The sequence below is a fragment of the Hyla sarda genome, chromosome 5, assembly GCF_029499605.1.
Source record: "Hyla sarda isolate aHylSar1 chromosome 5, aHylSar1.hap1, whole genome shotgun sequence".
Lineage (NCBI taxonomy): Eukaryota > Metazoa > Chordata > Amphibia > Anura > Hylidae > Hyla > Hyla sarda.
This window is the reverse complement of record NC_079193.1, coordinates 362347749-362636106: the sequence shown is the minus strand read 5'-3', so window position 1 is coordinate 362636106 and position 288358 is coordinate 362347749. Positions and strand designations below refer to the sequence as shown.

Here is a 288358-nt window from a genome sequence, read left to right as displayed (position 1 = left end):
GGGATCCCTGAACGGAGAAGACACCAAGGAGGCAGGTAAGGTCCCCCCCCGGTGTCCTGTAAGCACTAACCCGGCTATTCAGTCGGGCTGTTCGGGACCGCCGCGGTGAAATCGCTGAACAGCCGGGTTAGTGTCACTTTCCCTTCAGACGCGGCGGTCAGCTTTGATCGCCGTGTCTGAAGGGTTAATACAGGGCATCACCGCGATCGGTGATGTCCTGTATTAGCCACGGGTCCCGGCCATTGATGGCCGCAGGGACCGCCGCGATAGGGGTGTATTCGCCAGATAAGACGCACCGACTTTTTCCCCCCAGTTTTGGGGAAGAAAAAGTGCGTCTTATACGGCAAAAAATACGGTATACGTTTCAATACGGTTTTTCACCCGGACCAAAAACCGTGGTAGGCTACGGTTTTGGGTACGGGGGGGGAAAAAACTGACAAAACTGTACAGGATGCAAAACGGACACAACCTGATGCATCTTTTGGCATACTGTTCTCAATGGAGAGTCAGTGCATACGGTTTTCAATACGGTTCCGTGCGTTTTTTCAAATTGAAAATGTATATGGGAACTGTACTGCAAAAACGTGGTGTGAATGTTTAATCCATATATTATCTTATTCTTTACCAAATAATCTCTTTTTATCACGTCTTTCTCCATAGACTTGTATGTACGTGCAGGTTCAGCTCCCCATCATGTTGTGGGATTTCGCCAATCATCCAATCCCATCCATCCTGCGCTCTCTCTCTCTCTTCCTATAATTAAATAAGCCTCTTACACGAGGTCGCCCAAATTAGATGCAAATCGTAGAAAATGCTGGAACCTAATGGACGGGACTTTGACGTAAATACTCGGAGGGTTTGCTAATCAAAATCCAGTGCGCTTTCACCGCCTTGCCTCATCCCGGTGTGTATGTGTCATGTCCAGACCTCCCTTATTATTACATTACCTCTAATTAATCTGCTTATGCTGCTGGAGCACCGGCCGCATCCGTTTTCCGATTCCTGAGTCCCCGCAGATGCCACCCCGCCCCCCCCCCCCCCCACCTCTCCCTTTCGATCCGATTACATCTCATTTTCTCTCCCTGTTCGGACCCGCTGCTTATGATTACAAATCATCTCATTAATTCCAGACGGGGGTTCAGTCGGACGCCGCCGCCGCCACCGCCTCACCTCATGAATGTATGAATGTCAGGCTACTCGGATGTGTTATTAAATATGCTGCATCAGGACGTTCACATTTATAAGCTGTTCTTGGAAGAGGTTAAGATAAAGTTCAGATGGACGGATAGAGGCGGCCATGGATGTATATGTATATATATATATATATATATATATATGGATATAGATATATATACCGGGTGCACGGATGAAATATTGATGGCTGCTACTTCCTGGCATGGAGATAAAAGTATTGCAGACAGGTTTTAGAGGAAGTCTTAGCAATACGCCGGCCTGGTATTTATTGCCAGCAGATCCGGCCGTTGGTTTTATTAAGGTTGTTACTTTGATTTATTACGTGGTCAGAGAAGAAATCGTCTTTGATCCCGGTTGAGAAAAGACCAGAGATTGTATGGAAGAATTAAGGGGTGGTCACCCAGCTTTCTGCAGATCCTATTATAGAGATCCATAATGCGGGGCCTGTAGCTTGTCCATACTGCATCCTTAGGGTTCTATGACTAAGCGCATCTAAGCGCGAAACGCGTCAGAAAGACTAACTGTACCTCTTTGTCCTGTGGAATTCAATAAACGCAAAGATTTTATCCGCATACTTGGTGCTGGACATTAGTTTGTGTTGGATTTGCTGTTGAAGTCGGGGCGGTGCCGGCGGGTCCGTGACACAGATGTGCGCATAGCAGGAGTGAGCTGTATTTCTCTTGGAAATTCTGCATCCTTAGGGTATGTTCACACTGAGGAATTGGGGCGGAAATCAAGCAGAAATTTTCTGCCTCAAAATATTGTTACTTTTCCACAAGAACTCACAGAGATTTCGCGTGGAATTTCGCGCGGAATTGGTGCGGAAATCGCGCGGAAATGCAGGTTTCATGTGGAGGAGGAGTATCAAGTATTTCTATTCAGAATTTTTTTTTTTTATGCGGAAATTCCGCACAAATTCCGTGCCAATTCCGCGCCAATTCCGCGTGGAAATGCTTCTGACTGAAAAAATAATAATAACATTGATCTCTATGGGAGAACGACGCTGATTCCGCCTGAAAGAGAGAACATGTTCTTTCTTCAAGCGGAACATACTTCCTCGTCAGAATTCTGCTTGAGGAAATTCCTCAGTGTGAACTGAGGGGCAGAAATTGTGCACAACTCTATGGGGGGTTTCACTGCTGAATGATTTGGAGAGGAAAAAGCGAGCAGATTACTCGTGGAAATTCCTCTCCAATTCCACAGTGGGAACGTACCCTTAATCTTATACAGATTGATACAGAATTGCATGCATCCACAATGGCATTAACCCCTTAGGGACCCCTATTTTCACCTTAACCCCTTAAGGAATTAGCCTTTTTTCAGTTTAAGGACTCGGATGTTTTTTGCAATTCTGACCACTGTCAGTTTAAACATTAATAACTCTGGAATGCTTTTAGTTATCATTCTGATTCCGAGATAGTTTTTTCGTGACATATTCTACTTTAACATAGTGGTAATATTTTGTGGTAACTTGCATCCTTTCTTGGTGAAAAATCCCCAAATTTGATGAAAAAAATGAAAATTTTGCATTTTTCTAACTTTGAAGCTTTCTGCTTGTAAGGAAAATGGATATTAAGAATACATATTTTTTTGGTTCACATATACAATATGTCTACTTTATGTTTGCATCATAAAATTGATGCGTTTTTACTTTTGGAAGACACCAGAGGGCTTCAAAGTTCAGCAGCAATTTTACAATTTTTCTCAAAATTTTCAAACTCAATATTTTTCAGGGACCAGTTCAGGTTTGAAGTGGATTTGAAGGGTCTTCATATTAGAAATACCCCATAAATGACCCCATTATAAAAACTAAACCCCACAAAGTATTCAAAATGACATTCAGTCAGTGTTTTAACCCTTTAGGTGTTTCACAGGAATAGCAGCAAAGTGAAGGAGAAAATTCAAAATCTTCCTTTTTTAAACTCGCATGTTCTTGTAGACCCAATTTTAGAATTTTTGCAAGTGGTAAATGGAGAAAATGTTTACTTGTATTTGTAGCCCAATTTCTCTCGAGTAAGCACATACCTCATATGTCTATGTAAAGTGGTCGGAGGGCACAGTAGAGGGCTCAGAAGGGAAGAAGTGACAAGGGGATTTTGGAGAGAACATTTTTCTGAAATGGTTTTTGGGGGGCATGTCACCTTTAGGAAGCCCCAAGGGTGTCAAAACAGCAAAAAAAAAAAAAAAAAAACACATGGCATACCATTTTGGAAACTAGACCCCTCGGGGAATGTAACATGGGATAAAGTGAGCCTTAATACCCCACAGGTGTTTTGTGACTTTTGCATATGTAAAAAAGTTTTACCTAAAATGCATGTTTTCCCAAAAAATTGACATTTTTAAAAAGGGTAAAAGCAGAAAATACCCCCCAAAATTTGTAACACAATTTCTCCGAGTACAGCGATACCCCATATGTGACCGTAAACTGTTGCATTGAAATACGACAGGGCTCCAAAGTGAGGGCGCCATGGCTGTCTGGTAATACTGGGAGTACTTGCTTTGCAACAGCTGGAGGCTCCGTTTTGGAAACAGTGTCGTACCAGACGTTTTTCATTTTTATTGGGGAGGGGGGCTGTGTAGGGGTATGTGTATATGTAGTGTTTTTTACTTTTTATTTTATTTTGTGTTAGTGTAGTGTAGTGTAGTGTTTTTAGGGTACAGTCACATGGGCGGGGGTTCACAGTAGTTTCTCGCTGGCAGTTTGAGCTGCGGCAGAAAATTTGCCGCAGCTCAAACTTGCAGCCGGATACTTACTGTAAACCTCCGCCCATGTGAGTGTACCCTGTACATTCACATTGGGGGGGGGGGACATCCAGCTGTTGCAAAACTACAACTCCCAGCATGCGCTGACAGACTGTAGATGCTGAGGGTTTTAGTTTTGCAACAGCTGTAGGCACACTGGTTATTTATCACTGAGTTTGTGACCTAACTCAGTGTTTCACAACCAGTGTGCCTCCAGCTGTTGCAAAACTACAACTCCCAGCATGTACGGTGCATGCTGGGAGTTGTAGTTTGCAACAGCTGGAGGCACACCGGTTGTGAAACACTGAGTTAGGTAAAAAAAACTTTCAACCAGTGTGCCTTCAGGGCACCTGCTGCGGGTGTCACTCCCGCAACCCGCTCCGCCCCTCTTCCGGAGGACGTGAGCGGGTGCGGGAAGTTGACCCCGGCAGCTGGGGACCCCGATCCCCGGGATCCCTGTTGGGATTGGGGCCCCAGGAGCGGCGGCGGCGAGGGACTGACCTGTGTGCGGCGGCATCGTGGAGCAGCAGTTGGAGGTGAGTGACAGCCTCCTGCTGTTGCTTAGCAACAGCTCCCAGCATGCAAAAAGGGCATGCTGGGAGCTGTAGTTATGCAACAGCAGGAGGCAGACCACCACAACTTCCAGCATTCCCTTATGGGCATGCTGGGACTTATCGTTTTGCAACAGCTGGAGGCACATTTTTTCTATGGAAAAGTGTACCTTCAGCTGTTGTATAACTACAACTCCCAGCTTGCACAAACAGCTAAAGTGCATGCTGGGAGTTGTAGTGGTGCATCTGCTGGTTGCATAACTACAACTCCCAGCATGCCCGCTGGCTGTCGGTGACTGCTGAGAGTTGTAGTTTTGCAACAGCTGAAGGCACTGGCTGTCCGGGCATGCTGGGAGTTGTAGTTTTGCGATTGTAGTTCGTCACCCATCTTTCCCAGTAACAGATATAATTAAGCATAGATAAAGAGGACGGATAACGTGGACTCTAATAAATGGCGTGTGATGGCTTCCTCCTGCCCCGTGTGTGGTGGCGCTAAGAGTCCCATCACAGGATGGATGGAGCTGTATTAATCTATGTGTGTAACAAGGGCAGCGCTCCTGTCATATGATGATTAATGGGAAGAGTTAATCACACGCGGCCTCCTCCTCCGCCGCCATCAGGGGGGATCATCTGCTTATTAATACACAGGCTGCCGGCCCTGCGCACGTCTGTCCGATGTTTTCCTATCTAAGATCAACATCATCAATTGTTGTCTTCTGAAATCTCATTGTATTTGCAAGTGCAGGGGAATATAGGGGGAGATTAATCTAACCTTGTGCAAATGAACAATGGAGCAGTTGCCCATAGCAACCAATCAGGATATGAGGAGAGGATATGAGGTCAGGATATGAGGTCGGGATATGAGGATGGGATATGAGGATGAGGACGGGATATGAGGATGGGATATAAGGATGGGATATGAGGATGGGATATGAGGATGGGATATGAGGATGAGATATGAGGATGGGATATGAGGATGGGATATGAGGACGGGATATGAGGATGAGATATGAGGATGGGATATGAGGATGGGATATGAGGACGGGATATGAGGAGAGGATATGAGGAGAGGATATGAGGATGGGATATGAGGACGGGATATGAGGATGGGATATGAGGACGGGATATGAGGATGAGATATGAGGATGGGATATGAGGATGGGATATGAGGATGGGATATGAGGAGAGGATATGAGGATGGGATATGAGGACAGGATATGAGGATGGGATATGAGGACGGGATATGAGGATGAGATATGAGGATGGGATATGAGGATGGGATATGAGGATGGGATATGAGGACGGGATATGAGGAGAGGATATGAGGATGGGATATGAGGATGGGATATGAGGACGGGATATGAGGATGGGATATGAGGACGGGATATGAGGATGGGATATGAGGACAGGATATGAGGAGAGGATATGAGGATGGGATATGAGGACGGGATATGAGGATGGGATATGAGGACGGGATATGAGGATGGGATATGAGGACAGGATATGAGGAGAGGATATGAGGTTGGGATATGAGGATGAGATATAAGGACGGTAAATGAGGATGAGGTGTCCCGGTACCGCATCCTATACGGTACCTGTTTATAGGTCCCCATAGCCAGAGTCCCTAGGACGTTGGGGTCCTTTTGTATAGTTCACCCCTAGTCACCTCTCACCCCTATAGTCATTGCTCTAGTCATATGCTCCTTATTTGTGGGAGTTTAACTGTATAAAATGTATATAAATAGTTAATTACCTGTGAGAAGCGTAGCAGGACCTGCGGGTCACGTGATCAGGTGAACTCTATGGTATTTCTGCTTAAGGACCTTTGGAGGTCCTTGTGACGTAATGCACTCATTTCCTTTGTGACGGTGAGTGACAGATAGCTGGACCAATCAAAACGGCCCCGCCCCTGCCCATATAAGGGCACGGCGGCCATTAATCTCTCTCTTGGTTCCTGGCTGTTGACGAGAAAGGATCTGCGCTGCTGTCATCAGTGAGTCTAGGCCCGAGCCTTGCGGTGACGGCTGTTCTATTCCAAATTGTGAGTGTATCAATCCCTAAACACTCTGAAAGACCACCGGACCTTATCTATCCCCTAAATCCAGACGGATCTTCGCAATATACCCTGAATTCAGAGACTATTATCTAAAGTCAAGGTCCGCAACATCTGTCAGTCATTGAAGTATATAGAGACTGTTTGATTGAGACTGTTACTACTCTGTGGATGTACAGCAAGCCGTTAAGTAAAGTTTATGCAAGTTCAAATTCAACTACCTTGTGGACCTTCAGTCTTTATTCTTATGCACCTATCGTTACTGGGAAGGGCGGCGATAGGCCGGAGGGTCATCTCAGCATACTACCCCACAGCCTGGCGTCACGAACCATAGGGTTAACATTAACCCTTGATATACCAAAGCAAATCCCTGACTGTACTACCCCCTATCCCTGAGGCCTGCCACAAGGACAGGATATGAGGACGGGCGAAAAAGTTGGGATATGAGCAGTAAATAAAAGAAAAGGATATAAGGTCGGGATTTAAGAATGGAATATGAGGATGGGATGTAAAGACAAAACATGAGGACAATATATAAAGATGGGAAAAGTTGAACCAATGTGGGGACAGAAAATGAGAACAGGATGTGAGGATGGGATATAATATAAAGTCGGAATATGAGGACAAGATATAAAGAGCCGATATGAGGCTGAGATATAAGGCATATGAGTATGGGATGGGAAGATTGCATATGAGGATGGGATATGAGGATGGGATATGAGGATGGGATATGAGGTCAGGATATGAGGACAAGACATGAGGATGGGATATGAGGACGGGATATGAGGACGGGATATGAGGACAAGACATGAGGATTGGATATGAGGACGGGATATGAGGTTGGGATATGAGGACGGGATATGAGGACCGGATATGAGAATGGGATATGAGAATGGGATATGAGGCAGAGAGCGTCATTGTTGCTTTATCTCTTCCACAGGGTTTAGGTAGGTAGTCCGGGTAACAACGAGTGCTCTGCTAGTATGATTATAGCTGGAACATAACAGTCTTTGTGATAGAGAACCGCGGTACAGGTTCCTCACAGGTTTGCTGGGATTCTGGGATCAATGAGTTTTGGTGTTAGCCACTGTGCTACTATTTTTAGGAGATTTGAGTTTCTAGTAGTCACACAGGATTCAGTAATTTGAGCTTGAGTAACTCACGTTTAGTGGCTGCGGATTCCTAGGCTTTGGGCCTAGCTTGAATTGATGCTGATGAGATGTGCTTTTCTTAAGTGCCAGGAATAAGAGAGAAAAGACAGAATTTATTGGCTGCAGCCCCTTATATATTAAGGGGTGGGACAAAGATCATTGGTCAGCAAAACCTGTCAGTCCTGACCCAGTGAACTCTGGGTATCACATGACCCCAAAGGTCCTTTAACCATAATACAATTTAATTAAAGGCACGTGACCTCTAAGGTCCAATACAGAGGTATTCCTATATAACATATTGAATATATATATATATATATATATATATATATATATATTTATTTATACATTAAATACCAGTAATATGAGGCGACTAATGGTTAGCCCTACAGGAGAACCTTATTGACGGGGAGGGACTCTGGCTGAGGGGACTTTAGACAAAGGGACAGGACCAGGTCCTGTACTGGGACACCACAGCAGCCTTTGGTATACTCCACAGCTGTGCTCACAATTCTATTAGCTTCCATTGGCTAAGTATAGGAGGCCGTGGGGCATTTGCCCTTTCTCCCCTTTTATCGCTGTACCTTTGTCCTATACATGGACTATTGTGCACGTGTGACTACAAAGAGAATGAAATGCAGGATTTTGCGCTCTTACGTGTTTATTATTCTGCGGGGCTAATCGCTTTGTTGTAATTTACTATACGAATGCATGTACCTTATTAATATTACATGGGGAGAGCTGGCTTAGGCAATTCCTGAATACTGCTGAAAATGTGTTGGCTTGAAGATGAATTTACCATTTCCTTATGATTTGTGAAAATGTAGTGACTTATTTTAAAAAAAATCTTTCCTCATCTATAATTTTATATTATGTGAACAAGAGCTAATAGGGAATTGCAGGTTGACTCTACACCAGTGTTTCGAAACCAGGGTGCCTCCAACTGTTGCAAAACACAATTCCCAGCATGCCCGGAAAGGAATAGTGGTCATGATTAAGAGCTTATCATAAGCTCGAAACACGTTGGCGTGTGTGTTTTCTTGCACTTTATCATTTTTGGTTTTTGCACCATGTTTTAAACGGATTTATTAAAGGTCAAGTTTTAACTGGAACCCACTAGGCTTGAGAGCTGGACCACTATTCCTTTTTCAGCCATTCATATAGATCGCTGCTTATTGTCTGTTCCCAAAAGAGTTAAGTAGCAATGCTGCGCATCACTACTTAAAGTGTACCTGTCGTTAAAAAAACTTTTTATGTAATGTAGATAATACCATTATTTGTATATTTATAATATACATTGGTTAAACGTGTATATTTTTGTCCCTACAGCTATTGTCTGTGTGTCTCTGTGAGGAGTCCAAATACAGGAAGTGAGGGTGGACACGCAGGGCTCTGTACACTAAGGACAAGCAGGGCTCTGTACACTGAGGACAAGCAGGGCTCTGTACACCGAGGACAAGCCGGGCTCTGTACACTGAGGATAAGCAGGGCTCTGTACACTGAGGACAAGCAGGGCTCTGTACACCGAGGACAAGCCGGGCTCTGTACACTGAGGATAAGCAGGGCTCTGTACACTGAGGACAAGCAGGGCTCTTTACACAGAGGACAAGCAGGGCTCTTTACACAGAGGACAAGCAGGGCTCTGTACACTGTGGACAAACAGGGCTCTTAGCACTAAGGACAAGCAGGGCTCTGTACACTGAGGACAAGCAGGGCTCTGTACACTAAGGACAAGCAGGGCTGTGTACACTGAGGACAAGCAGTTTGTAACCAATGAATCCAAACCATGTTTTATAGAAATCATTCATCCATACCATGTTTTCCAAGTCTCTTTTCATCCAGGCTGATGTAAGATCACATGACCATTTAGGTTTTATATAAAAGGAATATGTTTTAATGTTTGTACATGTCATGACTAAGGACCGGGTGTAGGTCCGAAACGCGTCGGCTGATGTTCTGTCTGAATACTACCCAATAAAGAAAACACTGCTTTTACCTGCTACCTTGGGCTGGACCGTCCTTCTTTGTTTGCTGCTTACACGTGGTCAGGGACGCTGCTGACCAGGCCCGTGCACAAGTGCAGGTGGCGGAGGTGAGCTGTCGGTTAGTTTACTCTAAGCAGGGCTCTGTATACTGAGGACAAGCATGGCTCTTTACACTGAGGACAAGCAGGGCTCTGTACACTGAGGACAAGCAGGGCTCTGTACACCGAGGACAAGCAGGGCTCTATACACTGAGGACAAGCAGGGCTCTGAACACTAAGGACAAACAGGGCTCTGACAAGCAGGGCTCTGTACACCGAGGACAAGCAGGGATCTGTACACCGAGGACAAGCAGGGCTCTGTACACCGAGGACAAGCAGGGCTCTGTACACCGAGGACAAGCAGTTCTCTGTACACCGAGGTCAAGCAGGGCTCTGTACACTGAGGATAAGTAGGGGTCTGTGCACTTAGGACAAGCAGGGCTCTGTACACTGAGGACAAGCAGGTCTACACTGAGGACAAGCAGGGATCTGTACACTGAGGACAAGCAGGGCTCTGTACACTGAGGACAAGCAGGGATCTGTACACTGAGGACAAGCAGAGATCTGTACACTGAGGAAAAGCGGGGCTCTGTACACTGAGGACAAGCAGGGCTCTGTACACTGAGGACAAGCAGGGCTCTGTGCAGTAAGGACAAGCAGGGCTCTGTACACTGAGGACAAGCAGGGCTCTGTGCAGTGAGGCTCTATGACACGCTCCCGAATCACACATCAGGACAAGCCAGGGGCCTGTACAGATCCCTGCTTGTCCCGCCCTCACTTCCTGTATTTGGACTCCTTATAGAGACACACAGACAATAGCAGCAGGGACAGAATATTTTCGCCCAAAACTATACAAATTTTTTAATCAATGTATATTACAAATATTCATATAATAGTATGATCTACATCATACAGAAAGTTTTTGTTAACGGCAGCTACACTTTATCTCTTTTGGGAACAGACAGTTTTCAGTAATCTATATAAATGGCTGCTTACTGTATAGTGTATGGTGGGCAGAGGGCATTCAATATATGCTTCCTGCCCTGCCTGACCTGTGCCCAATGCTGTATAGCCACGACACAGCTCAACCACGTGGAGAGCAGAGACTCCTGTCATAAATCATTAAAGTGACATGAGCCTGGGCTATACATACAGTATACCGTATTTTTCGTCCTATAGGACGCACCGGCGTATAAGAGGCAACCTATTTTTAGGTGCAAAATCTAAAAAATTTAAGATTTTGAACCCAATAGTGGTCTTCAACCTGCGGACCTCCAGATGTTGCAAAACTACAACGGAGTTTTGCAACATCTGGAGAGCGAGGATAAGCGAGGATAAGACGCACTGGAGAGCGGCGACGGAGAGCGAGGATACCCGGCCGGCAGCAGAGACATTCGGGAGCGACGGGGACACGGCGACAGCGATGGAGCGACATCCAGGGCAGCGGTGACGGGTCCGGAGCGGCGGGGACACGTGAGTACTACCTTCTATCCAGTGGTCTTCAATCTGCGGACCTCCAGATGTTGCAAAACAACTACTCCCAGCATGCCCGGACAGCCGTTGGCTGTCCGGGCATGCTGGGAGTAGTTGTTTTGCAACATCTGGAGGTCCGCAGATTGAAGACCACTGGATAGAAGGTAGTACTCACGTGTCCCCGCCGCTCCGGACCCGTCACCGCTGCCCTGGATGTCGCTCCATCGCTGTCGCCGTGTCCCCGTCGCTCCCGAATGTCTCTGCTGCCGGCCGGGTATCCTCGCTCTCCGTCGCCGCCATCACGTTGTTACGCACGCCGACGCACATACGCGACGACGTGATGATGAGGAAGGTGAGCAGCGGCCATACAGGGGATCCCTGAATGGAGAAGACACAGAGGAGGCAGGTAAGGTCCCTCACGGTGTCCTGTAAGCACTAACCCGGCTATTCAGTCGGGCTGTTCGGGACCGCCGCGGTGAAATCGCGGCGGTCCCGAACAGACCGACTGAACAGCCGGGTTAGTGTCACTTTCCCTTCAGACGCGGCGGTCAGCTTTGATCGCCGCGTCTGAAGGGTTAATACAGGGCATCACCGCGATCGGTGATGTCCTGTATTAGCCGCGGGTCCCGGCAGTTGATGGCCGCAGGGACCGCCACGATAAGGGTGTATTCGCCGTATAAGATGCACCGACTTTTTCCCCCCAGTTTTGGGGAAGAAAAAGTGCGTCTTATACGGCCAAAAATACGGTAGTGTTGCGCTATCTACCCCTTTATGCCGTATGGCTGCCGTAGGTTCTTTTATACTAACACTCCACGAGTCGGACGCGCTGTTTCATGCAACGTTTGAATTAGCTTAAAATTATCAACAGGATTATCCATGGTAATAAATTTGGGCCGACTGTGACGTGCACAGATAGATCCCGAATATTGCACAATACCAGCTACAGTTATACATGACCCCCATAGTTTCTAGTTCCTTTTCCCCCCACATCTATTTCTACGTATCTCTCTTATTCCGGAATTTTTCTCCGTCACCCAAGTAATTCTGTACTTTTGCGATTTTTTTCTTCCATTTATTAGCTCTCACTGTTTTAAAGCGATAAGATTGATTTATACATCAGTCTGGTGTCTCCACCTGACCTCTACCACCAACCTTCACGACAGACCCATCGCAAAAACAGCAGATTCGGCATTTCTCTTTGAATTTATATCCCGCAAAGACGGAGCGATCAGTTTAAAAAAATTTTTTAACAAGGAATTATGCAGGTGAATTACATCTCGCAACGTTCTGCTCAAGGTGTTTGATTTAGAGAGTGCTTGGGTCTCAGGGGGTCTCACTGCTGGAATGCATGTAGTAATGCATCGTGTACAGGTGGGGTTGGCTTTAGTTCTCTTCTTTCACATATTACAAAATAGCTTGGTTGTGTTTGGAGGTAACATGTAAGTGAGGAGAGGTGGACCATAACTTCTTAATTTTCACCACCCATAGTGCAAGTAATGTCACCCAGAAAATATTGCCACAACACCCCCCCACCCTACTATAACAATTAAAATGCTTTCTAGGCTTAAAGGGGTATTCCAGGGGAAAAAAATGCTTTTATATATCAACTGGCCAGAAAATTAAACAGATTTGTAAATTACTTCTATTAAAAAATCTTAATCCTTTCAATAATTATCAGCTGCTGAAGTTGAGTTGTTGTTTTCTGTCTGGCAACAGTGCTCTCTGCTGATATCTCTGCTTGTCTCGGGAACTGCATCGAGTAGAAGAGGTTTGCTATGGGGACTTGCTTCTACTTTGGACGGTTCCCGAGACACGTGTCATCAGAGAGCACCTAGACAGAAGAGATCAACTCAACTTCAGCAGCTAAAAAGTACTGAAAGGATTAAAGGGTACCTCTCATCATATAAACTTTTGATATATTTTAGATTAGTGAATGTTGATTAACTTTCCAATAGCATGTTAATGAAAAATATGCTTCTTTCTATTGTATTTTTCCCCATCAGTCCTGTCAGCAAGCATTTCTGACTCATGCTGGAGTCCTAAACACTCAGAGCTGCCAGCCTGCTTTGTTCACAGCCAAACAGGCTGTGAACAAAGTAGGCTGGCAGCTCTGAGTGTTCTCCTTTGTGAACAAAGCAGACTGGCAGCTCATAGTGTTTAGGACTCCAGCATGAGTCTGAAATGCTTGCTGCCAGGACTGGTAGGGAGACCCCTAGTGGTCATTTCTTCAAAGTGGGAAATTAAATAGAAAGAAGCATATTTTTTAATAACATGCAATTGTGAAGTTATTCTGCATACATTGATCTATAATATATCAAAAGTTTTTTTGATGAGAGGTACCCTTTAAAAGGGGTTATCCAGGAAAAACTATTTTTTTATATATATATATCAACTGGCTCCAGAAAGTAAAACAGATTTGTAAATTACTTCTATTAAAAAATCTTAAGGAGTTCTCCACTGGCCAGCGTTCGGAAGTAAATGTTTCGAATGCTGTTTTTGCGCTGAGGGGATCGGCCACGCCCCCTTGCGACATCACAGCCACACCCCTCAATGCAAGTTTATGGGTGGGGGCATGACATCGTCATGCCTCCTCCCATAGACTTGCATTGAGAGGGTGTGGCCGTGATATCATGAGGTGCGTGACCGACCCCGCAGTGCGGAAACAGCATTCAGAACATTTACTTCTGAACGCTGGCCAGTGTAGTACCCCTTTAAGCCTGGAAAGCATTTTAAATGTTATAGTGGGGTGGGGTGGGGGTGGAAATATTTTACTTCCGAACGCTGGCCTTCGGCTGTCCGGGCATGCTGGGAGTTGTAGTTTAGCCACAGCTGGAGGCACCCTGGTTGGAAAACACTGGCTTAAGCAATCGTCCAGCGCGGCCCTATACAGTGACCTGTCACAGTCACATGATACAGTACACTAACGAAATGGTTCCATGATAATTCCAGTTCTGCAACATCTACATCCCCGGAAATTATTATAATCCTCTTCTGTTACACAAAATTGCCGCTTTCCGTGCAGGTGTGTTGTCTCAGTCCCATTAAGCAACATTTAAGTCCTGTTTGGAGGAAGTCCTTATAGCACGAGGACCCTGTGAAGTGGCTCTCATCTATAGAAGAGTCATGCATATGATTTCACGTCCACAAATCAAGACCGGGAATCATCTCCCCACGTCTGTACAGACTCCTCATCACTCCTGAGACCGGAGAATGTAGAAATAAACTCTTAACTCACAATGTCGTGCAGTGTTTCCTAACCAGTGAGACTCCAGCTGTTGCTAAGGGTGGGACCTTATTACTATATGGGGCTGTATGAGGGGAACTCCTCCCTACTATTTGAGAGCAGTATGGGGCGTATCTAATGTTTGAGGGCAGTGTGGGGGACCTAGCTGCCATATGGAGGCACAGATGGGCTTAATGGGGTACTCCGGTGGAAAAAAAAATTTATACCAATTGGCTCCAGAAAGTTAAACAGATTTGCAATTTACTTCTATTAAAAAAAATCTTTACAGTACTTATCAGCTGCTGTATGCTCCAGAGGAAGTTGTGTAGTGATTTCCAGTCTGACCACAGCGCTCTCTGCTGACACCTCTGTCTGTATCAGGAACTGTCCAGAGCAGAAGAAAATCCCCATAGAAAATCTCTGCTGCTCCATGGACAGAGGTGGCAGCAGGGAGCACTGTGTTCAGACAGAAAAGAACAACTCAACTTCCTCTGTAGTATACAGCAGTTGATAAGTACTGAAAGGATTAGGATTTTTTAATAGAAGTAATATACAAATCTATTTAACTTTCTGGCACCAGTTTATTTGAAGATTGATTTCCACCGGAGTACCCCTTTAACCCCTTAAGGACTCAGCCCATTTTGGCTTTAAGGACTCAGACAATTGAATTTTTACGTTTTCCTTTTTTCCTCCTCGCCTTCTAAAAATCATAACTCTTTTATATTTTCATCCACAGACTAGTATGAGGGCTTGTTTTTTGTGTGACCAGTTGTCCTTTGTAATGACATCACTCATTATATCATAAAATGTATGGCGCAACCAAAAAACACTATTTTTGTGATGGGAAATTAAAAAGAAAAACGCAATTTTGCTAATTTTGGAAGGTTTCGTTTTCACGCCGTACAATTTACGGTAAAAATGACGTGTGTTCTTTATTCTGAGGGTCAATACGATTAAAATGATACCCATTATTACATACTTTTCTATTATTGTTGCGCTTAAAAAAAATCACAAACTTTTTAACCAAATTAGTACGTTTATAATCCCTTTATTTTGATGACCTCTAACTTTTTAATTTTTCTGTATAAGCGGCGGTATGGGGGCTCATTTTTTGCGCCATGATCTGTACTTTTTTTATACCACATTTGCATGTAAAAAACTTTTAATACATTTTTTATAATTTTTTTTAAATAAAATGTATTAAAAAAGTAGCAATTTTGGACTTTTTTTTTTTTTACGTTCACGCTGTTCACCTTACGGGATCATTAACATTTTATTTTAATAGTTCGGACATTTACGCACGCGGTGATACCAAATATGTCTATTAAATTTCTATTTTACACTTTTTGGGGGTAAAATAGGAAAAAACGGACATTTTACTTTTTTTTTACTTTTACATTTTTTACATTTTTTTTTACACTTGAATAGTCCCCATAGGGGACTATTCATAGCAATTCCATGATTGCTAATACTGATCTGTTCTATGTATAGGACATAGAACAGATCAGTGTTAACGGCGATCTTCTGTTCTGGTCTGCTCGATCTCAGACCAGAGCAGGAGACTCCGGGAGCCGAAAGCAGGAAGGTGAGGAGACCTCCGTGCGGCGTTCTGAATGATCGGATCCCCGCAGCAGCGCGGCGTTCTGAATGATCCGATCATTCATTGAAATCGCGTACTGCTGCAGATGCCGGGATCTGTATTTATCCTGGCACCTGAGGGGTTAATGGCGTCTGCCATTGCCGGCGGGTCCCTGGCTGCGATCAGCAGCCGGGATCAGCCGCGCATGACACAGGCATCGCTCCGATGCCCGCGGTTATGCACAGGACGTAAATATATGTCCTGGTGCGTTAAGTACCACCTCACCAGGACGTACATTTAGGTCCTGCGTCCTTAAGGGGTTAACTAATTTATTGGGGCAGTGTGGGAACCTAACTACTATATTAAGGCTTAATGAGGTCCCTTACAACTATATAGGGGCTGTATGAGGGGAATTACTACTATATAGGGGCTAAATTTGGAAGGCTTACTACTTTATGAAGGCAGTATGAGAGCCTAACTACTAATGGAGGCAATGTGGGTTACCTAACTACTATCTGAGGTCACAAAGGCGCTTAACTAATTTTCTGGAGCAGTGTGGGAACCTAAAGACTATATGAAGGCTTAATGAGGGCTTTAATACTATATTGGGGCTGTATGAGGGGACTTATTACTGTGGTGAAGCACGGTGTGGAAAGCCTTGTGGGGTTATGTAGGGTAATTGGGGTGTTGCGGTTCTGTATAATAAAGGGCGCTGTTAACCCTTGTCACTCGTGACGCCAGTGTGATGGTTAAAACTCTGTAGTGATGCTGGGCCTATCGCCACCCTTTCCAAGAGCGATAGGTGAAGATTTTCTGTACATACAGTATAGGTAACAGTCCAGACAACAGAGTCTATATAGACAGCACAGCAGTGACTGACAGTTGCTTAGGACCGGAAGTTCTCTTAAGATTAGGAGGATTGTATTTGCATATATCCACTGGATTTAGGGGTTAGATTAGGTCCAGAGATCTTGCGGAGATAGCAGGGATTTGTAAGAACTATCCATCTCTAGTGCAGGCCTAGGCCGCAAGGCTTTGGCCTAGAAATTGTCTTGAAAGCTGCGGAGGTCCTACCTCATCCAGAGTCAGCAACCCAAGAGCATTGATGCTGCTTGCTTGGCAGAGCAGGAAGAAGAGACAGACAAAATGGCGCAGCTCCCTTATATAGGCAGGGGCTGGCCGTTTTAGATTGGTCCACATCAGCTGTCACTCACCGTTACAATGGATTGTGGGTGATCACCTGACTAGAACCACCAAAGGTCCTTTAGCAAAACTATAGAGTTCTGTAACCCGGTCACATGACCCGCAGGTCCTGCGACGCGAACAGGGTAGGAATATTAAATATACATCTTTACATTTATATTTACATGAATTCTAGCTAACTGAGGGTGATGAGGGGTTAACTAAGGAAGAGGACCCCCACTGTTCCTACGGACTCTGACTTTGGGGACCTCACCACAAGGTAACGTATGTAATACGGTACCGGGACACCACAAACCCCCTTATTTAAAACAAGTCGACCCCGACGCCTGTCCCCTAAGGTAGAGGGACTAGGACAGGATTACTAACTAAAATACACATCCTAACAAAAGCTGAGTAAACATTAGACACCTTTAAATTCTCTTGATACTCTGACTAGCATTTTGACTAGATAAATATGAAGCTATCTAGACATTTTGAAGCTTACTATACATATTGAAGCTATCTGACCTTTAGTTTCTAACTCCTTGGACATTTTTATAGCTTTCTATACATAGGCTAACTAGACATTAGTACAGCTCTCTATACCTCTAGTTTCAAGCTGACTAAACATTTTTGAAATCTCACCACATTTTCTTTTGTTTTGCCACGATGAGTCACCTGTTCGTACACAGAAGAGTATATTGGCTTGTCTGAGGCTCTCTACCAATAAGGTTAGCTAATAGGGTCTATCGGCTACACGCTACTTACCCCTAGAACACAACAGTATAACCTTACCTAGGCTACCTTTAGAAATACGTGTTTAATTTTACACACACATAATAAAGAGAAGAGAGAAGATTAGTGTACCTAACAGTGGCAGGAATTGGATATCAATAGGCTACAATTCCTAAAATGTTTCTTGAGTGTGATATATTTTTATTTTTTGTATGTACAGAAGAAGACTGAGGTACTACATTTAAGTGAGGTATTTGGTACTATGTGTGGAAGCACTGCTTGTCAGGATCCGGACTCGTATGCTGGGAGGACACAGGGGGTGGATCCTCTGTGTCAGTGAGGTGATGGCGTGGGCCGTACCAGGGGAACGGAATCTAAGAGGTTACTGGTTTTCACCAGAGCCCGCCGCAAAGCGGGATGGACTTGCTGCGGCAGGTAACTCCCAGGTCGTTCCACCCGATAGCGACTCAACCTCACTGACTGCTGAGTGAGGCGCGGTACACAAGAATTAGGCAAAGGCAAGGTCAGACGTAGCAGAAGGTCGGGACAGGCGGCAATGGTTCGTAGTCAAGGGCAGCAGCAAGGGTCTGGATACACAGGCAATGGACACACGGGAACGCTTTCACTGGCACAAGGCAACAAGATCCGGCAGGGACAGGAAGGGGAAGTGGACTTTTATAATGTAGGGAGTGCTTGGAACTAATTGGGCCAGGCACCAATCAATGGTGCACTGGCCCTTTAAATCTGAGAGACCCGGCGCGCGCGCGCCCTAGAGAGCGGGGCTGCGCATGCCGGGACCAAGCAGGAGGACGGGGCAGGTGAGAAACATGGTGCGCGCTCCGAGAGCGGGCACGTCCCGTGCCTCGGATCGCGTCCCCTCCGGTGACATGGGAGCAGCGCTCGTGGTCAGCGGTGCCGACCGGAGCGCTGCATGCAGAGGAATGCCGTGAGCGCTCCGGGGAGGCAGCGGGACACTGCTTAATAGTTAGTCTTGATACCTTAAGGGTAGTTTTGTTTGATGAAAGGTGCTAGTGATTGGTGACTGGAATGTTACTCTCGGAGGAGCCGGGAGAGTCACCTATTTAGCAACTACTAAAACACCTTTTTTAGTATTTCTATACATTTGTATGTACATATGTACAAGAATTATTTATGTTATTAGTGTACACGTGCATCTAGCAGCCATTTTTTCGTGTACAACATCTACTTACTTTTTATGTACACAGACATGAACCTATTTTTCTGTGTACAGGAATCGTATACATTTTTATTATACAGATGTACACAAAACTGGCGTGTAAGGATCTGCAGTCCACCTACACTAGGAGTCATTTGATAGAACACGGCCTTACCACAATCAGCCGGGCACAAAACTTACGAATCTCCTACTGGCTAGGAGTCTCTTGACCTGATGGTCAGGCACAAAGCTTAGTGGTTACGTTGCTGAACTTGGAACTGGAACAATCTTAGCATAGTCCGGCTAGGCACAATCTCTTGAACTTGGTGACTGAAAAACAAAAGTGGTAAGCAAAGAAAAGCAATAGTCATACCTTTACAGTCCTTCAAAAGACGTTTTTCCGAACTCTTCTTGTGCCTCTTGTAGACCCCCTAGCCCTTCGAACATCAGAGGCTGGCTGGGAGTTAATGTAACTCTACCACACCACATTGGTGAGAGTAGATGGGTAACAGTGGGATTCAAGGTGACGAGGGGCTTACTGGTCGGGATCAAGGTTGGTGCGTAAGGTTTTAGCACCATCTCCATGCCAGGAGTGGGCCAAAGCACTTTATTCGGTACCCTGGAAGCAGGCAAACTCTCCACGTCAGAAGAGGGCCTTGGTACATATGTTGGTACCTGTGCAGGAGGCAAACTCTCATTGCTCCGAGAGGGCCTAGGTACGGTCTTTGGTGCCCGCAATTTGGGCTTACTTTCTTGGTCTTGAGCAGGTCTTGGCACGAACAAGATGACGGATGCTGTAGAGGCTCCTCCTCCTTGAGTACGGTGGTGGAGGCATCAGGAGCAGACCATTTCGGCCTCAGGTTAAAGGGATCCGATTCCCAATCTGTAGACGGAAAGTATTTGAAGGGAAGCTGTGTTGGGGCTGTTGGTCTTGTGACCGCTGCAGCCCATTCTCCACACAGGCTCTGGACGAGGGTGTACTCCACTATTTCACCCACCTCCAGAGTAGAACTTTTTGTTAAGATATGGACTCTGTACTGCTCGCCGGTTTACGAGGATGGTTTGCCCTGTATGGCAATCTATGAGTGGCCCATAACATCTGACCTTGTCGAACTTGGCCACAGTTGCTCTTCGTCGTTCTAGAGGCTCCTCCCCCTCTCAGGGATGATCCCACTAGCGGATGAATAGTGCTTCCATTTCTTTAGTATTCTCCTGATAACAAATTCTTTCCTCAGGAGGCAAATGCACATGCTTAGGGGTGTACAGTTCTCTGTGTCGGGCCTTTAATTTGTCCATCAACTCAGCCAGCTCGGCTTCCTGACGGGCCCTTTCTCTTTGTGCTTCCCAGGTATAGGTTGTAGAACCGCGTGCATATACTCGATGAGTCCCGACTCATCCCCAAAAATCCACTGGGGCAAATCTGGTGAGAGCGATCGTGCACTCAGCAAGTTGGATAGGGGTATTTCAGGCTCATGGCTGGAGGAGGAAGAAAAGGCCGCCTCTGGCGGGGTACTGCAGACTCCTCCAATGGGATTTCGGCCCACGAGCCCCAAGTTCTGTGGTGAGGGGACAATCTCACCGGCGATGCACCTCCAGTTGTCCCTGCGCTCTCTGATGGAGATGTGTCTGGCCAATCGTCATCATCATCAGGCAGTGGGGAAAGATTGCAGGCCCCCTCTTCGTCTAATGACAACTGCTGCAGACGGTCGGCAAGTTCTTGGAACAGTTGGGCTGCGACCGCTACAACTTTTCGTTGCTCTGGCGCCATTTTGCTGTTCTCACCACGTGGAACGCTGCTCTCCTCCATGTCTGTACTCTCCGGCTCCTTGTGCAGACTGAAGACGTCGCTGTGCAGGGTGTCCTTTATACTGGGCTTGCCCAAAATGGCGGCCGGCAGGAAGGACGTCATCGGTGTAGCCCCGACTTCCTGTCTTCCCAGAAACGACTCGTCTGTTTCCAAGTTCCCTTTCAGCTGCGATACAGCAACTTGACAGCCACGCCCAGGGGTGGGACGTGGCGCAGCGCGGGACTTTTTTGCGCGCTTCTCCGGCAGCAGGTAAACTCTTCCTGTGCTGACCGGACCAGAGGATCATAGCATGTATTCATTTCGCAGTTTGCACATTCTTGCTGCAAATAAATCTTAGCCTCCCCCCTTACTTTTCGCGTGGCCCCCTTGTATTGCGCACCACGCTCACTGCTCTTGTACACAGAAATGCGGATTGCAGCACATGAATAAAGTCTGTTATATTGGGGGGAGTACAGTTTCACTAGTGGCAACAGCAGCAGGCACACACCCGAATCCTGTTCGTCAGACGCCAAAAAGGCTTTGTGGTGAAGCACGGTGTGGAAAACCTTGTGGGGTTATGTAGGGTAATTGGGGTGTTGCGGTTCTGTATAATAAAGGGCGCTGTTAACCCTTGTCACTCGTGACGCCAGCGTGGGGGTTAAAACTCTGTAGTGATGCTGGGCCTATCGCCACCCTTCCCAAGAGCGATAGGTGAGAGTAAAATAAATGAATTGTCCACAGCAGTGCTGAACTTAAAACTTGCAGGAACTTTACTGAAGATTTTCTGTACATGCAGTATCGGTAACAGTCCAGACAACAGAGTCTATATAGACAGCACAGCAGTGATTGACAGTTGCTTAGGACCGGAAAGTTCTCTTAAGATAAGGAGGATTGTACTTGCATAGATCCGCTGGATTTAGGGGTTAGATTAGGTCCAGAGATCTTGCGGAGTTAGCAGGGATTTGTAAGAACTATCCGTCTCTAGCGCAGGCCTAGGCCGCAAGGCTTTGGCCTAGAAATTGTCTTGAAAGCTGCGGAGGTCCTACCTCGTCCAGAGTCAGCAACCCAAGAGCAATGATGCTGCTTGCTTGGCAGTGCAGGAACAAGAGACAGACAAAATGGCGCAGCTCCCTTATATGGGCAGGGGCTGGCCGTTTTGGATTGGTCCAATCAGCTGTCACTCACCGTTACAATGGATTGTGGGTGATCACCTGACTAGAACCACCAAAGGTCCTTTAGCAAAACTATAGAGTTCTGTAACCGATCACGTGACCCGTAGGTCCTGCGACGTCAACAGGGTAGGAATATTAAATATACATCTTTACATTTATATTTACATAAATTCTAGCTAACTGAGGGGTAAGGAAGAGGACCCCCACTGTTCCTAGGGACTCTGACTTTGGGGACCTCACCACAAGATAACATATGTAATATGGTACCGGGACACCACACTACTATATAGGGACTGTATGATGGGCCTTACTACTGTATGGGGGCTAAATTTGGGGGCCTTACTACTATATGGAGGCAGTATGGGGGCTTAAATTCTATTGGAGGCAGTGTGGGGGATCTAACTACTATATGGGGGTCACAGAGGGGCTTAACCATTTTATTGGGACGCTGTGGGAACCTAACTACTATATGAAGGCTTAAAGGACAACTGCAGTGGAATTACACTTATCCCCTATCCATAGGATAGGGGATAAATGTTTGATCGCGGGGGGTCCGACCACTGGGACCCCCCTCGATCTCCCTAACGGGGAGCCGGCATTAGCACCAATGGTGATGTAGCGTCGACCTAGAGGTCGACGGTGACGCCCCGTCTCATCCCCGTCCCCATACCCGAATGCTGGGGGATAAGTGTTTGTACCGCTGCAGATGTCCTTTAATGAGGACCTTATTATATAGGGGGGCTGTATAAGGGTCCTTGCTTTTATAAAGGGCAGTATGAGGGCCAAATTACTATGGGGGCAAAGAGGGCTTAAACTACTGTATTGAGGCAGTGTGGGTGCCTTACTACTATATGGGGGCCAATACATATGAGGTCAATGTAATACAGATGGTCGATTTGTATACAGGGGAGCTGGTGCTGGAGTGACAGCCTTTGGCAACAGCTGGAGGCCCCCTGGTTGGGAATCACCAGTGTAGTGTATGGATTGTTTTGGCGGTATTGTGTCCTGTCAGTCCTATCCTCGGAACTGGAAATCTTCCGGAGGGCTGAGTGTGTGTGATAGGTGATCATCCCCTTAGTTAAATCACTTGTTCTCAGTGTAATTCATCTAGATATGGTTTCTTCTCTGGGCCAGATGCCAGGAGCCTTACAGGAAGCTGCACATTTACACGTCCATTATTATTTGTTCTTGAAACAACGCACTTTGTGATGTTGTCTTTAACCCTTCAGAATTGGCTATGACTGCAAGTGATTCCAATGGGTTAATGGGCGGGACCAAAGTGTGCTGTCAATCACAAATCATGTATTATCCTAATCGCCAGGATCTTGTAGGACATAATGGTACATCAATTTGCAGGAAGGGGTTAAAGTGCATTGGCTAAGACAGTGTTTCCCAATTAGGATACCTCTAGCTATTGCAAAGCTGTTGGGAATTGTAGTTTAGCAACAGCTGGAGGCATCCTGGTTGGAAAACACTGAACTAAGGGATAGATCACCTAGTAGGTTCTAGATGAGTTCTCACTGCCTAAAGGTCCCTCTACTAGGTCCTATTAAAGGGGTATTCCAGTATCAGAAAATTGTATTTAACCCCTAAGGACATGTGTTTTTTTTTCTTTTTCTTTTTTCTTTTTTTTTTGCACTTTTGTTTTTTTCTTTTCGTCTTTTAAAAGCCATAAGGCTTTCAATTTTCTACTTTCAGAAATTGAAAAAAAAACAAAAAAAAACAATTTAGCAACTTCCGTTTCAACGCAGTGCACTGATCAGAACAAATGACATGTTATATCTATTCTGTAGGTCCATATGATTAGAACGATACCCAACTTTTTGTTTTAGGTTTTGTTTTATTACTTTAAAAAAATTATACATTTTTGTATTTTTGTATGAAAACTAGTTTAAAATTGTCCTCTTCTGACCCCTATAACTTTTTTAGTTTTTGCCTAGACATACTAGGGCTCTTTTTTTTTTTTGCGCTTTGCGCCATAGTCTTAAGTTTTTATTGATACCATTTTTGTTTTGCTGGGACTTTTTGATCTATTTTTATTCATTTTTCTTGACTTTTTTTTTACGTTTACACCATTGACCATAGTTTTAATAGTTCGGACATTTACGCACCATTTTAAAAATGGGAAAAAGAGGGGTGATTCAAACTTTTATTAGTTTTCATTGGAGCACCGATCGGACGGCAGGAAAGGAGGTTAGAGATTTCCCTCCGTCTGTACAGCTAATCAGGACATTTCCCCACGATGGTCCCGATAATCTATCCTGAGCTACCGGCAGTAGTTTTTTGTTTTTTTTTAGATGCTGTGATCAACTTTGACTTTTACTCTGAACAACTTTGATCTTTACCCTGGCCCCTGAGTGATGCCATCACCTCTGACCGGCCCCTTCAACTAAATCATCATCTCTCTGATATTTACCCATATACATATATATCGTTATTGCGACATTTAGGGAAAAAGAAAGTGCGATTACAGCATGCTTCCTTGTGCTGAACAACACCACAGGCAGAGGAGCAGACAGGGAAGGAATAGCAGGTGCTGCAACCTCCCTGATTGTGCTATAGTCTGCTGTAAAATGAGATGCTCTGCAGCAGCTCTGGGGAAGGAACTGGCAGGAATGCCATGGGAGGGCTGTGATGAAGAGCTGAGGGGAAGCGATGCATTCTGGGAATTGTAGTACTGAGCAACTGCTCAATCAGAAAGTACAGGACTAAGATCCCCAAACAGATTTTTGGTGCTTTTAGAACTGAAGTTAGAAAAATAAGGACAGGTAAGCAATGTTAGAAAGCTGTTCGGGTATTTGACCCAAGGCTTTTAGTGGTTATGTGAGAGCAAAAATGGGCGTAACCAATGGAACAAATCCTTGAGTCGTTCTCTTCTATTATTATTGTGCCCACCGGAGCTTTTCTAACCCAATGATTTGTACCACTGGTCCGTTTTTCATTCATTTTATGTCATTGACACATAACCACTCTTGTTTTTGAGTTTTTGACAGCTTTAAATGAAATTGGCAACAATTTTGTGTAGACGCTTTACACCCTGATCCATCTCTGATCTCTGCCTTCCGTTACCGTGATGAGTCATTTTCACACCGTTCCTCATAACACAAGTAACATCCACCGTACATGTGTCACCACCTCCACCACCATTCATACTGAGATCCTCACAAGGTCATGCTCTACTCTCGTGTTTGGCCCCTGCCGTGTGACTCACCAAGGCACCAGTAAAGTTTCGAAAGTGCGACTGCAGTTTTGTTTTTAAGGGATTGGAGTACATTTTTTCATTTCTGAACATACGTTCCAAAAATGAGGAGTGATAGAACTATTATATATCTCAAAGGGGTTGTCCAGGTAAAAAAAAAAAAAAAAAAGAATTGTCGGTACTCTGGGTTATAGGCTGCATATGGATTTTCAGCTCAGCTCCAATGCAGAGTCAATATTGGCATGCACTTACCCCAACGCACGTTTTGCTATTGAGCTTCGTCAGGGGGCGTCACACGCCCCCTGACGAAGCACAATAGCGAAACGTGCGTTGGGGTAAGTGCATGCCAATATTGACTCTGCATTGGATTTCCAGTTCTCTCACTTTACTTTTCTTGTCTAGAAGAGATTCTACGTTCCAAAAATGAGGAGTGATAGAACTATTATATATCTCAAAGGGGTTATCCAGGTAAAAAAAAGAAAAAAAAGAATTATTGGTACTCTGGGTTATAGGCTGCATATGTATTTTCAGCTCAGCCCCAATGCAAAGTCAATATTGGCATGCACTTACCCCAACGCACGTTTTGCTATTGAGCTTCGTCAGGGTACATCTTACGCCCCCCTGACGAAGCACAATAGCGAAACGTGCGTTGGGGTAAGTGCATGCCAATATTGACTCTGCATTAGATTTCCAGTTCTCTCACTTTACTTTTCCTGTCTAGTAGAGATTCTACGTTCCAAAAATGAGGAGTGATAGAACTATTATATATCTCAAAGGAGTTGTCCAGGTAAAAAAAAAAAAAAAAGAATTGTCGGTACTCTGGGTTATAGGCTGCATATGGATTTTCAGCTCAGCCCCAATGCAGAGTCAATATTGGCATGCACTTACCCCAACGCACGTTTTGCTATTGAGCTTCGTCAGGGGGCGTCACATGCCCCCCTGACGAAGCACAATAGCGAAACGTGCGTTGGGGTAAGTGCTTGCCAATATTGACTCTGCATTGGATTTCCAGTTCTCTCACTTTACTTTTCCTGTCTAGAAGAGATTCTACGTTCCAAAAATGAGGAGTGATAGAACTATTATATATCTCAAAGGGTTTATCCAGGTAAAAAAAAGGATTGTCGGTACTCCGGGTTATAGGCTGCATATGGATTTTCAGCTCAGCCCCAATGCAGAGTCAATATTGGCATGCACTTACCCCAACACACGTTTCGCTATTGCGCTTCATCAGGGGGCGTGACATGCCCCCTGATGAAGCGCAATAGCGAAACGTGCGTTGGGGTAAGTGCATACCAATATTGACTCTGCATTGGATTTCCAGTTCTCTCACTTTTCTATGTTTTGGATACAGGTTATAGCAATACTAGGGGTTAACTATTCCTTTCTACTATTGCCTTTATATGTAGCATATCCTATTGTTTATAGTATCCCTTACAGCTTTTTATTCTTTAATGTCAATGCTATTGTCTGTATTTTGGGCATGCTTCCAACAAGGTATCTAGTGCCTCCATTTTTTAACATATGTATTTCTGAATTTATGTTTTTGATTGTATTTTCAATAAAGATTTAGAATGTTTTCCAATTGTTTTGGTTTTGTGCCCTTTGTTTTGAGTCTTAAATACCAGAAAAGAGTGGACTATTCTGTTCCTCTTTCTAGAACGCCCTTTTACATTTTTGAAGAAGAAACTTGGGAAAACATGGTTACTACAGAGGAAATTCTTTTCTTTTTGGAACACAGAGCTCTCTGCTGACATCACGGCCACAGTGCTCTCTGCTGACATCTCTGTCCATTTTAAGAACTAATCCCCATAGAAAACATATGCTGCTCTGGACAGTTCCTAAAATGGACAGAGATGTCAGCAGAGAGCACTGTGCTCGTGATATCAGCAGAGAGCTCTGTGTTGCAAAAAGAAAAGAATTGCCTCTGTAGTATTCAGCAGCTAATAAGTACTGGAAGGATTAAGAATTTTTAATAGAAGTAATTTACAAATCTGTTTAACTTTCTGGCATCAGTTGATTTAAATAAAAATGTTTTCCAGAGGAGTACCCCTTTAAGATTACTATGGTAGAGCCACCACACCCCAAGAAATACCAGTATTTTTTCCAGGTTGCTTCTGGAGCAGAGCTAATTTGTCATTGGAGTCATGTGACCTCATTGTCCTGTATGAGATGATGTCATGTGACCTCATTGTCCTGTATGAGATGATGTCATGTGACCTCATTGTTCTGTAGGAGATGATGTCATGTGACCTCATTGTCCTGTATGAGATGATGTCATGTGACCTCATTGTCCTGTAGGAGATGATGTCATGTGACCTCATTGTCCTGTATGAGATGATGTCATGTGACCTCATTGTTCTGTAGGAGATGATGTCATGTGACCTCATTGTCCTGTATGAGATGATGTCATGTGACCTCATTGTCCTGTAGGAGATGATGTCATGTGACCTCATTGTCCTGTATGAGATGATGTCGTGACCTCATTGTCCTGTATGAGATGATGTCATGTGACCTCATTGTTCTGTAGGAGATGATGTCATGTGACCTCATTGTCCTGTATGAGATGATGTCATGTGACCTCATTGTCCTGTATGAGATGATGTCATGTGACCTCATTGTTCTGTAGGAGATGATGTCATGTGACCTCATTGTCCTGTATGAGATGATGTGCTGTGACCTCATTGTCCTGTAGGAGATGATGTCATGTGACCTGATTGTCCTGTATGAGATGGATATCATGTGACCTCATTGTCAAGACTCATCAGACCAGACAACGTTCTTCCATCTTCCAATGTCCAGTTTTGGTGCCTGTGTGAATTGTCTCCTCAGTTTCCTGTTCTTAGCTCACAGGAGTAGCCCCTGGTGTGGTCTTCTGCTGCTGTAGCCCATCTGCCTCAAGGCTGGACGTGTTGTGCGGTCAGAGATAGTATTCTGCATACTTTAGTTGTAACCAGTCTCGGTTACTGTTACTGTTTCTTTCATCTCAAACCAGTCTGCCCATTCTCCTCTTGCACCAACAAGGCATTTTCCTCCACACAAATGCTGCTCACTGGATACTATCCCTTTTTCAGACCATTCTCCATAGAGATGGTTGTGGGTGAAAATCCCAGTAAACCAGCAGTGTGTTTAAGGGGTACTCCGATGGAAAAACTTTTTTTTTTTTTTTTTTTAAATCAACTGGTGCTAGAAAGTTAAACAGATTTGTAAATGACTTCTATTACCCTTCCAGTACTTTTTAGCAGGAAAGAGGAAATTAGAGGAAATTCTTTTCTTTTAGAATTTCTTATTTTTCTTGTCCCCAGTGCTCTCTGCTGACACCTGATGCCCGTGTCAGGAACTGTCCAGAGCAGGAGAAAATCCTCATAGCAAACCTATGCTCCTCTGGACAGTTCCTGACACGGACAGAGGTGTCAGCAGTGGACAAGACAAAAATAAATTAAAAAAGAAAATAATTTCCTCTGTAGCATACAGCTGCTAATAAGTACTGGAAGGGTAAAGATTTTTTAATAGAAGTCATTTACAAATCTGTTTAACTTTCTGGCACCAGTTGATTAAAAAAAAAAAAATGTTTTCCACCCTTTTTTAGTAAAAAAAAAAAGTAAAATCCCCTTGATGCTCAGTTTGAACTTCAGCAGCTTGTCTTGACCACATCTACATGCCTAAATGCATTGATCTGCTGCCATGTGATTGGTTGATTAACTATTTGTGTTGACAAGCAATTGTGCCTCATAAAGTGGCCAGTGAGTGTATTAACCTGAAATTCTGTGGGGGGAATATAGGGGGAGATTTATCCAAACCTGTGCAGAGGAAGAGTGGTCCAGTTGCCCATAGCAACCAATCAGATCGCTTCTTTCATTTTTCATAGGCCTCTTTATAAATAAAATAAAAAGTGATCTGATTGCGCAATTTGCATTGTAGGGGAGATTGAAGGGAGCGGAGGGTTGTGTGTTCCATAGGCGTGTGTCACGCGTGGCTCGTACTGCTGGGATCATCATTCTTTTCGGTATGGCGCGGCGCTCTGCGTTCCAAGAAGGGGGGGGGAGCTATTTCTTCTCATGAGCAGAGATAAACAAGTAGCTGCTCTGCCGCGTGTTCTCCAGTAAATGTGATGGGGGGGAGATAAGATGGCGGCGTGTTTAAGCACCCGGTTACTGCCCATTGCGTCAGGGCGCGCTGCTCTGCAGATAACAGAGTATCAGCCGATCATTCACAGGACTATAGCCCCGGTGAGTCAGCGGATTCCTCGCAATTCTCAGGATGGCGAGATTATTCCAAAAGCTGATTACGTTTCTTGATACCTGGAGAGTCGAGCGCCTGCAGACACCGCACTCACAGGGAACGTCTCTCTTATGCGCAGAATAAGCTGGGGTATCTATTCCGGGGTTTCCCAACCAGGGTGCCTCCAGCTGTTGCAAAACTCCAACTCCCAGCATGCCCGGACAGCCTGTCCGGGCATGCTGGGAGTTGGAGTTTTGCAACAGCTGGAGGCACCCTGGTTGGGAAACCCTGATATAATCCTATCATGTGCGATACTTTTTAAAGAGCCAGAGTATCTAAGCCTTAGACAAACATATCTGATACTGTTAATAACCTGACATGTGATAACATTTAATGAACTAGGGTATCTAAGCCCAGAATGTGGTATACTGTTTAATGAACTAGGGTATCTAAGCCCAGAATGGGGTATACTGTTTAATGAACTAGGGTATCTAAGCCCAGAATGTGGTATACTGTTTAATGAACTAGGGTATCTAAGCCCAGAATGTGGTATACTGTTTAATGAACTAGGGTATCTAAGCGCAGAATGTGGTATACTGTTTAATGAACTAGGGTATCTAAGCCCAGAATGTGGTATACTGTTTAATGAACTAGGGTATCTAAGCCCAGAATGTGGTATACTGTTTAATGAACTAGGGTATCTAAGCCCAGAATGTGGTATACTGTTTAATGAGCTAGGGTATCTAAGCCCAGAATGTGGTATACTGTTTAATGAGCTAGGGTATCTAAGCCCAGAATGTGGTATACTGTTTAATGAACTAGGGTATCTAAGCCCAGAATGTGGTATACTGTTTAATGAACTAGGGTATCTAAGCCCAGAATGGGGTATACTGTTTAATGAACTAGGGTATATAAGCTTAGAATGTGGTATACTGTTTAATGAGCTAGGGTATCTAAGCCCAGAATGGGGTATACTGTTTAATGAACTAGGGTATCTAAGCCCAGAATGTGGTATACTGTTTAATGAGCTAGGGTATCTAAGCCCAGAATGGGGTATACTGTTTAATGAACTAGGGTATCTAAGCTTAGAATGTGGTATACTGTTTAATGAACTAGGGTATCTAAGCCCAGAATGTGGTATACTGTTTAATGAACTAGGGTATCCAAGCCCAGAATGTGGTATACTGTTTAATGAACTAGGATATCCAAGCCCAGAATGTGGTATACTGTTTAATGAACTAGGGTATCTAAGCCCAGAATGTGGTATACTGTTTAATGAACTAGGATATCCAAGTCCAGAATGTGGTATACTGTTTAATGAACTAGGGTATCTAAGCCCAGAATGTGGTATACTGTTTAATGAACTAGGGTATCTAAGCCTAGAATGTGGTATACTGTTTAATGAACTAGTGTATCTAAGCCCAGAATGTGGTATACTGTTTAATGAGCTAGGGTATCTAAGCCCAGAATGTGGTATACTGTTTAATGAACTAGGGTATCTAAGCCCAGAATGTGGTATACTGTTTAATGAACTAGGGTATCTAAGCCTAGAATGTGGTATACTGTTTAATGAACTAGGGTATCTAAGCCCAGAATGTGGTATACTGTTTAATGAACTAGGGTATCTAAGCCCAGAATGTGGTATACTGTTTAATGAACTAGGATATCCAAGCCCAGAATGTGGTATACTGTTTAATGAACTAGGGTATCTAAGCCCAGAATGTGGTATACTGTTTAATGAACTAGGGTATCTAAGCCCAGAATGTGGTATACTGTTTAATGAGCTAGGGTATCTACTATACTGTTTACTGTATAATAAGCATAGATACCCTAGCTCATTAAACAGTATACCACATTCTAAGCTTAGATACCCTAGTTCATTAAACAGTATACCACATTCTGGGCTTAGGTACCCTAGTTCATTAAACAGTATACCACATTCTGGGCTTAGATACCCTAGTTCATTAAACAGTATACCACATTCTAAGTTTAGATACCCTAGCTCAGTAGTGATATACTGTTTATATACTGTTTATATATACTGTTTACTATATTGTTCACTGTATAATAAGCATAAACAGTATATAAACAGTATATCACTACTGAGCTAGGGTATCTAAGCTTAGAATGTGGTATACTGTTTAATGAACTAGGGTATCTGAGCCTAGAATGTGGTATACTGCTTAATGAGCTAGGGTATCTAAGCCCAGAATGTGGTATACTGCTTAATGAGCTAGGGTATCTAAGCCCAGAATGTGGTATACTGTTAAATGAACTAGGGTATCTAAGCCCAGAATGTGTGACACTGTTTAATGAGCTAGGATACTACTGTCCACTGAGCTGGGGTATCTGAGCCTATTATTTGTGATACTGTCCAATGAGCTGGGGTATCTGAGCTTATTATTTGTGATACTGTTCAATGAGCTGGGGTATCTGAGCCTATTATTTGTGATACTGTCCAATGAGCTGGGGTATCTGAGCTTATTATTTGTGATACTGTTCAATGAGCTGGGGTATCTGAGCCTATTATTTGTGATACTGTCCAATTAGCTGGGGTATCTGAGCCTGTTATGTGTGATACTGTCCAATGAGCTGGGGCATCTGAGCCTGTTATGTGTGATACTGTCCAAAGAGCTGGGGTATCTGAGCCTGTCATGTGTGATACTGTCCAATGAGCTGGGGTATCTGAGCCTGTTATGTGTGATACTGTCCAATGAGCTTGGGTATCTGAGCCTGTTATGTGTGATACTGTCCAATGAGCTGGGGTATCTGAGCCTATGTGTGATACTGTCCAATGAGCTGGGGTATCTGAGCCTATTAACAAGTAGCTGCTCTGCCGCGTGTTCTCCAGTAAATGTGATGGTGGGGGAGATAAGATGGCGGCGTGTTTAAGCACCCGGTTACTGCCCATTGCGTCAGGGCGCGCTGCTCTGCAGATAACAGAGTATCAGCCGATCATTCACAAGACTATAGCCCCGGTGAGTCAGCGGATTCCTCGCAATTCTCAGGATGGCGAGATTATTCCAAAAGCTGATTACGTTTCTTGATACCTGGAGAGTCGAGCGCCTGCAGACACCGCACTCACAGGGAACGTCTCTCTTATGCGCAGAATAAGCTGGGGTATCTATTCCGGGGTTTCCCAACCAGGGTGCCTCCAGCTGTTGCAAAACTCCAACTCCCAGCATACCCAGACAGCCGTTGTCTGTCCGGGCATGCTGGGAGTTGGAGTTTTGTAACAGCTGTAGGCACCCTGGTTGGGAAACCCTGATATAATCCTATCATGTGCGATACTTTTTAAAGAGCCAGAGTATCTAAGCCTTAGACAAACATATCTGATTCTGGTAATAACCTGACATGTGATAACATTTAATGAGCTAGGGTATCTAAGCTCAGAATGTGGTATACTGTTTAATGAACTAGGGTATCTAAGCCCAGAATATGGTATACTGTTTAATGAACTAGGGTATCTAAGCTCAGAATGTGGTATACTGTTTAATGAACTAGGGTATCTAAGCCCAGAATGTGGTATACTGTTTAATGAACTAGGGTATCTAAGCCCAGAATGTGGTATACTGTTAAATGAACTAGGGTATCTAAGCCCAGAATGTGGTATACTGTTTAATGAACTAGGGTATCTAAGCCCAGAATGTGGTATCCTTTTTAATGAACTAGGGTATCTAAGCCTAGAATGTGGTATACTGTTTAATGAACTAGGGTATCTAAGCCCAGAATGTGGTATACTGTTTAATGAACTAGGGTATCTAAGCCCAGAATGTGGTATACTGTTTAATGAACTAGGGTATCTAAGCCCAGAATGTGGTATACTGTTTAATGAACTAGGGTACCTAAGCCCAGAATGTGGTATACTGTTTAATGAACTAGGGTATCTAAGCCCAGAATGTGGTATACTGTTTAATGAACTAGGGTATCTAAGCCCAGAATGTGGTATACTGTTTAATGAACTAGGGTATCTAAGCCCAGAATGTGGTATACTGTTTAATGAACTAGGGTACCTAAGCCCAGAATATGGTATACTGTTAAATGAACTAGGGTATCTATGCTTATTATACAGTAAACAGTATATATAAACAGTATATAAACAGTATATCACTACTGAGCTAGGGTATCTAAACTTAGAATGTGGTATACTGTTTAATGAACTAGGGTATCTAAGCTTAGAATGTGGTATACTGTTTAATGAACTAGGGTATCTTAGCCCAGAATGTGGTATACTGCTTAATGAACTAGGGTATCTAAGCCCAGAATGTGGTATACTGTTAAATGAACTAGGGTATCTAAGCCCAGAATGTGTGATACTGTTGATGAGCTAGGATACTACTGTCCAATGAGCTGGGGTATCTGAGCCTATTATTTGTGATATTGTCCAATCAGCTGGGGTATCTGAGCTTGTTATGTGTGATACTCTCCAATGAGCTGGGGTATCTGAGCCTGTTATGTGTGATACTGTCCAATGAGCTGGGGTATCTGAGCCTGTTATGTGTGATACTGTCCAATGAGCTGGGGTATCTGAGCCTATGTGTGATACTGTCCAATGAGCTGGGGTATCTGAGCCTATTATTTGTGACACTGTCCAATGAGCTGGGGTATCTGAGCCTATGTGTGATACTGTCCAATGAGCTGGGGTATCTGAGCCTATTATTTGTGATACTGTCCAATGAGCTGGGGTATCTGAGCCTATTATGTGTAATACTGTCCAATGAGCTGGGGCATCTGAGCCTATTATGTGTAATACTGTCCAATGAGCTGGGGTATCTGAGCCTATTATGTGGGATACTGTCCAATGAGCTGGGGTATCTGAGCCTATGTGTGATACTGTCCAATCAGCTGGGGTATCTGAGCCTATTATTTGTGACACTGTCCAATGAGCTGGAGTATCTGAGCCTATGTGTGATACTGTCCAATGAGCTGGGGTATCTGAGCCTATTATTTGTGATACTGTCCAATGAGCTGGGGTATCTGAGCCTATTATTTGTGATACTGTCCAATGAGCTTGGGTATCTGAGCCTATTATTTGTGATACTGTCCAATGAGCTGGGGTATCTGAGCCTATGTGTGATACTGTCCAATGAGCTGGGGTATCTGAGCCTATTATTTGTGATACTGTCCAATGAGCTGGGGTATCTGAGCCTGTTATGTGTGATACTGTCCAATGAGCTGGGGTATCTGAGCATATTATGTGTGATACTGTCCAATGAGCTGGGGTATCTGAGCATATTATGTGTGATACTGTCCAATGAGCTTGGGTATCTGAGCCTATTATTTGTGATACTGTCCAATGAGCTGGGGTATCTGAGCATATTATGTGTGATACTGTCCAATGAGCTGGGGTATCTGAGCCTATTATTTGTGATACTGTCCAATGAGCTGGGGTATCTGAGCCTAGCTTGTGTGGGGTTTCAATCACCTTGGGAACCAGCCCAGAACTACACGGGGAATCTCAAGACAGCCGGGACCATAGTCACCAAGAAAACAATTGGTAACAGAACAGACTACTTACCACGCGAAGAACTGAAATACTGCAGTGTCTGCAAGGTCCCCCTGCTCAAGAACACTCATATACAGGCCGGTCTCAAGTCATTGATCATCGAATACTGTGTCAGGGCAAACGTACAACATTGGCAAGGGGCCAAATAATTATTTTCTATATTGACTGTATATCCCCAAGAGACTACAACTCCCAGCTAGTTTGCTCTACAAGACCTACCTCATAAATAATGCAATATAATGGCTCTCCCAATTTATCTGATCAGCCCCAATCTGATCTGTACAATCCCCTTTACACTGTATCTCATTAGGTTCTTCACACACGACCAGATGGAGGATAGTCACTGTCCACCCCATATGAATGTCACAGACTTTATCTTTTTTCCTCAGATACGAATTATGCTTAGTAAACAAAATGCGTCGGGTCATGGTACGCGGCGGCGGCGGCTGCGGCTGCGGACTCTTAATAGTATTCCGTCTTGAAGGTGATCCGAGCCGCTCCTGTAACAGTTCCTGCCATTAAAATTCATGAAGGTATTGAACAGAGAGAGTGAAGACAGCTGAGTGGGCATTAGAGCCGCAGCCAACTGGGACCCACAATATATTGTACATTTGTGATAAAAAATCAATCTTTGCTCTGCGCAAAACCCACTGTGGCGATCTGAAAAGAAGAGGGATGTGGGACATCTAGCGTGCCGCATGTCTTCATATTAATCACCACAACCTTTACCGCGAAAACGCAAACGGCGAGGAAAAAAAAATCCGCTCGAGTCATCTCTCAGAGGTCAGGAATAATGTGTGATGTCTACATAAGACGGCTGTGTACTGTATAAAGAGATATGCTGGCCGCACGGAAATTGTTCAATGTAGCAGGGCTGAGTTTGTTATATATATATATATATATATATATATATAGATGCAAATCATAAAATGTTGCAGTATCTTGTAATACCTTTTTTATTGGACTAACAGCATTTTGTAGAGAAGCTTTCGGGATTCCTCCCTTTATCAAGTCATAAGCATTTCTGAGCTCACAAGGAGAAAACATACGTTCTATCTCACAAATAGTGTTGAGCGGCATAGGCCATATTCGAATTCGCGAATATTCGCGAATATATGGACGAATATTCGTCATATATTCGCGAATATTCGCACATTCGTTATATTCTCGTTTTATTTTCGCATATGCGAATTTTCGCGTATGCGAAAATTAACATATGTGAATATTAACATATACAAAATCAACATACGCGAAAATTCGCATATGCGAAAATTAGCATATGCGAATTTTCGGACGCCAGTCTCACACAGTAGTATTACAGCCTTCTTTACACCACACAAGCTGGAAGCAGAGAGGGATGATCACTGTGATGTGTACTGTGAAAAAAAAACAAAAAAAAAAAAACGAATATTCGTAATTACGAATATATAGCGCTATATTCGCGAAATTCGCGAATTCGCGAATATGCGATATTCGCGAATAATATTCGAATTGCGAATATTCGTGAGCAACACTACTCACAAAATATGCAGGGGTTAAAACAACATATGTGGAGAATGGACATTAAGTTGGGCCATAAATTGTATAGCTATAGGACGATAGATACAGGTAAGGATGAGGGGGGGGGGGGAGAGAGCAGAGGTGAGAATGGTGATTACGCTGGACAGAGGAGAAAGGACAATTTTACTACAGAACCATAGACTGAAGATAAGACTTAGACAGGGGAGGGGGAGAAGGGGTGTAATGGTGTTAGAGCAGGGAGAGGGAAGACAGGTTAGAAAAGGTTATAGGAAATTTTGATAATGGGATAAGAAGCTTAAATCCACATTAAGTCGTCTGTTCTTGGAGTCATAAAAAACTATCATTTTGGCTTAAAATGTCTTTCTTTCCTGGGTGTTCTTGAAGTTTCCTTTCAGGATCTTGATTTTGAGGTCCTGTAGGGAGTGACCTGTTTGGGTGAAATGGTGTCCAACTGGGGTGCAATAGTCCTTTTCTCTATGGTTGTTGATGGACGATCTGAGGAGGTTCATCCTTGTATTGAGTGGCTGACTGGTCTCACCAATGTAACATCCCAGGTCACACTTGGTGCATTGTATCATGTAGACTACATTCTCTGTGGTGCAGGAGTATTGTCCCTTCATGTTGTATGTTTTGTTGTTGTGGGAGGTCTCAGACTTTGTACAGATGTGTTGACAGAGTTTACAGCGGGGTTTGGCGCAGGGTTTGGTCCCATTGTCTGTATCTGATGTTTCTGTGGGTAGTTTCCTATTGACCAGCTTTTGTTTTAAGTTGGGTGGTTGTCTGAAGGCCAAGAGGGGTGGTTCAGGAAAGATTTGCTTTAACACCTCATCTTCTGCTAGTATTGGCTGCAGGTCCTTGAAGATTTTGCGTATTCCTATAACCTTTGCTAAACTGTCTTCCCTCTCCCTGCTCTAACACCATTACACCCCTGCTCCCCCTCCCCTGTCTAAGTCTCATCTTCAGTCTATGGCTCTGTAGTAAAATTGTCCTTTCTCCTCTGTCCAGCGTATTCCCCATTCTCACCTCTGCTCTCCAGTCCCCCCCCCCCCCCCCCATCCTTATCTGTATCTATCGTCCTATTGCTGTACAATTTATGGCCCAACTTAATGTCCATTCTCCACATATGTTGTTTTAACCCCTGCATATTTTGTGAGATAGAACGTGTGTTTTCCCCCTGTGAGCTCAGAAATGCTTATGAATTGATAAAGGGAGGAATCCCGAAAGCTTCTCTACAAAATCTTGTTAGTCCAATAAAAAAGGTATTACAAGATACTGCAACTACCGATGATTTTGCTTTTTATATATATATATATATATATATATATATATATATATATGATCTAAATTGTAATGTGGGTTGCGCCAAATGACAAACACAGATCTATTACCTCTGTACATATAATTCCATTGTTTGACATGTAGATAGGAGGAAACCATCCTTAGTAGGGCTAAGGTCTTACATGACCAATCTTGGTCATGGTTGGTCATCGTCATTAAAGGGGTACTCCGGTGGAAAACTATTTTTATTTTAATATCACCTGGTTCCAGAAAGTTAAACAGATTTGTAAATCATTTCTATAAAAAAAAAAAATCTTAATCCTTCCAGTACTTATCAGCCGCTGTATACTACAGAGGAAGTTGAGTTGTTATTTCCAGTCTGACCACAGTGCTCTCTGCTGACACCTCTGTCCATGTCAGGGACTGTCCAGAGTAGGAGCAAACCCCATGGCAAACCTCCCCTGCTCTGGACAGTTCCTGACATGGACAGAGGTGTCAGCAGAGAGCACTGTGGTCAGACTGGAAAGAACCACACAACTTCCCCTGGAGCATACAACAGCTGATAAGTCCTGGAAGGATTAAGATTTTTTAATAGAAGTCATTTACAAATCTGTTTAACTTTTTGGAGCCAGTTGATATTAAAAAAAAGTTTTTTTTTCCTGTGCTGATAAAGAGCCACATGGTGGCCTATAGGGAGCCTGTGGGTTCATAATACAGAAGTGCAAGAACTTTGGGTTACCACCTGGCCAGCATTTAACCGGCACAGCCGGTATTTTGGCCACCCTACCAATATTTTTAGATCAAAAATGCAATGGCAGGTATTTATCCAACCAATCCACCAAATCCGGAATGTTGCACCATAACATAGACCAGTGTTTCCCAACCAGAGCGCCTCCAGGCTGTTGCAAAACTACAACTCCCAGCATGCCTGGACAGTCAACGACTGTCCGGGCATGCTGGGAGTTGTAGTTTTGCAACAGCTGGAGGCACCCCTGGCTGGAAAACACTGACCTATACTATATACTACTATATAGTCCAACATGGGAGTTGTAGTTTTCGTTTGGGGCAGCTGCTGAGCCACAGGGTGTATCTGGGAGTTGTAGTTAGTAACTAACTGCAACTCCCGAATTTAATAAAATAAAGTGATTAAAGAGTCACATCAAAACAAAAATGGTACCGTTAAAATCTGCAGATCGAGGCACAAAACATGACCCTCATACATATAAGGAGAAATAATAAAGTGATAGGGGTCAGAAAAGGACATTTCCCCCACACATGTGTATCCTGTGATGTCACGCATATATAATTAATTATGCAAATTAGAATGGCAGGTTTTGGGGATTTGCTCCTACTCTGGACAGTTTCTGAGACAGACAGGTGTCAGCAGAGAGCACTGTGGTCAGACAGAAAAGAACAACTCAACTTCAGCAGCTAATAACTACAAGAAGGATTACGAATTTTTAATAGAAGTGATTTACAAATCTGTTTAACTTTCTGGAGCCAGTTGATTTACATTTTTTTTTTCCTGGAATACCCCTTTAAAGGAAAACTGTTACATGTTTTCTCCCGCACTATCCACAGGTACTGATGGATAGTGCGGGAGACGCTGATTCCTATGAGCCCTACCTTGCCCGCAATCGTAGTTATATTATGTGTGGAAATCTGTCTGTAACTGGCACAGGCGGGGCTTCTATAACTTAACTGGCACTGACGTCAGCGCAGCCCGTCCGCAGCGCCGCCGCTTATGAATATTCATCCCCCCTCCCTCCAGTTCTCCCTCTCTTCACCGCTCCTAACTGGAGGGAGGGGGGATGAATATTCATAAGCGGCGGCGCTGCAGACGGGCTGCGCTGACGTCAGTGCCAGTTAAGCTACAGAAGCCCCGCCCGTGCCAGTTACAGACAGATTTCCACACATAATATAACTACGATTGCGGGCGAACGGTCGGGCGGATCCGGGCAAGGTAGGGCTCATAGGAATCAGCGTCTCCCGTACTTTCCATCAGTACCTGTAGGTAGTGCGGGAGAAAACATGTGACAGTTTTCCTTTAAAACACAGAACCGCATGGACTCTGGGTGCCACCATAAGGCTCTTTGCATAGGGGTAGTATTAACTATCTGGTAGTTTTACAATATAATGTATCATGGAATCACCATAATAGTGGCCTATAGTAGTTATTGTGTGTCATGAAGGCGCAATACAGTGGACCACAGAGTATCTTCGGGGGGTATTTATGAATAATGGCTGCGGTATGTATTTTTTAAAACTTTTTTTCATTGGTGGCTTTTTAACTCACTGCGCCAAATTCACAAAAAGTCGGGCTATAACTTTGGTGCAATTTCATATGTCATATATGTGAATTTACCCACCTTACAGGGGAGTGTTACAGGAAGCTCTTTCAGAGGTGACTCCTTGTGTGTTAAACTTAATTGTACCAAATATCCAGACTTTTAGACATGTCCATCCTAACCCTATTGAAAAATGTTTCCAAATGTAAATTATTTTTTTAAATATATATATATATATATATATATATATATATATATATATTTATTTCCTATAAAAAAATAAAACAAAAATCTAAATATTTTTCCAATAACAAGGTGATCTGCTTATGTTAATGAGTCATTTGAACACATTTTTGTAATGTGTGTTTTCTATGCCACTTTTTTTTATGGAAGTGATTTGCGCCTTTTTAAAGGGTATGCGCCAAATTTTGTGCCTTTTTAAAAAGTCTAATTTTCATAAATTCCTGACCACTGCAAAAACACACATACCAGTACTGCTGCCAAGGAGAGGAATGTGCGTAAATGTGCGCAACAAAAGGAGCAAAAAATGCACGGAGCCAAATTTTTGCGCCAAATTAACCCCAGAAAACAAGGGTAAAGTGCTTCACAAATACCCCTCTCTGTGTATACTATACTGGATCTATACTATTGGTGTAGTATTATAGTAGTTACTGAGCATGGTGTAATATAAAGGTGCCATACAGTTACCCATGGAGAGCCTATAGCTTCAGACTTGCACTTTGTGTGCCATCATAAGGCTCGGTGACCTATGTGTAGCATTATTGTAGTTATATTGTTTCATGGAAGCTCCATGAGAGCCTATGGGTTTATCATTTTGGCCGGGGCGCTGACGTTACAGTACCCCTCCCCCCCCCCCCCTTTGGTCTCCCCCTCTTCTTGGAATTTAGAAGGTCCCGGAGTATAGGAGGGTGGCAGATTGGTAATAAAGTTCTTAGCACTATGAGACCAAGGGGTTTCTGGTGTGGGCAAAGGTTGAAAAGTTTTCCGTTTACCAGGATGACCAGGCAGCAAAGAAGAATGTCCCCAATTCAAGACTTTACGTCTCAGTTTTGCAGGCACACAAGATTTTCCAGGTAGAACTTGTTGAAGATAGACAGGAGCTACAGGAAACATATGCCTTGGCGTGGAGTCCAATCCTGCAACATCGAAGAACCTGGAAAGAGCGTAGGCTCTAAAGTTTTTGTTAGCAGGCCTAGGAGGGGGCGAAGAAAGAGTTTTAGACTGGATCGGCACCAGACAAGGATTTTGGCAAAACTGTCCCCTGCATGTGATTTCACCAGATTTCCAGTCTAGTTGAGGAGAATGATGTTGAAGCCAAGGAAGACCAAGAAGAAGCTCCGAGGTACAATGTGGCAGCACATAGAACACAATTGTTTCCTTATGCAAATCTCCTACTTGCGTGATGAGAGGTTCAGTGCGGTATAGCACCTTACAGTTCACATTTTGTCTATTAACAGAGGAAATGTTTTTCCAGACAGTAGACTGACCACAAACGCCACTTTAGCACGCTCCGTCGGGAACAGATCCGCCACGAATTTTCGCAAATGGGAGAATATGCGAATATTCGCGAATATCGTCACTAAAGAATATCAGGAGATAGATAGATAATATAGATGAATAGGAAGATAGATATCCGCATACGCGCATGTGAAAATAGCCGCGAGTATATCGAATATGCGAATTTCGCGAATATAGGACGCATATTTGTCCATATATTTGCAAAATTTTGCAAATTCAAATATGGCATATGCCGCTCATCACTACAAATATTGTGCGTATGTCATGCTCCATAAGCCCTGGAAAGAAAATAGGTAATAAATCCAGATCCACTATAAGCCTCTGTGCATTAGGGGTAGTATCAAAATACTGGCAGAAAAGCACCATACAACGTAAGTGTACAGAGTGTCTATGGGTTCATAATACAGAAGCAGATGGGCTCCATGTGCCACCATACAGGCTTTACATACAGGACAGCGCCCCTTGCATGCACCCTATACTACAGCCCTTTACCGCCATCTCATTTCATTTGGAGGGAAATGACTGTTTGCTCAGTGTCAGCTGCTCGAGCATTGTCCATTGGTGCGAAGATTATGTTTAACATGTTGTACCTCTTATACCTGAGCAAATATAACATAACTGTAGGTGTAACATTAACATCCTATGAATAGAGAACGCAGAAAGTAAAATCGGTGAGATTATTCCTCCGCCCTCGTAGCCTTTGGTCCATATTTGCAGTCGTGCTTTACATGTTTACAGTGCAGACATTCCTTCCATGCAGGTATGTGGCCATGTCTGATCTTTTACCCGGCCAATATGTTACCTGCATAGCAGAAGCAGGAGCGTCTCACGGAAATTGCAAGATGATAGATTAAGCTGTCAGGTGACAGCTGATTCATTCATTCCCACCGGACGTGAATTCTGTATATGGCGCAAAGCCTCCTATTGGCAGATGAAGAGGTATAGCAGAGCCATAAGCATGAGCCATTGGGCGAGAAGTATTGAAGACCTCTTCAATACTTAGACCTCTTCAATACCTAGACCTCTCCAATACTTAGACCTCTTCAATACTTAGACCTCTTCAATACTTAGACCTCTTCAATACCTAGACCTCTCCAATATGTAGACCTCTTCAATACTTAGACCTCTTCAATACTTAGACCTCTTCAATACTTAGACCTCTTCAATACTTAGACCTCTTCAATACTTAGACCTCTTCAATACTTAGACCTCTTCAATACTTAGACCTCTTCAATACCTAGACCTCTTCAATACCTAGACCTCTCCAATATGTAGACCTCTTCAATACTTAGACCTCTTCAATACCTAGACCTCTTCAATACCTAGACCTCTCCAATATGTAGACCTCTTCAATACTTAGACCTCTTCAATACTTAGACCTCTTTAATACTTAGACCTCTTCAATACCTAGACCTCTACAATATGTAGACCTCTTTTTAATACCTAGACCTCTTCAATATTTAGACCTCTTTAATACTTCAACCTCTTTAAAGGGGTACTCCGGTGGCAAACATTTTTTTTTTTATCAACTGGTGCCAGAAAGTTACATAGAAACATAGAATGTGTCGGCAGATAAGAACCATTTGGCCCATCTAGTCTGCTCAAAAAACTGAATCCTATCAATAGTCCCTGGTCCTATCTTATATGAAGGATAGCCTTATACCTATCCCTATCTTATATGAAGGATAGCCTTATGCCTATCCCTATCTTATATGAAGGATAGTCTTATACCTATCCCTATCTTATATGAAGGATAGCCTTATGCCTATCCCTATCTTATATGAAGGATAGCCTTATGCCTATCCCTATCTTATATGAAGGATAGTCTTATACCTATCCCTATCTTATATGAAGGATAGCCTTATGCCTATCCCTATCTTATATGAAGGATAGCCTAATACCTATCTCTATCTTATATGAAGGATAGCCTTATGCTTATCCCTATCTTATATGAAGGATAGCCTTATGCCTATCCCTATCTTATATGAAGGATAGTCTTATACCTATCTCTATCTTATATGAAGGATAGCCTTATACCTATCCCTATCTTATATGAAGGATAGCCTTATGCTTATCCCTATCTTATATGAAGGATAGCCTTAAACCTATCCCTATCTTATATGAAGGATAGCCTTATACCTATCCCTATCTTATATGAAGGATAGCCTTATGCTTATCCCTATCTTATATGAAGGATAGCCTTATGCCTATCCCTATCTTATATGAAGGATAGCCTTATACCTATCCCTATCTTATATGAAGGATAGCCTTATGCCTATCCCTATCTTATATGAAGGATAGCCTTATGCTTATCCCTATCTTATATGAAGGATAGCCTTATGCTTATCCCTATCTTATATGAAGGATAGCCTTATGCCTATCCCTATCTTATATGAAGGATAGCCTTATGCCTATCCCTATCTTATATGAAGGATAGTCTTATACCTATCCCTATCTTATATGAAGGATAGCCTTATGCCTATCCCTATCTTATATGAAGGATAGCCTTATGCCTATCCCTATCTTATATGAAGGATAGTCTTATACCTATCCCTATCTTATATGAAGGATAGCCTTATGCCTATCCCTATCTTATATGAAGGATAGCCTAATACCTATCTCTATCTTATATGAAGGATAGCCTTATGCTTATCCCTATCTTATATGAAGGATAGCCTTATGCCTATCCCTATCTTATATGAAGGATAGTCTTATACCTATCTCTATCTTATATGAAGGATAGCCTTATACCTATCCCTATCTTATATGAAGGATAGCCTTATGCTTATCCCTATCTTATATGAAGGATAGCCTTAAACCTATCCCTATCTTATATGAAGGATAGCCTTATACCTATCCCTATCTTATATGAAGGATAGCCTTATGCTTATCCCTATCTTATATGAAGGATAGCCTTATGCCTATCCCTATCTTATATGAAGGATAGCCTTATACCTATCCCTATCTTATATGAAGGATAGCCTTATGCCTATCCCTATCTTATATGAAGGATAGCCTTATGCTTATCCCTATCTTATATGAAGGATAGCCTTATGCTTATCCCTATCTTATATGAAGGATAGCCTTATGCCTATCCCTATCTTATATGAAGGATAGCCTTATGCCTATCCCTATCTTATATGAAGGATAGTCTTATACCTATCCCTATCTTATATGAAGGATAGCCTTATGCCTATCCCTATCTTATATGAAGAATAGCCTTATACCTATCCCTATCTTATATGAAGGATAGCCTTATGTTTATCCCTATCTTATATGAAGGATAGTCTTATACCTATCTCTATCTTATATGAAGCATATCCTTATACCTATCCCTATCTTATATGAAGGATAGCCTTATGCTTATCCCTATCTTATATGAAGGATAGCCTTAAACCTATCCCTATCTTATATGAAGGATAGCCTTATACCTATCCCTATCTTATATGAAGGATAGCCTTATGCTTATCCCTATCTTATATGAAGGATAGCCTTATGCCTATCCCTATCTTATATGAAGGATAGCCTTATACCTATCCCTATCTTATATGAAGGATAGCCTTATGCCTATCACTATCTTATATGAAGGATAGCCTTATGCTTATCCCTATCTTATATGAAGGATAGCCTTATGCTTATCCCTATCTTATATGAAGGATAGCCTTATGCCTATCCCTATCTTATATGAAGGATAGCCTTATGCCTATCCCTATCTTATATGAAGGATAGTCTTATACCTATCCCTATCTTATATGAAGGATAGCCTTATGCCTATCCCTATCTTATATGAAGAATAGCCTTATACCTATCCCTATCTTATATGAAGGATAGCCTTATGTTTATCCCTATCTTATATGAAGGATAGTCTTATGCTTATCTCATGCATGTTTAAACTCCTCTGTATTTGCAGCGACCACTTCTGCAGGAAGGCTATTCCATGCATCCACTACTCTCTCAGTAAAGTAATACTTCCTGATATTACATTTAAACCTTTGCCCCTCTAATTAAAATCTATGTCCTCTTGTTGTAGTTTTTCTTCTTTTAAATCTCCTCTCCTCCTTTACCATGTTGATTCCCTTTATGTATATAAGTCTCTATCATATCCCCTCTGTCTCTTCGTTCTTCTATACATGTTAAAGGGGTTATCCAGGAAAAAAACTTTTTTTTTTATATATATCAACTGGCTCCAGAAAGTTAAACAGATTTGTAAATTACTTCTATTAAAAAATCTTAATCCTTTCAATACTTATGAGCTTCTGAAGTTAAGGTTGTTCTTTTCTGTCTAAGTGCTCTCTGATGACACGTGTCTCGGGAACCGCCCAGTTTAGAAACAAATCCCCATAGCAAACCTCTTCTAAACTGGGCGGTTCCAGAGACACGTGTCATCAGAGATCACTTAGACAGAAAAAAACAACCTTAACTTCAGAAGCTCATAAGTACTGAAAGGATTAAGATTTTTTAATAGAAGTAATTTACAAATCTGTTTAACTTTCTGGAGCCAGTTGATATATATAAAAAAGTTTTTTCCTGGATTACCCCTTTAACCTGTTGGGGACGAAGGGCGTATGCATACGCCCTTGCATCCTGGTACTTAAGGACGAAGGGCGTATCCATACGCCCGTGGGAATTTCGGCCCCCGCCGCGCGCCGGGCGTGGACCGGGCCGGGGTGACTGCTGATATCTATCAGCAGGCACCCCGTGCAAATGCCCAGGGGGGTCATTAGTGAATTCACACTTGCGATTTGCGCCGATTCCGGGTCATTACGGGTCTATGGTGACCCGGTGACCCGGAATAGAAAGGGGATCGCGGGTGTCTAAGACACCCACGATCCCCCTAAAGCGATAGGAGTGAGGTGGCACGGGTGCCACCCCTCCCATCTCTGCTATTGGTGGTCTAGACGCGACCACCAATAGCAGATCTGGGGCGGAGGGGTTTACTTTCGTTTTCCCCGTCCTGCCCACCCACAATAGGCGGGGCAGAACGGGGAAAACGAAGAGGAGCGGCGCCAGAGTCCACTTACCCCTACGGAGGCAGCGGAGCGACGGGGATCGGCGGCGGCGACGGAGATCTGCGGCGGCGTGCGGCAAAAGAGGACAGCTCCCGGATGCGACGGAAGCCGGTGAGTAGTTGCATAGCAACATCTAGAGGGCTACAGTCTGAGACCACTATAGTGGTCTCTAGACTGTAGCCCTCCAGATGTTGCAAAACTACAACTCCCAGCATGCCCAGACAGCTGTTTGCTGTGTGAGCATGCTGGAATTTGTAGTTTTGCAACAGCTGGAGGTCTGCAGTTTAGAGACCACTGCACAGTGATCTCTATACTGCCCTCTAGATCTTGCAAAACTACAACTCCCAGCATGCCCACACAGCTGTTTGCTGTCTGGGCATGCTGGGAGTTGTAGTTTTGCAACATCTGGAGGTCCACAGTTTGGAGATCACTGTTCAGTGGACTCTAAATTGTAGCACTCCAGATGTTGCAAAACTACAAATTCCAGCATGCCCACACAGCAAACAGCTGTCTCGGCATGCTGGGAGTTGTAGTTGCGTACCTCCAGCTGTTGCATAACTACATCTCCCAGCATGCCCTTCTGTGATCAGACATGCTGGGAATTGTAGTTTTGCAACAGCTGGAGGCACACTGGTTGGAAAATACTGAGTTAAGTAACAGAACCCAACTCAGTATTTTCCAACCAGTGTGCCTCCAGCTGTTTCAAAACTACAACTCCCAGCATGTACTGACAGACCGTGCATGCTGGGAGTTGTAGTTTTGCAACAGCTGGAGTCTCACTGGTTGGAAAATACTGAGTTAGGTAACAGAACCTAACTGAAGGTTTTCCAACCAGTGTGCCTCCAGCTGTTGCAAAACTACAACTCCCAGCATGTACTGACAGACCGTGCATGCTGGGAGTTGTAGTTTTGCAACAGCTGGAGGCTCACTGGTTGGAAAATACTGAGTTAGGTAACAGAACCTAACTGAGGGTTTTCCAACCAGTGTGCCTCCAGCTGTTGCAAAACTACAACTCCCAGCATGTACTGACAGACCGTGCATGCTGGGAGTTGTAGTTTTGAAACAGCTGGAGGTTACTCACCGTAACCCGCCAGTGTGAATGTACCCTAAAAACACTACACTACACTACCACCTAATAAAGAGTAAAACACTACATATACACCCCCTTACACTGTCCCCCCCAATAAAAAACGTATTGTACGGCAGTGTTTCCAAAACAGAGCCTCCAGCTGTTGCAAAACAACAACTCCCAGCATTTCCGGACAGCCACTGATTGTCCAGGCATGCTGGGAGTTTAGCAACAGCTGGAGGCACCCTGTTTGGGAATCACTGGCGTAGAATACCCCTATGTCCACCCCTATGCAATCCCTAATTTAGTCCTCAAATGCGCATGTGCTCTCTCACTTTGGAGCCCTGTCGTATTTCAAGGAAACAGTTTAGGGCCACATATGGGGTATTTCCGTACTCGGGAGAAATTGCACTACAAATTTTGGGGGGCTTTTTCTCCTTTTACCCCTTATGAAAAGGAAAAGTTGGGGTCTACACCAGCCTGTTAGTGTAAAAAAAAAAATGTTTTACACTAACATGCTGGTGTTGCCCTTTACTTTTTATTTTCACAAGAGGTAAAAGGAAAAAAAGACCCCCAAAATTTGTAACGCAATTTCTGCTGAGTACGGAAATACCCCATATGTGGGCGTAAAATGCTCTGGGGGCGCATAACAAGGCTCAGGAGTGAGAGCGCACTATGTACATTTGAGGCCGAAATTGGTGATTTGCACAGGGGTGGCTGATTTTACAGCGGTTCTGACATAAATGCAAAATAATAAATACCCACATGTGACCCCATGTTGGAAACTACACCCCTCACGGAATCTAATAAGGGGTACAGTGAGCATTTACGCCCCACAGGGGTCTGACAGATTTTTGTAACAGTGGTCTGTGAAAATGAAAAATTAAATTTTTTTGTTTGCACAGCCCACTGTTCCAAAGATCTGTCAAACGCCAGTAGGGTGTAAATGCTCATTGTACCCCTTATTACATTCCGTGAGGGGTGTAGTTTCCAAAATGGGGTCACATGTGGGAGGGTCCACTGTTCTGGCACCACGGGGGGCTTTGTAAATGCACATGGCCCCCGACTTCCATTCCAAACAAATTATCTCTCTAAAAGCTCAATGGCGCTCCTTCTCTTCTGAGCATTGTAGTTCGCTCGCAGTGCACTTGACGTCCGCATATGGGGTATTTCCATACTCAGAAGAAATGGGGTTACAAATTTTGGGGGGCATTTTCTCCTATTACCCTTTGTAAAAAAGTAAAATTTGGGGAAAAACCAGCATTTTAGTGGAAAAATATTTTTTTTCATTTACACATCCGACTTTAACAAAAAGTTGTCAAACACCTGTGGGGTGTTAAGGCTCACCGTACCCCTTGTTACGTTCCTTGAGAGGTGTCGTTTCCATAATAGTGTGCGATGTGTTTTTTTTTTTGCTGTCCTGGCACCATAGGGGCTTCCTAAATGGGACATGCCCCCCAAAAACCATTTCAGAAAAACTCACTCTCCTAAATCCCATTGTTGCTCCTTCCCTTCTGAGCCCTCTAGTGCACCCGCCGAACACTTGACATACACATATGAGGTATTTTCTTACTCGAAAGAAATTGGGTTACAAATTTTGAGAGGATTTTTTTCCTTTTACCCCTTGTAAAAATTCAAAACCTGGGTCTACAAGAACATGCCAGTGTAAAAAATGAAGATTTTGAATTTTCTCCTTCACTTTGCTGCTATTCCTGTGAAACACCTAAAGGATTAACACCCTTACTGATTGTCATTTTGAATACTTTGAGAGGTGCAGTTTTTATAATGGGGTCATTTATCGGGTATTTCTAACCAGAAGACCCTTCAAATCCACTTCAAACCTGAACTGGTCCCTGAAAAATTCCGATTTTGAAAATTTTGCGAAAAATTGGAAAATTGCTGCTGAACTTTGAAGCCCTCTGATGTCTTCCAAAGTAAAAACTCATCAATTTTATGATGCAAACATAAAGTAGATATATTGTATATGTGAATCAATACATAATTTATTTGGAATATCCGTATTCCTTATAAGTAGAGAGCTTCAAAGTTAGAAAAATGCTAAATTTTCAAATTTTTCATGAAATTTTCAAATTTTTCACCTAGAAAGGATGCAAGTATCGCCGAAAATTTACCACTAACATAAAGTAGAATATGTCACGAAAAAACTATCTCGGAATCAAATTTATAAGTAAAAGCATCCCAGAGTTATTACTGCTTAAAGTGACAGTGGTCAGATTTGCAAAAAATGCTCCCTTCCTTAGGGTCATAATGGGCTCCGTCCCCAAGGGGTTAAGGTCCTTTAACCTTTCCTTGTAAGTTTTGTCCTACAATCCATGTACTAGTTTAGAGAGAGTTCAGAGAAGATACTAGAGTATCTTTATCCTTTTGGAGATACGGCCTCCAGTACTGCGCACAATACTCTAAGTGAGGTCTCACCAGTGTTCTGTACAGCGGCATGAGCACTTCTCTCTTTCTACTGCTTATACCTCTCCCTATACATCCAAGCATTCTGCTAGCGTTTCCTGTTGCTCTATTTCATTGTCTTCCTACCTTTAAGTCTTCTGAAATAATTACTCCTAAATCCCTTTCCTCAGATACTGAGGTCAGGACTGCGTCAATTCTATATTCTGCCCGAGGGTTTTTACGCCCCAGGTGCATTATCTTGCACTTGTCCACATTAAATTTCAGTTGCCAGAGTTCTGACCATTCTTCTAGTTTTCCTAAATTCTTTAAAGTTAAACAGATTTTTTAATTATTTCTATAAAAAAGATCTTTATCCTTCCAGTACTTATTAGCTGCTGAATACTACAGAGGAAATTATTTTCTTTTTGAAACACAGATCTCTCTGCTGACATCCTGACCACAGTGCTCTCTGCTGACATCTCTGTTCATTTTAAGAACTGTCAAGAGTAGGAGAAAATCCCCATAGAAAACATATGCTGCTCTGGACAGTTCCTAAAATGGACAGAGATGTCAGCAGAGAGCACTATGCTCATGATGTCAGCAGAGAGCTCTGTGTTCCAAAAAGAAAATAATTTCCTCTGTAGTATTCCGAAGCTAAGTACTGGAAGGATTAAGATTTTTTTATGGAAGTAATTTACAAATCTGTTTAACTTTCTGGCACCAGTTGATTTAAAAAAAAAGTTTTACCCCTTTAATACTAAGACCTCTTCAATACTAAGACCTCTTTAATACCTAGACCTCTTCAATACTAAGACCTCTTCAGTACTGAGATCTCCTCAATACCTAGACCTGTTCAATACCTAGATCTTTTCAAAACCTAGATCCCTAGATCGCTTCAATACTATGACCTCTTCAGTACCTAGACCTCTTCAATACTAAGACCTCTTCAGTACCTAGATCTCCTCAATACCTAGGTCCCTAGATCTCTTCAATACTATGACCTCTTCAGTACCTAGACCTCTTCAATACTAAGACCTCTTCAGTACCTAGATCTCCTCAATACCTAGGTCCCTAGATCTCTTCAATACTATGACCTCTTCAGTATCTAGACCTCTTCAATACTAAGACCTCTTCAGTACCTAGATCTCCTCAATACCTAGGTCCCTAGATCGCTTCAATACTATGACCTCTTCAATACTAAGACCACTTCTCTTCAATACTAAGATCTCTTCAATGCCTAGATCTCTTCAATACTAAGACCTCTTCAGTACCTAGATCTCCTCAATACCTAGGTCCCTAGATCACTTCAATACTATGACCTCTTCAGTACCTAGATCTCTTCAATACTAAGACCTCTTCAGTACCTAGATCTCCTCAATACCTAGGTCCCTAGATCTCTTCAATACTTAGACCTCTTCAATACTAAGACCACTTCTCTTCAATACTAAGATCTCTTCAATGCCTAGAACTCTTTAATACTAAGACCTCTGGTGGGAATGTGTGGATCAGCTGTCATTTAACCTCTATCATCTAGAGATTTCCATGAGGCGCATCCATTTCTGCTATGCAGGTGAGAAGTATTGAAGAGACCTTCTGTCTACCTTCTTGGCTACCCAAAGATTGTTGGCCATACTACATACTGTAGAAAGAATCTGATGTGTACTATCTAATGGATTCACAAGTGGGTTGAAGAGCACAGGGCAGTGAGCTCCCTCATACTCTATGCCTCCAGCTTGTGCCTTGGTTTGTTCAAACTTGATTCCCACCATGAATGGAGATGACATAAAGCTGGCCATACACACAACATAGCTGATGGCTGACCGCGATCTTTCTAGGCTTGACAAAGTGTGTTCTGAATGGCAAGAGGGGAGGAAGACGTTGCCAGCAGACAAAAACATTGGACAGGAGATGGGGCACACAAGCACCAATCCATTCTGTTGACTAATAGGGGTGTTGTAGCAATAGCCAGCACCAGAAGGGGGCATCTCATTTTTAATAGTTACCCGTACGTATGTACACCACTGCACATAGTGGAACATGATGATATCCCTTAGGCTAGGTTCACACTGTGTAAAATTTAGCGCATATAAAATTTTACGTGACGATTTGCCGCATTTTTGATGGATATCCGCACGTAAAATACGCACATAAAATTTTACGTTGTGCAAACCCAACCTTACTGTTATATCATCCGTACACCCGCTGCCCCCCCTCCCCCTTACGCGAGATGGTCCCGGTACTTTTAAGGTAATCTTGTATCGCGTCCAAGTCAGATAGACACGCAGCACTTAGGCAGACAATGTGGCCGCCCCATCACCCTCCTGGAGGCTTATTTAAGCCGGTGTCAATGGAAATAAATATTAAATTGCAGCAAAGTGCAGCATTTTAACTTTTTATGCTTTTAGCCTTTTAAAATACCTCCAGCAGGTTATTGCTGGGATCTTTCATCATCCCTGGGAGTCTTATAAACAGGATTAGCTGATCTCACCCTGTACCAAACACTGTCACTCTAAATAAACATCTTCCCCCATTTCTGGGACACGCTGAGTAAATTAATAACCCTTCGCCGGCCGTGTCTGGGCTGCTCCGGCGCTGGAGATGCGAGTGACTCTTAGATGCGCTGTCAGCTTTAAATAGCAGATATAGCCGTCAGACTATAAAATATCCTAAAATCAATGGCTCACTACCTGCTGACGTCCCTCCAGGAAGGATACGGCCGGGATCAGTCTTTTATAACTTCAGATAAGTGCAGAGAGTGAGCATTAGGCAGATTCCCTGGGGCAACAAACCCTCCAGATCATTCACTTTACATTTCCACCATCATTGCCTTACTTACCCTTTCAGAGTGGGCATGTAAAGGGGTGAACCAGATGCCCTTCTCTGTAGATAATGTACTGCACCTGTGTCCAGCTGCGTATAAAGGGGGCTCCATAGGAAATATAATAATGGGCCTCCTATTATGGTCTCTGATTTTGCTCCCCAGGACAGAAAGGCCTAGTGTCTATTTCCATCTCTTTTCCATGACCAAATGGTTTAAACCCTCCTCCATTAATCTTCTGACAATGCAGTTCCCTGGAGAGAGGAACAGTTTCTTACAAATAGGAAAAAGGAATGGGACCAACCAGGACGGGCCCCTTCTCTTCAAGGGCCCATAAAAGCAAATTCTATGAGAATACCTGGGAATCTACATGATACTGTTGGCCAGGGACAGGTGAGCTGTGAAAGGTGGTGGCCAGAAGTCCGCTGGTTGTAATATGCCGGCCTGTGTGGAACTGAAGAGAAGGTCAGGTCATCCAGAGAATATTATAACATGATGTCCTCTTCACCCACATAACATGATGTCCTCCTCACCCACATAACATGATGTCCTCCTCACCCACATAACATGTTATCCTCTTCACCCTCATAACATGTCGTCCTCCTCACATACAGAACATATTATCCTCTTCACCCACATAACATGATGTCCTCTTCACCCACATAACATGATGTCCTCCTCACCCACATAACATCATGTCCTCCTCATATGTTGTTCTCCTCACCCTAATAACATCAGGTCCTTCCCATATGTTGTCCTCCCCACCCACATAACATGATGTTGGCTGTCTGGGCATGCTGAGAGTTGTAGTTTGGCAACACCTGGAGGTCCATACCATTTGGAGACCACTGCCGTATACACTCAGCTCCTGAGCTCCCCTAGTGGTGGCTTCAGGAAGCCAGAATATCAGCATTTACCTCTGTGCAAAAGATTCTTAACTCTTAGCTCTGGCTCCTGTAAAGATACATTGAGAAATGATTCAGCACATTCCCTTCAAAGGAGCATCCATATTACAGTGCATTGCATTATTATCAGCACAGATAATTCTGCGTTATATATTTCTTGGACTTTGACCACGAGCCGAGATCCGTGCTCCGTCATTACCAGACGTATCAGGTAGTGGAGTAAAGTGCTGAAATGTGGTTTCCCTCATTCCACCAAATGTAAATACTATTTCCCTTATTATCTCTGGGTCTTCTATAGGTCACGGAACAGATTCGCACCAAGCAATAGATTTCCCTTATCTGTCAGTTGCTCAAATATCCTACAGATAAAGCGACCGGAGTGATTACTGCAATCCCGTAAGATGACCAATATCTCTAATATACACACATTACGGTATATGGCTATATTACGACATTTTATGCTGCAAAACTACAACTCCCAGTATGCCCGGACAGCTGTTGGCTGTCCGGGCATGCTGGGAGTAGTAGTTTTGCTAAATTATTGTGATTATTATTGTAAAAGAAATACAAAGTTCCAGCTCAGCCCCTTGTTCCGTTGCGCACGAACTGGTGTAGACTCCACCAACGTAGTATAAGCAAGCGAAGGAAAATGTCCAGCGCCAACTCCTTGCCAAACGTTGCACTTTATTAATTGAAACCTGGGTACACAGTCAGTATGGACACAGGTGACGCGTTTCGGCCCTCACCAACGGACCTTAGTCATACAAAATGTACATGTACAAATGAAAGGGGTAGTCCAGTGGTGAAAAACGTATCCCCTATCCTAAGGATAGGGGATGAGTTTGAGATCGCGGGGGTCCAACCGCTGGGGCCCCCTGCGATCTCTCTGTACGGGGGCCAGGCTCTCCGGACAGATATCGGGTGTCGACCTCCGCACGAAGTGACACGCCTCCTCAATACATCTCTATGGCAGAGCCGGAGATTGCCGAAGGCAGCGCTTCGGCTCTGCCATAGAGTTGTATTGAGGGGGCGTGTCGGCCGCCGCTTCGTCGTGCGGAGGTCGACACGCCCCCTTCCCGCGGGCTGTCGGGGCTCCTTACAGGAGATCGCAGGGGGCCCCAGCGGTCGGACCCCCCGCGATCTGCAACTTATCCCCTATCCTTAGGATAGGAGATAAGTTGTTCACCCCTGGGTCACCACTGGACTACTCCTTTAATCTTTTATATGGAGAGCAAGGTGACTGCTCTGCCCCCAAGCCTAGTCAGGCAGGTGGATCCTGGTCCCAATTTGGCCAGGCACACCTACACTCATATGGTTAGGAGATTCTAGTTTTTCTGCAACATGGAAAACACACAAAAAAGTATAAAACTAAGGCTAGGTTCACATCAACCATCCAATTATCGGACAATAAAATCGAATGAAATCGTATTGCAAAAAATCGTATACAATCGTGTGTAAAAATTTCTTTGTTATCCGATCTAAAATCATATCCAAAAATCGTACGGATAAAAATTCTATCCGTGTTATGTGATATGGTTCCATTCTGTGGTTTTCTTGAAAAATTTAATAAAGATTTACTTTGAAAAAAAAAAAATTCTATCCGATTTTCAATAAAAATCTGATCCTGTTTTTAAAATGAATATGTATGCCAATGGCAATAAAGTTTTGTATATTTGAAGTGTATGTGTTTTGAAGTCTACTGTGCATGCGCACACAAAAATCGTGTGGGATTAATCTGATAGAGTCACACGATTCCATGCAATTTACATAGACATCAATAATAAAAATATTTATATATATATATTTGACACGATTTCGATCCCATTTTGAATCTGGACAAAAAATCGTGGTCAATCACGATTTTACCTCCGATCTTAAATCGTGCAAAATCGGATGCAGCTCAAAACTGATACATTTGTTGTCTATCATTACTGAATGGAAGTCAATGGATACGGCTTGGCGTGCAGATTTGTACGATTTCCAAGTTAAAAATCGTGAGAAGAAGTAGGATGGTAAAATCGTGAGGTGAATGCTCCCTAAAAACACAGTGAGGATGCGACAGACCAATGAATGGTGGATGCCCAACACATGTATCAAACCTGGAGGACGTTCCACAAAGTATTTCTTCACCATTCTCGGACAACGCATGTTAATAAACATGTAGGCCCAGATTTATCAAACTGTGTGAGAGAAAAAAGAGAGGGATTTTCCCCCAGCAACCAATCACAGCTCAGCTAATGAGCTGAGGTAAAGTGAAAGCTGAGCTGTGATTGGTTGCTATGAGAAAATCACTCTTTTTCTTCTCTCAGGGGCCTATATAGTGTGAACTGGGTTCTAAAAACCAATTTGTATGAATCTATTGCAGCACCAACATCGATAACCGCACCAGCCGTTGCTTGTAGAAGTTGCCATATAGCTAATAATTCTATTATATCCATGGACCTATGGGTGCCGCAGCCGATTCACACATTACATCATAATGAGATACAGAACATACAGAACTATAAAATGAAGAGCTAGAGGGGACTAAATACGTGGCATACGTTAATGAACCAATAACTATGCATATGTTTTATACCGGAAGTGAGTGTCTGTTATTAGTAATGTAAAATGGTATCCAAACATTTGTTCAGGCCCCTGGGAACACATCTTTCTAATTTCAGGATCCAATAAACTTCACGATCCAATAGTTTCTTCTTTATGTCACCACCTCTTTAAAGGGGTACTCCGCTGCTCAGCGTTTGGAACAAACTGTTCCGAACGCTGGAGCCGGCATCGGCGCCAGGAGCTTGTGATGTTATAGCCACGCCCCCCTCATGACGTCACGCCCCGTCCCCTAAAGGCAAGTCTATGGGAGGGGGCGTGAAGGATAGAATTGACTGCCATGCTCTTTCTATGCGCAGATGTAACAACTTTTTTTTGTCTCAGTGTCACCCTGCAAAAACCCTGAAATGCGTCACCTGTGACCATACTGACTGTGTACCGAGGTTTCAATTAATAAAGTGCAACGTTTGGCAAGGAGTTGGCGCTGGACATTTTCCTTTGCTTATTATTATTATTATTTGCTTATCATCCCTTAACATCTATCTGTATACTGCTGCGATCTTTAAGGGATCAGGATATATATAGTAGTTATACACCTCTTCTCTGGCTCTTTCTGTATACTGCTGCTATCTCTATGGGATCAGGATATATATAGTATTTATACATCTCTCCTCTAGCTCTATATGTATACTGCTGCTATTGCTATGTGATCAGGATATATAGTATTTATACTGCTCCCCTCCAGCTCTATCTGTTTACTGCTGCTATCTCTAAGGGATCAGGATAGATATAGTAATTATACACCTCTTCTCCGGCTCTTTCTGTATACTGCTGCTATCTCTATGGAATCAGCATATATAGTAGTTATACATCTCCCCTCCAGCTATATCTGTATACTGCTGCTATCTCTATGGGATCAGGATATATAGTAGTTATACATCTCTCCTCTAGCTCTATATGTATATTGCTGCTATTGCTATGTGATCAGGATATATAGTATTTATGAGCCTCCCCTCCAGCTCTATCTGTATACTGCTGCTGCTATCTGTATGGGATCAGGATATATAGTAGTAATACACCTCTCCTCCAGCTCAATCTGTATGCTTCTGATGTTATCTTTATGGATCAGTATATATAGTAGTTATACACTTTCCCTCCAGCTCTATCTATATACTGCTGCTATCTCTAGGGGATCAGGATATATAGTAGTTATACACCTCTCCTCCAGCTCAATCTGTATGTATACTGCTGATGTTATATTTATGGATCAGAATATATAGTAGTTATACACTTTCCCTCCAGCTATATCTGTATACTGCTGCTATCTCTATGGGATCAGGATATATAGTAGTTATACTCCTCCCCTCCAGCTCTGTCTGTATACTGCTGCTATCTCTATGTGATCAGTATATAAAGTAGTTATACACCTTCCCTCCAGCTCTATCTGTATACTGCGGCTGCTATCTCTATGGGATCAGGATATATAGAAGTTACAAAATCACAGCAAAACTTTCTGGGTATGTTGGGAGTTGTAGTTTTACAACAGCTGGAGGCACACTGTTTGAGAAGCACTGTAATACACACATTCACTTTCCCAGTGGTTTTAGAGTCACGTACACTGCAGTATAGAGACAGCACTTTCATCATTTCTTCCTAATACAGACCCATAGGGACACCATTTGCACTGGTACAGGCTTTGCCTTGTGCATGAATCCTACGCTTCATGTGTAATGGGTTCACATCTGCAATGCTCCATTACACAGACGAAGCAAAGTTAAAGGGGCTTTCCACTTATCTCTTGACACGTAACTTAGACTTGTCTATAAGTGACAACCGTGAGGGCTGGGAAGATCATCTATGCATGGAGTGCAAGAACAGCAGAAAACACCTAGGAAGCCCCATTCACTTCTGGAACCCAATACGTGTTGTAGTTAATGGATTTTCTATCGGAGAATACAAGATGTAAATATATAAAACTCTCCGAAGAGGTCGGGGTCCCAGCACATCGCCCTCAGGTTCAGAGAAAGAGCAGAATTCTGCAAATACTTACCTACAGTACAGTCAGTGATGTTACATCTCAGAGTGACTCTATACATACTGTATGTATGGTAGTCTGGGGGATGTGATGAGTGGGTTGATGATGAGGGTAGTCAGTGGCGTTGCTAGGGTTGGTGTCACCCGGTGCGATAGAAAATGGTGTCACCCCCATACCTCCCCCTCCCCCCAGTAAGTTTTTAGCCTGTTGTGACAGACACCACTGTTGTAGCGCATTGTGAGAAATTCCAGTATAATAATCAGATATACCAGTTGCCACAGAATAGGAAAGTGTTAAAGAAGTTTTCACCATTGAAATATACAGCTCCCAGAATTACTTAAAGGGGTACTCCACTGGAAAACATTTACTTTTATATCAACTGGTGCCAGAAAGTTAAACAGATTTTTAAATTACTTCTATTTAAAATCTTAATACTTACAGTACTTATAAGCTGGTGTATGCTCCACAAGAAGTTGTGTAGTTCCTTCCAGTCTGACCACAGTGCTATTTGCTGACACCTCTGTCCATGTCAGGAACTGTCCAGAGCAGGAGAGGTTTGCTATGGGGATTTGCTCCTACTATGGACAGTTCTTGACATGGACAGAGGTGTCAGCACAGAGCACTGTGGTCAGACAGAAAATAAATTAAAAAAGAAAATAACTTCCTGTGAATCGCTTATACAGCAGCTAATAAGTACTGGAAGGATTAAGATTTTTAAATAGAAGTAATTTACAAATCTGTTTAACTTTGTAGCACCAGCTGATTAAAATTTTTTTTTTCCAGTAGAGTACCCCTTTATGCAGTGGTGAGGTTATGCTGGGAGTTGTAGTTTCACTGACCTAACTGTAGAACGGACAAGTGACTACAGGACACAGAGAGGAGAATGTACAATGATATCAGTGACTACAGGTGACGTCTTCTCTATAGTCTTCCCTTATCTAATTCAGATGGTACATACCGCCAAGACTTGTTCCAGCTAAAACTTCTGTCTGTAGAATGTGACGCCCAGACGTCTCCTCACTATGTCAGCGCATTTTCATCCTCTATATGAAAACAATTATTATTATAAACCTGCCAGACACTGTATCCTCTAAATATAATACTACTATACACTATACTCTTTGATTATAAACCTTCCATACACCATACCCACTAAATATAATACTACCACACATCTGTTTATTCTGAATATAATACCAACACATACTGTACCCTCTGAATATAAATTTGCCACATACTGTACCCCTGAATATAATACCGCCACACACTATACCCTCTGAATATAATACTACCACAAACTGCGCCCTCTGAATATAATACTACCACAAACTGCGCCCTCTGAAAATAAATCTGCCACATACTGTACCCTCTGTATATAAATCTGCCACATACTGTACCCCTGAATATAAATCTGCCACATACTGTACCCCTGAATATAAATCTCCCACATACTGTACACTCTGAATATAATACTACCACCCACTGCACCCTCTGAATATAATACTTAGAGATGAGCAAACTACAGTAAATTCAACTCGTCACAAACTTCTCTGCTCGGCAGTTGATGACTTTTCCTGCATAAATAAGTTCAGCTTTCAGGTGCTCCCGTGGGCTGGAAAAGGTGGATACAGACCTAGGAGACTCTTTCCTAGGAATGTATCCACCTTTTTCAGCCCACCGGAGCACCTGAAGGCTGAACTAATTTACGCAGGATAAGTCATCAACTGCCGAGCCGAGAAGTTCGTGACGAATCGAATTTACTGTAAGTTCGCTCATCTCTAATAATACTACCACAAACTGCGCCCTCTGAATATAATACTACCACAAACTGCGCCCTCTGAATATAACGTTGCCATACAGTGCACCCTCTGAATATAATACTACCACCCACTGCGCCCTCTTAATATAACGTTGCCATACAGTGCACCGTCTGAATATAATACCACAAACAAAGTAACACCCCTCAACATCCGTTAGCTGATGCTATTACCACGGGAGGGGGGTATTGGTGGTGTTGCTAGTGAATGATGGGGGTGCTACTACTGGGGAGGTGTTGCTGGAGGATGATGAGGGTGCTACTGGCCATCCCCCCTGGCAGTATCACCCCCATCATCCATCGGCAGGATCATCCTCCTGGCAGGAGCACCTCCATCATCCACCTTCTGGATATTTTGATGGAGGTGCTGCTGGGGGGGGTGTTGCTGGTGGATGATGAGGGTGCTACTGCCAGGGGGGGAGCATTAGGTAGGCAGCAGTGCCCCCACATTAGGTAGGTCGCAGTTTCCCCACATTAGGTAGCATCTATTCCCCACATTAGGCAGCATAGATTCCCCGCATTTGGTACCAGTTCCCCCACATTAGGTAGGTACCAGTTACCCCACATTAGGTAGCAATTTCCCCACATTAGGTAGCACAGATTCCCCACATAAGGTAGCATAGACTCCCCACATTTGGTAGCACAGATTCCCCACATAAGGTAGCATAGACTCCCCACATTTGGTAGTAGTTTCCCCACATTAGGCCGCAGGTTCCCCACAATGGGTCAAAGTTTCCCCACAATAGATCGCTGGTTATACCCCCTCCCCCCCCCCCCCCCCCCCCCCCACACACACACACAAAAAAAAAAAAAAACACATACAACACAGAGAGACAAACACACACACACACACACACACGGTCAGAGAGACACACACTCACAGACAGACAGACACACACAGAGTCACACAAACACACATACAGAGTCACACAAACACACAGAGTCGCACAAACACACACAGTCACATACACACAGTCACACACAAGCATAGATAGAGACAGAGAGACAGACATACACACTCACCCATCCAGCGCAGCGCTCCTTCTCACCGTGCGCCGTGCGAGTGACGTAACTCACGTCCTCCTGCGCGGCCATGCGGTGTGACGTCAGGCCGGCGCAGACGTGGGAGCGGAGGACGGGCACAGTGCTGGTGAAGGTGAGGGGGGTTGTGATGACGGTCGGGCGCACAGTGAAGGTGAAAGAGGGGGTTTGCTGACGGACGGGCGCACCGCACACACAGCGCAGGGGGGGGGGGGGGGGGGGGTGCTGACGGATGGGAGGCCGGTCGGGCACAGATGAGGGGGGTGTCTGTGTAGCTGGGGAGGGGAGGGTGGGGGGGTGCTGCGGAGCGTCTTGGTGTCACCCCGCACCCGGGTCGCAACGCCACTGAGGGTAGTTGTCCCTGATATGTCACTTGATGGAGTGGTGCAAACCCAGAGTCCCTTTTTAGACACCACAATATCCTTTTTCAATTAAAGAATTAAAGGGGTATTCCGGGCAAAAACATTTTATCCCCTATCCAAAGGGTCCCGCTACTGAGACCCCCATGATCTCCCTGCAGCACCCGCATTCTAAGCGGGTGCTGAATCTCCAGTTTCGGAAACCTCTGGGTTTCCGGGACTGGGGATGTGACGTGAAGCCATGCCCCCTCCATTCATGTCTATGGGAGGGGGCATGATGGCCGTCACGTCCCCTCCCAAAGACATGAATGGAGGGGGCATGGCATCACATCACGTCCCGGAAACCCGGAGGTTTCCGAAACGCGGGGGGTCTCAGCAGCGGGCCCCCCGCGATCAGACATTTTATCCCCTATCCTTTGGATAGGGGATAAAATGCTTTTGCCCGGAATACCCCTTTAAACTGAAGAACTTCACACCACTTACTTTTGTGGCAAACTGTGACATGACACTCAGAGTGACGATCCCCCGACTTTACAGATGAAGCATTCGTCCGTGACATGAAGCAAAACAAAACCAGCGTAAGCAAACATGAGACCCTTGTGCAGCGCTATCCTCATTATATCCCTTGAAATTTTGCTGAATAGATTTATCCTTGCAGTGGGACTCGCTAGGCAACAGGCTTTGGTTGTAGACAGCAATATTGAAAAAAAATGACCTATATGTTGGAGGTATGTCTGACTTTAGCTATACCTAGGCTCACGATACTCAGTTTTCTCAGCAATATGTGTTATGACAAGAGCTGAGAGTCTTTCATGCTCTCCTGGTTCTGACTAGGGTTCGAATGTCTCAGAAAGAAAAAAATTTCACTTCTAATTTTGGGCTAGTGCGGTTGACTTGGGACAGCTCCTGCATACATTGGCTAGGAGCTTTTCTGTGACTAGATTCTGACTCCTCTGTACAAAGAAATACACTTTTGAAAATGCAATATGAGACAAATTTTTGAAACATTTAACCCTCTGCACACTGTAAGACTCGGTGTAAGCATGTAATACCAGAAAAATACATATGAAATGTAGGAAACAGTTATTAAGGCCTTCATTTTACTTCACATTTTACTGTCCGGCAAACCTGGTGTAGCAGCTGGTACAGCTCCCACAGGGCCACTACAAAAATGTTGTTTTTTATGAGATGCTTCTTTAAAGGGGTACTCCACTGGCCAGCGTGGAACTAAATGTTCTGAACGCTGTTTTTGACGGCTGTCACGCCCCCTCCCACGGACTTACATTGAGAGGGCATGGCCGTGACATCACGAGGGGGCGTGGCAGACTCCCGAAGCACGAAAACAGCATTTGGAACATTTATTCCACGCTGGCCAGTGGAGTACCCTTTTAAATAGTCACCGGTCTGCCTCTGTTACAACAAGACTGTTGATCCAGTTTCACAATTAATAGGATACAATAACTAGACATGATGACTTAAAGGGGTTATGCAGGAATAGAAAAACAGAGCTAATTTTTTTTCTTCAAAAAACACTCCATGTCTGTCTCCAGGTTGGGTGTGGCATTACAGCTTGGCTCTATTTATTTCAATGTAAATAAGCTGCAGAACCACAATCAAACTGGAGACAGACAGAGAATGGTATTTGAAAGAAATTAGCTCTGTTTTGCTATGGATAACCCCTTTAAAGTGGTACTCCACTGGCTAGCCTTTGGAACTAAATGTTCTGAACGCTGTGTTTGCACTACGGGGGTTGGTCACGCCCCTTGGGACATCATGACCATGCCCCCTCAATGCAAGTCAATGGGAGGGGGCGTGACTGTCGTCACGCCCCCTCCCATAGACTTGCATTGAGGGGGCATGGCCGTGACGTCATGAGAAGCATGGCCAACCCCCGCAGTGCAAACACAGTGTTCGGAACAATTAGTTCCGAACGGTGGCCAGTGGAGTACCCCTTTAAATAACCAGTGTCAGAATGGTATTCTGAGCAGATAAAGGAGGCACCTTTCTATTAGTTTATAAAGGTTCCTCCCTTTTAATGAGTCAAAGCAGGGGTGTAGCTGGGGGGTGGGGTCATGTGCCGACAGCCACTCCCCTGAGTATCCCTGTTCACAGTCCCCTAATTGGTTATACAAAAATATGTTTTCAAAACTGGATAGCATCAGTCCATGTAATAGGGCCCTTATATGGATTCCTAATGCTAATTGGTGAAACATTGGCATGACACACTGATAACACTTAGCTTCTAGACCTCTTTTTCTTCCCCTTGGGGAAGCTCTTGTGCACGGCCGTGCGGGCTTCTAATATCTTTACTGCTCTTACTCCTTATTCTTTTGTCTCTTTCTTGTTTTTGTTCTTATTATTTGGCTTAGATTTTCCCTATATTGCTTTTTTTTCCCCATTTTTCTGTTATGCTTTAAAGGAGTACTCTAATGTAAAACATTTACCCACCATTAGCACTGATTCCTTGAGTTATATAACACTCCCAATTACCTCTGTAGCGTTCCATGAAAGCTTCCATGTTTTCTGGAGAAACCGGAAATGCAGCCTCTTTCAGTGGATTATGAGTGTCGTTCCACACCATCTGTGAGTCCGCGGCCATCTTTGGAACGAATCGTCATCATGACTATGTTCCTCCTCTCATTTAGCCCGCCCCCGCAAGTGCGATCCTGTCACTCCCCAAGCTGCATAATCATAAATAACTTTGTTTACTCAGCCGGCATTTGCTGGGCTGAGTAAACGCCTCAGCAACCTCCCTCCAATCATCAAGCGAGTCGTGCGCATGCGCACTCGCCTGCATACTAGGACCGGGCATGTGATCAATTACAACCAGTAATATAACAGATAGTTACGCCGCCGTAACTCTCTGTTATATTCAAAAAGCAACCTACGCAAATACATGTCTCTAAACATGTAGGCAGAGGAGGCAGAGGGGGAGGAGATGGCGTAGTGGCTCGGGGTGGGGTTCGGGACAGGGGAAGGCAAAGAGGAGGCAGAGAGGGGCGTAGTGATGAATATTATTAGGGGTGGGGAGCAAGAGTGAGGGAGGGCTTGTGGGCAAAAGGATATGGAGCAATAGGATAGGATAGGAGCAATGAATGCTGGGTAACGTGATTGCTGACGTCAGATTCAGACGTACAGTACCCGGAAGTAAGCCAAATTACCGGGGGCTGCAGAGGGAGAACCGCTGGACCGATTCAGGAGATCAGCACCTCTATTGTAAGGTATTTAAACAACCTATTAGATGTTGGAATTTTTTTCGTTATCATAGTACTCCTTTAAAGGAGTAGTCCAGTGGTGAACCCAGTGGTGAACAACTTATCCCCTATCCTAAGGAGATCGCGGGGGGTCCGACCGCTGGGGCCCCCTGCGATCTCCTGTACGGAGCCCTGACAGCCCGCGGGAAGGGGGCGTGTCGACCTCCGCACGAAGCGGCGACCGACACGCCCCCTCAATACAACTCTATGGCAGAGCAGAAGCGCTGCCTTCGGCAATCTCCGGCTCTGCCATAGAGATGTATTGAGGGGGCGTGTCGGCCGCCGCTTCGTGCGGAGGTCGACACCCGCTATCTGGCAAGAGAGCCTGGCCCCCGTACAGAGAGATCGCAGGGGGCCCCAGAGGTCGGACCCCCCTCAATCTCAAACTTATCCCCTATCCTTAGGATAGGGGATAAGTTTTTCACCACTGGACTACCCCTTTAAGTATACTCACCACACAGTAGACCAATGTTACACAAGTACCGATTTTGCAAGTGCCTACTACTGATATATGCATCTTCATGTCTTTGAATTTAATCGACAGTGATGCAACATTGTTATGTATGTCATATCCCTTTTGTTTTTGTTGTTTTAATTTTACCCCTGTATTTTATACTTGAATATCTCTTGCTTTTCTCTTTGTATGGAAAAAATTTGAAAAAGTTTATAACTAAACAGTTAAAAAAAATAAAAAAATAATAAGAAATATTATTCCAATAAGATAAAACCAGCTACACAATATAATTACAAATGTAGCAGAGCTGTATTTGTCATTTAGCCGTCACTGTGTCACTCTTAGCACTGCTACATCCGTATTTTCGAGTTCCTTTCACTAATGGCCCACTGTGTAGCTACTTCCAGTACTCCTGATAGGTCCCAGCGCAACGTTCTCATCCTTCCCCCTGGAACTATAACTTTCTATATATCCCTCCATTACCCTTGATGCAATTGCGCTGATGGACCTGTAGAAAGCTCAACCCTTGAAGAAATTTATTGTCACTTAAGAAATGGAATTGTCTACGAGCTCGGAGGATATTTACTGAGTTAGCAATAATATCCAGAGGGCAAACACCGATAAAAAAACTGGAGTGTTTAGAGAGCGGCGTTTGCCTTTTGTAAGTCAATTGTTCCAAGTTTGGGATGGTCAGCATACACAATAAATATAAAAAAGCCATTTATTTCACTCCTGACCTTGGAGATGAATGCGACTCTAGGAGCTCATTACCCCGACGTCCCCACCCCCACCCCCTCTGCGAAATTTCCCAACAACCTATAGGAGGTCAATTGTCTCTATTTACTTCCAAAAGGAATTTTATGGGCAAAACATTTTTAGTTTATTTTTTTTATGAAATTTTGTTATTTTATTTATAAAACAATAAAAATGTTATTCCCTGTAGAAAGTAATAAAAAAAAAGAAAAGAAAAAACTGCAGTAAAATTATTAAGGTTAAAGCAAAAGCTACAGACATTAAATCTGTAGGAGGGTATTTAAAAATTGAAGATGTTCTATGTTTTAGGGGCCGAGACATTAAATTCAGCAAAAAATATTAGGGCAATTAGAGTAAAAATGCTTAGAATTTGCAAAATAAATAAATAAATGAATAAAATGGAAACACTTGTGTATGGGGAAAATATAGTGTGTATTAGGCAATAAAGCCAATTTTCAGTAAAAAAAATAAAAATAAAATAGACATTAAATAGAAAAAAAAAGTCAAAAAATTAAAATAAAATTGTAATAATAATAATGATAATAATAATAATATACATGTAATAATAATAATAATAATAACAATTATTATTATATCAATAATCAATAGTAAAAATGATAATTAAGTAATTATAATAATATTGCAAACTACAACTGTCAGCTGGATTAAGAAACACTGCCATAAGATAACTTTTTAATTATTGTTATTATTATTGTTGTTGTTGTTGTTATTATTATATAATTAGTAATAATCATAATGTAAAAAAGATTTAAAAAATAGCCATGATCTGTTATTCATCTGTTATCTTATGGCAGTGTTTCCCAACGAGGGTGCCTCCAGCTGTTGTGGAACTCTGGTTGGAAAGCACTGCTATAAGATAACAGAAGAATGAAAATGTTAGTGCATGTTAAATGGCTACTTTATTATTATTGTTGTTATTATTATTATTATTATTCTATCATTTTTATAATTACTATTATTTTATGTAATTATTATTATTATTTATTATTATTCATTATTTTATTTTATTTTCAGAAAATGTGCATGTAACAGTGAGCGCTCCGGTCCCCTCCTCCGTACCGGAGCGCTCGCTGCCTCGGCCTCTGCCTGCTGTTCCCCCGACGCGTCCCGGTCAGACACGCTGACCGAGAGCGCAGGGATTCCTCTGGCGGGGTTGCTGTTAGCGTGGCGGCTGATCACCGCACACGTGCCGCATCCCGTTCCTCCTCACCTGCAGCTCCGTCCTCATGTGCTGCCTCTGTCCCCCGGCGCGCGCGGCCCCGCTCCTTAGGGCGCGCGCGCCGGCTTCATGAAATTTAAAGGGCCAGCGCACCATTGATTGGTGCCTGGTCCTCACTGTTCTATAAATCTCTCCTGCCCCTTCCTGCCCTCGCCGGATCTTTAGTGCCTTGTGCCTAGTGAAAGCGTTCCCTCTGTTCAGTGTTGCCCTTGCCTGTTGCCGAACCGTTGCCCGTGACTACAGCTAGTGAACCTGTGCTGCCTGCCCTGACCTGTTGCCTCACTATTGCCTGTGAACCTGTGCCGCCTGCACTGACCTCTGCAAGTCCGACTATGCTTCTGCCTGCTCCTCTCAGCTATCAGAGAGGTTGAGTCGCTATCGGGTGGAACGACCTGGGGGCTACCTGCCGCAGCAAGACCATCCCGCTTTGCGGAGGGCCCTGGTGAATACCAGTAGTCCCTTAGACACTGTTCCCCTGGTACGGCCCACGTCATCGCCCCTCTGGTTCAGTGGATCCACCTCCTGTCTCCTGACCGATACATTACAGTGCATTATTGACCAATAAATACTTTATTTTCCCATACACAAGTGTTCCATTTTTTATTTACATTTTTTTCAAATTCTAAGCCCAACAAGTCTGCCTTTAAAGGGGTACTCCGGGGGAAAACTTTTTTTTTTTTTTTTAAATGAACTGGTGCCAGAAAGTTAAACAGATTTGTAAATTACTTCTATTAAAAAATCTTAATTCTTTTAGCAGCTGTATGCTACAGAGGAAATTCTTTACTTTTTGAATTTCTTTTCTGTGTTGTCCACAGTGCTCTCTGCTGACACCTCTGTCCATGTCAGGAACTGTCCAGAGGAGGATTGGTTTGCTATGGGGATTTTCTCCTGCTCTAGACAGTTCCTGATCCGGGCATCAGGTGTCAGCAGAGAGCACTGTGGACAAGAAAAAAAGAAATTAAAAAAAGAAAGATTTTCCTCTGTAGCAAACAGCTGCTAAAAAGTACTGAAAGGATTAAGATTAATAGATTTAATAGAAGTAATTTACAAATCTGTTTAACTTTCTGGCACCAGTTCATTTAAAAAAAAAAGTTTTCCACCGGAGTACCCCTTTAAATGGGCGCTCTCACTAAAAATGTTTTTGCTATCACACTCCTTATGGTAAATAGAAAATCTTTCCAATGTACTTTGTTTAAAAATATTAAGTTGTCTATGTTTTATTTGTGTTTCAAAAATCTGCCACTAGGTGTCTCCCCACTTGTTCAGAGCACTTTGGACTCCTGCTGGCCTGGCAGAAGTCCAAAATCTGGAAATGCAGTCTGGATTGCTGAGGGGTATGTGTGCAGTCTTAGCCAATCATAGCTCATCTCTGAACTGCTCTGGGCTGTGTGTAGCAGAGGGAGGAAGTTCTCCCCTGTATGGCTTCAGATGATGTCACGCCTGCTGGGGAACCCCCCTTCCCAGTCTGTGAATCTGACTGAGACTGAGCAGAAAATACAGAGCAATATCAAGGTAGAAAACTAAAAAATAATAAATAAACAATAAAAATAAAGGCAGGGGGTGGTTTATCATGATGGGGGCCATGAACTGGGAGGATTATAAAATTTAACAAAATCATGACTGGTACCTCTTTAACATACAACAATTTGCCAATGATAAACCCCGACATTAATTACTTACGTTTTTTATTCATTAGTCTAGTATTTTCAGATATCACACTTTTTGTGTGTGTGTGTGTGTGTGTAGGGGGGGGGGGGGGGGGGTTCTAAGCAATTTATAGAATTTCCTGTTTTTTGTTAATTGTTTCATTCTGGCCGCTGAGACCTTAGAATCTGCTGTGCCGCGGTTTTTATATTATTCCACAAAGGAAACATAAACTCTTTTTAGTGCTCACATAATGTTATGTCATTGGTAGGAAAAAAAGGAGAATATTAATATTTTATTGCTGCACAATAACAAAAACCAGTAAAGGTTTATTATTGATTCTGTGTCGGATTATGTGGATTATCATTTAGTTAATCGCAGGAGAATATTTTTTTATGCATTAATGTTCAATTTGAGCATGCATCATGCAGATTTTTTCTTTCTTTCTTTTGTATGGGTAAATGCACTCTAGGCAGATTTTGCTGTTGTTAACAAAAATGATGGTAGATAATACCATTATATGTGCTTTTATAAAATACATTGGTTAAAAAAATTGTATATGTTTGTCCCAAGTGTACAGAGCCCTGCTTGTCCTCAGTGTACAGAGCCCCGCTTGTCCTCAGTGTACAGAGCCCCGCTTTTCCTCAGTGTACAGAGCCCTGCTTGTCCTCAGTGTACAGAGCCCTGCTTGTCCTCAGTGTACAGAGCCCCGCTTGTCCTCAGTGTACAGAGCCCCACTTGTCCTCAGTGTACAGAACCCTGCTTGTCCTCAGTGTACAGAGCCCTGCTTGTCCTCAGTGTACAGAGCCCTGCTTGTCCTCAGTGTACAGAGCCCTGCTTGTCCTCAGTGTACAGAGCCCTGCTTGTCCTCAGTGTACAGAGCCCTGCTTGCCCTCAGTGTACAGAGCCCTGCTTGTCCTCAGTGTACAGAGCCCTGCTTGTCCTCAGTGTACAGAGCCCCGCTTGTCCTCAGTGTACAGAGCCCCGCTTGTCCTCAGTGTACAGAGCCCTGCTTGTCCCCACTGCACAGAGCCCTGCTTGTCCTCAGTGCACAGAATCCTGCTTGTCCTCAGTGCACAGAGCCCTGCTTGTCCTCAGTGTACAGAGTCCTGCTTGTCCTCGGTGTACAGAGCCCTGGTTGTCCTCAGTGCACAGAGTCCTGCTTGTCCTCAGTGCACAGAATCCTGCTTGTCCTCAGTGTACAGAGCCATGCTTGTCCTCAGTGTACAGAGCCCTGCTTGTCCTCAGTGTACAGAGCCCTGCTTGTCCTCAGTGCACAGAGCCCTGCTTGTCCTCAGTGCACAGAGCCCTGCTTGTCCTCAGTGTACAGAGCCCTGCTTGTCCTCAGTGCACAGAGCCCTGTTGTCCTCAGTGCACAGAGCCCTTCTTGTCCTCAGTGCACAGAGCCCTGCTTGTCCTCAGTGCACAGAGCCCTGCTTGTCCTCAGTGTACAGAGCCCTGCTTGTCCTCAGTGTACAGAGCCCTGCTTGTCCTCAGTGCACAGAGCCCTGCTTGTCCTCAGTGCACAGAGCCCTGCTTGTCCTCAGTGTACAGAGCCCTGCTTGTCCTCAGTGCACAGAGCCCTGTTGTCCTCAGTGCACAGAGCCCTGCTTGTCCTCAGTGCACAGAGCCCTGCTTGTCCTCAGTGCACAGAGCCCTGCTTGTCCTCAGTGTACAGAGCCCTGTTCGTCCTCCCACACATCCTGTATTTGGACTCCTCAGACACACAGACAATAGCTGCAGGGACTAAAATATACACATTTTTTAACCAATGTTAAAATGGAAATTTTAAGTGCAGATTTTTTTTTTCAGTTTGAAGGTTGATGTACAATGTGACAATAATAAATATTTTGTGGGATTTTTCCCATTGAAATGGATAGGGAAGTCAAACTCTTTAATAGGATTTGCTAACAACCTGATTACTTTGTGATAGTTTTTCCTCTAATTGTCAATTGCAGATTTTGAATAAATTAATATTTTCTTCCACTTTAGGGAATGATCACTAAATCTACGCCAAAATCTGTATGATTTGATGCAAATTCGTTTTGCAGATTAAATTGGAAATTTGCAGTTGAAAGTGTCTGCAGCTAATCCCACCAATCCGCCTAAGTTTCTACTTGCTTTTTTTGTAGCCCAAAAAAACGCAAGAAAAAAACACCATAAAAAACGCCACAGCATTTTCCTGTGTTTGGCGTATTTTTATTGCTTTTTTTGCATTTGAGTGGAAATTGCACTTTTGGCCCCTTTGGTGTTTTTTTGGTACCCAAAATTTGTTGGGTACCAAATAATTAAAAAAAAGGATCCAGTAGTGATGGAAAAAAATGTATTTAACTAAATTTATATTTTTTATAACAAAATTTTAATAGATTTTTAATAAAGTGTGTGTGTTTCACTTTTTTCCTCTCTACTTTTTAAATTTGTTAGATAGTACTACTACCCCAGCATGGAACAGACTGTTCCATGATGGGAGTAGTAGTACCTGTACTAATAGACATATCGCCCCGGGTGTCAGTCGTGACACCCGATACTATCGTCCATAATATAGTAGAGATGCGGAGCGGCTCTATACAGCGCTCGCATCTCTGCTCTGTACTCCGGCCAGTGATGTGAACAGAAAATCACTCATTCATATTTCCCACCCAGAGTGGGGATTGGCCGGATGGTTGCAGCCAATCACAGCTCTGAGGGAAAGATGAATGAGTGATGTTCTATTCACATCACTGGCCGGAGTACAGAGCAGAGAAGTGAGCAATGTATAGAGCCGCTCCATCTCTGCAATAGAAAGGACGATCGCAGCGGGTGTCAGGAGTGATACTCGCTGTGATCTGTCCCTAACTGCAGGTACTACTACTCCCAAAATGGAGCACACTCTGCTCCATGCTGGGAGCTGTAGTACCTGCATTAATAGACAGATTGCAGCGAGTGTAACTTCTGACACCTGTTGCGATCTGTCTATTAATGCAGGTACTACAGCTCCCAGCATGGAGCAGAGTGTGCTCCATGTTGGGAGTAGTAGTACCTGCAGTTAAGGAAAGATCACAGCGGATGTAACCCCTGACACCCGCTGGGATTCTCCTGTATAATGTATAGATGCAGCCGCTCTCTTCTATGGTCCCCTGCTCTGCTGTATCACAGCTGGCCAATCACAGCTCTCTGTGGGAAATATGAATATGTGTATATATATACGGCAGGGCAGGGGACCATAGAAGAGTGGCCGCCACATCTATACATTATACAGGAGGATCGCAATGGACCTGGGACGATCTGTCAATTGGTACAGGTACTACTATTCCCATCATGGTACAGTGTGTTCCGTGCTGGGAGTAGTAGTACTACCTAAAAAATTTAAAAAAATAAAGAAAAAAAAAGTGAAAAACACACACACACACTACATTTTTATTATTGTCAGCTACATTTTTAGTGCCCTACCCGCCCATATAAATGTATCCCAGTTTTAAAAATTAATAAAAATGTCGTTATAAAAAAAGATACATTTCGTTAGATACAATTTTTTCCATTACAACTGTATCTTTTTGATTTTTGATTCTTTTTAATGCTACCCTACTAAATTTTATTTAAAAAGGTATCTCCATCACTTTTTTGGAGCGCTGAAGTCCAAAAAAGAATAAAAACCGCCTGCAAAAACGCCAAAGTTAAAACCCACATGTCGTTTTTCTTGACTTTGCCAAACAGCCAAGGAGCTAAAAAAAGAGCGAAAAACGCCAAAAGAATAATAAAAAAAAAACGCCAAACTGAAAAATGCCAAGTGGAAATAGAATTTTGTGATATCTCATTGAGTTACAGCTAACATCTTGCCACAGCTATTTTTGGTCGAAAAAACGCCATGCGGCAGATTTGGTGTTGTTCTCTGCGTTTTTTTCCCAAAAAAAACTAATAGAAACTAGCCTAATGGACTTTTTTTGTATTTATTTACTTTTGTAAAAGTATTTATTGTTTATTTATTTATTTGTTTGTTTGTTTATTTATTTTTTTTACCTGTGAATTTTGTAAAATTCTTTAAAATTGTTAAACAACTACAAATAAATAAATACATTTTATTTTTGCCTAAACAAATTGCAAAACTATAATTAAATTATTGTTTTGGTCTATTTTTTACTATTTATTATTATTATTATTGTTATACTCTGGGGAAAAAAAGATCTTATTTGGTTAAACAGCTTTAAAAAATAAAGAAAAAAATATTTAAAATAATATTCTTCAAAAAAGAAAAAAAAGTTAAAAACGAAAACTTTTAAAATGTCATAGAGACATATCAAAAGTTTTAACTGGCCCGTTTTACTGATCGGCCAGGGTCTGGGTGTTCAGACCCCAACCGATCAGTAGACCAATCAAAACTTTTGACATGTCTCTACAAAATGTCAAAAGTTGTTTTTTTGTTCATGACAGGTACATGTTAACTCTTTTTATAGTGTGTGTATTATATATATATATAAGATTTGCTTTGGACTTGATAAGGGATAAGGGAGGAATCCCGAAAGCTTTTCTCTACAAAATGCTGTTAGTCCAATAAAAAAGGTATTACAAGATTATGATTTGCATCTGCATCACTGGACTAATACGGCTACTCAAATGTACTATATATATATATATATATATATATATATATATACATATATACACACACACAAGACAGAGCCAAAAGTTTGGACAAACCTTCTCATTCAGAGTTTTCTTTATTTTCATGACTATGAATATTGTAGATTCACACTGAAGGCATCAAAACTATGAATTAACACATGTGGAATTATATACATAACAAAAAAGTGTGAAAATATGTCATATTCTAGGTTCCTTTTGCTTTGATTACTGCTTTGCACACTCATTCTCTTGATGAGCTTCAAGAGGTAGTCACCTGAAATGGTCTTCCAACAGTCTTGAAGGAGTTCCCAGAGATGCTTAGCACTTGTTGGCCCTTTTTGCCTTCACTCTGCTGTCCAGCTCACCCCAAACCATCTGGATTGGGTTCAGGTCCGGTGACTGTGGAGGCCAGGTCATCTGGCGCAGCACCCATCACTCTTCTTCTTGGTCAAATAGCCCCTACACAGCCTGGAGGTGTTTGCGGTCATTGTCCTGTTGAAAAATAAATGATGGTCCAACTAAACGCAAACCGGATGGAATAGCAGCCGCTGCAAGATGCTGTGGTAGCCATGCTGGGTCAGTATGCCTTCAATTCTGAATAAATTCTCAACAGTGTCACCAGCAAAGCCCCCCCCCCCCCACACACACCATCACACCTCCTCCCCCACACCAGCACACCTGTGAAGTGAAAACCATTTCAGGTGACTACCTCTTGAATCTCATCAAGAGAATGCCAAGAGTGTGCAAAGCAGTAATCAAAGCAAAAGGAAGAACCTAGAATATGACGTATTTTCACACTTTTTTGTTATCTCTATAATTCCACATGTGTTAATTCATAGTTTTGATGCCTTCAATGTGAATCTACAATATTCATAGTCATGAAAATAAAGAAAACTCTGAATGAGAAGGTGCGTCCAAACTTTTGGTCTGTACTGTGTATATATATATATATATATATATATATATATATATATATATATATATACGAAAAACGAGGTGATTTTGCAGCACTACTTAGCTTGATGAAAAAGATAGTCGGGTGCCAGCTCCAAATGAACTTGATCAAAGTCCCAAAATTAATCCATCCAAAGAAATGGTGCAGCACTCCATAAGAAAATCCAAGGTGCAAAAAAGATTTATTCACTTCACATCATAGCATAGCAACGTTTCAGATCACACAGGATCCTTTTTCGAGCTTGAAAAAGGATCCTGTGTGATCTGAAACGTTGCTATGCTATGATGTGAAGTGAATAAATCTTTTTTGCACCTTGGATTTTCTTATGGAGTGCTGCACCATTTCTTTGGATATATATATATATATATATATATATATATATATATATATAAATTAGCTTTTTCATTTTACTAATAACTGTATTAATTTGTTTACAACATTATCCTTAATATTTACAATTATTATTGTTGTCATCATTACTATTATTATTTTAACAATGAAATTCTAGAAAAATTCTCAAATGCTTAAATAAATATAAGAACTAAAGAAAAAAAAAGTATATATATATATAATCCAATCCCTGAAGTCCTTTTGACAAGAAATTTTTGAAAAAAATTGCTCAATGGTTAGACAGCTATACAAAACAAGAAAATAAATAAATAAATAAAACACCATCCCCAAAGTCTTTTCCGCAGCAACAAATCAATCTTGGGCTCACAATGTTGTCTGTAACTGAAGGATAATCAATCAGTTTGAGCATCTGCTTCAGAAAAGGGGCATAAACAAGACAGGGATATACAGCTGCACCCCCCTCCCCGGAGAAGACAGGGACAAAATATGGGGGATGTATGTTAATAACCTGCCGCACCATAAATAAATATACAGAATTTACTCGAGAGGACTGTTAAACTTACTTGCTGTTTTTACATATTAGGAGGACCATGAACTTATACATTTGGCTTCCTCTGGATCAACCCAGCAGAGGTTCAGGTTGAACACGACGGACACTCTTTTTTTCTTTGTTACTGTCAGGAATTGTTCAGTTTTTCTGCTCTGCCTCCACAGGACAAACAAAGTATTACACTGTACTGCCAGATATACAATTGATGTTTACATTTTTCATTCAGTCTGTTTTCCCTTATGTCATATTAACTAATGAATTGTTTTCTAATGTGTATAAATATTAATTATTGTTCATATTAATTGGGGCATCATACAGACAAACCGTTTTGGGAGTCCTTATTTATTTATGCCTGGCCACATGTGCTTCTCCCCCCCCCCCCCCTTTTCTTTTTATTTTATTATTATTAATTTTTTTAAATGGGTACTCCGGTGGAAAACTTTTTTTTTTTTTAAATCAACTGGTGCCAGAAAATTAAACAGATTTGTAAATTACTTTTATAAAAAAAATCTTAATCCTTCCCGTACTTATTAGCTGCTGAATACTACAGAGGAAATTCTTTTCTTTTTGGAACACAGTGCTCTCTGCTGACATCACGAGTACAGTGCTCTCTGCTGACATCTCTGTCCATTTTAGGAACTGTCCAGAGCAGCATATGTTTTCTATGGGGATTTTCTCCTACTCTGGACAGTTCTTAAAATGGAAAGAGATGTCAGCAGAGAGCACTGTGCTCGTGATGTCAGCAGAGAGCTCTGTGTTCCAAAAAGAAGTAAAAATCTCTGTAGTATTCAGCAGCTAATAAGTACTGGAAGGATTAAGATTTTTTAATAGAAGTAATTTACAAATCTGTTTAACTTTCTGTCACCAGTTGAATAAAAAATAAAAATAAAAGTTTTCCACCGGAGTACCCATTTAACATGTCTTATATCATATGTTTTTTATGGGTTTCATTTGGGGTTCTTATTTTTTGTCACAATATGATTTTTTTCTGTTAATAAAGATTTTCTATACCTCACGCTACATATTGTTTTGGTTGTCATTATTGAGGTCCACTGTAGGAGTATATACTCATATGTGTATGGATCTAAGGGAAAGTTTTTCTTAAGATATATTTTGGTCTCTATGCTTGTAGGCTTACGATTTCGGAATAGATATCTGATTGCAGGGGTCCTGCTGCTGGGACCCCCCGTGAACTCTGTGCAGTACCCGGAATTCTTTGCTGAGCTCTGCTCCAGTCTCGGAAATGCTGGTTTTCGGGAAGTCACGCCACCCCCCCCTCCATTCATATCTATGGGATGGGGCGTGACGCTCACAATCAGACATCTTATCTCCAATCCTTATACATGAATGGAGTGTGCGTGGCGTGACGTCACGTCTTCAGTCCCGGAAACTAGCATTTCCGAGACTGGAGCAGATTCTGTGCCAGATACTGCACAGAGATTGCGGGGGGGAAGGGGAGTCCCAGCGGCAGGACCCCCGCGATCAGACACCATATACCCTATCCTTTAGATAGGCGATAAGATGTCTATGGCCAGAATACCCCTTTAAGATTGTATTTGAGAATGTTCCTCTTAAACCAGATGACCTCTTTGAGACATTGGAAGCCAAAATAAGAATTCAGATTTATGACTACTTTGCGAGGCAGAAGATAGAATTATGACTAAAACCTCTTAACTATTATTTTTTTTATCCTGATTGTCCACAAGATTGGATCTACAAAGGTGCTGCACTTATACAAATGTGCCCCAAAGTGGGTGTTCCTGGATCTTTTTGTGGGTGTTCTTCAGTGGATTTTAGATGGGATTAAAGAGGTTATTTTAGGATTAAAATTCCCCCCTTATCACCAGTATAGATGACTAGCTGATCTGTTGGACCCCATAGACCAATGGTTGGACCCCCATAGATCAGCTAGTTATTTAAAATGATCAAAAGAACGAAGACCAATTGTCCCCAGAGTGAATGGAACGGTTTCATTCACTGCTCCATTCACTGTCTATGGGACTTTCAAACAGCGGTGTGCATAGAAGAAAGGGGGCCCCCATAACAAATATAATAATGGGGACTGATTTTGCCCCCCCCAGGACAGAAAGGTCTGGTGCTTATTCCCCTTTGCCTTCCATGTCCCATTGGTCAATAACCCCCCCCCCCCCTCCCCCACCATTAATTTACAGACAATGCAGCTCCCTGGAGGAGTTCTGCACAGTTTATTACCAATAAATAAAAGAATGGGACCAACCAGGATGGGACCTCCTCTTTCCAAGGGCCCCATAGCAGCCACATGGTCTCCCACTATGAGGCGTACAATAGAAAAATGAATGGGACCAACCAGTAGGGGTTCCGCATGGTCTACACTATGGTACGTAAACCCTTGCTTTCAAACATAGCCAATTCGGGGAACAAATGGAGAGGTGGTCAAGCATGCATAGTGCCGCTCCACTCACTCAAATGTGAATTTACTTCTATTCTGCGACCACTGGGACCCCCACAGATCTTTGGAAATCTTTTTTAAATAACCCACTTCACTTTAAAGATATGCCATAGACATGGCTTTTGTAGGTTGATCTCTTTCTAGCCATGGAGGTCTTAAAGCTATAGACCAGTGTTTTCCAAACTGAGGACCTCAAGATGTCGCATAACTACAACTCCAAGCATGCCTGGACAGCCAACGGCTGTCCGGGCATACTTGGAGTTGTAGTTTTGTAACATATGGAGGTCCACAGTTTGGAAGCCACTGCTATAGACCCTAAAATGTCTTACCATAAATCGTAAAATTGTGGTGGACTGATATAGAAGGTATCAGTCAATATGTTCAGCCAACACAGTGCCACCTGCAGGATCAAGACCAAAGGCTAAGAAATCAAATTACCTTTCATTAACCATCAATCGGTGCTGCCTCTTGCACACTATATTTAGCTCAAGCCTTGAAATGTAATTGTGGGGCCTATAAGACTCTCTAATTTATATAGATCCAACATGGATCCTCATGAATTAATTTATTTGTCTTTCAGGGTGACCTCGTCGTCATGTACTGTACGCCATTCCGACCATGCAGAACTTTCAATCACATGGAGTTCTCATAGGAAAAAAAATGGTTAAGTGAATCCCCCAGTGATGACTCCATGATTGATCTCTAGACAGCAACCCTACTGAAGGTCATAGGGGGAGGGGGGGTATATGATTGAGGTACAGATCATCAACAGAGCAATCAATGGAGGGATAGAGAGCCGCATAGAGATGCTAAGTGTTTGCTATTGATTATGCCGTGAGTAGTCAAATTAATCAGCAACTCTATCACTGGCTCGGAGAAAGGATTGATGACCTAAGGCATCTCGGAGGGTGAAGGCCCCGCCCCAGTTCTTGATGCGGATGACATCATTCTGCTCATAGTCCAACTAGGTCAACTGGTGGAAAGATGAACCATAAGAATGGGTGAACCCCCCAATTTCAATACCCATTGATAATATGATATCTTTATCTCTGCTCATGCAAAAGTATTAACCCCCCCCCCCCCATTCTACTTTATTGCTCACCCTTCAGGATTTCAACTCTTAAAGACTGCCTTTCAAATGCCACAAAAAACCCTGAAAGTTAGATGTTACTCGGTACCCAATCCTGGTCATGTACATATAATTTTTATGTGTCTAGCACCTATATTTTTCTTACAAATACCTTCTATATGCTGGTCTGTCATTCTGTGCTCTAAAGGGGGCATGTCCTCACTCAACATGACTCATTTAACTCACTCCCTGAGCCTGCTGTGCTGTGTCTCTTCATCAAATCACTGAAGGCTGCTTTGTAGCCCCTCCTCTCTGTTTACAGGCAGCAATCTGATAGGACAGGAGTGAGCACAGAGGAGTGCTAGTCCCACCCTTACTTACTGGACTTTGTCCCAGCCTGTGCTTCAGCTGGGACAAAGATAAAGCTGCAGCCGGACAGGATTATGTTCTGGATAGTATGGGGACCCCCTAATGGTGTTTTTTGTATAAGCCATGCTTTCAATAAAAAGGAGACAGCATTTTCTTATTAAGTATATTAGAAAGGTTAGTGGGGTACTCAACTGGCTCCAGAAAGTTAAGCAGATCTGTATACAAGTTCTTTTTAAAAATCTTAATCCTTCCAGTACTTATCAGCCGCTCTATACTACATAGGGAGTTCTTTTCTTTTCAAATTCCCTTTTAGTCTGACCACAGTGCTCTCTGCTGACACCTCTGTCCCTGTCAGGAACTTTCCAGAGTAGGAACAAAGATGACCTAAGTAAACACAAAATAAAGTTTTTGAATTTGTTTTAATTCAACGGCATATATGTTATCCAAGTCCTGTCTCTTAATTAAAAAGAAAAGAATAAAAAAGAAAAGAAGAAAGTAATTGCCCCAGTAAGTCAGTTAAATGACTAAAAGAGTCAACCATTGCTATAATATTGATGGTCTACATGGCCAGCCTCCCTGTGTGTGCACATGAGGGCAGCACTCTTTTATGGCCATTATATACCTTGTATATGGTATTTTTTCAGCAGATTTCTGCTCCTCATACCATAGACTTCTATTGCTTGTCTTGCAGACACTGGACAAGGCTGGGCTGATTTTCGAAGACGATTTAAGTAGCAGGAAGGGGAGAGGAAAGAAGCTTGATAACTGGAGAAAGAAGCATTTTTGTCTAATAAGATATTTTAGAAAGTTTCTTATTTTCTCTTGTACTATTAATCTATGCAAAGTTTGATCAAATTTTGCCTATTTAAATACCAGCAGTTGGACCAACACCAATTCCTAGAACTATAGACTTATCACTACCTGCATAACCGTACTAAAGCAGAGGCTTTGAGAAGTACTGTGTTCTGTCACCTGGCTTCTTCTGTGATTCCAATAGGTTACAGAGAACTACTGCTATATTTACCACCCCAAAACTGCTTGTTCCCATAAGATTTTTTTTCTATGACAGGCTTGTAGATTGGTGGGTTGACTGGGGTTTCATGTTCTAGTGATCAGTGGAAGTCTCAAGGTCAGACCTTATACAATCTACCATTTATCACCTATCCAGCGGATAAGAGATATGTACACTACTAGTCTACCCTATACATAAAAGCTATGACATAGGCAAATATAGCCAAGAAAGCAATACTAAAATACTATTGAAAGCAAGTTAATAGCAACCTAGAAACCTTTGTAACCTAAAAAGTCAATAAATCCTGGTTTGAGATCACACGTGACCTTTCTTACACTTTTAGACTGTGGGAAAACTTCAAAATTAATCAAGTGTAAACATTTTCGGATACAAAAAGTCCTTAACATTCATGCAAAAAAAAAAAAAAAAGGTCAAAGTATATTGTACGGGTCCATTGTCATGGCTGAAATGCTGCAAACAGATCATTAACACTGATAAAATAAGGTGTAATTGCGAATAAACACCATCGTGAAACAAAACGCTTCGGCTCAGTAAATATTGACAAAAACAATTACTTTTTTTCCCCCAAAAAGACTCTTTACTTATTCCCCACAATGGACTTTTCAAAGCTAAAAAAAATTCAATTCTAGTTAATCTTCACCCGGAAACACTAATTATACATATCGTGGTTGGTAGAGCAGATCAGCCGCACTCTACACCTTGTATAGAAAAGAAAGATGGAGATTCGGTCAAGTTCATGTTAAAATGTTAATGATTTCTACACAAGGGGCTTAAAGGTAAACTAGAATTTGGAATTGGTCAAGGATTTGACCTGAAATTGTTAAAACTGGATGCCCATTAAATTGATGAAGTCTGTACTTTCCTCCTATGTACTTTGATCTGAAATGAGATTATGGAGAGAAGCTCGATGGTCAATGCTGCCCGAGACGTATCATGAAGGTTGTAATGAATTGGTCAATGGTGAAAGGAGTATTCTAGTGCAGGAACGCTCATCCCCTTTCCAAAGGATAGGGGATAAGTGTCTGATCATGGGGTGTTCAACTGCATGGACCCCCCGCAATCTCCTGCACAGCACCCCAGCAGTCCCCAGGAAGGGACTACCAGGGCGCTGCCATGTATTTCTAAGGGAGAGCCGAAGATACCTGAACTCTGTATCTCTGGCTCTCCTATAGAAATACATGGAAGGGTGTGTCGGGGGTCGACACGCTCCCTTTCTAGCGCCTGCCGGGGTACTGTGCAGGAGATTGCAGGGGGTCCCGGCGGTGGACCACCTACCATGAAACCTTTGGATAGGGCATAAGTGTTGCTGCACTGGAGTATTCCTTTAAGGGGAGAAGCAACTGACTGAGATGTTTCAGAAGATCCTAAGTTTTGCCGATAGCTATTGCACCCGTAAACATGTATTTAGGAGCACATATTTTCATTGGGGGCAAAGAAATTAGTAAGGTCTCCGGAGCATTGTATTGACCAATGGAACTTCAGACTACTTCCTGAGATCTGTCATTGGAAAATGATAAAAAAAGCCTCCCCCACAATAGATTGGTCCACCCAATTTGACAGGTTTGGTCAGAGTTTATCTCACGGGCAAAACCACCTTATGTCTCATATTTCGGATTTATCTCCTATTGACCCGGACTAATCTCACTGGTAAATTGAATGTGAACCTATTCCCAAAAATTTCAATTTTTTTTACATTTCATAAAGACATATTAAGTAAAGGCCCTAAGAGCAGACAACATCAAACTGGGCCTCAATTATGGTCTGTGGTTTCACACATTTATTTTCAGTATCTAAGCCATTTCAATGACTCTTGGGCCTATTACTCAGCCCTGTTTTTTTTTTTTTTTGGGGGGGGGGGTAATGTGTTCAACCAGAGTTGGATCCTATCTCTCAAAGGAGCCCACAAAAGTTTTGCTATCATTCTCTATTTTAAGTACACCCATGATCCACCCTAAGTGCCCTCTGAAGAAGCTGCGGTGAAACGCACATTGGGGTTAACAGTTAGACGACCTTGGACGGTAATAGTTATAAGGCTATGTGCTTTCTATACATACTATTGTTTCATTTCATTGTGTAATTGCTTTAATCCTATAAATTCTCAATTAGAATGGGATTACAGTGATTCTTCCATGACATCTACATGTCCATATATAATATCTATTGTATCCAAGCTTGTATACCTTTATTTTGTACTAGCGTCATTCCTTATGTTTTCCTGCATAGTCTTTTTATTTTTTTTATTTTTTTGCTAATGTGGAATCTGAGCCCTGCTGTTATGTAGGTATACCATTATTGGCTCAATACAACAGGTCAAGACCGGGTTTGTTTTTTTGAAGCCTTTTCATTTTTAACAAAGCAAAATTGTACCATGAAATTTGATCAGATTGAGTAACTATGTTGCAGCGATGTTGTACCTCCAGGCTCAATGACCTAAAATTGTGATGGTTTTCCCAAAATTGGGACCACAGGGTATATTCTTTCACTGTGAAGTGACCTGTGCAACCCAAACCTGGTCGATCCGCATCACCTTTCATCCACAAAACAACCACACGGCAAGGTCCATTGTGCATTGTTGTTTTGTTTTATTTTTGTCTAGTCTATTTTCTACACCTCTCTTGCAAAATTCATTGCTCGGTTGGGACAAAACTAAACCCAGGACCCTCTAGGTCAGTTGTCTCCAAACTGTGGACCTCCCAGATGTTGCAAAACTCCAACTCCCAGCATGCCCGGACAGCCAACGGCTGTCCGGGCATGCTGGGAGTTGGAGTTTTGCAAAATGCGGAGGTCCACAGTTTGAAGACCACTTAAAAAGAGGTCTTGGCACTTTATAAATAATGATGAGCGCCATAGGCCATATTCAAATTCGCGATATTTCACAAATATATGGAGGAATATTCGTCCTATATTGGTGAATTTCGCATATTCGTACACATTTTTCCATGCGAGATTCGTAATGAAACTCGCAAAATGCGCATGCGCGATTATATCCTTCAACTAACTACTTTCCTATTGGTTGCTAGGGATGTTGCTAACCTCTGACAACTGTATTTGCATCCTTCTCATTGGCCCACAAGCTAAAAGAAGGGAGGGATCAGTGTCCTCTGGAAGTGCCGATATTCGTAAATTTTCACATATTCACCTTCTTTGGACCATAAGGCTGGGTTCACATCACGTTTTTGCCATACTGTTTTCAATCCGTTTTTCTAAAGAAAACCGTATGGCAAAAAACTGATGGAACAGTATGGAAAAAAGTAAACCGTATGTGTTTTTAAACAGTATACTGTTTTTAAAAGTGCATACAGTTCCATCAGTTTTTATAGAAAAAAAAACCCATACGTTTTTGAAAATTTTGTACATTTTTAATGGGAGGGGTCTTGGGTGGGGACTTTAGGATTCAAATGCGCATGTGCAAAGTAAAAACATATACGTTTTTCCCGTATGGAACCGTATACATGTGCGTTTCCTATTGACGTCCATGTTAAAAAAAACGTATGCGGCTTCAGTACGGTTTTTAAACCAGAGACAAAATTGTGGTCAACCACGGTTTTGACTCCGGTTTAAAAACCGTACTGCAGCCGCATACGTTTTTTCTTAACATGGACGTCAATGGGAAACGCACATGTATACGGTTCCATACGGGAAAAATGTATACGTCTTTACTTTGCACATACGCATTTGCATCCTAAAGTCCCCACCCAAGACCCCTCCCATTAAAAATGTACAAAATTTTCAAAAACGTATGGTTTTTTTTTCTATAAAAACTGACGGAACTGTATGCACTTTTAAAAACAGTATACTGTTTAAAAACGCATACGGTTTACTTTTTCCCCATAATGTTCCATCCGTTTTTTTGCCATACGGTTTTCTTTAGAAAAACGGATTGAAAACAGTATGGCAAAAACGTGGTGTGAACCCAGCCTAAAAGCTGGAATCAGGGAGGAATGATCACGCTTTATTTACACAATACACATCATTGTGATGTGTACTGTGAAAAAAAAAAAACGAATAAACGAATAATCGTCATAACGAATATATTTAGCTACATTCGAAATATTCTCGAAATCGCAAAGTGCTGATATTCGCAATAAAAATTTGCTATTCGAATATTCGCGCTCAACACTATTTATAAAGTTTCCAAACTTGTTTTGACCAAGTTGGAGATTGGTGACATATTTTAGTTTTCGCTGGAGTTCTCCTTTAAAGGGGCACTCCACTGCCTCGGCGTCCGGTAACATTTAGTTCCGAACGCTGAGTGCGGGCGCCGAAGTTCGTGACATCACAGCCCTGCTCCCTCATGCCACACCCCCCTCAATGCTAGTCTATGGGAGGCGGTAGGGAGGGAGGGACTAGCATTGAGGGGGCGTGGCCGTGACTTCAAGAGCCTCTGGTGCTGCACCCCACGCTCAAAACAAATGGTGGGTGCAGCAGGGAGATCACAGGGGTCCCCACCGGTGGGACCCCCGCGATCAGACATCTTATACCCTATCCTTTGTATAGGAGATAAGATGTCTAGGGGCGGAGTACTAACACCTAACACCTCTGTATATTCGGAGTACTAACACTGACACCTCTGTATATGCTGAATCCTGTCCAGGATCCCAGGATGTTTACGAGATCAGTTCGGTCTGTGACTTTATTTGGTTGTCTGGTCCCGGAAAAGACATCACAGACGGGTGAAGTGACATTGTTTATAGAGGCCGGGGCACGATCTAACAAATTCTTCATGACTCCAGTGTATTTTAGAATAGTTTTCCCCCAGAAATGCGACAGGTGCACATGTTCATTCAGATAATACGTTGAGGTTGTTAAGATAAGAACCATTACTAATGACCATCACCATTACTTAACGCCTTTCCATTTACACAGTACAGCTTAGCGGGAGCCCTGAAAGGTGGAATAGATGAGAGCAATAAAGGCTACATCTGTCCTGAAGGATCTTCTCTGCGCGTGTGAAGAAACATAGGGGGAGATTTATTATAACCTGTGAAGAGGCAAAGTTGCCCAGTTGCCCATAGCAACCAATCAGATCGCTTCTTTCACTTTTCAGAGGCCTTTTCAGAAATGAAAGAAGCGATCTGATTGGTTGCTATGGGCAACTGGACAACTTTTCCTCTGGACAGGTTTTGATAAATCTCCCCCATAGAGTACGTCTCAAATACTCCAGAGTCCGTCAGTCAGGACGAGAAAACTGTAAGGGGCCCCCAAGTAATGGTTCCACCGCAACAACACACAACGGTTGTACTAAAGGGGTACTCCCCTGGAAAACATTTATTTTTAAATCATCTAGTGCCAGAAAGTTATACAGATTTGTAAATTACTTCTATTTCAAAATCTTAATCCTTCCAGTACTTATCGGCTGCTGTATGCTCCCACAGGAAGTGATTTTGTTTTTGAATTTCTTTTCTGTCTGACTACAGTGCTCTCTGCTGACACCTCTGTCCGTGTCAGGAACTGTCCAAAAGTATAGGCAAATCCCCCGAGAAAACCTCTCCTGCTCTGGACAGTTCCTGACACGGACGGAGGTGTCAGCAGAGAGCACTGTGGTCAGACAGAAAAGAAATTCAAAAAGAAAAGAACTTCCTCTGTATTATACAGTAGCTGATAAGTACTGGAAGGATTAAGATTTTTAAATAGAAGTCATTTACAATTCTGTTTGACTTTCTGGCACCAGTTTATTTTTTAAAAATTGTTTGCCACCGGAGTACCCCCTTTAAAGGGGTACTCCCGTGGAAAACATTTTTATTTAATCAAGTAGTGCCAGAAAGTTATACCAATTTGTAAATTACTTCTATTTCAAAATCTTAATCCTTCCAGTACTTATCGGCTGCTGTATGCTCCCACAGGAAGTTCTTTTCCTTTTGAATGTCTTTTCTGTCTGACTACAGTGCTCTCTGCTGACACCTCTGTCCATTTTAGGATCTGTCAAGAGCAGGAGAGGTTTGCTATGGGGATTTGCTCCTACTCTGGACAGTTCCTGACATGGGCAGAGGTGTCAGCAGAGAGCACTGTGGTCAGATAGAAAAGAAATTCAAAAAGAAAAGAACTTCCTATTGAGCATACAGAAGCTGATAAGTACTAGAAGGATTAAGATTTTTATATAGAAGTAATCGAAAAATCTTAATACAATTTAGTGATAAAAAATTTTTGGGATATTAAAATTGGAAAAAAGAATAAATAGGCACTGGTGGACATACAAAGATATAGGATAATGGTAGGACACAAATACATCAAAATATGCAAATATAAGGAGTAAATGCCACAATAGCTGGTAGGATACAAGGGTGATGCCTGCCAAAAATATGCAATAAAGGGTGCCAAACCATACCTACACCTGAACCCTACACCTGGGGTGCAGGTGTAGGTATGGTTTGGCACCCTTTTTGCATATTTTTGGCAGGCATCACCCTTGTATCCTACCAGCTATTGTGGCATTTACTCCTTATATTTGCATATTTTGATGTATTTATGTCCACCAGTGCCTATTTATTCTTTTTTCCAATTTTAATATCCAAATTTTTTTATCACTAAATTGTATTAATAAAGTTGATTTTGTATATTCTATTACTTTGCTGTGTATTCTGTGGTATGGTTCTCTTTTTGGTGTTATAATTACAATTACATACCTTTACCTACTATCTATGTAGGGTTATATTTACCTTTGGTGACAAGAGCCTAGGGAACCAACATGGTCACCTGCTGGATCTGCATATAGGGAGAGATGTGTAACTCCAGGCTGGTAAAGCAGGGGGTAGCTATGGGGACCACCCCTTGGGACCACTTACCCGGCTCCTGACAGCTTTTTTAAAGCTATGATTTTTTTTTCTTATTTGACTATGTTACAGGGGCTGTAAAGTTAGTGTAGTCCATAATATAGTGTCTGTACCTGTGTTTGATAGCTAGTCTTGCAATTCATGTGTGATCTTTTCCTCGGATGTTTGTTTTTAGCAGCATACAAAATTAGGGTTGTCTCTGCTTTTCCCAGGTTGCACTGCAGCCCAAGACATTATGTCACTAGTCAGGGAGCCTGTCTGTGCTTTAATGGGTGAAAGTAAATTGTAGTTTACAGCACAGCACGTATGGAAGGAAGCTCAGCCGTGAAGCAATGGGTAGGGTGGCTGATGTTTGGGAGGGAGAAAAGTGACATCACACTTACAAACAAGGGATCCTGGGACTTGTAGCTGGAGGGAGGGAACTCCAACAGGAAATAACCATTTCACAATAAGAAAACAGCAGCGTTATGGTCGACTCACACCACAGCCATTTAACCCCAAGACAAGCACAGATCCTTTACTATCTGGCAGGTACAAACTAAAATCACCTTATGGTGGAGAACCCTTTAAAAAGTAGAACATAGTATTCCATGTCCCTGCTCACTCATGGTTTAGACATGGGATAAGTTCCCTTTAAAGGGGTACTCCGGTGTAAAACTTTATTTATTTATTTACTTTTTTGAACTGGTGCCAGAAAGTTAAACAGCAGAGAGCACTGTGGTCATGGCAGAAGAGAAATCCAAAAAGAAAATAATTTCCTCTGCAATATACAGCAGCTACTAAGTACTGGAAGGATTAAGATTTTTTAATAGAAGTAATTTAGAAAGCTCTTTAACTTTCTGACATCAGTTGAGTACCACCGGAGTACCCCTTTAATGTTATTTTTTAGCTTTTAGTATTTTTTGGCCCTTTTTTGTGATAAACTTTGCTATTGGGCAGAATTAATAGGTAAGTTAAACTTTTTACCTATTCTGCTGACACCAGCTATGCGTCGTAGATACGGTAATGGGGTTTGGGAGCAGAATCGCCATTCTTCTGAGCTTCTACTTTCAGCATTTCTGCTAAACATTTCACTTCACAACACGGTACACAAATCAATGACTGGAGCTGCAATCCCTGCAAGAAAAGTAATTGTGGAAGAACGTGAAGAAAATGTTTCTGAGGAGGAACAACCTCACCGCACTTATTGGATTTTTTTTTCCCGTAATTTGCTCGGCTCTTGTAGAATAAACAAATAATGGTCTATTGTTTATTTATGACACAATGTAGCGGGAGATGTAATGCGGTTATCAGGAGAGCGGTACTTTACACTACTTCACTGGTTAAGAATATATTTACATGGAATGATGCGGGGCTGAGGGATCTATCTCATATCTATCTATCTAACTATCTATCTATCTATCTCATATCTATCTATCTATATCATATCTATCTATATATCTAGCAACAGAAGAATGCAGCAGCTGCATTCTTCTGTTGCTGTATATTTAGCCTAGTAGCGTGCACCTGTAGGCCAGGTCCATATAATAGTTTGGTATCAACTAAAGTGCTGGCTGACTTATTCTTTGTCTGTATCTATATATCTATCTATCTCATATCTATCACTATCAAATGGTTTATTGCATCAGTGCAATCAGAGCAACGTTTCTGCGACCTTTTCGTCGCCTTTCTCAAGCTCCTTGTGTGTGCTGCTGCTTCTTTGGATTTATCTATCTCATATCTATCTCATATCTATTTATCTCATATCTATCTATCTATCTATCTCATATCTATCTATTTCATATCTATTTATCTCTTATCTATCTATCTATCTCATATCTATCTATCTATCTCATATCTATCTATCTATCTATCTATATCATATCTATCTATCTATATCATATCTATCTATCTATCTCATATCTATCTATCTATCTATCTATATCATATCTATCTATCTATCTATCTATCTCATATCTATCTATCTATCTCATATCTATCTATCTCATATCTATCTCATATCTATCTATCTAATATCTATCTCATATCTATCTGTCTCATATCTATCTATCTATCTCACATCTATCTATATAACTATTTCATATCTATCTATCTAATATCTATCTCCTATCTATCTGTCTCATATCTATCTATCTATCTCATATCTATCTATCTACCTATCTATCTCATATCTATCTATCTATCTCATATTTATCTATTTCATATCTATCTATCTATCTATCTATCTATCTCATATCTATCTATCTATCTATCTATCTCATATCTATCTATCTATCTCATATTTATCTATTTCATATCTATCTATCTCATATCTATCTCATATCTATCTCATATCTATCTATCTCATATCTATCTATCTATCTATCTATCTATCTATCATGATTCATGTTGGTCTTTTCATTCCATATTAATTCTGCAGCACAATGTGTGACCTTCCTTAGCTTTTCTGCAGGATAAGGAGAATGCTGTAGATTTTCATGTTTATCTTTGTTGGTATAATTCTTTTTTACTATGATGGGTCTTGGAGTTTAGCTCCATTAATAACATTTGGTGGACTGATGACACTTTCCATAATGTAAATCCCCTGAGCCGGGCGCCATAGTCCCATTCCCAAGAGTCAAAGTGTTCTTGTTCCTGACCCGGATAACTTCCTGACTATTCTCCCTGGTCTGCTGGCTGCCCTGACCTTTAACCTGACCTGACCTCTGCTTGTCGAAACTTCCTCAGCCATGACCTCTACATGGTGAACTACATCTCTCTACTCCTATGGTGCCGTGTTTGGACACTTCAGCTCTTGCTGTTGCTCGGGATTCCCTGTAATGATGTCCTGATCCCTAGTGGGGTGAAAGGGTGAAGCTTATGGGGCAGTTTAGGGTCCACTCTTCAGTTTGGCCCTACACCAAATCCAAAGCAATTTAGCAGATCTTTTCTCCTGTCGAATTACTTTGTACCACAGGTTTTGTCCAGACACTGAACAAGCAGGGAATGCTGGGAGATTTCAGATGTGTTATGCAGCTCTGGAGTATAATACAAGCTGTGATTCAGTAATGAAGCTTCTTACAATTGTATTTGTGATCTATAAATCATGTGGAACATTGTGGAATATGTACCATAAAAAAATAAATGTAGATGTATCCCCCCGCCGCTGGGACCCCCCACGATCTCCATGCAGCACCCGGTATTCTCTGCCGAGCTGCTGCTCCTGTCTCGGAAACCTCTGTGTTTCTGGGACTGGAGACGTGATGTCACGCCCCCTCCATTAATGTCTATGGGAGGGGGCGTGATGGCCATCACACCCCCTCCCATAGACATGAATGGAGGGGGCGTGACATCACGTCTCCAGTCCCAGAAACACCTGGCTGCCATCTTTTAAAGAGGTCTAAAGCTGGAATACCCCTTTAATGTAACCTTGTAATGACCACCAATCATTTTCTTTTGTTCTACAGCAGTCACCGAGGGGCCATAAGCTAGGCTGCCATCTTTTTATGTCAGATGCCTTGTTGGCTGGCATGGGTCTCCTGTCCAAGGATTGTGAAAGCACAGCGCTAACTTCCAGAACCCGAAAAAACATCAGTTCCTGGCAGTTTACCCCTTACATGCCATGGTCAAATCATGACTGCTGCATGTAACTGATCTGTGGGCCTCTGTTACCCTATTGGCAGCCTGGTGACCAGGTGCTGATGGGTTTTTCTATGACAACCAGGGGCCCCCTAGGCCTGCCATGTATGTGGCAGTATACAGCCCTGCCAGAGGCATAATACATTATACTACAATAGTGTGATTACTATCCGGGCATGCTGGGAGCTGTAGCTTTGCAACAACTAGTAGCACACTGGTTAGGAAACACTGCCCTAAGGGAAACACAAAAACTGACCCTAATACAAGCAACAGAAGGACTCTAGGACCTAGAGACAAAAACATAAACACATACTAAAGTACATACAAAGCAAAATCAAAGAAGAAATACAATGCATACTGGTTATAACTGTAGAAAGTATTGTGATGTCCCAGTACAGGACATGGTCGTGTATTACCTTAGGCCCTGTCAGGTTGAGACCCTCAGTGACCTTAGGGCTCCCCTGCATGGTCTCCCCCTGTTGATTCCAGAATGTTGTGTATATCACTTTAATGCCTAGACAGTCTCCTAATGTATAGATAGAGCAGAAGACATGTGGGAGGTCTCAAGGACCTGTGAGTCTGTCACATGTTATGTTGTCACATGATTTGTTGTTGTTCACCCAGAGAGCACCAGCTTAACCTATGACCTGCAGCTTGACCAATGGGCTTTAGTCCAGCCCCCCACTATATAAAGGGGCGGACATTACAATTCATGCTCTTCTCTTGGGAGATTTCATCTTCTACTGAGCACAGCAACCACCAGAGATCTCAGTACTAGTGATCAGCATCTGGAAGTCCCCAAAAGCTACAGTTATTCCAGTAAGTCTCAAGTCTAAGTCTGCTGTCACTGAAACTAGTCAAGTCCTGCATATAGTCAAGTCCAATCTCAAGTCAAGTTATATTGACTTGAGTAAGTATATTGGTCCAGCAAGCTGCAAGGTCCTTCTGGGTCCTGGCCACCTCTCTGGGAAATCTGGCCTTAGCTGTGAAGATAATTCCACCTGTCTTCTACTCAGTAAAGCCTCCGTTTGACCATAACTGGTTGTGGACTCTCATTTCACTACTAGCAACTGGGATAGCGGAGAAACCGGGTGTGGTGTTCCGGAACTCTAAAACCACACTGGCGTCACGAACACTAGGGGTTAACAACATCTTGCCCTCGGGGTTAATACCATCTGAACCCACCACTCACACCGCTACACCTGTGGTCCCGCCATACACCCGTGGGTCACCACAGTATGCAATATAATCCGCATCACACTGCAAAAGCTATGGAACAGGGAGGCTAACCCATCCTACTCCAAACGCGCCTTGAGCTGAGAAGTCATGATCATCTGATCCAGGGTAATAGATCAGCTGTAAAACACCATATCAGGAGGATTCCCGCTATTCACAACAGTTCCAGGGGAAATAATAATGATTCTGTATTTTATATAGCGCACACAGATTCCGCAGCGCTGTACACTCAAATTGGTCCCTGTCCACATTGGGGCTCACAATCTAGTCCTATCAGTATGTTTTGAAATGTGAGGGGAAATCGGAGTTCTTCGACAGAAACCCACGCAAACACGGAGAGAACATGCAAACTCTTTGCAGATGTTGTCCTTGGTGGGATTTGAACCCAGGACCCCATGGGCCAACTCACAGATAAACCTGTCTTCAAAAAACTCCTAAGCTCCACCTAGTGGTGGTTACAGGCAGGCAGGATTGTATCATGTAACACATAGTGACAGGAAGTAGGGGATCAGAAGAGCTATATTCTATAAAGATATATTTGAAAATGTCATAAACACAAAATGATGAGTTTTACGTTAACAGGTTAAAAGGGTACTCCGGCTCTCCAAAATGTTCAGAACGCTTGGAGCTGGGGGCCGTGATCATGACTTCACGGCCACACGCCCTTGGGATGCCACACCACGCCCCCTCCATTCATGTCTATGGGAGGGGGCGTGTCGTCCGACACGCCCCCTCCAATAGACATGAATGGAGGGGGCGTGACGTGATGTCACAAGGGGTTGTGGCCATGACATCACGTCCACAGAATCAGGAACCCGCTGTTTGTTTAGAACGCTGATGGGGCCCGCCCCAATCAGACATCTTATCCCCTATCCTTTGGATAGGGGTTAAGATGTCTAGCAGCGGAGTGACCCTTTAATAATTCTGATCTAAAAATACTAGAACTTCTGGGTATATAATTTATAAATCTCGTCTCCTCTTCGTCCTGTGCTGCAGTCTGTGTTACTGTATGTTTCCCCACCATGGATCCCGCCATAGATAATGCAATATACGGAGCCGAGCAGAGTCCTGAGTGAATTGTATCTAAGACAAATCTCTTTATATGGCTGCGGATCAGACACTGAAATTAGATTGTAACCTGTTCCAGACAGGAATCCAGCGCACTGTGTTTAGCCCTGGAATAAAACGATATCTCAATTAATGTCATTTCATGTTGTTATAGAAACTGAGATGCACAAGTGACTGTGGGATATCAGCGCCTGCGCGGGAAGGGGAGCAGGAGACATTAGGAGAGATTTATCTAGAGGAAAAGTTGCTGCGTTGCCCATAGCAACCAATCAGAGCACTACTTTCATTTTTCAGAGGCCTTGTCAAAAATGAAAGAAGCGATCTGATTGGTTGCTATGGGCAACTCAGAAACTTTTCCTCTGCACAGGTTTTGATAAATCTCCCCTGATTGTGTGAATGGAAATATTCTGATACAGAATGAATAGGACATAGATCATTGGTTACAGAAGGGTAGTCTGTGATTTATGTCCGGTCTAGGGGGGCGCACTCCAACTGGACGATACTAAGTCCATAAAGAGCAGTCATTGGGCCCAGCCCTTAAAGGGGTACTCCAGTGGAAAACATTTTTTTTCCATTGTGGTGGCCCAGTACAGGAGTTAACCTCCTGTACCCTTTTCCATCCTGTGTGGCGGACTCTATTTCAGTGTCCGTGAGTCCACCTCCATTCTACAGACCCTAAAAGGTTAACAGTGTCCTATGTTATTTATTAATTTGTCTTTCTAATGTTCATATGCCTTTAAATGTTGTTGCCAAGTCATGTAACCAGGGAAGGTGTCAGTGACCAGGTGACTTGTGGGTGACCTATAGGACCCCCCCCCCCCCCCCAAATTGCTTTCTTATATACCAGGGAGGATCTAGCTAGTTTAGTTGTTGCTGAGGAGCAGTACAGTTAAGACCTGAGAGGGAGACCAAGGCCTAACCACGCAGCCGCGCTTCCATTAACCGTGTACCTCTTCAGGTGAAAGTCAAAACCTGGTAAGCAACCACAGGGGAGAAGTCTAGTCAGTCATAGTCAAGTCTGTCAAGTCTGCTAAAGTCAGCATGAGATTGCATAATTAATTCTAAGTCCACTACAAGTCCCAGCGAGCCTGCAAGTCTCCTAAAGTCACTGGTCATCTCCTTGGGCCTAACTGAGCTGTAAAGACTATAACACCTGTTTACCTCAGTAAAGCTGCCGTTGTTCCGTAACCTTGCATCGGAGTGATTTTTTGCCTCGCACCTGCCCCAGGAACCAGCGGCCATACCTCGGGTAGTGTAGAGGATAACCACGCCCTGGCGTCATGAACACAATGGGTTAATGCCATCTGCCCTAGGGTAATAACATCTGCACTTCATCAACACCATCACCACATCAAGTCAACTGGTGCCAGAAAGTTATACAGATTTGTAAATAAATTCTATTAAAAATTCTTAATCCTTCGAGTACTTATCAGCTGTTGTATGCTCACAGGAAGTTGTGTAGTTCTTTCCAGTCTTACCACAGTGCTCTCTGCTGACACCTCTGTCCATGTCAGGAACTGTCCAGAGCAGGAGAAGATGAGGATTTGCTCCAACTGGAAAGAACTAAACAACTTCCTCCGGAGTATTCACCAGCTGATAGGAACTGGAAAGATTGAGATTTTTTAATAGAAGTAATTGACAAATCTGTATAACTTTCTCGAGCCAGTTGATATGAAAAAAAAAAAGTTTCTCTGGAATATTCCATTAAGAGCCCATTCACACTACAAAATATTCGACCTAATAAATTCTGGGCAGACATTCCATGTGTTGCAGGCGCCGCTTTGTGATGGCGCTAGGACTGTTTGGACATGCACCGTCCCCATTGACGTCAATGCAGTTTCAGGCAGTATTCAAAAATACCCTATTAAAGATCACATTTATAATAGTACTGCTATATAGTTCCCACGTAATAGTGCAATTCAATTGTCAAATAATTCTATACGGCATAAAATAATGGTTGATGAAAGCAACTTTTTTTTGCCAAAATGTTATATATATATATATATATATATATATATATATATATATGCGACATAATTGAAGAACACATCTTGAACTGCTATGTATGAGTGGGCAGGCTTTATACAACTTTCCTGAAATTTGCTTCAGATGTTGGGAAGGGGTTAATTCTAGAAATTCAAAGTCTATGATTGTCACTCCTCCCCCATCCCTCTTCTCACTGTGATGTTCCTCCCCTCTTCTCACTGTGAGGCCCCTCCCCTCTTCTCACTGTAAGGCTCCTCCCCTCTTCTCACTGTGAGGCCCCTCCCCTCTTCTCATTTTAAGGCCCTTGCCTTTTTCTTTCGTGAGGCTCCTCCTCACTTGTCATTATGAAGCCCTTTCCCCTCTTCCCATCATTTGGCCTCTCCACTCTTCTCATTGTGGTGGCCCAGTACGGGAGGTGTTACCCTGTGCTCCTGCTGTCCTGTCAGGCAGCCTCCTTCAGTGTCCCCAAGGCCCCTGCACTTGTTTCACCATTGTAAATTTGTTTTACCATGTAAAGTGTTATAAAATGTAATGTTGCTTTAAGAGTTATACCATGTGATATGTCATGTGATTGTTACCCAGGAGGTACCAGTGACCAGGTGATCCCAAGAGTGACCTATGGGCTCCCTGCTAGTCTCCCCCATATAAGCCCTGGGTGGAGCTTCTCTCTCTTCTGCTGAGATCCAGTGCAGTCTTGTCTAGTGTGTGTGTCCAGAGTGTTGGAGACCTCAGTCCAGTCCTGCAGCCGCCATCAAGTCAAGTAAGATAAAGTCACAGCTTTATGAGTCAAGTCAGTCCCTGTCATCTGTCAGGTCAGCATGGTCTACATTCAATTGTCCAGTCCTACTACAAGCCCCAGCAAGCCCTTATGGTCTCTGCGTCACTGGTCACCTCCTTGGGTCCTGGCTGAACTGTATAGACTTTACCATCTGTCTACCCTCAGTAAAGCTACCAATGTCCGTAACTTGGCGTCGGAGTCTTTATTGCCCCCGTGTCTAGCCCAGGATCCAGCGGTATACCTTCGGGTGGTTTTAGGCTAAACCACGCCCTGGCATCACGAATACAAGGGGTTAATGCCATCTGCTGCTCCTAGGGTAACAACATCTGCCCTGCACCACACACCCCACCACCACATCATCATATGGCCCCTCCCTTCTTGTCATTGTAAGGCCCCCGCTTCTTGTCATTGTGACAATCCTCCTCTCTTCTTGTTGTGAGGCCCCTCACCTCCTTGTGAGGCCCCTCCCCTCTTCTCATTGTGTGGCTCCTCCCCTTTAGTCATTCTAAGGCTTCTCCCTTCTTTTCATTGTAAAGCTCCACCCCAGAGGAGCCACTTGAGCATTTCTTAATGCAAAAAACACCTTCTTCCATGGACCATTTATAATACTAGTGTCTTAAATAACACAGGAGCCTTTTTGAGCCCCGTCAGGACCCGGACCCGGGTGCTGCTGCGCACTCTGTACCCTCCATTGCTGTACCCAGCTTCCACCATCTCCTCTGTACTTTGCAGATTCACTTTGGGAGAATGCAGCCGGTCATCTTGTCAAACCTCTGGAGCAAAAAAGAGCGGCAAGAAAAAAAATAAATCAAGGGAAAAGAAAGAAAAGGTGTCCCTGTTTATCACCTAATGATCTATTGTTTGGAAACATGAAGCTGCTGATACACATCGGGGCCCATTCACAGGGGACACAAAACATGGCTTGTCTCCATTGCCCATTGTTCTGTGGTCGTGGCTGCCTCAGTCACTGGGTAAAGAGATCCGTCTAGTGGGACAGGGAAGCCATCGGTCTGCGGTGCTATCTCCGATCTCCAGCATGGCCACCTGTCAGTACATTCAGATTGCAGCAGAGCCGCCCTGGCTGCCATCTGCCATTAGTCGCAGATGTTCCTCCATTAAAGCCCGGGCTGAGCTGTCAGCATTAAATCATTAGGCTTCACAGTAGACCGTAATGGAGTCGCTTCTCAAAAAAAATAATAAAATAAAATAAAATAAAAATAAGGAAGAAAAATTACCACCCAAAAATTAATTAAAAAGTTAAATAAAAATTCTTTGCAATCATAGAGAGAAGATATCTATTTACTTTTCAGAAACCTGGGAAAGCAGGGTGAAAAGCTATAAGTCAGTGTTTCCCAATCAGGGTGCCTCCAGCTGTTGCAAAACTACAACTCCCAGCATGCCCGGACAGCCTTCGGCTGTCCGGACATGCTGGGAATTGTAGTTTTGCAACAGCGGGAGGCACCCTGGTTGGGAAACATTGCTATAAACTATAGTCACCTTTATGGCTCCAGCAGTATTTGGCTGTCCGGGCATGCTGAAAGTTGTAGTTTTGCAACAGCTGGAGGCTCCCTGGTTGGGAAACCCTGACATTATCTAACATAAGGCTATGTGCACACCCAGTGTTTACTTTCAGTGTGGTAAAATGGACATTTTTCAGCCCCAAAAAATAATAATCAATAAAAAATAAATTCAGTCGCTTTAGAATTTTCAAATTTATTTTTTATTTTTTACTTTTTTTAGCCTTTTTTTGTAATTTTTAGGGACAATAAAATTTTAGTTTTTGAGCAATAAAGATTAAAAAAATAAATATATATATATATATATATATATATATATATATATATATATTGCACTTAATTTTACAGTCAGAAAACAACGGCCTTTAAAATGTTTTCGAATGGGAATTACAAGTTGATTTTTTTCATTAAATTCAGAATTTGGAAAATGCCCTTTTTTTTTATTTTTTTATTTTTTTTTACAGGCGTGTGTTGGCACCACCTCTTGGTTCCCACCCAGCTTTCCCAGTCTTTTGCATAGTCAGGGATTCCGCTCTCCAAAAAACTGATAGGACCTGGGTTTGGCTGAAGGTCTTCTGGAATGGACAATATGTCGGGAGATAAGTATCCAGTAGTCCAGTAGTTAGTGTCCGGGGCTATGATGTATAGCGCCCCCTCTCTGCCGCCTTTTTCCTAGAAGGCGCTGTCAGTCACGATGATGTCTGGTTACTGTAAGAGATCTGAGCAGTCAGACATAACGCTCCGGTCAGGAGACATCACTTTGTCACTTCCCATTGTGTCAGACAAGTACAGGAGGAATTTCTCGGTGAGGAGCTGTCACCGCAGTCTCAATGACATATTCTCTGCTCCTAGTGCAGAATGTAATGGAGCTGTGTACACCTGGGAGACGGACATGCTTCCTGTACGCTTTGATGCTCGCCTGACGTGTTGCGAGGACACAGGGGGAAAGCGTACTGGGGCATGGAAGATCCCAGACACATCATAGCAATGCCCCATACAGCCATACTGTGTGATACTGTCTGCTGAGCTGGTGTATCTAAGCCTGTCATGTGTGATACTGTCTGCTGAGCTGGTGTATCTAAGCCTGTCATGTGTGATACTGTCTGCTTAGCTGGTGTATCTAAGCCTCTCGTGTGTCATACTGTCTGCTGAGCTGATGTATCTAACTCTATCATGTGTGTCTGCTGAGCTGGGGTATCTAAGCCTATCATGTGTACAACTGTCTGCTGAGCTGGTGTATTTAAAGGGGTACTCCGCCCCTAGACATCTTATCCCCTATCCAAAGGATAGGGGATAAGATGTCAGATCGCCGCGGTCCTGCTGCTGGGGAACCCCGGGATTGCCGCTGCAGCACCCCGCTATCATTACTGCACAGAGCGAGTTCGCTCTGTGCGTAATGACGGGCGATACAGGGGACGGAGCAGCGTGACGTCATGGCTCCGCCCCTCGTGACATCCCAGCCTGTCCCCTTAATACAAGTCTATGGCAGGGGGCATGGCGACCGCCACGCCCCCTCCCATAGACTTGTATTGAAAGGGGCGAGCCGTGATGTCACGAGGGGCGGAGCCGTGACGGAACGATGCGCCGGCCCCTGTATTGCCTGTCATTACGTGCAGAGCAAACTCGCTCTGTGCTGAAATGATAGCGGGGTGCTGCAGCGGCAATCCCGGGGTTCCCCAGCAGCAGGACCGCGGAGATCTGACATCTTATCCCCTATCGTTTGGATAGGGGATAAGATGTCTAGGGGCGGAGTACCCATTTAAGCCTATCACATGTGATATTGTCTGCTGAGCTGGTGTATCTAAGCCTACCCTACATTATCCATCAAGAGCTGGTGTATCTAAGCCTATCATGTGTGATACTGTCTGGTAAGCTGGTGCCACTAGGCTTAAAGGGGTACTCCGGTGGAAACTTTTTTTTTTTTTTTTTTTAATCAACTGGTGCCAGAAAGTTAAACATATTTGTAAATTACTTCTATAAAAAAATCTTAATCCTTCCAGTACTTATTAGCTGCTGAATACTACAGAGGAAATGATTTTCTTTTTGGAACACAGAGCTCTCTGCTGACATCATGACCACAGTGCTCTCTGCTGACACCTCTGTCTATTTTAGGAACTGTCCAGAGTAGGAGAAAATCCCCATAGCAAACATATGCTGCACTGGACAGTTCCTAAAATGGACAGAGATGTCAGCAGAGAGCACTGTGCTCATGATGTCAGCAGAGAGCTCTGTGTTCCAAAAAGAAAATAATTTCCTCTGTAGTATTCAGCAGCTAATAAGTACTGGAAGGATTAAGATTTTTTTAATAGAAGTAATTTACAAATCTGTTTAACTTTCTGGCACCAGTTGATTTAAAAAAATAAAATAAAAAAGTTTTCCACCGGAGTACCCCTTTAACCTACATTCCCCATCATAAGCTGGTGTACCTAACCCTAAGGCTAGGTTCAGACTACCGAATTTCCACCTGCAATTTTGCTTTGAAATTGCAGGCAGAAATTCCGCTTTCTAAAATGTATAGTGTAGTGAATGATTTTCCGTTCACAAATTCACACTTCGGAATTTGTGAAGCGGAATTTGTGAACGGACAATCCGCTTGGAAATTTCCGCCTGAAGAAAGGTGTTGCTCTTTCTTCAGGCGGAAATCCACGCGGAACACATTGCAGTCTATTGGAGACTGCAGTGTCCGCGCGGTCCTAGCGCCGACTGATTCAGCCAGTGCTGGCCGCACTCGGAATCTCCGGGCGGAAATTTTCTGCCTGGAGATTCCGTAGTCTGAACCTAGCCTAAGTCTCATAGCACTACACTACTGGTGTATCTAAGCCTATCACATGTGATACTGTCTGCTGAGCTGATGTATCTAAGCCTATCATGTGTGATACCATCTTATAAAGCCACATACAATTACATTGCCCATCATGGGCTGGTGTATCTAAGTCTTTTATAGGTTATGTCATTTCTCAGAACCTAATAGGGCTTCATTTATGTGCTGGTGTATCTAAGCCTATCATGTGTGATACCATCTTGTTAATTCACATAGCATTACACTCCACATGATTAAAGGGGTACTCTGGTGAAAACCTTTTTTCTTTTAAATCAACTGGTGGCAGAAAGTTAAACATATTTGTAAATTACTTCTATTAAAAAATCTTAATGCTTCCTGTACTTATTAGCTGCTGAATACTACAGAGGAAATTCTTTCCTTTTTGGAATGCTCTCTGATGACATCACAAGCACAGTTCTCTCTGCTGACGTTATTATAATAATAACATTTTATTTATTGTTGTCCTTAGAGGGATTTGAACCCCAGTCCCCAGCACTGAGCTACCACGCTGCCCTTAGCATACATCCGCTATGCATGGTTGCTAAAATGGACAGAGATGTCAGCAGAGAGCACTGTGCTCGTGATGTCATCAGTGTTCCAAAAAGAAAGGAATTTCCTCTGTAGCATTCAGCAGCTAATAAGTACTGGAAGTAATTTACAAATATGTTTAACTTTCTGCCACCAGTTGATTTAAAATAAGAAAGGTTTTCACCGGAGTACCCCTTTAACTGGTGTATCTAAGCCTGTCATGCATGATGCCATCTTGTTAAACTACATAGCACTACATTCCACACAATAAACTTTAATATCTATCTGCTGAGCTGGTGTATCTAAGCCTATCATGTGTGGTACCATCTCATTAAACCACATAGATTCACTTTGTCTATCATGAGCTGGTGTATCTAAATATATCCTGTGTGATACCATTTCCCTGAACCTAATAGCACTACTTTTCCCATTATTTGCTGATGTATCTAAGCCTAGCATGTGTGATACCATCTTGCTAAATCACATAGCACTACATTCCACATATCTAAGCCTTTCATGGTGTATATAAGCCTATCATGGTGTATATAAGCCTATCGTGGTGTACATAAGCCCATCATGCCTGATACCATCTTGTTCCCCATAATGAGCTGGTGTATCTAAGCCATCATGTGTGATTAAGTCTTGTAGAACTACATGGAACTACATTCCCCATCATGAGCAGTGGTATCCAAGCTCATCATGTGCAACACCATTGATCCGCATATCATTACATTTCCATTATGAGCTGGTGTATCTAAGCCTAATATCTGTAACATAGAACCACATAACACTATATTAGCCCGTAATGATTTGGTGTATCTAAGCCTGTCATGTGTGATACCACATAATACTATATTGCCCATAAACCTGTGCAGGGGAAGAGTGGTGCAGTTGCCCATAGCAACCAATCAGACTGCTACTTTCATTTTTAAAGAGGCCTGTGAAAAATGAAAGCAGCCATCTGATTGGTTGCTATGGGCAACTGCACCACTCTTATGAGCTTGTGTATTTCAGCCAGTGTTTCTTAATCAATGCGCCTCCAGCTGTTGCAAAACTACAACTCCCAGCATGCCCGGACAGTCAACGACTGTCCGGGCATGCTGGGAGTTGTAGTTTTGCAACAGCTGGAGGCACACTGCTTGTGTACACTCTCACACGGCGTATTTGCTGCGTATTTGCTGCTGGGGATTTTATTTTCTCTGTTGAAGTCAATGGGCAGGAAAATACGCAGCACCAAATACGCAGCAAATACGCAGCAAAATACGCCACGTGGGAACGTACCCTAAGGGTGCGTTCACACGCTCTTTGTTTTTGTGGGGTTTTCCGCTGCGTATTTGACAGGGGGCGGGCTCTTCTCGGCTGTCCGCAGCAGATTTTCCACGGAGGAATTTACGCTGCGGCAAATCCGCCGCAAGCCCCATTGAAGTCAGTTGGGACTGCGGCGGATTTTCCGCAGCGTAAATTCCGCCGCGGAAAATCTGCTATGGACAGCCGAGAAGAGCCCGCCCACTTTCAAATACGCAGCGGAAAACCCGCAAAAACAAAGAGCGTGTGAAAGCACCCTAACAGGGTCAATGGCCGACAAATGCAAAAACATCAGAATTTGAAAAAAATGAAACTTCCCCTTTAAAAAAAAAAAAAAAAAACAAACATGATTTGTTTTAAAAAAAAGAAAAAAAGGATCAAGGTGTCTCTGTATCGGGGGCGATAGTGACTTCCGTCCGAATTTCGCAGGGTCACAATACGTCATAAAACTTCCGAAAATTCACAGAAATGTCACAATCTAAAAAATAAAGGCAACAAAAAGTTTTACTAGAAGGGTGTGAATGGTGGTGAATGAGCCGTGAAGTGATGACTGAGGGGTTGTGGTGCGGGCGTTACACCCAAGATAGAGAATGTTCTCACTGACTATACTATCTGCGCTGTGAATGGTGACATAGCAGAGCTGTACGTGTTCTAGTGCGATTCCGTACACGTGCGCTATTCTGAATGCATGTCATGTGCTACAAATTATCATCGGCATAGCAATATAATTGCTGTTCCAAAAAAAATCATGCATGAGTTAAATAAGCACTCAAGAACATATATAAATATATATATATATATATATATATATATATATATATATATATATATATATATATGGGAATATGCAAATCAGCTCATTACATCACCTTTTCAGGCGATGTTCCCTGGTATCAGTTTAGCTCCAGTTACGGAATATAAAAAGCTAATCGGGATTAATGCCAAGCCAGAACTCTCTCTCCAGAAGGAAAGAGTACCCATCTGCAGACAGCTGTTTATATATATATATATATATATATATATATATATATATATATATATATAGCTTATATAGTGCAGCATAGGCTATTATTAGAGAATAATGATAGATGTTCTGGTTCATTCTTGTGTAAGAGTTTTCAGCCACATTGATTTCTATTTCAGACCTGAAATGATTTTCTCACGCTGCCTACATTTCCCACGATTCCTCTGGCTTTGCAGAGAAAGTGGGTGTGGAATCTTATCACTGCAGGTTATTAGTGAAGAGTGGCATTGGCCTTATTCGAATTTGCGATATTTTGCGAATATATAGGCAAATATTCGTCCTATATTCGCAAATTTGGCGTATTCGTTATATTCGCGTATTCGAGGAAGAAAACATTGAGGGGTGGGGGGGCAACTTTACTATTGGTTGCTAGGGATGTTGTTGATACCTCTGACAAGTGTATTTGCATCATTCTAATTGGCCCACAAGTGAAAAGAAGGAATATGCGCATATGCGGAAAAAAGCGAATATTCGCAATAAAAATGTGAAATGCAAATATTCGCGCCCAACACTGCAGGTTACCTAATGAGACCAACCGAACCACCTAGCTAGACTCCAGAAGTCTAAACTGCTGAGACACAGAAATGGGTTGGGATCAGTTCACATTATGCACAGTTTTGATACATTTTTTTTTTTTGTGTGTGTGTTTATTTACCATGAGAAGAAAGTGATTTCACCAATAATCACAATTAAAGTGTGTTGTGAAGATCTGAACTCTTCAGGCTGTGTTCAAATTGGCTGTGTTTTTGCAATTTTCCAAAATCACTGTAAAAATGACATATTTTTACACCCACTTGAGGCAAGTAGTAAAAAAATGTTGCCATAAGTTTAGGGAAATCCCAGCAAAAACAAGGGAAACCTGTGTGATCACAGCCTCAGAGAAAATGTAAAACTACTTGATATCCTGATCCCATAGAGATAGCAGCAGTATATAGATAGAGCTGGGAGGGGGAGGTGTATAACTACTATATATCCTGATCTAATAGAGATAGCAGCAGCTGTATACAGATAGAGCAGGAGGGGAAGTGAATAACTACTATATAGCCTGATCCCATAGAGATAACAGCAGCAGTATACAGATAGAGCTGGAGGCGAAGTGTATAACTAGATATCCTTATCCCATATAAATAACAGCAGCAGTGTACAGATAGAGCTGGGATGGGAGGTGTATAACTACTATATAACCTGATCCTATAGAGATAGCAGCAGTATACAGATAGAGCTGGGATGGGAGGTGTATAACTACTTTATATTCTGATCTCATAGAAATAACAGCAGCAGTATATAGATAGAGCTGGGATGGGAGGTGTATAACTACTATATATCCTGTTCTCATAGAAATAACAGCAGCAGTATACAGATAGAGCTGGGATGGGAGGTGTTTAACTACTATATATCCTGATCCCATAGAAATAACAGCAGCAGTGTACAGATAGAGCTGGGATGGGAGGTGTATAACTACTATATATATCCTTCTCCCATAGAAATAACAGCAGCAGTATACAGATAGAGCTGGGATGGGAGCTGTATAACTACTAGATATCCTGATCCCATAGAGATTGCAGCAGTATACAGATAGAGCTGCAGTGGAGAGGTATAACTACTATACATTTTGATCTTATAGAGATAGCAGCAGTATACAGATAGAGCTAGAGGGGAAATATATAACTACTATATGTCCTGATCTCATAGCAGCAGTATACAGATAGAGCTTGGATCAAACCGTGCCCCATGTCCACTCTGTAATAAACCTCGTCTGAACGCCTCCATTTCCCCTTTGAAGACCATGGATGGTGACAGGTGTTTCATGTTTTCTTGAGGATCATAGCACATCACCTTATCTGCTTCACAGTAACACATGAATGATACATCACCGCAGTTATTGGCGCCATAAGGTGAGTCAATACTATAGACCGGCTGTCATAAAACAAGATTTATCAAAGGAACCCGGGTGTCTGAGCCGATGCCAAGAGAAAAGTCACTTTGAATCTGTACAACTTTATCCAATCAGGAATTCACCCAGGAATTACATGTTGTGAAGCCGATTATGGAAAGGTCATGTATGTCCATCGTGTTCAATTCTGTAACATTTCTATTAAAGGGGTTATCCAGGAAAAAACATTTTTATATATATCAACTGGCTCCAGAAAGTTTGTAAATTAGTTCTATTAAAAAACCTTAATCCTTTCAGTACTTATGAGCTTCTGAAGTTAAGGTTGTTCTTTTCTGTCTAAGTGCTCTCTGATGACACGTGTCTCGGGAACCGCCCAGTTTAGAAGAGGTTTGCTATGGGCATTTGCTTCTAAACTGGGCGGTTCCCGAGACACGTATCATCAGAGAGGATTTAGACAGAAAAGAACAACTAAACTTCAGAAGCTCATAAGTACTGAAAGGATTAAGATTTTTTAATAGAAGTCATTTACAAATCTGTTTAACTTTCTGGAGCCAGTTGATATATAAAAAAAATTTTTTTTCCTGGATAACCCCTTTAAGTCATCGCTGTTTCTTCATTAATCCCTGCAATAATACACACAGGGCCATCCTTAGGGGGCATCAGCTTCCCTTAAAGGGGTACTCTGCTGCTCAGCGTTTGGAATGAACACAGGAGACGGGAGCTCGTGACATCATAGCCCCGCCCCCTCAATGCAAGTCTATGGGAGGGGGCGTCACGCCCCCTCCCATAGACTTGCATTGAGGGGGCGTGGTCATGACATCACGAGCGGGGCGTGACTGTGACATCACGAGCCTCCGCCCCGCATCGCCAGTCATCCGGCACAGAGCAAAGTTTGTCCCATGCACCGGATGTCTGGGGTGCCGCAGCAGAGATCGCAGGGGGCCCTAGCGGCAGGACCCCCCTGATCAGACATCTTATCCCCTATCCTTTTGATAGGGGATAAGATGTCTAGGGACAGAGTACCCCTTTAATAGACTATAGAAAAAAATCTTTTAAATATATCATATTTACATTAAAAAAGTATATATATATATATATATATATATTATTATTATTATTATTATTATTATTATTATCATTTTTTTTTTATTTAATTTATTTATTATTTATTTATTTTAAATAAATAACTATACAGGAAATTAAAACTTTAAGAGAAAAAAGGACAAACAAAAAGAGGGTTGGCGGGTGAAATATATATATATTTTTTCCAGAGCTGGTGAGCTGGGAAAAAAGTGTGGGAACTCTACCCACAAATAAGCTGGTCACCTGCAACTCTGACACCAATAAGGGTGGGTGGGGTTGGGGGGGATCTGTTACAACAACCCACCAGTCTGGCCATTATTTGGTTAAAGGGGTACTCCGGTGAAAAACTATTTTTTTCCCATATCAACATATCAATCCAGAAAGTTAAACAGATTGGTAAATTACTTCTATTAAATCTTAAACCTTCCAGTACTTATCAGCTGCTGTATGCTCCACAGGAAGTTGTGAAGTTCTTTCAAGTCTGACCACGGTGCTCTCTGCTGACACCTCTGTCCGTGTCAGGAACTGTCCGGAGCAGGAGCAAATCCCCATAGCAAATCTCTCCTGCTCCGGACAGTTCCTGATATGGACAGAGGCGTCAGCAGAGAGCACTGTGGTCAGACTGGAAAGAACTACACAACTTCCTGTGGAGCATACAGCAGCTGATAAGTACTGGAAGGATTAAGATTTTTTATATAGAAGTAATTTACACTTTTTTTAACTTTCTGGAGCCAGTTGATAAGAAAATTTTTTTTTCACCGGAATACCCCTTTAACCCCTTAAGGACCAAGGACGTACCGGTACGTCCTTGGTCCTGCTCTTCTGATATAACGCGGGGTTACACAGTAACCCCGCGTCATATCACGGCGGGCCCGGCGTCATAGCGAAGCCGGGACCCGCCTCTAATAGTGCGCAGCGCCGATCGCGGCGCCGCGTGCTATTAACCCTTTAGCCGCGCGCTCAGAGCTGAGCCGCGCGGCTAAAAGTGAAAGTGAAAGTTCCCGGCTAGCTCAGTCGGGCTGTTCGGGATAGCCGCGGCTAATCGCGGCATCCCGAACAGCTGACAGGACAGCGGGAGGGCCCCTTCCTGCCTCCTCGCTGTCCGATCGCCGAATGACTGCTCAGTGCCTGAGATCCAGGCATGAGCAGTCATGCGGCAGAATCATCGATCACTGGTTTCTTATGAGAAACCAGTGATCAACATAGAAGATCAGTGTGTGCAGTGTTATAGGTCCCTATGGGATAACAATGATCAGTGTGTGCAGTGTTATAGGTCCCTATGGTATAACAATGATCAGTGTATGCAGTGTTATAGGTCCCTATGGGACCTATAACACTGCAAAAAAAAAGTGAAAAAAAAAGTGAATAAAGATCATTTAACTCCTCCCCTATTAAAAGTTTGAATCACCCCCCTTTTCCAATAAAAAAAAAAAAACACAGTGTAAATAAAAATAAAAATAAACATATATGGTATCACCGTGTGCGGAAATGTCTGAATTATAAAAATATATCATTAATTAAACCGCTCGGTCAATGGCGTGCGCGCAAAAAAATTCCAAAGTCCAAAATAGTGCATTTTTGGTCACTTTTTATATCATTTAAAAATGAATAAAAAGCGATCATTAAGTCCTATCAATGCAAAAATGGTACCGTTAAAAACTTCAGATCACGGCGCAAAAAATGAGCCCTCATACCGCCCCATACACGGAAAAATAAAAAAGTTATAGGGGTCAGAAGATGACAATTTTAAACGTATTAATTTTCCTGCATGTAGTTATGATTTTTTCCAGAAGTCCGACAAAATCAAACCTATATAAGTAGGGTATCATTTTAATCGTATGGACCTACAGAATAAAGATCAGGTGTCATTTTTACCGAAAAATGTACTACGTAGAAACGGAAGCCCCCAAAAATTACAAAACATCGTTTTATTTTCTATTTTGTCGCACAATGATTTTTTTTTCCCGCTTCACCGTAGATTTTTGGGCAAAATGACTGATGTCATTACAAAGTAGAATTGGTGGCGCAAAAAATAAGCCATCATATGGATTTTTAGGTGCAAAATTGAAAGAGTTATGATTTTTTAAAGGCAAGGAGCAAAAAACGAAAATGCAAAAACGGAAAAATCCCCGGTCCTTAAGGGGTTAATACCAACCTACCCCAACCTAACTATTACCCGCTGCATACACAGTCTACAATACCTGAGCCAGAATTGGCTCGGTATCACACAAAACATTTGTGGCCCTGTATAGAATAGTTCTTTGGGCGCCATATTGTGTGGAGCCTATGGCTATGCTATGCTGGGGCTATCCATTGTAGCGCACTCCTAGGCCGGGCCCTGGACGCAGGATTTGTCATACAGTGCAGAGAACTATCTCCAGTACATTGGAAGCCGGTCACGTCTACCATGGAGAGGACGTCCTTGCTCCTCTGCTGCGTTCACTTTTTTCGTTTGGCCGCCCGGCGTCATTGTCATTCACCCAGAAGTTAATCAGTTTATCCGCACTGTAATCTATTTACTAAATATTTAGTGGAATTCTGATCCAAAACAAAGCCCTAAAGGGCATAAACACCTATAAAGCGCACAGTTAACTTAAAGGGGTACTCCCGTGGAAAACTTTTTTTTTTTTAAATCAACTGGTGCCAGAAAGTTAAACAGATTTGTAAATCACTTCTATTAAAAATCTTAATCCTTCCAGTACTTTTTAGGGGCTGTATACTAAAGAGAAATCCAAAAAAAGAAATGCATTTCCTCTGATGTCATTAGCACAGTGCTCTCTGCTGACCTCTGCTGTCCATTTTAGGAACTGTCCAGAGAAGCATAGGTTTGCTAAGGGGATTTTCTCCAGCTCTGGACAGTTCCTAAAAAGGACAGAAGAGGTCAGTAGAGAGCACTGTGGTCATGACATCAGAGGAAATGCATTCCTTTTTTGGATTTCTCTTTAGTATACAGCCCCTGAAAAGTACTGGAAGGATTAAGATTTTTTAATTGAAGTGATTTACAAATCTGTTTAACTTTCTGGCACCAGTTGATTAAAAAAAAAAAAGGTTTCCACGGGAGTACCCCTTTAAAGAGGTACTCCGCCCATAGACATTTTATCCCCTTTCCAAAGGACAGGGGATAAGATGTCTGATTGCAGGGGTCCCGCCGCTGGGGACCCCGCAATCTTGCATGCAGCACCCACCTGTAAGTACTGCTGGAAGCGCTGGAGGTTCTCAGTCTTTTGCCTCCCGACCATAGGGACGGAGTATCGTGACGTCGCGACTCCGCCCCATGTGATGTCATGTCCCGCCCCCCTCAATGCAAGTCTATGGGAGGGGGCGTGACGACCGTCACGCCCCCTCCCATAGACTTGCATTGAGGGGGCGGGAAGTGACATCACATGACATCACGACTCCGCCCCTGTAGTCGGGAGGCAAAACACTGAGAACCTCCAGCGTTTCCGGCAGTACTTACAGGTGGGTGCTGCATGCTAGATTGCGGGGGTCCCAAGCGGCGGGACCCCCGCAATCAGACATCTTATCCCCTATCCTTTGGATAGGGGATAAGATGTCTTGGGCCCAGAGTACCCCTTTAACTTAAAGGGGTTCTCCGCCCATAGACATCTTATCCCCTATCCAAATGATAGGGGATAAGATGTCTGATCGCGGGGGTCCCGCTGCTGGGGACCCCCACAATCTCCCTGCTGCACCTCCCTTCGCTCTTCAGTAGACTCCCAGAATACACAAGTTTATCCTCAGACTTTACTGCACAGAACGGGACGTGACAATCCATGCAAAGTGAATTTCATTTAGGATCTTCCAACTACAATAGCCAGGAGAGAATGTGATGCCTTTCATGTGTGATACATCTTTGCTAAACCGCATAGTACTACATTTCACACAATGTGCTGGCGTATCTAAGCCTTTTATGTGTGATACATCTTGCTAAACTGCAGAACACTACATTCCACACAATGTGCTGGTGTATCTAAGCCTTTTATGTGTGATACATATTTGCTAAACCACATAGCACTACATTCCACATAATGTGACGGTGTATCTAAGCCTTTCATGAGTGATACATGTCTGCTAAACCACATAGCACTACATTCCACATAATGTGATGGTGTATCTAAGCTTTTTATGTATGATGCATCTTTGCTAAACCACATAGCACTACATTCCACACAATGAATTGGCGTATCAAAGCCTATCATGTGCGGTACGCTCTTGCTAAACCACATAGCACTACATTCCACATAATGTGCTGGGGTATCTAAGCCTTTCATGAGTGATACATGTCTGCTAAACCACATAGTACTACATGCCACATAATGCGCTGGTGTATCTAAGCCTTTCATGTGTGATACTGTCTTGTTAAACCACATAGCACTATGGTGTTTCTAAGCCTAATATGACACCATCTTATAGAACCACATTTTGGACCAAGAACCATCCTGGTATCAGAATCTGGACCAGTACTTCCTAACCAGTGACCCAAGCAGTTGGCTATTCCGGGTCCTTACAATGGCTCCTAGTACTCAGATAACCCCAGGACTTACAGTACAGCTCAAATGTGTAACAACAAAAAAGTCACAAGAACAAATATATAAAAGTGTGAATCAATGGAAGTAGGTAACAAATAAGAAGAATAGGAAATGATGTTGAGAGGGATGACGGCACAAACGAATGATGAAGATGAAACATACTGACCCTAATCTTTCCCTAGATCTGTCCCTAAACACTGATACTCACTGTCCCAAAAATTACCCCTAAGGCAGTGTTTTCTAACCAGTGTGCCTCCACTAAGAAATGATGATGAGATGGATGATGGCACAAATGAATGATGAAGATGCCAGTCAAGAGCTAAAGCAGATAAAAGAGGAATAGAAACATGCTGACCCTAATCTTTCCCTAGATCTGTCCCTAAACACTGATACTCACTGTCCCAAAAATTACCCCTAAGGCAGTGTTTTCTAACCAGTGTGCCTCCACTAAAAAATTATGATGAGATGGATGATGGCACAAATGAATGATGAAGATGCCAGTCAAGAGCTAAAGCAGATAAAAGAGGAATAGAAACATGTGACCCTAATCTTTCCCTAGATCTGTCCCTAAACACTGACCCTCAATGTCCCTAAAAATACCCTGTTTTCTAACCAGTGCAACTCTAGCTGTTGCAAAACTACAACTCCCAGCATGCCCGGACAGCCGTTGGCTGTCCGGGCATGCTGGGAGTTGTAGTTTTGCAACAGCTGGAGGCACACTGGTAGGAGAACACAGATTTGAGCCTGGAGGCACCATATTGGGACTGAGATTGTCACCATACATGGCCTATTGGCCTTTACTTCTTGCACTGACCTAGAGTCTAGTAATCTCAGATAGAACATTGTGTATCCCTGTACAGTCACGAAAGACTGTGGCATGTGCACTCGACCCTCAACGAACCGTCTGGTCACCAATGATGGTGCCCGCCTCAGGCCTCTTGAAGCAACTTGAGAAATGTTTCACCCAAAATTCATCAGAGTTGCTCAAAAACTCACAGAGATCTGCTAATGGCCGACATTCCAGGTTCACATGGTGTACGGTACTTTGATATCGTAGAGTAAACAAGCAATTCTGGCAATCTACGTCACTACCAGGGGGTAGGACCAATGGGCGGTTTGTGCTTCGGGAGTGAATTATGGTACCACAACCACTGAAATGACCAGAAACCGCATCTAAGGTACAGTATGATGTTTGTTAAAGGAACAATAACCCTAAAAAAAGAAAAGGACTTGCAGAGAGTCGGTCTACTGCATTGTCTACAACTCTCCTAACAAAGTCTTGTAGAAATACTGCAGACAAAACAGGGTTAAACTGGGCCCCCCATGGGACATCAGAGGACATGATTCTGAGGGCCACATCCCATCATTACAGAAGGTGTACAGACGGTTGCTTTCATTGTACATAAGGACAGGTCATCAATAGGAGCTAATGGGTTAAAGGGGTTATCCACCATAAGAGGACTTTAGTACTTACCTGCCAGACAGTAATGGACATGCTTAGGAATGATCTGTGCTGGTTTTGGGGCTAAATGGCTTTGTTGTGAGTCCACCATAACACTGGTGCTTTCTTTTTGTGAAACGGCTATTTCCTGTTGGAGTTCCCTCCCTCCAACTACAAGTCCCCGATCCCTTATTTGTAAGTCGTGTCCCATTGAAACACACCTGGGACAAGTTCCTGCAGCCCAGCGGAGAATGATCTCCCCTCCCACCCAGCAGTCACTCCATCCATTGAAGCACAGACAGGCTCTCTTTCAACACCTGACTAGTGATGTACTGCCTCAGGCCGCACTGCAACCAGGGAAAACCTGAGACGACCCTCATTTTGTATGCTGTTAAAAATAAACATTGGAACAAAGAACACATAAGTATTGTGAGACCACCATCAAACACAGGTACCTACACTATATAATGAACTATACTCACTTTACAGCCCCTGAAGCACAGTGAAGTAAAAAAAAATCCTGGAATACCCCTTTAAAGGAGTTATGTAGTGAAATATAACCTATCCCCTATCGAAAGGATAGGGGATAAGTTACAGATAGCGGGGGTCCGACCCCTGGGACCCCCGCCATCTCCTAAACGGGCCCTGGCAGTCTGCTGGAAGGGGGTGTGTAGACCCCCGCACGGAGCAGGGTTTGACACGCCCCTCCATGTATCCCATAGAGATACATGGAGGGTGCGTGGTGGCCTCAGCCATCCATCACCACATCAACACCTTCATAATAACATCTCATAGAACCACATAACACTATAGCCTCTTAATGATTTGGTGTATCTAAGCCTATCATGTGCCCAAGATTTTGGACCCAGAACCATCATGGTGTCAGAATCTGGACCAGTGATTCCCCACCAGTGACCCAAGCAGTCGGCTTTTCTGAATCCTTACAATGGCTCTTAGTACTGAGATAACCCCAGGACTTACAGTAGAGCTGAAATGTGTAACAAGAAAGTCACAAGAACAAATATATAAAAGCGTGAATCAATGGAAGTAGGTAACAAATAAGAAGAATAGGAAATGATGATGAGAGGGATGACGGCATAAATGAATGATGAAGATGAAACATACTGACCCTAATCTTTCCCTACATCTGTCCCTAAACACTGATACTCACTCTTCCTGAAATTACTCCTAAGGCAGTGTTTTCCTACCAGTGTGCCTCCACCCAAAAATGATGATGAGATGGATGATGGCACAAATGAATGATGAAGATGTCAGTCAAGAGCAAAAGCAGATAAAAGAGGAACAGAAACATGCTGACCCTAATCTTTCCCTAGATCTGTCCCTAAACACTGACCTCACTGTCCTTAAAAATACCCCTAAGGCAGTGTTTTCCAACCACTGTGTGATTCCAGCTGTTGCAAAACTACAACTCCCAGCATGCCCGGACAGCCAACGGCTGTCCGCGCATGCTGGGAGTTGTAGTTTTGCAACAGCTGGAGGTGTACTGGTTGGGGAAACACTGATCTAGACAGTTGTGGTATATCTATTAAGTGAAATCATTGTAGAAAGTCATCCCCTTTTTTTAGAATACCAATGGATACCGTAGCGGTAAAAAGCATTTCTCCGTTTTAGTATTTATAACACATTTTCCAGTTATAATGTCGCATTACTCATGCATGCCCCAGCGACTTCCGCCATCGAAACAATAAACTACGAACGCTTAACCCCCGTGACAGTAAAATATGGGGCGTATGTGTCTTAAATAAGAAAGCGTCGTACATACATTACAGCTGACACGCGGAACTATGGATAATCTATATTCCAGGGTAGATCTCATCAGTATTTTCTCTACGGTACTTTAAGGAAATGGGATAAAATGTTGGAAAAAAAAGAAATAATCCCATTCTATTACTGTGAGGGTTGATATACGACTCCCACCGCAATGGTTTTTAATAGAAAAAAAGATCTTATCGTAATAAAAAGGAAATAAAAAAAAAGCTAATTTTTTAAGGACTTGTCACTAGTTTTATCTTAAGAAAGTGCATAATGGAATCCAGTTTCCGATGATCTGATGGTGTGGCCACATGATCAGGGAGGGAACAGCTTTAGAAGGTGCAGAGGAAGTGGTGGACCTACGCTCTTCTACCTAGCTTTATGGCTACCTACTTACCTACATAGCTAAATGCTTTGCTACCTACATATATATGTATTTACCTACCTGACTATGAACCTACCTGCCTACATAGCGACCTACCTAGCTACCTGGCTACCAACCTACCAACGTATTTACATACTGGGGGGAAATTGATCTACCTAATGTATTTACCTATTGGGTATGGCTACCTACCTTTGAGGGAACTTTCTCACCAGGGTGCAAGGGGTACTAGGTACACCTACATAGCTACCTACCTGGCTACTTATATAGCTACCTACCTACTTATCAACCTGGCGATCTACTAAGCTATATACCAGACTATGTACCTACCTTAGTACCGACCTACAAAGCTACCTACCTGGCAACCTACCTGCCAACGGATTTATCTACTGAAGGATGTGTTTACATATTGGATAGGGCTTACCAACTGAGAACATACCTGCCTGCGGGGAACTTCCTCACCAGGGGCAATAGGTGGGCCTCTGTGCAGAAGTAATAGTTGCACCCAGACCCTGGTCCCTGAGGAGGGTGAAAGGGTCACCAGTATTATGAATAGAAGATGGGAAAACTGGTAAGGTTTGTGCATTGGAGCCGAGGAGCGTTCATTTCTAAGTATCAGTCTATGTCAAGTACAAGAAAGTGGGCACAACAGCAAAGGTCAAACTGGGCCCCTCAACAGGGCCTAGAGTTTCAACCAGGACAGAAGAGTTAGGTGCTTAAGTCCTCTTTCACTCCGTTCTCATTACTGCTGGGTTAATGTCCAAACCTCTTTCTTGTAATGTAGTTCTTTATTGAATGACAGTCCTATCTGGGTTCTATCCAGAAACACCAAACTGACCCGAAAGCAACTGCATGAACTTTCTGTATAGTACATATCCTGTTGATTACACTACTTATCTTGCCTATCTGTTAGAATATTGAAATAAGTTAAAAGGAATTGTTGGACCTTTTGTTATTGGGGTTGACCAGACCCAACCAGTCAATCATCATGATGTGTGAGCCGGGAACATGTCACAGAGCCTCACTGCACAGAGCCCTGCTTGTCCTCAGTGTACAGAGCCCTGCTTGTCCTCAGTGTACAGAGCCCTGCTTGTCCTCAGTGTACAGAGCCCTGCTTGTCCTCAATGTACAGAGCCCTGCTTCTCCTCAGTGTACGGAGCCCTGCTTGTCTTCAGTGCACAGAACCCTGCTTGTCCTCAGTGTACAGAGCCCTGCTTGTCCTCAGTGTACAGAGCCCTGCTTGTTCTCAGTGTACAGAGCCCTGCTTGTCCTCAGTGTACAGAGCCCTGCTTGTCCTCAATGTACAGAGCCCTGCTTCTCCTCAGTGTACGGAGCCCTGCTTGTCTTCAGTGCACAGAACCCTGCTTGTCCTCAGTGTACAGAGCCCTGCTTGTCCTCAGTGTACAGAGCCCTGCTTGTTCTCAGTGTACAGAGCCCTGCTTGTCCTCAGTGTACAGAGCCCTGCTTGTCCTCAATGTACAGAGCCCTGCTTCTCCTCAGTGTACGGAGCCCTGCTTGTCTTCAGTGCACAGAACCCTGCTTGTCCTCAGTGTACAGAGCCCTGCTTGTCCTCAGTGTACAGAGCCCTGCTTGTCCTCAGTGTACAGAGCCCTGCTTGTCCTCAGTGTACAGAGCCCTGCTTGTCCTCAATGTACAGAGCCCTGCTTCTCCTCAGTGCACAGAACCCTGCTTGTCCTCAGTGTACAGAGCCCTGCTTGTCCTCAGTGTAAAGAGCCCTGCTTGTCCTCAGTGTAAAAAGCCTTGCTTGTCCTCAGTGTACAGAGCCCTGCTTGTCCCCAGTATACAGAGCCCTGCTTGTCCTGAGTGTACAGATCACTGCTTGTCCTCAGTGTACAGAACCCTGCTTGTCCTCAGTTTACAGAGCCCTGCTTGTCCTCAGTGTACAGAGCCCTGCTTGTCCTCAATCTACAGAGCCCTGCTTCTCCTCAGTGTACGGAGCCCTGCTTGTCTTCAGTGCACAGAACCCTGCTTGTCCTCAGTGTACAGAGCCCTGCTTGTCCTCAGTGTACAGAGCCCTGCTTGTCCTCAGTGTAAAGAGCCCTGCTTGTCCTCAGTGTAAAAAGCCCTGCTTGTCCTCAGTGTAAAGAGCCCTGCTTGTCCTCAGTGTAAAGAGCCCCGCTTGTCCCCAGTGTACAGAGCCCTGCTTGTCCTCAGTGTACAGAGCCCTACTTGTCCCCAGTGTACAGAGCCCTGCTTGTCCTCAGTGTACAGAGCCCTGCTTGTCCTCAGTGTAAAGAGCCCTGCTTGTCCTCAGTGTAAAAAGCCCTGCTTGTCCTCAGTGTAAAGAGCCCTGCTTGTCCTCAGTGTAAAGAGCCCCGCTTGTCCCCAGTGTACAGAGCCCTGCTTGTCCTCAGTGTACAGAGCCCTGCTTGTCCCCAGTGTACAGAGCCCTGCTTGTCCTCAGTGTACAAAGCCCTGCTTTTCCTTGGTGCACAGAGCCCTGCTTGTCCTCAGTGTTCAGAGCCCTGCTTGTCCTCAGTGTACACAGCCCTGCTTGTCCTCAGTGTACAGAGCCCTGCTTGTCCCCAGTGTACAGAGCCCTGCTTGTCCTCAGTGTACAAAGCCCTGCTTGTCCTCAGTGCACAGAACCCTGCTTGTCCTCAGTGTACAGTTCCTTGCTTGTCCTCAGTGTGCAGAGCCCTGCTTGTCCCCAGTGTACAGAGCCCTGCTTCTCCTCAGTGTACAGAGTCCTGCTTGTCTTCAGTGCACAGAACCCTGCTTGTCCTCAGTGTACTGAGCCCTGCTTGTCCTCAGTGTACAGAGCCCTGCTTGTCCTCAGTGTACAGAGTCCTGCTTGTCTTCAGTGCACAGAACCCTGCTTGTCCTCAGTGTACAGAGCCATGCTTGTCCTCAGAGCACAGAACCCTGCTTGTCATTAGTGTACAGAACACTGCTTTTCCTCAGTGTACAGAGCCCTGCTTGTCCTCAGTGTAAAAAAGCCTGCTTGTCCTCAGTGTAAAGAGCTCTGCTTGTCCTCAGTGTAAAGAGCACTGCTTGTCCTCAGTGTACAAAGCCCTGCTTGTCCTCAGTGCACAGTAGTGTTTAGCGGCATAGGCCATATTCAAATTCGCGAATATTCGCGAATATATGGACGAATATTCGTCATATATTCGCGAATATTCGCATATTCGTAATATTCTCGTTTTATTTTCGCATATGCGAATATGCGCGCATGCGAAAATTAACATATGCGAAAAATCGCGCCCCAGTCTCACACAGTAGTATTAGAGCCTTCTTTACACCACACAAGCTGGAAGCAGAGAGGGATGATCACTGTGATGTGTACTGTGAAAAAAAAACCCGAATATTCGTCATTACGAATATATAGTGCTATATTCGTGAATTCGCGAATATGCGATATTCACGAATAAAATTCGCATTGCGAATATTCGCGAGCAACACTAGTGCACAGAGCCCTGCTTTTCCTCAGTGTACAGAGCCCTGCTTGTCCTCAGTGTACAGAGTCCTGCTTGTCTTCAGTGTAAAGAACCCTGCTTGTCCTCAGTGTACATATTCCTGCTTGTCCTCAGTGTACAGAGCCCTGCTTGTCCTCAGTGTACAGAGCCCTGCTTCTCCTCAGTGTACAGAGTCCTGCTTGTCTTCAGTGCACAGAACCCTGCTTGTCCTCAGTGTACAGAGCCCTGCTTGTCCTCAGTGTACAGAGCCCTGCTTGTCCTCAGTGTACAGAGCCCTGCTTGTCCTCAGAGCACAGAACCCTGCTTGTCCTCAGTGTACAGAGCCCTGCTTGTCCTCGGTGTACAGAGCCCTGCTTGTCCTGGGTTTACAGAGTCCTGCTTGTCCTCAGTGTACAGAGCCCTGCTTGTCCTCAGTGTACAGAGCCCTGCTTGTCCTCGGTGTACAGAGCCCTGCTTGTCCTGGGTTTACAGAGTCCTGCTTGTCCTCAGTGTACAGAGCCCTGCTTGTCCTCGGTGTACAGATCCCTGCTTGTCCTCGGTGTACAGAACCCTGCTTGTCCTCGGTGTACAAAGCCCTGCTTGTTCTCGGTGTACAGAGCCCTGCTTGTCCTTGGTGTACAGAGCCCTGCTTGTCCTCGGTGTACAGAGCCCTGCTTGTCCTCGTTGTACAGAGCCCTGTTTGTCCTGGGTTTACAGAGTCCTGCTTGTCCTCAGTGTACAGAGCCCTGCTTGTCCTCGGTGTACAGATCCCTGCTTGTCCTCGGTGTACAGAGCCCTGCTTGTCCTCGGTGTACAGAGCCCTGCTTGTCCTCGGTGTACAGAGCCCTGCTTGTCCTCGGTGTACAGAGCCCTGCTTGTCCTCGGTGTACAGAGCCCTGCTTGTCCTCAGTGTACAGAGCCCTGCTTGTCTTCAGTGCACAGAACCCTGCTTGTCCTCAGTGTACAGAGCCCTGCTTGTCCTCAGTGTACAGAGCCCTGCTTGTCCTCAGTGTACAGAGCCCTGCTTGTCCTCAGTGTACAGAGCCCTGCTTGTCCTCAATGTACAGAGCCCTGCTTCTCCTCAGTGCACAGAACCCTGCTTGTCCTCAGTGTACAGAGCCCTGCTTGTCCTCAGTGTAAAGAGCCCTGCTTGTCCTCAGTGTAAAAAGCCTTGCTTGTCCTCAGTGTACAGAGCCCTGCTTGTCCCCAGTATACAGAGCCCTGCTTGTCCTGAGTGTACAGATCACTGCTTGTCCTCAGTGTACAGAACCCTGCTTGTCCTCAGTTTACAGAGCCCTGCTTGTCCTCAGTGTACAGAGCCCTGCTTGTCCTCAATCTACAGAGCCCTGCTTCTCCTCAGTGTAAAGAGCCCTGCTTGTCCTCAGTGTAAAAAGCCCTGCTTGTCCTCAGTGTAAAGAGCCCTGCTTGTCCTCAGTGTAAAGAGCCCCGCTTGTCCCCAGTGTACAGAGCCCTGCTTGTCCTCAGTGTACAGAGCCTTACTTGTCCCCAGTGTACAGAGCCCTGCTTGTCCTCAGTGTACAGAGCCCTGCTTGTCCTCAGTGTAAAGAGCCCTGCTTGTCCTCAGTGTAAAAAGCCCTGCTTGTCCTCAGTGTAAAGAGCCCTGCTTGTCCTCAGTGTAAAGAGCCCCGCTTGTCCCCAGTGTACAGAGCCCTGCTTGTCCTCAGTGTACAGAGCCCTGCTTGTCCCCAGTGTACAGAGCCCTGCTTGTCCTCAGTGTACAAAGCCCTGCTTTTCCTTGGTGCACAGAGCCCTGCTTGTCCTCAGTGTTCAGAGCCCTGCTTGTCCTCAGTGTACACAGCCCTGCTTGTCCTCAGTGTAAAGAGCCCTGCTTGTCCTCAGTGTAAAAAGCCCTGCTTGTCCTCAGTGTAAAGAGCCCTGCTTGTCCTCAGTGTAAAGAGCCCCGCTTGTCCCCAGTGTACAGAGCCCTGCTTGTCCTCAGTGTACAGAGCCCTGCTTGTCCCCAGTGTACAGAGCCCTGCTTGTCCTCAGTGTACAAAGCCCTGCTTTTCCTTGGTGCACAGAGCCCTGCTTGTCCTCAGTGTTCAGAGCCCTGCTTGTCCTCAGTGTACACAGCCCTGCTTGTCCTCAGTGTACAGAGCCCTGCTTGTCCCCAGTGTACAGAGCCCTGCTTGTCCTCAGTGTACAAAGCCCTGCTTGTCCTCAGTGCACAGAACCCTGCTTGTCCTCAGTGTACAGTTCCTTGCTTGTCCTCAGTGTGCAGAGCCCTGCTTGTCCCCAGTGTACAGAGCCCTGCTTCTCCTCAGTGTACAGAGTCCTGCTTGTCTTCAGTGCACAGAACCCTGCTTGTCCTCAGTGTACTGAGCCCTGCTTGTCCTCAGTGTACAGAGCCCTGCTTGTCCTCAGTGTACAGAGTCCTGCTTGTCTTCAGTGCACAGAACCCTGCTTGTCCTCAGTGTACAGAGCCATGCTTGTCCTCAGAGCACAGAACCCTGCTTGTCATTAGTGTACAGAACACTGCTTTTCCTCAGTGTACAGAGCCCTGCTTGTCCTCAGTGTAAAAAAGCCTGCTTGTCCTCAGTGTAAAGAGCTCTGCTTGTCCTCAGTGTAAAGAGCACTGCTTGTCCTCAGTGTACAAAGCCCTGCTTGTCCTCAGTGCACAGTAGTGTTTAGCGGCATAGGCCATATTCAAATTCGCGAATATTCGCGAATATATGGACGAATATTCGTCATATATTCGCGAATATTCGCATATTCGTAATATTCTCGTTTTATTTTCGCATATGCGAATATGCACGCATGCGAAAATTAACATATGCGAAAAATCGCGCCCCAGTCTCACACAGTAGTATTAGAGCCTTCTTTACACCACACAAGCTGGAAGCAGAGAGGGATGATCACTGTGATGTGTACTGTGAAAAAAAACCCCAAATATTCGTCATTACGAATATATAGTGCTATATTCGTGAATTCGCGAATATGCGATATTCACGAATAAAATTCGCATTGCGAATATTCGCGAGCAACACTAGTGCACAGAGCCCTGCTTTTCCTCAGTGTACAGAGCCCTGCTTGTCCTCAGTGTACAGAGTCCTGCTTGTCTTCAGTGTAAAGAACCCTGCTTGTCCTCAGTGTACATATTCCTGCTTGTCCTCAGTGTACAGAGCCCTGCTTGTCCTCAGTGTACAGAGCCCTGCTTCTCCTCAGTGTACAGAGTCCTGCTTGTCTTCAGTGCACAGAACCCTGCTTGTCCTCAGTGTACAGAGCCCTGCTTGTCCTCAGTGTACAGAGCCCTGCTTGTCCTCAGTGTACAGAGCCCTGCTTGTCCTCAGAGCACAGAACCCTGCTTGTCCTCAGTGTACAGAGCCCTGCTTGTCCTCGGTGTACAGAGCCCTGCTTGTCCTGGGTTTACAGAGTCCTGCTTGTCCTCAGTGTACAGAGCCCTGCTTGTCCTCAGTGTACAGAGCCCTGCTTGTCCTCGGTGTACAGAGCCCTGCTTGTCCTGGGTTTACAGAGTCCTGCTTGTCCTCAGTGTACAGAGCCCTGCTTGTCCTCGGTGTACAGATCCCTGCTTGTCCTCGGTGTACAGAACCCTGCTTGTCCTCGGTGTACAAAGCCCTGCTTGTTCTCGGTGTACAGAGCCCTGCTTGTCCTCGGTGTACAGAGCCCTGCTTGTCCTCGGTGTACAGAGCCCTGCTTGTCCTCGTTGTACAGAGCCCTGTTTGTCCTGGGTTTACAGAGTCCTGCTTGTCCTCAGTGTACAGAGCCCTGCTTGTCCTTGGTGAACAGAGCCCTGATTGTCCTCGGTGTACAGATCCCTGCTTGTCCTCGGTGTACAGAGCCCTGCTTGTCCTCGGTGTACAGAGCCCTGCTTGTCCTCGGTGTACAGAGCCCTGCTTGTCCTCGGTGTACAGAGCCCTGCTTGTCCTCAGTGTACAGAGCCCTGCTTGTCCTCGGTGTACAGAGCCCTGCTTGTCCTCGGTGTACAGAGCCCTGCTTGTCCTCGGTGTACAGAGCCCTGCTTGTCTTCGGTTTACAGAGCCCTGCTTGTCTTCGGTTTACAGAGCCCTGCTTGTCCTCTGTGTACAGAGCTTTTCTTGTCCTCAGTGTACAGAGCCCTGCTTGTCCTCGGTGTACAGAGCCCTGCTTGTCCTCAGTGTACAGAGCCCTGCTTGTCCTCGGTTTACAGAGCCCTGCTTGTCCTCGGTGTACAGAGCCCTGCTTGTCCTCTGTGTACAGAGCTTTTCTTGTCCTCAGTGTACAGAGCCCTGCTTGTCCTCAGTGTACAGAGCCCTGCTTGTCCTCGGTGTACAGAGCCCTGCTTGTCCTCGGTGTACAGAGCCCTGCTTGTCCTCGGTGTACAGAGCCCTGCTTGTCCTCAGTGTACAGAGCCCTGCTTGTCCTCGGTGTACAGATCCCTGCTTGTCCTTGATGTACAGAGCCCTGCTTGTCCTCGGTGTACAGAGCCCTGCTTGTCCTCGGTGTACAGAGCCCTGCTTGTCCTCGGTTTACAGAGCCCTGATTGTCCTCAGTGTACAGAGCCCTGCTTGTCCTCAGTGTATAGAGCCTTGCTTGTCCTCAGTGTACAGAGCCCTGCTTGTCCTCAGTATATAGAGCCCTGCTTGTCCTCAGTGTATAGAGCCCTGCTTGTCCTCAGTGTACAGAGCGCTGCTTGTCCTCAGTGTACAGATCCCTGCTTGTCCACCCACACTTTCTGTATTTGGACTCTTCATAGAGACACACAGACAATAGCCGTAGGGACAAAAATATACACATTTTTTTATCCAATGTATATTACAAATATACAGATAATGAGGGGCATTTACTAATCTTTTACTATGTAGTCTGGTTTTTACCCTGTTTTTTTCTACTTCATTTTTGACTATGTGCGACAAATTTACTAAATTGTTGCACGGCATTAATAAATTTGGCACACATAGGCAAAAGTGGGAAATTTACTTCATGTAGTAGAAAAAATAGTCTGTTCCTTTTTCCTGCTGTCTGAATAGGTTTGGCTGCTGGTTTCCTTCTGGATCTTTTGTTTTTGAGTTTTTTTTTAGCTTTTTCACCACATCTAAATAATTCAATAACTACAGTGGTCCCTCAAGTTACAATATTAATTGGTTCCAGGAAAACCATTGTAAGTTGAAACCATTGTATGTTGAGACCATAACTCTATGGAAACGTGGTAATTGGTTCTAAAGGCACCAAAATGTCATCCAAAATAGGAAAAAGTGACAAAGAAAAATAAGTAGATAACTGATATAGATAAAGCAAATCCTTACATATAAAAGTAATAAAGATCTGCTGGGAGCTGTAAATCACTGTCTATGTCAGTGTTTCCCAAGCAGGGAGCCTCCAGCTGTTGCAAAACTATAACTCCCAGCATGCCTGGACAGCCAAAGGCTGTCCGGGCATGCTGGGAGTTGTAGTTTTGCAAAAGATGGGGCCACCCTGCTTGGGAAACACTAGTCTATGTAGAGGACAGGAGCTTCTTCAGGGGTCCTGTACAGTACAGGCAATGTCCCAAACAAGTAATGGAGTCGCCCTCACCTGGTGTCCAAAAGAGCAGCTAACCCTGATAGAGGTAAAGTGTACAGAACATGTAATACCAGACACCAGTCAGTGCATACACTTCAGTAATACAGGGGTTTTACCAGTGAATGCCCATTTTGATTGGTTGGTTCTTCCAGCCATTGACACGTTTTACAGATCTGGACTGTCTGTAGCATTGTATGTTGAGTCTGGTTTCAACTTACGATGGTCCAGAAAAGACCATTGTATGTTGAAACTATTGTATGTTGAGGCCATTGTAAGTTGAGGGATCACTGTAAATTATAGTCATGGCTCAGAAGTGGTAAACGGCGTTTAGTGTGTGTGTGTGTGTTTATTACATTTTTTTAACACAGTTTTTTTCTCCCTGAATGTACTTACACTTTTTTTTTTTTTTGGTTACTTCTTCTACAGATCTGTGTATCCTGTGGACTCCTTCGGATTCGGTGGACTACTTCGATGACCAGCGTTTTTCTTTGCTTGATGTTAATAAAATGGTTAACGAGGGCTTGTGGGGGAGTGTTTTTTGTAATAAATTTTTTTTAAAACCTGTTGTGTTTTATTTTTATTTTACTTTACTAGACAGGTTTAGTAGTGGAAGCTGTCTTATAGACTGAGTCCATTACTAAGCCGGGCTTAGCGTTAGCCACAAAAACAGCTAGCGCTAACCCCCAATTATTACCCCGGTACCCAACACCACAGGGGTGCCGGGAAGAGCCGCTACCAACAGGCCCGGAGCGTCAAAAATGGCGCTCCTGGGCCTAGGCGGTAACAGGCTGGCGTTATTTAGGTTGGGGAGGGCCAGTAACAATGGTCCTCGCCCACCCTGGTAACGTCAGGCTGTTACTGTTTGGTTGGTATTTGGTTGAGAATAAAAATAGGGGGACCCTATGCGTTTTTTTAATATATTTAATTATTTATTTAAAAAAAAAAAAACACATAGGGTCCCCCCTATTTTCATTCTCAGCCAAATACCAACCAAACAGTAACAGCCTGACGTTCCCAGGGTGGGCGAGGACCATTGTTACTGGCCCTCCCCAGCCTAAATAACGCCAGCCTGTTACCGCCTAGGCCCAGGAGCGCCATTTTTGACGCTCCAGGCCTGTTGGTACCGGCTCTTCCCGGCACCCCTGTGGCGTTGGGTACCGGGGTAATAATAGGGGGTTAGCGCTAGCTGTTTTTGTGGCTAGCGCTAAGCCCAGGTTAGTAATGGACTCTGTCTATAAGACAGCTTCCACTACTAAGCCTGTCTAGTAAAGTAAGAAAAAAACACAACAGGTTTTAAAAATTTTTTATTACAAAAAACACTCCCCCACAAGCCCTCGTTAACCATTTTATTAAAATCAAACAAAGAAAAACGCTGGTCATCGAAGTAGTCCACCGAATCCGAAGGAGTCCACAGGATAAACGGATCTGAAATGAGAAGAAAACAAAAAAAATGGGTTAGTACATTTATTATCACCTGCTCACACATCTCCCGCCCCGCATGACTACAACTGCCAGCATGCCCTTACAGTAAGGACATGCTGGGAGTTGTAGTTGTGTGGTGCAGGAGATGTGTGGGCAAGTGACAAGCTTGTCCCCTGCCCCCAGCTGCAGGACTACAACTCCCAGCATGCCCTTACAGTAAGGTGGGGCGGAGGCCGGGCACAGTGTTTCCCAACCTGGGACTTGTAGTTTTGCAACATCTGGAGGCACCCTGGTTGGGAAACACTGTTTTAGGCCAGTGTTTCCCAACCAGGGTGCCTCCAGATGTTGCAAAACTACAAGCCCCAGCATGCCTGGACAGTCAAAGGCTGTCTAGGCATGCTGGGAGTTGTAGTTTTGCAACATCTGGAGGCAACCTGGCTGGGAAACACTGGCCTAAAACAGTGTTTCCCAACCAAGGTGCCTCCAGATGTTGCAAAACTACAAGTCCCAGCATGCCTGGACAGTAAAAGGCTGTCTAGGCATGCTGGGAGTTGTAGTTTTGCAACATCTGGAGGCAACCTGGCTGGGAAACACTGGCCTAAAACAGTGTTTCACAACCAAGGTGCCTCCAGATGTTGCAAAACTACAAGTCCCAGCATGCCTGGACAGTCAAAGGCTGTCTAGGCATGCTGGGAGTTGTAGTTTTGCAACATCTGGAGGCAACCTGGCTGGGAAACACTGGCCTAAAACAGTGTTTCCCAACCAGGGTGCCTCCAGATGTTGCAAAACTACAAGTCCCAGCATGCCTGGACAGTCAAAGGCTGTCTAGGCATGCTGGGAGTTGTAGTTTTGAAACATCTGGAGGCAACCTGGCTGGGAAACACTGGCCTAAAACAGTGTTTCCCAACCAGGGTGCCTCCAGATGTTGCAAAACTACAAGCCCCAGCATGCCTGGACAGTCAAAGGCTGTCCAGGCATGCTGGGAGTTGTAGTCTTGCAACATCTGGAGGCACCCTGGTTGGGAAACACTGGCCTAAAACAGTGTTTCCCAACCAGGGTGACTGTTTTAGGCCAGTGTTTCCCAACTGTTTTAGGCCAGTGTTTCCCAACCAGGGTGCCTCCAGCTGTTGCTAAACTACAAATCCCAGCATGCCTGGACAGCCAAAGGCTGTCCAGGCATGCTGGGAGTTGTAGTCTTGCAACAACTGGAGGCACCCTGGTTGGGAAGCCTGCGCAACTTACCGGCTTCCGTAGGATCCAGCGCTGCACGACACTGCCGCGCGACACTGCCGCGCGACAGTGCCGCGCGACGATCTCCGACAGCGATCGTCGCTGGAGCCTCGGAAGGGTAAGTGAACTTCTTCGCCGGTCCCCTTCAGCTGTTTAGTTTTGCAACAGCTGGAGGACTACAGTTTACAGACCACAAACCAGTGGTCTGCAAACTGTGGCCCTACAGCTGTTGCAAAACTACAACTCCCAGCATGCCTGGACAGCCAATGGCTGTCCAGGCATGCTGGGAGTTGTAGTCTTGCAACATCTGGAGGCACCCTGGTTGGGAAACACTGTTTTAGGCCAGTGTTTCCCAACAAGGGTGCCTCCAGCTGTTGCAAAACTACAACTCCCAGCATGCCCGGACAGCCAAAGGGTGTCCAGGCATGCTGGGAGTTGTAGTCTTGCAACATCTGGAGGCACCCTGGTTGGGAAACACTGTTTTAGGCCAGTGTTTCCCAACAAGGGTGCCTCCAGCTGTTGCAAAACTACAACTCCCAGCATGCCCGGACAGCCAAAGGGTGTCCAGGCATGCTGGGAGTTGTAGTCTTGCAACATTTGGAGGCACCCTGGTTGGGAAGCTTGCGCAACTTACCGGCTTCCGTAGGATCCAGCGCTGCACGACACTGCCGCGCGACACTGTCGCGCAACAGTGCCGCGCGACGATCTCCGTCACCGATCGTCGCTGGAGCCTCGGAAGGGTAAGTGAACTTCTTCGCCGGTCCCCTTCAGCTGTTTAGTTTTGCAACAGCTGGAGGACTACAGTTTACAGACCACACACCAGTGGTCTGCAAACTGTGGCCCTCCAGCTGTTGCAAAACTACAACACCCAGCATGCCCTGACAGCCAAAGCCTATGGCTTTCAGGGCAGGAGCCCGGGCTGACATTACAGTGCAGCCGCCCGGGCTCCTCATACGGTCTCCCCGCTACCCCCCTTGTCTCCCGCCCGGGCTCCTCATACGGCCTCCCTGCTACCCCCCCCCCCCCCCCTTGTCTCCCGCCCGCGCCGCTCAGCTCCCGCTGCTACAAGACTACAACTCCCAGCATGTCCTCACTGTAAGGGCATGCTGGGACTTGTAGTCTTGCAACAGCAGACAGATGGGAGCTGTGTGGCGCTGGCAGGTGAGAGGGGGGGATGTAAATCACTGTAGTGCCCCGGTAGTGCAGTGAGGGTAGCGGGGAGAAAGTATGTCGGAGCCCGGGCGGCAGTAGCTTTTCCTGCTCCATGTTGGAGCTGGAGTAAATTTTGTCAATTTTTATGGCCGTTGCGACAGTTTATTGCGCAACTGCGACTGTCTCAGTTAATAAATTCCTGACCACTGCAAGTAAAAACTGAAAACTTGCGTAAATTAAGCGGGAATTTTTTTTTTGACTTTCTAGCTCTTGCTAGGGAAAGTCGCACAATTTATAGGGTAGGCGCAATTGCGACAATTTTGCGCCAAAAATAGTCAGAAAAAAATGACTAAACCCCTTAGTAAATGCCCCCCAATGTTATTATCTACATTATGTAAACGGTTTTGCTAATGACAAGTACACTTTAAACACAAATGTGAAATTGTCCTAACTTTTTCCTTCAAGTACAAAAACTATGTAAAGTTTGATTTAATTTTTTTAATTTACAAAAATGTTTTTCATTTTTTTTAACCATCTGGTATTAAATCTGTTTTTGCCTTTTAAATAAATAAAAAAAATAAAAACACAAAGACTATGGGTTAAATTTCCAACTCTTCCCGGCTCTCCAGTAAGCTCGTAGGGAATCATGCAAGTTGTAGGCTGTGGTCAATTGGATTTACACTGCAGCAGACTAAAAATAGCTGTCAAATGGGGCCGGGTGTAGAAACAGCAGATTTTCATTTACATTTTAGCTAATATTCGGCTCCTTTAATGCTCATTTGACAGCCGGCCGCACGTGTTTCTGCTTCAGCAGTTTTCCCTTAATAGAAATGACAAGGTCATCTTGCAGCAATGCAGATGTTACTGGGACTGCATTGATGGGTGTTTCCCAAGGAAAAGATCTCGCTCCCCCTGAAGACATTGGTTATATTTGGCAGAGGACAGGTTTTATTGCATCTGCTCAGCACTGCGCAGCTGAGACGTTCGCACCGGAGTATTTTTAGAAAGAGCCCGGGATTCATCCGGCCGCGCACATAAAACACGACCACTTACGGTGTTATTAATACATCGTCTGTCCTATTACAATCATACATATCTGGCCAGAGGCTTGAGAATAAAATAAATGGGGTGAGCGGCCCTTTAAAAATTGGAATTCTTCATTGATTCTGCAAAATGCTAATTATTCTGATTGATCTTGAACATCTTGTGCACCGAACCCTTTAGACAACTATGGGCCATGGGCTTAGCTATAGCCATAACAGCTGCGGTGGGGCCCAAAGGTTGAGGGTGCCCATTCTTAGAGCATATATGGGTTTATATAGATGATGCTGTTATCTATACCATTGCAACTTAAAGGGGTACTCTGGTGGAAAACAAGTTTTTTTCTAATCAACTGGTGCCACAAAGTTTTACAGATTTATAAATTACTTGTATATAATAATCTTAATCCTTCCAGTACTTATCATCTGCTGTTTCCTCCATAGGAAGTTGTGTGGTTCTTTACATTCTGACCACAGTGCTCTATGCTGCCACCTTTGTCCATGTCAGGAAGTGTCCAGAGAAGGAGAAAATCCCCATAACAAACCTCTCTTGTTCTGGACAGTTCCTGACATGGACAAATGTGGCAGCAGAGAGCACTGTGGTCAGACTGGAAAGAACTACACATCTTCTTCTAGAGCATACAGCAGTTGATAAGTAATGGAAGGATTAAGGTTTGTAAATAGAAGTAATTTACAAATCTGGAGCAAGTAGAAAGAGTATAAGTCCGGCACTGCTATGCAGGTGAAGGCAGTTTACTAGGTAATATGGTATCCGCTTTCTCAGGTATAGATAGAGACTAGACGGTGTGTGCTATGTCGGGGTGCTGGTTAGAGAAAGCACATATCGCTTGACACAATCGGGACAATGTAGAAAAACCGCACTCACCCGATCAACGTGCACAGATTCAGTGGCGTTGCTAGGGTTGGTGTCACCCGGTGCGGTAGAAAATGGTGTCACCCCCATACCTCCCCCCTCCCCCCAGTAAGTTTTTAGCTTATTGTGACAGACACCACTGTTGTAGCGCATTGTGAGAAATTCCAGTATAATAATCAGATATACCAGTTGCCACAGAATGGGAAAGTGTTAAAGAAGTTTTCACCATTTAAATATACAGCTCCCAGAATTACTTAAAGGGGTACTCCACTGGAAAACATTTACTTTTCTATCAACTGGTGCCAGAAAGTTAAACAGATTTTTAAATTAGAGGAATATGGATACCGCTCTCACCAGCGCTGGACACCTCTCACACCTGTGCTGCAGACTGCCGGCACCGCCTCCGGCAACTCCTTATGCTAGAAAGAACTCCGTCCGGCACCAAGGTATGGGGTAAAAAAGGCTTGTCTTTATTTATTCCACTGCAGGATACATACAGATCAAGATGTCCGACGCGTTTCGCCCTTTACAGGGCTTAACCGTAGACTCACGATTAAGCCCTGTAAAGGGCGAAATGCGTCAGACATCTTGATCTGTATGTATCCTGCAGTGGAATAAATAAAGACAAGCCTTTTTTACCTCATACCTTGGTGCCGGACGGAGTTCTTTCTAGATTTTTAAATTACTTCTATTTAAAATCTTAATCCTTACAGTACTTAGAAGCTGTTGTATTCTCCACAGGAAGTTGTGTAGTTCTTTCCAGTCTGTCCACAGTGCATGTTAGGAACTGTCCAGAGCAGGAGAGGTTTGCAATGGGGATTTGCACCTACTATGGAGAGTTCTTGACATGGACAGAGGTGTCAGCACAGAGCACTCTGGTCAGACAGAAAATAAATTAAAAAAGAAAAGAACTTCCTGTGAATCACTTATACAGCAGCTAATAAGTACTGGAAGGATTAAGATTTTTAAGTAGAAGTAATTTATAAATCTGTTTAACTTTGTAGCACCAGTTGATTAAACATTTTTTTTTCCAGTAGAGTGCCCCTTTATGCAGTGGTGAGGTTATGCTGGGAGTTGTAATTTCACTCACCATAACTGTAGAACTGACAAGTGACTACAGCTCTGATAGGACACAGAGAGGAGAATACACAATGATATCAGTGACTACAGGTGACGTCTTCTCTATAGTGAGAATACACAATGATATCAGTGACTACAGGTGACATCTTCTCTATAGTCTTCCCTTATCTAATTCAGATGCTACATACCGCCTGGTCCAGCTAAAACTTCTCTCTGCAGAATGTGACGCCCAGACGTCTCCTCACTATGTCAGCGCATTCTCATCCTCTATATGAAAACAATAATTATTATAAACCTGCCAGACACTGTATCCTCTAAATATAATACTACTATACACTATACTCTTTGATTATAAACCTTCCATACACCATACCCACTGAATATAATAATACCACACACTGTACATTCTGAATACCAACACATACTGTACACTCTGAATATAAATCTGCCACATACTGTACCCTCTGAATATACCGTCACACACTGTACCCTCTGAATATAAATCTGCCACATACTGTACCCTCTGAATATAAATCTGCCACATACTGTACCCTCTGAATATAAATCTGCCACATACTGTACCCTCTGAATATACCGCCACACACCGTGCCCTCTGAATATAAATCTGCCACATACTGTACCCTCTGAATATAAATCTGGTGGTGTTGCTAGTTGATGATGGGGGTGCTAGTACTGGGGAGGTGTTGCTGGAGGATGATGAGGGTGCTACTGGCCATCCCCCCTGGCAGTATCACCCCCATCGTCCATCGGCAGGATCATCCTCCTGGCAGGAGCACTCCCATCATCCACCATCAGGATCTGCTGATGGAGCTGCTGCTGTTGTGGGGGTTTGCTGGTGGATGATGAGGGTGCTACTGCCAGGAGGGGAGTATTAGGTAGGCAGCAGTTCCCCCACTTAAGGTAGGTAGCAGTTCCCCCACATTAGGTAGGTAGCAGTTCTCCACATTAGGTAGGTAGCAGTTCCCCCACATTAGGTAGGTAGCAGTTTCCCCACATTAGGTAGCATAGATTCCCCACATTTGGTACCAGTTACCCCACATTAGGTAGTTATTTCCCCACATTAAGTAGCACAGATTCCCCACATTAGGTAGCACAAATTCCACACATTAGGTAGCACAGATTACACACATTAGGTAGCAGTTTCCCCACATTAGGTAGCACAGATTCCCCACATTAGGTAGCAGTTTTCCCACATTATGTAGCAGCCTTCGCACATTAGGTAGCAGTTTTCCAACATTAGGTAGCAGTTTCCCCACATTAGGTAGCATAGATTCCCCACATTTGGTAGTAGTTTTCCCCCATTAGGCCGCAGGTTTCCTTGCATGTTCCCCACAATAGGTCAAAGTCTCCCCACATTAGGTCAAAGTCTCCCCACATTAGATCACTGGTTCAAACAAACCCCCCCTACCCCCACACAAAAAAAACAGACACACACAACACAGAGACACACAGACACAGATAGATACACACACACAGTCAGAGAGACACACACTCACAGAGAGAGACACACACACACACACACACACACACACACAGAGTCACACACATACAGTACAATGCTCGGGGTGGGGGGGGTGTCAACCACCGCCCTGAGCGGTCATCAACACAGCTCTGTGCATGAGGAGAGCAGAGCAGGGACGCTGGGCAGAAGATTGCAGGGGGTCACAGCGGTCAGACCCCTTGTGATCAGATGCTTATCCCTCATCCTGTGGTGGGACTTGAACATAAGACACAAGTGCTGCGAGGTAACAGTTCTAACCACTGAGCCGCCATGCTGCCATCCTGCTCATATCTTCTCATAGGAGGGAACCTATCTCCCTACAAAGGGGTATCAGTCTAACTGCCGGTGTTGGGCACTTCTCTATCTACAGGTGGCTCCTGTTTACCTACTAGGGCATTACACACTTACTGGGGGCCCTTATCTACTTACTGGGGAACCTATCTGTCTACAAGGTGGCCCTTGTTTACCTACTGGGTACATCCATCTGCCTACTAGGGGACTTGTTTACCTTCTAGGTAGTACCTACCTACTTATTGAAGGACCTACCTACCTACTTGGGGGATCTACCTACCAACAGGAGAATTATTACTATTTATGGCACTATGGCTGGGAAGAAGGTGAGAATGATAAAGGAAAAGTGCAGAGCTAAAGATGTTTGTCCAGCAGGTTCTGCACAGAAATATTGTGGCCAGAAGCCATCATGGCAATCTGGACCAGATGGAAATACAAAGGAAAGTGAACGAGAAAACACCAACTGTGTCTTGTGGACATGTGCCCATTAAGCCAATGGGTACATGTCATTCTGACCTGCCATGCTCATTTCAATTCAACCTGGTGCAGGATGGGGTTGAGGTCTGGGCTAAATCCAAAATGTTCCCACAAAGTTGGAAACAAAAATTGTGTAAAATAACTTGTTATGCTTCTTTCACTAAAAATAAGTGGCCACATTTTAAAAAACAGCCCCATATTATTACTTTATCTACACCAAATTATAATAAGGGTTATTATGCATTCCGGTAGGTCATGTTCTCCATCTGCCAAACCCAGCGTTATCCATTAGACTGCCAGATAGAGAAGCGTGATCCGTCATTATGCAGAAAACTTTATCTCTGCTCCTGTAATAAGATATTTTACACCACTACAACCAATGCTTGGCATTGTGCTTGGCGGTCTTGGTCTTGGGTAGATGCATGACCACGGAAAACCATTTCATTATGGTCCTGATGCTGTCATGTCCCGGGTAGGTGCAGACCTGGATCTCGCCCAACCATTGTCCCTATGCCCTGTAAATTTTCCTATATTTTTCCTGTGTCCCTACTCCCTACCTACTTGTACGATCCACCTTAAATGGTGGCCTTTAACTTGGCAACGGTCCCTACTCTGGACTAAGTGTAGGACATTGAGAAGTGTCAGATAGTTCAGGACAGCAACACACAGGCAAATAGGTACCAAATCATAAGGCAAAGTGCAAACAGGGAAAAACCAGATAGTCAGAACCTGAAGGGCCTCCTCATTAGTCAGGCCACCGCCACATCGAGCGAGGACTGGAGGCTGCGCTGGAGACCTGCGCGGTATGCATATAACAGATGCACAGTTCTTGTCTGGATCCTTGTAGTGACTGATAGGGCATTTTTAGACACAACAATTGGCAGTCCTAGAGCTGTTGTTACTTCTAGACACTTCCACTTCACTAAACTAGTAACACTTACAGGTTATTCTCAATCTAACATCAGAAATTTCACAAACTTACTTGTGGTAAAGTTGTTATTTCATGACAGTGCCACATGCTAATCTCTCCAGCATGAGCCTTATTAATAGCAGTGTTGGTTTATGTACCTGTTTGTAATGAGTACAGCTGAAAGACTCAAAAAGGGGTCCCACATACTTTTGCCCATTTTGTGTACGTCATAGTTGAGGTTCTCTTTACAGATTATGTATTGTGGAGTACTTTACCACTTTGTCCCACAATGACAGGACTCTCACTAGCCAGAACCCTGCTCTGTACTGACGAAGAACAAAACCTGGAAACAGCTGTCTGCATATGGGCATTCTTTCCTTCTGAAGAGATTTCTGGCCTGGTATACATTCCCAGTCAGTTTCCAAGACTCCCAGTTGAAGTAAAATACTGAAGGGGAAGCCATTTGAAAAAAGTGGTGTAAGTGCAGGGGCATAGCACGTCTACCCTATAAGAGACCAGTATTATGATTGGCACATGGGCCCTATTGCAGATTTTTCATCGGGGCCCAGAAGCTAGAAGTTACACCTATGTGTAAGAGCTATTTTGCATATCGTTTCTTTCCAGAATGGCCTATAAGTCTCCACATGACTTTATGATGATCTTCTCAAGGAAATACATTACCCCTTTTGTCCCACATCCTCTGATGTCACCCACACTTTTTTCCCTACAATTTATACGGAATTCCTATAGTAAATGAGGGGCCACTATATCTAACAATAAATTCCAGAATATTCCACATACAGGTAACAGCTCATACACTAAGGACATAAGGATCTTAGCTGACACTGATGTGACCCATGGACATGGAGCCATTTGTTCCTTATCCTGTTGTATCTGCTGCTATGCTGTTGTGTATGTGTATTTATCTAAGTTTTTCACTTATTAAACAGCAGGTGACTTTTACGCCATTATGCACAGATCTCTTCATATCAGCTGAGGTCTTTTCCTTGTAGCTATGACATCATGTCACACTCTCAGCTCATGACCCGCCTCTCCCCTTCCCTCTTTTCTGCTCAGGACAAGACCATTGATGTGAAGAGAGAAGCTCATATTAATGTGTGGTACCAGGGTTGGTGTAGGGAAATATCTTATCACTTCGTGACGCCAGGGCACCATTATCCAATACACGGTCTGAGGTTGGAGACAGCTTCTCCTGGGCCAGACACAGGGAGTAAAGGAACACACCAATGTCAGGTTAGGGATAACTGTCTTTACTGAGCAGGGTTCAGATGATATTACACAGAAAGTCTGGTGTAGAGTGAGAGGATGCAGCATAAGCCCTTGGGAGCCCTGTTTCCTTGATGGGACTTGTGGTGCTTTCACCAAATAAATTGATATTGACTTGAGAGACTTGAAGATTGATCCTGGTAGCTAGGGTGCTGAAGGTCTGCCTGAAGCAGTCTGAAGCCACAGGACAGCCTTTTAATGCTGGGACACCACAACTGCCCATTCGGTTTTAAGGCAGCAGTAAGCTTTTCTCGGATAAGACCGCAGTTAGCTTGTTCTGATGGAAACTACTGTGACTGAGAAAGACTTCTGTTGTTGTGAAAGTAAAGAGCTCCCATTCCAGCCCCCCTTCCCTCCTGTTTACTCAGGAGGAGACCATTGATGTGAAGAGGGGCACTCATATTACTGCCAATTAGATTTTAAGGCTATCTTATCTGGAAAAAGCATCCTGCTGCCTTAAAATCTAGCAGTAATGTGAGCTCCCCCTCTTCACATCAACAGGAGGAAAGGGGAGCTGGAATGGAAGCTCTTTACTTTAAGAAAGTCTGACATGATATCACAGCAACAAGTAAATAGCTTTTTTTTTTTAATACATTTTGACACCATACACAGGATGTTTCTTTCACTGGACCACCCCTTTAAGGATGTGTTCACATCCTGACTCACCACTATTGGTCCAATAACATAGGTTATTCATATTAGTATAGGTGCATCTACAGCCATTAAATAATCTCATTGACTTCTTTTCAGGGTGCTAAAATATTTGTTCCCAGTCTCCCTAACTGGGCAGTTACTGAAGACCTCTGGGATTCTAAGAAGCAACCTGAAATTACCATCAGCCCCTTCACTGCCCAAGCCAACAAATGAGTCTAAAATATCATTCTAAAATAAAATAAAAGGAGCTGCCTAAAAATGGTACAAGGAGGGGAACCTACTTTGTATAAAGCTTCTTGGAACAAATATTGAATGAAAAAACAGTTGCCATAAATTATAATTTTCAATAAATTACTCGTAAAATCCAACAAAAGGAAAAGTTAATTCTCTAAAAGCAAAATGTGGTGTCGGGGTGTGTGGTGCAGGGTAGATGTTGTTACCCTTTGGGCAGATGGCATTAACCCCTAGTATTCGTGACGCCAGGGTGATTTAGCCTATAACCACCCGAAGGTATACCGCTGGATCCTGGGCTAGGCACGGGGGCAATAAAGACTCCAACGCTAAGTTACGGACAACGGTAGCTTTACTAAGCGTAGACAGTTGCAAAGTCTATACAGTTCAGCCAGGGTGCAAGGAGGTGACCAGGCAGAGACCTTAAGGGCTTGCTGGGACTTGTAGTAGGACTGGACAATTGAATTCGCTGACTTGACAGATGACAGGGACTGACTTGACTCATAAAGCTGTGACTTTATCTTACTTGACTTGATGTGGCTGCAGGACTGGACTTTGAGGTCTCCAACACTCTGGACACACACACTAGACAAGACTGCACTGGACCTCAGCAGAAGAGAGAGAGAAGCTCCACCCAGGGCTTATATGGGGGAGACTAGCAGGGAGCCCATAGGTCAGTCTTGGGATCACCTGGTCACTGGTACCTCCTGGGTAACAATCACATGACATATCACATGGTATAACTCTTAAAGCAACATTACATTTTATAACACTTTACATGGTAAAACATATTTACAATAGGGAAACAAGTGCAGGGGCCTTGGGGACACTGAAGGAGTCTGCCTGACAGGACAGCAAGAGTAACCCCTACTGTACTGGGCCACCACAAAAAAAAAAAAACAGTCCAGGTCAATAGCCAAAATACAACAGACAGACAAATTCTAGAGAACTGTAATCCCTTCCTTTGCCTACTTCTATAGATATAGAAATTACAACACTACACATTTTGTTTAGATATCACAGACCAATTTAGCTTGCAATTACAAAAAATATTGATGAGCATGCATTCCCTACGCGTTTCTGTCCTCATAATTTAAATAGTAGTATATACAGATGTCTTCAGGGGAAACAGCGTACCACAAGACCTAAACCTTTGCTCCTCACGTGGCCTAGTAGATATAATCTGAATAGATGCTCATGCTGCTCTTGTTAGGGCCAGACTAAACAGTTTATACTGGTTCCAGCCCTTTGTGGAGAAATGGTAGGGTTGGGATAATAGGCACGAGTAGTGCTACTCCTGCGGTATACAACAGTGGCTTCTCCTGAAAACATACTGTACCTGAAATGACCGTTACCCTTTAGTTATGTATTTAGCATTTTCCTACAGTCCCCTACAATGTCAGGATAATGAGATGACTCTGTTCATTCTGTCCCAGTCCGTACATGAAAGCTAAATTGGCTACAGAAAACCCAAGGGATGGAACCATTGTGGCTGCTCTAGTCACCAGCTTTAAAGGGGTACTCCACTGTGTTTGGAACATTTAGTTGCAAACGCTGGGTGTGGACTTCGGGGGTCACCACGCCCCTTGTGACATCACGCCATGCCTCTCATGACGTCACGCCAGGCCTCCCCCTATGAAAGGTGGCGTGGCAACCACCCTCAAGATGTCACGCCACGTCCCCTCAATGCATGTCTATGGGAGGTGGCGTGGCGGCAGCCACGCCACCTCCCATAGACATGCACTGAGGGGACATGGCGTGACATAACGAGATGCATGGCGTGGCGATCCCTGAAGCCTGCACCCAGTGTTCGGAACCAAATTTTCTTAACACTGGGCCAGTGGAGTACCCCTTTAAAGCAGAAATATTTCACGTTTTTTTCAAGTATCGTAGGTAAATTTTAAAATCTAAAAATGTCTTAAAATCCCCTTTATGGTTATTGCTTGTTATGCCACGATTTCTGCTATTAACATCTATGATTACAGAGATGGAGACCCACATTTGGCATAGCCCTCAGTACACTCTTCTTTGTTTCTTAATGTGGTTCCCTAAACCCCTCTCCTCTACTCTGTTATTCTTTTTTCCCACGCTGTATAATCACACTGAGCATGTGTCTAAATTACACAGAAATGTACAGGACTGATGCTGCCAATGCTGGGGAGAGCCACAAAATCATAACCGAGCCTTTGTCTGATCCCAGGGACTGATGCCGTAAGCCGGAGCTGACTAGAGACCACCCACAGTCATCTGCGGCCGACATCTTCCCCGAGGATCACAGGCTTGGGTTGGAACTCAGTTCTAAGGTGAGAGGAGAGAGTTCTGGTTGTTTGGCTCTGTGTATTTTCCTATATTTTGACACTGAGAAAATAACCTTCTGCAGTCAAAAAAGACTATTATATTTTGTTTCACGGGGTTGGACACAAAAAGCAGAGGGCCAATGTGGGCTCACGTTATATGACAAGACCCTCATAGCTCTAAAATAGGGCCCTATAGTGAAATTTAACCCCTTAAGGACTTAGGGTTTTTCAGTTTTTGCACTTTCTTTTTTTCCTCCTTACTCCTTACTTATCCATATTATGGCTTATTTTTTGCGTCACCAATTCTACTTTGCAGTGACATTAGTCATTTTACCCAAAAATTCACGGCGAAACGGGGAAAAAAAATCATTGTGCGACAAAATCGAAGAAAAAACGCCATTTTGTAACCTTTGGCGGCTTCCGTTTCTACGCAGTGCATATTTCGGTACAAATGACACCTTATCATTATTCTGTAGGTCCATACGGTTAAAATGATCCCCTACTTATATAGGTTTGATTTTGTCGAAGTTCTGGAAAAAATCATAACTACATGCAGGAAAATTTATACGTTTAAAATTGTCATCTTCTGACCCCTATAACTTTTTTATTTTTCCACATACAGGGCGGTATGAGGGCTCATTTTTTGGCGCCGTGATCTAAAGTTTTTATCAGTGGGATTTTTGTTTTGATCTGACTTTTTGATCACTTTTTATTCATTTTTTAATGGTATAAAAAGTGAGCAGGAGAGGTTCGCTATGGGGATTTGCTAGTACTCTGGACAGTTCCTGACACGGACAGAGGTGTCAGCAGAGATCACTGTGGTTAGACTGGAAAGAACTACACAACTTCCTCTGGAGCATACAGCAGCTGATAAGTACTCGAAGGATTAAGATTTTAAATAGAAGTAATTTACAAATCTGTATAACTTTCTGGCACCAAAAATTTATTTTCAACTTGTGTTTCACCAGAGTTCTCCTTTAAGACCCTTGTGCAGATGAAAGTTGTGGTGAGGGTGTGATGAGGGCAGATGGAATTACCCTAGGGGAAGGTGGCATTAACCCCTTGTGTTCGTGACACCAGGGTGTAGTTTATCCTCTACACCACCCGAAGGTATACCGCTGGATCCTGGGCTAGGCATGGGGGCAAATAATGACTCCGACACTAAGTTACGGAACAACGTAACTTAGTTGTTCCGTAACTCTCAAACAGACTGATGTAACAGTCTATACAGCTTGGCTATGCCCACAGAGGTGACCAGTGACAGGAGACCAGTTGCTGGGACTTAAAGTGGACTTGGACTTGATACAGACTTGACTTGGACTGACTTGACTGAGACTGACTATACCTTGTTTGTAGCTTACTAGGCTTTGACTTGGACCTGGGGGTAGTGGACTTGTGGCTGCTTGACAGACTTTAGGCCCCCCAGGACACCAGAAACTCTCTGACAGGACTTGACATTACTGCAACTCTGCTACAAGAGAGGGAGCAGAGGCTCCACCCAGGGCTTATATGGGGGAGACTCTGAGGGGTCCTATAGGTCACCCTTAGGTCACATGGTCACTGGTACCTCACTGGGTTACAATCACATGACAACAGGTCTTAAAGGCATAACACATTTTATATGCAATACACTACATAACAGGCACATAGGAATATATATACACGGGAGCAGGTGCAGGGGGCCCAAGGTCACTGTATGGAGGCTGCCTGACAGGGCAGCAAGGGTACAGGGGTGCAACTCCTGTACTGGGCCACCACACACAGGCACAAGGCGTAGTATATCCACTCCTGAACATGACAGTCTTGAGCACTAACCAAGTATCTTTGTTAAGTAGGAAACTTCTTTCTTCCATGTTAGGGTACAGCAAACAGGGCAGCAGAGTGGGGGGGGGGAGTGTCAGGCAACGAACTTTAGCCCTTCGTCATTGCTACGTGCGCGACACAATCCATTGCCCGACATTCCCCCCACTCGGCTGCACAAAGATACCTGGTGAGTGCCTCATGCTTTGTATCTCGCTACTGGATGTTTATACTGTGTGGAAATATTTCTACGTGAGTACCTGAGGAGGGTATCATCTTTTGGGACTGCTCTAAGAGTTCTATATAAAGCTGAAGCTCATACCAGTGATCTAGTGGTCCGAGAGGGTTTCTGTCTTCTATCTGAGGCCATATCCTTGTCATCCTTATGTTCTAGCCTCATACTGTCCATAAAAACACACAAAAATAGAGAAACAACTATATAAACTCAACTAAAACACTAAGGGGGAGATTTATCAAAACCTGTCCAGAGGAAAAGTTGCCCAGTTGCCCATAGCAACCAATCAGATTGCTTCTTCTATTTTTAACAAGGTCTCTGCATAATGAAAGAAGCGATCTGATTGGTTGCTATGGGCAACTGGGAAAATTTTCCTCTGGACAGGTTTTGGTAAATCTCCAGTGAGGAGATCTGGCGGTAGAAACCAAAATGGTATGCCAAACCAATATGTGACCGGTTGCATGGTAGAGAGCTGTCACGTGTGTCAACCTCACAATTCTGCCATACAATTTTACATAACAATACAATATATCTATTGTTTAACCCTCGACAACATCACTCCAGCCAGTTTGTGCTCTTCCTACCCATTGCCCAAATTAGTCACTTGTACTTTTACTCTCCGTAATTTACCTGTGTATTGTTCTGCCTTGTACATTCGCCTGAGGTAAAGTAGATGACTTCACCTCATGGGACGACTTCAATGATATATTTTGCAACACATTTAATCTCCGACCGTATCACGTTGACTTATGGCTTTGGTTACCAGCAAGTTTGGTAACATTTTTTTGTTTTTTCTTTCTCGAAGGTAGGAAAAGTGATTTCTGCTAAATGTTTTGAATAGCTGATGTATGAGGAAATAATGCTTTGATATTTTCATAGCGGATGGTTGTGGGAACCTGCTGAAGAATGCAATAAAACAAGCGATTACACAATTCTGCCTTTTATTGTATAAATAATGGCACGAATAGGAAAGCCAACGGAGCGGACACTCGTGTTACTGTCTGGTGTGGTATGAGGTGTGAACGGTATTTGACTGAGAAACAATGGAGTTGTTCATATCGCTTCCATGTCGGAATTGCAGCACTTATGTTATAGGATTTCTATGTCTTTTCTAAAAATTACTTCCATGGTACATAAATAGTTATCAAACGAGAATCTTTATATGTACACTAGCTGAGTACCCGGCGTTGCCCGGTTTTTCCTTCCTAATCTTTGTTGGGGACAAAAATCAACAAAGGAGGAAGCTTTTGACTTCATATCCAAACTTCATATATTGTTATCATATCCCGCCCTCATATCTCAACCTCATATCCCTTCCTCCTATCCCGACCTCATATCCCGTCCTCATATCCCAACCTCATATCCCGTCCTCATATCCCAACCTCATATCCCGTCCTCATATCCCAACCTCATATCCCGTCCTCATATCCCGTCCTCCTATCCTGACCTCATATCCTGACCTCATATCCCATCCTCATATCCCGATCTCATATCCTGTCCTTATATCCCGTCCGTATGTCCCATCCTCATATCCTGTCCTCAGGTGGAACTGAATTGTGATGAAGATATTGTAAGCTCAAAATAGAAGGGGACATGGCTTTGTGGGACTGGGCGTGATTTTCAAGCCAGACCCATGCACAAAAAGGGTACAGAATAAAAGGGATGGGGCTTAAACAGTGGGCGTGTCTTTGTGAGATGGGGTGTGGCTTGCAAGCCGGACTTAAAGGGTACCTCTCATCAAATAAACTTTTGATATATTTTAGATTAATGAATGTTGAATAACTTTCCAATAGCATGTTAATGAAAAATATGCTTCTTTCTATTGTATTTTTCCCGATCAGTCCTGTCAGCAAGCATTTCTGACTCATGCTGGAGTCCTAAACACTCAGAGCTGCCAGCCTGCTTTGTTCACAGCCAAACAGGCTGTGAACAAAGCAGGCTGGCAGCTCTGAGTGTTCTCCTTTGTGAACAAAGGAGACTGGCAGCTCGTAGTGTTTAGGACTCCAGCATGAGTCTGAAATGCTTGCTGCCAGGACTGGTAGGGAGACCCCTAGTGGTCAATTCTTCAAAGTGGAAAATAAAATAAAAAGAAGCATATTTTTTAATAACATGCAATTGTGAAGTTATTCTGCATACATTAATCTATAATATATCAAAAGTTTTTTTTGATGAGAAGTACACTTTAAACATTCACCAGGAGATGCAGAATGGAGCTTGTGGAGTAAAGTACTGGAAGTCCCATATACTTGCAGGGGACCTGAAACAAAAACCCATCTTTTATATAAGGGTGTAGGTTAGGGGTTAATTTAACTTTATCTTTTTATTTGACATATAAATAATATGTGTACCAGGTATTATTGAAATATCTCCAGCCGTACGGAAGTTATGTGGGAACATACATTTCCCATAGATTTGTATGGGACTTTCAACAAAAACCCCGACCCTCACAAATGGGGGTAGTTAAGGGTTAAATTAACTATGCTATATTTTAAGTGGACATAAGTAACATGTGACCAAGTATTATCGAAATATCTCCAGCCGTTTGGAAGTTATGCAGTAACATATATTTCCCTAGAATTATATGGGACTTTAAACAAAAACCCCGCCCCTGGCAAATGGGGGTGAGTAAGGGTTAAATCACCTATACTATGTTTGTTGTTGACATATATATATACATACACACATACATACACATATACACATACATACACACACACATATATACATACATACATACACACATACATACACACATACATACACACACATACATTCACACATACATACACACACACACATACATACACACATACATACACACATACATACACACACATACATAAACATATGCTACCTACAGGGGGGCTACTACCTACAGAGGAACTACTACCTATACAGAGACTACTGCCCAAAGGGGGCTGCTACCTACAAGGGGTGTTACTACCTTCAAAGGGCTGCTACCTACAGGGGGCTACTACTCTACAGGGCCTACTACACACAGGCAGCTGCTATCTACAGGGGCTACTCTCTACAGGGTTATGCTACCTACAGGAGGGCTACTATCGACAGGGGAGCTGCTACCTACAGGGAAATTACTATCAACAGGGTGCTCTTATCTATAATGGGAGTAACTACCTACCAAAGACTGCTACATACAGGAGGTTGCTACCTACAGGAGATTGCTAAGTACAGGAGGCGTTACTACCTAGAGAGGGCTACTATCTACAGAGGGGTGCTATCCAACAGGAGGTTGCTACGTACAGGAGGAGTTACTACCTAGAGAGGGCTACTATCTTCAGGGGGGGGTGGGGTGGTACCTACAGGAGGGCTATTACGTACATAGGGCTACTCCCTAAAGGGGGACTACAACCTATAGGGGGGCTACTACTTACAGGGGGACAAGTACCTACAGGTGGATCTACCTACAAATGGAACTTTCCAGCTCGGGACACTTATGTAATGGAGGAAACTATGCAAACTGACCTGTCTACTACTTACCAGAGCGAGCCAACTACCTAATAGGTGAAGTTCTCTCAATGCGGTAGACAGGCTAAAATTCCGGGCAGGTAAAAGGTTTCTTAATAGAGTAGTCAGGCAGAAGGTCAGGTGCTTGAGTTCTCTCAATAGAGTAGACAAGACAGGCGGTAGACAGATAGACATGGTCAAGTAGCAAAACCAGGTCAACAACAAGTTTTCTGGCCTGTAGAACACCTTTGGGCTATTGCAGGTACCTAGGAACCAAATGGTTCAGGCAGGGAATGACTATAAGTGGTTGTGTGCATGTTCTTGGGGCCCCTTAGAGTCGTCTCCACTGGTGGGCTCCAACCTCTGCCTGACACTGGCTAAACACCAGAGAAAAGGAGATTAGGAGAGGAAGAAGAACTAAAAGCCTTCATACTGCAGCCTCTTCTCTAATGTTCTTGTTTCTGACTATTTTCTGAGTCTGTGGGTCATGGTGACACGCTGAACGCTCTTGCTCGGTCACGCCGCTGTAATCATACGTTTATACACCCTTAGATTTCCATGTTAAATTCATGACTACACGTCAACGCTGCTGACAGCTCTCTCCTTTTTTACCTGGGTCATGACAATACGACCGGCAAATTGAATTTATATTATTTATACTGTGTATCTTGTAGACTGCGGCGCTGCGAATATCTTCCACGATATTATTCGTCGCTTTCGGACCTAAGAAGATTGCCCGTACACCGACCGTGTTCTGTAAATCTGTACAACCCCGAATCACAGTACTTGGAGTTGTTTCCATATTAAAGGGGTACTTCGGTGAAAAACTTTTTTTTTTTTTTTTAAATCAACTGGTGCCAGAAAGTTAAACAGATTTGTAAATTACTTCTATTAAAAAAATCTTAATCCTTCCTGTACTTATTAGCTGCTGAATACTACAGCGGAAATTCTTTTCTTTTTGAAACACAGAGCTCTCTGCTGACATCATGAGAACAGTGCTCTCTGCTGACATCATGAGAACAGTGCTCTCTGCTGACATGTTTGCTATGGGGATTTCCTTTTTACTCTGGCAGTACTCTGGATGTCAGCAGAGAGCACTGTGCTCATGATGTCAGCAGACAGCTCTGTGTTTCAAACGGAAATTTCCACTGTAGTATTCAGCAGCTAATAAGTACAGGAAGGATTAAGATGTTTTAATAGAAGTAATTTACAAATCCGTTTAACTTTCTGGCACCAGTTGATTTAAAAAAAAAAAAAAAAAGTTTTTCACTGGAGTACCCCTTTAAGAACCATAAGAAGTAAAGGATGATGCTAGTAGATACTAATTGAAGTCTATGACATGACAGCTAGCCTATAGGGCAATGTTTCTCAACCAGTGTACTTCCAGCAGTTGCAAAACTACAACTCCCAGCATGCCTGGACAGCACAATTGTGGTAAAATAGCACCTTTTTCCTCACAATTTTTGGAAAATGATGGCAAAAACATTAAAAATGCAGCATAAAATGCAATGTGTAAACACAGCCTCACGGGAGGCTGTATAACCTGATTTCCTTATCCCATATACATAGCAGTAGTATACAGATAGAGCTGGAGGAGAGGTGTATAACTACTAATATATCCTGATCCCTAGACATAGCAGCAGTATACAGATAGAGCTGGAAGAGAGGTGTATAAGTACTCTATTTCCTGATCCCATAGAGATAGCAGCAGCAATATACAGATAGAGCTGGAGGAGAGGTGTATAACTACTAATATATCCTGATCCTATAGAGATAGCAGCAGTATACAGATAGAGCTGGAGGAGAGGTGTATAAGTACTCTATATCCTGATCCCATAGAGATAGCAGCAGCAGTATACAGATAGAGCTGAAGGAGAGGTGTATAACTACTAATATATTCTGATCCCATAGAGATAGCAGCAGTATAGAGATAGAGCTGGAGGAGAGGTGTATAACTACTAATATATTCTGATCCCATAGAGATAGCAGCAGTATACAGATAGAGCTGGAGGAGAGGTGTATAACTACTAATATATTTTGATCCCATAGAGATAGCAGCAGTAGTTTACAGGAAGTCAGACCCAGAACTAACATTCTGTTGCGACCATTAAGCACTGTAAGATTTGGAGTGTAAGACTGGTGATCACATGACCCAGTAACAGTAATGAAATGCATGGATGCAGCTGTGCTGGAATAAAACAATAGTGCTGTAGGACTATTGATATTCAGTGTGCAGGGTATGGGCAAAAAACTACAATCCGGAGTGTTCATTTAAAGAAAATGCAGATAGGAGTCACATATGTTTGCTGTATCTGGCCGCTCATTTTTACAGTGAAGCATGGTCATTGTTAACCATGGAAAGGCATTGGTCTACATAGAAGCTGTAACCCCATAACGGCAGGGTAGAATTTCTGCAAAGTTACCTGATTTTTTTTTATTGAAGATGCACCGGACCAAGAAATTTATTTTTTATTTTTTTGCAAAACTATTCATGGCCTTTAAAGTAGACATGGTATGTAACCGTCTGCTCACTCCCATATACATTGACCTTTACTAGCATTCCGCTCAAGCCAGAAATTACATTTCTGCAAACCACATTGATTTATTTTTTTCTGTGTCTGTAAAATCCAAACTGTGCTTACAAAGACGAAATATAAGAGGTGTATCAAATACGAAGAACGGGATCTATCTAAAATCTGGTCTTAAAGGGGTTATCCAACATGAGGTTACTTTAGTACTTACCTGCCAGACAGTAATACACATGCTTACTAAGGATCCGTGTGTTGGCGGTAAATGGCCGTGTCCTGAGTCCCCTATAATGCTGTTGGCCTGTTTGTGTTCCATCCTTCCAACTACAATCCCCAGGATCCCTTGTTTGTAAGTGTAAGGTCTCTTTTTTCCCTCCCACACATCAGCCACTCCACCCATTGCAGCACAGCTAGGCTGATTTCTAGGCGTGCTGTTCTTGAAACTACAATTCCGTGCAGCCCTGTGGAGAATGATCTACCTCCCACCCAGAGGTCGCTCAACCCATTGAAGCACAGACAAGCTCCCTTTCAACACCTGACTAGTGATGTAATTTCTTGGGCCACACTGCAACCTGGGAAAAGACTAATTTTGTAAGCTGCTAAAAATGAACATCAGGGCAAAGATCACATTAGAATTGCGAGCCCACCATGAAACACAGGTACAGACACTATTATTTGTATTACAGCCCCTGTAGAATAGTCAAATAATATATTTTTTTTCAGGGGTCTTTATATTATGAAAGAAGATATTGCAGCTGCTAAGGGGCATGGGTTAGTTTCATCTTTTCTCTTTTCCCATGAGCACTGTGAACCTTGTGAGCCCCTGCTCCATAGGCAACATAACATGGGCAACCAAGAGAAGAAGGAACTGGCCTAGGTGGAATGGGAGTAAGCACCATGCTTTTCTGTACCAGCAGAAACCAAAACTGGAAGGAACCCTGTTTGATTGCCCTTTAGGTAAAATGTATTGGCCCATTATTATACCGCCGCCTAAGGTCCTGCCAAGATCTGAAGCCTGATTGATTGATTGACATCAAGTAATTTATTTCCTGTGCATAGTTTTGAGCTTGTAACCTAATATTGGTCTAGTTATGAGCTGGGTAATCCAGTTACACCAGTTCAGTGGACCTACCGTATAATAAAACATTTTCTCCGAATGCTTCAAAGATTTATGTGTAGCCTGGAGCATGGTATCATAGGGACCTATAAAAACCACATGGAATGGGCCTGCTCTGCATTTTTCCAGCCTGTTGAGCAGTTATGTCATTGCTTATTGGATAACCAAGGGCAATGGTATCACTCGTGGTCAAGAAGCAGAGCTGTAAATTGAAGCCCTTGGTCCCCATGTCTGCACCAGGGTTCCCACCTAGCAGGTGTCATTTATATAATTGATGTCTTCTAAGTGGTGGTTGCCCAAAGAAGACAGTCTTCTTTCCACAGGATAGAAGAGGAGTGTCTGATTTTTAAGAGCCCAATCAGTAGGATCCCCACCAATCACAAGAACTTAGGTCCCACGTACCTCCTGAATGAATGTGGTTGAGTAATGGTTGGACTCCTTTCAACTTTTTGGACCGAACAAAGATAGACAAGTGCTTTGTGTGGGCCCGCAGAGTTGAGTGACAGCTTGCATGTCCGACCACCAGGGATACCCATTCTTGAGATTGGTGGTGGTCCTAGTGGTCATAACATCACCAGTCACATACTCATTAGTATTGGGTGCGAATATTCGCATTTCGAATTTTTATCGCGAATATTGCGAATATATTCGCTATATATTCGAAATTGCGAATATTTGTTTTTCCGCACATGCACATATTCCTTCTTTTCACTTGTGGGCCAATCAGAATGATGCAAATACATTTGTCAGAGGTTATCAATAACATCCCTAGCAACCAATAGTAAAGTTGCCCACCCCCTCACTGTTTTCTTCCTCAAATACATGTATATGCAAATATTTACATATGTAAATATTCACATATGCGAATATAACGAATACGCAAAATTCGTGAAAATAGGGCGAATATTCATCTATATATTCACGAAATATCGCGAATTCGAATGTGGCCAATGCCGCTCATCACTAATACTCATCCCCTATCCTGCAGATAGTTGATGAGTATCTTTTATGGGCAAACCAAGTGTCAGAAGGTCCTTTGGGTCACCTCAGTCACAATGGCCTAGGTAGAACTGCTACCTCTTAAAGGGGTACTCCACTGGGCAGTGTTTGGGACATTAAGTTCCGAATGCTGTGTGCGCGCTGTGGTGGTTGACTATGCCCCCTCGTGATGTCACACCACGCCCCCTCAATGCAAGTCTATGGGAGGGGGTGTGGCGGCCATCACTCCCCCTCCCGTAGACTTGCATTAAGGGACATGGCGTGACAGCACGAGGGGGCATGGCCGACCCCTGCAGCCCGCACACAGCATTCGGAACTAAATGTTCCAAACGCTGGCCAGTGGAACACCCTTTTAATCCCCTATAACTATCCCCATGGCTAAGGAAGTGGCACATTCCGTTACTATCTCTTGTTACCATACTTCTCTGTGATGTCCCACTCCTACAGTCCTGTCTGGTTGAGTCCCTGTACGTCCTCAGGGCTCACCTGCAGTGTTCTTCCATAATATGTATAAGTTATATATTAAGGGTAAAGGACCTTTGATATGGTCACATGATTGTTAGTCACATGATGAAAGTTGTCACATGTTCAAGTCATATGTTTTGTTACCCAGAGAGCACCAGCTAAACAGGTGACCCGCAGTTGGCCTATGGACTCCTTGCTCAGCCCCCCTTTATAAGAGGGGGAGGTACTACAATCTCTCTCTTGTGTTTCACTCTTTGCTGAGGTCAAGTCCAGTTCAGATGTTTCAGAGCCAGTGTCATCTGGAGGCCTCAAGCCTAAATTACAGCCACAAGTCAGTAAGTCAAGTCATCTCTGTCTGCTGTCACTACCTTCAGTCAAGTCAAGTCAATTATAGTCAGCATGGCTGTGCTAGAGTCTGTCAAAGTCACTGCAAGTCCACGCAAGCTGCGAGGTCCCTCGTATTACTGTTCACCTCTCTGGGAACCTTACTACCCTGTAAATACTGTTAGACCTGTTCAACTTCAGTAAAGCTACCGTTAACCTTAACCTGGCCTTAGCCTATTATTTACCCCTGCCTAACCTAGGAGTAACAGGATTACCTTCGGGTGGTTACATAGACAAACCATGCCCTGGCGTCACGAACACTAATAGGTTAATACCATCTACCCCTGGGCAACACCATCTGCCCCTACACCTCACATCACACCCCCCATGGCTCACCACATCTCCATCTAGGGACTGGAGGACTCAAATCACCTTGTCCATGGAAAATGGTGGTTCATCTTAGAATGCATCTGAATGTGACACACACCTTGTGAACAGCTGTGACCACTGCCATACTACACTTATTATAAAAAATACCCCCAAAGCGGCCACAATGTTTCCTTTTCTAAGAAAAACTTAGCAAAAGTCTGGGACCCCAAGTAAAAACACTGGCATATAATGAGTAAAAGCTCAAAAAAGTCAAATAAATACAGTATGTATGATGTGTGACATAAGCTTAGCCCATAAGGCAGTGATCTCCAAACTGTCCCGGCATGCTGAAAGTTTTAGTTTTGCAACATCTGGAGGCCCACAGTTTGGAGACCACTGCCATACGGTAGGGATCATATGGCTGATCATATTTGGTTACACACATGAAGAACATGAAGAACATATTGATGATCAGGTCTTATGATAGACAATGAAAATGACCTTTCCGATAATAAATAGTGTAAGATCCACCACATTGTGAATGAAATGGGGAAGGAGAAATCAGATCCGGAAGCGGCCTGCCAGGAATTAGGCTTCTTTGGTTGCAGGAAATGAAACAGAAGACATAGAAACATGAGGAATCAATGGTGATGACTACTGGATGTGATTGGAACACATACAGCATTACACTATGACCGACAGTATGATGGGAGATGTAGTATAACTGATATGGAGAAGAAGGCAGATTTCATTTTAATATCACTATATAGCATAGTGTATGTAACAGTGCCAAATTAACACTTTAAGGGGAACTCCACACCATAGAAAAGCACCTGGTTTCCTCCAGACATGATGATGCCCCCCACCATGATCACTGTAGGGATGGTATTGGGCAGGTGATGGGCAGTGCCTGGTTTCCTCAAGACATGATGCTGCCCCCACCATGATCACTGTAGGGATGGTATTGGGCAGGTGATGGGCAGTTCCTGGTTTCCTCAAGACATGATGCTGCCCCCACCATGATCACTGTAGGGATGGTATTGGGCAGGTGATGGGCAGTTCCTGGTTTCCTCAAGACATGATGCTGCCCCCACCATGATCACTGTAGGGATGGTATTGGGCAGGTGATGGGCAGGGCCTGGTTTCCTCCAGACATGATGCTGCCCCCACCATGATCACTGTAGGGATGGTATTGGGCAGGTGATGGGCAGTGTCTGGTTTCCTCCAGACATGATGCTTCCCCCACCATAATCACTGTAGGGATGGTATTGGGCAGGTGATGGGCAGTGCCTGGTTTCCCCCAGACATGATGCTGCCCCCACCATGATCACTGTAGGGATGGTATTGGGCAGGTGATGGGCAGTGCCTGGTTTCCTCCAGACATGATGCTGCCCCCACCATGATCACTGTAGGGATGGTATTGGGCAGGTGATGGGCAGTGCCTGGTTTCCCCCAGACATGATGCTGCCCCCACCATGATCACTGTGGGGATGGTATTGGGCAGGTGATGGGCAGTGCCTGGTTTCCTCCAGACATGATGCTTCCCCCACCATGATCGCTGTAGGGATGGTATTGGGCAGGTGATGGGCAGTGCCTGGTTTCACCCAGACATGATGTTGCCCCCACCATGATCACTGTAGGGATGGTATTGGGCAGGTGATGGACAGTGCCTGGTTTCCTCCAGACATGATGCTGCCCCCACCATGATCACTGTAGGGATGGTATTGGGCAGGTGATGGGCAGTGCCTGGTTTCCCCCAGACATGATGCTGCCCCCACCATGATCACTGTAGGGATGGTATTGGGCAGGTGATGGGCAGTGCCTGGTTTCCCCCAGACATGATGCTGCCCCCACCATGATCACTGTAGGGATGGTATTGGGCAGGTGATCGGCAGTGCCTGGTTTCCTCCAGACATGATGCTGCCCCCACCATGATCACTGTAGGAATGGTATTGGGCAGGTGATGGGCAGTGCCTGGTTTCCCCCAGACATGATGCTGTCCCCACCATGATCACTGTAGGGATGGTATTGGGCAGGTGATGGGCAGTGCCTGGTTTCCCCCAGACATGATGCTGCCCCCACCATGATCACTGTAGGGATGGTATTGGGCAGGTGATGGGCAGTGCCTGGTTTCCTCCAGACATGATGCTTCCCCCACCATGATCACTGTAGGGATGGTATTGGGCAGGTGATGGGCAGTGCCTGGTTTCACCCAGACATGATGCTGCCCCCACCATGATCACTGTAGGGATGGTATTGGGCAGGTGATGGACAGTGCCTGGTTTCCTCCAGACATGATGCTGCCCCCACCATGATCACTGTAGGGATGGTATTGGGCAGGTGATGGGCAGTGCCTGGTTTCCCCCAGACATGATGCTGCCCCCACCATGATCACTGTAGGGATGGTATTGGGCAGGTGATGGGCAGTGCCTGGTTTCCCCCAGACATGATGCTGCCCCCACCATGATCACTGTAGGGATGGTATTGGGCAGGTGATGGGCAGTGCCTGGTTTCCTCCAGACATGATGCTGCCCCCACCATGATCACTGTAGGAATGGTATTGGGCAGGTGATGGGCAGTGCCTGGTTTCCCCCAGGCATGATGCTGTCCCCACCATGATCACTGTAGGGATGGTATTGGGCAGGTGATGGGCAGTGCCTGGTTTCCTCCAGACATGATGCTGCCCCCACCATGATCACTGTATGGATGGTATTGGGCAGGTGATGGGCAGTGCCTGGTTTCCCCCAGACATGATGCTGCCCCCACCATGATCACTGTAGAGATGGTATTAGGCAGGTGATGGGCAGTGCCTGGTTTCCCCCAGACATGATGCTGCCCCCACCATGATTACTGTAGGGATGGTAATGGGCAGGTCATGGGCAGTGCCTGGTTTCCTCCAGACATGATGCTGCCCCCACCATGATCACTATAGGGATGGTATTGGGCAGGTGATGGGCAGTGCCTGGTTTCCTCCAGACATGATGCTGCCCTCACCATGATCACTGTAGGGATGGTATTGGGCAGGTGTTGGGCAGTGCCTGGTTTCCTCCAGACATGATGCTACCCTTAGGAATAGTGATCGACTTGGATCGTATGGAGTGTCGCTTGCCTGAGGACAAGTTGGCGGATCTGAGGCAGTGTGTGCAGTAGTGTCGTTGTTGTAAGAGGGCACCTTTGAGGGAGGTCCATTCATTGCTGGGGAAAATGAATTTTGCCTGTAGGATTTTGCAGGTGTTTATCCTTGGCCACTGCAGGGGTTCGGTTCCGCATCACTACGTTTGTCTGTCTGGGGAGGTGCGGGCGGACTTGGAAGTCTGGTATTCCTTTTTGTCTGTCTACAATGGCAGGTCCATGTGCATGGCGGAGGTGGTTGATGATGCTGAATTAGAGTTGTTTACCGACAGGTCCGGTTCGGTAGGTTATAGGGCGATTTTTCAAGGGGAGTGGAGTGCGGCAGAGTGGCCAGACTCTTGGCAGGTGGCAGGTTTGGTGGCTAATTTGGATGTTTTGGAGCTGTTCCCTATTGTGGTGGCAATGGAAATTTGGGGGGATCGGTTGAGGGATAGGAGGGTCTGTTTTCGTTGTGATTATATGAGAGTGGTCCACACGATCATTTATCAGACCTCTAGTTCCCCGCCGTTGTTGCGCTTGTTCGGCATCTAGTTTTGTGGGGCTTGCTGTTGAATGCGCAGTTTGTGGCGGTGCATGATCCAGGTGTTGTAAACTCTGTCGCTGATTCTCTTTCTCGTTCACAGTGGGACAGGTTTTGGGTGCTGGCACCGGAGGCGGAGCGGTGCAGGATTCCTTGCCCTGATCGTCTATGGAACGTGGTTTGGGAGCAGAGGCACAGTTGATCAGGAGGTCGTTGAGTGCTTCGAAGGTTTGGTGTGAATGGGAGGCATTGCGACAGAGGGTGGATTGTTGTGTTGGTCTCGAGGATTGGGTGACTGTGGTGCTGTATTTTGTGGGTATGCTGTTTGAGTCGGGTGTCTGTTTTGAGGGTGTCGCGCCGCATGTGGGGTTGGATGCTCCCTGAGGTACAATTTCACGCTTCTTTAGACCTCCCCCTGGGCATATTGGAGGTGCATGCCGGGGACAACAATTTGGCCCTTCGGTCTTCTTGGGAGTTGATTAGGCTCATTAAACTCGACATTTTGAGATTGCAGTCTACCTTTTCAGGTCTGCTATTTGTTTGATCCGACATGGTGGCACGACGGGTGTGACGGAACGCCTTGTCTGTAAATCGGCTGAATAAGGCTTGGGTCAAGCTGAACAAAGAGGTGGGTCACTTTGTTCATAGGAATGGGGGAATAGTGGTGCGGCACACTGACCAGGAGGGGGAGCACAGGGAACTTTTAGATCCCGATGGTGTCCATTCGAACCCTATCAGGATGGACTTGTAGGCGTTGGCATTGCAAGGGGGTATTGAGCTTGCTTTGAGTGTTGTGGGATGAAAGTTCGGAAGGTGTCACTATCTTTCATCTGTGGCGTGTGAAAGGGTCCCGGGGGAGGAAGTAGTTTGAAAGTTAAATGTTTGAGATTGTTCAATTGGGCCTCCTGGTGGTGGTTCTGGGCCTCAGGAGTTTGAGAGATTGTGCAGAAGGTTACCTGGATGACCCTGGGCCAGGTGGCTGCGGCCAGGGGTAAGAGCATGGTGCACAAGTCTGGTTTGGGGAGGGGAGTGCCCTCCGGGGCCCCTTCGGGGCAATGGGGTTAATTAAGGGGGTATTCCAGGCAAAACCTTTTTATATATATATATCAACTGGCTCTGGAAAGTTAAACAGATTTGTAAATTACTTCTATTAAAAAATCTTAATCCTTCCAATAGTTATTAGCTTCTGAAGTTTTCTGTCTAACTGCTCAATGATGATGTCACGTCCCGGGAGCTGTGCATGATGGGAGAATATCCCCATAGGAACTGCACAGCTCCCAGGACGTGAGTCATCAGAGGGCAGTTAGACAGAAAACAACAACTCAACTTCAGAAGCTAATAACTAATGGAAGGATTAAGATTTTTTAATAGAAGTAATTTACAAATCTGTTTAACTTTCCGGAGCCAGTTGATTTATAAAAAAAGTTTTGGCTTGGAATACCCCTATAAGTTCAGTGAATTTTGGTTATGTTTATATATATAACATATTTAACTGTTATTTATTGGTTGTTAAATAAACGGGCCTCATGGCCCAATTCTTCCACAATATGTGTAAGTGTCCTTTTTTTTTGGAAAAGGGGGTTATATTCGGTTGGGAGTGGGTTTAGAGCGGGAAGGGATATATCTAAAATCCAATCCAGTCATGACGCGAGGACTTAAGATTCATCTGTGTCACTTCTCCTGTGAGGATGTCTATAAGCGCTGGGAGGGAGGTTAGAAGTGAAGGGTTTGGCGCAGCCATCACTTACAGTCTTCTCTCTATTCTCTGAGGGTTTCGCTGATTGAAGATGAAGTCTGCAAACAATGTATTTCCTATTGGGATTTAAAGGGTCACTCTCATTAAAACTAATTTTTGCTATTGCACTCCTTATGGTAAATAAAAAATATTTCTAATATACTTTGTTTTAAAAAAAATGAAGTTTTCTATGTTTTATTTGTGCTTAAAAAGCTCAATAGCACATTTCCCCCATCTTATACACAGACTTAGGACCGAAGTCCAAACACAGGAAGTGCAGCCTGGAGTGCTGAGGGGGGGGGGGGGTGTCCAACCACCAGCATATGGCAGTTAAGTGTGAGAGGAGCTATGATTGGATGAGGCTGGACACGCCCCCTCCCCCTCAGCACTTCCTGTGTTTGGACTTCGGTCCTAAGTCTGTGTATGAGTTGAGGGAAAATGTGCTCTTGAGCTTTTTTAAGCACAAATAAAACATAGAAAACAAAGTATTTTTTTAAACAAAGTATATTAGAAATATTTTTTATTTACCATAAGGAGTGCAATAGCAAAAATTAGTTTTAATGAGAGTGACCCTTTAAATGGAAATTCATACAGAATCTGCAGACTGGAATCCCAAGAGTACATTTATAGAAGCAGAATAAGAGCACACGGCAGACAAAATCCTTACTAACACACTGTACCAAAAAGAGTATTAATGCATAGAAAGCTGACATCTAAAATGTGGGCCTCTATTATGTTCTTTAACCTCTATGTTAGTGTTTTCCAAACAATGTGTCTCCAGCTGTTGCAAAACTACATCTTCCAGCAGCTGTAGATATGAATACACCCATGTGTAGGCTAAGGTTTCACTTTTCAATATCTTGTGTTAGTGAAAAAGGGGTGCAGTGTATCATACACTGTTATATGGCCCCCTGTGCCTCTACACTGTTATATGGCCCCCTGTGCCTCTACACTGTTAAATGCCCCCTGTACCCCCACACTGTTATATGCCCCCTGTGCCCCCACACTGTTATATGCCCCCTGTGCCTCTACACTGTTATATGGCCCCCTGTGCCTCTACACTGTTAAATGCCCCCTGTACCCCCACACTGTTATATTCCCCCTGTACCCCCACACTGTTATATGCCCCCTGTACCCCCACACTGTTATATGCCCCCTGTGCCTCTACACTGTTAAATGCTCCCTGTGCCTCTACACTGTTAAATTCCCCCTGTACCCCAACACTGTTAAATGCCCCCTGTACCCCCACACTGCTATATGCCCCCTGTGCCTCTACACTGTTATATGCCCCCTGTGCCCCCACACTGTTATATGCCCCTGTGCCCCCACACTGTTATATGCCCCCTTTGCCCAAGCACTGTTATATGCCCCCTGTGCCCCAGCACTGTTATATGCCCCCTGTGCCTCTACACTGTTGTGGTAGCCCTTGGGGGGGGTGTTGGTAGTAGGGGTATTGTTTCGGTAAATGAGGGGTTGATGGTAACCCTATAGTTCGTGACGCCAGGCTGGGGGCTAGTATGCTGAGGTAATTCTCCAGCCTATCGCCGCCCTTCCCAGTAACGATAGGTGCATATATAAAAATGACTGAAGGTCCACAAGATACTTGAACTTGAAATTGAACAAACTTTACTGAAAGGCTTGCGGTACATCCAATGCACAATAACAGTCTCAGGAATACAGTCTCTATATAGTGCAATGACTGACAGTTAGATACAGTCTCTGAATTTAGGGTAATTATTGCAGATCCGTCCGGATTTAGGGGATAGATAAGGTCCGGTGATCCTGCAGAGTGCTTAGGGATTGATACACTCAGTAATTAGAAGATATCGTCCGTCACCGCAAGGCTCAGGCCTAGACTCACTGATCTCAGCAGCGCAGATGCTTCTTGTTTGGAATGGACAGGAACAAGAGCATGAACAATGGCCGCCGCTCCCTTATATGGGGCGGGGCGAATCCGATTGGTCCGAACATCTGTCACTCACTGTTACACAGTGTGATGGGATTGACTACGTCACAAGGACCTCCAAAGGTCCTCAAGCAGAAATACCATAGAGTTCACCTAACCACGTGACCCGCAGGTCCTGCGACGCTACAGACAGGTAATTAACTATTTATAGGCATTTATATCAAATTTACATGCTTCCTAAGTAAGCTATTGGTGCAATACTATCTGGATGATAGGTGACTAGGGGTGAATTAGACAATGGGGACCCCGACGTCCTAGGGACTCTGGCAAAGGGGACCCACACACGCAGGTACCCGATAGGATACGGTACCGAGACACCACACTGTTATATGCCAACTGTTCACCCAAACTGTTGTTTGCCCCCTGTGCCCCAGCACTGTTATATGCCCCTGTGCCCCAGCACTGTTATATGCCTCCTGTGCCCCCACACTGTTATATGCCCCCTGTGCACCCAAACTGTTATATGCCCCCTGTGCACCCACACTATTATATGCCCCCTGTGCACCCACACTGTTATATGCCCCCTGTAAACTCAAACTGTTATATGCCCACCTTGCACCCACTGTTATATGCCCCTGTGCCCCCACACTGTTATATGTCCCCTGTGCACCCACACTGTTATATGCTCCCTGTGCACCCCCACTGTTATATGCCCCCTGTGCACCCACACTGTTATATGCCCCCTGTGCACTAAACTGTGATATGCCCCCTGTGCACCCACACTGTTATATGCCCCCTGTGCACCCACACGGTTATATGCCTCCTGTGCACCTACACTGTTATATGCCCCCTGCACAACCACAATTCTATATGCCCCCTGTGCCCCCACACTGTTATATGCCCCCCATGCACCCACACTGTTATATGCCCCCTGTGCCCCCAGACTGTTATATGCCCCCTGTGCACCCACACTGTTATATGCCCCCTGTGCCCCCACACTGTTATATGCCCCCTGTGCACCCACACTGTTATATGCCCCCTGTGCCCCCACACTGTTATATGCCCCCTGTGCCCCCACACTGTTATATGCCCCCTGTGCATCCACACTGTTATATGCCCCCTGTGCCCCCACACTGTTATATGCCCCCTGTGCACCCAAACTGTTATATGCCCCCTGTGCATCCACACTGTTATATGACCCACTGTGCCCTCATACTGTTATATACCCATGCCCACCCACACTGTTATATGCCCCCTGTGCCCCCACACTGTTATATGCACCCTGTAAACTCAAACTGTCATATGCCCACCTTGTACCCACTGTTATATGCCCCTGTGCACCCACACTGTTATATGCCCCCTGTGCACCCACACTGTTATATGCTCCCTGTGCACCCCCACTGTTATATTCCCCCTGTGCACCCACACTGTTATATGCTCCCTGTGAACCCCACTGTTATATGCCCCTTATGCACCCACACTGTTATATGCCCCCTGTGCAATAAACTGTTATATGCACCCTGTGCACCCCCACTGTTATATGCCCCCTGTGCACTCACACTGTTATATGCCCCCTGTGCCTCTACACTGTTATATGCCCCCTGTGCCCCCACACTGTTATATGCCCCCTGTGCCCACACTGTTATATGCCCCCTGTGCACCCCCACTGTTATATGCCCCTTATGCACCCACACTGTTATATGCCCCCTGTGCACTAAACTGTTATATGCCCCCTGTGCACCCACACTGTTATATGCCCCCTGTGCACTCACACTGTTATATGCCCCCTGTGCCTCTACACTGTTATATGCCCCCTGTGCCCCCACACTGTTATATGCCCCCTGTGCCCACACTGTTATATGCCCCCTGTGCACCCACACGGTTATATGCCCCCTGTGCCTCCACACTGTTATATGCCCCCTGTGCCCCCACACTGTTATATGCCCCCTGTGCCCCCACACTGTTATATGCCCCCTGTGCCCCCACACTGTTATATGCCCCCTGTGCACTCAAACTGTTATATACCCCTATATACCCAAACTGTTATATGCCCCCTGTGCCCCCACACAATTATATGTCTCCTGTGCCCTCACACTGTTATATGCCCCCTGTGCACCCAAACAGTTATATTCCCCCTGTGCACCCACACTGGTATATGTCCCCTATGCCCCCACACGGTTATACAGCCCCATTAATAATGACCTATTATAAGAAGAATCACGTCTCCCCATTTCCATGCTAAGAGTTGGGTCCTCTTTCTGCAGGCATATTGCACTGACATCGTCACCAAAGAAAGCATACACTACTCAAAAGGTAAGTAGTGGTGCATCTATATAGAGTCCCACAGAAAAATATAAGTAGAGGGCACAAAGAAAAGCATATATAAACAAAATAGTAATTTATTGATTAATAATGTTAAATACACAAAAAAAACACATTAAAATTAGACACCAGAGTACATACTGGACGGTAGGTATGGCAGGACTAAAGTTACAGAATAAATATAAATGAAAATAGATAACAAGAATGTACAAAGAAGCAACGTGAATCATACAAAAAGAGCCAAAAGCCGAAGATCAAATACCTAAAAAAAAAGTGTATACTAAAACATGTGTGATGTCATAATCATACCTTACCCACCCGGCCAATGAAGTTGCATGGTGTTGCTTGAGCAAAGCGATTAATTTCCCAGATGTCAATTGTAGGCCGCAGACCTAAAGCAGCCTATGGCCTACAAGTACAAGCACTGGGGCTCTGCTCTGCAATATTTTTCAATCAAATTTGTGTCCTGTTACACATATCCAATTGAAAGTGATGATAGCAAGGGGCAATTAATGGGACAGGAAGGGTCTAAGACCATTCAGCTCCCGGACCCTGTAACAACTTTTTGATCATACAATCTTTTGGGAAGTGAAGGTGACCAAAAAAGCAGCAACTCTGGCACTGTTTTATTTTTTTTCTCTGATAGTGCCCCCCAGACACAAAAAATTATGTTATATTTTAATAGTCCAAACATGTCGATAACAATTCTATTATAGTTATTATTATTATTATTTAATAGAAATTGATTGTAAAATACACTGCAATACTACTACATTGGGACACATCTGGTTTGTAGCCACTTAGATGCTATAGTCACTGATGACTGTGCCATCTAGGGAGTTAAACCAGTGGTATCCAAACTACGGCCCTCCAGATGTTATTGTGGTGGCCCAGTACGGGAGATGTTACCCCGTACCCTTGCTGCTCTGTCAGGCAGCCTCCTGCAGTGTCCCCTGGGCCTCCCTTGCACTTGTTCTCCCATGTACATATGTTTTACCAATTGTTGTATTATAAAATGTGTAAAGAGGTTTTATAACTATAAGAAGGTTGCCATGTGAGTTGTCATGTGATTGTTACCCGGGAGGTATCAGTGACCAGATGACCCAAAGATGGCCTATAGAACCCCTGCTAGCCTCCCCCATATGAGCCCTGGGTGGAGCCTCTGCTCTCTCTCTCTTGCTTCATGCTGAGATCCAGTCAAGTCGTGCCTAAGTGTGTGTCCAGAGTCATAGGAGGCCTCAAGTCCAGTCTGCAGCCACAAGCTACAAACCTGCAAGTAAGCCACAGTCACAGTCTTGTCAGTCACAAGTCAGTCAAGTCACAGTCATTAATCTAGTCAACGTGGCCTGCACTAAATTGTCCACCTCTACTACTAGTCATTCAGGTCTCTGAGTCACTGGTCACCTCCGAGGGCCTGGCTGAACTGTATAGACTTTTCCACCTGTCTGACCTCAGTAAGTCCTTAACTTGGTGTCGGAGACATTATTGCCCCTGTGCCTAGCCCAGGATCCAGCGGTATACCATCGGGTGGTATTGAGGATAAACCACACCCAAGCATCACGAATACAAGGAGTTAATGCCATCTGCTCCTAGGGTAATTCCATCTGCTCTCATCACAGCTCACCACATTCTAAAACTACAACTCCAAGCATGCCCAGATAGCCAGCTGCATACTGGGAGTTGTAATTGTGCAATATCTGGGGGGGCACAGTTTGGAGACCACGGGGTCTAACTATCTGCTCTAAAACACAGCTGGCACCTACCATACAACCTTCTTAGAATTATGATGTACAGGTCCATGAAATGTCAGGAAGGTGTTAAAGAGGCTATCCAACATATGCTGACTTTAATAATTAAGTGTCTCACAGTAATGGACATGCTTACCAAGGATCTGTGCTTGTGTTGATGGTAAATGGCCGTGTCCTGTGTCCCCCATCACACTGCTGACTTGTTTTTAAAAACTGGCTACTTCTTCTTTCTGTGGCCTCCTTCAGACTACAATACCCAGGATCCTTTGTTTCAGTGTGGGAAGCAACTTATTTCCCTCCCACACATCAGTCACCCCACCCATTGCAGACAAGCCACGCTCCCTTTGATCACATGACTTGCCCAACATCACCTGACACACAAGCTGTGGATCTGTGTGCATGCACATGTGCGCCGGTAACTGAATCAGGGGGCTGGCTTCACACACAGCAGACAAAGCAGCCAAGCCCCCTTTCAGCACCTGGCTTGTGATGTAATGTCTCGGGCCACACAGCAAGCTGGGAAAGGTCCGAGACAACACTCATTTTGCAGGCTGCAAAAAATAACTTCCAGGGAAAAGAAAGACAAAGAAATTTGATCCCATCCACCAAACACAGGTAAGTGAAGTATATTAGTAACTAGACTAACTCCGCTGCCCCAATCTCACATTCAATGAACCAATAATCCTGGAACACCCCTTTAATAATCATTGGTTCTCGCTCTAGACTATGAAATTCCACACTTTATCAGTATCCCCCAGTATTTGCTCTTACTTAAGCTATTTCCAATTTAATCCCCTCCCCCCCCCCTTTCCCCGATACACATGTCCCGATAAATTTTCTTTAAAATCATATTAGGAAAAGAATCTGTCCAGTAATACACTGCCTCTATTCAACATCCAAAAGCTCTTTTTTTTTTTTTTTCGCCATGGAATTTTGGCCAAATATCAGAGACTCTGGCAGTAGCATGAAATAAAGGCGGCGATTATTACGTACATTCAGTCAGACATTGTGCAGCGGTCACTGGACATCCCAGAGGAGCGGCGGGGGTCGGCCGTAATGTTGTATAATAGGAGAGGATAGATCTGCGGGGATGGCTGCTCAGCAGAGGTAGAGTGGGAGTAAGGAAGGGTGAGAAGCATGAGTTCATAGTCTACATGAATGAGGGTATTATTTCAGGGCGAGAGGGGGCTACGCATCGCCTGCTTCCTGGAATTCTGAGAGTCTATATTGGCCGGACAGGGAAACTGTTACTGTACTGATGGACTACAAGACAAACCTCCACAATGAATGCAGATGTCAAAGGAAGAAAGTATATTCGGGATATATTCATTTGAATGATCACGTGCAGTACTACATTTCCCCTCTAGTGGTCGCTGTAGGGAAAACGAGAAGCTGATGGCAACTCCCAAGAGCACAACTCACGCTCTCATATTAAAGTGACTGTCTGGTCTGTGATGAGATAACCCCCTTTAATACAGCATTCCTTTTTTACCCATTAAAGGGGTACTCCGGCCCCAAGACATCTTATCCCCTATCCAAACAATAGGGGATAAGATGTCTGATCATGGGGTCCCGCCGCTGGGGACCCCCGCAATCTAGCATGCAGCACCCACCTGTAAGCACTGCAGGAAGCGTTGGAGGCTCTCAGTGATATGCCTCCTAACCATGAGGACAGAGTATCGTGATGTCACGACTCCACCCCCGTGTGACGTCACACCTCGCCCCCGTGTGATGTCATGCCCCACCCCCTCAATGCAAGTCTATGGAAGGGGGAGTGACGGCCGTCATGCCCCCTCCCATAGACTTGCATTGAGGGGGAGGGGCATGTTGTCACACGGGGGTGGAGTCGTGACGTCACGATACTCCGTCCCCGTCGTGGTTACATCACCCTTTCTACCGTCACCTTTATTCTTGGATTTTTCTAACAACAAGATTTCTGCCTTGGTTGAGGTTGCATTGTATTTCCAGCAGGTAAAGTGTTTCGTGTCGGGAGGATAGAGTTCACAATATCCAACAAATCGCCCACTCAACTGTGATATTCTACATTATAGGGATCCTGTCATCACATTAATGCTGCCGAGTCATTAAAGGGGTATTCTGGGAAAAAACATCCCATCCCCTATCGAAAGGATAGGGGATGAGATGTCTGATCGCGGGGGGGGGGGGGGCCCGCCGCTAGGACCCCCGCGATCTCCCTGCAGCAGCCCACATTTTTTGCGTAGCTGTGTCTGAAGTTTCGGAAACCTCCGGGCTTCCGAGACGGGGACGTGACGTCACGCCACGCCCCCTCCATTCATGTCTATGGGAGGGGGCATTGCGGCCATTATGCCCCCTCCCATAGAAATGAATGGAGGGGGCGTGGCGTGACTTCACCTCCCCATCTCGGAAGCCCGGAGGTTTCATAAACTTCAGACAAAGCTACGCAAACATATGCGGGCTGCTGCAGGGAGATCGCGGGGGGTCCCAGTGATGGGCCCCCCCAGCGATCAGACATGTTATCCCCTATCCTTTTGATAGTGGATAAGATGTTTTTGCCCAGAATATCCCTCTAGGTGATTTCTGGTGGCTTCTTCCTACCCCAATGGCCTTGATGAATAGATCTCTCCCTATACCCAAACAATGAGAGAACAATCAAGGGTGGTACAGTGTATTGTGTTATTATTGTTATCCTATAGCACGCATGCCAGTGGTAGGTTGTTTTAGTAGTACAGAGGTCCCTCAACTTACAGTGGTCTCAGGTTACAATATTTTTGGTCTTTTCTGGACCACATACAATGCTACAGACAGTCCAGAACTGTGAAACGTGTAAAAGGCTGGAAGAACTGACCAATCAGAATGGGCATTTATTGGTAAAGTGATCTTGAGGGACTCAACCTGACAGGGCCTAAATATAGTGCAGGACCATGTCCTGTAATGGGACATCACAGTTAATGTATGAGTATTTTCTAGGCACTTTAAAAAAAAAAAAAGAAATCTGTTGTCATGAACCTTGTTGTTAGGGGAGTATGCAAAGGTGAACCATGTGACTTATTCGGCCAATGGGATCTCTCTAAATTCCTCCCATATATAGTGAGGTCAGAGTTCAGTTCAGTCAGTTCTGAGGTACAGTTTGGTGAAGTGTGAAGTCTGTGAGGTGATCCTGAAGGAGGCCTGAGGCCTAGTCCAGCAACCACACATCTACTACCAGTTAACCCCAGTACCGAGGTGAAAGTCAAAGCCTGGCGGTAAGCAGTAAGTCCGGGGAATTTAATACAAGTCAAGTCCAGCAAGTTAGTCAAGCTCAAATCACTAAAGTCTAGCATGGGCGGCATACAAGTCAAGTCAGTCATATACAGCACAATCAACTATAAGTCCCAGCAAGCCAATAAGCTTCCCAAAGTTCACCCTGCATCTCCTTCACACTAATCTGAGCTGTAACGGATTGTACCATCTTTCCAACCTCAGTAAAGTATACCAGTTATCCGTAACCCTGTGTCGGAGTGATTATTTGCCCTGTGCATGGCACAGGAGAAGCTGGTCTACCTCGGATGGTGTCTAGGTCAACCATGTCCTGGCATCATAATTATACATTACCAGCACCCGACACCACAGAATTGCCCATAGCAACCAATCAGATCGCTTCTTTCATTTTTCAGAGGCCTTTTCAAAAATTAAAGAAGCCATCTTATTTGTTGCTATGGGCAACTCAGCAACTTTTCATCTGGACAGAGTTTGATAAATCTCCCCCATAGTGTTCTACTTAGATCCCAAACAGTAATAGTAATGCCCCACATAGTATTAGTGCCACTTTATGCTAGCACATAGCAATAATTCCCCCTCATGGGCTCTGTCACTTGCGTAATAAAAATGACCATTTCCTTCTCCCCTTAGAGTAATAATTACACCTCTTTTTGGCCCAACCAACTAATACTGACCCCATTTGCCCCCTAGAAAGGAAATTAAATAATGTGGTGTCGGATGGGGTAATATGTCATTAACCTTATCGTGACGCCAGGGCGTGGTTGACCTATACACCACCCGAGGTAGACCAGCTTCACCTGTGCTAGGCATGGGGAAAATAATCACTCCGATGCGAGGTTACGGATAACTGGCTTGCTTTACTGAGGTTGGAAAGATGGTACAAGCCGTTAGAGCTCAGATCAGCCTGAAGGAGTTGCAGGGTAAACTTAGGGAAGCTTATCGACTCGCTGGGACTTACTCAGCAAAGACTCAAGAGCTTGAGCTGAACCCTGACCTCACTATATACGGGAGGAATTTAGAGAGATCCCATTGGCCGGATAAGTCACATGTTCACCACTGCATACTCCCCTTAACAACAAGGTCTTTAGCAACAAGACATTTAAGGCAACAAGTACATAGATAATACAAATACATTAACCCTTATGTAACAGTACATTAGACTATGAAATATAGAGAGTTCTGAGGAAAGGGGACCCATGATGGACGTTGAGCAGTATCTGCCACACAGGATGAGCATGAGTACAGAAGAGCATGTGATTCTGTACTGGGTCATCACAAAAATGCCTATTAAAATCTTTGGGCCCTGTACTGTGTGTACTGTTTTAATACTACTTACATTTCCTTAATCCTCACTTTCTCCTATTTTTTGATGACATTTTGGGGCTTCAGAACCAATTACCAGGTTTCCATAGAGTTATGGTCTCAACATACAATGGTTTCAATATACAATGGTCGCCCTGGCACCGATTCATACTGTAACTTTAGGGACCACTATACTAAGATTGCAGGCCTAGAGGGAGGTCTTCACTTTGCCAGAACAACCCCTAAGGACCCAAATATTGCATTGCAGGTAGGTGAGGGCCCATTGAGTGACAGGTGGAGCCTTCCTTAGGTGCCGCAGTTGAGGGCGTCAGTCGTAGTGTAAGAGATTGTGAACAACTTGAGGAACAGGGGGCATAGCTATAGGGGTGAATCACTAGTGGTCACTTTTTGATACGTGCTAGGTGGGGCCCCAGTTTGGGAATGACAATCTTCCTGTTTCTCCTGATTATGAGCAATGTATATTATTGCAGAGCTTATGATGGCGGTCTGTATTGTAGGAGTCATAGAGGGTCAGACCAGGTCTCTTCATGCCAAGGGAGTAGTACTCCAAAGGGACAATTTAAAGAAGGAAAAGAAGAGCGGAAGTGAAGGCTCTTGATGAAGATTTTGGAACGCCAGGAGGAAGAATAATGGCAGCATTTAATAGGGTTGATGAGGAGGAATTTCCATCAAGGGATCAGCTAATGGATCTCATTCCCAATCCTGAAGAGCTTATTCTGCAAGATAAAGTCCTGGGGGGTTCCCTGAAATGGTTTTTGGCTCTAGTGCTATCATTTAAGTGACTGGAAACCCCTATAACATGGACAGTGTGAGGGGGCGGGTGGAGTATTTGCCATAGTTGCTGAACACCAGTGGGGGCGCCAACAATCTACTCTACCGTTTTCATGATATATACAGATATGGTGATCCACTGAATATTTGCCCAGGGCGAGCAAAGCCACAGCTCTGTCTATAAGACCAATGTGGATATTTAGGTTTCTAAAGGTGAAGTCCAGCCTAGACTCAAATGATCACCTGCATCTATATGGTCTTCAGGTGTCCTCCGATGTCAACCTGCAACCATTTCTTATTTATGTCTTTTATTTCATCTTTGCTCTTCAAGAGTAATAACATCTAGATTATAATAAAGGATGTAATGTATGTACACAGTGACCTCACCAGCAGAATAGTGAGTGCAGCTCTGCAGTATAATACCGGATATAACTCAGGATCAGTACAGGATAAGTAATGTAATGTATGTACACAGTGACCTCACCAGCAGAATAGTGAGTACAGCTCTGGAGTATAATACAGGATATAACTCAGGATCAGTACAGGATAAGTAATGTAATGTATGTACACAGTGACCCCACCAGCAGAATAGTGAGTACCGCTCTGGAGTATAATACAGGATATAACTCAGGATCAGAACAGGATGAGTAATGTAATGTATGTACACAGTGACCTCACCAGCAGAATAGTGAGTACAGCTCTGGAGTATAATACAGGATATAACTCAGGATCAGTACAGGATAAGTAATGTAATGTATGTACACAGTGACCTCACCAGCAGAATAGTGAGTACAGCTCTGGAGTATAATACAGGATATAACTCAGGATCAGTACAGGATAAGTAATGTAATGTATGTACACAGTGACCTCACCTGCAGAATAGTGAGTACAGCTCTGGAGTATAATACAGGATATAACTCAGGATCAGTACAGGATAAGTAATGTAATGTATGTACACAGTGACCTCACCAGCAGAATAGTGAGTACAGCTCTGGAGTATAATACAGGATATAACTCAGGATCAGTACAGGATAAGTAATGTAATCTATGCACACAGTGACCTCACCAGCAGAATAGTGAGTACAGCTCTGGAGTATAATACAGGATATAACTCAGGATCAGTACAGGATAAGTAATATATGTACACAGTGACCTCACCAGCAGAATAGTGAGTGCAGCTCTGCAGTATAATACAGGATATAACTCAGGATCAGTACAGGATAAGTAATGTAATGTATGTACACAGTGACCTCACCAGCAGAATAGTGAGTACAGGTCTGGAGTATAATACAGGATATAACTCAGGATCAGTACAGGATAAGTAATGTAATGTATGTACACAGTGACCTCACCAGCAGAATAGTGAGTACAGCTCTGGGGTATATTACAGGATATAACTCAGGATCAGTACAGGATAAGTAATGTAATGTATGTACACAGTGACCTCACCAGCAGAATAGTGAGTACAGCTCTGGAGTATAATACAGGATATAACTCAGGGTCAGTACAGGATAAGTAATGTAATGTATGTACACAGTGACCTCACCAGCAGAATAGTGAGTACAGCTCTGGAGTATAATACAGGATATAACTCAGGATCAGTACAGGATAAGTAATGTAATGTATGTACACAGTGACCCCACCAGCAGAATAGTGAGTGCAGCTCTGGAGTATAATAAAGAATGTCATGTATGTACACTCCACTAAAATTAGCATGAAGACATTTTGGAGAACAATAGTGACCTGAGAGTTCATGCCCTTGGCACTGACCCCATGACCGTGGCATGTTGAGGTTAATGGTCATGTGAGTGGCGGTGTGTTTGGCACAATGATGTTATGTACATCACGTTATTACTTTAGGTATTTTTAGGAATCGGCATTCCAGGAATTTTAAGCAGTAACGCAGACCGTCTCCTTGTATACTGTCCATGGTTCGCACAGGGCTTGTTATTTGTTCAGTACTGGTTACAGGATACACAGAATAAACTTGTGCATGTAGATGCCAAAGGTCACTAATCCAGGGATTTTATCAAGTGTAATAATAATCCAATAAATCCTGGTAACAAAGAATTAATTAAAGAAGAACCGGATTTGCATTCATTTTGATTCTTTTTATTATCACCCTCTTTTCTGTGTATACTGTTACAGGACAGAGATTCGCAGTCCGTGACAGTGTGATAACACACGTGGTAGCTATGACGGCGGCCATGTTTTGTGTCGCACAAATTTTATTTACAACAAAGTAACAGCTGAATAACTGTAACGACGTGATTAGAGATGAGGGAACTTACAGTAAATTCGATTCGTCACGAACTTCTCGGCTCGGCAGTTGATGTTTTTTCCTGCATAAATTAGTTCAGCTTTCCGGTGCTCCCGTGGGCTGGAAAAGGTGGATACAGTCCTAGGAGACTCTTTCCTAGGACTGTATCCACCTTTTCCAGCCCACCGGAGCACCGGAAAGCTGAACTAATTTATGCAGGAAAAGTCAGCAACTGCCGAGCCGAGAAGTTCGTGACGAATCGAATTTACTGTAAGTTCGCTCATCTCTAAACGTGATGTGTGAGGGCGATTTACGGATTGTATGTACTGGTGGCATCTCTTGCTTTTGGAATCGAGGACATGTCCCCTATACTTCACAATCACAACTGTATCTATTGGTAGCAGTGTTGTATTTTTTTATTCAGTAACAATATTGTCGTTTTTATTTTTTTATTTTTTTTTATTTAGTTGTGTTTTTCTTTTTTTTGGTCGTTTTATAATAGCATGTGATCACGATGTGGCTGCATTATTTGTACAGTATACAGTGGTCCCTCAGCATACGATGGTAATCCGTTCCAAATGGACCATCGTTTGTTGAAACCATCGCATGTTGAGGGATCCGTGCAATGTAAAGTATAGGACAGTGGTCTACGACCTGCGGACCTCAAGATGTTGCAAAACTACAACACCCAGCATGCCCGGACAGCCAACGGCTGTCCGGGCATGCTGGGTGTTGTAGTTTTGCAACATCTGGAAGTCCGCCGGTTGTAGACCACTGTTAGAGGAAGTTGTACTCACCTGTCCCCACCACTCCGGACCGTCACCGCTCGTCACCGCTGCCCTGGATGTCGCCCTCCATCGTTGTCACCGCGTCCCCAGGGTGTCCCCGACGCTCCGGCAAGTCCTCTGCTTCCCCGGCATCCTCGCTCTCCATCACCGCCATCGCGTCGCACGCCGCTCCTATTGGATGACGGGACGGCGTGCGCAGCGACGTGATGACGACGGAGAGCGCCGACGATGCAGAGGGTCCCGAAGATGACGCGCCGGAGCCCCGAGGACAGGTAAGTGATCGTCAGCGGACCACACGGGGCAGCGTAAACGGCTATCCGGTGGCAGCTGAAGCAGTCTGCGCTGCGGGATAGCCGTTTATGCGATGGCCCCGACATACAAAAGCATCGTATGTTGATGCTGCCTCTGAGAGGCCATCGTATGTTGAAATTATCGTATGTCGGGGCCATCGTAGGTCGAGGGGTCACTGTAATGGTATTAAATGTTAAAGGAGTACTCCAGTATTGGAAAACTTATCCCCTATTCTAAGGAGTTTCAGATCGTGGGGGGGTCTGACCGCTGGGACCCCCCCACGATCTCCCGTACAGGGCCCTGGCAGTTCGCGGGAAGGGGGCATATCGACCACCACACGAAGCAGCGGCTGACACGCCCCCTCAACACGAACCTATGGGAGAGCCGGAGCGATGCCTTTGGCAATCTATGACTGTGCCACAGCACTGTATTGAGAGGGAGAGTCAGCCGTCGCTTCGTGAGGTGGTCAACACGCGCTATCGGGCCACAGAGCCTGGGCCCTGTATGGGAGATCGCGGGGACCCCAGCGGCCGGACCCCCCGTGCTCTGAAACTTATCCCCTATCCGTAGGATAGGGGATACGTTTTCCAATTCTAGAGTACTCCTTTAAATGCATCATTATAATAAGACCTGTTCTGTAAATCAAGGTTTTATGTGAAACATATTTTTTAAGATTTTTATTTTCCCCTCCTTTTTACTACCTATATTTAAAAAAAAATCTGGAACACAGAGGTGAGACTTCCTGTTCTGTCTGTGATGATGATGATGATCATAAGGAGGAGGAGGATGCTGGAAAGTGATCTGTTCAGTATCACAGTGACACAAGTAGATAGAGAAGATAATAGAGGATGATCACAGCTCAGCCTTCCCCTCCTTGTAGAATAACCTTTTAAAAGGTCACAGAGCATGCCCGATAGTATTTCCTATTCATGTGAATGGGACAGCTCCTGTCTATTGCATATGTCCATGGGACATGCCATAAATCATTTTTCTAAATGCTGTTAAAAACAGCTCGGGCAAGATGGCAGCCCTGTAATAACATACATTTAAAAAAAAATACAAAAATAAAATAAGAAAATAGAAACAGATTAAAAACATAGAAACAAATTGGTAAAATAAAAACTAGGGGATACATTCTCTTTTATTGCAGTATTGATCTATAACAATACAGAGGTAATATTTGACCTTCCTATACGGGTAGTGAGTAGTGAGAGGGACTTCTATTACCTAAAAATTCTCCTTAGACTTTTCTCCTTAAAGGGGTACTCCACTGGAAAACCTTTTTTTTTATTTATTTATTTATTTTTAAGTCAACTGGTGCCAAAAAGTTAAACAGATTTGTAAATTAATTCTATTTTAAAATATTAACCCTTCCAGTACTTATCAGCTGCTGTATGCTCCACAGGAAGTTATTTTCTTTCCTGCCTGACCACAGTGCTCTCTGCTGACACCTCTGTCCATTTTAGGAACTGTCCAGAGTAAACCTCTCCTGCTCTGGACAGTTCCTGACATGGACAGAGGTGCCAGCAGAGAGCACTGTGGTCAGACAGAAAAGAAATTCAAAAAGAAAATAATTTCCTGTGAAGCATACAGCAGCTGATAAGTACTGGAAGGATTAAGATTTTTAAATCTGTTTGACTTACTGGCACCCGTTGTTTTTTTTTTTAAATAATATTTTCCAGTGGAGTACCCCTTTAAATTGTCCACACAGTCCATGAAAGTCCTTCCAGACAAGTTGATGGTCCTGGGAAATTCTTCCAATAGGGAATCCGGTTCTGCAACATTTTTTTTTATGGAGATGGATGTCATGGCTGCTGATACCGACCATCACAGTTGTGGTATGGCAGGGTGTGAGACGCATGGCAGATGTTGTTACCCTAGGGGCAGATGGTATTAAACTCTTGTGTTCGTGATGCCAGGGCGTGGTTTAGCCTTAACGACGTGAAGGTATACTGCTGGATCCTGGGCTAGGCACGGGGGCAATGAAGACTCTGACGCCAAGTTATGGACAATGGTAGCTTTACTGAGAGTAGACAGATGGTAAAGTCTATACAGTTCAGCCAGGGCCCAAGGAGGTGACCAGTGACGCAGAGACCTCGCAGACTTGTTGGGACTTGCAGTTGGATGGGAGAATTTAGTGCAGGCCATGCTGGGTAGACAGATGACTTGACTTGACTGACAGGACGGTGACTTTATCTTACTTGCACTTGACTTGGGCTGCAGGACTTGACTTTGAGGTCTCTATTACTCTCGACACACACACTAGACAGGACTGCACTGGACCTCAGCAGGAAGCAAGAGAGAGAAGCTCCACCCAGGGCTTATATGGGGGAGACCAGCAGGGAGCCCATAGGTCACCTTTAGGGTCAGCTGGTCACTGGTACCTCCTGGGTAACAATCACATGGTACATTTTATTAAAGGCATAACACATCTTTTAATATACACCATATATACAAATGGGGAAACTGCCTGACAGGACAGGAAAGGTACAGGGCAACACCATCCCATACTGGGCCACCACACAGTGATCTCCAAGCTAATGCCACCCCTATACTACACTTTATTATAAGAAATACAGCGGAAGAAGCCACAATGTCCCCTTTTGTAATAAGAAGAAGTTACTGATAGTATGGGACCCCTATCAACACTGGGCAAATGAGCTGGCAACGTCCAGTGAAGCTTAGCCCATAAGCCAGTGTTCTCCAAACTGTGGACCTTCAACTGTTGCAAAACTACAACTCCCAGTATGCCCGGACAGCCGTTGGCTGTCCGGGCATGCTGGGAGTTGTAGTTTTGTAACAGCCGGGGGTCCACAGTTTGGAGAACACTGTCCTATCAGTCTGGACACGTCATTGGAATAGGGAGAAAGTCAAGAGCAAACAGAACGGGATTCCGGTTAAACCTGATCAACGGCGGAGCGGCCGTGTCATTCATCACGCTTCTCCTCGGTGACATTTACCTTTAATGGCTTTAAGCTTTCCTTTCCTGTTTTTGCGTATGTTTACGGATGGAGACAAGCGTGAAAGAGAAAGCACGTTGGTGTTGGGTTTTACAGAAATTTCTACCTGGGAAGTAAAATATAAAGGGATTTAGTGTAGCACAAGTGCAAACTGTACAGATGTAGCAGAGCTGAGTTTGTTATTTAAACAACCGGATTTGACAGCTTTCACCTTGACTCCCTGCACCTGGACTGACCAACTTAATAGAGTAAAATCCGTAACGAAAATGTCCAAAGTTGTTAGTGCAGTTAAAATAGGATTGTTTTATTGAAGTTTAAGCAGGATAGAGCAACTTGAACACTAACACAGATGCATTTTGGATCCCTCTGGTCCCTTAGCCATGGCATAAGGCCATGACTAAGGATTTGGAGGGATCTGAAATGCGTCAGAGTTAGTGTTCCAGGTTGTCATTTGCACTATAAAAGCTCCATGACTCACCATAATGCCCGATCTACCCCTGTGGCCCCTGATCAGTCTTCTGTGGCACTTGATCCTTTGCCTCTGCCTTATCCCTGGTATTACTCTGACTCTCCGAACGGCCTGCTGACTGCGTGTACCTGCCTGACCCCCTGGTGCTTTGTACCGATACCACCTAGTCTGCTATTGATCTGTCTCAGGAGGTAAGAAAAGTTTTCAGTTGTGTGGTTTGCCACGAGGGTGCGATGTGAGGTGTATGGGGCAGATGTTGTAGCCCAGTGGCAGATGGTATTAACCCCTAAATGTTCGTGACGCCAAGGCATAGTTTGCCTAAGTAACCACCTGAAGGTAGCTCTGCTAGTCCTAGTTAGGCAGGGCAAATAAGATTCCAAGGCCAGGTCTGGGTTAACGGTAGCTTTTACTGAGGTAGAAAGATGGTAATAGTCTTTACAGCTCGGCCAGGATCCCAGAGAGGTGACCAGTCACACAGGGGACCTTGCAGCTTGCTGGGACTTGCAGTGACTTTGACAGACTTTAGGACAGCCACGCTGACTATAATAGACTTGACTTGACTGTAGATAGTGACAGCAGACAGAGATGACTTGACTTACTGACTTGTGGCTGTAGGTTAGGCTTGAGGCCTCCAGGTGTGCTGGACGTCTGGACTGGACTTTACCTCAGGATCTAAGAGAGAGATTGTAGTCCCTCCCCTCTTATAAAGGGGGGCTGAGCAAGGAGCCCATAGGTCAAGCTGCAGGTCTCCTGGTTAGCTGGTGCTCTCTGGGTAACAAAACATGTGACTTGAACATGTGACAACAGTATCATGTGATTAACTCAAAGGTCCTCAAAGGTCCTTTATACATAATACATATAACACTATGAGGGAGATGCTACAGGAGGGCAACTAGGACACAGAGGGACTCAACCTGACAGGGTCTAAGTGCTGTACAGGACTATATCCCATACTGGGACATCACAGTTATTTTCCAAAAACCCTGGCTTTTGAGGTTATCTTTTCCCGGGGCCTTGTGTATGAGGAACATTGAAATAAATCCAATAGAGAAAAAGCTACCTGGTACTGCTACTAGGCAATATCCCTTGTAAGGAATCCTTTATCGAACACTATAGGCAATTACTCCGTACGTTGCAGACAGCAGTGGTGCAACCTCTTGTAGATAGCACTCAGCAATTATACATCAATGTAGAAGAAGACAAGCGCACTCACCACATCAGTTGCTTCATCTGAAGAAGGAGGTTGGTGTGAAGGAGGGAGGTATTCTTGGGCTACGGAACCGTCTTGCGCTACATGCGCTTCATTATGCCCCTTGTTAGGGGCAGTGCTCCGGCCATTCATTCTGGTCATGAGCGCTCCCTCTCCCCTGACATGGTTGGTCCCGGGACTCGTGGTGCGGGATGTTCCCACATGCGTGTCCCGGGCATTGATAGGGGTAAGGCTTGGCCATTCTGTCTGGCCATGAGCGCCCCCCGTCTAGTGTCTGTGGCGGCTCCTATGCCGGACGTGCCCACTTGCGAGTCCCGGGCATCTCCTCACCTCCTGCTGTCCCCGGCCTTCCTGCTTCTGTGCTTCGCCGACGCGCGCATCCCCTTTCTTTAGGGCGCACGCGCTGATGTTGCTAGATTTAAAGGGCCAGTATGCCCATAATTGGTCGCCTGCTGGGCAGACTCTATATAAGTCTGGCACCTCCCTATCATGGTGCCAGATCTTCGTGCTTAGTGCCTTAGATAAAGCGTTACATAGTGTGTGCCATATTAGTGTTGCTGACCTCCAGCCTGTGACCTGACCTTGCTCCTTTGCCACCTGCCTTCTGACCTTGTGCCTGTGACCTGACCTTGCTCCTTTGCCGCCTGCCTCCTGACCCTGTGTCCTGACTATGCTTCTTGCTGCCTGCCTTCTGACCTGTGCTTCATCCTGACTACACTTCACCATCTGTGCCAAGTTACATCTGGGCAACCTGTGTGGACGGATCATGCCAGGGGTAGCGACCTGGGTGCTGCCTGCTGGTGCAAGTCCATCCCGCTTTGTGGCAGGCTCTGGTGAAAAACCAGTGGCACCTTAGACTCCGTTCCCTGGTACGGTTCAGCCATTGTTCACACAGGACAGCGGATCCACTACTCTGACGTTGTGGTAAGACCATAACACCCCTGAGTAGGGGCCTAATGAAGAGCATGTAGCATGAGACGGTTCTGTAGCCCAAGAATACCTTCCTCCTTTGTCGCCCCCCTGCACACCAACCTCCGTCTTTTGTAACTGGATGATTCCAATAAAGTACACAGATGAAGCAACTGATGTGGTGAGTGCGCTTGTCTTCTTCTACATTGAACTATATTGAAATAGTGGTCTGTGGAGATCTACAGAGGAAGGCAGGGTTGCAACACTCAAGCCACATGATACAGAAGGGACTACTACCCACATTGTGTACCCACAATATAGGCCTCATACACAACCCCATTTCTGGCATCACGAACAGGACATATTACATCACAGCTTAGCATTGTTGGCCTGACTGGAGGGACGCTAGACCCACCCCCTTCCCTTTTAACCTTGTCTGACCATATCCCATTTCCACCACCCACCGTTCTTCCCACAAAAGACCCAACACATATTATGGTGAAAATGGGCCATTCAGGCCCGTTTATTAAATATTAACACATTAACATACATATAACAGTTTACATCAACCAACATTCCTTTCCAACATTTTATTCATGAACTTAGGCAATCGCTATTTACCCCTGGCCGCAAACACCTGACCCAGGGGCACCCACAAGTGTTAGTGCCTTCTCCCAAAAACTCCTGGGGCCCAAAACACCACCAGAAGGCCCATTCAGCAGTGTCCCCAACAGCTGTCAACACATTCCAGTAAACCAACACTGCAATTGTCCACAATTGATCCCCACAAGGACCCCTTTCACCTGCCACCCGTCTAACAGCACCAACTCCAGCACTACTAAGGGCGGGTGGGCGGGACCTCTCTTCCTCACTACTTCACCGGAGAGAGCTCCCTCACCTCCGGTTCTCACTGTTACTGCCAGGCTTCTCCCCTCTGAACTTCCGCTGACCCCTTGCCCCCTCAACTGCACGTTCAACTCCCCCCCCCCTTAAAGGGCCATACACCTCACATTAACACTTTAGCTCACCTTCCCCAAAATTGAGTGAAGGGGGCTCTAGCACCCCCGTCACGCCACTACTACGCTACCGGGTGCCCCTTCCGCTCCGTTTTGCTCCCATTACGAACCTAACCAATAGTTTTCCTCACATAGGGCTGGGTTGTAATAACAAACCTATGTCAAGAGTGGTGCTGTGTGTAGAGAAAAAAAGCAGACCTTTATTTTTAAAGGAGTACTCTGGGATAAGAAAACATATCCTCCACCGTAAGGATAGGGGATAAGTTTAAGATCACAGGGGGGTCTGACCACTTGGGCCCACAGCGCTCTCCCGTACGGGGTCCCCGGCAGATAGCGGCAAGCGAGGTGTCCGACCACTGCACGACGCAACTGCCAACATGCTCCCTCAGTACATCTCTACGGGATAGCCGGAGCGCTGCATTCGGAAGTCTCCGCCTCTGCCATAGAAATGTATTTAGGGGGCGTGTTGGTCGCCGCATCATACGTTGGTAGAAACGCTCTATTTTGGTAAACAGCCAAGAGCCCCAAAGGGAGATCGCGGGAGGCCCCAGCAGTCAGTCTCCCCCGCAATCTAAAACTTATCCCCTATCCTTAGGATAAGTTTTCATATCCCGGAGTTCTCCTTGAAGTATTTATTATAAATTATCCTTTTTTATGAGTATATTCACATGCGTTAAGAGTGTTGCACAATCTTCTATAATATTACTGTAATAGTGAACAGAACGATAAGTTAAAAAAGGAAAAAAGTTAAATTTATACTATTTTATATGGTGTCCTGCTCTGGATACTCATCATGTGACCAGAGTTGAGGATACAAAGAGTATACCTCGCTATGAAAGAACTAACCTGTCCTGTGTTACACAGATTGATTTAAATAGGAATTGTGTAATACTGGATTTCTCCTCCGGGAGTGCTGCAGGGAAATCAAACACCTACTGCCAGGTTTCCCTGATGCTTAAAGGGGTATTCCGGCCCTAAGAAATCTTATCCCCTATCCAAAGGATAGGAGATAAGATGTCTGATCGCGGGGGTCCCGCTGCTGGGGACCCCCCACAATCTAGCATGCAGCACCCACCTGTGAGCACTGCAGGAAGCGATGGAGGCTCCAAGTCTTATGCCTCCCGACCATGGGGACGGAGTGTCGCAACGTCACGACTCCGCCCCCGTGTGACGTCATGCCTTGCCCCCTCAATGCAAATCTATGGGAGGGGACGTGCCTCCAGCTGTTGCAAAACTACACCTCTCAGCCTGCCAGGAAAGCCTTCGGCTGTGTAGTACTGCATTTCTCCTCTGGGGGTGATGCAGAGAAATCAAACACTGTCAGGTTTCCCTGATCCCCGATCTTAGCAGCAAATTGAACCGTGTTTCCCGACTAGGGTGCCTCCAGCTGTTGCAGAACTACAACCCCCAACATGTCCAGACAGCCAAGTAGGGCAGTGTTTTCCTATTTGGGTGCCTCAAGCTGTTGCAAAACTACAACTCCCAACATGCCCGAACAGCCTTTGCCTGTGTAATACTGCATTTCTCCTCCGGGAGTGCTGCAGAGAAATCAAACACTGCCAGGTTTCCCTCATCCCCGATCTTTGCACCAAGTAGGACAGTGCTTCTCAACCAGGGTGCCTCCAGCTGTTGCAAAACTACAACTCCCAGCATGCCCGGACAGCCTTTGGCTGTGTAATACTGCATTTCCCCTCCGGGAGTGCTGCAGAGAAATCAAACACTGCCAGGTTTCCCTGATCCCCGATCTTTGCACCAAGTAGGACAGTACTTCTCAACCAGGGTGCCTCCAGCTGTTGCAAAACTACAACTCCCAGCATGCCCGGACAGCCAACGGCTGTCCGGGCATGCTGGGAGTTGTAGGTTTGCAACAGCTGGAGGCACCCTGGTTGGGAAACACTGATGTAGGGATCGCTCAAAGAGAAGAACATGTATTACAAATTTGCTGACCACAACAGATATAAAGGTGGAGTGTCACTTTAATAGTCCGCTCCTCCAGCCCATCACCCTCAATGGCAGAATACCGTATGTACTATATGTATATTACTACCCTACCACAAAGGTTTAGAGAAAAAAAACATTAGTTAAAGCCAACAAACATAACGCACACAAAATGATTCCTATCCCATCAGGAGCGAGCAGCATTTGTCTTCTAATTCGCTGATAACTTTTATGAACAATCTGGACGGGCAGATTTCAATATTTTGTCGCCATCTGTGGATAACATAACTTTGCGCTCAGTCTGTCTATCAGCTACAGGGATTTGGCGTTTTATATTCTAATGAAAATCAATCCAAAACAAAAAGTAGTCATCGTGTACAATATATTATTCCCGGTATTGTATTATTCCTTATCTGTAACAAAAACACAAGTAAAGGGAGTATGTCATCATATACCTGCTCCTACAATAAATGGAATTAGTGTTAGTAGTTATATTCTTGTATATAGGAGCAGTATTATAGTAGTTATATCCTTGTATATAGGAGCAGTATTACAGTAGTTATATTCTTGTATATAGGAGGCAGTATTATAGTAGTTATATTCTTGTATATAGGAGCAGTGTTTATAGTAGTTATATTCTTGTATATAGGAGGCAGTATTATAGTAGTTATATTCTTGTATATAGGAGCAGTATTATAGTAGTAATATTCTTGTATATAGGAGCAGTATTACAGTAGTTATATTCCTGTATATAGGAGCAGTATTATAGTAGTTATATTCTTGTATATAGCAGCAGTATTATAGTAGTTATATTCTAGTATATAGAAGCAGTATTATAGTAGTAATATTCTTGTATATAGGAGCAGTATTATAGTAGTTATATTCTTGTATATAGGAGGCAGTATTATAATAGTTATATTCTTGTATATAGGAGCAGTATTATAGTAGTTATATTCTTGTATATAGGAGCAGTATTATAATAGTTATATTCTTGTATATAGGAGCAGTATTATAGTAGTTATATTCTGGTATATAGGAGGCAGTATTATAGTAGTTATATTCTTGTATATAGGAGCAGTATTATAGTAGTTATATTCTTGTACATAGGAGCAGTATTATAGTAGTTATATTCTTGTATACAGGAGCAGTATTATAGTAGTTATATTCTAGTATATAGAAGCAGTATTATAGTAGTTATATTCTTATATATAGGAGCAGTATTATAGTAGTTATATTCTTGTATATAGGAGCAGTATTATAGTAGATATATTCTTGTATATAGGAGCAGTATTATAGTAGCTAGTTATATTCTTGTACATAGGAGCAGTATCATAGTAGTTATATTCTTGTATAAAGGAGCAGTATTATAGTAGTTATATTCTTGTATATAGGAGCAATATTATAGTAGTTATATTCTTGTATATAGGAGCAGTATTATAGTAGTTATATTCTTGTATATAGGGGGCAGTATTACAGTAGTTATATTCTTGTATATAGGGGACAGTATTATAGTAGTTATATTCTTGTACATAGGAGCAGTATTATAGTAGTTATATTCTTGTATATAGGAGGCAGTATTATAGTAGGTATATTCTTGTATATAGGGGCAGTATTATAGTAGTTATATTATTGTACATAGTAGGCAGTATTATAGTAGTTATATTCTTGTATATAGGATGAGTATTATAGTAGTTATATTCTTGTATATAGGAGCAGTATTATAGTAGTTATATTCTTGTATATAGGAGCAGTATTATAGAAGTTATATTCTTGTATATAGGAGCAGTATTATAGTAGTTATATTCTTGTATATAGGAGCAGTATTATAGTAGTTATATTCTTGTATATAGGAGCAGTATTATAGTAGTTATATTCTTGTATATAGGAGCAGTATTATAGTAGTTATATTCTTGTACATAGGAGCAGTATTATAGTAGTTATATTCTTGTATATAGGAGCAGTATTATAGTAGTTATATTCTTGTATATAGGAGCAGTATTATAGTAGTTATATTCTTGTATATAGGAGCAGTATTATAGGAGTAATATTCTTGTACATAGGGGGCAGTATTATAATAAAACTTCCATAGGAATTTAGGTGAAACTACCAAGTTATGTTAACTAAAGTCAACTCAGCTTCATCTGTCCTTTTGTATGGTATGATCCATGTGAGTAATTCCAGCAGTGACAGATTTGTAGCAGTGTTACAAGTATAATTAACCTCAGGTAAGTGAAAGACATGAATGAAGATGAAGCTGTGGGAGTATTGTTGTGGTAACAATGAAGCATAGCTGTATTGTAGTGTATCTGCCTCCATGTACCTGTATCTTGGTTGTTTTAGATCTGGGCAGATAAGAATCCTGACAACCATCGCTCTCATAGATTGTGTCGCATTCCTCTATATTGTCACTTCTGATATTTTCACTAATGTTGTCCCAGGTGGAGCCGGCGGCTTGTTCTGCAGACAGGTCACCATCTGGATTCCACCAGTATCTGACTAAAATCCCAATGCATCCCCGACTGAATCTCATCATCCATCGCCACTTAGGGAAATGCCTCCGTTTGCAGTAAATTTGCAGGTGTTTCTAAAACCGTCCATACTGCTCTCTGAGGAGCGATTGACTAAAGTAAAAAGTGCAAACAAATCCGGGCAGGACGGGGTCAGGCTCCTGATGTAAACCGGGATATTCCCATTCACTTGCAGCAAGTAGCAGGGGGTGAAGAATTGGGACATTATTTGTAAAAGATGCAGAAATTTATTTTATACAATGCTGAAACTTAAGATAATACTGGATGTGCTGCTGTGATGTATTTGCGAATAGTGATGAACGGCAGGAGCCATATTCGAATTTGCGAATATATTGAAGATTATTCATCCTATGTTCGCAAAATTTGCATATTCGCTATGGTCATTCACTTTCTTTTTTCCAAAGACCCCATAGCAGCCGCACGGTCTGGTACATACACCCTTGGGAACACCCCTTCAATTGTCCTCAATAAGCGAATAGAGTTGTGTTGAATAGATTGAAGTCACTTTCTTCTTCTATTTATAAGCCGTCGTGACGAGAACCACATGTACACAGATGTTTTGGAGCATTGAGTAAGTCGTTTCCCAGAGAGTTCCGACCATCCATATTTATTTTGTTTTATTTTTTTCCCCAATAGTTTACAGAGAATTTGGGAGCGTTTCCATCTCTAAGAGTCACTTCTTCAGTCTCTGCTTTGTTGATCCACAATGTAGGCCGCGGTTACACAATATGATGAATACGAGGCTCATATCCTGACAACCAAGTGCAATAAATAAAGATAGAGATAAAAATAAACTCATCGCCTACGGGATTGTGTTATTTCCAATTATCTTCCAGGGGATGTGTTGTTTCCCGATATTCGTGTCCCAGCTACATTATGTTAAAAGTTGGTTAGTGCCTGAATCTTTGTATAGGGTACTCTGAGTTGACCGGCGTAACTGTTTTTGTGTATGACATTTCTACAATTGCATACACTCAGGTTTTATGAGAGCATTTGTGGGTTAAGTAGTTGCATGCCTAGTATCAGATAAGTGATTCATTGGTCACGTGATGCTCCCCAGCTAGCTTTTTTGCATAAACTTTCAAAAAGGCTGTGGGAAAAGTCCCAATGTGTATGACACTGCTACAATGGCATATACCGAGGTCTTATGAGAGAATGTACAAGTTAAGTATTTATATGTCTAGTATGAAATGAGTGATTCATTGGTCACATAATTCTCATAGCTGGTTTCTATGCAGAAACCTCCAGAAAGGCTTTGGAAAGAGTTCCATGTCCAGAGAGCTGGGAACAAAACTAGTTTTAGTCTGGCTAAAGCTAGAACCGCATCTTTCTTTGCCTTGCTCCTGGTAGGCAGGCATACTCCAAGTCTAGAGTTTTTCTTCTTTGGGTTAGCAAAGTTCAGTATATACAAGCAGGGTTGAGACCAGCTCCACTAGACTACAAATTCTGTGCACGGACTCGCACTGACCCAAGTGCGCAATCAATCTTGAAAAGAAGAGGGAAGTCCGGCATACGAAACTCCAACTTATTCTTTATTCGACAATAAAAGCAGGTACAAGAATGTCACATACCATCAGATAGACATCTGGACGTGTTTCGGGTGGATATACCACCCTTAATCACAGATAGTTTCCAACTCCCCAACGGCTCCTTACATTAGGAGAAAATTCCAGAGGGTGGAAACTTCCTGTCTAACACCTTCACATGTGAACAACATGACCCTAATCACTTTAAAATAAACATATAAAAACACAACATAGAATGGTTAATAATAATATAAAAGTGAAACTGTAGTTTTCTCAAACTGTCTTCTAATACTTTCTTCTAATACAGTAAAGTTCAGGTCATAAGAGAGAGAGAGCCCCTAGTTGAGTGTACCTGACATCTGGGTCACGTGTGTTGTGATCATGGCACTGATCGGTGTTAGGAGGTTTCACCCAAAAAGTCATCTCCAGTCCATTGTGCTTAATTTTCCAGCATCGTCTTAGCCAGTGGAGGAAAAGCTGTACAAGGGCTCATCTGCATACCATAGTCTCTTTGTGGACCTATGATCGGAGTTAATACTGTACCATGTACATATGCGAATAGCACAACAGAGGCTTGCCAGTCAGTTTATCTGTTACTATAGTAAAGTAACTATTAAAGGGACAGTGACCAACTATTCACTTGTCTGCTATGTGCTTAAAAGACTGTGTTAGAATTTGATTTTTACAGAATGTTCAGTAAAGTTCCACGTTTTCTTTCCATGTTTTCTGGAGTTCTCATTCCTGCACCTTACCCCAAAGGGCTCACAGGATATATTTAGGTTAGCTGTAACACCTTGCCACATGACAGTACCATCCGTACCTTTAAGAGACTGCTACTCCCAGCTAGCTTGAATTACAACACCTATCATGCCCTTGAGTACCAGAGATGGGTCCTCAATGATTATATGAAATCTGTGTGCAATCCTAACTGATCAGTTTTGCAACAGCACCTCCACAGGTTAAATTGAACATTACACATTCCTCATTGAAACAATAGGCTGTCCATGTAATGCATGAATAGGTCAGGTCCTCTAGAGAAGTGTTTCCCAAGCAGCGTGCCTCCAGCTGTTGCAAAACTACAACTCCCAGCATGCCCGGACAGCCGTTGGCTGTCCGGGCATGCTGGGAGTTGTAGTTTTGCAACAGCTGGAGGCACGCTGCTTGGGAAATACTGCTCTAGAGAAAAGACACTCTTTGTAGCCGCTCTCTTCACGCCACTTTAGGGGCCTAAGGTCATCCAGGCATGTTAGGGTTAAACTTAGATGGCCATGTCTACACAGTATCGCCCACTGCAAGGAAGGTAGGTAGCGCTGATCCTGGAGACATGATCGCTATGCAAACTGGCCCCCAGGGCTGTCTCTTCGAGCCGGCCTGTCAGCAGACAAACAGGGGTGTAAATAAAGACATAGCTACATAGGGCTAGTCATCAGGATTCCGGGCATGCCTTTTATTTTTATGTCTATAGTCCCTTCAAGCATGGAGATATAAGCCTTTTTTATTATTATGCAAATGAGTTCCAAGTGCCCAGAAGGCGTTCCCCAGCACAGCAAGAGCCCAGGTAAGTCCAGCCCATGTCCTCTATATCTAGTGGCTTTTAGCTAGAGTAGTCGGATGCAAGCAGGCCAATGGATGGTAAGAAAGATGACGTGTGTGGGACTCACCTGGACACTTGCCATGCTGGGAAACACCCCCTGGACACCTGATCCTCATTTGCATATATCTATAAAAAAAAAAATTATGCCCGAAATCCAGTTATAGCCTTTTCCAGTTATAGGCTTATTAATACCCCTGTATTTCTGCATGGTGGGACCAGGGTCGGTTCCACCTATAGGCAACATAGGCAGCTGCCTAGAGCGCCCTCTTGATGGGGGCGCCGTTCTGACCTCCACAAGAAAGTTTCTTCTGGTCCTAACAGCCGCTAAGCTGTCACCTAAGTAGTAGGGTGATTACATGAGGAGGGGGTTTGTTACAGTGTGTCACCCCAGTAGTAAGGAGATTACATGAGGAGGAGGTTTGTTACAGTGTGTCATCCCAGTAGTAAGGAGATTACATGAGGAGGTGGTTTGTTACAGTGTGTCACCCCAGTAGTAAGGTGATTATATGAGGAGGTGGTTTATTACAGTGTGTCACCCCAGTAGTAAGGAGATTACATGAGGAGGTGGTTTGTTACAGTGTGTCACCCCAGTAGTAAGGAGATTACATGAGGAGGAGGTTTGTTACAGTGTGTCACCCCAGTAGTAAGGAGATTACATGAGGAGGGGGTTTGTTACAGTGTCTCACCCCAGTTGTAAGGAAAATACATGAGAGGGAGGTTTGTTACAGTGTGTCACCCCAGTAGAAAGGAGATTACACGAGGAGAAGGTTGTTACAGTGTGACACCCCAGTAGTAAGGAGATAACATGAGGAGGGGGTTTGTTACGGTGTGTCACCCCAGTAGTAAGGAGAATACATGAGAATGAGGTTTGTTACAGTGTGTCACCCCAGTAGTAAGGAGATTACATGAGGAGGGAGTTTGTTACAGTGTGTCATCCCCGTAGTAAGGAGATTACATGAAGAGGGGGGTTGTTACAGTGTGTCATCCCAGTAGTAAGGAGAATACATGAGAATGAGGTTTGTTACAGTGTGTCACCCCAGTAGTAAGGAGATTACATGAGGAGGGGGTTTGTTACAGTGTGTCATCCCAGTAGTAATGAGATTACATGAAGAGGGGGTTTGTTACAGTGTGTCATCCCCGTAGTAAGGAGATTACATGAAGAGGGGGGTTGTTACAGTGTGTCATCGCAGTAGTAAGGAGATTACATGAAGAGGGGGGTTGTTACAGTGTGTCATCCCAGTAGTAAGGAGAATACATGAGAATGAGGTTTGTTACAGTGTGTCACCCCAGTAGTAAGGAGATTACATGAAGAGGGGGTTTGTTACAGTGTGTCATCCCAGTAGTAAGGAGATTACATGAGGAGGAGGTTAGTTACAGTGTGTCACCCCAGTAGTAAGGAGATTACATGAGGAGGGGGTTTGTTACAGTGTGTCATTACAGTAGTAAGGAGATTACATGAAGAGGGGGTTTGTTACAGTGTGTCATCCCAGTAGTAAGGAGATTACATGAGGAGGGGGTTTGTTACAGTGTGTCATCCCAGTAGTAAGGAGATTACATGAGGAGGAGGTTTGTTACAGTGTGTTACCCCAGTAGTAAGGAGATCACATGAGGGGGAGGTTTGTTACAGTGTGTCACCCTAGTAGTAAGGAGATTACATGAAGAGGGGGTTTGTTACAGTGTGTCATCCCAGTAGTAAGGAGATTACGTGAGGAGGAGGTTTGTTACAGTGTGTCATCCCAGTAGTAAGGAGATTACATGAGGAGGAGGTTAGTTACAGTGTGTCACCCCAGTAGTAAGTTGGGGCATGTCAATTGGAGGTGTCAAGGGGGTGGCAAAATTAGCTTTTACCTAGGGTAGCAAAAATCCTTTCACCAGCCCTGATGGGAAACACTATGCCCTTACAGGTGCATGCACATACATAATATTATATGTCATTTCTTTGTAAATTTTTTCCATGACATATATTTTTTATATGTTACATTTATTGAATAAAAACTCTAAAATCCTTATCATGTGTAAAATAACCTATGTCTATTGGATATCTACTTAGCTAGGACATATTGCAGCCATTGCAAAATACAAAAATGTTATGTGGTCTGGAAGAAGCTCTTTTATTCCCTAATAATCCATTAGTCTAACACTGGCAAAGTTATATTGTTAGACATTTCTGACCCATTTTGGTTCAGAAGGGACAATGTGGGGGGGGGGGGGGGGGGGTATTTATCAATTTTGACTGTTGACAGTTTCTTTTTACCCTTTTTTTTCACTTTGGTTTTCGTGGACATGCACCCAATTTATCATTTGGTGCAAGTTGTTAGTAATTTTGGCTCAAATGTTGAAATCAGCCGTTCACAGCGCCTTTTACACAGAACTTACCGCCACAGAGGACGCGTCTTTTACCCTGTAGAGCAGCCATTTCGGAGTCCCTCCTGCAGTATATCAGCAAGCGACATGAGTTATTTTCTTTTTTGGGGTTTATAGCCACCATGTGAAATGGATTTTATTTTCAACTTGAGTAGTTTTTTTTTTTTTGTTACTTTAGTGCAGTGGTCTTCAACCTGCGGACCTCCAGATGTTGCAAAACTACAATTCCCAGCATGCCCGGACAGCCGTTGGCTGTCCGGGCATGCTGGGAGTTGTAGTTTTGCAACATCTGGAGGTCCGCAGGTTGGAGACCACTGCTTTAGTGCTTACCTTTCCTGAACCTGTGCGGCCATGTCCAATGCTGGCTCAACGGAGGGTGAAGGTCGCTCAGAGACAACTATGTCGCGGGATAGTATTGCGCAGCCCTGTTTAATGTATTTTGACGCCTTTACATTTTCTGACATTGCTAAGTGTGTTTTCCATGTGCAAAATTTCTTGCCGGGGATTTGCGCCCCAAAAAAAAACGGATTTGCGCCAAAATTGCGCCAAAGATCGATTGGCGCAAATGATGAATTACTGACTAAAGTTAAAAATCACACACAGGACCGTGTGATTTTGAGAAAGTTGTAAAAATGACAGTGGAGAAGATGACGCAAAAAGACACTGCGCCAAAGTATTGCGCCAAAGTTACGTAAAAAAAAAACACATAAATCCTTTGATAAATACCCCCCCCCCCCAAAGTCTACAAGTAGATAGGACTGGACCTTATGGACTATGGTCAACAGGTCAAGTGAAGAATTAAACATTACCATCAGGGGTGAGACACTATGAGCTGAGGAACAACATCCCCCCCCCCCCAAAAAAAAAAAAAGTTACTAAATTCCTAAAACTCACTGGGGTTTCTTTACTAACGTGATCCCGACTCTTTTTTTCCTCGGGTTTTGCGCCCAAATTGTGTCGCACGTCCCTTGCGACACAATTTGCGACCCAAAAAAACCAAAACTCTCCATTTTACAAGAAAAAAACGGAAAGGGGGCGTGACCACGGGATAAAGTAGGCGTGGTCTCGACAAAAGGGGCGTGGTCCCGACAGTTTTGAAAAATCCCAACATATTTACTAAGTTTTCCACAGAAAAAGTGGTGGATTTGAGCTGAGAAAAACCCCACAGATCAGAACAGGTGTAAAAAAAAACAAAATGTAGGGAAAAGTCCAAAATGTAGGGAAACCTTAGTAAATACCTTGGGAAAATACCTGTCGGGAATCAAAACCCACAAAGAAACCAACACAACACTGTTAGTAAACAAACCCTACTATGTCCAAAGTTAAAAAAAAAGGAGGATTTTTTTGAATCAAGCAAGATACACTCTTTTTGTGAACCTAGAAACAGTCAAAAATCATCCAAAATATCTTACCCATAGAGTGTTATTTATACTGTATGCTACGCTTTTCCTAATATTTATGCTCAGGAATGAATTTCGATGTCGGGTGCTGCTATATTTATGGCATCATCCATATTCCTGCAAGTATTACATGAAATATTTTAGAAATGTTGATCGCCCAAATATATATTTTCGTTCACATTTAAAATTTACCATATGTAAAATAGTCCAGGTTATTGGTTGAATATGTTTTACGTTGGCTTTAAATTGTCGAGGTGCATATGGTGGGAGAAAGAAAGCCATTAGCAAAACTTTAAGGTTACTCCGCTCCTCCGCCCCTAGACATCTTACCCCCTATCCAAAGAATAGGGAATGCGTTCATTTAGAAGACTGGGTGTTGGCTGCGGGGGTCTTGACATCCCGGCTACGCCCCTCGTGATGTCACGCCACGCCCCCTCAATGCAAGTCTATGGGAGGGGGCATGGCGCCTGCCATGCCCCCTCCCATAGACTTGCATTGAGGGGGCATGGCGTGACGTCACGAGGGGCATTGTCGAGACGTCACGACCCCTGCCACCCGATCCAAGCGCTCAGAACAAAATGTTCCAAATGCTGGGGCAAGGGAGTACCCCTTTAAAACAGGGTTTATACCATCAAAACTCCACTCCGGTCCATACTTCTCAGACTGATTTTTCATATCTTTTAAATATTACCACAGGGGACAGTAAGAGGTACACACAATAGTGCCCTGCCATGTTTTGGACACGTTAGCTACTGCTACCTCTTCCGTAGGTAACAACTATTCGGCAGCAGTGACGTACATAGAAGATATGGGGCCCCATAGCAAATTACAGTGGTCCCTCAACATACGATGGTCATTCGTTCCAAACGACCCATCGTTTGTCGAATCCATTGTATCTTGAGGGATCCGTGCAATGTAAAGTATAGGAAGCTGTACTCACCTGTCCCCGCCGCTCCGGACCAGGTCCTCACCGCTCCCGATGCTGTCCCAGGGGCTCCCGATGCTGTCCCGCTGCTCCGGTGTCTTCTTCGCGATCCTCCGGCTTCTTCCGCATCTTCTGCAGGGTCCGGGCCTCGCTTTCTGGTGACGTTATTACGCTGCAGCGCCGGCGCGGAAAGCGAGGCCCGGACCCTGGAGAAGATGCGGAAGACGCCGGAGGATCACGAAGTGGACCCAGAGCAGTGGGAATAGGTAAGCGCACCTGCCCGGGATGCTTAAACTGCTATCCGACAGCAGCTTAAGCATTTTGCGCTGTCAGATAGCAGTTAATGCGATGGCCCCGACATATAAAAGCATCGTATGTCGATGCTGACATCGACATGCGATGGCCTCTGAGAGGCCAACGTTTGTCGATTTTATCATATGTCGGGGCCATCGCATGTCGGGGGGTTATTGTAGTGCCATAGGACTCTATTAAGGTGCCTGATTTTGCCCACCAGGATTGAAGGGTCTGGTGTATATTTCCCTTTTGCTCTCCATGACCCATTGGTCTATTCTCCCTCCATTAATTTGCTGATGTAATGTCCCAGTACAGGACATGGTCCTGCACTACACTTTGGCCCTGTCAGGTTGAGACCATCAGTGACCTGGGGTCTCCCCTGCTGTTACTATAGTGTCATTTATTGTCACAGGATTGTAGTCAGTGTATTAATGTATAGCTAGTCTAAAGGACCTGTGAGGTGTCTGAAGGACCTGTGAAATGTCACATGTTATGTTGTCACATGATGTTACCCAGAGAGCACCAGCTTAACCCATGACCAGCAGCTTGACCAATGGGCTCTCTATATACCTCTATATAAGGGGGCAGCCATCTCAATTCACTATCTTCCTTTACTGAGATCCAGGCAGTACAGATGTCTCAGTGCTAGTGACCAGCATCTGGAAGGCCACAAAGCTACAGTCATTCCAGTAAGTCAAAAGTCTATGTCTGCTGTCACTACAAATAGTCAAGTCCAATCTAAAGTTAAGCCTCAAGATAATTATCTAAAGTCTATTACAAGTCTAATTGGTCCCAGCAAGCTGCAAGGTCCTTCTGGTCTCCTGGCCACCTCTCTGGGATTCTGGCCGGGCTGTGAAGATAATTCCGCCTGTCTGAACTCAGTAAAGCCTCTGTTAAACCATGACTGGTTGTGGACTCTTCTTTCACTAACTAGTCATTATTCCATGGAATAGCGGAGATATTGTTTGTGTGGTTCCGGTACCAAAAACCACTTTGGTGTCACGAACACTAGGGGTTAACAACATCTTGCCCCAGGGGTTAATACGATCTGGCCCCACCACCTACACCGCTATACCCCGTGGTCCCGCCATACACCATGGGTCACCACACTGACAATGCACTTGCTCGGAGAAAGGAGATCTGCACAGTTTCTTACTAATAGGGAAAGCAATGGGACCAACCAGGGAGGACCCCCTTCTCTCCAAGGGCCCCATAGCAGCCGCATGGTCTGTTACTATGATAACATACACCCTTGCTCATAAGTCATATAGGGGGAGATTTATCAAAACCTGTGCTGAGGAAAAGTTGACCAGTTGCCCATAGCAAATCTACAACACCCAGCATGCCCGGGCTATATAGTCCAACATGCTGGGAGTTGTAGTTTTTATTTGGGGCAGCTGCTGAGCCCCAGGCTGTATCAGGGCATGCTGGGAGTTGTACATAGTAACTGCAACTCCCGAATTTAAGGGGGAACTCCCCTGGAAAAAAAATTTTTTAAATCATCTGGTGCCAGAAAGTTAAACAGATTTGTAAATTACTTCTATTAAAAAAATAACCCTTCCAGTACTTATCAGCTGCTGTATGTTCCACAGGAAGTTTTCTTTTTGAATTTCCTTTCTATCTGACCACAGTGCTCTCTGCTGACACCTCTGTCCATTTTAGGAACTGTCCAGAGCAGAATAGGTTTGCTATGGGGATTTGCTCCTACTCTGGACAATTCCTAAAATAGACAGAGGTGTCAGCAGAGAGCACTGTGGTCAGGCTGGAAAGAACTACACAAATTCCTGTGGAGCATACAGCAGCTTTTAAGTTCTGGAAGTGTTAAGATTTTAAATAAAAGTAATTTACAAATCTGTTTTACTTTCTGGCACCAGTTGATTGAAAAAAAAAGGTGTTTTCCAGTGGAGTACCCCTTTAATAATAATAATAAAAATAAAAAAAAGCGATCAAAATGTCTCATCAAAAAAAAAAAAAGGTACTTTTAACCAGTTGGGGACATGGGCGTACCTGTACACCCTTCGCCCGCTCCCTTTCTATAACATTGTTATATATAAATATCATGGAGGGTCGGGCCGCGTGCTATTAACCCTTTAGACGCGGTGTTCAAAGTAAAAGTAAACTAATGCCGGTTAGCTCAGGGAGCTGTTCGGGACTGCGGCGATTAAATTGTGGCATCCCTAACAGCTGTAGGACAGCAGGAGGGTCCCTACCTTCATCCTCGCTGTCCGATCACCGAATGACTGCTCAGTGCCTGAGATCCAGGCATGAGCAGTCAAGCGGCAGAATCATCGATCAATGGTTTACTATGAGAAACCATTGATCAATGTAAAAGATCAGTGTGTGCAGTGTTATAGGTCCCTATGGGAGCTATAACACTGCAAAAAAAAAAAGTGAATAAAGATGATTTAACCCCTTCCCTAATAAAAGTTTGAATCACCCCCCTTTTCCCATTTAAAAAAAAAAAAACTGTGTAAATAAAAATAAACATATGTGATATTTCCGCGTGCGGAAATGTCCAAATTATAAAAATGTATTGTTAACTAAACCGCACGGTCAATGGCATACGTGCAAAAAAATTCCAAAGTCCAAAATATTTTATGGTCACTTTTTATATAATGAAAAAATGAATAAAAAGCGATCAAAAAGTCTGATCAATACAAAAATGGTACCGCTAAAAACTTCAGATCACGGCACAAAAAATTAGCCCTCATACCGCTCCATACGTGGAAAGATAAAAAAGTTAAAGGGGTCAGAAGATGACAATTTTAAACTTATTAATTTGTAGTTACGATTTTTTCCAGAAGTCCGACAAAATCAAACCTATATAAGTAGGGTTTCAATTTAACCGTATGGACCTACAGAATAATGATAAGGTGTCATTTTTACCGAAAAATGTACTATGTACAAACGGAAGCCCCCAAAAGTAACAAAATGGCGTTTTTTTTCTTCAATTATGTTGCTCAATGATTTTCTTCCGTTTTGCCGTAGATTTTGGGGTAAAATGACTGATGTGACTGCAAAGTAGAATTGGTGGCACAAAAAATAAGCCATCATATGGATTTATAGGTGCAAAATTGAAAGGGTTATGATTTTTAAAAGGTAAGGAGGAAAAAATTAAAGTGCAAAAAAGGAAAAAAAAACTCCATCCCCAAGGGGTTAAAAAACAACAGATGGGGGCGCAAAGTAACAGGAGCCCTGCTCTGGTGCCATATACAGCCAGGAAAGACTGTGTACAGCACATCCACACAATTTCTTATTCCGTTCCCCTCGAAGTCAGGAAGCTGGCTGTGCGACTTTATGTGTGAACAATTTTCGCACATATTAGCTGCTAGGATTGTTTACTGTGCACTTTTTTTGCATGGCTTGTACATTTACAGTGGGGCAAAAAAGTATTTAGTCAGCCACCAATTGTGCAGGTTCTCCCACTTAAAAAGATGTAATTTTCATCATAGGTTATAACCTCCACTATGAGAGACAGAAAGAAAAAATCCATAAAATCACATTGTCTGATGTTTAAAGAATTTATTTGCAAATTATGGTGAAAAATAAGTATTTGGTCAATAACAAAAGTTCATCTCAATACTTTGTTATATACCCTTTGTTGGCAATGACAGAAGTCAAACGTTTTTTGTAAGTCTTCACAAGGTTTTCACACACTGTTGCCGGTATTTTGGCCTATTCCTCCATGCAGATCTCCTCTAGAGCAGTGATCTTTTGGGGCTGTCCCTGGGCAACATGGACTACAACTCCCTCCAATGGTTTTCTATGAGTTTGAGATCTGGAGACTGGCTAGGCCACTCCAGGACCTTAAAATGCTTCTTACGAAGCCACTCCTTCATTGCCCAGGCGGTATGTTTGGGATCATTGTCATGTTGAAAGACCCAGTTACATTTCATCTTCAATGCCCTTGCTGATGGAAGGTGGTTTTCACTCAAAATCTCATCATACATGGCCCCATTCATTATTTCCTTTACACGGATCAGTCATCCTGGTCCCTTTTCAGAAAAACAGCCCCAAAGCATGATGCTTCCACCCCCATGCTTCACAGTAGGTATGGTGTCCTTTGGATGCAACTCATCATTCTTTCTTTTCCTAACACGACAAGTTGAGTTTTTACCAAAAAGTTCTACTTTGGTTTCATCTGACCATATGACATTCTCCCAATCCTCTTCTGGATCATCCAAATTCTCTCTAGCAAACTTCAGATAGGCCTTGACATGTACTGGCTTAAGCAGGGGGACACCCCTGGCACTGCATGATTTGAGTCCCTGGTGGTGTAGTTACTGATGTAGCCTTTGGTCCCAGCTCTCTGCAGGTCATTCACTAGGTCCCCCTGTGTGGTTCTGGGATTTTTGCTCACCGTTCTTGTAATTTTGTTGACACCACGGGGTGAGATCTTGCATGGAGCCCCAGATCGAGGGAGATTATCAGTGGTCTTGTATGTCTTCCATTTTCTAATATTTGCTCCCACAGTTGATTTCTTCACACCAAGCTGCTTGCCTATTGCAGATTCAGTCTTCCCAGCCTTGTGCAGGTCTACAATTTTGTTTCTGGTGTCCTTCGACAGCTCTTTGGTCTTGGCCATAGTGGAGTTTGGAGTGTGACTATTTGAGGTTGTGGACAGGTGTCTTTTATACTGATAACAAGTTCAAACAGGAGCCATTAATACAGGTAAGGAGTGAAGGACAGAGGAGACTCATAAAGAAGAAGTTACAGGTCTGTGAGAGACAGAAATCTTGCTTGTTTGTAGGTGACCAAATACTTATTTTCCACCATAATTTGCAAATAAATTCTTTAAAAATCAGACTGTGATTTTATGGATTTTTTTTCTCATTATGTCTCTCATAGTTGAGGTATATCTACGATGATAATTACAGGCCTCTCCCATCTTTATAAGTGGGAGAACTTGCACAATTGGTGACTGACTAAATACTTTTTTCCCCCACTGTATATACACCTGTAAAAAACATTATAATCCCCTCCCCCCATCTCATTTCTTTTCCCTGTTTGCATAATACATTGCATTACTCTTTTGTGAGATTCCTGCTGCGCCAGGCTCTCTCACTGGTGTTGCCTTGTTTTTCTGTTGGAAAAATGTTTTGATAAACCCAATAAAAAAAAAAATTGAAATAAAAAAAGAAAAATACAGACAAACAAACAAAAAAAAAAATAATTAAAAAAAGCCGCACATATAAAATCCTGACATAAATAACACATGGATAAAAAATTCCCTCCTAGATTTGAAAGCAAAAAAGGCCTTCTGATTGCATACACTGTTCCATGCTATGTCATAGCATAGCATTGATCAGTGTTATCAGTGCTCGATTGCTCCAGGCTGCTGAGAATGCCCGGAGCAACCTAGCAATGATTGGATGGGGAGGAGGCAGGTATGGGCCCTCCCTCCGTCCTCCAAGCTGATCGGGACACTGTGGTTTCAAAGCGGGGGTTCCGATCAGCTCCGCTGAGTTGCCGGAATACATTTTTTTCTATTTTAGGTGCTGCAATCAACTTTGATTGTGGCGTCTAAAGGGTTAATGCTGGACATCACCGGGATCTGCTGATAGTCGTTGGGAGTACCCTGCTATGCGATCATTGAAGGGGAGCGGGACTAGGGTGTATAGCTACACCTTCCGTCCTCAAGGAGTTAAAATTATTAAAGGGTACCTCTCATCAAATAAACTTTTGATATATTTTAGATTAATGAATGTTGAATAACTTTCCAATAGCATGTTAATGAAAAATATGTTTCTTTCTATTGTATTTTTCCCGATCAGTCCTGTCAGCAAGCATTTCTGACTCATGCTGGAGTCCTAAACACTCAGAGCTGCCAGCCTGCTTTGTTCACAGCCAAACAGGCTGTGAACAAAGCAGGCTGGCAGCTCTGAGTGTTCTCCTTTGTGAACAAAGCAGACTGGCAGCTCGTAGTGTTTAGGACTCCAGCATGAGTCTGAAATGCTTGCTGCCAGGACTGGTAGGGAGACCCCTAGTGGCCATTTCTTCAAAGTGGAAAATTAAACAGAAAGAAGCATATTTTTTTAATAACATGCAATTGTAAAGTTATTCTGCATACATCAATCTATAATATATTAAAAGTTTTTTTGATGAGAGGTACCCTTTAAGGATAATATATATATATATATATATATATATATATATATGTGTGTGTGTGTGTTATTTATTATTATTATTAATTTTATCATAAACCACTGCTCTATAGGAAACGCACAGCAAGCAATATATACATGTGTCAAAATCTAAATGCTGTAAATGGATCCTGACCCCTCGGCCGTGGCTAGGAAGCTGCGCCCTCCTGATAACATAGGGGTTCTTTGTCTGTGTTTGTGTAGATAGCATTGTCATTAGTCAGGTCAGTCACCGACACCTTGTATGGTCAACTGACCAAGACAAACACCTGATAGGCGTAAAAATAAAGAGCAGAACAACATTCCCATGATGTAACAGGTAAAACAGGTAGAGTGGGCACCGGGCACCATTGTAGTCACCCACTCCCAGGACCATCTGTCTCCCAGAAATTGACACCGCTGTCACATTGTTCCTTTTTGCCCTGATAATTCAGTGAAATACATGTTTACAGAGTGGGTGGTCTGGACTCCTGATCTGTTTGCTGAATCAGCAAATGGATTTTTTTTGCCTCTCATTCTTTGTTCTCCAGGTCTTGCAGAATTCTGGCCTTTGACAAATACATCAAAAAACATAAGAACAAATAATGTCCTAATGTCCTATCGATACATTCCTAGGTCAGCTAGTTGGGGTTGATCTATCTTAAGAGTTGGAATTGTCTGGTTTGCACAAAATAAAAACCAAAAAAAAAAAAAACATTTCTAAAATACAATATAAGGGATTTTTGAACCAGTTGAAGGGGGGTGAGGGGTGAGGTCAGATTCTGGGTGTCTGGAGAAGACATCTATATAATATTAGACCCCAGATCTGACTATAAATTCATTTCAGACCCCAGAGAAGACCCCTTAATATAGTCCGACCTCCTATATTATGATCAGACCCCAGACCAGACTCCTAAATATATGCAGACCCTTATACCCCTTACATTAATGTCAGACCTCAGACCTGATATGAGATCCCAGACCAAACTCCGAAATATATTTAGAAATTTTACCTCCTATATAAATATTAGACCCCTGACCAAATTCCTAAATCTATTCAGACATTTTGTCCCCTAGATTAATATCAGACACCTAAATATATTTAGATTTTATACCCACTATATTAATATAAGACACCAGACCCCTACATATCTTTAGGCCTTATACCCCTCAGATTAAGGGATATTCCTGTGGGTGTTGCACGGAGATCGCAGGGGGTCATAGCAGCGGGGCCCCCACGATCAGACATCTTATCCCCTATCCTAGGGGACAAGATGTCTTTGGCCGGAATACTCCTTTAACATCAGACTCCAAACCAGACCCCTATATATATATATATATATATATATAAGCATCCAGACCAGACCCCTAATATGTTAAGACCTTATACAGTACACCCTATAATTAATATTACCTAATACTTCATTTTAGACCCCAGACTATCTAACTGAATTCAGACCCCAGATCAGACAAAAACTTAGTCAGGCCCCAACTAGACTATATACTAACCCTGATCGCTTTCAGGTCGGGGAATCATTGCTCTGGTTCCTGATTTTCCAGGTATCATGACATTTTGCAGCATTTATCATTGTCTGTAGACCTATTTTTTGTGTGTACATTGTGTTGCACATTTGGCTCAGCGCTGCACCTTGTTTTTGTTTTTTTTTGCGACTTTTTGGTTTACACTTTTTTATTTATTTTTTATTCCTGTACAGACCACCTGTTAAAGAACTCCGGAATAGGAAAATTGCCCGTCATACTCCCGGCAGTAAAAAAAATAGATAAATACAGGCCTTCCTTCGCTCCCCCGGTGCCTCCGGTAACCGTCTCCGGTCTCCGGCGCGATCCTCTTCCTGGTTGCTGGTGGTCGGCGAGTCATACTGCACTCAGCCAATCACCGGCCGTAGTGAAGTCCCGACTCAGCCGGCGATAGGCTGAGCGGCAGTGTGAGAACGCTTCAGGTCACAAAATTCTTCACTACATCGGCACCTGCTGCCGGGGCCAAAAACGTCACACTGCCGCTCAGCCTATCGCCGGCCGAGCCGGGACTTCACTGCAGCCGGTGATTGGCTGAGTGCAGTGTGACTCACCGACCACCAGCAACCAGGAAGAGGATCGCGGCGGAGATCGGAGTGGGTTACCGGAGGCACCGGGGGAGCGAAGGAAGGTATGTATCTATTTATTTATTTATTTACTGCCGGGAGTATGACGGGCAATTTTCCTTTTCCGGAGTTCTCCTTTAAGGTTGGTCTTAAAGGGGTACTCCTTGGAATTTTTTTTTTTTTTTAATTGTAAATCAACTGGTGCCAGAAAATTCAACAGATTTATAAATTACTTCTATTTAAAAATCTTAAACCTTCCAGTACATATCAGCTGCTGTACAGGTGAAACTTGAAAAATTTGAATATCGTGCAAAGTTAATTTTTTTCAGTAATGCAACTTGAAAGGTGAAACTAATATATGAGAGACTCGTTACATGCAAAGCAAGATAGTTCCAGCCGTGATTTGTCATAATTGTGATGATTATGAAATATCAGAAAATGTGTACCCGCACAAAATTCATCAAATGCCTTGCGTCCATTCAATAAATTTGGGGCACCTACACATTAGCGGCACACAAAAAAAAGGTGCAAAAAAATACTTCACCTACACCTACAATGATAAATGCCCCCAATTATGTGCTGCCATATACCATGTCCTTTTGCTGGACAATGGTGCCTGGAGTTAAGAGACGAGGGTGAAGAGGCTTAGTCTATAGGGGAAAGGCTGTGAGCTTCACGATGCTCAGTTTGGCCAGTCTGCTCCTGTATTAATTCAGGTACCACGTCAACAACTTCCCACCAAAATCACGAGTTACAAGGAGTCTATTTTAGTGATTCTTGGTTTACACTTTTGCGCTGTGTTATAGAGAGGTCAGAGACAGGTGACGCCTCTGCAGTCATGGGTTACATCATACGTGTCCTCTGTTGGTGCACACGTTCGTTGACGTGTATCATTTTACATAGAGGAGATGATCAGAATTACATGGTAGAAGGTTCCGCTCTTGGAATGGTTGCCAGGGATTCATGGACAACTCTAAAGCCCCGGGGGTTGACTATATGCATGTAATAATGATGGATTGATCTCTTCTCTTGTATTACCTAACCATGTGGAAAGCTGATGCAGACCGTGGTGTCCTCTTACATAACAAGAAGAATCGTTTTTACTTTGCATATCATACAACATGCAGTGGATGAATATATGACCGACTGTCTGGAGGCGCCACATGGAAAAACATTGGTAGGAACACAAGTTAGGCTTAGTATTGAGGTCCAGGGACAACAGAGGAGATCTGGAGTGTGACTAGGAAGGGCTATTGTAAGAATACAAGCGAGATCCCGGCTTTCTTCCTCAATGCCCAATGCGCACGTACTGGCGTGGGCAACACCAAGAAGGAATGACTGAAGAAAATGGGTTGTCCAGCGCAAGTCGATCCAACGGAGCAATTTATTAGAAGATGAAACCTCAGTACAAGGACATCGTGGGCACACGATGTCCTTGTACTGAGGTTTTATCTTCTAATAAATTGCTCCGTTGGATCGACTTGCGCTGGACAACCCATTTTCTTTAGGAAGGGCTATTTTCCTGGGTGTAGGGTGCTGGGAAGGTTGCCAACAAGCCAGAATACTAAGATAGACTTTAATACAGTCGAATGAACTTACAGCTACTACCCTACTCTAGAAGGAATAGTTTGGTTCAGTTATTCCAAACTGGAATCCCTAATGTGTCTCATGTGCGGGTCCGAGTGGTAATGGATATGCCAAGGCTACCTTCTTCAGGCATGACTGTTAAGGTCCCCGTATAGTTTATGACAGGATTTAATGACTGTCTTAAGTGTATGGAGGCCTTCCTACTCTCCACCGACAGATGGTGTTGGGGGACCGAAGGATCATGCATGTTCTCAAAGAGATAACCTGCCCTCAAAGCTGTCTGGCAGTGGCTTACCCCTCCTTTTTTCATTGGGAACACAGGAACATTCGTCCGTAACAAAGTTCCTGTATATGGGGAGAATTCATATGGCAGGACTTGATGGCTGTCTAAAGTGTATAGAGGCCTTCTTACTCTCCACCAACAGAGGATATTAGGGGACAGAAAGATCAGGCATGTTCTCAGAGAGAAAATCTGCACCCAAATCTGTCTGGCAGTGGCTTACTCCTCCTTTCTCCATTGGGAAGACAGAGAAATTTAGCCATGCCAAAGTTCATGTATATGGGAAGAACTTATCTGGCAGTGTATGGAAGCATTCCTACTCTCCACCGGCATCTCATGTTGGGGGATAAAAGAATTTTTAGAATAATAACCTGCCTACAAAGCAGTCTGGCAGCGGCTTACCCCTCTTTTTTCCATTAGGAACACAGGGACATTCAACCATGCCAAAGTTCATGTATATGGGAAGACTATGTGGATGATCTAAAGTGTTCTAAGGTCTTTCGACTCTTCACCATACAGATGTTATGTTATGTAGATGGGGGAAAGAAGGATCAGGCATGTTCTCAGAGAGAAAATTGGCTCCAAGTTATTTGGCTGTGGCTTCCACCTCTTCTTTCCATTGCGAACAAAGGAACATTCGTACATGCCAATGCTCATGTCTATGGGGAGAACTTATATGGCAGGACTGGATGAGGCCTTTTTACTCTCTACCGACAGAAGATGTTGGGAAACAGAAGGATCAGGGATCAGGGAGAGATAACCTGCCCCCACAGCATTTAGCGGTGGCTTCCTCCTCCTCTCTCCATTAGGAACAAAGGAACATTCTGCCGTGCCAAAGTTCATCAAGTAGAGAGAATCGGTAAGATAGTTATGGGCCAACAACCATTGCAGGCCACACTATTGGGTTGGAATTCCATAGATCAGACCCCAATATTATTAGGAAGTCTGCTAAAAAGGAGAGATATGAGTTAGAATCCGATATAAAAGTATGGAAATGATCAGAAATACCATTGGTCTTCGTATTATAAGATAAGGTCTAGCCACGAGATGGACTATTGGGTTGGTTAGAACATCTACGAGGCATAAACCATATAGTTGGTGTTTCATGACATGTAGTGCACCAATCCTTTCCACAATAGAGAAATTCCTAGACTGCATTATAATGGAGTGCTCCATTATTCCCTGCAGTGATGGGAATGAGCTCATTGTCTGTGCTCTCGTGCAGGGATTTGAGGACACCGAGCTCAGGACAGCGGCCAGACAAAACACATTAGTTGTCGCCATAACACATGCAAAGTCAAAATTAATATCCCGGCTGTCATCGCGGCTCTTGTTGTGTACAAAGAATCCGCATTGAGAGGAGAAAGTTTAGATCAAATAATCGACTCGACGGCCGTAAACACTGGAGATCTCCAGGATAGAGATAAACAGCTCTGAAGGCATCTGAATAAGTGAACGCAACACTTAATGGAGCTAATGCACTTTTATTCATTCATCATTGACCCATCCTTAGGACAGGGATTTATTTATTTTAAAAGGGTATTCTGGTATTTTTGGTTCTTTAAATGTAAGACCGGGGCAGCAGAGTTAGTCTAGTTACTAATATTCTTCACTTACTTGTGTTTGGCAGCTACTATTTTATTTGTCTCTCTTTTCCCCGGAAGTTCATTTTTGCAGCCTACAAAATGAGTGTTTTCTCGGACCTTTCCCAGCTTGCTGTGCAGCCCGAGACATTACATCAAAAGCCAGGTGCAGAAAGGGGGCTTGGCTGCTTTGTCTGCTGTGTGTAAAGCAGGCTCCCGGCGCACATGAGCGTGCATTCATCATCACACAGATCCACAGCTTGGTGATGTCAGGAAAGTCATGTGATTAAAGGCACCGTGTCTGTGCTGCAATGGGTGGGGTAACCAATGTGTGGAGGGAAATAAGTCACCTTCCACCTTGAAACCAAGGATTTTGGGGAGTGTAGTCTGAGGGAGGCAACAGAAACAGGAAGTAGCCAGTTCCCAAATACAAGTAAGCAGCATGATGGGGGACATATGACATGGCCATTCTTGGTTAGCTTATCCATTACCACCTGACACTTAAAGAAGTAGTATAGTGAAAATTATCTTCATCCTCTTGTGCCAGGGCTGCAATAAAACAAAAACCAAAGCAAACATTAACTCATCTTTCTCCGTTCCCTGTTGCGCCGCTATAGCTCTTCGGTCCTCCGGAGGACCGAAGAGCAATAGCGGCGCAACGGGGGCAATTGAGGAAGGTGAGTTAATGTTTGTTTTGGTTTTTTTTTCAGCCCGGGCACAACAGGATGAAGATAATTTTCACTATACTACTTCTTTAATTACTAAAGTCACTGTCACGTACCTGGATGCAGATGTCACAGAGCAGGTAGTGGATCCTCCACTTGTGTGGCTGATGACACTGACCGTATCAGGGAGCGGAGTCTAAGGTGCCGCTGGTCTTCACCAGAGCCCACCGCAAGGCAGGATGGATTTGCTGCGGCAGGCGGCACCCAGGTCGCTACCCCCGATAGGCTCGACCACACAGGTACTGGGCAAGGCGAGGTACAGGAGGGTGAGACAGAGGCTTAGTCAACGTAGCAGAAGGTCAAGGCAGGTGGCAAAGGTTCGTGGTCAAAAAACGTAGCAAGGAAGTCGGGTAACACGGGTAGGCTGAATAGGCAATGGGAACGCTTTCTCTTAGGCAAAAGGCACTGAAGATCCGGCAGGGATGTGTGGGAGGTGCAGGAATTTATAATATAGTGTTCAGGTGCACTTACTAATTATGGGAGGCACTGGCCCTTTAAATTTCAAAGCATCGGCGCGCGTGCACCCTAAGGGACGGTGGACGCGTGCGCCGAGGCTAAGACGGAGCAGCAGCAGCAGTGGAGGTGGGTAAGTGATGGGCCTGGATTCGCATGCGGGCACGTCCCGCAATGTGAATCCCGGCCCCGCCAGTGAGCGGGACCCAGGGCTACTGCGCTCACGGCTGGTGAACGGGGACACGGGACTACTGCGCTCCTGGCTGGTGAGCGGGGACACTCCCTGCCGGTGAGCGCGGACACAGAACTACTGCGCTCCTGGCCGGTGAGCGGGGACACGGAACTACTGTGCTCCCGGCTGGGGAGCGGGGACACAGAGCTACTGCGCCGGTGCTAACCGCCGGAGCGCAGTATGTAACAGTCACCTTATGTTGGATAACCCCTTTAAGTGAGGATATAAAGTCATTGTATTAAAACAGAATATCCATATGATATAGGAACCCCGGGTGATGACATTGTACCTCCAGCTGTAGCAAAACAACATCTCCCAACAGATCCGGACGACCGTTGGCTGTCTGGCCATGCTGGTTGTTGCAGTTTTACAACAGCTGGATGTTCACCCTTTGGAATCTACTGATATACAGAAAACAGCATGTGAATTGCAAGCTTATATAACTTGTTTATGGTATTTTTCAGCAGATTTCTGCTCTGCAGGCCTAATCTATAATTTGCAGTTCTCCCAGAGCTGATGGGTGGTGCTCCCTCCTACCCCCTCCATAGACTTGTATGGCTTGTCTTGCAGACAAAGGACAAAGCTGAGCTGATTTTCGGACTGGAATACAGTCTCACGGCAGAGAGGAGAGGGCAGGCCTGGCGCAACCCATAGGCAAATAAGGCGGCTGCCTCGAGCACACCCTATTTTTTGGAGGGGAAGCCTTAACACAACACTGGTGGTGCTGCACTCCTGTCTGACTACCCCCTTCTTTCTCCTTTTCCCCCAGCTGGCCTTCTAGATGCTGTAGATATAGGACCTGTCATGATGTCACTGCAAGAGATCAGTAGAACATATGTATACGTCCTATAACGGGAAGGGGTTAAATGGCAGTGCCCATTTAAGGCTGAAAACAGACACAGTGTTTTTGTAAAAAAAATTCCCAAAAATGCCATACTCTCTGACCGGTGTCAGATGTCAGTTGGGAGTCAATAGGAAAATATTTTTAAAGAAATAGTGGTGTTTTTCCGGTCATAGAAGTAAAACAACGCCATGTGTATATGTATGGTGGAATTTTTTCTCTAGCGTTTTTCCCTCTTCAACTTCAATAAAAAATCCTAGAGATGAGCGAACTTACAGTAAATTCGATTCGTCACGAACTTCTCGGCTCGGCGGTTGATGACTTTTCCTGCATAAATTAGTTCAGCCTTCAGGTGCTCCGGTGGGCTGGAAAAGGTGGATACATTCCTAGGAAAGAGTCTCCTAGGACTGTATACACCTTTTCCAGCCCACGGGAGCACCGGAAAGCTGAACTAATTTATGCAGGAAAAGCCATCAACTGCCGAGCCGAGAAGTTCGTGACGAATAGAATTTACTGTAAGTTCGCTCATCTCTAAAAAATCCTTTATGGGGCAATTTATCATTGATGGTGTAGGTTCACCTTTTTTTGAGTGATGGTCATGTGTACGTGTGCAAAAATTATTAAATGGTCACTTTATGATTAGGCTGCACAGGCCGTGCCCACTTTAAGAACAGTGACCAGCGGTTGCTGCAGTATATATATATATATATATATATATATATATATATAGCAATCCAAAATACAGCAGCACTCCAATAGATGAACAAAAAGTGAAGCTTATTGCATACAAATGTGTGGCGACGTTTCGGCTAGCTCACCCAGCCATTTTCAAGCCAAGGCTTTAAAATGGCTGGGTAAGCTAGCCGGAACGTCGCCACACATTTGTATGCAATAAGCTTCACTTTTTGTTCATCTATTGGAGTGCTGCTGTATTTTGGATTGCTACTGTTGGGGATCCTGACCCGGACAGGACACAGCAGGCACCCGGACACAATCTATTTTTGGGAAGTGCAGCCTCATGTATTGGACTATATATATATATATATATATATATATATATATATATATATAGATGTAGAAAAAGCGCAGCACTCCTCAAATACGTGAAAAAAAGTAGTGGTTTATTGGCTCACATAGCAGCAACGTTTCTGTCCTACCATAGGACCATTTTCGAGCTTGAAAATGGTCCTATGGTAGGACAGAAACGTTGCTGCTATGTGAGCCAATAAACCACTACTTTTTTTCACGTATTTGAGGAGTGCTGCGCTTTTTCTACATCTATATTACATGGACTTTGATCGGGTCTGGGGTGCTGGCACCCGCTGCTGTATTGGATAAGTAGTGCTGCAGATTTTCTTCATTTATATATATAGAGAGATTACCGTCTTGTCACCCTCTTGCAAAACTACAACTCTCAGCATGTATGGAGTGGGTTAGCATTATAATGTAATAATATGTCAAACATTGGGTTAATGGGGCTGTCAGCTCACCAGCCCCCTCCAATGGTGTCTCAATGCAGGGCTAGTGCAAGTATTTTTGTCACCCTGGGCAAAAGCTAATTTTGCCGCCCCCTTAACCCCGCCCATTAGCTCCACCTTTTGACACGCCCCACCTTACTATGGGGACAACACACACTGTAACAGACCTCCTCCTTAAGTAATCTCCTTGCTACTAGGGTGACACATTGTAACAAACCTCCTCCTCATGTAATCTCCTTACTACTGGGGTGACACACTGTAACAAATCTCCTCCTCATCTAATCACCTTACTACTGGGGGGACACACTGTAACAACCTCCTCCTCATGTAATCTCCTTACTACTGGGGTGACACACTGTAACAAACCTCCTCCTCATGTAATCTCCTTACTACTGGGGTGACACACTGTAACAAACCTCCTCCTCGTGTAATCTCCTGACTACTGGGGTGACACACTGTAACAAACCCCCTCCTCATGTAATCTCCTTACTACTGGGGTGACACACTGTAACAAACCTCCTCCTCGTGTAATCTCCTGACTACTGGGGTGACACACTGTAACAAACCCCCTCCTCATGTAATCTCCTTACTACTGGGGTGACACATTGTAACAAACCTCCTCCTCATGTAATCTCCTTACTACTGGGGTGACACACTGTAACAAACCTCCTCCTCATGTAATCTCCTTACTACTGGGGTGACACACTGTAACAAACCTTCTCCTCATGTAATCTCCTTACTACTGGGGTGACACACTGTAACAAACCTCCTCCTCATGTAATCTCCTTACTACTGGGGTGACACACTGTAACAATCCCCCCCCCCCCCCTCCCTCATCGGCGCAGTGCTGGTGCAATCTGGTTTAGAGCTGGGCCCCTTATAAAGAGAGCGCTGTAGGCAGCTGCCTCATTTGCCTATAGGTGGCGCCGACCCTGTCTCAATGACATATCAGACGACCCATGAGCACGAGCCTTCACTTTAAGCCTTCTTTCAACTCTATGGTGTTTTTTATTTTTATTTTTGGCGTCTTTAGGATAAGCAGCAGTTTTTCCAAATTCAAAGCATGCCCTTGATATAGTGTTTTGTTCTTTTTTTTTTTTTTTTTAAAGAAATGGTGGTGTTTTTCCTGCCATAGAAGTAAAAAAATATCAGTTTTTTAGATCAGAGATCTCCATCTTGTCACCCTCTAGGCCAGTGGTCTTCAACCTGCGGACCTCCAGATGTTGCAAAACTACAACTCCCAGCATGCCCGGACAGCCAACGGCTGTCCGGGCATGCTGGGAGTTGTAGTTTTGCAACATCTGGAGGTCCGCAGGTTGAAGACACCGGCTCTAGGCAGTTGCGAAACTACGACTCTCAGCATGGTTTAGATTTTCGGTAGTTTAGTAGATAATAGATGTAATCTAGACGGATGCTCTGCGGACTCTGTGTGTGCCGTATTATGCACACTTGTCTTATTTGGGGGCAAACAAGGACACAGATGAGTGAACACAGTCACAGCCATCACAGCTACTTAGTTATATATAAACTTTTAAAGAATTCGCCGTGGTAACAAATGCACAGGAACAAGTCGTTAAACGGAACACGACAAGAACCGACCTGCGTCCTTACAGCCGGCGCTTCTTCCTCTGTATTATCTCATTGTTGAGTTTCTTCCTCACATTACACTTTATTTTATTTTTTTCATTTGTTTTGTGTTAATAAAGTTCTGCAAAATATGAAGAAATAAAGAGAATGAAAGTTAATTCCTCTACTTTCCCAGGATTCCCTATCTCTATCCCTGTTCATGAGAGGAGTGGGTTACCAGGGCCGGACTGGCCTAGCGGGATACCGGGAAAGGGCCGGACTGGCCTAGCGGGATGCCGGGAAAGGGCCAGACTGGCCTAGCGGGATACCGGGAAAGGGCCGGACTGGCCTAGCGGGATGCCGGGAAAGGGCCGGGCTGGCCTAGCGGGATGCCGGGAAAGGGCCAGACTGGCCTAGCGTGATGCCGGGAAAGGGCCGGACTGGCCTAGCGGGATACCGGGAAAGGGCCGGACTCGCCTAGCGGGATGCCGGGAAAGGGCCAGACTGGCCTAGCGGGATACCAGGAAAGGGCCGGACTGGCCTAGCGGGATGCCGGGAAAGGGCCGGACTGGCCTAGTGGGATGCCGGGAAAGGGCCGGACTGGCCTAGCGGGATGCCGGAAAAGGGCCGGGCTGGCCTAGCGGGATGCCGGAAAAGGGCCAGGCTGGCCTAGCGGGATGCCGGGAAAATCCCCGGTAGGCCGTCAAGTATCTCTCGGTCTGGAGAACCTGTGCTTTCATTTGAATGGACACTGTGTAATACTTCACTCCTCCTGTGGGGGAGCTGTAGGGAAGCGGAAAACTTAAAGGGGTACTCCGCCCCTAGACATCTTATTCCCCTATCCCAAGGAGCCCCACGATCTCTGCGCAGCACCTGGAGTTGGTTTAGAATGCTGGGCGCGGGCGGCGGGACATCACGGCCTCCGACATGAATATCAAATCATAAAGTGTCCCCCCTGCTGGAACCTTTGGCAGTCAGTTTCTATCTGTTAAAGGGGTACTCCGCAGCCCCAGCATTCGGAACATTTTGTTCCGAACGCTTGGAGCGGGCGGCGGGGGTCGTGTCACGACCCCCGCCGCCCGCTCCAAGCGTTCGGAACAAAATGTTCCGAATGCTGGGGCTGCGGAGTATCCCTTTAACAGATCAATTCTGATTGCCGAAGGTTCCAGCAGGGGGGACACTTTATGATTTGATATTTGTGTTAGAGGCTTTGTCACTAAAACTGCATCGGATACCGATGGATCCCAATGATTCACATTGACTTTCATTTGAATGGACACCGTGTAATACTTCATTCCTCCTGTGGGGGAGCTGTATGGCAGCTAAACACTTTCTTCAGAAAACAGATAAAAACTAATTGGTGGAGGTTCCAGCAGGTAAACATTTTTTTTTATGATTGTTTTTTGGAAGAAATTTGCTTCTAGTGACATGACTAGTCACGTGACCGCTGCAAAGAGCATAACGCTCATGTGACCCGCAGTCTTAGACCATGAATATGTACATTGAGCTGTAGGGGCCCCGCCTATAAAATGCAATACACTGAATTTAAAAGAGGATCTTCTGGGGGACATATCTCAGGACCTACTTGATGTATTTTAGTATTTGACCCCCTTGGGGCTCCTGTTCACCCACACTATTACCCAGTGTATTGGATTTAGTTATTGGGTTTAGTGTGGATGAACAGGCTGACAGTTTTCCTTTAAAACAAAAAATATTTTAAAGGGAATTTAAGAGATTTTTTTTATTTTTTTTTTTTTTTGGGGGGGGTGGGGGATTTTTTTTTCTTTTTTATTATTTTATTAAAATTAAAATGAATTTTTAACTTCTCCCACTAAGGGGCTTTCACATGTGATCTGCTAATTCTGTAATGCAGAGTATCATAGTATCATGCCTCCGATTTGGCAGTAAACCGGCACATCCATAGCGGGTCTGGGGACCTTCATAAGCCCCTGGCTGCCATGGACACCCACTGGCACCCTGCGACCGTGTTGCCAATGGGGTTACAGCTGCACAGATCAGTTACATGCCGCGATCATGATTTGTTCCCGCAGCATGTAACTGGATTAAACTACCGGTAACAGGAGATGGACTGTGCAGATCAGTTGTATGCTGTGATCATGATCTGATACCACGGCATCTAACCGGGTTAAGCTAAGAAGGAGCGGGAGAGGGGTAGGCTGCTACCATAGAAAGGCTTATCCATAAAAGCATGTATGGGTGGTCACTAAGGAGTTAATAGGCCAAGATCAAAATAATCTCCTATCCCGATTGCTGTCAGTGAGAGTCAGCTGCAAAACACAGCCATCACCCACCATGTATGGAGTGGGTTAGCATTATGATGTCATAATATGTCAAACATTGGGTTAATGGGGCTGTCAGCTCACCAGAACCCTCCAATTGTGTCTCAATGCAGGGCTAGTGCAAGTATTTTTGTCACCCTGGGCAAAAGCTAATTTTGCTGCCCCTTGACCTCACCCATTGGCTCTGCCCTTTGACCCCCCCCCCCCCCACCTTACTACAGGGGTGACACACTGTAACAAACCTCCTCCTCATGAAATCTCCTTACTACTGGGGTGACACACTGTAACAAACCTCCTCCTCATGTAATCTCCTTACTACTGGGGTGACACACTGTAACAACCCATCTCCTTATGTAATCTCCTTACTACTGGTGTGACACACTGTAACAAACCTCCTCCTCATGTAATCACCTTACTACTGGGCTGACACACTGTAACAAACTTCCTCCTCATGTAATCACCTTACCACTGTGGTGACACACTGTAACAACCCCCCTCCCCCCCCCCTCTCATCGACGAAGCGCTGGTGCGATCTGGTTTAGAGCTGGGTCCCTATTAATAGAGCGCTCTAGGCGGCTGCCTCATTTGCCTATAGGTGGCGCCGGCCCTGTCTCAATGACCGATGAACACGAGCCATCACTTGGATAACAAGTGTTATCCATAACAAGGAATGGATAACAATAAATGGCCCTGTAAGTACACAGAGACCTGATTTTCTACTTTCGACTCCATTACAAGTCTTGGCTAAAGGCAGAATTGTTCAGACATCCAACTAACCCTAAGCTCCCGGCGCACAAGACGATATTTCTTAAGCGTACGTTTTCTGTAGACCGCGTGGCTCTGCTCCTCGTGATGTTTCCAGCGAGGGCAGCTGGTTAATTATCGCTTCCATTATTTTATTCTAACTGATTGAATTCTCAATTAACCCGGCACGGCTGTCACCCCCGACACGGGAAACATTGGCTCCGAACCACCGAATTAGGAAGACTTGTGTCTGGCTAATAACAGTTCAGTGAACAGAGAGAGAGCCGGGGAAGGAAGCATCTACCTACAGTGACACAACGCCACATGTAGCTGAGCTGAATCAGTCATTTAACTCTTTCTCTCCACTTCTGTGATAATTTGCTGAATTGTTGCTCAAAAGCTCAGTATATATATATATATATATATATATATATATATATATATATATATATATAGTACAGACCAAAAGTTTGGACGCACCTTCTCATTCAGAGTTTTCTTTATTTTCAGGACTATGAATATTGTAGATTCACACTGAAGGCATCAAAACTATGAATTAACACATGTGGAATAATATACATAACAAAAAAGTGTGAAACAACTGGAAATATGTCATATTCTAGGTGGAAAGTGTCCCCAAGTGCAGTCACAAAAACCATCAAGAGCTACAAAGAAACTGTCTCACATGCGGAGCGCCCCAGGAAAGGAACACCAAGAGCGCCCCAGAGGAACACACTCTGCTGCGGAGGATAAGTTCATCCGAGTCACCAGCCTCAGAAATCGCAGGTTAAAGGGGTATTCCAGGCAAAAACTTTTTATACATATATATATATATATATATATATATATATATATATATATCAACTGGCTCCGGAAAGTTAAACAGATTTGTAAATTACTTCTATTAAAAAATCTTAATCCTTCCAATAGTTATTAGCTTCTGAAGTTTTCTGTCTAACTGCTCATTGATGATGTCACGTCCCAGGAGCTGTGCATGATGGGAAAATATCTCCATAGGAACTGCACAGCTCCCGGGATGTGAGTCTTCAGAGAGCAGTTAGACAGAAAACAACAACTCAACTTCAGAAGCTAATAACTATTGGAAGGATTAAGATTTTTTAATCAAAGTAATTTACAAATCTGTTTAACTTTCCAGAGCCAGTTGATATATAAAAAAAAGTTTTGGCCTAGAATACCCCTTTAACAGCAGCTCAGATTAGAGACCAGGTCAATGCCGCACAGAGTTCTAGCAGCAGACACATCTCTAGAACAACAGAGGAGACTGTGTGAGGCCTTCATGGTAGAATATCTGCTAGGAAACCACTGCTAAGGACAGGCAACAAGCAGAAGAGACTTGTTTGGGCTAAAGAACACAAGGAATGGACATTAGACCAGTGGAAATCTGAGCTTCGGTCTGATGAGTCCAAATGTGAGATCTTTAGTTCCAACCACCGTGTCTTTGTGCGACGCAGAAAAGGTGAACGTATGGACTCTACATGCCTGGTTCCCACCGTGAAGCATGGAGGAGGAGGTGTGATGGTGTGGGGGGGGGGGGGGGGGGCTTTGCTGGTGACACTGTTGGGGATTTATTCACAATTGAAGGCATACTGACCCAGCATGGCTACCACAGCATCTTGCAGTGGCTGCTATTCCATCCGGTTTGCGTTTAGTTTGACCATCATTTATTTTTCAACAGGACAATGACCCCAAACACCTCCAGGCTGTGTAAGGGCTATTTGACCAAGAAGGAGAGTGATGGGTGCTGCGCCAGATGACCTGGCCTCCACAGTCACCGGACCTGAAACCAATGAAGGCTAAAGGGCCAACAAGTGCTAAGCATCTCTGGGACTCCTTAAAGACTGTTGGAGACCATTTCAGGTGACTACCTCTTGAAGCTCAACAAGAGAATGCCAAGAGTGTGCAAAGCAGTAATCAAAGCAAAAGGAAGAACCTAGAATATGACATATTTTCAGTTGTTTCACACTTTTTTGTTATGTCTATAATTCCACATGTGTTAATTCATAGTTTTGATGCCTTCAGTGTGAATCTACAATATTCATAGTCATGAAAATAAAGAAAACTCTTTGAATGAGAAGGTGTGTCCAAACTTTTGGTCTGTCCTGTGTATATATATATATATATATATATATATGTGTGGTAGCCCTTGGAGGGTGTATGGTAGTGGTGGTATGGTATCGGTATATGAGGGGTTAATGTTAACCCGATAGTTTGTGACGCCAGGCTGAGGGCTGGTATGCTGAATCAATGTTCCGGCCTATCGCCGCCCTTCCCAGTAATGATAGGTGCATAAAATAACTGAAGGTCCACAAAGAGATAGAACTTGAACAACTTTTACTGAAGTTCTTGCAATATCCACGGCACAGTAGCAGTCTCATACAAACAGTCCTTAGGTTGCTAGTGACTGACAGTTGTTGCGGACCTTGAGCTAGACATAAAGTCTCTGAATTTAGGAAGAGATATGCAGATCCATCCGGATTTAGGGGAGTTATTCGGTCCGGTGATGCTGCAGAGTGTTTGGTAAATGATACACTCTATAATTAGATTGTTCAGCCGTTGCTGCAAGGCTCAGGCCTAACTCACTGCGTTTACTGCTGTACAGGTCTTGCTTGCTTGACAGTCCACGAGGTAAGAGAGAGAAACATGGCCGCCGCTCCCTTATATGGGCAGGGGGGCGTGGTGAATCTGATTGGTCCGAACGTCTGCCATTCACCATTACATGGTGTGATGGGATTGCTTATGTCACAGGGCCTCCAAAGGTCCTTAAGCTAAATACCATAGAGTTCACCTCGTCACATGACCCGCAGGTCCTGAAATGCTAATGGAAACAAGTAATTAACCATTTATTTACACATGTTATTCTATTTACATTAACCTATGAATAAATTAGAGATTTATACACTAGAATAGAGGTGACTAGGGGTAGACTGGCTAACAGGGATCCCTAAGTCCTAGGGACTCTGGCTATGGGGACCCATAAATAAATAAGTACTGTATGGAATGCAGTACTGGGACACCACAAACCCCCTTACTAAAGATAAGTCGGCCTCGACGTCTGTCCCCTGAGACAGAGGGAATAGGACTAGAACAGGATGCTATAGACCAGGATGATCTGTACATTTGTTATACATCCTAAGTAGACTAAATACATTTTGATGCTACCTAGACAATTGAATGCTATCTAGACAATTGAATGCTATCTAGACATCCAAGCATTCTGCTAGCGTTTCCTGCTGCTAATAGAGCAGCAGGAAATGCTAGCAGAATGCTTGGATGTATAGGGAGAGGTATAAGCAGTAGAAAGAGAGAAGTGCTCATGCCGCTGTACAGAACACTGGTGTGACCTCACTTGGAGTATTGTGCGCAGTACTGGAGGCCGTATCTCCAGAAGGATATAGATACTCTAGAGAGAGTTCAAAGAAGAGCTACTAAACTAGTACATGGATTGCAGGATAAAACGTACTGGGAAAGGTTAAAGGACCTTAACATGTATAGTTTGGAAGAAAGAAGAGACAGAGGGGATATGATAGAGACTTTTAAATACATAAAGGGAATCAACATGGTAAAGGAGAAGAGCATATTTAAAAGAAGAAAAACTACAACACGACAGAGGTTTATATAAGAGGGGCAAAGGTTTCTGCAGTAATATCAGGAAGTATTACTTTACTGAGAGAGTAGTGGATGCATGGAAGAGCCTTCCTGCAGAAGTGGTCACTGCAAATACAGTAAAGGAGTTTAAACATGCATGGGATAAGCATAAGGCTATCCTTCATATAAGATAGGGCCCGGGACTATTCATAGTATTCAGATTATTGGGCAGACTAGATGGGCCAAATGGTTCTTATCTGCCGACACATTCTATGTTTCTATGTTTCTATGCTATCTAGATAATTGAAGGAGCTATCTATCCTTTAGTTTCTAGCTTCCTATACAACTCTATAAAACTTATGATACATTCTGAGGCTTACTAGGCAATTAGGTCTCTCTAGACAATTAGATATCTGCCTAAGACATTTTTATTAGCTGTCTATACATTCTGATGAGGCTAAACTGAACATTAACACATACCTCTATACATAAGGCTAACTAGACATTAGTACAGCTCTATTTACCTTTTGCATCACGCTGACTAGACATTTGTATTATTTCACATATTTTATATGCCAACAATAAGTTACCTGTTAGTTAGTACACGAAAGGTATACTGGCTAGCCGGAAGCTAGGTCACAGTAAGGGTGGCTGCTAGGGTCTATCGACTACACGCTACTTACCCTTAGAGCACTTTCAAAACAACTTTTTTGTATTTGCAAGAGCACCTACTGGCCAGACAGAGCATCTCACACACGCAAAGAAAGAAGAAAAGAAGTGTACCTAACAGTGGCAGGAATTGGGTATCAATGTGCTATAATTCCTTAACTGTTTTCTTAAGTGAGATATTTATTTGTTTTTGTGTATGTACTAGAGAAATTTTGAAGTAGTACATTAAGTGAGTAATCTAGGATACTATGTGCAAGAACTATTTGAAAGGGAATCCTCCCTACTATTTTTGGTTGAGACAGGTGCTAGCGATGGGCGACAGCAATAATACTACCCACGGAGAAGCCGGGGTGTCACCTGTTGAGTTACTTACTAAACACCTCTTGTTTATTATACATTTGTATGTACAAGAATTAGTTATGTTTTTAGTGTTGAGTGTACACGTGCAGTACGTCAATATTTTCCATGCACAACTCTGAGTTATTTTAATGTACATAGACATTTGACTAGATTTTCTATGTACAGACCTTACTTACTATTTGTGCACACACACAAGGACAGTGCAGAACCATATACATATTTACTATACATTTATCAACACTCCAACATATTTCAGGTGCATACACCCGATAAGTGCAACATTTATCATAAGAGTCCTTATGAAGCTGGTGGTATATACATGAAGCAGGCGTGTAAGGATCAGCAGTCCACCTACACTAGGAGTCCAAGACAATATACAAGTTGGCGTGTAGGGATCAACAGTCCACCTACATTAGGAGTTCAATGAAAACTGAACACGGCCTTAACCACAACTCAGCCGGGTACAGTCTTTGATGAATCTCCTACAGGCTAGGAGTCTCTTGACTTAATATTCAGGCACAAGCTTAGTGGTTACGTTGCTGAACTTTAAACCGGAACAACTTAGCACAGTCCTGCTAGGCACTTTTCTTGAACTTGGTTACTGTAAGACAAAATGGTTAGACAGAAAACAATAAGACATTACTTTAGAGTCTCTTTAGAAGATGTTCTTCTTCACTCTTGTAGTTCCTCTCTTGGTTCCTCTATATCTGCCAACATCAGGGGCAGGATCAGACTTGACATAGCTTTGCCACACCACATTGGTGAGGATAGAGTGGTGGAAAGCTGCTTGAGAAGGGGTTATCGGCTTACTAGCCGGGATTACAGTGGGACAATAGGGCTTGAACACCATCTCCAAATTAGGATCAACCCATGAACTCTCACTGCTCCGAGAGGATCTAGGTACCGACTTGGGTGGCCGCAATTTTGGCCTGTTTTCTTCACCCTGTGTAGAACTTGACTCTCGACAGTATGAAGAAGATGAAGAACTTGGTTCTTTGCTGTACATAGAAGATGATGAACTTGACTCTTGAAGCTCCTCCTCCTTGGGTAAGCTGGTGGAGGCTTTAGGAGCAGACCTTGTCGGCCTCAAGTTGAAGGGATCGGACTCCCAATCCGTTGACGGGAAATATTTGAAGGGAAGTTGTGTTGGGGCTGTTGGTCTGGTGACCGCTGCAGCCCATTCTCCACGAAGGCTTTGGACGGGGGTGTACTCCACAATTTCACCCACCTCCAAGGTGTTGAACTTCTTGTGGAGATATGGCCTTTGCACTGCTCGCCGGTTTATGAGGATGGTCTGCCCAGTGTGGCAGTCAAGGAGTGTCCCATAACCTCTGACCTTGTCGAACTTGGCCACAGTTGCTCTTCTCCTTTCTAATGGCTCCTCCCTTTCTCGGTGGTGATCCAATTTACGGATGTACAATGCCTCCATTTCTTTGGTATTTTCTTGATACCGCACTATTTCTTCGTAAGGCAAATGTACGTGCTTTGGAGCATAGAGTTCTTTGTGTCGGGCCTTTAACTTTTCCATCAATTCAGCCAGCTCGGCTTCTTGATGGGCGCTTTCCCTTTCTGCAGTTGGGATTGGTGGGAGTGTCTTCCCAGGTAATGGTTGCAGTACTCTATGCATGTACTCGATCAGCTCCGGCTCATCTCCGAACACCCATTGCGGCAATTTTGTTGAGCACGGTCGTGCACTTGGCAAACTTGATCGAGGAATGACCTCAAGGCTGGAGGAGGGAGAATACGCCGCCTCTGGCGGGGTACTCACAGCAGACTCCTCCGACGGGATCTCGGCCCACGAGCCCCAGGTCCTGTGGTGAGGGAACAATGTCACCGGTGACGCACCTCCAGGTGTCCCTGCACTGTTGGCTGGAGGTGTCTCTGGCCAATCGTCGTCATCATCAGGCAGTGGGGGAAGATTGCAGGCCCCCTCTTCATCTAATGACAACCGCTGCAGACGGTCAGCAAGCTCTTGAAAAAGTTGGGCTGCGACTGCCACAACTTTCCGTTTTCCCAGCGCCATTTTGCCAACTTGACCACGTGGAATGCTGCTCTCCGCCATGTCTGTACTCTCCGGCTCTCTCTGCCGACTGGAGAGGTTGCTCTGTGTGGCGTCTTTTATAGTGGGCTTCTCTAAAATGGCGCTGGGCAGGAAGGACACTATCGGTGCAGCCCCGACTTCCGGTCCCTCCAGAAACGACTCCTGCATCTCGGAGTTCCCTTTCGACTGGTATACAGCAACTTGGCGTCCATGCCCAAGGGTGGGGCGTGGCGCAGCGCAGGCTTTCTTCCCGCGCTTTTCCGGCAGCAGTTTGGCTCCGCCTGTGCCGACCGGACCAGAGGATCGCAGCATGAACTCATTGCGCAGTTTACACATTTCAACTGTAGACAAATCTTCGCCTCCCCCCTTTTCTTCTGGCCCCCTTGTATGGTGCACCACAAGCACCGTTCCTGTACACAGCAACACATGAATAAAGTTTGCTTCCTGGGGGGGAGTACACTTTCACCAGTGGCAATTGTAGGCACACACCCGAATCCTGTTCGTGCAACGCCAAAAAGGCTTTGTGGTAGCCCTTGGGGGGTGTATGGTAGTGGTGGTATGGTATCGGTATATGAGGGGTTAATGTTAACCCGTTAGTTCGTGACGCCAGGCTGAGGGCTGGTATGCTGAATCAATGTTCCGGCCTATCTCCGCCCTTCCCAGTAACGATAGGTGCATAAAATTACTGAAGGTCCACAAAGAGATAGAACTTGAACTTGAACAACTTTCACTGAAGTGCTTGCAATATCCACGGCACAGTAACAGTCTCATACAAACAGTCGTTAGGTTGCTTAGTGACTGACAGTTGTTACGGACCTTGAGCTAGACATAAAGTCTCTGAATTTAGGAAGAGATTTGCAGATCCGGATTTAGGGGAGTTATTAGGTCCGGTGATGCTGCAGAGTGTTTGGTAAATGATACACTCTATAATTATAATTGTTCAGACGTTGCCGCAAGGCTCAGGCCTAACTCACTGCGATTACTGCTGTACAGGTCTTGCTTGCTTGACAGCCCACGAGGTAAGAGAGAGAAACATGGGCAGGGGGCGTGGTGAATCTGATTGGTACGAACGTCTGCCATTCACCATTACATGGTATGATGGGATTGCTTACGTCACAGGGCCTCCAAAGGTCCTTAAGCTAAATACCATAGAGTTCACCTAGTCACATGACCCGCAGGTTCTGCAATGCTAATGGAAACAAGTAATTAACCATTTATTTACACATGTTATTCAATTTACATTAACCTATGCATAAATTAGAGAGTTATACACTAGAATAGAGGCGACTAGGGGTAGACTGGCTAACAGGGATCCCTTAGTCCTAGGGACTCTGGCTATGGGGACCCATAAATAAATAAGTACCGTATGGAATGCGGCACTGGGACACTACATATATATATATATATATATATGTATATATATATATATATATATATATATATATATATATATATATATACATACCGCTGTTGCTGGAAAGTGTTGTGCCTTTTTTTCTCCAGTCACTTCAGCCTTTTGCAGGGAAACTGCATGGTTGGCCAATATTTGTAACTCCGAAGCAAGGGTCCAGTTGATCGTACATCAAATACAAAGAACACGTACGTGCACTCACCGCTCAGCGGAGGTTGAAGCGTCACGTGCGAAACTGCCGGCGTTGCCTCCGAGCGCTACCCACTCATGCCAATGCTGAGATCCAGCGCCCCGTGAATCAGACCCCAAGACGCTGGTACGTGTTCTTTGTATTTGATTTATTGATACTTCATCTACTGTTATATGCACCCTGCAGGAGGATATTGCCTAGGTCGCCGGGACTAAGCCATATATCCTGTACAGGTGAAGTTGCCTTTTAGTGCACCCTCCCCTTTTCTATCTTATTATCTACTCCAGTTGATCGTACGCCTAGTAGACCATCAGACGCCTTTTCTTTGCACCGGAAACTCGTCTGATGGTCTCCTAGCTGAGCAGAGTCCATAGAAGAAAAAGCTGCATTGCATTTTATTGTTACATATACCTCCCCGTGACATTTGCCATATCCTAAAAAGGTGCTATTAGTGTCTCTCCTGCGACAACCCCTTAGGGCCCATTCACGCTACAGAATTTTTGAGCGGAAATTCCTGTGCAGCAGTCTCCTATTGTTTCACTTGGATTCTACAGCCCTGTTCACACTACAAAATTTCTGTGACTGAATTTCGGATAGCGGGTTTCCCTGAAAGAATGAACATGTTCATGCTTTCAGCAGATTTTCAAAAAAAAAGGGATCAAAAAGTCACAATAAAACAAAAAATAGTACTGTTAAAAACTACAGATCGGGGTACAAAGAATGAGCCCTCATACAGGCCCCCATATAAGGAGTAATAAAAAAGTTAGAGGGGTCAGAATAGGACAAAATCCCCCCCCCCCCCCCCGTACATGTGTATCCTGTGATGTCACGCATATATATAATTAATTATGCAAATTAGCACGGCCTGTATTTTTTTTTGCAAAAAGGGTGCCAAGTGACAAACTCAACTCTGTTATATCTTTATCTCTTTCAGATGCACTATAGCATTCTATCACTTCATCCCTACTGATAATATTCCACAAGTGTTCCCGGCCATAATGAACAGGCCGAGCCCTGAGCCCCGAGCCCCCTGAGCCCCCCCCAGCCACCGTCCTGGTAGGAGCCCCGTGCTGCCTGACACACAGAATGGTTTGATTGATATTGGGCATTACATAATGCTTAGAGGTAAATGAAGTCAGCGGGACGCGCTCAGCATGAGAAGGAGCCATCAAAGGCGTCTTCTACAACATCACAATCAAAGGACTCATTTTTGTACCTGACACATCAATTGACTTTTTTTGGCAATTCTCAATCGCCCGGATAAGACTCGCAATTACGACAATTACCGAGGAGGCGGCGTTGGCGATGGTTACAATATATTTCCTGCAACTTTTTTTTTTCTTTATATAAGAGGAAAATTGTGGAACTTGTTCCTGAATTTCAAGGTTAAGATAATGGGTATTTTTGAAATTGTAGTAAAAAGAAGACAGGGACTGCACTCACCATCCAAACGATGTTTATTGACAGGTGTCAGGCATTACGAGTTGGTACAGTGGTGGATGCGGGAGACGTAACCGGGGCAGACGGTTTTATGCCGGTATGGCGCTTCTTCAAGCCGGTATACTATTTTTGAAATTGTGTTGTTATTATTTATTCTCTTTACATGTCTGAAAGCTAAGATTTTTATTTTTTATTTTTACTGGTTTCACCAGAGAGCAGTGCATTGTGGGAGCTCTGATGTCACTTAAACAGAACTCTGTTGGGTCACATGTCTGACTACAAGATGGAGCTAAAATGTAGTCAGCCCCCAAGGGTATAGTAGCAATAAAGCAAAGGTATACATGGCTGCCATTCTCCTAGAAACAGTGCCGCACTTGCTCATGAGGCTGCGTCTGGTATTGCAGTTAAAGTGAAGTGAATGGGTCCGAGCTGTAGTAATACACATAGGTTTGGATGTTTTTGCAGTCAACAGCTCCTGGCAAAATTCACTTGGCATTACTGGGCCACATTGAAAGTTGGTACATAAAAGGAGATTGCTTGGAAATTGTAAGTGGACAAGTGTATTAGTAGTGATTACGTGACTGTTACTACTGCGGGCCCATAGGGATCAGTATACGAGAGGTCACTGTAAGTAGTGGGGTACCACAGAGGTCAGTACTGCAGGGATTAGTATTGGAGTACCACATGGGTATGTTCAGTAAAGGTCACTGTTATTAGTGGGGTACCACAGGGGTCAGTACTGGAGGGATCACTGCTAGTATTGGAGTACCACATGGGCCCATTTAGTAAAGGTCACTGTTATTATAGGAGGTCCACAAAAGAAAGCATATATAGTGGCACCGATACCTGAATAGCTCCAGCTCCACGAGATGGATAGTATCACACCCGAACGCGCACCAGAATAAGTCAGCTGACGGCGGTGCTAGGACGATAGGAAACCCAGTCAATGTAATATAAAGTAAGAAGAAAAACAGGCGTCCTGCACTCACCGTCAAAATTCTGATCAAACAGCTCCCATCTCGGGCTGGACTGTCGGGCACATCAGGCAAAGATAGTGTGGGGCGCTCAGAGGCGACTGCCAGAGGTTTCATGCACACAGGTGCGCTTCTGTAACTAGGGGGGTACCACAGAGCTCAGTATTAGAGGGGTCACTGAAACTATTGGGGTAACACATGGGTCAGTATAGAAGGGATCACCACTAGTAGTGGGTTACCACATGGGTCAAAAAAAGGGAAACTATTACTACTGTGGTACATTGGTCAGTATTGGTGGGGCCCCTGTTACTACTGTGGTACCACAGAGGTCAGTAATGGTCACTGTAACGTCACTGTAACTTGTGGGAAACCACAGGGGTCAGAATTCATAGGATCATTGTTACTAGTGTGGTACCACAGAGGTCAGTATTGATAGGGTCACTGTTACTAGTGGGGTCATAACATAGAGGTCAGTATTGGTGAGGTCACTGTTACTAGTGGGGTCATACAATAGAGGTCAGTATTGGTGAGGTCACTGTTACTAGTGGGGTCATACCATAGAGTACAGTATTGGTGAGGTCACTGTTACTAGTGGGGTCATAACATAGAGGTCAGTATTGGTGAGGTCACTGTTACTAGTGGGGTCCTAACATAGAGGACAGTATTGGTGAGGTCACTGTTACTAGTGGGGTCATAACATAGAGGACAGTATTGGTAGGGTCACTGTTACTAGTGGGGTCATTCATACCATAGAGGTCAGTATTGGTGGGGTCACTGTTACTAGTGGGGTCATACCATAGAGGTCAGTATTGGTGGGGTCACTGTTACTAGTAGGGTCATACCATAGAGGTCAGTATTGGTGGGGTCACTGTTACTAGTGGGGTCATACAATAGAGGTCAGTATTGGTGGGGTCACTGTTACTAGTGGGGTCATACCATAGAGGTCAGTATTGGTGGGGTCACTGTTACTAGTGGGGTCATACCATAGAGGTCAGTATTGGTGGGGCCACTGTTACTAGTGGGGTCATACAATAGAGGTCAGTATTGGTGGGGTCACTGTTACTAGTGGAGTCATACCATAGAGGTCAGTATTGGTGGGGCCACTGTTACTAGTGGGGTCATACCATAGAGGTCAGTATTGGTGGGGTCACTGTTACTAGTGGGGTCATACAATAGAGGTCAGTATTGGTGGGGTCACTGTTACTAGTGGGGTCATACCATAGAGGTCAGTATTGGTGGGGTCACTGTTACTAGTGGGGTCATACAATAGAGGTCAGTATTGGTGGGGTCACTGTTACTAGTGGGGTCATACAATAGAGGTCAGTATTGGTGAGGTCACTGTTACTAGTGGGGTCATACAATAGAGATCAGTATTGGTGAGGTCACTGTTACTAGTGGGGTCATACCATAGAGGTCAGTATTGGTGGGGTCACTGTTACTAGTGGGGTCATACCATAGAGGTCAGTATTGGTGAGGTCACTGTTACTTGTGGGGTCATACCATAGAGGTCAGTATTGGTGGGTTCACTGTTACTAGTGGGGTCATACAATAGAGGTCAGTATTGGTGGGGCCACTGTTACTAGTGGGGTCATACCATAGAGGTCAGTATTGGTGGGTTCACTGTTACTAGTGGGGTCATACAATAGAGGTCAGTATTGGTGGGGTCACTGTTACTTGTGGGATACCACAGGGTTCAGAACTGGTGGGGTTTCTGTTACTAGTGGTACCACAGAGGTCACTGTTACTAATGGAGAGTATTGGGTCCTATTCTCGTTAATAAATTATGAATGACCCTGTAGACCCTGTCTTTTCTTCCTGAATTTAAATTATGTTACAATGTTATAGTTCAGGGAAGACGTAGCCAGCCATAAAAATATATGACCGACCAAGAAACCCACCCACGTAGGGAGTGCTCCATAATGTAAGCTGCTACATATAGTGAAGCACTTTATCCAGCACTTTATTAGTATAGGATTGTGCCCAGTATTACATTTTATTTGAAGTGAATGAGGCTGAGCTGCAGTACCACGCACATCCTGTGGACAAGTTTGGCGCTGTTTTCCTGGAAGAATGTCACCATGACCAGAATAGTCCATCCTGTCAGAGAAGGAACAAACGTTCTTTGTAAAAATCCGGTTTCTGTTCCTTTAAATATTTATGTCTCGTCCTCTCGGGTTCCCGGTGGGGTTCTGATTCCATTTTTGACCCAGAAAAGAAAATATCTACAGATTTCAAAATCTCGCGAGGTGTCAGCAGGTAGTGCGAGGAATAAATCAGAGTATTCATTAACAAACACCAGCGACGTGCCAATCACGCTCTGTAATTTTCTCGGTCACAATTGGCTTTTATGAAGAGGCCGGAGTCTTAGCATACCTGGTGCCAATGAGATGGAACAGAATGAGTACACAGGGATTACCGCCCCATGGATCACCGTCCCTGCTCTCCCGGCATTGTGGCTTTGAAGTATTCAGTGTACCATTGGAACATTCCTTCCTGCAAGAAAACCCATTAATTATTGGGATGGATAATAAATAGCCGCTGCGCCACGGCCGCCAACCCACAGAGGAAAACATATTTTTTAGTCATAAAAACCAAAATAAATGTAATATGTGGATTTTCTAAACTATAAGAAATATACAAAACTGTGCAGATCAGGGACATGGTGTACCCTAATAAATCCTGATGGCACATGTCAGGCAACCTCTCGCTTTGGCTGTATTAGAGTATCTTAAATCCGGAGGAAGGCGTAGTGTGGCTGATTTATGGAAAATGGCAGCAGATGGCAATGATTATCTTCCCCCCACACCATCTACTGAATATTATGCTGTGGTCGTGCCAATAGGCAAACCCATTAGTACCTAGACCTGAATTGATACATCTGTGGGCAGTGACTCTTATCCTCCCTTATTGCTTCCTCTCATTTCCAACTGCATGATTTCTCCTGTGCTGCACACTCTCTATGGAACGTGCTGCCCTTGACTATTAGACTTGGTGTAAGCTCTTCTGGGCAGGATCCTCTCTCCTGTAGAGTGTAATCTCTTATGTACAGGGTCCTATCTCCTGTAGAGTGTAATCTCTTATGTGCAGGGTCATCTCTCCTGTATAGTGTAATCTCTTATGTACAGGGTCCTCTCTCCTGTAGAGTGTAAGCTCTTATGTACAGGGTCCTCTCTCCTGTAGAGTGTAAGCTCTTCTGGGCAGGATCCTCTCTCCTGTAGAGTGTAATCTCTTATGTACAGGGTCCTCTCTCCTGTAGAGTGTAATCTCTTATGTGCAGGGTCATCTCTCCTGTATAGTGTAATCTCTTATGTACAGGGTCCTCTCTCCTGTAGAGTGTAAGCTCTTATGTACAGGGTCCTCTATCCTGTAGAGTGTAAGCTCTTATGGGCAGGATCCTCTCTCCTGTAGAGTGTAATCTCTTATGGGCAGGGTCCTCTCTCCTGTATAGTGTAAGCTCTTATGTACAGGGTCCTCTCTCCTGTAGAGTGTAAGCTCTTATGGGCAGGATCCTCTCTCCTGTAGAGTGTAAGCTCTTATGTACAGGGTCCTCTCTCCTGTAGAGTGTAAGCTCTTATGTACAGGGTCCTCTCTCCTGTAGAGTGTAATCTCTTATGTACAGGGTCCTCTCTCCTGTAGAGTGTAAGCTCTTATGGGCAGGGTCCTCTCTCCTGTAGAGTGTAAGCTCTTATGTACAGGGTCCTCTCTCCTGTAGAGTGTAATCTCTTATGTACAGGGTCCTCTCTCCTGTAGAGTGTAATCTCTTATGTACAGGGTCCTCTCTCCTGTAGAGTGTAAGCTCTTATGAGCAGGGTCCACTCTCCTGTAGAGTGTAAGCTTTTATGGGCAGGGTTCTCTCTCCTGTAGAGTGTAAGCTCTTATGTACAGGGTCCTCTCTCCTGTAGAGTGTAAGCTCTTAGGGGCAGGGTCCTCTCCTGTAGAGTGTAAACTCTTATGTACATGATTCTTTCTCCTGTATAGTGTAAGCTCTTATGGGCAGGGTCCTCTCTCCTGTATAGTGTAAGCTCTTATGGGCAGGGTCCTCTCCTGTAGAGTGTAAGCTCTTATGTACAGGGTCCTCTCTCCTGTAGAGTGTAAGCTCTTATGTACAGGGTCCTCTCTTCTGTAGAGTGTAAGCTCTTATGGACAGGGTCCTCTCTCCTGTAGAGTGTAAGCTCTTATGGACAGGGTCCTCTCTCCTGTAGAGTGTAAACTCTTATGGACAGGGTCCTCTCTCCTGTAGAGTGTAAGCTCTTATGGACAGGGTCCTCTCTCCTGTACAGTGTAAGCTCTTATGGACAGCCTCCTCTCTCCTGTAGAGTATACACTCTTATGGGCAGGGTCCTCTCTCCTGTAGAGTGTAATCTCTTATGGGCATGGTCCTCTCTCCTGTAGAGTGTAAGCTCTTATGTACAGGGTCCTCTCTCCTGTAGAGTGTAAGCTCTTATGTACAGGGTCCTCTCTCCTGTAGAGTGTACACTCTTGTAGGCAGGGTCCTCTCTCCTGTAGAGTGTAATCTCTTATGGGCATGGTCCTCTCTCCTGTAGAGTGTAAGCTCTTATGTACAGGGTCCTCTCTCCTGTAGAGTGTAAGCTCTTATGGTCAGGGTCCTCTCTCCTGTAGAGTGTAATCTCTTATGGGCATGGTCCTCTCTCCTGTAGAGTGTAATCTCTTATGGGCATGGTCCTCTCTCCTGTAGAGTGTAAGCTCTTATGTACAGGGTCCTCTCTCCTGTAGAGTGTAAGCTCTTATGGTCAGGGTCCTCTCTCCTGTAGAGTGTAATCTCTTATGGGCATGGTCCTCTCTCCTGTAGAGTGTAATCTCTTATGTACAGGGTTCTCTCTCCTGTATAGTGTAATCTCTTATGTACAGTGTCCTCTCTCCTGTAGAGTGTAAGCTCTTATGTACAGGGTCCTCTCTCCTGTAGAGTGTAAGCTCTTATGTACAGGGTCCTCTCTCCTGTAGAGTGTAAGCTCTTATGGTCAGGGTCCTCTCTCCTGTAGAGTGTAATCTCTCATGGGCATGGTCCTCTCTCCTGTAGAGTGTAATCTCTTATGGGCATGGTCCTCTCTCCTGTAGAGTGTAAGCTCTTATGTACAGGGTCCTCTCTCCTGTAGAGTGTAAGCTCTTATGGTCAGGGTCCTCTCTCCTGTAGAGTGTAATCTCTTATGGGCATGGTCCTCTCTCCTGTAGAGTGTAAGCTCTTATGGACAGGGTCCTCTCTCCTGTAGAGTGTACACTCTTATGGGCAGGGTCATCTCTCCTGTAGAGTGTAAGCTCTTATGTACAGGGTGCTCTCTCCTGTAGAGTGTAATCTCTTATGTACAGGGTCCTCTCTCCTGTATAGTGTAAGCTCTTATGTACAGGGTCCTCTCTCCTGTAGAGTGTAAGCTCTTATGTACAGGAGCTCTCTCCTGTAGAGTGTAAGGTCTTATGTACAGGGTCCTCTCTCCTGTAAAGTGTAAGCTCTTATGTACAGGCTCCTCTCTCCTGTAGAGTGTAAGCTCTTATGTACAGGCTCCTCTCTCCTGTAGAGTGTAAGCTCCGAGTGGGGCATCCGAGTGCTAGGGCCCCCTACAATCTCCCGAACAGGGCCCTGCAGTCTGCTGGAAGGGGGTGCTGAACCCTGCACGGAGCTTCCTGCGGGGGACATTGGAATGGCCACTTCCGGCAGACTGACAGGGCCCCATTATGTGCCCCTCACTTATAATGCCCCCCTGTCATGTGCCCCTCACTTATAATGCCCCCCTGTCATGTGCCCCTCACTTATAATGCCCCCCTGTTATGTTCCCCTCACTTTTAATGCCCCTGAGGGAGCAGGATTGGGGGGCATTATATGTGAGGGGAACATTGCAGGGGCATTATAAGTGAGGGGCACAGCACAGGGGGCATTATATGGTAGGAGAACAGGACAGAGGGCATTATTATTATGAGGGGGAACAGGACAGGTCATAGTTATATGTGCAGGCACAGGATGGGCATTACTACTATATATGAGGGGCACAGAGTATAAGGAATTTCTGGGGTAGTACGGTTTTCATTAGCCACAATACATCACGGTATTGTATTCAGAGGGATATTTAGAGCGTACAGTGTGTGGTAGTATTATATTCAGGGGGTACAGTGTGTGGCAGTATTATATTCTGAGGGTACAGTGTGTGGGCAGTATTATATTCAGGGGTACAGTGTGTGGTAGTATTATATTCAGGGGTACAGTGTGTGGCAGTATTATATTCTGAGGGTACAGTGTGTGGCATTATTATATTCTGAGGTTACAGTGTGTGGCAGTATTATATTCATTGGGTACAGTGTGTGGCAGTATTATTCAGTGGGTACAGTGTGTGGCAGTATTATATTCATTGGGTGCAGTGTGTGGGCAGTATTATATTCAGTGGGTACAGTGTGTGGCAGTATTATATTCAGTTGGTACAGTGTGTGGCAGTATTATATTCAGTTGGTACAGTGTGTGGCAGTATTATATTCAGAGGGTACAGTGTGTGGCAGTATTATATTCAGTTGGTACAGTGTGTGGCAGTATTATATTCAGAGGGTACAGTGTGTGGCAGTATTATATTCAGTTGGTACAGTGTGTGGCAGTATTATATTCAGATGGTACAGTATGTGTCAGTATTATATTCAGTGGGTACAGTGTGTGGCAGTATTATATTCAGAGGGTACAGTGTGTGGCAGTATTATATTCAGTGGGTACAGTGTGTGGCAGTATTATATTCAGTTGGTACAGTGTGTGGCAGTATTATATTCAGTTGGTACAGTGTGTGGCAGTATTATATTCAGAGGGTACAGTGTGTGGCAGTATTGTATTCAAAGGGTAAAGTGAGTTGTAGTATATTCGGAGGGTACAGTGTGTCAGAATTATATTCAAAGGATATTGTGTTTGGCAGTATTATAATAATACTTTTTCATATAGAGGATCAGAATCCGCTGACATAATGAGGAGCCGTCTGGGCATCAAGTTCTTCAGTGAGAATATTTAGCTGGACCTGGCGGTATGTACCATCTGAATTAGATAAGGAAAGGCTATAGAGAAGACGTCACCTGTAGTCACTGATATCATTGTGTATTGTCCTGACTGTCCCATCAGAGCTGTAGTCACTTGTAAGTTTTGCAGTAATGATGGGTGAAAAAACAACTCCCAGCATAACCTCACCACTACTTAGGTCATACTGGGAGCTGTAGTTTTAAATGGTAAAAACTTCTTTAGCGCTTTCCCATTCTGTGGCAATTGGTGTATTTGATTATTATACTGGATACATTTAATAATATTGTAAGTTCTTTAAGCAACATCTTATTTTCTGTCCACCAAAACGAAATTATCTAATAGTGCCCCTCCCGAGACTCCACTCTGGATCCGCCCCTGTCTCCTGTAGAGTGTAAGCTCTTATGGGTAGGGTCCTCTCTCCTGCAGTGTAAGCTCTCAAGGACAAATTTTTAATCCATAGTGCAAGAATTTTAGATTTTTACCACCAAAAATACAGGGTAAACCAATAATAAATCTCCCCCCCAGTGACTTGTTGTGACTTCTTTGTGTCAATATAAAAATACGTCAGTCCATTCCGAACCAGTCCAGACCCATATTTAGTAGTCTAAGGACAAGCGCTAGTCTGTGATTCGGTTTTCCGATCTCCCTTTTACCTTGAATGTTATCCGCATTACATTTTTCCTTGGAATCGCTCCCTTTTAATTGGAATTGAGGTGGAATTAGATTTCGGGTATCGCTGACACTGGCCTACTGTAACAGAAGACAGCTCCACAGGGTGGAAATGGGGTCAGTAAGTCATTGGAACGGAGTCAAGAAGTATCTGTTAATGTGGTCAGATAAGGACAGGACACGAGGGCTCGGAGGGGGACGGGAAATGTGCGACGGGGGCGAGAGGTCTGGGCAGGCGCGTCACGTGACCTGACATAATTCAATAGAGCTGCACTTATAGAAAGTAATGTAATATACAGAGGGCATGGATAAGTGGTGTAAAATAAGGACTCTTAGAGACAATGGTTTCTTTAAGGACAGACGTGAATCTGTTAATCTGATATTTATATGGCTGTACGGGCATTCTGGGAGTTGTAGTTTTGTAACAGGTTGAGGCACGCTTTTTGGAAAACACTGCCTTAGGGGACATGTGGCGTACATGCCACCACCAGCAGTAAATGACTGACATCACTGACCATGTAGGAGGTTTCTAACAGTGGCAACATCTGTGACCTTGCCATCGGCACCCCCCACAATCTGAGCATGGGGGTCCGATCATTTGATTATTCATGCTGCCAGCCAGAGCCCTCCTCTTGCAGCCCACGCAGGTCCCACACTCATCAAAATCTACCACATAACAATGTAATAAAAAGTAATCATAAAGTCCCATCAAAACAAGAAAGGCACAGACCAACACTATAGATCGCGCCGCATAAAACCCTGTATACGGAAAAATAATCAAGAAACTGTAAAAAAAAAAAAAATCGATTCAATGACATTAAAGTCTAAAAAAAAATTGGGTTGGCTACAGGTCCTCTTTAACAGTGGTTTTATACAGGCCGCAATGTAAGATTTGTAACTGCCCCAATCCCCATCTCTCATCTGCCATTGACAATACTGGTGTCTTCCAATGGGACAAATCGCTTTTTCAGTCCTTGGAGACAGGATAACTTTCTTTTCACTCCCTATAGCTACTTCCTTTACAGATATAGATAAGACACTTTATCTTGAAATTCTGGTTCAACTCATGGAACATCTCTATGGGATTTGTATGTAGTTCTTCATGTTTATCATGGGTTTCTCCGTGTTCCACACCCCAAAAACAGTAAGATTAAATGGGTTCTCCACTTTGGATAACCCTTACCTATTCAAAAGCTAACTTACAAATATACAGACCACAAAGTGTTCCCCTGAAATGACCTCTAGTGATCATCTGTAATCTGTGGGAAAACCAAGTCAACTTTCCTACAGTGCCGGAATAGTACGTGTATTGAGGTATACAGGCCACACGCATGCCGGATAGTACCACCTCTCGGAGAATTAGTGCAACCGAAACAAAATTGTCACTAGGGCTGAGGCACAGTAATAAAACATTACTTTTAATACAACTGATAAAAATCACCAAATCACACAGAAAAAGTAAATCCCAAAATAGGAAGAAAAAAAAGAAAAAGACTAAAGTAATATACTAGCCTATCAGCCTATTATGTCATATATATCTTGCATAGGACTATTACATATTAGCACAGAGCTCTTAAAAATAGACAATTGTATGCACATAATATTCCCCATCCCAACATGTTTCTGTACATGTGATGTATTAAGTAATGGCACATGAACTTCCTCAGGGGACACACAAAGGGAGATGTGCAGAAATATATTTCTAGAGCAATAATTAATTAGCAGTATGTGGTTGTGGCCTACAATACATCTGTAAAACTTTAATACTGTAATACTGCAAATAACCACACCAGGAATAAATAGCCAACCAATCCTGGAAAAGTAGCGTCACCACCATCCCTGGTAATGTCTCATATAATACTCGGGCTCCATTAGACCATCACAGACTATCCAGGGGGTACACAGGGGAAATTTCAACCAATAATGAATATAAAAAAGTTAAACGCAGCATAGATACGCTGGCCAGAGAGTGTGAGCTCTGTACGCACAGTGCCCCCACTGGTGAAATAAAGAATTGCACTGTGTCCATTCACATCAATGGATTGTCTGCAGTACATAACAGGTCCTCCAGAGTATAGGATGCTATCTACAAGGCAATGTTCACACGTCCGATTTTATGCAGAGCAAAGCTTTCTAATCGGAATTGTGGAATTCCACCGGAATTACAGCAGAATTTTGTCGGCAGTGAGGCAGAACTAGAAGTAAATAAGGTCCATTTGGCGCAACACATCTGACACTCTATTAGGGTGCATTCACACTACATTTTGGGCATAGGCTGCTGGACATTACGGGGAAATTTAAAAACCGTCCACTGCCGTATGCCCGCCAGACCCGCACTGCATCCTATTTATTTAGGTGAGTCAGATAGGGACACTGGTCGGCTCATTTTTGCACCATATCAGTTTTATTGCCGGACTGGAAATGGCGGCAGACCACAGTTTTCAGCCCAACAACAAAACCAAATATGGTGCAAAATTGAGCCAACCGTAGTCATCTATCTCGACTCCGGCTGCCTCATTTAAATGAATGGGCAGGTCCGGCGTGGATATGGCAGTGGATGGTTTTTAAATTCCCCATCGGATCCAGCAGCCGTATGCCCAAAATGTAGTGTGAATGCACCCTTATTTTCTGCTCGTATGATGGAAGAGAAAATTAAATCGGTGACTCAAGTGTGACCTTAGACTCAGAACTGAATAGTTCCATACTTTTGGCTTTCCATAAAATAGATGGTACCAGGTCTGCTGGAGTTTGAAAAATTGAAGCATGACCTCATCTAGGGACATGGACCTGTGAACACGACTACTGTACATTGTACATTGTGTATGACACCGTTATATAAATAACAGCTAATACAATGAATAAATAGAATAAAGCAGTATCAGCTCCTAGTAAATTGTAGATTGGAAGGAAACCAACTTGGCAAGTGGGGAGGTACAAAAACGTAAGAAATCCAGATATCAGGCGGATTCCACCTTGACAAAACAAGACCTGAGAGATCTTGGACCCGGTGCATTCGCGAACACAATACTATCGAAAGAACAAAGCATAGGAAACACAATTCTTTGTCATGCTTTGCTTGTTTATGACACGGCCTGCCCTGGGCACAACCATCAACCATTGGAGAGGTAAGGATTACACGAGGTTCATGTTTAACCAGCAAGAAAGGCAATGGTGAGATTTATCAGCTCAAAGGTCTCTACAAGGACTGATGAGGAGACAGGAGTTTAATACCGCCTGCTGGCGCTGATAAACAAACACTGCCAGACTTCAAAAGAAACAAGCGAATGTGGGAAGGTGTAGGCCAAACAATGAGCGGGGTCAAGCGTGTGTGGACCTCTCTACGTGTGACATTGAGATTGTTAACCTTTTTAGGTGAGACCAAGTGAGGCGCCCAGCTCATGACCACTGACAAGAGTTAACCATTGACTTGTCAATTTTGATAGAATTCTATAGAGAGTAATTTTTTTAAGGAGTTCTGCGGTGTATGACAATTTATCCAAAGGATATGGGATAGGTGTCTGATCGCGGAGAGTCTGATTGCTGGGACCCCAGCGCAAAGTGGCGACAGACACACAGTCTAATGCATCTCTATGGGAGAGTAGGAGATCCAGCCATTCTGTATCTCTGGCTCTCCCATAAAGATACATGGATGGGGCGTGTTGACCATCACTTCGTGTGGGTGTTGACCGTCTCCTTGCTCTGAGTGGAGATCACTCTGTGCACGAGGAGACCTGGGTGGCATCCTGGGCAGGATATGTGGGAGTCCCAGCAGTCTTACAGCACCCCTCTTCCCCCATCGATTAGACACTTATCCCCCTATCCTTTAGGAATAAATTGTCGTACACCACAGTACTTCTTTTAATGATGCTATTGCTCTGCATCAAGGGGACTTCTATTTATTTATGGAGTCCTAAAATGGTCCCCAATTGACAGGCTAAAAACAAACAAACAGAGAACAGTCGCCCATGTGATATCCCTCAGATAATATAAAAGAGTAATTGGTAAAATAAATCATTCACCAAATGAGGTTGTGCATCGGCAGGCAAACAGATACATGAAAGCCAAACGCGTGTTGTTGCTTCTCCCAACATTGGCACAATCCAATTTGGGTAATGAAAAATGTATTAAAAATCTATGACACGCTTCTGGACCATTTTGGCCCTTCCTCACCTGAGGAAGGGGCCAGAAAGGCCTGGAAATGCATTGTAGATTTTTTATACATTTTTCATTACTCATATTGGATTGTGGCATCAACCATTATTCCCAGAAGGTTTTGGTGTTTGGTGAGGTTGCTATTTTATAGCATCAGACTGGAATACTAGATCTCTGATGATCATTCGAGTCACCAAATGGTTTTGATATACTGGAAGATAAGGGCTTAGTGCCTTATTCCCTTTCTACCCCCTTTCTGTCACTCTTGAGCCAATTCCTTACCCCGTTGCAGTTCCTCTGGAGAAGTGTCCTATGCAGGTTATCACCAACCCATATAGAGAAGTTGGGGTCAGCAAGGACTGGGTTGCCCCAAAGAAGCCACATGATTTCACCATTCTCACCACCAACCATTATTGCCACACATTTCATCCCAAAAACAGTCAAGAATTTACTTGAGTTAAGTAACTTTTTTGTTGTCATGACTAATAACCTGATCTTTTTGGATGATATCTGACCAGGTGTGAGGAATGTATAGAACCAAAAGCACCGCTATGGGGACGATGACGGTAGAGTGCTGTGTGTGGGCTTCATTAGTTACTTCTCTATGGGGGAATAAAATTCAATTGACTTGTTTTCGACATCTATTGAACAACACAGCCCAGCAGAAAGACTTGTATTGAGGTGAACATTATCTCCATGAAACTTCAATAGACCAAAGACATTGTTGTATAAAAAAGCAACATTCCACACGAAACCTATTCATACTCCAAGACCTCATGTTCCTTGTGGTCGTACAATGGCTGTCACAGTGCGGTATGCGATTGTCAGGGGCTCATTCAAGTTTAGAGTGAGGGGCATTCAGGTCTAACCAGTCATGCAGTGGTATTAGATGGATAATGGTTATTTCCAGCCTTGTGATCCCACACAACCGCATCAGCTTGAATGGAACTTCTTTTTTATGAATACATAAGGGGAACGGGGACCTTTGTTATAAATTCATTGCTCAATGTATTCACAGAAACAACAATTATATAAACCCAATACTTTAAATATGGGGCAATCTGATGTTGGGAGGGCAGACCCATCCTTTTTGACTCTCAAAACCATAAGAGAAGATTGTCAACAGTGAAGACCCTTTTGCTGTTACCTCATGTGTCATGACAGGAGTTAAAGGGGTTCTCCACGTTAAACAATCCCTATTTGTTAGAAGGATCCCTAGACAATAATCTGATCAAAAAGTGTCCCCCTAATGGGATCCCCAGCGATCAGCTATAATCTGTGGGGAAACCTGGTGATAAGTGCTTGATTTCCCCCACAGCGCCATCACAGGAGAATTTAAGAATTACACATAGCCTATGCACATCAATGGGTTGTCCCTGTAATACAAGCCAGGACAGGTCCTCCAGAGAGGGAAATGCTCTTTGTTACCACTCTTCATTATGGCCAAGAGATGAGTATCCTGAACTGCATTCCCTCATGTCAGCACTGTGATTTATTTTTATGGGATTTTATGTAATTATTTATGGGAAAAAAAAATTAATAGGGTCCCCCCTTTTTTCCATAACCAGCAAGATGCAAACCAAACAGCAGCAGCTTGGCATTACAAAATAAGATAAAGATCTATTGATATATTTCAATTAATACTTTTCTTTACTCACACAATGTTTGTCCTGAGAAACATGTGGTGTGCGGGGGTGCAATGTAGGGCAGATGTTGTAACCCTGGGGGCAGATGTTATTAACCCCTTCTTGACGTGATGCCAGGGTGTGGTTTAGCCTTAACCACCCGAAGGTAATACCGCTGGTCCTGGGCTAGGCACGGAGGCAATGAAGACACCAACGCCAAGTTACAGACAACGGTAGCTTTACTGAGGGTAGACAGGTGATACAGTCTATGCAGTACAACCAATATCCCAAGGAGGTGACCAGTGACACAGGGGGACATCGCAGGCTTGCTGGGACTTGCAGTATGTAGAGACACTTTAGTGCAGGCCACGGTGACTATATAGAAGACTTGACTTGACTGACTTGGCAATTGACATGAAGATGACTTTGAGCTTACTTGAGCTGACTTTGTGACTGCAGACTTTAGGCTTGAGGCCTCCAATGCTCTGGACACAGACTGCAATGGACCTCAGCAGGAATAGCAATGAGCTAAGGGGAGATTGCGGCATCTCCCCTGGTTTTATAGGGGGGGGGGGGGGCTGTGCAAGGAGCCTATAGGTCACTTGGGGGGGGGGGGAGCATGACCTGGTCACTAGTGCCTCCATGGTTACAATCACATGGTGACAGCTATTAAAGAAACAGTACATTTTATTATACAACTTATGTACATAGGGGATAACACATAAAGGGGGGCCTGGAGTCATGGAGAGGCTCTGCCCGGCAGGGCAGGAGAAATATGGAAACATACCATCCCGTACTGGGCCACCACACACAAAACCCAGAAGAACATATATTATGGGAAATCTAGGCACTTAAGCAACACTAAGAGGCCAACAAAGGGATACTTGTGTTTTAGAGAGGCCCTTGTTCAGCATTCTCCTCTCTAACATAGACGCTATTCTCCCTCTCAGATATGTGGAATCCCTGAGAACTTTTATCCTCACAGTATGGACAGTAACAAGAGCAGGAATAGTGACTCGATTGTAGACATATTATGGTGTAGGTCAAGGCCGGAGCCACCTATAGGCGAGGTAAGGGTCGCCCTAGAGCACACAACGGCTGAGGGTACCAACCGGTGGTCAGGGACCGGTGTTCTGCAACATTAGCAGAACCCTGGACAATAAGTGAGGAGCCGGATGCAGAGCACGGCACTCTCCACTGTCCGGACTGACACCTGACTAGCTACCAGCATGAACATCCCTCAGCTAGCATTGAGAAATGAATATGCATTTATAGAAACCTACTGGGAACCCACTGGGGATCTTCATGAATGTCCAATCCTAAAATCTACTACAAGTCACATAACCTATAACAGTTCATAGAGCATTATACTGGAATATATAGAGTTTTCAGGAGATGTTATAATTCTAATTGCTAATTTTAAAGGGGTACTCCGCCCCTAGACATCTTATAAGCTATCCAAAGGATAGGAATAAGGTGTCTGATCATGGGGATCCTGCAATCTCTATGCAGCACCCAGCATTCCTTTAGAACATGGTGTGCCGGCGGCGGGGATCGTGATGTCGTGACCACACCCCCTTGTGATGTCACACCATACCCCCTCAATGCAAGTCTATGGGAGGGGGCGTGGCAACGCCACGCCCCCTCCCATAGACTTGCATTGAGGGGGCATAATGTGATGTCACGAGGGGCGTGATCATGATGACACGACCCCCGCTGCCCGCTCCAAGAGTTCTGAACAAAATGAGGGAGTACCCCTTTAAATCAGTTTTTTTATTGACATTTTACCATCTCATTTACTTTGCACTTCGGTTGTTCTTCCTATGCTCGTGGCTTTTTGTTGTTGTTTTTTCATGGATAATATGTTATTGACCCTGAACGATATTAATAAGATTCATTTATACGCTCCTTGCTCTGATTTTGTTCCTGCTCAGAGGATGAATAGACCCGGATTTCAGGGTCGTGCGTTGTGCAGTCATGTTACATTGAAATGAAAATCTTCTACATTCTAAAGCCGAGCAATGAACCCGCACGCCAGGTTACCGGCAGAACTTTCGGAGCGCTCCTGATTCCTGGTACGGTAATTATTGCTTATGGAAACTTTTTGGAATAACTTTGAACTGGTTTCCACTTTATTTACATCACATCAAAGCTCATGTGAAAAGAGATAATGTTAACCTGTAATTATATGATTGCAAAATCTCCGTAATGTGCAGTTATTCTCTGCCACCAAAGCCATCCGCTCACCAGCGGGCATCGCGCTGAACACAATGAAAGCGGAACTTATTAAAAAGATGCTTTGTTCTTGTACCGTTTGTGTAGGATTTTTTCCAACAATCTGAATTGCCCATGTGGCAGGCAAAGGAGGAGACCGAATACTGGACCCAACATGGTCTTTGGAGCAGTCACGCATAACAAAGCCTGTGTTAGTGTGGTGAACCACCGGGTGAATGGCGGGACCACGGGTGTAGTTGTAGTTGTAGGGTGTGAGTTTTGGGATCTGATAGTATTAACCCCCGGGGCTGGATGGTTTAAACCCCTAGTGTTCGTGATGCCAATGTGGTTTTCGGGTTCTGGAACACCACACGCCCGGATTCTCCACTATCCCAATTACTAGAAGTGAAATGAGAGTCCATATGGTCAACCGGAGGCTTTACTGAGTAGAAGACAGGTGGAATTATCTTCACAGCTAAGGTCAGATTTCCCAGAGAGGGGGCCAGGACCCAGAGACCCTTGCAGCTTGCTGGACCAATATAATTGTAGTTAACTTGACTTGAAATTAGACTTGACTTGACTATATGCAGGACTTGACTAGTTTCAGTGACAGCAGACATAGACTTGAGACTTACTGGAGAGACTGAAGCTTTTGGGGTCTTCCAGATGCTGATCACTTGCACTGAGATCTCTGGTGATTGCTGTACTAAGCAAATACTTGTTCTCAAAGAGACTGAACGGTAATGGCCGCCCCTTTATATAGTGGGGGGCTGGACTAAAGCACATTGGTCAAGCTGCGGGTCATAGGTTAAGCTGGGGCTCTCTGGGAGAACATGTGACAACAAATCATGTGACTGCATAACATAACATGTGACAACTTACCGGTCCTCTATACTAACTATACATAGGGATCCTGTCTAGGCATTAAAGTGATACACACACCTTATAAAACCAACAGGGGGAGACCTTGCAGGGGAGCCCCCAGGTCACTGAGGGACTCAACCTGACAGGGCTTCAGGGTAGTACAGGACCATGTCCTGTACTGGGACATCATGTTAGTGAAAGTGGCGCACCAATGAGATTCACATTCCCTAGGCTAAAGGGTCCAGTAGTATAGGCTTAGGAACCTAGGGAGACATGTATCAATGTTAGTGTAGGTAAATGTTTTTTGTAGATCATTTTGGTTGGTCTAAATTTGGTGCAATTTTACCATACGTATGCAAGCCACATGATAAATTTTGTGCAAAGATCTAAATCTCCACACAGTTCTATTTGTACACCTGAGCTGCCCTTCACTGGAAAAGTGGTGTGTCCTGGACACTGGTATTTTGTTCTATTGTTTTGAGGCTCGGATTCCATTGAGGGTTTTATGTCCACCAGCAAAAATGGCACAAAAACTGTCACAGCTTTTTCCTGCATTTTATCAGTTTTTCTTGCATTTTTGGGTCATTTCTCTCCTAGCAGCCTCCCAGTATGACTGGGAGAGCATGGTAAGTGAGCCATTACACCTTGTTCACACTGGTGTGGTGCTGTGCGGTGTCCGTCGCTGCCGTGGCGCCGTGTCTGCGGGGGGGTGCGGCCCATAGACTGGTTTGAGTGGCATTGGGGCCGCTCTGCCGGTGGGTCGTTCCCCCCTGTGGGCATTGGTGTCGCGGCGGTGGTGGTTGCCGCTCGGTGCTGCGCCATTTTATGCTAGGGACGTTAGGGACCCACTCTAAATAGGTGGCCTTGACGTGGCGAGTGGGCTTGTACTTTTTGATCAAAAATGTATACTAACAACCTGTTAGTTTTTGATATTATGCTGAGAAGCAATCAGATCATTATACAAGATTGTAGATGTGCACCATGTCTGTTTTTCTACCCGAATTCACACTGTGATTTCTATCCCCTCTTTTTTTTTTTTTTTTTTTTGAACATGTTGTCTGCACTCTTCCCCACCCCCTCAGCCCAACCCTATATAAGTAGTAGTTAGCTACACATGGGTCATTTCTCTCCTAGCAGCCTCCCAGTATGACTGGGAGAGCATGGTAAGTGAGCCATTACACCTTGTTCACACTGGTGTGGTGCTGTGCGGTGTCCGTCGCTGCCGTGGCGCCGTGTCTGCGGGGGGGTGCGGCCCATAGACTGGTTTGAGTGGCATTGGGGCCGCTCTGCCGGTGGGTCGTTCCCCCCTGTGGGCATTGGTGTCGCGGCGGTGGTGGTTGCCGCTCGGTGCTGCGCCATTTTATGCTAGGGACGTTAGGGACCCACTCTAAATAGGTGGCCTTGACGTGGCGAGTGGGCTTGTACTTTTTGATCAAAAATGTATACTAACAACCTGTTAGTTTTTGATATTATGCTGAGAAGCAATCAGATCATTATACAAGATTGTAGATGTGCACCATGTCTGTTTTTCTACCCGAATTCACACTGTGATTTCTATCCCCTCTTTTTTTTTTTTTTTTTTTTTTTTTTTTTTGAACATGTTGTCTGCACTCTTCCCCACCCCCTCAGCCCAACCCTATATAAGTAGTAGTTAGCTACACATGGGTCATTTCTCTCCTAGCAGCCTCCCAGTATGACTGGGAGAGCATGGTAAGTGAGCCATTACACCTTGTTCACACTGGTGTGGTGCTGTGCGGTGTCCGTCGCTGCCGTGGCGCCGTGTCTGCGGGGGGGTGCGGCCCATAGACTGGTTTGAGTGGCATTGGGGCCGCTCTGCCGGTGGGTCGTTCCCCCCTGTGGGCATTGGTGTCGCGGCGGTGGTGGTTGCCGCTCGGTGCTGCGCCATTTTATGCTAGGGACGTTAGGGACCCACTCTAAATAGGTGGCCTTGACGTGGCGAGTGGGCTTGTACTTTTTGATCAAAAATGTATACTAACAACCTGTTAGTTTTTGATATTATGCTGAGAAGCAATCAGATCATTATACAAGATTGTAGATGTGCACCATGTCTGTTTTTCTACCCGAATTCTTTCTTGCATTTTTGCTGATGTGTAGAAACAATCATTTTTGTACACTGTGGCAATTTCTTACACTGCCTTCAGGTACCACTCCATGGGTGGGCTGCAGGGGTCCCGGCCCACAGAGTGTAAGGAGGTGAGGAGTGATGTATAGCGTATACATATACAGGGGTGCAGAGCATCCCTACTTACCTCCGCCAGCTGTATAGTATACAGGGGTACATAGTGTACCCATGTATACTATACAGGAGCCCAGCAAGGAAAGAGTTAACCCACGCTGCTGCTGAACAGTTCTTTGCTAAGTCTTTGTGCGCTATCCTGTATATACAGCCATCTATAGATGACTGTATATACATGATACAGTAGGCAGACATCAACAATTAGAGGCTCCCTGTTTAGGAACACACTGCAGTATGGTCGCACTCCCCAGGGGAGAGCGCCAAAAAAGTACTAACCTTTTTTTTCAGTTTTTTTTTTCTTTTCTTCTCCTTTCATATACGTGAATGAAGAGGACTAAGTCAGATTCTGTGGATTGCGACAATGACCAGCATTTTTTTAATGTCAATAAAAGGGTTACCGAAGGCTGTGGGGGAGTGTTTTTTAATATTATTGAATTTACAGACTTAGTAGTGGAAGCCATCTTGTAGACAGAATTCATTACTAAGCCAGTGCTTAGCGTTAGCCCCCAAAATAGCTAGCACTAACCCCTAAATATTACCCTGGTACCAGCTCCAGGCTACTGTATACATCTCTCATAATTCATAATCCCTGTCACCGGGAGACGGGAGCTCTGATTGGTGAATAGTTATTCACCAATCAGAGCTCCCGTTTTCCGGCAGCATGGATTATGAATAGTGAAAGCTGTATACAGTAGCCTGGAGCCGGCGGGTAGCACAGTAGAGCCGCATGTGCCACCTGCTTTTTAAGTTAATAAATGCGGATCGCAGCGGGTCTCTGGAGAACGACCTGCTGCGATCTGCTCCTCAGCCCCTGGACTATAACTCCTATCATGGATGGAGTCTGTCCATGATGGGAGTAGTGGTCCTAACAGTCCCAATAGAGTACCGCAGCTGGGGGATGTGCAAGAGCTGTCCCTCAGCACTGCGGTACTACAAGTACAGTGGTTGTAGTACTGCAGTGCTGAGGTCTGGCTCCTGCATCCCCCGGCATCTGACACTTTCTACGTGTCCCTGCTAGCAGTCTTCGATTTTTTGCAAAATAAGCGCAATTGCACAAAAAAAAACATGCATACATTTTTTTTGCGCAAATGATGCATACCAGTCCACTGCATAAAGGGGTGTTTGGTACACCAAACAGGTGACAACTTTAAAAAAGCATTGACCAAAAAAAAAAAAATGCAGCACAAATGCAAAAAATAGCCCAATAGCGCAACATTTATAGATGTGAAAAATGGTGTAAAGGCAATGATACATGTCCCCCCTAGTGTCTGGAACAGTCAACTATAAACAGGTCCTTAAAGGGGTCCTCTGGCACTAAACATCTTATCTCCTATCAAAAGGATAGGGAATAAGATTTCTGATCGCGGGGGGGGGGGGGGGGATGGGACCGCTGGGGATCTCCTCAATCTCAGCCGCTGCACCTCAGTCATCCGGTGCACGGAGCTAACTCCGCCTCCATGCTGGATGACTGGCGATCACAGCCTCACACCCCCTCCCATAGAAATAAATGGAGGGGACATGGAGTGACATCTCAAACATGGAAGCCCCAAGCTTCCGTTTTCAGTATGTCCATGGTGCTGGCCCAGAGATCGTTGGGGGGGGGGATCCAGGCAGTCAGACCTCCCATGATCAGACATATCATTCCCTATCCTTTGGGTAGGGTATAAGATGTAAAGAGGCAGAGTATCCCTTTAAGGTAACCCTACATCTTAGACTGCTGCCACCTGGCTGGTCCAGCCAACTATCTAAGGCAGTGTTCTCAAACTGTTGCTCTCCAGATGTTGCAAAACTTCAACTCCCAGCATGCCTGGACAGCCGTTGGCTGTCTGGGCATGCTGGGAGTTGAAGTTTTGCAACACTTTGAGGGCACAGTTTGAGAACACTGATCTAAGGTGTATGGTGGTCTCCTACCTCTACAGATAACGTCAGTGGGGAGAATGATCAGACATGGTGGATTTTCACTGCCCAACCCTTTTGTTCTGGGAGGAATAAGCCGACGCCAGGCCTTAACGCTTTTATCTTAGGGTCTCTTACAGCTTGTCCCACTACTTTCTGATGGGCCATTTGAGCCACATAAGACCAGGGAATAGGTTCTTCTTTGGATCCAGCATAACCCTCCTCTTCACAGTTGGCTTTTTTCTCCCCACATGGTCAGCTTTTCCACCTGGCACTAGGCACTTGAAATCTGTCAGTCACTCTATACATGCTCACACTTGGGTGCACGTCTATCAGTATTTCAGTGGGCAGCACTCTCTCATCCATAGAGGTATCAGACCAGGAGTCAAGTCTTGGGAAAAAACTGTTTGGGCTGGTCCTGCAAGACTAAATGGGAATGGTATTCCTGCTATGGAAAAAGTGCAGGAACCATAGCCTCTCTCTCTCTCTCTCTATCTTTCTCTCTCTCTCTCTCTCTAAGAGTTGGCCTTCTAAGGTTGTCTCAGCACTTGGTCCCATTGAAGTCTTCACAAAAACTTATTTTCAGCAGGAAGAAAGCTCCCCCCGTTCCATCTACCACCTCCCTGCCAAAGACCCCGTCGCTGATCAGCTGCATATCCAGGATACGTACCGGGTGAGTGCTCTGTGACCTATATTCTTGGTATCAACTGTATTTGGAGTTCTCTCTTATCTGTGAACCACCTCCCATTGTCCTGTCTGGTCTTAGCATGTCCCACTACCATTAATCCATAGCATACAAGCAGTACTATGTCCAGTGCCAATTCATAATTCTCCATTTTTTTCTGGTTGTATATCATTCCTACTGGGGGTGTCTGTCTTGACCTCTGTAGCCTCGAAATTTGGGATGCAGGAACTTTCTGCAGCAGGGGGATTCCTTCCCATCATGCGGCTCATGCCACACTCAGCATCATGTGACCTGTCTAGTGCTCCTATCTTCTTCAAAGTGGATGTCACACTAGTCACATTACTGCTTACATTATCAAGGGTTCAGCACTTTTCTGAACTCATTTTCCAGTAGGGTGGCTCTTTCCTCAGAAAATGACTGTGGCACTTTGGGAATGGTTTGGGAGAGGCAGCACCACTTGAAGCTAGTGATGAACGGCATAGGCTATATTCGAATTTGCGATACTTTGCGAATATATGGACGAATATTTGTCCTATATTCATGAATTTCGCAAATTCGTTAACTTTTTTCTATGCAAAATTCGTAATGAAATTCGCAAAATGTGCGATTATATCTTTCAACTAACTACTTTCCTATTGGTTGCTAGGGATATTGCTAAACTCTAACAACTGTATTTGCATCCTTCTCATTGGCCCTCAAGCTAAAAGAAAGGAGGGATCAGTGTCTTCTGGAAGTGACGATATTCGCAGATTTTCGCATATTCGCTTTCTTTGGACAGCAAGGTGGAAGCAGGGAGGGATGATTACTTTTTATTTACACAGTACATATCATTGTGATGAGTACTGTGAAAAAACAAAACAAAAAAATCGAATATTCCTTATAACGAATATATTTTTCTATATTCTAAATATTGGCGAAATTGCAAAGTGCCGATATTCACGATAAAAATTTGCTATTCGAATATTCGAGCTCAACACTACTTGACATATACAACAGCATCTTTAACCCCTTAAGGACGCAGCCCTTTATCACCTTAAGGCCTGAGCCCTTTTTCGCAGTTATGACCACCGTCATTTTACGAATTAATAACGCGAAAACTCTTTTACCGAATATTCTGATTCTGAGATAGTTTTTTCGTGATATATTCTACTTTATTTTGGTGGTAAATTTTCGGCGTTAATTGCATCCATTTTTGGTGAAAAATCCCAAAATTTCATGAAAATTTTGAAAATTTTGCATTTTTCTAACTTTGAAGCTCTCTAATTGTAAGGAAAATGGATATTCCAAATAAATTTTATTTTTCATCACAAATACAATATGTCCACTATATGTTGGCATCATAAAATGGACATACTTTTGCTTTTTGAAAAAATTAGAGGGCTTCAAAGTAGAGCAGCAATTTTCAAAAATGTCATGAAAATTGCTAAATCTGAAGGGCCAGATGTTACAGAACTACAACTCAATTTAGCCAAACAACAAAAACGGCAAAACAATACGTGCCGTATGTAGGTCCCGGGGGTACCAATATATAGCCAAAAACAAAGAGACCCACAATACTAATATTATTTCAAAAAGTATAACAATCTTTATTGGACAATAAAAAACAGTTTTAAAAAATTAGAAAAAGGCAGAGGATGACCTTACACAGGAGACAACAGGTGCCAGTGGACCTGGTATGGGTAATGTAGGTATTCAGTCAAGAGTATACATAATATGTGTGACACGCCCCCTGACGAAGCCCATACGCGAAACGTGCGTTGGGGTGTTGGTGCTTGGTGCTCCTGGCCTTTGGGTATATGACAGGTAGTCTTTTTTAGGTATTTCCTATTTATGTCTGTTGTATTGCATTGCTGCTTCCTATGTTACCTCAATGTATGTTAGATATTATATCTATTGTTACGATATCATAAACATGCAGCTACGCCAAACTTATATTATGTATACTCTTGACTGAATACCTACATTACCCATACCAGGTCCACTGGCACCTGTTGTCTCCTGCGTAAGGTCATCCTCTGCCTTTTTCTAATTTTTTAAAACTGTTTTTTATTGTCCAATAAAGATTGTTACACTTTTTGAAATAATATTAGTATTGTGGGTCTCTTTGTTTTTGGCTATATATAGAACTACAACTCCCAGCATGCCTGGGTAGTCGAGGCATGCTGAGAGTTGTAGTTTGGCAACATCTGGAGGGCTACTGTTTGGGAACCACTGTAACAGTGGTCTCCAAACTGTGACCCTCCAGATGTTGCAAAATTACAACTCCCAGCATGCCCAGACAGCCTTTGGCTGTCTGGGCATGCTGGGAGTTGCAGTTTGGCCCCCCTAGTGGTTGCTACAGTAAAGATCGATTTACTTTCACTTTCAATTCCACAAATCCCCCCCCCCCCACTGTCGATTCCCTACCTGAGCAAAGATCCAGCAGGCTCCAGCGAAGATCCCAGGTCCCCAGGCATCTTCTCCTGCAGGTACGGCCTCCATTTTCTTCCCAGAGCCCCTCGACATCCAGGGGCGGGCAGAACGGTGGGTTGTCATGGCAACCCCCTGTCCTGCGCTGCCATTGGTCAGAACTCCGTTCTGAGTAATGGCAGGGGATAGGAGGAGATCGCAGCTCCGATCAGCCCTATTTTCCGGGTGATCGGGTCACCAGAGACCCGATCAGCCCGGAATTGGAGAAAATCGCATGTCTGAATTGACATGCAATTTTCTACGATTGCCGACATGGGGGGGTCTCAGGACCCCCCTGGGCGATGTGCCAGGGTCCCTGCTGAATGATTTCAGCAGGCATCCGGCTCCGGTTCCCAACCGGCTAGCGGTGGGGACCGGATTTCCCACGGGCGTATGGATACGCCCTCCGTCCTTAAGGACTCGGAATGCAGGGCATATCCATACGCCCTGTGTCCTGAAGAGGTTAAAGGGGAACTCCGGTGGAAACAAGTGGAAAACTAATGTTTTTAAATCAACTGGTGCCAGAAAGTTAAACAGATTTGTAAATTACTTCTATTTCAAAATATGAATCCTTTCAGTACTTATCAGCTGCTGTATGCTCCAGAGAAAATTGCGCAGTTCTTTTCTGTCTGACCACAGTGCTCTCTGCCGACACCTCTGCCCATGTAAGGAACTGTCCAGATTAGAAGCATATCCCCATAGAAAACCTATCCTTCTCCGGACAGTTCCTGACACGGACAGAGGTGTCAGTAGAGAGCACTGTGGACAGACTGGAAAGAACTTCACACATTTCTCTTTAGTATATCTGTAGAATACAGCAGCTGATAAGTACTAGAAGGGTTAAGATTTTTTAATAGAAGTCATTTACAAATCTGTTGAACTTTATGGTACCAGTTGATTTGAAAACCTTTTTTCCACCAGAGTTCCCCTTTAACAAAAGCCCCAAAACTTGGTCCAAAGCTTACCTACTTCCTTCAGGACCCATGCTGAGCTCTAATGTTGTGAGCTCTCACTATGGGGGTCCTTCAACCTTTAAATTTTGGACAATTTAGTAACACATAGCAATAATGTACAGTGGTCCCTCAAGTTACAATATTAATTGTCTCCAGGACGACCATTGTATGTTGAAACCATTGTATGTTGAGACCAGAACTCTATGGAAACCTGGTAATTGGTTCTGAAGCCCCAAAATGTCATCCAAAAATAGGAAAAAGTGAGGATTAAAGAAAAATAAGTAGATAACTAATATAGATAAAGCAAATCCTTATATATAAAAGTAAGAAAGATCTGCTGGGAGCTGTAATCACTGTCTATGTCAGTGTTTCCCAACCAGGGTGTCTCCAGCTGCTGCAAAACTACAACTACCAGCATGCCCGGACAGCCGTTGCCTGTCCGGGCATGCTGGTAGTTGTAGTTTTGCAACAGCTGGAGACACCCTGGTTGGGAAACAATGGTTTATGTAGAGGACAGGAGCTTCTTCAGGGTCCTATACAGTACACACAGTGTCCCAAATGGAGCCGCCCTCACCTGGTGTCCAAAGGAGCAGCTAACCCTGGCACGGTAAAGGAGTAGTACAGAACTTGTAGTTCCTCCCTGTACTGTAGGGGGCGCTACCAGACAGCCAGTCAGTGCATGCACTTCAGTAATACAGGTGATTTACCAGTAAAATGCCCATTCTGATTGGTCAGTTCCTCCAGTTGTGACAGGTATCACTGATCTGGACTGTCCGTAGCATTGTATGTTGAGTCTGGTTTCAAGTTACGATGGGCCAGAAAATACCATTGTATGTTGAAACTATTGTATGTTGAGGCCACTGTAAGTTGAGGGATCAGTGTACTGGCACTCTGCACTGTATTCTATGAATGCGCCATTCCCAGCGTTCTCTTTTCTTGGCACTGGGCTTTGTCATGTCGTCCTATGTTTTTTTATTTCAGCCGCACAATGTTTTGTTTGGGTTTGGGCTGCGGAATTACTCACATAACATTGTACGTTCTCAGATAAAGTGTCACCAGATTATCGTATTTACTTATTAATAAAATTGGGAAAGTAAATGGTGCGGTTGGCTCTATTTATAATGCCGTCTCCTGTTCACCTTGAAGACAAAATTACTTTTGCATGTTTGTGCCTGATAAAATAGCTTTAATATCGATGCGTAAATGTGACTGATAGGACACGCTCTGCAGGTGTTGTGCAAGACTGGACACAACTATAACTCTGCGCACATAAGCATCGATAAAGTTACAGGAAGCGCACAAAAAAAAAAATCTTCATAACAAGAAGATAGCTGCTGTGTGGAACCCAGGAATTTGTGTGGATGGTGATGGCCAACTGGGAGCAGGGGTACTCCGGCCCCAAGACATCTTATCCCCTATCCAAAGGATAAGGGATAAGATGTCTGATCGCGGGGGTCCCGCTGCTGGGCACCCCCACAATCAGCATACAGCATGCCGCACCCACCTGTAAGTACTGCCGGAAGCGCTGGAGGCTCTCGGTGTTATGCCTCCTGACCACGGGGACGGAGTATCGGGATGTCACGACTCCGCCCCCGTGTGACGTCACACCTCGCCCCCTCAATGCAAGTCTATGGGAGGAGGCGTGACGACCGTAGACATGCATTGAGGGGGCGGGGCGTGAAGTCACACGGAGAACAGAGTCGTAACGTCACAATACTAAGTCCCCGTGGTCGGGAGGCATAAGACTGAGAGCCTCCAGCGCTTCCGGCAGTACTTACAGGTGGGTGCTGCATGCTAGATTGGACATCTTATCAGACATTTTATCCCCTATCCTTTGGACAGGGATAAGATGTCTTGGGGCCGTAGTACCCCTTTAACCTGGACCTGCAGCAAGTGGCTTGTACACATCCACTTGGAGCTCAGTAAAGTCTACAGAGTTGCCCAGGTTCACTAATCCCTACCTGAAGGGGGTACCTTGTCCAGTAGCACAGTGGGCTATACATTTCTTGGTCAAGATTTACAATAGTCAAGAGGACTACATCTACAGTCAGTGAGGAGAAGAGTGTACAAGAGCCTCTCGGCCATCTATGACCTGTTGGGTTTCAGGCCTGGCCTGGTTATTCCATTGGCTAAAAGAGCTATGCCTCAAGTGCCTGCACCCTACAGCTTTAGGCATTGCTTTAGATATTTGGAGTACTACGAGTGTCAAGGATACCTGTTGAGATCCAACCTGTAAACTTGGGGAATTTGTTGCTCCCTTGTTACAAGAGTGTGGCCTGCCTTCTGTTTGAACTGTATCAAAGGAAGAGAGAACAGCTCCATTTGTTAACCCATTGAGTTTCATTTCACACGTGACCATTAGGGTACCCCAAATGACACCCTCATCAGGGAGCACTCTACAATGTTTGTGTGACCTCCAAAGCATCATGCACCAGACCTAAGTGTGGTGACCCACAGTGTATGGCGGGACCACGGGGTGTAGTGGTGTAGGTGGTGGGGCCAGATGGTATTAACCCCTGGGGCAAGATGTTGTGAACCCCTAGTGTTCGTGATGCCAGAGTGGTTTTCAGGCACCGGAACAACACGAACGGTATCTCCGCTATTCCAATGGCTAGTTAGTAAAAGGAGAGTCCACAACCAGTTATGGTTTAACGGAGGCTTTACTGAGTTCAGACAGGTGGAATTATCTTCACAGCTCGGCCAGAATCCCAGAGAGGTGGCCAGGAACCCAGGACCTTGGTGGAGGTTCAGGAAGACTGTATGGATACAGTCTTCCTGAACCTCCACCAATGAAAAAGGGGACGCAGTTCCCCGAAACGCGTCTGGTGTTAAGACAACCCTGCACATCATCTGAGACAATCGTTACCGCATTGCCGGTCCTCACCTACTCACTCACCTGCTCCCCGTGCCATTGGGGTAGAGAGGATACCTCCAGCGTTGCCATGCGCTGCTACGACCTCTAGGCTTCACAGCGCTGCCACACGCTGCTTCCCAGCCATCATCTCCGACCCCCAGCACCGGATCATATCACCCCTCCTACATTTCTCCCGTGCCGCCGGGACAGAGGGACGTGTATCCGGATCGCAAGCACAGCTGCACTCACCTGACTGTGCACACTGTAGCCGGTAAGAGGCACTAAGTGCCTGAACTGTATAGCGATTGCCCTCTTGCATTCAGTCCCCGTGCCGTCGGGGTAGAGGGGGCATCGCCTGTATCTCTGCACCTAAAAACTTTTATAGTGGGCCCCAATCTGGGAGGCTCCAGAGCTACTGAAAATTTGCCTTATTGGATTATCAACTTTTTTGCTATGTACTTTCATCTGGATTAATCCCGGCTCCTATAATATAACTAAACAGATACTGTTTGCACTGTCCCATTGCCCCACATTCATTGTCTCATTGTCCAATTAGTGAAGTGCAATATCACTGTGTATATTTTATATTTTTAGCATTTTATACCATTCTAACCATTTTATCTAGTGACCAGTCTGGGACAAGGGCCCTGCCGCAGACCTCACATCATTTTTCCAAATAAATGTTATCATTTTATGCTATTTTAGACACGTTTTCTTTTTTCTCTCTCTCTTTCTTCTAATTTTTGACCTTATATCTTTTACTCTGACCTAGCCTAGCAGGACTGCCTCCCCTTTTTACACTATTAGTACTCTTTCTTGGCACATGGGTATGTGCAACGCAGTATCCTTGGTATAGGTTTTCTCTTTTTACTTTGAGCTCCCACATTTTTTTTAATATATTTTCATAGACTGGTAATAGACTTTAGATAATTATCTTGAGGCTTGACTATAGGCTGGACTTGACTACATAATGTCCGTTCATTTGTTTTTGTATTTTTTTGTTTATGTGTGTATTCACACACTAGGTTGTTCAGAGCAGTTTTCTATTCTTCCTAGGCAGGGAATGGTTAATACTCTGAACAAATTAAAACTTGGGTGTATCTATTTTAAGGCAGACTTCTCCTGCATTCAGTGCTGGTTATTTAGTGCAATTTTTGGCGCAAGCAGGTCCACATTTTCTGAAATTTCTGTCTACACATACACCAAAAAGCTACACCATGTCTGGGCTGAGACTTTTCAAAAAGGCGCAATGATAAATCCCTTCAATATCATGTGTATTGCTGAAATCAGTGGATTGCAACTCAAAATCAGTGGATTGCAACTCAAAATCAGCAGAAATGTGTAAACAAAAAGGCGCAAAAAACCCTGCTTGCGCCTTTTTTGCGCCTTTTTTAGACACAAAAAACAGTCTAAAGACAATGATAAATGTGGGCCTATGTCTGTTTGTGCAATATTCTGACTATGTCTGCTTGAGCATTTACCTTGTATTTATCTTGTCATTTTATCTGGGTTTTTAGCCATGGTTATAGTGCATTCTCCTTGTATTTAAGTCTGTGTTACATTAGTCGATTTTAGGATTATGTTTGTTCGTTCTGCTCTGTCTGTGTTCACACTGTGTCTGAGTCTTGCTTGTACCCTGTGCTCTGTATGTTATATTCCTGTTTGGTATTCTGGAGTCTATTCAGACTCATCCGGTTCCAGTGTTTCATGTATTATATTTCCGTTTCCTACTGGGTCAGCATTTTGACCACACGGTGGAGTGTGTCCATTGGTCAGTAGCCTATTTGGCTTTATTATTGATGGCTACTCCTTTTGTGGAGTGGGGTGTCCAGTTTGTTTGTTCTGTGTCCCAGTGTGAACAGTGTCTTATGTTTCCTTATCAATTTGCCTATTTATATTCTGCCCTGTTAGTATTTGTATCCTGTTTGGTATATCTGGTTGTCTAGTAGTTTTCCAGTTTTGTTCTGGCCTGTGACTGACTATGTATATTTTGTTTTTACGCCACTGAACTTTAGCGCAGGAAGAGACCGGTGCCCAGTTGTCGATCCATCGTTTAGGATGGATGGGCAAGTAGGCAGGGAGAGTGGTTTTAGGGCTCACTCTCCCTGTCCCCCCGGTTGGTCCCTGACAGACTATTTGCAGTGACAGCAGACATAGATTTTTGACTTACTGGAATGACTGTAGCTTTGTGGCCTTCCAGATGCTATGTCACTAGCACTGAGATCTCTGGTGGTTGCTGGTCTCAGTAAAGACTGATCTCAAAGAGAGTGAATTGTAATGGCCGCCCCTTTATATAGTGGGGGGCTGGACTAAGGCCCATTGGTCAAGCTGCAGCTCATAGGTTAAGCTGGTGCTCTCTGGGTGACATCATGTGACAACACAACATAACATGTGACAATCTCACAGTTCCTTTAGACAACTCGCAGGTCCTTTAGACTATCTGTGATGAGCCTCCGGGGTGTAGGATAGCTGGGGTGTTACTGAGCAGGTATCAGGGGTTTATTAACCATTGTCACTCGTGACGCCAGGGTGGGGGTTAAATGCTGAGGTATTGCTGGGCCTATCGCCACCCTTCTCAAGAGCGATAGGTGAGTGCAGAATAACGGATTGTCCACAACCAGTGCTTAGCTGAAAACTTGTTGAAACTTTACTGAAGATTTTCTGTATCATGCAGTAACCGGTAACAGTCCAGATAACAGAGTCTATATACAGGTGAGTGGTTGGGACCGGGTAAGTTCTCTTTAGTTTAGGAGGATTTTGTAGCATAGATCCGCTGGATTTAGGGGTAGGTTTAGGTCCAGTGATCTTGCGGAGTTAGAGGGGAATTGTAAGAACTCACAGACTTTAGCGTAGGCCGAGGCCGCAAGGCTTTGGCCTAGTAATTGTCTTTGGAATTTGCGGAGGTCCTACCTCATCCAATGTCAGCAACCCAAGAGAGCGATTATTGGCTGCAGCTCCCTTATATGGGCAGGGGCTGAGCGGTTTTGGATTGGTCCATAACAGCTGTCACTCACCTTTACATGGCATTGGGAGTGAACACCTGACACAAGAACCATCGAAGGTCCTTCAACAAACCATAGAGTTCTGAACACCGAGTCACATGACCTAAGGTCCTGCAACGCTAACAGGTAGGCATTTAAATATACATATTTACACTGATATTTATATGAATATTAGCTAACTGAGGGGTGATGAGGGGCTAACTAGAAAAGAGGGACCCCACCGTTCCTAGGAACTCTGACTTTGGGGACCTCTACCAAGGTACGGTATGCAATACGGTACCGGGACACCACATATTTATACATTAGGACACTGACTACACATAAGGAAGGATAAATAACATTATAAAAACAGCAGGGGAGACACTGCAGGGGAGCCGTCAGGTCACCGAGGGACTCAACCTGACAGGGCCAAACTGTAGTGCAGGACCATGTCCTGTACTGGGACATTACATAAGGAAGGAGGGGGCCTCCTTGGCCAAACCATCTATCTATCTATCTAGCATAAAAAATATCTCTCCACAGCACCATGTAGCAAAAAAGTGTAGATCTATTCCATAAAAGGTGTCATTACAAAAGTCTGCGGCGTTTCAGTCAGCTCAGCCTGACCTTTCTAAAGCCATGTATACTCAGTGCAAACCACATATATATCAGGGCATCAATCACAGGATCCCATGAAGTGCAGAATTATCAATAAAGTACAAAGTGCAGCTTATACAGTGTGGAAAAACTTTTTCAAGTAACATCATAACAAAGTGCAGGAAAATAATTATATATAGCATCAAATATACCAAATCGGACTAAAATACAGATGTACAAATAAGATTGATGTTTAATTCCATCTAATTATTCCCGTGCAACACACGTGTAATATTAAAATTAGATTAAAAAGGTGGTGGGGGGGGGGGGGGGGGAGCGCACAGTCACCGGATGCCATAATGCACCATCTCCATTGTCCTAGCATCAGGAAGTACACAACGTGCATGCGCGTCTAGATCAGAGGGCATTGCGTGAGGCAGGCGGTACGGCCAATAGGAATGAAGCGTCTCAGTAACCATGGTGCTTCATTCCTATTGGCCGTACCGCCCTGCCTCACGCAATGCCCTCTAAACTAGACGCGCATGCACATTGTGTACTTCCTTATGCTAGGACAATTGAGATGGTGCATTGTGGCATCCGGTGAGTGTGCGCTCCCCACCCACCTTTTTAATCTAATTTTAATATTACACATGTGTTGCACGGGGATAATTAGATGGAATTAAACATCTATCTTATTTATATATCTGTATTTTAATCTGATTTGGTATATTTGATGCTATATATAATTATTTACCTGCAGTTTGTTATGATGTTACTTGAAAAAGTTTTTTCACACTGTATAAGTTGCACTTTGTACTTTATTGATAACTAGCTGAGTACCCAGCGTTGCCCGGTTTTTCCTTCCTAATCCTTGTTGGGGACGAAAATCAACAAAGGAGGAAGCTTTTGACTTCATATCCCGTCCTCATATATTGTTGTCATATCCCAACCCCATATCCCGTCCTCATATCCCGTCCTCATGTCCCAATCTCATATGCTGTCCTCATATCCCTACCTCATATTTCGACCTCATATCCCGACCTCATATTTCGACCTCATATCCCGACCTCATATTTCAACCTCATATCCCAACCTCATATCCCGACCTCATAACCCGACCACATATCCTGTCCTCATATTCCATCCTCACGTCCTGACCTCCTGTCCCGTCCTCATATCCCATCCTCATATTCCGACCTCCTATTCTATCCTCATATCCCATCCTCCTATCTTGACCTCATATGCCGACCCTATATCCCGACCGCATATCCTGACCACATACCCCGACCATCCCGACCACATATCCCGTCCTCATATCCCATCCTCATAACCGACCTCATATCCCGTCCTCATATCCCGCCCTCATATCCCGCCCTCATATCCCTCCTCATATCCCGTCCTCATGTCCCGACCTCATATCCCTTCCTTATGTCCCATGCTCATTTCCTGTCCTCAGGTGGGATTGAATTGTGATGAAGATATTGTAAGCTGAAAATAGAAGGGGACAAGGCTTTGTGGGACTGGGAGTGATTTGCAAGCCAGATCTATGCACAAAAACGGTAGAGAATAAAAGGGGTGGAGCTTAAACAGTAGGCGCGTCATTGCGACATGGGGTGTGGCTTGCAAGCCGGACTGAGAGCGAAGCTTGTGGAGTGTGGAAGTCCAATATATTTGCATGGGACTTGAAACAAAAACCCATCTTTTATATAAGGGTGTAGGTAAGGGTTCATTTAACTATTAGATATTTTTATTTGACATATAAGTAACATGTGACCAAGTATTATTGAAATATCTCCAGCCATTTGGAAGTTATGCAGTAACATATATTTCCCATTGACTTGTCTGGGACTTTAAACAAAAACCCTGCCCCTGGCAAATGGGGGTGAGTAAGGGTTAAATTACCTATCCTATGTTTGTTGTTGACATATAAGTAACATGTGGCCAAGTTTCATGTTAATATCTTTAGCCGTACACACATATATACATACATACACACATATAAGAAGCTTTCGACTTCATATTCCGTCCTCATATCCCAACCCCATATCTCGCCCTCATATCCCGACCTCCTATCCCATCCTCATATCCCAACCTCTTATCTTGACCTCCTATCGCGACCTCCTATCCCGACCTCATATCTCAACCTCATATCCCATCCTCATATCACATCCTCCTTTCTCAACCTCCTTTCCCATCCTCCTATCTCGACCTTCTATCCCGTCCTTATATCCCGTCCTCATATCCTGTCCTCATATCTCTAACTTAATATATTTGTGCGTACTAAATATGTCACTTCAAGGTACACCGAAACATTCACATCTGGAAGAAATGCTCCACCAGAATGTATGCAAAAAAAAAACAGCTTGCGCAAAATTTTGCACAAAATCCCATATCTATCTATCTAACCAAAGAATAAGTTGGCCAGCACTATTGATTCCAAACTATTATATGGACCTGGCTTACAGGTGCAGGCTGCTGGGCTAAATATACAGCAACAGGAGAATACAGCATCACACTGCTAGCACAAAGATATAGATAACACATGAGTATATAGATGAAACATGAGTATATAGATGAAACATGAAAAGCTATACAGCTGTAATGCAATAAATGAAAATACGAAATTATTAAACAGTGAGGTACTTAGCTTGCAAATTTGGCAGCCAAATAGCTTGGACCGTCCCACCACGGTAAGGTGACCTCATTTTGGGACGGACCCTACACTATGAATATGCCTGTTACGCCGAGCGCTCCGGGTTCCCGCTCCTCCCCGGAGCGCTCGCTTCACCTCCTCCGCTGCAGCGCCCCGGTCACGTCCTCTGACCCGGGGCGCTGCGATCCTGCTGCTAGCCGGGATGCGATTCGCGATGCGGGTAGCGCCCGCTCGCGATGCGCACCCCGGCTCTCCTACCTGACTCGCTCCCCGTCTGTTCTGTCCCGGCGCGCGCGGCCCCGCTCCCTAGGGCGCGCGCGCGCCGGGTCTCTGCGATTTAAAGGGCCACTGCGCCGCTGATTGGCGCAGTGGTTCCAATTAGAGTTATCACCTGTGCACTCCCTATATTACCTCACTTCCCTTGCACTCCCTTGCCGGATCTTGTTGCCTTAGTGCCAGTGAAAGCGTTCCTTGTGTGTCCCTTGCCAGTGTTTCCAGACCTTCTGCCGTTGCCCCTGACTACGATCCTTGCTGCCTGCCCCGACCTTCTGCTACGTCCGACCTTGCTTCTGCCTACTCCCTTGTACCGCGCCTATCTTCAGCAGCCAGAGAGGTGAGCCGTTGCTAGTGGATACGACCTGGTCACTACCGCCGCAGCAAGACCATCCCGCTTTGCGGCGGGCTCTGGTGAAAACCAGTAGTGGCTTAGAACCGGTCCACTAGCACGGTCCACGCCAATCCCTCTCTGGCACAGAGGGTCCACTACCTGCCAGCCGGCATCGTGACAGTAGATCCGGCCATGGATCCCGCTGAAGTTCCTCTGCCAGTTGTCGCTGACCTCACCACGGTGGTCGCCCAGCAGTCACAACAGATTGCGCAACAAGGCCAACAGCTGTCTCAACTGACCGTTATGCTACAACAGTTGCTACCACAGCTTCAGCAGTCATCTCCTCCGCCAGCTCCTGCACCTCCTCCGCAGCGAGTGGCCGCTCCTGGGATACGCTTATCCTTGCCGGATAAGTTTGATGGGGACTCTAAGTTTTGCCGTGGCTTCCTTTCCCAATGTTCCCTGCATCTGGAGATGATGTCGGACCTGTTTCCCACTGAAAGGTCTAAGGTGGCTTTCGTAGTCAGTCTTCTGTCCGGAAAAGCCCTGTCATGGGCCACACCGCTCTGGGACCGCAATGACCCCGTCACTGCCTCAGTACACTCCTTCTTCTCGGAAATCCGAAGTGTCTTTGAGGAACCTGCCCGAGCCTCTTCTGCTGAGACTGCCCTGTTGAACCTGGTCCAGGGTAATTCTTCCGTTGGCGAGTATGCCGTACAATTCCGTACACTTGCTTCAGAATTGTCCTGGAATAATGAGGCCCTCTGCGCGACCTTCAAAAAAGGCCTATCCAGCAACATTAAAGATGTTCTGGCCGCACGAGAAATTCCTGCTAATCTACATGAACTTATTCACCTAGCCACTCGCATTGACATGCGTTTTTCTGAAAGGCGTCAGGAACTCCGCCAAGATATGGACTCTGTTCGCACGAGGCGTTTCGTCTCCTCGGCTCCTCTCTCCTCTGGTCTCCTGCAATCTGTTCCTGTGCCTCCCGCCGTGGAGGCTATGCAGGTCGACCGGTCTCGCCTGACACCTCAAGAGAGGACACGACGCCGTATGGAGAACCTCTGCCTGTACTGTGCTAGTACCGAACACTTCCTGAGGGATTGTCCTATCCGTCCTCCCCGCCTGGAAAGACGTACGCTGACTCCGCACAAGGGTGAGACAGTCCTTGATGTCTACTCTGCTTCTCCACGTCTTACTGTGCCTGTGCGGATGTCTGCTTCTGCCTTCTCCTTCTCTACAGTGGCCTTCTTGGACTCTGGTTCTGCAGGAAATTTTATTTTGGCCTCTCTCGTCAACAGGTTCAACATCCCAGTGACCAGTCTCGCCAGACCCCTCTACATCAATTGTGTAAATAATGAAAGATTGGACTGTACCATACGTTTCCGCACGGAGCCCCTTCTTATGAGCATCGGATCTCATCATGAGAGGATTGAACTTTTGGTCCTCCCCAATTGCACCTCGGAGATTCTCCTTGGACTTCCCTGGCTTCAACTTCATTCCCCAACCCTGGATTGGTCCACTGGGGAGATCAAGAGTTGGGGGTCCTCTTGTTCCAAGAACTGTCTAAAACCGGTTCCCAGTAACCCTTGCCGTAACTCTGTGGTTCCTCCAGTAACCGGTCTCCCCAAGGCCTATATGGACTTCGCGGATGTTTTCTGCAAAAAACAAGCTGAGACTCTACCTCCTCACAGGCCTTATGATTGCCCTATCGACCTCCTCCCGGGTACTACTCCACCCCGGGGCAGAATTTATCCTCTCTCTGCCCCAGAGACTCTTGCCATGTCCGAATACGTCCAGGAGAATCTAAAAAGGGGCTTTATCCGTAAATCCTCCTCTCCTGCCGGAGCCGGATTTTTCTTTGTCTCCAAAAAAGATGGCTCCCTACGTCCTTGCATTGACTACCGCGGTCTTAATAAAATCACGGTTAAGAACCGCTACCCCTTACCCCTCATCTCTGAACTCTTTGATCGCCTCCAAGGTGCCCACATCTTCACTAAATTGGACTTAAGAGGCGCCTATAACCTCATCCGCATCAGAGAGGGGGACGAGTGGAAAACGGCTTTTAACACCAGAGATGGACACTTTGAGTATCTGGTCATGCCCTTTGGACTGTGCAATGCCCCTGCCGTCTTCCAAGACTTTGTCAATGAAATTTTTCGTGATCTATTATACTCCTGTGTTGTGGTATATCTGGACGATATCCTAATTTTTTCTGCCAATCTAGAGGAACACCGCCGGCATGTCCGTATGGTTCTTCAGAGACTTCGTGACAACCAACTCTATGCCAAAATTGAGAAATGTCTGTTTGAATGCCAATCTCTTCCTTTTCTAGGATATTTGGTCTCTGGCCAGGGACTACAGATGGATCCAGACAAACTCTCTGCCGTCTTAAATTGGCCACGCCCCTCCGGACTCCGTGCTATCCAACGCTTTTTGGGGTTCGCCAATTATTACAGGCAATTTATTCCACATTTTTCTACCATTGTGGCTCCTATCGTGGCTTTAACCAAGAAAAATGCTGATCCCAAGTCCTGGCCTCCTCAAGCAGAAGACTCCTTTAAACAACTCAAGTCTGCCTTTTCTTCGGCTCCCGTGCTCTCCAGACCTGACCCTTCCAAACCCTTCCTATTGGAGGTTGATGCCTCCTCAGTAGGAGCTGGAGCTGTTCTTCTACAAAAAAATCCTTCCGGGCATGCTGTCACTTGTGGTTTTTTCTCTAGGACCTTCTCTCCAGCGGAGAGGAACTACTCCATCGGGGATCGAGAACTTCTAGCCATTAAATTAGCACTTGAGGAATGGAGGCATCTGCTGGAGGGATCAAGATTTCCTGTTATTATCTACACCGACCACAAGAACCTCTCCTACCTCCAGTCGGCCCAACGGCTGAATCCTCGCCAGGCCCGGTGGTCTCTGTTCTTTGCCCGATTTAATTTTGAGATTCACTTTCGTCCTGCCGATAAGAACATTAGAGCCGATGCTCTCTCTCGTTCCTCGGATGCCTCAGAAGTTGATCTCCCTCCGCAACACATCATTCCACCTGACTGCCTGATCTCCACTTCTCCTGCCTCCATCAGACAGACTCCTCCAGGAAAGACCTTTGTTTCTCCACGCCAACGCCTCGGAATCCTCAAATGGGGTCACTCCTCCCATCTCGCAGGTCATGCGGGCATCAAGAAATCTGTGCAACTCATCTCCCGCTTCTATTGGTGGCCAACTCTGGAGACGGATGTTGGGGACTTTGTGCGAGCCTGCACTATCTGTGCCCGGGATAAGACTCCTCGCCAGAAGCCCGCTGGTTTTCTTCATCCTCTGCCTGTCCCCGAACAGCCTTGGTCTCTGATTGGTATGGATTTTATTACTGATTTACCCCCTTCCCGTGGCAACACCGTTATTTGGGTGGTCGTTGATCGATTCTCCAAAATGGCACATTTCATTCCTCTTCCTGGTCTTCCTTCTGCGCCTCAGTTGGCTAAACAATTTTTTGTACACATTTTTCGTCTTCACGGGTTGCCTACGCAGATTGTCTCGGATAGAGGGGTCCAATTCGTGTCTAAATTCTGGAGAGCTCTCTGTAAACAACTCAAGATTAAATTAAATTTTTCCTCTGCATATCATCCCCAGTCCAATGGACAAGTAGAAAGAATTAACCAGATCCTGGGTGATTATTTGCGACATTTTGTTTCCTCCCGCCAGGATGACTGGGCAGATCTCCTTCCATGGGCCGAATTCTCGTATAACTTCAGGGTCTCTGAATCTTCCTCCAAATCCCCATTTTTCGTGGTGTACGGCCGTCACCCTCTTCCCCCCCTCCCTACCCCCTTGCCCTCTGGTCTGCCCGCTGTGGATGAAATTTCTCGTGACCTTTCCATTATATGGAGAGAGACCCAAAATTCTCTCTTACAGGCTTCTTCACGCATGAAGAGGTTCGCGGATAAGAAAAGAAGAGCTCCCCCCGTTTTTTCCCCTGGAGACAAGGTATGGCTCTCCGCTAAATATGTCCGCTTCCGTGTCCCTAGCTACAAGTTGGGACCACGCTATCTTGGTCCTTTCAAAATTCTGTGTCAAATTAATCCTGTCTCTTATAAACTTCTTCTTCCTCCTTCTCTTCGTATCCCTAATGCCTTTCACGTCTCTCTTCTCAAACCACTCATCCTCAACCGTTTTTCTCCCAAATCTGTTCCTCCCACTCCTGTTTCCGGCTCCTCGGACGTCTTCTCGGTCAAGGAGATTTTGGCTGCCAAAAAGGTCAGAGGAAAAAATTTTTTTTTAGTAGACTGGGAGGGTTGTGGTCCTGAAGAGAGATCCTGGGAACCTGAGGACAACATCCTTGACAAAAGTCTGCTCCTCAGGTTCTCAGGCTCCAAGAAGAGGGGGAGACCCAAGGGGGGGGGTACTGTTACGCCGAGCGCTCCGGGTTCCCGCTCCTCCCCGGAGCGCTCGCTTCACCTCCTCCGCTGCAGCGCCCCGGTCACGTCCTCTGACCCGGGGCGCTGCGATCCTGCTGCTAGCCGGGATGCGATTCGCGATGCGGGTAGCGCCCGCTCGCGATGCGCACCCCGGCTCTCCTACCTGACTCGCTCCCCGTCTGTTCTGTCCCGGCGCGCGCGGCCCCGCTCCCTAGGGCGCGCGCGCGCCGGGTCTCTGCGATTTAAAGGGCCACTGCGCCGCTGATTGGCGCAGTGGTTCCAATTAGAGTTATCACCTGTGCACTCCCTATATTACCTCACTTCCCTTGCACTCCCTTGCCGGATCTTGTTGCCTTAGTGCCAGTGAAAGCGTTCCTTGTGTGTCCCTTGCCAGTGTTTCCAGACCTTCTGCCGTTGCCCCTGACTACGATCCTTGCTGCCTGCCCCGACCTTCTGCTACGTCCGACCTTGCTTCTGCCTACTCCCTTGTACCGCGCCTATCTTCAGCAGCCAGAGAGGTGAGCCGTTGCTAGTGGATACGACCTGGTCACTACCGCCGCAGCAAGACCATCCCGCTTTGCGGCGGGCTCTGGTGAAAACCAGTAGTGGCTTAGAACCGGTCCACTAGCACGGTCCACGCCAATCCCTCTCTGGCACAGAGGGTCCACTACCTGCCAGCCGGCATCGTGACAATGCCTCATATGTGTAATACAACCAAAGAATAAGCTGGCCAACTTATTCTTTGGTTGTATTACACATACGGGGGAGTGGCTACCTCCATGTTGGCTCTTGCACCCCACCCACCTCTATCAGGTGTATATAAGGCGCCTTGGATGTTTCAGTTCCTGCAATGCCTGCTGAACTGTTCACACAGAGGCATATTCACAGTGTAGGGTCCATCCCAAAATGAGGTCACCTTACCGTGGTGGGACGATCCAAGCTATTTGGCTGCCAAATTTGCAAGCTTAGTACCTCACTGTTTCATAATTTCATAATTTCATTTATTGCATTACAGCTGTATAGCTTTTCATGTTTCATCTATATACTCATGTTTCATCTATATACTCATGTTTTATCTATATCTTTGTGCAAGCAGTGTGCTGCTGTATTCTGTTGCTGCTATCTATCTATCTAGCAACAGAAGAATACAGCAGCACACTTCTAGCACAAAGATACAGACAAAACATGAAATGCTATACAGCTATAGTGCAAAAAATGAAAAAAATGAAAAAGTGAGGTACTTAGCTCACAATTTGGCGGCCAAATAGTTTGGACCATCCCACCACGGTAAGGTGACCTCATTGGGACGGACCCTACACTGTGAATATGCCTCTGTGCAATCAGTTCAACAGGCATTGCAAGGTCTGAGACATCCGCACCTTATACACACCTAATAGAGGTGGGTGGGGTGCAGGAGCCAACATGGAGGTAGCCACTCCCTCGTATGTATAACACAAACATGGATAAGTTGGCCAGCACTACTTACCCCAAACTACTATATGGACCTGGCTTACAGGTGCAAGCTGCTAGGCTAAATATACAGCAACAGAAGAATACAGCAGCACACTGCTAGCACAAAGATACAGATAAAACATGAACTGCTATACAGCTATAGTGCAAAAAATGAAAAAGTGAGGTACTTAGCTCACAATTTGGTGGCCAAATAGTTTGGACCACAGTGTAGGGTCCGTCCCAATGAGGTCACCTTACCGTGGTGGGATGGTCCAAACTATTTGGCCGCCAAATTGTGAGCTAAGTACCTCACTTTTTCATTTTTTGCACTATAGCTGTATAGCAGTTCATGTTTTATCTGTATCTTTGTGCTAGCAGTGTGCTGCTGTATTCTCCTGTTGCTGTATATTTAGCCCAGCAGCCTGCACCTGTAAGCCAGGTCCATATAGTAGTTTGGGGTCAGTAGTGCTGGCTAACTTATCCTTGTTTATCTATCCATCTCCTATCTATCTATCTCATATCTATCTATCTCTAATTGTAAAGACACTTTCTTCATATTAAATATATTTGATGTGTTTTTAAAGGGGTACCCCACTGGAAAACATGTTTTTTTTTTTTTTTTTTTTATCAACTAGTGCCAGAAAGTTTAACAGATTTGTAAATAACTTCTATTAAAAAATCGTAAATGTCAGCAGAGAGCAGACAGAAAAGAAATTCAAAAAGAAAAGAACTTCCTGTGGAGCATATAGCAGCTGATAAGAACTGGAAGGATTAAGATTTTTTAAATAGAAGTCATTTACAAATCTGTTTAACTTTCTGGCACCAGTTGATTTAAAAAAAAAAAATTGTTTCCAGGGGAGTACCCCTTTAAGCATCCACTTGTGTAATGTGGAAAGATCCTTTTAATCTATCTATCTATCTATCTATCTATCTATCTATCTATCTATCGCCCTTTTATCCATCCATCCATCTTAACATGTATGACCACCTCTTCTCTGTGTGGCTGCTATAAGGCATCACGTGGCGTGGATTTCTTATCACGGGAAACAATTATTTAAAAAAAACTTTTTACATTTTTGCCCATAGGCCTTCATCTATGTAAATTTTGACCTTCCCCTCGTGTTAAGATAAGGAAATAAATTTACCTTCAATCCTGTGAAAAATAACGTATCGCTACCAATTTTGCCAAAAGCCAACCTCATCTCTGCTGCGCCAGTATGTCATCTCCCTAATTTAATGTATTCTAGGAAACCAGGAAACAAGATCCCTGAGGGAAGACATAACTTTTTATTTAATTGCGAGTAAACGTTAATATACAGTATTGGCTTGGGCCAGTAAATCTGGTTCCTTTTTACCGGGGAGAATCATTACTTTATTGCTATGATGAGCATAACTGATGATTAAATGTCATTGATGTGAAAAGCATTAAGAAAGCAGAAGGGACCGGAGAGAAACGCTGGCGGAGGCATCCGGGCCGGACAGCGCGCATGACTGAATGTCATTACTGTGCCAGCAGCCGCGCGGCTCCAGCTTTAATTACGTTTGAGGATTTTACTGGGCACTTTACTATTGATTGAGCTTAAAAACATTGGCGCACATCAGCGTAATCTACAGAGTGGAGGAGACCACAGTGAATCAACGTACCGATCGGAAGTCAAACACAAAAACATCAGCATTTTACTTGGTTACATGTACGGCGAGCTTAAAACCGCCTTTACGCACTTTTTTTTTTTTTTTTTTTTTTTTGCTGCCTTTTTGGTGGTTTTTATTTATGTTGTATGTAGGGTTGCCACCTTTCTTGCAAAAAAATACCGGCCATGCTAATTTGCATAATTCATTATAAATGCATAAACATCACAGGATACAATATGCCGGGGAAATTTTGTCCTATTCTGACCCCTATAACTTTTTATTTCTTCTTATACGGACCTTTATGAGGGCTCATTTTTTACGCCCCGATCTGCAGTTTTTAACAGGACCATTTTTGTTTTGATGGGACTTTTTGATCGCTTTTTTTTTTTAAAGTAAAAACAGGAGTTGCAGTTAGTTACTAATAGTGATGAGCGGCATTGGCCATATTCGAATTTGCGATATTTTGCGAATATATAGACGAATATTCGTCCTATATTTGCGAATTTCGCATATTCGTTATATTCGCATATTTGTGTGATAGCCTGGGGGAATAGGGTATGGGGAGTGTAGCTGTGCGGTGACTAAAGGGTGCTTGTTAACCCTTGCTATTCGTCACACCAGGGTGATGGCTCCTCTGTAAAGCTTGTCCTACCGCCACCCTTCCCAAGAGCGATAGGGAGGTAAATAATAATGGAATGTCCACAACCGGAGAGTTTGCTGAAACAGTTGTAACTTTTACTAAAGATTTTATGCAAGCTTCATAACCGGAACAGTTGCTATACATGCAAGCTTTCTTTGGAGATTGACAAAGGTTGGGACTTTGGTGTCCCAGTACCCTATCCTATCCGGTACCTTATATTGTGGGTCCCCATAGCCAGAGTCCCTAGGACGTCGGGGTCCCAATTGTCTAGTTCACCCCTAGTCACCTCTCATCCAGTTGGTAATTGTCCAGTAACCACTTAGGATTTGGATGTATAAGATTGTATAAATGTAAATAAATAGTTAATTACCTGGCCATAGAGTAGCAGGACCTGCGGGTCACGTGGTCAGGTGAACTCTATGGTATTTCTGCTTGAGGACCTTTGGAGGTCCCTGTGACGTAGTCAATCCCATCACACTGTGTAACAATGAATGACGGATGTTCGGACCAATCAGATTAGCCCCGCCCCCTGCCCATATAAGGGAGCGGCGGCCATGTTCTCTCTCTTGTTCCTGTGCAAGCAAGCAAGAAGCATCTGCGCTGCTGAGATCAGGGAGTCTAGGCCTGAACCTTGCGGCGACGGCAGATAACTTCTAATTTCTGAGTCTATGAATCCCCACACACTCTGCAGGATCACCGGACCTTATCTATCCCCTAAATCCAGATGGATTTGCAATAACTACCCTAAATTCAGAGACTTTTAAGATCATTCAAGGTCTGCAACAATTGTCAGTCATTGAGATATATAGAGACTGTTTGCCTGAGGCTGTCATTGTTCTTTGGATGTACTGCAAGCGCTTAAGTAAAGTTTTTTCAAGTTCAAGTACCTTGTGGACCTTCAATCATTTTATTACATGCACCTATTGTTTCTGGCAAGGGCGGCGATAGGCCGGAGAATTACCTCAACATACTAGCCCTCAGCCTGGCGTCACAAACTCTAGGGTTAACATTAACCCCTTATCTACTACAACATCCCAACTACCCTACACCCCCGAAGGCTTAACAAAATACATTATATTAAATATACATTATTACTAAATATATACATATATCAACATTATAGAATTAGAGTTGAGAAGAGGTGACTAGGGGCTGTCCCACCTGGGGGACCCTACCTGAGCATAGTTACTCTGACTTTGGGGACCACCACACTAGGTACGGTATGCAATTTGGTACCGGGACACCACATTCACATATGTGAATATTCGCATAATCGCATATTTAAATACTTGCACATTTGCGTATTTGAGGAAGAAAACAGTGAGGGGGTGGGGCAACTTTACTATTGGTTGCTAGGGATGTTATTGATAACCTCTGACAAGTGTATTTGCATCATTCTAATTGGCCCAAAAGTGAAAAGAAGGAATATGCGCATATGCGGAAAAAAAGGGGAATATATTCGCAATATTCGTGAATTCGCGAATTAGCGATATTCGCGATAAAAATTTGAAATGCGAATATTCACGCCCAACACTAGTTACTAATTACAACCCCCAGAATGTTGGACTATATAGTATTAAACACTGACAGACACAGTGGCAAACACTGACCTATACTATATACTTCTATATAGTCCAACATGCTGGGAGTTGTAGTTTTCGTTTCGGGCAGCTGCTGAGCCACAGTCTGTATGAGGGCATGCTGGGAGTTCTAGTTAGTAACAAACTGCAACTCCTATTTTTTCTTTTAAAAAAAAAAAATAAAGTCCCATCAAATCATATCTTTGCCTCAATGGGGGCCAGTACCCTTCCCTCTGCCCCCATTGAGGCTGAGACTGCGTATCTAAATAGGAAATACTATATTAAAGGGGTACTCCACTCCTAGGATCGCATGCACAGCACCATCTCCGCCGCTCCGTGCCAGATTATGGGCGACCAGAGCTCTGAGCTGTGACCAACACGCCCCGTCTATATATATATATATATATATATATATAAAAGATACAGAGATACACGAATGCTGTATCTCCATCTCTCCCATAGACATAAATGTTCAGAATGTCGGGGTGCCGGTCCTGAGATTGTGGGGTCCCAGTGGTTAGAACCCTCTGCGATCAGACACCTTATCCCTTATCCCCTATTCTTTAGATAGGGGAAAAGATATCTAGGACCGGACTACTAGAAACTACTTAGTTTCTTCATTTAGCAATTTAATTTAATTTTCTCTTGCACTGGAATAATAATGCCCGAACAGCCGGGCACCACAGTACCATAGTTTCCCAACCAGGGTGCCTCCAGCTGTTGCAAAACTACAACTCCCAGGATGCCCAGAGAGACGGGAACCACTGTACCAGAGATTCCCAACCAGGGTGCCTCCAGCTGTTGCAAAACTACAACTCCCAGGATGCCTGGACAGCCGGGCAGCACTGTACCAGAGTTTTCCAACCAGAGTGCCTCCAGCTGTTGCAAAACTACAACTTCTACAACTCTGCTACAGTGTTGCCCAGGTGATTTAAAACCATACATAAAATATCAGAATACACAGTATATTGGGTGAAATGACACACTCAGCACTACTACATCAGAGTGAAAAAAAATCTTTTATTGAAGCAAGTTGGAACTGCACCTATTTTAGAATTCTCACCTTTTGTTTCACAGGGCAAAGGGAGAAAATGTGGCAAAGTCAACTCCGAACTAGGTCAGGCTGATCGGACATCAAAGCGCTGGAGAGAAGCAGCGGCAGCCGAAAAATGTGAGTGCGTCCTCCAGCTGGCACCACTACAAGGGGAACATCAGCCAAAATAAGTCACTGTTCAGTACGGAACATCACACTCCGCGCTCTCTCTCTCTACACATTGTTCCTGCCATCCACCACGAATAGACAGAAGAACGCATGAAAATGACTCAAAAGTTCTGAATCGAGTCCCGCACCCCCTAATCCGCCCCCCCCCCCCCCCCCCGGAACCCGCGCCAAAACCTTAGATCATTATGCAAACTTGCGAACGATTTAAAGGGGAATTCCAGGAAAAACTTTTTTTTTCTTTTTATATATCAACTGGTTCCAGAAAGTTAAACAGATTTGCAAATGACTTCTATAAAAAAAAAAAAATCTTAATCCTTCCAATAATTATCAGCTGCTGAAGTTGAGTTGTTCTTTTCTGTCTGGCAACAGTGCTCTCTGCTGACATCTCTGCTTGTCTCAGGAACTGCACAGAGTAGAAGAGGATTGCTATGGGGATTTGCTTCTACTCTGGACAGTTCCCGAGACAGGTGTCATCAGAGAACACTTAGATAGAAAAGAACAACTCAACTTCAGCAGCTCATAAGTACTGAAAGGATAAAAAAAAATTAAAACAAGTAATTTACAAATCTGTTTAACTTTCTGGAGCCAGTTGATATATATATATAAATTACTGGATAACCCCTTTAAAGGGGTCCTCCGGTGGAATTTTTTTTATTTTTTATTTTTAAATCAACTGGTGCCAGAAAGTTGTATAGATTTGTAAATTCCTTCCATTAAACATTTTGAATCCTTCCAGGACTTATCAGCTGCTCTATTTTCCAGAGGAAGTTGTGTAGTTCTTTCTATCTGACCACAGTGCTCTCTGCTGACACCTTTGTCCGTGTCAGGAACTGTCCAGAGTAGGAACAAATCCCCGTAGTAAAATTCATCCTGCTCTTGACAGTTCCTTAACACGGACAGAGGTGTCAGCAGAAAGCACTGTGGTCAGACTGGAAAGAAGTACACAACTTCCTCTGAAGCATACAGCAGCTGATAAGTCCTGGAAGGATTAAGATTTTTTATATAGAAGTAATTTACAAATCGGTATAACTTTCTGGCACCAGTTTTTTGTAGAGAGAATGGTAACTCACGTTTTAGAAGTGGCTGCGTCTTTTTCGGCTTTGGCCTAGATGAGATGAAGTTGCAGTATACAGGACTCCGTGCTTTCTTTAGGTCCAGGTCTGAAGAGAGAAGAGAGCTAACTGAGAGACTACAGCCCCTTATATACTAGGGGGCTGGACTAAAGCCCATTGGTTGCTAATGCCTGGGGTTCCTGTGCCCAGGGAACTCTGGGTATATCACATGACAGGAGGTCACATGACCAAGGAAGGTCCTATACAACTTTATACATACAGACAATATGGACAAAATGCAAATACATTACATTCATATGAGGCAACAAGAGGGGAGCCCTGCAGGAGAGCCCTATGGACTCAAGGAACTCTTCCTGAGGGGACTTAAGGAGGGGACAGGACAAGATCCTGTACCGGAACACCACACAAGCATACAGTGACCAAGTAACAGCTCTATGTGTGACCTAGTAATATACAGTGTCGGCACAGCACAGCGTGGGAGTATTTTTTATTGCTGCAGGTGATCTTACATTATTGGGGCTGTAATTCACGGCTGAAAGGTGTCATTATTGAATGTTTTGTGTTCCCGGCCAGGATAAACTAGAATACTAGTGATGTCATCATGGTGACATCACGCATCCCATGGGGGCCCTGCCGCCGGAGAGCCCACACTCCGTCAGGGTTTGTTGTGGCGCTGCTCCAGCACTGCTATGCGGCGCTCACTGGGACACGGTTCTGCATCCAATTACTTGCACATATTGAACCGATTTTCACTTGATATCATCTTGTATCCTTGATAGAAATGGTGACAAAATGTATCCAAAAGTGACATCATACAACCTAGGGTATACTTTAGGACAGGGTTTTCCAACCAGGGGGACTCCAGCTGTTGCAAAACTACAACTCCCAGCATGCCCGGACAGCCGTTGGCTGTCCGGGCATGCTGGGAGTTGTAGTTTTGGAACATCTGGTGGAAAACACTGCCTTGGGACCTTATCTCTACAGGGGGTTTATAGACGTATTAAGACAACCCCCAAGTCCATTTTCGTAATCTTAAAGAAGCACTCTAGGTTTTTATTTTTGCCCATGTCATGCACACTCACCATGACTAGTCATACAGCGACATCTGTTGTATTCCGGCACAGCTGCATCCATGTGTTTAATTACTGTTACTGGGTCATGTGATCCCCAGTCTGACCCACAGAAAGTTACTGAGTTCATCAGTCTGAGAGAGAGGATGACTACAGGATAAAATCATCACCTACCAGAACCCTCCCTACCCAGATCTGTATATTGCAGCTGCTATCTCTATGGGATCAGGATGTATAGTAGTTATACTCCTCCCCTTTAGCTCTATCTGTATACTGCTTTTATCCTTACGGGATCAGGATATTTAAGAGTTATACCCCTTCCCTCCCCACTCTATCTGTATACTGCTGCTATCTCTATGGGGTCAGGATATGTAGTAGTTATAAATCCCCCCTCCAGCTATGTTTACTTCTTCTGCTATCTCTATGGGATCAGGATATGTAGTAGTTATACACCTCCCCCTCCAGCTCTATCTGTATACTGCTGCTATCTCTATGGGAGCCGGATTTATAGTAGCTATACTCTTCCCCTCCAGCTCTATCTGTATAATGCTGCTGCTATCATTATTTGATCAGGATATATAGTAGTTATACACATCCCCTCCAGCTCTAACTGTATACTGCTGCTGCTATCTCTATGGGATCAGGATATATAGTAGTTATACACATCTCCTCTAGCTCTATTTGTATCCTGCTGCTATCTCTATGCTATCAGGATATATAATAGTTATACGATTCCCCCAGCTCTATCTGTATACTGCTACTACCTCTAAAGGATCAGGATATACAGTAGTTATACCCCTTCCCTCCCAGCTCTATCTGTATACTGCTGCTGCTATTTCTATGGCATAATAATATACAGTAGTTATACCCCTTCACTCCCAGCTCTGTCTGTATACTGCTGCTGCTATTTCTATGGCATAATAATATACAGTAGTTATACCCCTTCACTCCCAGCTCTGCCTGTATACTGCTACTATCTCTCTGGGATTACTATGTAAGCAAAAAAAAAAAGTAGAATCTAGAAGTAGAGGTTTAGGTTGTTGAATCAGGGACGCCACCAATGTGTGGGTCAGCATTAGTGATGAGTGGCCGGGGCCATATTCAAATTTGCGATATTTCACGAAATTTGTTATCGAAATTTTTTTGCAAAATTTGCAGATTCATTATGGTCCTTCTCTTTTTTTTTCCATGTGAAAATTCGTAATGAAATTTGCATAGTGCGCATGAGCGATTATATCTTTCACCTAAAAGAAGGGAGGGATCAGTGTCCTCTGGAAGTGCCGATATTCGCAAAAAAGAAATTCAAATCAATTGTTACAAATTATTACGTTTAGATACAGCGGTCCCTCAACATACGATGGTAATCTGTTCCAAATGGACCATCGTTTGTTGAAACCATCGCATGTTGAAGGATCCGTGCAATGTAAAGTATAGGACAGTGGTCTACAACCTGCGGACCTCCAGATGTTGCAAAACTACAACACCCAGCATGCCCGGACAGCCAACGGCTGTCCGGGCATGCTGGGTGTTGTAGTTTTGCAACATCTGGAGGTCCGCAGGTTGAAGACCACTGGTATAGGAGGTTATACTCACCTGTCCCCGCCGCTCCGGACCGTCACCTCTCGTCACCGCTGCCCTGGATGTCGCCTTCCATCGCTGTCGCCGCGTCCCCGTGGTGTCCCTGACGCTCTAGCAAGGCCTCTGCTTTCCCGGCATCCTCGCTCTCCGTCGCCGCCATCACGTCGCTACGCACGCCGCTCCTATTGGATGACGGGACGGTGTGCGCAGCGACGTGATGACGACTATGGAGAGCACCGACGATGCAGGGGATCCCAAAGAGGACGCGCCGGAGCCCCGAGGACAGGTAAGTGATCGTCAGCGGACCACACGGGGAACCGTAAATGGCTATCCGGTGGCAGCTGAAGCAGTCTGCGCTGCTGGATAGCCGTTTATGCGATGGCCCCAACATACAAAAGCATCGTATGTTGATGCTGCCTCTGAGAGACCATCGTATGTTGAAATGATCGTATGTCGGGGCCATCGTAGGTCGGGGGGGGGGGGGGGGTCACTGTATCACTATATTCTAAATATCACAAAATCGCGAGTTGTTGACATTCGCAGTAAAAATTAGCATTTTGAATATTCGCGCTCAACACTAGTCAGGATCAGCACCAGGCAAACCTGGGGAGATGCCAGGGCCTACTAGACTAAGGAGAGGCCTTGGGCCCCAATTTGGGAAAGCAGATTAGTCATGTTGACAGTTAGGGTAGACATGACATCCATTGTGACTCGTATACATCTGGTGCCAACCTGCAGTTTGGTTGATTCTCCAATCATTTGATGACAGTAAAACAAAGGCCAGGAAGCAATGGGAAGAAATAATCCTTCTACTCTGCAGCTCAGGCATTAACCTAATACAGTGACCCCCCCGACCTACGATGGCCCCGACATACGATCATTTCAACATGCGATGGCCTCTCAGAGGCAGCATCAACATACAATGCTTTTGTATGTCGGGGCCATCGCATAAACGGCTATCGGGCAGCGCAGACTGCTTCAGCTGCCACCACATAGCCGTTTACGGTGCCCCGTGTGGTCCGCTGACGATCACTTACCTATCCTCGGGGCTCCGGCGCGTCCTCTTCGGGATCCCCTGCATCGTCGGCGCTCTCCATCGTCGTCATCACGTCGCTGCACACGTCATCACGTCATCCAATAGGAGCGGCGTGCGTAGCGACGTGATGGCGGCGACGGAGAGCGAGGATGCCGGGGAAGCAGAGGCCTTGCCGGAGCGTCGGGGACACCCCGGGGACGCGGCGACAGCGATGGAAGGCGACATCCAGGGCAGTGGTGATGAGCGGTGACGGTCCGGAGCGGCGGGGACAGGTGAGTACAACTTCCTCTAACAGTGGTCTTCAACCTGCGGACCACCAGATGTTGCAAAACTACAACTCCCAGCATGCCCGGACAGCCGCTGGCTGTCCGGACATGCTGGGTGTTGTAGTTTTGCAACATCTGGAGGTCCGCAGGTTGTAGACCACTGTCCTATACTTTACATTGCACGGATCCCTCAACATACGATGGTTTCAACAAACGATGGTCCATTTGGAACGGATTACCATCGTATGTTGAGGGACCAATGTACATAGATTTATATCAGGTATACAGGATATAATATGTACAGAGCGCTGTGTATACATCTGAAGGATGGGCAGGGGGGGGGTGAAGGTCTGTGTATTGTGAAGATCAGCTGTTCCGTACACTTTGCACAATACAACTAACCACAATAGTGAGAGAAAAGCCAGAAGCACAACAAAAATAGACCTTGGGATGTGCGGAACTCTGACAAGTGTGTTTACATGGAGGGGAACACAGCGATCCAAGGGAAGATGGGAAGAAAGAAGCTACTGAAGGAGGATATGAGAGGGAACAGATTAGGGCAGAAGAAAGAGAGAAAGAAGGAATATACGGAAAAGAATAGATGGTCCAATTGTGGTGACCCAGTACAGAATCATGTGTTCTTCTGTATTCCTGCCCATCCTGTGTGGCAGATGGTGCCTCAATGTCCATCTTGGGCCCACATTCCTCAGGACTCTCTATATTTCTCAGTATAATACAATGTTATGCAATGGTTAAGTTATTGGTATTTTCTATGTACTTGTCACTTTAAGCCTTATGTGGTGTCCCGGTACCGTATTGCATAAGTACCTTGTATGGTGGTCCCCAAAGTCAGAGTAACTACGTTCAGGTAGGGTCCCCCAGGTGGGACAGCCCCTAGTTGCCTCCTCCTTCTCTAATTTTATAATGTTTATGTGTACATATTTAATAATGGGTATATTTAATATAATGCATATTAGTATACTTACCTTTGTGGAGTCGAAAGGACCTTCGGTCATGTGACTATGTTGATTCCTCTATGGTATGTTGGAGGACCTTTGGAGGTCCTTGGGTCACATGATTACCCATAACACTTTGTAAAGATGATTGACAGAAGTACTGGACCAATCAGCTTAAGGCCAGCCCCTGCCCATATAAGGGAGCTGTAGCCAATGATCGCTCTCTTGGGTTGCCGCTCTCGTGGATGCCGGACTATCAGGACGGATCTGCACAACTTACAAAGACACTCTAGGCCTGAAGCCTGCCGGCTTCAGCCTCAATCAAACCGTGAGTCCTAAACTAAATCCCTGCTAAAGCTAGCGTGATTGCTGGACCTCAACTAAATCCAGCGGAACAGCGCATATCAGTCTACGGACTCTAAAACGCTTAAGGTCCCAACCACTGTCAATCTCTAAGAGATTTTGCCTGTATAGAGACTGTTCCGGTTATGAAACTTGCATAAAATCTTCAGTAAAAGTTCGGACTGTTTTCAACAAACTCTCCGGTTGTGGACATCCAATTATTCCATACCTCCCTATCGCTCTTGGGAAGGGTGGTGGTAGGACAAGCATTGCAGAGGAGCCCACACCCTGGCGTCACGAATAGAAAGGGTTAATCAGACACCCTTTAATTACCGCACCACTACACCCCATATACCCTACACCCCCAGGCTATACCACTTAACCCCTTAAAGGGGTAGTCCAGTGGTGAAAAACTTATCCCCTATCCTCTCCGCCGAGATAGCGGGTGTCGACCCCCGCACGAGGCGGCGGCCGACACGCCCCCTCAATACATCTCAATGGCAGAGCCGGAGATTGCCGAAGGCAGCGCTTCGGCTCTGCCATAGAGTTGTAGTGAAGCCGGGTCCCGCCTCTAATAGCGTGCAGTGCCGATCGCGGCGCCGCGCGCTATTAACCTTTTAGCCGCACGCTCAGAGCTGAGCCGCGCGGCTAAAAGCGAAACCGAAAGAGGCCGGCTAGCTCAGTCGGGCTGTTTGGGATAGCCGCGGCTAATCGCGGCATCCCGAACAGCTGACAGGACAGCGGGAGGGCCCCTACCTGCCTCCTCGCTGTCCGATCGCCGAATGACTGCTCAGTGCCTGAGATCCAGGCATGAGCAGTCATGCGGCAGAATCGTTGATCACTGGTTTCTTATGAGAAACCAGTGATCTGATCAATGATGAAGATTAGTGTGTGCAGTGTTATAGGTCCTTATGGGATAACAATGATCAGTGTGTGCAGTGTTATAGGTCCCTATGGGATAACAATGATCAGTGTATGCAGTGTTATAGGTCCCTATGGGACCTATAACACTGCAAAAAGAAAGTGAATAAAGATCATTTAACTCCTCCCCTATTAAAAGTTTGAATCACACCCCTTTTCCAATAAAAAAAAAACACAGTGTAAATAAAAATAAACATATATGGTATTGCCGCGTGCGGAAATGTCCGAATTATAAAAATATATCATTAATTAAACCATTCGGTCAATGGCGTGCGCGGAAAAAAATTCCAAAGTCCAAAATAGTGCATTTTTGGTGACTTTTTATATAATTTAAAAATGAATAAAAGCGATCAATAAGTCCATCAATGCAAAAATGGTACCGTTAAAAATTTCAGATCACGGTGCAAAAAATGAGCCCTCATACCGCCCCATACACGGAAAAATAAAAAAGTTATAGGGGTCAGAAGATGACAATTTTAAACGTATTAATTTTCCTGCATGTAGTTATGATTTTTTCCAGAAGTCCGACAAAATCAAACCTATATAAGTAGGGTATCATTTTAATCGTATGGACCTACAGAATAAAGATAAGGTGTCATTTTACCGAAAAATGTACTACGTAGAAACGGAAGCCCCCAAAAGTTACAAAACGGCGTGTTTTTTTTTCAATTTTGTCGCACAATGATTTATTTTTCCGTTTCACCGTAGATTTTTGGGCAAAATGACTGACGTCATTAGAAAGTGGAATTGGCGGCACAAAAAATAAGTAATCATATGGATTTTTAGGTGCAAAATTGAAAGAGTTATGATTTTTTAAAGGCAAGGAGCAAAAAACGAAAATGCAAAAACGGAAAAAACCCGGTCCTTAAGGGGTTAAACCTGTGCCCAGTGGGAATGCTCTAAATTGCTTCCATATATAGTGTAACCAGAGTTCAAAGTTCAGTTTATGCTGAGGTACAGTTGAGAGAAGTCTGAGGAGTCTGTGAGAGGATTCTGAAGGAGGCCTGAGTTCTAGTCCAGGAACCACGCATCTACTACCAGTTAACCCCTTTATCTGGGTGAAAGTCAAAGCCTGGCAGTAAGCACTGAAGTGCGGGGATCAATTCAAGTCAAGTCAGTCAAGCTGGTCAAGTCCAAGTATAAAGTCTAGCGAGGGCTGCAAACAAGTCAAGTCGGTCATATACAGCTCAATTAACTATAAGTCCCAGCAAGCCGATAAGCTTCAGAAAGTTCACCCTGCATCTCCTTCACGCTAATCTGAGCTGTAACGGATTGGACCATCTTTCCAAACTTAGTAAAGCAAGCCAGTTATCCGTAACCTCATGTCGGAGTGATTATTTGCTGATCTACCTCAGTTGGTGTATAGGTCAACCACGACCTGGCGGCACGAAACGGTTAATTCACACATTACCCTCACCCGTCACCACACAATCACAGAAAGGAAGAGGGGGATTACTAAAGGGGTCCTGATCTGACAGACGCCGCTACATGATTAGCGGGAGACATGATCCAATGTATGGTGGTTATTATACATGTGTAATATTATCATTAATAGCACATGTGCACAATAAGTGTCAGGCATTAAAGGGGTACTCCGCTGCTTAGCGTTTGGAACAATCTGTTCCGAACGCTGGAGCCGGGAGCTCGTGACATCATAGCCCCGCCCCTCATAACATTACGCGCCGCCCCCTCAATGCAAGTCTATGGGAGGGGGCGTGACGACCGTCACGCCCCCTCCCATAGACTTGCATTGAGGGGGCGGGGTGTGATGGCATGAGGGGCGGGGCTATGACGTCACAAGCTCCCGGCTCCAGCGTTTGGAATAGTTTGTTCCAAACGCTAAGCAGCGGAGTACCCCTTTAACTATCCTCCTCATGAATAGTAGGGTGTGAGTGGTTGTTCATCAGTATTTTGCACCCCCTACCCTTGTGTCAATAACCAGTATGGCCTTTATTCTGTGATTATTTTTACCTTAGACATCTGTCCCTTCTGTAATTTCCCATTTCGATCCCAGGAGTCAGTGAACAGTAATACGACATGTGCTCAGGCTCTGCCATCAATGGTATTCTATATATTCCTAATTATTCTCCCAAACCTCGTTCCCATTATACAGATAGGACATAACACACCATTAGCTTGTGAACATCTTGCACGTCCGCTATGTAAATCCAGGTGATATCACACACTTCATCTGGTCTGCAGAGGAATCGGTTAATATGAGAGATACTGTGGGGCTCCTCCATATGCCGCCTCCGCCGCTCAGCTGTCCAGGCCTTAGGGGTGAAGAACTTTCACACAACTGAGAAATTTCTCGTATACATTTGTCCTTCCAGCGAAAAATAATAATTCTGAAAAGTTCCACAAAATCTCATTCAGCAGCTGTTCAAACCCCTCACCTGACAGGTGAAGAACGCGACTCCGTGGAACAATTTTCTGTCTCGCGCCTTCACAGTTCTCAGAACAGATGGGCCCCAGTGTGTGAGACACCCTCTAGGTAAATCCCATTCACCCAATAGTGTGGACTCTGCATAGCTCTAAAGGAAATGTCTATCTATCTATTTATCTATCTCATATCTATCTATCTCATATCTATCTATCTCATATCTATCTATCTCATATCTATCTATCTATTTATCTATCTCATATCTATCCATCTCATACCTATCTATCTCATATCTATCTATCTATCTATCTATCTATTTATCTATCTCATATCTATCCATCTCATACCGATCTATCTCATATCTATCTCATATCTATCTATCTATCTATCTATCTATCTATCTATCTCATATCTATCTATCTATCTCATATCTATCTCATATCTATCTCATATCTATCTCATATCTATCTATCTCATATCTATCTATCTCATATCTATCTATCTATCTATCTCATCTCATATCTATCTATCTATCTATCTATCTCATCTCTATCTATCTATCTATCTCATATCTATCTATCTATCTCATATCTGTCTATCTATCTATTTATCTCATATCTATATATCTCATATCTATATATCTCATATCTATCTATCTATCTCATATCTATCTATCTCATATCTATCTATCTATCTCATATCTATCTTTCTCATATTTATCTATTATCTACATCATATCTATTTATCTCATATCTATCCATCTTTCTCATATTTATCTATTATCTATCTATCTCATATCTATCTATCCAGTGGAAAGGATCACAGCACACAAAAGGGTTTCAGCAAAGTGCAGTGTTTATTGCATCCTCAGCAAACAAAAGTGCAACGTTTCTGCGGCCTCACGACGCCTTTCTCAAGCATGCTTAAGAAAGGCGTCGTGAGGCTGCAGAGACGTTGCACTTTTGTTTGCTGAGGATGCAATAAACACTGCACTTTGCTGAAACCCTTTTGTGTGCTGTGATCCTTTTTCGCTGGATTGATGTTGGATTCCCTGACCAGGAACCATATGATGGCGCACACCTTATTCTAGTGTTACATGGGCGGATGTGCTGTTCTTCTGGACTTCTGTATCTATCTATCCATCTCTCTATCTACAGTGGGGGGGAAAAAGTATTTAGTCAGCCACCAATTGTGTAAGTTCTCCCACTTAGAGAGGCCTGTAATTTCCATCATAGGTATATCTCAACTATGAGAGACAGAATGAGAAAAAACAGACTCCAACATGGGCTTTCAACTCCCTCCAAAGGTTTTCTATGGGGTTGAGATCTGGAGACTGGCTAGGCCACTACAGGACCTTGAAATGCTTCTTACGAAGCCACTCCTTCATGGCCCGGGTGGTGTGTTTGGGATCATTGCCATGTTGAAAGACCCAGACACTTTTTATCTTCTATGCCCTTGCTGATGGAAGGAGGTTTTCACTCGAACTCTCATCATACATGGCCCCATTCATTCTTTCCTTTACAGAGATCAGTCGTCCTGGTCCCTTTGCTGAAAATCAGCCCCAAAGCATGATGTTTCCACCCCCATGCTTCACAGTAAGTATGGTGTTCTTTGGATACAACTCAGCATTTATCTCCTCCAAACACGACAAGTTGAATTTTTACCAAAAAGTTCTACTTTGGTTTCATCTGACCATATGACATTCTCCCAATACTCTTCTGGATGATCCAAATGCTCTCTAGCAAACTTCAGACGGGCCTGGACATGTACTGGCTTAAGCAAGGGGACATGTCTGGCACTGCATGATTTGAGTCCCTGGCAGCGTAGTGTGTTACTGATGGTAGCCTTTGTTACTTTGGTCCCAGCTCTCTGCAGGTCATTTACTAGGTCCCCCTGTGTGGTTCTGGGATTTTTGCTCACCTTTCTTGTGATCATTTTGACAAGACGGGGTGAGATCTTGCATGGAGCCCCAGATCGAGGAAGGTTATCAGTGGTCTTGTATGTCTTCCATTTTCTAATAATTGCTCCCACAGTTGATTTCTTCACACCAAGCTGCTTGCTCATTTTGTTTCTGGTGTCCTTTGACAGCTCTTTGGTCTTGGCCATAGTGGAGTTTAGAGTGTGACTGTTTGAGGTTGTGGACAGGTGTCATTAATATAGGCAATGAGTGGAGGACAGAGGACACTCTTAGGCTACGTTCCCACATGCAGGATCCTGGCAGATTTGATGCACAGGATTTGTAACTGCAGATTAGAAGCTGTGCTCAATCATTTAGGTTACAATGAAATCTGCAGCAGAAAATCCTGCGCATCAAATCTGTGTACATGTGAACGTACCCTAAAAGAAGAAGTTACAGGTCTGTGAGAGCAAGAAATCTTGTTTGTTTGTAGGTGACCAAATACTTATTTTCCACCATAATTTGCTAATAAATTCTTTAAAAATCAGACAATGTGATTTTATGGCCTTTTTTTCTCATTATGTCTCTCATAGTTGAGGTTATAACCTATGATGGAAATTACAGCCTCATCTTTTTAAGGGGGAGGACTTGTACAATTGGAAGCTGACTAAATGCTTTTTTGCACCACTGTATCTATCTATCTATCTATCTATCTATCTATCTCATATCTATCTATCTATATCATATCTATCTATCTATATCATATCTATCTCATATCTATCTATCTCATACCTATCTATCTATCTCATATCTATCTATCTATCTATATCATATCTATCTATCTATCTATCTATCTCATATCTATCTATCTCATATCTATCTATCTATCTAGAGAGTTCATATAAATCCGCAGCACACAGGTCCAAAATGGTGAAAAAGAAAAAAACTTTATTCCATCATGTGAATGTCATACAGCGACGTTTCTGCTGGCTCTCCCAGCCTTTCTCAAGCTCATACAAGTGTTCCAAATCACCTATTTTATAATGGCAACAATTACAAAGTCAATTACAAAAAAATCAGTGAAAAACATAAAATGCACAAAGTAAGGTATACATCATACAATCCATAGTATACATAAATACGTGCTCATTATAACCATATATACTCTTTCTTTCTTAGCAGCCTCCCAGTCTGACTGGCAGAGCATGGTAAGTGAGCTATTACACCTTGTTCACACTGGTGTGGTGCTGTGCGGCGTCCGTTGCTGCCGTGGCGCCGTGTCTGCAGGGAGTTGCGGCCCATAGACTGGTTTGAGTGGCATTGGGGCCGCTCTGCCGGTGGGTCGTTCCCCCCTGTGGGCATTGGTGTCACGGCGGTGGTGGTCGCCGCCGGTGCTGCGCCATTTTATGCTAGGGACGTTGTCACGATGCCGGCTGGCAGGAGGTGGATCCTCTGTGCCAGAGAGGGATTGGCGAGGACCGCGCTAGTGGACCGGTTCTAAGCCACTACAGGTTTTCACCAGAGCCCGCCGCAAAGCGGGATGGTCTTGCTGCGGCGGTAGTGACCAGGTCGTATCCACCAGCAACGGCTCACCTCTCTGACTGCTGAAGATACTGAAGATAGGCGAGGTACAAGGGAGTAGGCAGAAGCAAGGTCGGACGTAGCAGAAGGTCGAGGCAGGCAGCAAGGATCGTAGTCAGGGGCAACGGCAGGAGGTCAGGAACACGGGCTAGGAACAGACAAGGGAACGCTTTCACTAGGCACTAAGGCAACAAGATCCGGCCAGGGAGTGCAAGGGAAGTGAGGTAATATAGGGAAGTGCACAGGTGATTACCCTAATTGGAACCACTGCGCCAATCAGCGGCGCAGTGGCCCTTTAAATCGCAGAGACCCGGCGCGCGCGCGCCCTAGGGAGCGGGGCCGCGCGCGCCGGGACAGAACAGACGGGGAGCGAGTCAGGTAGGGGAGCCGGGGTGCGCATCGCGAGCGGGCGCTACCCGCATCGCGAATCGCATCCCGGCTGGCAGCGGGATCGCAGCGCCCCGGGTCAGAGGACGTGACCGGAGCGCTGCAGCGGAGGGAGTGAAGCGAGCGCTCCGGGGAGGAGCGGGGACCCGGAGCGCTCGGCGTAACAGTACCCCCCCCCTTGGGTCTCCCCCTCTTCTTGGGGCCAAAGAACCTGAGGAAAAAAAAGTCAATTTTTCCGTGATGAGGTCCGATGCACATTAGGAGGGGTTCTGTGCGGAAACGCATGAGACAGTCCAATCTTTTATTGTTAATACAATAGATGTAGAGGGGTCTGGCGAGACTGGTCACAGGGACGTAGAACCTGTTGATAAGAGAGGCCAAAAAAAATTTTCCTGCAGATCCGGAATCCAAGGAGACCATAGTAGAGAAGGAGAAGGTAGAGGCAGATATCCGCACAGGCACAGTAAGGCGTGGAGAAGCAGAGTTGACATCAAGAACTGTGTCACCTTTGTGCGGAGTCAGCGTACGTCTTTCCAGGCGGGGAGGACGGATAGGACAATCCTTCAGGAAGTGTTCGGTACCGGCATAGTACAGGCAAAGATTCTCCATGCGGCGTCGTGTCCTCTCTTGAGGTGTCAAGCGAGACCGGTCAACTTGCATAGCCTCCGCGGCGGGAAGCACAGGAACGGATTGCAGAGGACCAGAGGAGAGAGGAGCCGGGGAGAAAAAACGCTTCGTGCGAACAAAGTCCATATCCAGGCGGAGCTCCAGACGCCATCCGGAAGAACGCATGTCAATGCGAGTGGCAAGATGAATGAGTTCTTGTAGGTCAGCAGGAGTCTCTCGTGCGGCCAGAACATCTTTAATGTTGCTGGATAGGCCTTTTTTAAAGGTCGCGCAGAGAACCTCACTATTCCAGGACAACTCGTAAGCAAGAGCACGGAACTGAATGGCGTACTCGCCAATGGAAGAAACACCCTGTTCCAGGTTCAGCAGGGCAATCTCAGCAGAAGAAGCTCGGGCAGGCTCCTCGAAGACACCACGGACCTCAGCGAAGAAGGACTGGACTGTGGCTGTGGCAGAATCATTGCGGTCCCCATCAAACTTGTCCGGCAGGGACAAGCAGGGGTTAAGAACGGCCGGTTGCTGCGGAGGAGTTGCAGGAGCCGGCGGAGGAGATGGTTGTTGCAGCTGTAGCTGTGACTGAAGTTGCTGTATCTGCGGCAGCAGCTGCTGTGACTGAAGTTGCTGTATCTGCGGCAGCAGCTGCTGTAACTGTGACTGAAGACGCTGTGTCTCGGAGATCAAGTATGCCAGCTGTTGATCTCGTTGGGCGATCTTTACGCCAAATTTGTCCGGCAGGGACAAGCAGGGGTTAGGAACGGCCGGTTGCTGCGGAGGAGTTGCAGGAGCCGGCGGAGGAGATGGTAGTTGCAGCTGTAGCTGTTGCTGTATCTGCAGCTGCTGTATCTGTGACTGAATACGCAGTGCCTCGGAGGTCAAGTATGCCAGCTGTTGATCTCGTTGGGCGATCTTTAGGGCTAGCTGGGCGACCAGTGTAGGATCTTCAGCGGGATCCATGGCCGGATCTACTGTCACGATGCCGGCTGGCAGGAGGTGGATCCTCTGTGCCAGAGAGGGATTGGCGAGGACCGCGCTAGTGGACCGGTTCTAAGCCACTACAGGTTTTCACCAGAGCCCGCCGCAAAGCGGGATGGTCTTGCTGCGGCGGTAGTGACCAGGTCGTATCCACCAGCAACGGCTCACCTCTCTGACTGCTGAAGATACTGAAGATAGGCGAGGTACAAGGGAGTAGGCAGAAGCAAGGTCGGACGTAGCAGAAGGTCGAGGCAGGCAGCAAGGATCGTAGTCAGGGGCAACGGCAGGAGGTCAGGAACACGGGCTAGGAACAGACAAGGGAACGCTTTCACTAGGCACTAAGGCAACAAGATCCGGCCAGGGAGTGCAAGGGAAGTGAGGTAATATAGGGAAGTGCACAGGTGATTACCCTAATTGGAACCACTGCGCCAATCAGCGGCGCAGTGGCCCTTTAAATCGCAGAGACCCGGCGCGCGCGCGCCCTAGGGAGCGGGGCCGCGCGCGCCGGGACAGAACAGACGGGGAGCGAGTCAGGTAGGGGAGCCGGGGTGCGCATCGCGAGCGGGCGCTACCCGCATCGCGAATCGCATCCCGGCTGGCAGCGGGATCGCAGCGCCCCGGGTCAGAGGACGTGACCGGAGCGCTGCAGCGGAGGGAGTGAAGCGAGCGCTCCGGGGAGGAGCGGGGACCCGGAGCGCTCGGCGTAACAGACGTTAGGGACCCACTCTGGATAGGTGGCCTTGACGTGACGAGTGTGCTTGTACTTTTTGATCAAAAATGTATAATAACAACCTGTTAGTTTTTGATATTATGCTGAGAAGCAATCAGATCATTATACAAGATTGTAGATGTGCACCATGTCTGTTTTTCTACCCGAATTCATAACCATATATACTATTCACCTACATAGTGAAGTGATAACACACCGTTCTATTATATCCTTAATAAGGTTCTGATTGCCGTCTCAGAACATATGTGCACGTGTATTAAAAACAATTAAAATCAATACTTGCAGGCTATCTATCTATCTCATATCTATCTAACTAATTTATCTATCTAATATCTATGTAATTTATCTATCTATCTAATGTTTGTTTATCCAAAAACTGAGTTTAAAAATCTGTTATGTGTAACTCAGACTGGGTTATCTATATGTTTTGGTGCCAGTGTCCCTCATGGATTCACAGGAGAATCAGAAGGATTTACCTCAAAACACTACAGACAATTGTGATTCATGGGGAATGACCATGTCACCCAACTAAGACTAAAACCAGCCCAAATGTCTTATCTCGCTGGACTTTATTGTAAAATCGGGAAGCCTTGTATATGTGGAGACCCCCTGGCTGTAATGTTATGGGGGGGCAGTCCACGAATGGCACATAACGGAGTGTACTCTGGTGCTGCCAAGGTGGCCGTCTTGCTAAACTACAACTACAGATCTTCAAAGCTCTAAGCTCGCAATGTTCAGAAGCCCCATGGAAAATGAATGAAGTATTGCAATCGCAACATTCAAAATCCCCATAAGGAATGAATGGAGCGCTTAGCTCGCAACAGTCAGAAATCCCATAAAGAATAAATGCAGTGATAAGCTCGTAGTATTCAGAAGCCCCATCAAGAATGGAGCACTGAGCTCGCAACATTTAGAGGCCACATAAATAATGAATAGAGAACTGAGAATGCAATGTTTAGAAGCCACATAGAGAAAGAATGGAGCAATGCGCTCGCAACATTCAGAAGCCCCAAAGAGAATGAATGGAGTGCTAAATGTTCAGAAGCCAAATAGAGAACGAATAGTGTTGAGCTCAAAACGTTCAGAAGCCAAAGAGAGAACAAATAGAGAACTAAGCTCGAAACATTCAGAAGCCAAATAGAAAACGAACAGTGCTAAGCTCAAAATGTTCAGAAACCAAAGAGAGAACAAATAGAGAACTAAGCTCGAAATGTTCAGAAGCCAAATAGGAGAATGAATAGAGTGCTGAGCTCAAAACATTCAGAAGCCAAATAGAGAGTGAATAGTGCTGAGCTCGAAACGTTCAGAAGCCAAATAGAGAACGAATAGAGTGCTGAGCTCGAAATGTTCAGAAGCCAAATAGAGAATGCATAGAGTGCTGAGCTCAAAATGTTCAGAAGCCAAATAGAGAACGAATAGAGTACTGAGCTCGAAACATTCAAAAGCCAAATAGAGAACGTATAGAGTACTGAGCTCTAAACGTTCAGAAGCCAAATTGAGAACGAATAAAGTTCTGAACTTGAAACATTCAGAAGCCAAATAAAGAACAAATAGAATGCTGTACTCGAAACATTCAGAAGCCAAATAGAGAATGAAAAGTGCTGAGCTCTAAACGTTCAGAAGCCAAATTGAGAATTAGTAGACTGCTGAGCTCAAAATGTTCAGAAGCCAAATAGAGAACTAATAGAGTACTGAGCTCGAAACCTTCAAAAGCCAAATAGAGAACGAATAGAGTGCTGAGCTCTAAACGTTCAGAAGCCAAATAGAGAATGAATTTAGTGCTGAGCTCGAAACATTCAGAAGCCAAATAGAGAACGAATAGAATGCTGAGCTCGTAATGTTCAGAAACCAAAGAGAGAACTAATAGAGTGCTGAGCTTGAAACGTTCAGAAGCCAAATAGAGAATGAATAGAGTGCTGAGCTCAAAACGTTCAGAAGCCAAATAGAGAATGAATAGAGTGCTGAGCTCAAAACGTTCAGAAGCCAAATAGAGAATGAAGAGTATTGCGCTCGAAACATTCAAAAGCCAAATAGCGAACGAATAGAGTGCTGAGCTCGAAACATTCAGAAGCCAAATAGAGAACTAATAGAGTACTGAGCTCGAATTGTTCAGAAGCCAAATAGAGAACGAATAGAGTGCTGAGCTCAAGATTCAGAAGCCAAATAGAGAACAAATAGAGTGCTGAGCTCAAAACATTCAGAAGCCAAATAGATAACGAATAGAGTGCTGAACTCGAAACGTTCAGAAGCCAAATAGAGAACGAATCGAGTGCTGAGCTCGAAACATTCAGAAACCAAAGAGAGAACTAATAGAGTGCTGAGCTCGAAATGTTCAGAAGCCAAATAGAGAATGAATAGAGTGCTGAGCTCAACATGTTCAGAAGCCAAATAGAGAACGAATAGAGTCCTGAGCTCGAAACATTCAAAAGCCAAATAGAGAACAAATAGAGTGCTGAGCTCTAAACGTTCAGAAGCCAAATTGAGAACGAATAGAGTTCTGAGCTTGAAACATTCAGAAGCCAAATAAAGAACAAATAGAATGCTGAACTAGAAATATTCAGAAGCCAAATAGAGAATGAAAAGTGCTGAGCTTGAAACGTTCAGAAGCCAAATTGAGAGTTAATAGACTGCTGAGCTCAAAATGTTCAGAAGCCAAATACAGAACGAATAGAGTACTGAGCTCGAAACCTTCAAAAGCCAAATAGAGAACGAATAGAGTGCTGAGCTCTAAACGTTCAGAAGCCAAATAGAGAATGAATAGAGTGCTGAGCTCGAAACGTTCAGAAGCCAAATAGAGAATGAATAGTGCTGAGCTCGTAATGTTCAGAAACCAAAGAGAGAACTAATAGAGTGCTGAGCTCGAAACGTTCAGAAGCCAAATAGAGAACGAATAGAGTGCTGAGCTCGAAATGTTCAGAAGCCAAATAGAGAATGAAAAGAGTGCAGAGCTCGAAACGTTCAGAAGCCAAATAGAGATGGAATAGAGTGCTGAGCTCGAAACATTCAGAAGCCAAATAGAGAACTAATAGAGTACTGAGCTCGAATCGTTCAGAAGCCAAATAGAGAACGAATAGAGTGCTGAGCTCGAAACATTCAGAAGCCAAATAGAGAACGAATCGAGTGCTGAGCTCGAAACATTCAGAAACCAAAGAGAGAACTAATAGAGTGCTGAGCTCGAAAGGTTCAGAAGCCAAATAGAGAAGCTACATAGAAAATGAATAGAGTGCTGAGCTTGCAACTAAGTGCTGAGTTCGCCATGTTTAGAAGCCCCCCAGAGGATGTACTGAGCTTGCAACTTTTAATCCTATAGGTAATGAATGGAGCGCTGAGCTCGCAACATTCAGAAGCCACATTCAGAAGCCACACAATTTTCCAGCATTCCCAGGATTGGTGGTCTTCCCAGAATTCAACCCCCCACCAATTTACTAGTTATCCTCCACCCTTTATTTTTGGATGTGAATAGGGAAAAAGCCAACGTGCACAGATGGTATCCTAAAGTGACATGTAACATTCTCCCCGTATCTTCTGAGCTGTTTGTACACAAAGCTTCCTGGATGTCTGAACACGACTCAAGGCTATCGCTCCGAAACAGGAAAGAATGTGACAATTATCTTTATAATGAAAAGAGACAACGGAATGATAATATTGATGGCGGTTCAGACCTTTACTTATTGATGCTCATAAATTCACATTCTGAACAATTCCAGACATAACACGGACGCCGGACGCACAAAAACATCCGCGGAGGACATCATCGGGGACAACACTGCGTCATATAGTGGAAAACATAGCAATATATATATATATATATATATATATATATACAGCAACAGGAGAATACAGCAGCACACTGCTAGCACAAAGATATAGATGAAACATGAGTATATAGATAAAACATGAGTATATAGATAGAACATGAAAAGCTATACAGCTGTAATGCAACAAATGAAGATATGAAACTATGAAAATAGGAGGTACTTAGCTTGCAAATTTGGCGCCAAATAGCGTGGACCGTCCCACCACGGTAAGGTGACCTCATTCTGGGACGGACCCTACACTATGATTATGCCTCTGTGTGAACAGTACAGCAGGCATTGCAAGGTCTGAAACATCCAAGGCACCTTATATACACCTAATAGAGGTAGGTGGGGTGCAGGAGCCAACATGGAGGTAGCCACTCCCCCGTATGTGTAATATAACCAAAGAATAAGTTGGCCAGCACTATTGATTCCAAATTATTGTAAAGACCTGACTTACAGGTGCAGGCTGCTGGACTAAATATACAGCAACAGGAGAATACAGCAACACACTGCTAGCACAAAGATATAGATACAACATGAGTATATAGATAAAACATGAGTATATAGATAGAACATGAAAAGCTATACAGCTGTAATGCAACAAATGAAGATATGAAACTATGAAATTATGAGGTACTTAGCTTGCAAATTTGGCACCAAATAGCGTGGACCGTCCCACCACGGTAAGGTGACCTCATTCTGGGACGGACCCTATATATATATAGCAGTCTTTCCCAACCACCAGCTGTTGCAAAACTACAACTCCCAGCATGCCCGGACAGCCGAAGGCTGTCCGGGCACGCTGGGAGTTGTAGTTTTGCAACAGCTGGAGGCATACTAGTTGAGAAATACTGCTGTATACCATCAGGCCATTTAGCATCTAGTATCCATCCACCAAATGCAGGCAAGATATCAGGAAGATCTGTATACAACTCCCCTCCAGCTCTATCTGTATACTGCTGCTGCTGCTATCTCAATGGGATCAGGATATGTAGTAGTTATATACCTCAACAATCACACACAAAAAAAAAACAGGGTGGTTCAGGAACCCCAATTAATCAAGATACAACAACCCAGGGCAAAGGCCCGGGGCACAAGATCCCCCCTCTTATGTACCTAAAATTTAACTTTTATTAGGTTAATATTAAAATAAATGTTTGTTTGACTAATGATTAAAAATACAGCAATCCTGTTCCAGATGAAGACATGTATTATGGAGTGAAACCATACATAATATATCACTGGGGGTCTGCAGTACCCCTATAATGCCACTTATCCCCCCTGAGGATGGTGCTGTGGCACTGGAACTAGTAGAGGACGGCAAATCATGGTTTTTAAAGTAGTTATACTCCTCACCTTTATCTCTATCTGTATACTGCTGCAGCTATATCTATGGAATCAGGATATATAGTACTTATACACCTCCGCTCCAGCTCTATCTGTATACTGCTGCAGCTATATCTATGGAATCAGGATATATAGTACTTATACACCTCTGCTCCAGCTCTATCTGTATACTGCTGCTGCTATATCTGGGATTCTGATATGTAGTAGTTATACTCCTAACCTGTGTCTCTATCTGTATACTGCTGCAGCTATATCTATGGAATCAGGATATGTAGTAGTTATACACCTCCGCTCCAGCTCTATCTGTATACTGCTGCTGCAGCTATATCTATGGAATCAGGATATATAGTAGTTATACACCTTCGCTCCAGCTCTATCTGTATACTGCTGCTGCCATCTCTGGGATCATGATATGTAGTAGTTATACTCCTCACCTTTATCTCTATCTGTATACTGCTGCAGCTACATCTATGGAATCAGGACATGTAGTAGTTATACACCTCCGCTCCAGCTCTATCTGTATCCTGCTGCAGCTATATCTATGGAATCAGGATATATAGTAGTTATACACCTCCGCTCCAGCTCTATCTGTATACTGCTGCTATCTCTATGGGATCAGAATATATAGTAGTTATACACCTCCGCTCCAGCTCTATCTGTATACTGCTGCAGCTATATCTATGGAATCAGGATATGTAGTAGTTATACACCTCCGCTCCAGCTCTATCTGTATACTGCTGCAGCTATATCTATGGAATCAGGATATATAGTAGTTATACACCTCCGCTCCAGCTCTATCTGTATACTGCTGCTATCTCTATGGGATCAGAATATATAGTAGTTATACACCTCCGCTCCAGCTCTATCTGTATACTGCTGCAGCTATATCTATGGAATCAGGATATGTAGTAGTTATACACCTCCGCTCCAGCTCTATCTGTATACTGCTGCTGCTATATCTGGAATTCTGATATGTAGTAGTTATACTCCTAACCTGTGTCTCTATCTGTATACTGCTGCAGCTATATCTATGGAATCAGGATATAAAGTAGATATACACCTCCCCTCTAGCTCTATCTGTATACTGCTGCTGCTATATCTATGGAATAAGGATATAAGGTAGATATACACCTCCCCTACAGCTCTATCTGTATACTGCTGCTATCTATATGGAATCAGGATATATAGTAGTTATACATCTCCCCTCCAGCTCTATCTGTATACTGCTGCTGCTATATCTATGGAATCAGGATATAAAGTAGATATACACCTCCCCTCTAGCTCTATCTGTATACTGCTGCTGCTATATCTATGGAATAAGTATATACGGTAGATATACACCTCCCCTACAGCTCTAGCTGTATACTGCTGCTATCTCTATGGGATTGGCATATATAGTAGTTTTTTGTTTGTTTGTTTTGCTGCAAATTTCCCCAAAATCGCTAAAAATAATGGTACAAATAATTTCTACAGTGATATTCGAAAATTGCAATAGAAACAGCCTAAATAAACGAGAGATGCCTAAAAAATGCAGTAGAAAATTAAAAACGTAAACACAGTCTAAAGACTTAAAGGGGTACTCTGTGGAAAACATCTTATCCTCTATACAAAGGATAGGGGGTAAGATGTTACATTGCGGGTTCCTGCCTCTGGAGAACCCCCGCGATCTCCGGTGCACAGAGCGAAATCCGCTCCGTGCTCCGATGACTGGCGATGCAAGATACCACGCCCCCTCTCATAGACATGAATGGATGGGGCGTGGTGTGACATCACGAACGTGGAAGCTGCAAGCTCCAGTGTTCTCTCCGGCCAGGAAATCGTGGGACCCCCACAATCTGACATCTTATCCTTTATCCTTATAAGGGTGGAGATTCATCAAAACTTGTGTAGAGGAAAAGTCACCCAGTTGCCCATAGCAACCAATCAGATCGCTTCTTTCATTTTTGAAAAGGCCTCTGAAAAATCAAAGAAGCGATCTGATTGGTTGCTATGGGCAACTGGTCAACTTTTCCTCAGTGCAGGTCTTCATGAATTTCCCCCTTGATGTTTCCAACGGAGTTCCCCTTTAAAAGCACCTCAATTGTGATTATAGGTCAAATTACTTGTCCCTCAGGGCAACATTTCTCTAAAAAAAAAAAAAAAACACTCTGAATACGAAAAATCTTAAAAACTGCACATAATAGGAACTGACCTAAACCCTCTTATGAGTCTAATCAGTTCCCCTGACTGAACTCCGGCACCAGAAGCCTGATTAGATGACCAGGTGCACTGATAAGACTCTACCCCCCCCCCACTCTCTCTCTCTCTCTCTGCAAATCTAAAGGATTCATGGGAAATGTAGGTAGCATTAGGAAATCATTGTAGTAATGGAATTACAATCATTTTGGCTGCAAACCCATGCCTGCCACAACGGCTAAAACAGGTAAGCACAAGGCATCCACAAGAACCTCTACATTATCCTCTAATGATAGTCTGTTCTGTACTATATAAGCAAAAATTATATTTATTTTATTTAACCCCTTAAGGACTCAGCCCATTTTGGCCTTAACCCCTTAAGGACTCAGGGTTTTTCCGTTTTTGCACTTTCGTTTTTTCCTCCTTACCTTTTAAAAATCATAACCCTTTCAATTTTCCACCTAAAAATCCATATTATGGCTTATTTTTTGCGTCCCCAATTCTACTTTGCAGTAACATTAGTCATTTTACCCAAAAATGCACGGCGAAACGGAAAAAAAAATCATTGTGCGACAAAATCGAAAAAAAAACGCCATTTTGTAACTTTTGGGGGCTTTCGTTTCTACGCAGTGCATATTTCGGTAAAAATTACACCTTATCATTATTCTGTAGGTCCATACGGTTAAAATGATACCCTACTTATATAGTTTTGATTTTGTCGCACTTCTGGAAAAAATCATAACTACATGCAGGAAAATTTATACGTTTAAAAATGTCATCTTCTGACCCCTATAACTTTTTTATTTTTCCATGTATGGGGTGGTATGAGGACTCATTTTTTGCGACGTGATCTGAAGTTTTTATCGGTATGATTTTTGTTTTGATCGGACTTTTTGATCACTTTTTATTCATTTTTTAATGATATAAAAAGTGACCAAAATACGCTTTTTTGGACTTTGGAATTTTTTTGCGCGTACGCCATTGACCGTACGGCTTAATTAATGATATATTTTTATAGTTCGGACATTTACGCACGCGGCGATACCACATATGTTTATTTTTTATTTTTTTTACACTGTTTTATTTTTTTTATGGGAAAAGGGGGGTGATTCAAACTTTTATTAGGGAAGGGGTTAAATGACCTTTATTAACACTTTTTTTTTACATTTTTTTTGCAGTGTTATAGGTCCCATAGGGACCTATAACAC

General features: G+C 44.3%; 2 long non-coding RNA genes across 2 annotated transcripts; one reads left to right on the top strand and one right to left on the bottom strand.

Annotated features, from left to right (window-relative positions):
• Positions 1-75439: 75439 nt before the first annotated feature.
• Positions 75440-91241, bottom strand: LOC130274431 (uncharacterized). The gene is made up of 4 exons (XR_008844376.1): positions 91093-91241; positions 88025-88174; positions 79448-79639; positions 75440-75541 (listed from the first exon to the last, which is right to left on the bottom strand). It is a non-coding gene; the product is annotated as an uncharacterized LOC130274431 (long non-coding RNA).
• A 46103-nt stretch (positions 91242-137344) lies between these two features.
• LOC130274434 (uncharacterized) lies at positions 137345-264128 on the top strand. Its single transcript, XR_008844378.1, has 3 exons — positions 137345-137450; positions 233997-234137; positions 263865-264128. It is a non-coding gene; the product is annotated as an uncharacterized LOC130274434 (long non-coding RNA).
• Positions 264129-288358: the final 24230 nt, after the last annotated feature.